Consider the following 281,788-nt stretch of genomic DNA (forward strand, 5'->3'; position numbering starts at 1 on the left):
CTCAGGCTATCTGAGGGCCAGGGGCCATAAAAACACAAAGGGCACCTGCCAGCGTGCAGGAAGACGAGATGCACTGATGGTGAAACAGTTCCAAACCTTGATTGAGAAAGAAATTGTTTTATAATGTGACTTGGTTTTAAAATATAATATAAATATAACTACTACACCTCCATAGTAAAAGCTGGAAGGACACCAACGACGGCATCTTATCATTTTTTTCTACCATAAGGGCATCTAAGAGGGAACAGTGCTGCCTTTTTTTTTCAAATATGGGGCCACAGGTTAGGTTTTTAGTGTAGATGTGACTTATAAACAAATATTTTGAAATATTTTAGGAGCCTGGGGAGGTGGTGAAATAATTCAAATTCAGCTCTAAAAGGCAAAATTTAGAGAATAATGATAAAATAAAATAGAAATATGTTCGATTTTTTCCGTCTTATCCCTTTATCCATCTCCCACAGATTGTTTTGAAGGTTGGAACTACACGTAGGTTATCTTTAAGGTGCCATTTCTCAGATGTCTCAGAAATGGCTTGTCCCAGCCACGTGCATCACTTTTAAGTGTCCCTTGGAAACAGCTTCTATTATCGTCCGTGCCACTTGCAGCATATTTCTTTGTTGGCTTATGTTTTCTCACTACAGCTTTTTTCTGAATGCACATATTGTCAAATTTGCTTGTGTTTTGGATGTTTTTTTAAGTTGCAGTCCAAGTACAAACATATTAGCATCAAATATACTTAAAGTACCGAAATTAAAACAACTCATTATGCAGAATGGCCCATTTCAGAATAATGTATGTTAGATGGAAATACTTGAGTAAATGTACTTGAATAGTATTCTCTGGTAGATGTGTCAGATATTTAAGTTTTGCACTTGATATTCATTGATTATTGTTATTTCTTGTGTCACAATTGTATTAAAAAGTAAAGTTGTAGTGGCTCTGGTTGATGATATCTGATGGTGGAGGGTAAACAGCATAATGATACAAAATATTTGCAAAATTTGACCTTGTCACTGATGTGTTGTACATCAAACCCCATTAAAAGATACTGATTACAATGCAGGTATATTTGGTAGACAAATAACAGACACCTGAAATCAAACAGCAGCTGCTCAAAATTAAATACAAGGTGACAAGCTGCAATTTTGTCATGTGTCCACTAGATGTCAGGATTTCTCTTCCCTAGAAATTACAATAACTATGAATGAGTTGCTGTGACATCTGTGGAGTAAAAAGACATCTGGAGAATCGATGACACACAAGTATTTTACTCTCATAAGTTTGAATGCTTCTGTTGAGGGCTGCAGAGGTCAGGAGTGTGTACCCCTTTGAAGGTCAGGTGACCACAGGACAAAAAGCTAACAAACAATTAACATGAAACACCATACAACATTTTATATATAACACAGACTTCTTTCTGCAGCAAAGCATAGGCGAGAGAAATAGGTCTACATTAAATAGACGTCATACAACAATGTTTGCATGTTGAGCATGATATAATTGGGGAGGTAAATGTCACATATTTTAATGCTTTTGGTCAGATATTTGTACATGTTGGATGTGATACATGCTTGGCTCAATCTGACACAGATTTAAATTGCTAGATCTGAAACTGCAAACTGGGTGCATATACCAAGTGCAAGCTAAGGGACAGCTGCAGTCTGCCAGGGGGGTCCAGAGTGGGGCCGTTGTAGCCGATTAAAAAAATGCTCTGTCTGATATTAATCACCCGCCATACAGGTCATGGCACGGTGCATGCCCCATACATGCCTTGCATTCAGTCATCGCCTACTGACAGCCATATTGAACATCTCCTCAATCAGCTGCGTCAGGTTTGCGACAGAAACTGAAGACAAGACCGGAAATAAGACTTTAAGACATTTTCCAACACACGCTTCTACGAGGCTTTTATTTTTAAAGTCGCGACCGGAAGCCGTAGTATTTTATTCCGGCTGGCTCGACGCTAGCACCCCAAATCGCCTTATGCTTGTTAAGACTTCAACGGTTTTTGTATGTCTCCGGTAATTTGTTTCTGTAAAAGCGCAAAGAGATAGGGAACGAAAATCGGACGGGCTTTCTCATCGTGGATATTCTGTTACATGTGAAGATACCGGGCTTTCCTGACAATTTAAAGCTGTACTTCGTCCCCCCGGTGAGTTGCCTCTCCCTAAAAGATGAGCTTCTCTTCAAGTTTGATGCAATAGCGGATATCCTCGTGTTCGACCAATTCATATCTTACACACGATAGAAACGCTGACTTGTACGAAGGTGTGCACCTTAAACTGCCTGTAAGCGCACTGTTGCTTGGCTTATGTAGACTTAAGTCACAATTTTGGGATGTTTCTGTTTTTGGTGGCAAATGTGGTGAATTAGTGGTGGCAACATTTTCAGGTTTTAAAACTTCACATGCAAGAGCGAGGCAAAGCTTGGCTAGGCTGTTCCCGTTATGTAGTTAGCTAGACTACACCCACTAGCTTGAAAATGTCAGCCTTTCAGCGGGCCACCTATTGACTTCATGAAAAGTATTTTTGGAAGAAAGAATCATAAAACGGCTAACGCTTAGTGTGCTACCGAGTGAAACTCAGAAAAAAGGGCGTTTTTACACGACAAACGTATTTATCTTTTTCGCCGTGTCACACCGCTTTAACTGAGCTAACGGTTTGGTAAGGATGTAGCAGTTGTCCACCATTTGATTCAATTGTGCTTAAATTAACGTAGCTGTGTAGCGGAAGCCAACTCTCGGCGGGCAAACAGGCAAGCTAATTGCGTACACGCTACAAGTGGGCATGTCTTCATGTGGCGTGTGCTACAAACGCCACAGCTCAGATGCTCAATGGGCTCCCTTGCGCACTTTTCTTGAACGGAACCATCATTTTTGTCTCGCTGTTATGCTGTAAGGCCACTACCATTGACAGCTGATCATTATACCCCGTGTGATGTTAATCATTCTTTCTTCAGTTACCAATGTGGCGTAGGGTCCTTTGCTAGCCTTATTCTAGGTTCTGGCCGTAAAAACTGTTCTAGCTTAGAGAGGAGTCCATGAGCATTAATTGCGAAATACGCTAGATGGAATTAACATAATTATCTGCCAACTTGCCACTGCAGGATTGTACAAGGCAATAACTGCGATTCACTTTAATGCCCCAAAAACTGAGGAATGCCTCATGTTATATCAGAAGAGGTTTTCCCAAATTGAAGGGTCTAACGGGACAGCTGGCTTGCTCTGTCATCTGCTAATAGTAGACTTGGCAAGCTTTGAGATTGTCTTACTGTATGAGTCATAGCACAGTGTCATCAGGCCAGAGCATTCAGATTGACTGATACGACAAGTTCACACAATAAAGACTCTTGGTTTTCCTGGATCATTTCAATAACGTGGCAGTTCAACTGAGGCCATTTCCAAACCTTAAGGCTGTGACACATTTTACAGAAAACATGGCAGGGACTGAACCAATGGCAGCCACGGTAGTAAAAATCCTAAGTCAAATCTGATTGAATGAGCCTTGAGTTGTTAGATGATAGGTGTTGCTGGAAATCAACACAGTGTAAGTAATACGCCAAATTAGAGCATGCAATGGTAAGACATAAAGTGCAATAGATTAAAAAAAAGAATTGTAGTCCAAATTTCCAGTATTTGTGTCAGGCAGATTGTTTATTTCCATAAAGTATAACTGATAATCATTTTACAATGTCCATGAGTCACCACTTCATGAGTTACTTTCTTTCAGTTCTCTCTTCCAGACTAATTATGTTGTAAGTAGTTTCCCCATACAGCCTTACAATAGTTACCATATGTATGCTATGTAAAGCAAAGTGGTAGCGCATGTTGAGACTGAATACAACCACTTCTCTCTGCATCTGGCTGTTTGGGGTTTGTGTGCCTTGTAGCCATTAACAGATTTAGGAATGGGATTCATTTCATTTCATTTTTTCCCTGTTCATTCTGTCAGTTCTTTGGAGTACCTTAGTTTCACTCAGTTCAATGTGCATTTTATTTCCCTCTCCTGAAACTATATTCTGTCATTTTCTGTTGTATACATTATATTGTCCACACCACTGAATCCAGGGCTTGACTGATAGATGCTCGTTATAAAAAACTGCCAACTACTAAATTTAAAGTTTAATCATTAAAATGAAATATATTATTTCTTGTTAAATAATTAAGTTATAGAAGAATGCAAAAACACAAATAATAATAATATAGTATGTAGGCAGCTGCTCATATTCTTTCACCCATGTATACTGTGCCTGATGGAAAAATTGTCTCTTTCACTTTCAGGTCCTGTGATACAGGTGTTGTTGCCGTCCTGTGACGGATTCATCCTCTCAGCTGTCTGGTGCACGGAGGAGAGGAAGCTAAGATGCCGAAACCGGTAAGAAGTTGAAAGGAGCTGTGTGAGCGTTGGCAAATAAGTGTCAGCAGCTTTTATCATTTTCTGTTCCACAGAAATGCAACTCAAAGGGAAAGACACCAGGAAAAAAATCACTTGAGCCAGGCACTTTCCTTGCTAATTGATTCAGATTGTTTGATGAAAAAAATGAAGTTGCAGTGTTCCAACTTGTTAAGCAGTAGCCCATGTGGCTCTGGGTATATGATATAAATCAGGAACATGAAAGTCGCTTGTTTTTTCCTGCCTGGTCTGTTTGTGTAAACTGACATTTTAGAACCGCTCTCTAGTTGTCATAACAGTCAGCTTGCACTGCCACCGAATGCTACATTTGTGCATTTTGGGAAGTGGCAGCTTCATCCCCATGGCTGCTCCTACTCCTCATACTGCTCTTCCAAGTAAACAACAGCCAGAGTGTGAAATGAACTGCCTGGCCCACAGGCCTTGCAACTGCAACACTGCTGCCATTGTTGCTTAAAGGGTGGAGAGAATGCCAGAGTCCTGGGATGTGAACAACAGCAAATCAAAACCAATTTGATGCAGCCCCTTCATGGCGGTCCCACTGTTGTCATGCTGCTTTTTCATCAAAGACAGACTTTGGTAGATGGCACGCATGAGTCTGGGGATATTGCATGTTACACAATTACGTTTCACTTTATAGTAAGAGATTTTCAGAATATGAAGCACTCTCAGCTACTTATACTTATGCTTATACTTATTTAGGACATGCCTGCTCTAAGCAATCAAACTATGACACAGAAGTACTGAGCATTTGGGATTACATTATGTTTAATTAGAGTTTCTTTGGAAAGATTTCAAGGTGAAGTTGCTAAAGATTACGTCAAACTTTCCTAAGAACTGGTAACAGCACACTCCAGGCTTCGCCACGAGTGAAGCACATCTCCCGTCTAGCTCTTGAGGTGGTGGGTGTTTGGTCTGTGTCTGTGCTGGGGAGGTTTGGGAAGCTACAAAAGAGGAACAGCCAGCCACTGATGTCATCCTCCACTTCCCCCTCTTGTCCCCTGAGTCACCGGGGCACCATCCCAAAAACTGCTCCTAGGACAGAGCTGGCCGCTCTGCTGAAAACGATATCTATGTCACAGACAATAAGTGACAGAGAAAGTGCAGCTTGTCGCAGGGAGGCACTGGCATATAAACACAGGAAACATCAGACCTGACCGTGTCTGGGATTGGTGCCAGGCGCTCATCTGTAACCAAGACATAAAAAAACAAATTGAGTAACACAAGAGTTTGTTGCGCTTGCAGGGAAGGGACTGACTTTGTTTTTCAGCAGTGATTTTTCCAATTACAATCAAGTTTGTTTCTTTTTTTAAACTATGGTTCTTGTTCACAACAGTGCTTTTGTAGTCGACTCTGAGCACATCCTGTTATGTTTCGTTTGGAGATAAAGTTGTTGTGATTTTTATCCCAATGTGGTTGAGCAAGTGGTTGTGAGATCAAGGTTGTGGTGACATGTCAAAAAACACTCACAGAGGAAAAGAATTCACTTTGTTGAGATGAATTTTGTTGTTTACATAAAATGTGTTTAACATGCAGCGAAGCATTTTGAATTCGAAATAGGAGTATGTTACATTTTATAGATGTATATTTTATAATTTGACTAATTCGGAAAATGTTGAGAATATCTCAATGTATAGCAACATTTTTGTAAATTTTATAGGAACACAATAACCTACTTCAAACCTGGGGTTTGGTATTTCACTCCCAGCTATGATATTTGAAACAGAATAAACAAATAATATTAAGCACTGCAACTACAGTAACTACGATTTTTGTTATTGTTTAATGGACTCAATAAAATATTAGAAAATTGAAAAAACAATGTTTGTCACAGTTTCCCAGAGTCAAATGTGATGACTTCAAATAGTGTATATTCAGTTTAAAATAATACAAAGCAGAGAAGACTCACATTTGAGAGGCTGTTACTAGTCAATGTGTGACATTTCTTGATAAATGATTTAAATTGTGAATCAATCATGAAAATTGTTAGTGAATTGTCAGCTGCGCTGCTGTTACGTCAAAGACTCCCTCTCTTGTTTCTCCTTCTCCACTTCTTATTCAGCAAGTGATTCAGTGATTAAGCAAAACTGCATGTAGTATCTCCAAAACGCAGTTGCATAATACATTTAAAATAATTAGACCGACACTCAGGATGCAGCCTAGCAGCATAAGATCTTTCTATAAATACAAAGGGCAATTCAACAGCTGAGCTCTGCAGTAACTTGCTTAAAACAGATTTACCTAGTGTGTTGGAAGGTGTTTTGTTGCTGTTAAACATTGATGAGTGTGACCTTGCTAGCTTTAGAAATTTTTCTACACTCCTGTTGCAGTCTTTGGGATTTTATATCCCAAGGTACAGGAAAGTCTCTGAGTTTTTCTCCTTATACACATCTAGTGGATAATTGGTTAATATATCAATGGATTTTGTAATGATGACCCTTTGATCATGAACTAGATATTAGCATCCCTATCTGATAGCATTAACATCAATGTGGATAAAGCACAGTCCTTTCAGGGAGTCTATGAACATGTACTCCTGCTCGGTGCTCTATGGGCTTGGGTCAGGGCTATTATGAGGTGACAGCACCCTACAGGAAGAGGGCCCTCACTGTCTTCCTAGCTTGTGGCTGTTTTCCTGTTTGCTGGAGAGGGGGCCTGCTGTGTATATCGGGGCCCAGTCTATGTCAACATCCTGTCTCTGGAAGTACAGAAGGGAGGTGAAGAGAGAGGATTATCATCACGACTGAGGAATTGTCAGGAAGGGAAGGAGTCAGATGGTTGAACATAAAATTTTGGAATAATAGGAAACCAAGAGAGAGAGAAGGGGACATAGGAATTTGCTTTAGTGCTCAGGAGATACTCCGTAGGAATTTTAAGTGGGAGAAAAGCAGTCAGGGTTATGGGAAGGGAGCACTGTTTGCCAGTTATGCTGGACCCTTCACATCATTTACAATACAAAAGTGTGGCCCATAATCAAAGTTTCCTCTTTATTATCCTGCTAATATATCTTGTAAAATCACTGGAAGCTTTTCAAATGCTGCCTGTACAACTTTCAACATGTTTTTTTTTGTCCTCTTGTGAAAGGGATGCTTCCCACGCAGCATTCAGCTTCCCTTTGTGTCTGTAGGTAGCAGTGATTCCTCCTCCGCTCTCACTCCTCCTTCCCTCCCTCCGAAGCCTGCCTCATCCTGCAGGGGGGTTAATCAGAGGGACAGACAGCTGCTCAGAGCCCAGCAGGCCAGATTAGCAGCTCTACTGATTGAAGTGTGTGTGCGTGTGTGCACGTGTGTGTGTATGTGTGTGTCTCTCTTAAGGCCTCTCTCAGCAAAGCTCTTCTTAACAGCTTACAGTTACCGAACAGCTGCACATTTAACAAGGGGCCCGTCTGAGTGAGAACTCGTCTTCACAATTGAAATGGAGAGGGGGATTTAGAAACATCCCAAAACCACAAAACAAAAACAACAAATTTGAATGAGATGTACAGTGAGATACTCATTGGGCTTTCATGTTCGTTTGCCTCATTTATTTGCTCAGTGCAATCTTGAACCATACTCACTGCAACTTGGGGACTGTTAAGTGACACTGAACATGAAGGATGGAGAGCAAATTATAGTGTTCGTAAAAGATAGGAGGAGACGCATAGTTTAAAATGGTCCCTCCCTTAAACCGTCTAGAAAATTGCTAGAAGAAGGGGGAAAACAAAAAAGACCACAAACCAATAAAAGCCCATACTTGTCAAAAGCCTTGTCATGACTTCTGCATTGCCTGCCATTCGGCCTCAGTGTCATGAGATTGGAGGTGGACCTGGTGTTACCCACAGTGTCCATCGGATGCAGCTGTGTCGTATTTTGGCTCTGCTGTTGCTATCGTAGACGATCTGCTTTCATTCCAGCCAGTGTACCAATGTTCACTGGGCGTGTGAGTGAGGCATCTCACTCTTGGCTCATGAAAAGCTCTTCTCTGCGCATCTTTACTTGTCGGCTCTATTTTTGCCAGAGGAGCTTGTGTCTCTAAAGCGTGAAATTGTAATTAACTTGTGAACAAAAGTAGTTGACAGTTAAATGAAAATAAACATTTAATTCTGGATTTCATTTGTTACTGACATTGTTAACATATCAGTGCTGTATGATTATGTTTTTGGCACAAAGCACTGGTGCAGTAGAGGTTGAAAGGCCACAAAATATAATATAATACATCTGTTACCATCTGTAAAACCCACCACAAGTAGTGTAGTTCATCACTTAAATGGGCATGTGGCTGGCTAAGGACATTGATGTTGCATACAAAGCTCCATCCTAACCTATATACTATTATTTCAAATGAGCAGTACAAATCTCAGTAAATTTCTATCATTGTACATACAGTGTCATTCATATTAATTTTCATAATGACCATACAGTATAAATCTGTTAAGTGTTTTTGTTCTCTTATTAGTGATTTACAAAAACATGGGAAGCAGTTTAACAAACAACAACAAAACTGGAATCCAAAAGATTGCAATAGATTTATGTGAATGGCCACAACTAGGGTCTGTGGGCAGACATCACTGAATAAACAGCTCATTGTTGAAGAGTCATCTCCTCGGATGGTTTCTGGAGCTTCCCCCTCCAGCCACAGACTAAGGGCTTGCTACTCCTGTTCAAAAGTTAAGTGCTTGCCCTGAAACTATGATTTTTCTTTTTATACATTTATATGAGATGAGAGATAAACCTGTGTTGTTCATCTCACTTGTAAAAACATGCAGCCCAAAGTCCTTTATTTTTATAGTTGTACAAAACTGATAAGATTCAGAATGTGTAAATGTTACACTGCAACTGTGCACAATTATATAATATATTCATATTTTTTGTTCATGACGTGGGACTTAAAATGGAAATAAGAAAAATGTAAATATTTTGCTGAAATATAATTAAAAACAAAATTGTTAAGCCTGCCAGAAACTTACTTAGTCTTTAATCCTAAGTGTTTCTTGTAATTATGTCTTTGTTTAGTTAATCAAGTCTGTGTTTATTCCAAAGTTATGAAAAAAAATTATATCATGGCAGCCAGTTTATATGCAGTAAGAAACAAAGTATATATTACACATACTACATAGGGTAAGTTCATCTTAAATATTATAGTATGGAACAATTGCTGTTACTATCTGCTATCTTCTCTGTACCAATAGGGTGGCTGTTCCTTAGGAATTGTTGAAATTGGTGTTGAATGTATGGACGAATCCGGGTACATGGTTTTCAATTGCACGAGAGACAACAACTACCAGAACAGCGATGCGCCACCGACTCACCTCACACACAAACAAGCAGCTCTGTCTTAGCACACACATTGCGTACCTGTATTGCACAAGTGCTAAGGCGATAATTTCATTGACTGGGTTTTTTTTTTTTTTTTTTTTTTTTTTTGACGTTCTGTTTCTAAAATGCTTCCAGTAGGCATTTGAACTGTGACCGAGATGCCGGACCAATGCCACAAGTGAAATGTGACTCAGTCACATCAAGTAGACGTTTGCTGTCATACTTTACTTCTTGCTTTTAAGTACATCATGATTACATCATGCTTTGCAGAGTCCCTCATATGACATGTCAGCATTAAACAAACACAGCTGAATTTGCAGGGAGTATGCATGCGTTTACCTACAAAGGTTGGGCAAAACTGCTAACTTGTTAAATGTGTTTGTTTGGAGTTTATTACTGGTCTAACTCTGTCTACAACCAGTGTTACTGTCTTTTTAAAGAGACTGCCGCAATTTGGTCCTTTTTAAGAACTGTCATGTTGCCCAGTCAGTGTGTCTAGTATCACCAGACAGACAGTGTCACATAAGGACAGGCTTTCAAAAGTCGCTCCTTCGAGACTTCTCAGTTGTCAGAGTGTGTGATTAGCTGTGTCAGTGCCTCGGCATGTTGTTGTTGTCCCTCTTCTCCTCCCCCTCTCTCTGCAGGAGAGAGAGGATTAACTGACCGTCTGGTCCACACAGGATTCCACCTCTCTTTGCTCTGTGGGTTCTATGATTTGGCAGAGACACTCCTACAAAGGCGGGCCCCAAACAAATGCAAGTGAAGGGACATTCAAGGCTGGTCACTTGGAAACCCCAACTCAGCACTACATTCTTCATAACTACTCCCGTCTCAGAAAGTCAATGAGGCAGCTACTCTGGAAACCAACACAGAGCCTTAATTCATCTTTCAGTGAACCATGAAGGGGTTATTTGCCTGTAAATCAAGGGATATGTTATAGACCCTTTTTCAGAATGTGTTCATTGCTAAAGCTCAATCATATCATATATTGTGTGTGTAGGACATGCATGGTGTAAGACCACTTACCACCTCTGCTGAATAGTTTTCTGAGTAATAGTTCCTCTTGGTTGAAAGTTGTATTTATTTTGCAGTGTTCCTAAAGGCCAGCTTCACTTGTATGAATAGGGAGCAGTGTCCTTGTTGCCTTATAGTAGCATCTGATAGAACTTGGCAAAATACAGTCGCTGTCTTGTTGTCTCTTGTTGAATAGTTTTTCACATTTGTTTGTGGTGGTTGATGGTTTGAAGTTTAATTGACATGATGGCACGATATATTAGCAAAACTAACCAGAGGCAAGAGCTGGTTTTCCTTGGTCCGTGTAGCTCATGTTCCAATCGTGTAACCATATCCTTAGCATGATCATTGAAATGTTGTTGACAGGGCTGTGTTGTATTAAGCAGCTAATGTTATTGGATTTGGCTGTTATTGGTGTAGAGTGTCATTAGGGATGTAGACATACACTCATGAAGCATCTCAGAATCACTTGTAGGAATCAAGCAAAAAACTAAACTAGGACTCGAAATTCTCCAACCTCCAAATCAACCTTGATTTAATTATAGAGCCTGCTACACACACGTTTGTATTTGGGAGTGAGTTACATCGCCAAGAACTACAACGGTGAATTTCCTGTCGTGTTCTGGTATGTTGTCAACACGTTAAAATTTGTTGAGGAACGCACAAAATAAACAGTCATGTCATTGATATGAAAAGCTTGTTTCACACAGATAAAGAAAATTTTGTACAGGCCCATATCAGCAGAAGTTACCCACTCCACTCCTGCACGACACACTGAAATCTGATTTCACCGTACTTTCCTGACAAGCGATCCTTTTGTACATCCATTTCATTTTCCTCCCCTGCAGATAACTGGCATATATTGCAACGTGGGTTGATTTTTCCAGACAGGGATCGAGGATTAAGCCTTGGTCTTGATGTGGACTAAAAATAAAGTGCCTCTCACTGTGTGGAATCTTCATTGGCAGCAAGCATGCCAGAGAGATTTATTCTTAAAGAGCACAAAATGTTTGCTGTAAGGCTATCTAAACTGTTTACTTTGTCGAAACCACATGCTTAAATAATACAATCTGCTTTAATTATACATTTGGAAGTCTTGAAAGTAGTGAAGCTGTGAAAAGAAAAAAACATCACAAGGCTGCACAGATGAAACAACCAGCAAGAAAATCAACTGGTCCTCAACCATTGCTGTTAAGATTATTTACCGATGTGTTGGATGGGTTCAGTGACTTTCTGCACCGGCACTGTGTGTGGGTTGTTAATAAAGAAAAAGTAATAGTAAGTAGTACTTTAAAGTAAAAGTCCCTTTAAAGTAATGTTATATAAATGGACTGTTGCACATTACAGTAATAGTGTTGGCCATACAGTGGTGTTCATACGGGATTTCTATAGTGTGGAGAAAGTGCTGCAACTTTTCATGGGTAATTAATGAGAGAAAGACAGAGGCAGATACATTGTGGTCTGAGCTCCATGTGGCACGGGGGAGTCCAGCTATGTGCTGTATAGACACAAGTTTCATGGATTATTCATTGCAGGGATATTGAGAGAAAGGGTGAGGGATGAAGGCAGGAGAGACAGTGAAGAGATCTTGAGAAGATAGTGAGAGAAATGCAAGGTCAGCGTTCTTGAGGTTTTTTGTATAATTGCTCAGAGGAAAAGGAAGGTTCTTTTCCTCAGTGTCTTCTTTCTGTGCCTTGTCTTTTTTCCCCTCCTTTTTTGTATCGTTGCCTCATGTACAGTAACTTAATCTCAAAGGCAGTACACCCTGGCTCTCTCTTTCTTCCTGTTGCACTTTATCTCCCCTGCTTTTTTTCTCTTTCTTCTTGCACTCTTGCTAAACATTTTGGTTTTTCACTCTTTAGCATTTTGCTTCTCAACTTCTTTCATACCATGCGCTTCCCTCTGTCTATCTTCTCATGTTTCTAACCACGACTGAGGCAACATACAGCTCAGTGTGTGCGTAGGTGTGAGAGGAAGGATGTCAGATGCCTCTGAGGTCAGCCCCGCTCTGTTCTGTGCCATTAACTGCTGCTAGGCCTACTGCCAATGCCACTTAACAGAGCACAGCCAATCGTTGAGTTTTATCCTCTGCACCACCCCAACAGAGGCCCTTGAGTAGTAGGTTGCCTTGAAAGGTGCCTCAGCCTGGCAGTGTAGGACAGAAAGAAGGAAAGAGGCACAAGTATACGCATTTACTAAACTTTGGTTAGGATCGAGGGACATTGACACATTGTATGCATACGTTGCAAGCATTCTTCCATTCTCCTCTGTGGGATTTCTGTAATTTCCTGGGAAAATCGACTGAGAAAGTTAGACAGCAACACTTATGCTTTGTCGTTGTGTTGGTACATACACGCCGCGGGCCATCTCTAACAGTACATCTATGTTTAGCTTTATATTCCATTACAGTTGACAGCGTGAATATCAGCGTGAAGCACAGACAGTGCTCATTGCTACCTCAGATCTGTAAATATAAAGTATCGCCTGATATAAATTTTTTAGAAAATATTTTTTCTATACCTTTTTAAAAGATGTTTTTGTTTTGTGATTTTCACATTGATTTGATGGTAGAGATACAAACAGGAAATGTGGGGAGAGAGAGAGAATGGTGTGGCTTGCAACAAAGGTCCCTGCCTTGAAATGAACACCAGACTTTGCGATTATGTGGTGTGCATTTAACCACTAGGTTACTGCATACTTTTTTAAAAGAAAGAGGCAGTAATTTGTGACACATTGATAATTGACAGTCGTTTGGTTTTCAGAGCTCGACCTCAGCCTGTGGTTTAGACACTGTTTTGTGTGGCTCTCAATATTCAAAACCGTTTACAAGTGCTTAAATGTCCATATATTTCTGTTAACCTGTTTTTATGCTTTTAAGAATATTTCTTTTTTACTGAAGCTACAAAAAAACTTCAAGCTTACGTCACAAAAACTGGCCTGATTTAAAACCATGACTTTATGTAATGTCTCAGTAGTGTTGTCTCTGCCTGTGTAATATGGCAAACAAAATAAATATGCTGTTGTGTTCATTTTCATTCATTCAGATCAACGTCCGTGTGACTACCATGGATGCAGAGCTGGAGTTTGCCATCCAACCTAATACCACAGGAAAACAGCTTTTTGACCAGGTGAGCGTGAGTGACATAACCATTACTGCTTCCCAAAAGCTAAATCTTCTTAAGCTGCCTTTTGGTGTTAGAAGTTGGCTTTGGACATTTCAACATAGGTGGAGAACTTTTCAGAAAATATCAACAGTTTTCACACAAAAAGCATTTTCAAATTCAGCCTGCTTAGTACAGATGTACTCTAAATTGATTTCCTCTTAAGAGTATTCATCAGAAGCATGTTGTGTTTGTTTATCTTTATCTGTCTTTCATCTTTAGTTTTGACAGCACATAAGAAGGATGAGAAAATCATTGGTCCTGTGGTCCAGTCAGCCACACAGCAATTAACGTACTCTCACATTCTCCGGACCAGTAGTGGCTGTTTGTGTAACCCCTGTGGACCATCGGCACGAAACGATTGAAACTGCACACTTGACTAGTCTAATGTGAAAAACAAGTGCATGTTAGGAACAAAGTGTGACACCAGACATGACAGTGCACAACACAAGCAGTGTAAAAAGGCTAACTGGAGCTCAGTTAGAAGATGTTGTTTTCTGCTGTACCTGGAGAATACATATATGGCAAACCATTTTATTTTGTTTTTTTTCCTCAGGTGGTGAAGACGGTGGGACTGCGGGAGGTCTGGTTCTTTGGTCTACAGTACGTGGACAGTAAAGGCTACATCACCTGGCTCAAGCTCAATAAGAAGGTCAGTCTTCCTTTGCTTAAATCTGTTCCTACATCATAACCACCACAATGCACATAGTTTTTTAATTTCCACACTAGCCCTTTTATTGTCCTTGTTGTCTTTCTGCCTCGTTTTTTTCATTCTTTGTCAGGATCTTTCTCTTTTGCTCCAGTCAGTGTCTGCTGTGGTCTGGACCCTCACATGTGCTCTTTTAACAGGCTTCCTCTCTCACTCAGGCCAATACACCCTCTAGCCTTAACACCCCTGCTATTAAAGCTTGTCTGTGTGTTTCTAAGTATGCGTGATAGAAATTTCCCCTCACACTCCACGAGTGTGTTTGAGAGAGAGACACAGGAGCTATAGAGATGAAAAATTCCCCTTACCTTGTGTAGTGACACCAGTCTGTGTATGTGTGTGTGCATTGAGGTCCCCTAGCCAATTTATACATGCCGTCTATCCCTGACATGATCAGAAACATTTCCCTCATGGGGTCACGTCTGGATGGGGGCAAGGACTGATCCTCAGAGAAATCTGGACTACCAATTTCCCACCTCAAGACCTAGTAACATTTCAGGGTGTGTTCGGAATGAAAGCGGTAACATTGCAGGGACAAGCACATAAAGGGTTACATCAAGGGTTACGTGTTTATTATGTGTTGATTAGATGTGTGGTTAATGATGTTGTATGTATTGTCCAGGTGACACAGCAGGATGTGAAGAAAGAGAACCCTCTGCAGTTTAAATTCAGAGCCAAGTTCTTCCCTGAGGATGTCTCAGAGGAGCTAATCCAGGAGATCACCCAGAGACTCTTCTTCCTGCAGGTAACAAGTCACTCCACAGTCAAGTCTCCATTCAAATGTAGTGCAAATGTTGACCGAACTTCCAGAAGATGAGCAAAAGAAAATGCACATTTATGTGCGTCTCCATTCGCTACTGAAATGTGAAAGCTAGGAAATGGACACATGGAGATGAACAATTGGGAGTGCTAATTGGAAATATTGCAAATTTCATACATTATTTTGAGGAATGTTGAAGGCTCCTCATTGGTCCACGAATATGTGATGTTTTAGTCTCTTCGGTGAAGCTTGAGTGATTAAGTCACGTGCTTCAAGAATGTCATGATTTATTTGCTGATGCCATGCTCAGACTCCCAGAGTTTTACACTAACTTATCTCTGATGCACCCCTCCTGACAGTCGGAGGAGAAATCTGATCCGCAACATTGGTCAGTACGTATGTTCAGCCCAGATTTTCTGGTAATTAGAGGCGTTTGCAGATCAAGTCTTAAACCTCCTGAACTGATTGTAGACTGATCACGGCCACCCCATTAATTTGAAGCACGTTTAATATTTAGAAGTTAAAATCTGGATCATTATGTTAGTACATTCCATTTGATAGAAGAGCATCTGTGAAGTTTCTCCTTTATTGCATGATGCAACCGAATTTCAGAAGTTGTTAACTCCAGTAAGTCCTCCCTTTCTGCCAGGTGAAGGAGGCCATTCTGAACGATGAGAACTACTGTCCCCCAGAGACAGCTGTGCTACTGGCATCATACGCTGTCCAGGCCAAGTATGGAGACTACAACAAAGATGTGCACAAGCCTGGGTACCTTACCCATGACAGACTGCTGCCTCAGAGGTACACGCACAAAATATGTCACAGCCTATATGGCTCTGCTGTGAGCCTAAAGGAATGAAGGTGAAGAGGGATGTGTGGGAGGTGTCCACTGGGTTTTCACCCACAAACTAGATCTGTAGAAACTTGGAATGTGGCTCGTACCCTGTTGGAATTTTCAATAATTTCCTCTCAAGGAAACAATTCTGTTCAGTTTACCATCCCTTCAGGTGAAGTCATTGTGGTTGTGTTTGTATGCAGAGTCCTGGAGCAGCACAAGCTGACCAAAGAGCAGTGGGAGGACAGGATCCAGACTTGGCACGAAGAACACAGAGGAATGATCAGGTATGTGTCAACACTCCATGTCAGATTCTTGACTTGAAACAGCCCGAGAGAGACAAAGAACAATTGTATTTGAGTGTGCGCCTTTGGGCTGGTTGTATCATGTTAGGATGTGGAAATATGTGTCATTGTCTGTGCAGCTGCTTATTGTAGAGAGCTGAACAAGGCCTACAGTTGATCTGAGGGTGTTACCTTTGATTCTATGATTCAGTGGTCATTTGCTCTATAAAATGAAAAATATGATATACACAAATTGGATTTTGTATTACTGATGTTAAAGAGACAGGTCACCCAAAAATAAAAATTTTCCACTTACCTGTAGACTTATTGATCCATCTAGATTGTTTTGAGAGAAGGCAGACATCGCTACTGCCAGTATCTCCAGGACTCAGTAACTCACACTAAAACCATCTTGATGGATAAATAGAACTACAAGGAACAGGGAAAAAATGTACATTTTGATTTTGGGGTCAACTGTCCCTTTAATCTATAATATAAAACCCTCTAACGCCTCCTGCTTCTCCACTTCTCTAGAGAGGACTCTATGATGGAATATCTTAAAATCGCCCAGGACTTGGAGATGTACGGAGTCAACTACTTTGAGATCAAAAACAAGAAGGGCACCCAGCTGTGGCTGGGCGTAGATGCCCTTGGCCTCAACATTTACGAGCACGAAGACAAGTAAGGGACGCACACAGACATACACATGAGCAGATTTGTTGAGTTTATTTTCAAAATAAGTGATGTGAGGAAAAACTCAAATTCATCCTAATCCTGTAAAATATTGCATTGTCAGCCTGACAGTAAAGTCTGTTCAGAGTTACCATTAAGGCTTCGACACGATGAGACCTCAGCTTTCAGGTTCAAATACCAGTTTATTTCCCATAATGGATGCATTGTGTTTTACTTTTAATTCCATCTTATACAAACGTGCTTGCTCATAGCTGTGGTTTGCTGTTGATTACTAAACAGCAACAGACGTGAGGACAAGTGTGTAGGTTGAGGATTGTGACACAGCATGTCACAACTGATGTGAGTCAATGCATGTTGTCATAATGATGTCTGTTATAACTGCTGTGTCACACTACCTCACCACAAAATCAGAGGCTTATGTCTTATTTATTAGCAAATAACCTGAGAAATATGTCATCATTTTGTACATTTTCAGAATTTGCACCAAAAGTTGCCAAAAGTGGCCAAAAGTTTCTTTTTACATATCGTCCATTCATTGTTACTCGAGATCGCAGAGTTAAAATTATAAACTGTGTTTAGGTTGGAAAATGTACATAAGTGTTTTTATTCGGTGCTTTTTAATTGGTCATCAACTTTGTGGTTACATGCACATTGTCAAAAATTTACTTGAAGCATAAATAAACATTTCAGGTCGTGGTTTTGCCTGTGAGACATGCACCTGCACAGAGCCGGTGCAGACAGAGCTGCACAGATTAAAATGAGAGAGAGCCTTCGCTTGCCTTCTTGACGTAGGCTTGGTGTCAAAGAAAACATCTTGTATTTATGTATATTATGGGTTTTACCCAGATGTCCGTGGAGAGGCTAAGGATGTTACACAGCTCATCTGCAAGCTATGCAAAACTCTGTCTGTGCTCTATGCAACCTTATGACTGCATCATATTCCATTTACTTTATTATCACAATCCAAGTAATATCCATAATGTGAACTATTATGGAGTGCAGAGCAAAGTTTTGGTTAGCAGACAATGTGAAGCGTCAGATCCATAGAAAAGAGACAGCAAACTGGTCTGCAATTAAGGATTTAAAACTGATTCGGCACTCCTGCAGATTTATAGGGATCAGCTGGCAGACATGCAGCATTCAGAAGAAACATCTCTTAATGCACAGTAGTCGATCACAGATTGTAGAGATTATTCTTATAACATCTTAGTTGTGAGAGCAGGTTAGTTAAAATGTTCCTAATATCGTAGGCAGAATATTTGGAAACGATTAATTAGAATCTGTATTGTAAGTGTGTTCACAAACCAGACTGCACTAGATCCATTTGCCAATAAATATCACACTGTTTATTTGGTCTCCATAAAGCTGATCTTGAAATTACTATGTGTGAAGCATGATCCAGTGCTTTCTTGTGGACAAACAATGCAATATTACCACTGTTTCATAACTACCTCAAATGAATCTGTAGCATTTCTGCCTAGCATTTTCTTGTTTTTGAAATTAACTTGCTGCGTAAATCAGCCAGGAGAAGTGGAGAAAGACTGTCTGTCAGTTGTAGGAGAGTCTTTCCTGTCCTGTGCTCACAGATTTGTTTCCCTCTGTGGAAGAAAGGATAGATCTAATCATAGCTCTAGTAGCATTTCCTGTCACTGCTTTTCCCACCCCGTCCGTTATCTTAGGTCATCACCACCTCGTTATCTCTTTATTCCTTTTCCTTTCCTTCTGCTTGTTCTTTCTTGATTAGAAAAAAAAACACCATCCAAGTTACTGAAAAAAATTAACATTGGAAAGTAAACTGTAAATATAGTATAGTAAAGTAAGTATTCAGCCTCCTGATTTCCTGAAAGGTGGTTTATTTATACTAGGCACCATCTGCTGCCTAAATGTAATAAAAGTTTCAACAATCAACTGTGTAATAGTTCTATTGTCATAAGAGTTTAAATGTTTCAAGTGTTCACTTGAACACATTAACACTTTTGGAAATTTCTTTTGTCAGGTTGACGCCAAAGATTGGCTTCCCCTGGAGTGAGATTCGAAACATCTCTTTCAATGATAAGAAGTTTGTCATCAAACCTATTGACAAGAAAGCACCTGTGAGTGTCAGATTCATCAGAAGTTAAAAAAAAAAAAATAGCTAACAGATAATTGACTTTCTGCTTCATGCGTACAGTTAACATATCCTGTTTCATATTGAAGGCAGTGCTGTATAATTTCTGCTTTTCTCTTTTTTAAAAAAAACATGTAGGATTTTGTGTTTTATGCCCCTCGACTGCGCATCAACAAGCGCATCCTGGCATTGTGTATGGGTAACCATGAGTTGTACATGAGGAGGAGAAAGCCCGACACCATCGAGGTGCAGCAGATGAAAGCTCAGGCACGGGAGGAGAAGCACCACAAACAGATGGAGAGGTACGCAGAAGGACACTCACAATCATATTATCATTCTGATATGAAGATCAATTTAAATTTGTTATTTCAAATAACAACAGATCAGAACTTGAGTATTGAGGTCAAAGCATCTCCACCGGAGGGCAGTGTTGCATCTCTTGCGTACATTATCTGAGTGCATGGGTATTTCATTCAGTTAAAGGTGCTGCAGCATCAACTAAGTTGTATTCAGGTCAGAATATAAGTGATTTGCTGTGTTTTTCTGTTTGTGTCATATAGTAAAACATGGGTTTCTCAGTGTTTCAGTATTAAAAATACTTGATGCCAAATACTCAACATGTAATTGCAAAACCTCTCAGGGCTCAGCTGGAGAATGAGAAGAAAAAGCGCGAGTATGCAGAGAAAGAGAAGGAGAGGATAGAGCGCGAGAAGGACCAGCTCATGGAGAGGCTGAGACAGATTGAAGAGCAAACAATGAGAGCTCAGAAAGGTACCCATTTTTCCTTTTATCCATCCATCTGTTCACTTACCTTTGCTGCTGCGTCCCTCTCCCCTCCTTGCGTCAAATTCTCTAGGACTGTGAGTCTAGGCCAATCATGTCTATTCATCATGCTCAAAAACCAGAATTAAGTAATTTCTTTTTCATTCCATTGGTTCTTACTGTTAGTTGGTTTTTACTTTATTTATTCAGAAAAACCTGTTGTTCCTACATCCAATGCCATCTTTAGGGATAATTAATGCATTGATACTTGAACAACAGAGGTCAAACCTAATTAACAAATCACACTCTGTCTTTGTAAATGCACCCTCAGTTCAGATGTATGTATCAACAGTACCTGATCTGACCAGTCACTACCAGCAGAGATCACACTGAGGTTTGAATTAGTAGAGATAATGTGTATCATGATTGTGTGTCTGCCCTTCTGCAGAGCTCGAGGAACAGACTCGCCTGGCCATGGAGCTGGAACAGGAGAGAAAGAGGTCAAGGGAAGAGGCTGAGAGGCTGGAGAAAGAGAGGCAGGCGGCTGAGGAGGCCAAGGCAGAGCTGGCCAGACAGGCAGCAGACCAGCAGAAGAACCAGGAACAACTGGTGTGTGTTTGTTTCAACAAAATTTCAATATTTATGTGTTTTTGCACATGCACAATTGTGTGTGTGTGTGTGTGTTTTAAAATGTATAGTATGTGTAACAGTGGGGTCTCTGTTTTATCCCAGGCTTCTGAACTGGCTGAATTCACAGCTAAGATCGCTCTTCTGGAGGAAGCCAAGAGGAAGAAAGATGCTGAGGCCACAGAATGGCAGCACAAGGTACAGGACTATTCTCCCCAAGTCCTACATGGTCTGATTTTGGCTTTATTGGATCAAAAATTAACTGAACATGCAAACACACTTGGTCTTTTTCAAAGCCCAACTTACTGAACTTCAGTCACTTCAGCAGATTTGTTAACATTCAGTGTACAAAAGATGTCACAGCACTCCACATTCAGCCATCTTTTAACACTGATGGTCTACCAGAGCATCCATCCATCTTACACTTTCGCTGTCTGTGCCCTCACCTGCAGGCCCTGTCAGCCCAGGAGGACCTAGAAAAGGCCATGGAGGAGCTGAAGACTGCAGTGGTGGTGGTGCCAGCGCCTCCAGGTGGCAATGCTGAGAGCGAGCACGACGAGCAGGATGAGAACCACGCGGAGGCCAGCGCTGAGCTCTCCAATGAGGGCGTCAGCCAGCTCGACCTCCGCAGCGAAGAGGCGCGTGTCACTGAAGCTCAGAAGAATGAGAGGGTCAAACAACAGCTGCAGGTGAGAGCGAGGGCCGGAAACCTTCACGGTGGGGTTTGAACATGGCAGCCTGTGGGTCAAATTTAGTGTGTATTTTTCGTTGAAGGGCTATATACAACTTTTAACTTTTGATAAGTTCATTGATAAAGAGATAATTACCCTTGGAACTACTTATCTCAAAGTCAAATGAACTTTCACACTTACTATAAAGTTAATTTAAATTCCAAAGAAAATGAAACATGAAAATACCATCTAATAAATGTTACCCCCATGTGGAGAGCGCACAGATGAATAAAACCTTTAAAACAAAACCAGCTCTTTTAATTAAACAATCAATACCTCTTTAAAGTTATCTCATCAGTTTTATATAACCAAAAGAGATTTGCATCTCACAAACACGAATAACAATGAGATTATATCATTTTCTAACAGCAGCTTTGTTGCAAAGGAGAAACACCAGCCAAGCAATGGCAGATAAGGGTAAGATAAGGCATACTTCTCTGTCCATTGGTCTTTAAACTCCTGCTTTTAACAGGAGTAGATGTGCTGGCTTAGACTGTAGCCTGGCTTTAAAGCAGACCTGATTTTAATTAATTGACCAAATAGATGATGTCAAAATTCTTCACATATTTCAGATCTTTAAATCAACTACAGGGGCTGTAGATGTAAGCTGGGCTACTGTATACGCCAGGACTTGTACTGAAGCTATGGCAAGAAGAGGTCAAACATCAACAAACTATCCATAAATAGTTTTATGAATCTTAATTTCCAAACAAAAGTCAAACTAAAAGAATTGACATACAAGCCTGTGTCTGTGCCACTGCACCTGTAAGCCTGCGCTGGGCTCCTCAGTGAACAGTGCTGAAAAATGGCTGTGCTGTAACTGCGATCCCCTGCTTCATGGTACAACGTAAGTTCAACTGTTGTGCCTCATTGAATGGATTTATTTGTTCAGACTTGTTGACACAGGTAAGTAAGTGTTGCTGTAGATAAGTTGCTTTGCGTCAGTCTGATGTTTACCTTTAAAAAATGTTTGATGTTCTCCTCTGCATCCTCTTTTCCTTGCTGCACTGTTCTCTTGTATTTTTCCTTCCTCTTCTCTCATCTCCGTCTCATCCTTCCTTCTTCTCTTTTGCAGACATTAAGTTCAGAGTTGGCCCAGGCCAGAGACGAAACCAAGAAGACGCAGAACGACGTGCTGCACGCCGAGAACGTGAAAGCAGGCCGAGACAAATACAAAACGCTGCGCCAGATCCGACAGGGCAACACAAAGCAGCGCATCGATGAGTTTGAGTCCATGTGAGGACAACGCCTCTGCCCCCTCGCCCCTCTTTCCCCCTCAGGGGTGTCTGCTCCCAAACTTTCCCCTCAGCGGCTGCTCGATTTTCATGGACAAGAGATGCTGCCGACCCACCAAGTCCCCCACCATGTCCTCTCTGAAAGTTACAGATATCTCCCTCGTAAGGAGCTGCCTGCACACCACTCTGAACAAGCAACTGTCATTGTAGTGCAGAGATAATCTGTAATCCTTAAGAGAAACTGTTAAACCAAAATAGAAGCAATTGGTTTTTTTTTTTTTTTTTTTTTTTTTTTTTGGGGCCATAGAAAGCTACTTTTGTTGTTGTTTTTTGTTTTTTGCTTTGCTTGGCAATTTGTATGCAAAGGTTTAGTATGACTCCATGTCTTCAGTTTAAGATTAACTGTTCTCTTGTTGTTTTTAAGCCCCCCCCCACACACACACACACTTTTGTTTGACTCGTTTTATTGATGATGCCCTTCTTTTTAGTTGTCTGTCAAACACATTGATGGTAGGTTTTGTCCCGAGAGTTGGTGGATTAAGCGTCAGATGTTAAATTATGTCAAAACATATCACAAGCTGGTTATGCTAATTCTCGTAGCATCTGTGAGTCATTTCACTCTATTCAGTCAATTCAAACCGTTGTTACATTTATATAAAAACAGCAGTATTTTCTGTGAATGAAATGGAAGCCAATTGGCCCTCATAGGTAAAAGAGCCACCCAACTTGTCACAGGGCAGGTTTTGATAATAGAATGTAGCAAAGGTAACAAAGGGAAAGTGTTTTTTACATGCAGAGGTGATAGGATAGTATGTGATGAGCTAATGCCACTGAGCTATCGCCCTCAAGTTTAAAAGTGTTATTAAGATAAGCTAATTGGTAGTTGTGTGTGCATCTGTGTGTGTTTTCCAGATGCATCCCTGTGTTTCATTCCCAGTCACCATAGATGGTTTTCTCTGCCTACCAGCTCACAAAGGAACCCAGGAACCCAGGGTATTAAAAGGACAGACAGAGGAGTAGTATGTCCAGGCTGTTTGTCTGTCTGTCCAACTGTGTTTGTGTGTGTAAGGAGACAAATGTGTACATGTGTGGATGGCCTGGCACCTCTCTGGCTGGGGAGCTTATGAAAACATCAGTCCTGGAGCCGGGACGAATCTCTACCTCAGTAATGTTAGCAGTGGTGATTGACAGTCAAACACTCAGGGTGCTCCCCCCTCCTTCCTTCCCTCCCTCCCTCCCTCCCCAGAACTAAAAGTAATGGTTTTACTTGGTTGTTGTTACATCCTTGGGTGGTGCTCCTGGGCAGGCTACATTTTGTCAGAGCATGTTGCTTTTTGGCTGTACATTGGTTTAGACAACATTAAGGGTTTAAGTAAGACATACCTCTTAAGTGAGGTTGAAAAGGGTTATTTCTTACATTACAATTCTCGTTTTTTTGTCTGAAAAATAAATATATCCCAAACAATGAGGCCAGATAAATAATGCCAGAATGGAGGTGTACTATAGACAGAGAATTTTCAGTTGTTAGATGTCATGGTCTTGGAGTAGTTAAGAGTGTACTAGCAGCTGCTTGCTCTTGTGATCAAATCTCTCCAGAATATAATGGAGAGTGGGCCAATTTCTTCCCCTAAAAGCATATTATACTTTCTCATCGAACAACAACTGGACTCCATCTTTTGTGGGGTCGATTTTTTGAAATGAGTGAACATTAGGTTTTCCCTTCTTTTTTTTTTTTATTAACAATATAATGGAAAATGTTATGGTATTATTTGTTACACTCTACTTGACAGCTGGTGTAGGTTGTTTTTTCTTTTTTAATTGTCATTTTAAAGTTCAAGCACTTGTATGAAACAAGACACTGAAGCCTGCCTTTTGTGTTTAACTTCACAGTGTCCATTGTTAGTGTTCTGTTTGCCATAACAGGAGAAAATCATCTTGTGCTTCCAGCTAATATTTTTGTTTTGTGTTCAGAGACCCTAAACCAGCAGCATGCATCGCTCTACTAGACAGCTTCTTTGGAGGAGAAAACTCTTGTTGACAAGCCCCCCCCAACACACACACACACACACACACACACACACACACACTTTGAAGCTGCAAGGCTTCTTCAAAGCAGAATGTTGCCTGTCCCGTCCATGAAGCCAGTGTGTGATGATCTGCCACCAGCTGTCACATTTTGCTGTTCTGTTTCCCCTTTTTTATGTTCATGTTAGTATTCTTTACGATAGAAGGCATCAGTCCTAATTGGTTCACAAATAAAACTCTTAAAAGTTTTAAATTTTGATCAACTTGAACTATTTATGTTCTTTTAATATCAAATTTAATGGTCTTTTAGTTGTGTGACTTGATTGCGGGGGGGCACTGTAGGGGGCAGTGTTGAGTAGTGATGAGTGTTGAGTAGTGATGGTCAGCGCACCGTAGAGTAAGAGCAGAGTAAAGTTTGCAATTGAAGCAAATAGTTCGTGCTCGTCCCGGAGAAATCTGCTTCATAAAGACCGACCGACCGACAGATGAGAAAGGACAGTTTTGAGGTCAGTCAGAGCCTTAGTCCGTTGCTAAGTAGGTTTGCGTCTGTACAGTGGCTACATTGACAGTTCGGGGTAAGATAAGTTATTTCAGTCGTAGCACTTAATAATCTTCTTAAGTAGTTATGACTTCATGAGCTTCTTCCAACATAGATATTAGACAGAAATCATAACCTTGCGTTTCTCCTGTCCGCCTTTACCAACTAATGTCTGGATGTCTATCGATATCATCAACCAATATGCTCAACCTCTATCAGCTATAGCACCAGATCTTAGACACACACACATGCACACTACTATACCACTTAAAACCGAAAGTATAGTACTTGGCCCTAAACACTTTAGAAACTCTCCATAAAAAAATAATTTCGCTTGAGCAAAACAAAAATCTACACTATACCGTTAATATTAACGTGCAATAATAACTCCTCGCTTGGTTTTAATTATGCAGGCAGACCGCTGCGCACGAGCTCAACCTCTGCACTCTGGTTGATTTTGTTGTTGAGCGCGCAATCAGAGAACTGGACAAGGTCAATTCTGATTGGCTGTTGCATCTCAAATTACAGCAACTTTACTACAACATCAAAACAAAAACAACTGACTCCACTCGTTTGACTACAACTGGATTCAAATACATACAATACACTCAGTATGTTTTACTTCTGATGTATATGTACATAAACTCCTCGTTACTTTTGTGTCTTTTGACTGTCGCTGCATTTAATGTGGAAGCATACGAGCACAGCGCCCCCTGGCTTCTTCAGAGACAACGTTCAGCTCAAGTTTTGCTAAAATGTCACATTGTGATGAAGTCTTGACAAACTCTGTAATTGTAGGTTGCATATTGTTCTTCTTCATCATCTTGTTCTGCTTGTACTTGTAGCTATTCTTCTTATTCATCTTATCTTGATCTTCTCCTTGTTCTTCATCCTGTAAAATGACTGAGCTGGATGTGCGTTCTTCTTGTATAACCCCCTGCATCCAGGAACCCGGGGGACACCATAAAACACAGATGTTGCATTGCAGTTTGCCTGGAAGTGCTGTAGTATTCCCCGCCGCGCCCCCTCTGCCTCTCCCTTCTGCCCCCTCTTGCCCCCTCTGGCCCCCTCTTGCCCCTTTGCCCCGTCTGCCCCCTCGCCCCCTCTGCCCCCTCACCCCCTCTGCCCCCCTCGCCCCCTCACCCCCTCTGCCCCCCTCGCCCCCTCTGCCCCCCCCGCCCCCTCTGCCCCCCCCCCGACTACGATACGATGCGACGCGACGCGCCCACGACGGCGACGCGCCCACGACGGCGACGCGCCCACGACGACGACGCGCCCACGACGACGACGCGCCCACGACGACGACGCGGCGACGCGCCCTTCTTATCGAGAAAGCAAATAAAGGGGGTTGGGGGACACGACGGCCACGACGACGACGCCGCAAAAAAAAAAAGCAGCTAAAATTTCAGCTGGTTTTTATTTCTTCTTCTATAACCCCCTGCCTGCATTTCTCCAGGAACCCGGGGGGCTCGGCCCCCACCCACCGCGCCAGGACCCGGGGTTACACGGGATTCGAACCATATCTGCAACACTCCGTGTCACAGAGGCTTAACCAAGCCGGAACGCTCCCCGCTGCCCCACCGAGCCCCTACGCACTCAGACCTGTTCGGAACTTCTATTTATTCTTCACATCACTGTGGAGAGAAAATCTGGAAAATACCAGCAGGAGGAAGCCTGGATGTGATCCACCAACCCCAGGTATCAGCATCACCAACTTATCCCACTGAGCTGTACCTGAGCTTACTATGGCCTGCTCGGAACTTCTATTTGCTGCTCACATTAGTCTGAAGAGAAAACTGTGAAAATATCACCAGAGTGAAATCTGGATTTGATCCACCAACCCCAGGTATCAGCACCATCAACTTATCACACTGAGCTGTACCTGAGCTTACTATGGATTGCTCGGAACTTCTACTTGTTGTTCACATCACTCTGAAGAGAAACCATCCAAAACATCACCAGAGAGAAACTTGGATTTGATCCAGCAACCTCAACTTTCAGGACCAGCAACCACATCAGCATCTTATCTCACTGAGCTGTACCTGAGCTTGCCTTATGCTGCTTGGAACTTCTATTTACCACTTACATCAGTCTGAATAGAAACCATCCAAAACACCACCAGAGGAAAGCCTAGTTTTGATCCACCTACCCCGGGTATCAGCACCATCAACTTATCTCACTGAGCTGTACCTGAGCTTACTAAGAGCTGCTCGGAACTTCTACTTGTTGTTCACATCACTCTGAAGAGAAAACTATGAAAACATCACCAGAGAGAAACTTGGATTTGATCCACCAACCTCAGCTTTCAGCACCAGCAACCACATCAGCATCTTACCTCACTGAGCTGTACCTGAGCTTGCCTTGTCCTGCTCGGAACTTCTATTTACTGCTCACTTTAGTCTGAAGAGAAAACATTGAAAAAGCAAGAACTTGGATTTGCTCCGGCAACCTTTGACCAGCAGATAGCAGCAACTTATTAGAATGAACTATACCTGAGGCTGGCAATGTGCTTCTTGGATGTTGTATTTGTCATTCTAATGTTTCAACAGATGGCTATGGTTTCGACAGATGGAGTGAGCTGGAGCTCAGGCACACATACTGTCGTGTGAATATGAGTGTTAAGTGTAGTTACTGACATTGGCCACTGGAGGGCAGTCATCTCTATAGTCAGCACATTAATTCATGAGAATAATGTTCTTGTTATTAGCTTATGCTCGTTTTAGTGTTACTGATAATCTTCAGGAACAGGACATTTGGTTTTTATTTCGTTTACAATCAGCATGTTTCATGAAAAATAAACAGAACTCATGAAGTGGTTTAATTGCTTCAGCTTTCCCACTGATTCATCACCCGTGAAAACCAAAGCTAATGATACAGTTTGTTGAACAAAACGCACATTTCACATTTATTTCTGCTGCAAAATAGAACGCATGCACAGTCACATTCTTGAACTGCGATGCTGAGTGAGCTGAGTACAGCTGAAAGTTCAGTTCAGAGAACTGACGCACTTTGTACAGAAATTACACATGGTGGGTACGGGAAAAATAAGTACAGCATTCACAGTATTGCACAGTGATAAATATATATGTGTCCCAGTAGAACACCAGTATATATGCATAAATTGAGTACTTAAAGAGAGTGAAAAAGTGATATTTCACAAGGTAATTTGTGCATGATAAATCACACATCAATGCAAAAACAGTATGAATACGGACCCAGTGCTACATTCAGCATGAAGTGCGGACCCAGTGCTACATTCAGCATGAAGTACAGTGGGTACTTTGTCAATCCTCTCCTCTCACCTACGTCCTCAGCGGTGTCCAGAGGGCAGTCCAGGTCCAGGCAGTCTGTTAGTGAGGTAGTCGGTGGTCAATGCAGCCAGGTGGCAGTCTACTCCGACTCCTTCCAGTTTCCCCCCTCTGCAGTGGTGGCTGATTGTGATGAAAGAACTGGAGAAAAAAAAACAAAAAAAAAACATGACCCTCTCCATGCTCCCAGTGCTCCCCAGGTGGGAAAGAGAGCTATGGAGCAGGTAGGTAACTGCATCTTCCACACCAATGCCTGGTCGGGATGGTCTAAAGCATAGGTCAGCAGTGCGAATCCGGACCCAGAGCCGTCCCATCAGACCCGGACCTCCAGCTAAAACAAACGCACAGACCAATTGCATGCGAGTTCAGCCATCCGCCTCAGCCAATCACGACTGCGCATTCAAACATTCCGACTATACAGTGTACACAGATGAGCGAGTTAGTTTCACATGAAAAGACAGTATAAAGAAATATGAACATAATCAAAATTAAATATCGTCCCAGGTTCACCACTGAACACCTCCACATGTGTTTGAGAATGGCCCTGATTCCATTCAAGGCCAGATTTAAAATCCTGTCAGGACGAGCTAAAGCTCAGTTCTCTCACTGAGCAAAAAAGCGATGTGTGGGATATAAGAGAGGAACCAAGAAAGTGATCCTCTGAAACAGTTCAACTGTTAGGATGTGTTGACATTTTTACCTGTAAAATTGGCTGAGACTGTTAATGTGAAACACAAAAGCGGACATTCAATCTTAAACTCTAACGGGGCGCAGCTTTTGTAGTCTTTCGGCACAGACCAATTGCATGTGACTGACGCCATCTTACTCAGCCAATCACGTCTGCGCACTCCAACATTCCGACTATACAGTGTCGACAGACGAGAGTTTGTTAATTTTATTATTAATTATTATTACAAATTAATTATTTAATTATGTTAACAGTATAGGTGAATCTAGCGTTATTGTCTTCTTCTGTTCCTCTTAGCAGGTAGCGGTTAGCACATAACATTAGCTAAATGGTAGCATCGGAACTGTATTGTCTTCTTCTGTTCTTCCTAGCGGTTAGCAGTAGCATTAGCAATAGTTAAATGGTAGCATCGGTACTGGCCACTACCTGGAGCATCTCTGGGTCAGTTGAACGTGGCGGTGCTGTTTGGATTGTGTAGGAGCAGTGTGAACTGGCACTAGGGGGGGTGACTCTGGGACGCCGGAGTTCACTGCCTAACCTCCTGGAGGTGTAGTGGGACTAAGTAGGCGAAACACTGTTGAAGGGAGGTTTCCACCTGATGACCCCCAGAGACGTGTTAGGAATCACTGCTCTTTGGCAGGTATAGAGGCAGATTAGAGCTCCAAGGTTCTTCACTGAGAATGAATCCTCTTTTTGAGCACAAGTATCTTGTGTTTAAATTAACTGAAGCTACCTAAATATATATTACACTAATTAGTTAGACATTGTGATCTTCCGGAGCTTGAATAAAAATAACTGTTCAAGATTAAAAAATTCTGTTATAAGGAAAGCACTGTTATTTTATATTATACTAAGTAATCTATTACTGTTACAGGAAAATAATATGGTACAGAAATTGTGTAAAGCACGTTCTAACCACGCCACTTTCACACCACGTTTTATAGCAGTACTCTTTAATGAACAATCACAATTACAGGTGAGAATGTTACAATAATCAGTAAGATACACTGTTATACTACTGGCAAAATGCAAATATAAATGGAAACAGAGGATCTTTATTCTATTTGAGTTTACTGGCCTGTAGAGCATTGTAAAGCTACAGCACAGAGGTCGATTTAACACAATGGTTTCCATTATCACTATCTATGGCCAAGTGCACTTCCAAAGCAAACAATGTTGGAGAAAAGTGGGATGCATTGCAAATGCGTGATCCTTTGGAGTAAATGTCAAGCCTTATAGAAAACACAGCAACACTCTCGTTGACTTTACATTGAATGTCAAAGGAGGGTGCTGTACTGAAATCAATACTAACTGATATATGCAATAAAACTTAAACGAGCAGAAAAAAAACAAGCAATTTTTGTGTGTATATAAGCCTAGAGGCATCTCGACAGCTAACATCATGTCACAGAAACGGCAAGCCTCCAGGACAGAAACACAGCTATGTACACAAATTAAACACAAGGAACCATGCAGAAACCAAAAACAAATCAAGCATGCATAACAGTTAGCTGAACATAGTTCAGAGTATTGGATGTGTCATAAGCACAATGCCATGAAGAGGCATTACTTTGGGCCCACCCTCAGGTGCCACACTGACACACAGTGCCAGGAGGCCAGAGAGAAGGCGCTTCTTCAATACACACAAAGGTTCTCTCATCAACAGCACGTCTTATTGTACAACTACTCATTATTTGTACAACGTGACACGTTGGACGCGAAAGAAACCAGTGGGCTTTATGTAGCTGGCTTGTGATGAACTGTGTGACGAGCTCACTCTGTAGACTTTAAATCCATGGCGGCCATAGTGAACTGCTCCTTGAATCAGCTGACAGGCAGCAAACATTTGAATATGGCCTAAATATCTGGACCTCGGCGCAGTTGTAGATAAGCCAACGCTGCCTTCAGAACATTTAACGTCCTACCAATTGAGGGCAACATATGTCCAAATTATTGTTGTTAATTTTTCTGTCCCAGTATGCTGAATATCCCGAACAGGTCAGGTATGCAATAACATGTAATAATTGTTACAGACATTTCAAATGGCCGCCATGGGGTTATGGGACTGACCCAAGTATAAAATTTCACTTATTAAGCATGGTTGGAGCCTATCCACTCAGTTGTATGACTTAATAGAAACAATAGATTAGTTAATGATAAAACATCAATTTCCTATTATTTCAAGCATAAAGTGTTGTATGTTACCTGAAAGGATTTCTACTTCCCGACTTAAAAGAAGCTAAAAAAAACTGATAAACTTATAATGAACTGACCCCAACCTCACTGAAAAAACAGACTAATTCCCTTCCATTTTCAAATGGGTGGATGACCGGTAAACTCATGAATATTTCCCACGCATGATTTAACTGGAGCTCCTGTAGAAAATAAGCCAGCTTCAAACCCAAAAGCGCAGATAAAGAAGTTGCGATGCCTAAACATAGTAGGCAGACGACTTCCTTTTGTTTCATAACATATGTGAAATAATTGTCTCAAAGCAATTTCCACAAGATTAAAAGTTGGAACATCTCGATCGGAACACAACTGTTGTCAATGCACTTCATCATATAGCAATACATCAAGAGTGTTTGATAAATACAGATCAACAAGTCCATGTACTGTATATAACATCAGCGACTTAGTTAATGATACAATTTGTATCAAACAAAGTTTTTCTCTGTCTAGCGTGGATTCAGCTGGGATCTGCTACAGACGACAGTAGACGCTGTTCGCCAAAAAGCACGGCAGGGGGATCTGTTAAATATATTTACAATACGTACACGTTTGATTGACTGATGTCCAGATGTTCTGTCTGTAGCAGATGCCAGAGTTGACCCAAAATAAAGGGCCAGAGAGAGAGAGAGAGAGAAAGAGAGAGAGAGATGTCCCTTACTAAAACTAAGGTACACACGACAGGGTCACCCATCTCTACAGCTACAACTCTGACCAAAATACTGACGTCGTCTCAAATAAGACGACGATCTTTCAGACACCCACATCTATCAACATGGAAAAACACACACACACACACACACACACACACACACACACACACACACACACACAGATAACCATGATACACAGACCTCGATCGAACAGTAACTTGGAAAGGTCATGTGATGATGGAGCACCAGACGGGGATTCGCCACAAAACTAATGAGGAGAATCACGTGGAAATGTATGAAATTTATCTGTGATACTTTCTTTATAGTTATGAAGTAGAAAATCCCATCCATCTGGCACTTTACACATGAATGAAAAAAGTGTGTGTGTGTGTGTGTGTGTGTGTGTGTGTGTGTGCGCGTGTGTGGTCCCTACAAATCAGAATCCGGCCACAAACGTGGTGGAAATGATTAAATAGTCCGTCATATTTGATGGACGCCATACCAACTCACTTGTTTGTGATTCGGCTGAGAAACACACACAAAAATAAAGTGCCTTTTGAATCTTATGCATAACGAGTCCTAATGTGAGTGCGAAAATATAATAAGCTACTAAATAAATAAAGACTAACATGACAGGTGTAGAACTATCTCCACAAGTCGCACTTTGTATCAAAGTCGTCAAATGACTCGCTCTCTCCACACTTCTTTAAGTTGATTTCGTTGTCGCTGCACGGTGACCAGAGCTGGATTTGGATTATCTTCGGCATTTTATATCCTTTAAAACGTATGCATTGTCTCATTAATGTCACGAGAAAAGAAAACGCTCTCCTTGCAGACAATCCAAAAGCATTCCAGTGTTTCTAATTCCACCATGCAAACCCCAACATGCCTTCAAATGTTGCACCGGCAAATTCCAGTTTGCTCTGCTGATGCAAACCAAACACAGTTTGTGTTTTCGTGTTCCTGCTCAGACTACGTAACTGCTACTGTTCACATGGGAGATTACCCTGTCCTTCATCTTCAGTAGCCTGTCTGGGCTTTCTCTGCAAGGATGGCGGCGGCCAGCTGCTGGGGGTCTGTGACGTGAGGGCTCCTGGCCATCACCCGGCTCACCAGCTCTGAGGGGAAGATGTTGCACAGGTTGATGTACACTTTCTCCCTCACGTCGCCGTAGCGGCCGTGTGCAGGGGATTCTGGGTGCTGCGGCATGTAGGACGGGGGAGGGGCGTGGGAGGGCACTGAAAGGTGAGCGCTGTGAGGCGGGTACGGCGGGAGGGAAGTGCTGGATGGGTGAGGCGGGTGTGGAGAGTGGGCTGGAGGCGGCGGGTGGTTTAGGTAATGCGTCGGGGATGGGTGGAGAGCTGGGTGAGAGGAGTGGTGCTGGGCGTAGCCGTCCTGTGCCCAGGGAGGGGCGTGCCAGGATGACTGGCGTGTGTCTGGCAGGCTCTGATAGGCAGACGGCTCATACCTGGACGGCGGCAGTGCAGACTGCCTATAGTACGTGTCCCAGCTGGGCAGAGCTTTCGTCCGGTGGTGATGGTGCGATGTGGAGAGGTGTTCATACAGATGTGAGTCTGACACACTCTCTGCTCGCGTTGGCGCCAGGCAGCGGCCGAGAGGAGAGCCGGGGGGATGGGTGTTGGCCTGGGTTAGAGAGTGGTAGTCGCCTGGGCAGCTGGAGCGTGCAGCCAGTGGCTGGTGCTGGAGGTGAGGGGGCAAGGGGTAGAGAGGGCGCTTCGGGGGAGCCTCTGGCGGAGGCTGATCGTGGGCACAGCTCTGCCCACGTGCTACACTCAGGTGGTAGCCGTGTACTCCAGTATTAGACGCGTGGCTGTGTTGGATATTTGTGTAATCGGCAGGATGAAGGCCACAGAGTTCGTGGTTTGATGCGGCGTGATGGGGATACAGCCGGCTGTGGGGATTAGCAAAATGGACGCTGTCTTCCAGTAAGGTGTCCGGGGGGCATCCGGGACACGGCCTCTCGCTGTACGAGTCGCAGCTGCTACCGCAACTCACGCTGCTTTCGCTGCCGCATTCGGAGCCCGCTGAGCCCATGGAGCCCAGCCGCAGGTCTGTGTCATTGGGGAAGCGACAGTCCGGGCTCCGCCTGGAGGAGAGGCTCAGGCCAGAGTAGGCGCGCGTTACGGAGTAGTAGCTCAAGTCTGGAGACTCACAGTGAGGGTAAAGGTCATGGCTGGGGGCCGGTAGACCATGCGGAGTCCCTGCTCTGGACTGCTGGTCCTGGGGAAGGTTAAGTCCGGATAGAGGGCCGCCTCCCGGGGCTGAGGACATGGTTATACTCGCACTGCTACTGCTGCTGCCACACATGCCGCCCTTCTGGCTTTCCGCCCTGCCTTTTGCCAGCAGCTTCTCCTCGGCATCGCTGTACGACAGAGCTCGGATGCTGGGATCCGACTGCCTTTTCGGAGCGCCTTTTTTTGCCTCAATGCTGCCAGCTGGCACGCTGTGGCTCTTCACCAGCCCAGCGTCCCCCTGGTTTTTTGCGGTGACACAGGTCTTGGCACTGGCGCGCAGCTCATCAGCCACGGCACGCTGGGGCTGAGCACCTCTTTCTGGGTGGTAGTACTTACACTTGTGGCCGTAAGTGCACTTCTTTCCTGGAGCAAACAGACAGAAGGTCTCACACAGTAAATATACAAAAAGCCCTCAGGCCGCATGCTGCCCCCCCGCAGCATGTGGCCTGCACATGCACTCACCACAACAAACACACATAATGTTATCAGTCACATTTGCATTTGTTGATCATTTGCAGTGTTATTCTGTTATTCATATGTAATGCTGTTCTCACCATATGGGCAAGGTTGTTTCTTCTGCTCAGGCATGACGGGTCTTTTCCTCAGGAAGTTGTCTAAGCTGGGGCCGTGACGACCAAGAGGGTCATCGGGGGGCATGAATCTGCGACACGGGAAGGGAGGATAGGAGAGATTGTGATGTGTCATTTCTACTATGACTTGATTAGACAGAATAAAATAAACTGTAATTCTCGTGCACTAAATGTCAGATGTGATGGAGTACTAGCGGGGAATAAGATATGAGAGGCCATCGGTCACAATTCTTCTGATCAATCCCATCCCTCGCTAATCCACCCGTACTCACTTGTCATTGACAAAGGAATACATGAGCAGCCGCTCGTCAATGAACTTCTTCCACTCGGGCTTCTCATTAGCCAGGTCTCGGTAGTTATCGTTGGAGACAATGATGCCGTCTGACTCATAGGCCAGCTTGACAATGAAGCGGTCGTCATAGCAAACCACGCGCCGACCTTGGACGCGCCGGGAAGGAGTGAAGACGAGGATCTTTTCCTTCTCTAGTCGACGCAAAATCTCCTGATCTGTGTAAGAGGGTGGGGAGGGTTGTGGTATGGTTTGAGACAAACGTGCTTGAATGATCTTTATCTTTATTAATCTGCATGTGTGTCAAACAGCCTCTTGCACTGACCTGTTATAGGGGCGTCGGGCCGGGACTGCTCTTTCCTCCATGCAGGCACAAATACTGTGATGTCATGATGGCCACGCTCCAGGAACCAATCGACAGCCAGCTGGATGCCCTGGCAGGAAAACACTTCCTTGTTGCCATGGCTATGGGACATAAGAGGCGGAGGGTAATAGCAAATTAATATTTTGGATATTTTAGGACATGCCTTCATTAAAACTGTCACTGTCACTGCTCACCTCATGGCTACGTTACTGCCATCCACCACAACAGGCCGCAGGTTGTCCTGGTCGCACAGAGAGTCTGAAGGACAGGGCGAGTCCGACCTCTGGCCATCCAGCAAATCGGAACAACCACAAGAGGAAGAGGAGGATGAAGAAGATGAGGTAGAGGCTAATGATCCAGCCGGCTGCTCGCTGTCTGGCTTGGTGCCCAGTTTGACCAGCTCTCCCAGTATGTCGTTGATGAGGGTGTCAGGGCCGAGCTTGGACAGCACCAGTCGCACTGTCTCCTCAGAGTAGCCCAGCTTCAGGGCAAACTCCAGCTTCGCCTGGTACTCCTTCCCACCGGCCTCGGACGCCGGCTCTGATGTGGACGGAGGCTCGGGTGGGTCCTTACACGGGGAGCTGGGTGAAGGCTGGGCAGGGGTGTCGCGCTCGTGCTCTGGTGAGAGTTCAGACGGGGGCTCAGGAGGACCCTCGGTCCCTAAGTCCACACACTGGGTCCGACAAAGCGGCTGGTGGGCGTTCTTACTGTGAGTTAACCCTCCTTCTCCTCCGTCCGGGTCAGGGCTGGCAGCGAGGGTGGTGCTGGAAGACTCGCACTCCGCATCAGACCCGGCATTTTCCGCTGGCGGAGGGGAATTGCCGGCGCTGCTGTCGCTGGAGCTCTCCCCCTGCTCCTCCATAGCAGGGGGCCCGTCGGTGCCGCCAGCCTGCCGGTCGGCCCCTGCTACGTGGAGATACTCCAAATCCAGCCCCAGGTCGAGGATGTGGCCTGCTCCTGCCTCCACATGGTCCTTCTGGCCCATGGATCTGTCACAGACATCCAGCACACGGGGCTGACTGCTGCCCTCTCACAAAGCTCGACTCATCGGTGCCTAAAAAAAGAGTCAGGAAGGAATAATGAGTGAACGGTCGGCACTGGTAGTCAAATGAAAGTCTGTTGTTATATATGTCGAGACGACGCTTAAAGAGTGTCAGGCCTCTGGGTAAACCCCTGAGAACATTTGCCTGCAAATGTAACTATGATGTCTGTTACGACTGAAATCCCTTGGAAATAAGTAGCACTTTGCATTCAGGCTGTATTATTACATGAAAATTTAGAGTCAACACTGACTGTTATTTTAGGAAAATGACTGTGTTCTCCTTTATTTTCATATGAAAATCTTCAGCCCTCCTGACGCTGGAAGGCTCTGAGCTCGTGTTGTTTACGCTGGCTCTGGCTGGCTGTCGCGGGCAGTGGGGGGACTCCGCCGAGGCCCAGACTGGTAGACACAAAGAGCCAATGGGCCTCTCGCCCTAATTAATGGACTCCCGCGTTTTTCTTTTCTTTTCTTTTCTTTTTTTTTTGACTGGCCCCAGTGTGTTTTATAGGGCCACGCCACAGCACATTAATCTAAGGGGGAACAGAGGGTGAAAAAGACGTTAGCGCTGGGGCCGACAGACCCTTCCCCCTCGCATTCTACCTGCTAATTAAGGTCCATATGCTTCTTCCCACCGGGGCAGCGGAGTCACTCATTTAAACACCGAGGGGCTCTGAGGCGACTGAGCCAATCAACATATCGCATTCGAACACCCAGGTCATGGGATCTGATTGGTGTCAAAGGTTGAGCCGCCACAAATTGCAAGGAGCACTTTGGAAAGTTAATCTGAGATTGTGAAAGCGATACGACAATCTGAGACAAAATTACAGGCTAGTGACTGAGTTAAGTCTGCATGACATTTAGGCTTCCTGATGTCACTAAAAGTTGCACTATCTAGGGTATTTCCGAAAAAAAAACAAAAAAAAAACACCTCTATCTGTACAAGGATATGCATTTTACTGTGTTAAACTGCTTGTCTGTCTTTGAACAAACAGCCCCCTCCTGGTGATGAAACCCTCCAGGGTCATACAGTATTAGGAAATTCCACAAATGCAAATTCCCAGTTAGACACTGCCTGAAGCTCGTCAGCCTGGTTGGACTTCAGCATCTTACAACCCATAAAAACAATTTAAGCCCACGTTATCTGGACAGCACAGATGATGGAAGGGGAAGTGACTTAGATGGGGGGGGGGGGGTGTGTGAGTGTGTGTGTGTGTGTGTGTGTTTGGGGGTTGGGGTGAGTGCGCATTTTATGAAAACGGGCTGCCTAGCAACGCGGCTGAGCTACTGTTGCTAAGCTACAGCTGTTGAAAGCATTCTCCCTTCCAAATGCCAAGACAGAGGCTGCGGCGCTCAGCCAGCGACCCGCCTTACACACATGCATGCACACACACACACACACATTACAAAAAGGTCTGGTGTGGGGGAGGGAGGGGCTTAAGTGTGCCTCACTGGCCACCCAAGACAGCAACAGACCTGCAGGAGTGAGGACCTTGGCATCAACCAGTGTGGGTGTTGATGGTGCCCATGAACACACAGATACAACGTCGACCTCAAATAGTGACTCACACTGCTGTGGAGAGGGAGGGGCCACGGTGAGCATTTCATACACACTCCACTCTGCTGCCGTCTGAACTGACTCAGCCAAACTACTTTTCCGGTTAAGTTTCTCTGAGGTCTGACATCGGCCCGCCGGAGCACAAGCGGCACATCAGCGCTGCGAGGACGTGACGTGACACCAGCGGCTCTGGTGAAGGACGCGAGCAAATTACAACGAGCCCCTAGAATTGACAGCAGTTAAAGTGGGATCTGGTGTCAGCAGCTGGGCTTGGCCTCCAGTGTGCCGATACGGATCTGATTAAGTCAGTCAGTTAAATCGGGTCTTGGCCATGATGTGGTTGATCTTTATCAAATACACTTCCTCCATCAGTGTCATCGTGCGATTCAGTGTTTCCACTAGTCCACTCACAGCTGGAACCAAACAATATGTGGCATCACTTTCCAGAAAAAAATGACTCAGAATGAGTTTCTCGACATTAGGGTAAAGGAGAGCCCTGGTGTTTGACTGGTACTCGGTTTTGGCATTTTGAGTTGAACTGCATGAAATAGTATCTGAGGAGGAAGGATCACAGCATCCCCGAATAAAACCTCAACACTATCGACCGAAATGTGTCACTGGCACCAACGATCCTAAATTAAAAGGTAACCAAAGTCTGCCCAGATTCAAAATCATATAAATATCTTAAAGCTCTTATCTTATAATAGCTCTTGATTTAATTTCAAATTTTGCCAACTTCACACTATTTTATTGAGACAAAGTTCTTGTACAGCTGCTTGTGTTTAAATTAGGTTTGGCTGACAAAAATATAAATATATGCAGAAAGATATCCAGAAGTAGGGTACTGTCACACATGCATGAGAGAAGCCTGCTGTAATCAGCACAGGGCCAATCATCAAAGTCAAAAAATATACAATACTCAACCAATGCATGATGGGATACATTCACAGCCATGCTAATAAAGTGGTAATGGATTTTCAATGTTTCCTCTTGCAAAGTGTTTAGCTGAAGTGCTAAGCCCCACAGATCCTGACCCACATCATCATTTTTGGCTATTCTGCTGATTATCTTCTCAATTAAAGGACCGATTGATTGGCTCGTTGAAAACTTGTCAGAGAACAGTAGAAAAGTTCCAGCACGAGTCTTGTTTCAAAAGCCAGATATTAACTATTACAGTAAGTAAAAATGAGCAAACAGTCACATAAATTGCTGGGCGGATAAACAGGCCTAAAACACAATGATTATCATGAACACTTACAGTTTCTTGCCTCAGAGCAGTTGGAGCTGCTGTATCACATTAATCCTACTTGGTTTAAAAATCTGATCCTAGTCCTGTTGTTTCAACTGCTTCAGCAGCAAAAATATGACCAGTGTGCTCGTCACCGTTAAAAGCCTGTTAAATGTGTCCTCTGATTAGAGCCTTTTCACGGTTTGGGATTTCAAAGAAAGTCTGGCAGTGTGGTCCCGGCACCGCAGAATAAAGCACTGTTGAATCCCCGAAACCAGGCCTCATCTCAACGGACCAACGGCGGAGCGACCCCGTCGCACCGTCTCCAAGCGTCCAGGTCGAGTGGGTGCATCTTTCAAACATCGGTGGGCCGGCTCCCACACACAGCAGCGGCAGCTCCGGTGGCTTTGATGGAGGCAGTAATGAATATGTAACACCGTCTTTACAGAGCTTTGTATGTGGGAGCTTTGTGTGAGAAGTGTGGGTGAGGGTTTCGGTTTGAAGGGGGGATCTGGGAGGGGCGCGAGGAAGAGGAGAGGGGGGTTGTCTGGCCGTGTATCGCTGCAAAACTTGTCTAAAGGGGGCTGCCCCAGAAAAATCAGCCAGGGAGACACTACTGTATGTGTGTGTGTGTGTGTGTGTGTGCTGTGCATGTAGATGGTGCACTAGGCTTCCCCCACCAGCAGTAGGGCAACAGATGTCGGCCGAGTGGTACTCGCAACTGGTGTCTCCCCATCTCTCTCTTTCACACTCACACACGCACACGCACACACACACACACACACACACACACACACACACACACACACAAACACCAACAGCCCTGTCTCCACATATCCAATCGAACGAGTATAAAGACGCAGCAGGAAAGACAAGCACTGACACACACACAAGCTGAGGACACACAATCAGATGGGAAAGTTGCATGCATACACACACTCACACACACATGCACACACTCATGCTTTCCGAAAGCCAGCATCTTTAGTCAAAGCAGTATCTGCCTCCTCCAGCCTCATGTGACCCAGATAAGAAAAAGCTTGCTTTTTGTTACCACCCCCTCAAAAATCCCCACAACACCAGCACATCCCTGCCTCCGCAGACCTTAAAACTTCACATCAACACAGATGACGCTGAAATTCAAACAGCTGCAGACTGAGTTTAAGCAGATGTAGCACAGTGCTCCAAACTATTTTGTTTGAGGTTAAACTGAGACACTTTAGGGCCCGGTGGCAACTGTTTCATGAAGTGCAGACTTACCAGACTTTAAAAGATCAATTATCAGAGAAGAAAGGGAAGTAGATGAGCTCATTTCCGCATGGTGAAAAGGTGAAACTGAGAAAAAAAAAGTCCTGAAGTTCCCACAGCGCGTTGATCTGAGGTTTGTCTTCGCCGCAGGTACAGCAGAGCGTCTGACTCCAGCCCAACGCCTCTGTCCTCTGAGTGCCTTCCACACCTCTATCTTTTTTCCACAGAAGCAGGCAAGTTGGACAATGAGTGGCAGAACAGATGGACCAACAATGTCTGCCATTCCCTCATTTAGAGTGGCTGCCTTTCCACCAATCAGAGCAGAGCGGCCTCACAATGAGGCGCAGAGGCAAGAGGAGGAGGAGGGGAGTGGCTGTAGGCAAATGCCTGCAACACCCAGTCTCCCCAAGGCACGCGTACTCAACGCGCACCGGCACACACGCACACACACACACACACACACACACACACAATCCTCAGTCTGAAAGGGCTTCCCCTGTGTGGCCGATGAATCAACGAGGGGTGGGCGGCCGAACAATGGAGCTACACAATGGGAGGCTGGGGAGGGCAGCTGCAGTGTGAGGGTTGGTGCTATTACGGCCCGGGGCAGCAATGGAGAACACCTGGCTACAGAGCACTACAGTCACTCTCCTCCCTTTGTCTCGGAGCTGAGGGTGGTGGTGGCGGTGGTGGGGGTTCAAGACAGAAAGAAAAGACCGAGGCCGGCTGAAAGACCAGCGTGGCCTTTAAGAGAGTGCAAGAGGAAAGAGGAGAGTGTGGCCGGGCTGAAAGGGAAAAAGGACAAGTGTGGGGGGTGAGGGACATCAAAAAGTTTTATGTCCCAGTGAGTATGAGGAGGGGACGTGTTCCTCATTGTTGCAGCACACTTAGGGCAGATGACTCGGAAGCACAAGTCTTTGCCTTTCTGTCTTTTATGTGATTGTGCAAACAAGAGAATTTCAAATTGCACCAGTGTCACTGATGCGAATACATACGAAGCACCTTCCATATTGCACAGTTATACATGCTGCGAGGCCAATGTGCAAAAATGGGCATGCAGCCAACAGGAGGGGGAAAAAAAATGGACTGGACTACTTTGGCTGGCCACTTTAGTGCAACTCGCTGTACCTAAGCAGACTAGAATATGCATACAGTATATACAGGAAACGTGGAGACAGCAAGGCGAGGGTTTAAGAGGAAAGCGCAACAAGTGGGAAGCAGCAGCAAGACGTGAAAACCCTTCTTACCTGTCAGGCAGTTTGACAAGACAAATAGGAGTTTGGCATCACTTGCACCAAAAAAAATTGATTGCTTGAGCTGCCTACACATCCCAAAGACATTTTCTTTATCATAGCAAAGGACTCCAAGCGAAGCAGCATGAGTGACTTTCTATGGCTGCTCCCCCAACAGTCTAACACAGCGATCCACTTTGCTACCATATAGGACAAAGCACAGCATCAAAACCTCTACTACTGCAGCAAGAAAATGTTTTGCATGTATTTGCTTGAAGAATGACTCAGCTCTCAAAATAGCTGCGGATTAACTGATTAATCGACCAACAGATTACTCATCGAATAACTGCTGCAGCTGTGGTTTAAATATCTGAAGATTCGTTGCAAGCGCAGCGCCCAATGAAGCTGCAGCTCCCACACCAGTGGACGGCCGAGTGTGATCCAGCCTCTAAGTTTTAAAGCCAGCGGACAGGGCGACGTGTCTGCCAAGAGAAATATTCATTTAGAGAGATGAGGGTAAATATCCGGCAGAATTTATCTTGGCAGCGAGCGGTTAGTATGGAACCAAAAGCAACAGCAGCCCATGGCATCAGCGTGTTTCAGTGTGCGTTCTCACTCGACCTGCCAAATAAAATAAGTGTCCTTTCAGCTCGACGGGGGGAAAACAAGCGCCTGATTAAATAAGAATGTGGCCTGAGTCAGCTTGCCGAGTCAGATAAGGGCGACGAGGGGGAGAGACGACAGCTGACCCGCTGCACAGTATCCAAACAGGCAGACAGAGGAGCGCTCTGCAGGCCATCTGTCGGAACAAACAGGTGTGTGTGCTGCTCCCAACTGCAGCAGCAACAGGGTGATCGCTTTCCGCTGTGGATGCAGATAACGCTGCAGACAGAACACCAACACCAACAGTCAAAAAAAAACAACAAAGATAATCAGTTTATTATCAGTTAAAACGATACAAACACTCACAGTTGTGAAGCTGAAACTACATGTTTGGCATTTTGGTGTGAAAAATAACTTTCAGATCTGCAAAAGAGTTGCAGCTCGATCTAGGGTTTTGTGGGTTTTTCAGCAGTACACCCACCTGGAAGGCCAAACCAACAATTTGCATATATTATCTGACCCAGGTTTATGCAACAGGAGGAGGGCCACTGCTCGTGACCTCTCTGACCCCTGCATTTCCACAAAGCATTAAAAAACACCCCCCGAAACCATGCAAACAAAGCCGGTATGGATTTGGATATAATGCACAGCTGCATGCACATGCCACCTCTTCTGCAGCCCAGCCACACCTCAGCCCACTTTTTAATCTTTGCAAGTGATCTTGATGACTGATAAAACTATGGGCTGCAAGCCATGCACATACAAGATGGGTGATCTGGCTTATTTGAGCCCTTGAAAACTGCAACTCTGCAAGGCGCCTCTGCAAAGTGACAGCAGCAGTCATCTCTAGTCCACACTGAAATAGTCAGGGAAGATGGACAGAAGTTGGAGGAGAGGGTGAGATAAAAGACAGCTGCTGGGGCTGCTGCTGCTCACCCCAGATCCCCTGCCCATCAAGAGCCGTGAAACCAAGCCTGGACTGCCACTGATCCTCAGGGAGCCCCTTCCCACCATTGTGTGGCAAAGGCACAGCTGTCAGGCACATACAGATGAACAGCAGACAGGTGGAGAAAAGACAGACAGGGTCCACATGAAATCACCACGGTGCAGAGAAGTAGTGGAAGCTCGTGTTTTGCTCGGGCCTGCTTCGCTCCACAGCGCACAAACTCCATTTCCTCTCGCTTAAAAGCACCTCCGCGCCGGATTTCGAGTCAAGCAGGTGATAAACTACACGGCAGCATCCCCGACGTCTGCTTGCTGAGGGGGCTACAATCCAGAGAAACTATATTATGGATGTTGGGGAGCGCGCATGGGGCGTGCACGGTCACTGCAAACCAACACCGTCACGACCTCCCTGCAGCTTTCACCCACACCAACCTGCGGCTTCTCCGGCCCGCAAATTCGCTCTGCTAACGCTTCGCATGGGTACTCACCTGGTCGGGGCCGCCGCAGGAGCCGCGCGATGAGCTTTGTGACAAAACGAGCAAATGTTCCCGTCACATACTGGCGACGCAAAACATCCGGCTGGATTGCAGCGTGACCCAGCCAAACTGCGTCAAGTTGAAGAGAGTGACGAGGCGACTTCCGCATACGGTATTTCAAAATAAAAGCGTAAGCGCCGTTCAGTCGCGTTTTGAAGGCCCAGAAGCTGCACTCGAGTTCACCTTGATATATTTCCTACATGAAAAGTTACCATACGTCCCTAATAAAGTTTAAGAAGGTGCTCGCAACCTGTTTTACAATCATATATTCCATGTACACAGGAAACTATTTTAGTAAGAATCAAGGCTAACTTTACTTTAACTGTTGGCATGTTTGGAAGCGATATGAAGTGGGATGGGCCGTAAGGTGCACAATGGCGCCATCCTGTGGCGAAGATCAAAAATGGAGGCGCTGTTCCGTCTGTGAGGACTCTCAGGACACGGTTATCCAAGGAGGGGTAAATCCAGGGCAGCTGGACTTGGATGCAGACACTTGGAAACGGTGGCTGAAAGTTAAAAAGCTGCATGATCTCAAGTGTATCACAGCCAGCAGTGGAATGTAAATTTGCAAATTTTTTTAAATACTGGATCAACTTTTGATGAAATTTATCTAAAGAAAAAGATTAAAGACACAATAACAGGGATTACAGCTTGTTATGTGTTTCTTGGGACATCTATTTTATTTTGCTGAAATTATGTACTTTTTAATTTTGAAGCAAAAAAAAATATCTGTATGTGTAAAAATAAGAGCCTCTTCAGTTCATATTCAACATTTACATGACAGCTATAGTTAACTAGTTTCCAAATTATGATTGAAATACAAAACACGATTGAATCATGTAATCAGGAATTCCCTTGAGATACACCTTTTTTTTTAAGAGATGACCTGAGCAAAATTGCAGCAGCGTATTTAACACACACTCACATAAAGCCCCAGAGGCTTAAAGGAGAGTCTGACGGTTATATTCTTCATGAAACATGTTGTGAATGTGGACTTTATAAAATATGATGCATTGTTATAATGTGCTTTTGACAACCAAACACTGGAAGGTAACAGTTCAAATTAGCTCCACCCTGACAAACAGTAAACTGCCACTTACACAAACATCTAAGGGATTAGCACTGCATTGAGTGCCTTTAATGTTGATACTTGGAAGTAGATTTAGTCAAATGTACCGCCTCTTTACTTAAATAGCAATTTAATGCAGAGATTCTACTTGTAATGTCTTCCATTTTACGTATTTTTAGTTGTTGTCATTTAAAAGATTGACAGCACACTGTAAATTACTTCTGATTTTATTCAATGGAAAAAAAAGACCTTCAGGAAAATACAGTAATTCCCATAGTACACACAGAGAGGACATAAATTAGCGAGTCATGGCAGAGAGACGTTTGAAGGGAAACATGTCGCCTGGCACCTGGGTGGTAGAAAACATTTGATCCGCGCTGTCGCGCAGCCAGGGGCACACTGTGCACTATGCAGGATGTTTAGGAATCAGTGAAATCACACTCTAGACCGGTGTAATTCATAACATGAGCAAAAGTCGATTATTCCTGTACACAAACGTCTAAATGATAGTACAAAAAGGGAATAATACAAAATACAAAACAGGGGAAAACTGCCCTCAAAATTAAACCATAAATATTCATATCGATGCACATTGGTTTAACAAAACAATTGCTTCTGTAAACATTTTCAACATAAGGTGTGCATTACAATTTAAAAACCACTGCAGTCGCATACTTATCTGAAGGGTTACATAATAAAAATGGCAGAAACAAGACTAAAAACTAAGTCAGAGTTAAAAATATGCCGCTTAGTTCATGCCGTCTGAAGTGGTTTTGTAACACTGCTATTAGAACGTGTGACTTTTTGCCTTATTTGCTCTTCACAGATGATCAGACAGTGAAAGCATCTCATTCCCGTGTTCTGCAGCTCACAGCAGGTCCCACCTTGGACAGTGAAGGCACCGCCCGCACTGAGAGCAGGATCACAAAGACGAGTTTGGGTGAGGAGGTGGGGGGAGTGAAAGTTTTCTCATTCATACAGACACACAGCCGCAGGGTGGATTCTACGGTGGAATGAGTCTAACATGAAGTGACAAACAAGTCTTGCCTTGTCATTCGGGTTTTAGAGGATGAGAAAGGAAGAAAAGTAAAATGAAGACATGAAATTTGACTCTGGGATGGAATCACGATCCAGTTTAAATTGCTGATTTGTCTCTTCAGTGAATAAAAACTGCCTGTCTGAAGCCCAAAACGGAAAGAGGTCCAATATTGAATGGCATGGCTGCTTCAGATTCTGCCTACGTCACACACACTTCGAACTTCTTCACTTTTAACTTGTCGAAAACCCGCAGAGGATTTTGAGCAGCTGTAATCAGCTGGAAACCCTTCTAAGGCAACCGTTTAGCGCAACATGAAGCTAAAGTCTCGTTCAAAATACAGAGTTGGTTGATCGTTGATGCGAAATGCTTCGAGCGTGTCAACTGTGCAGATGGAGGACAATCAGCTGATTCCCTCCCCTTTGTGGAGTGTGATGTTCAAAGCCCTCTAGCTCTATGCACACTTCATTCCCTTACTGTCACTTGGCCTCCATGCTACCTTAATGGCCACCTGCTAATTCTGCATGTCTAATTCACAGTTTATCCTAGCCCTAACTCATGAGTGACGTTAAAGGAAAAATCCACCTAAAAAAAAAAAAAAATGCTTTCGGTAATGCATCTCACATTTGTGGGTCCATTTTGCGGTTTTGGGGGTGTGTTTTTGTATTTCCAGTAGAACGACAGAACCTGCGGACTCTGAGCCTGTGAACATGTGAAAATGAGCAACTGAGGCCAGAGGAACAAACTGTGAAGCTCTAAAAATGACAGATTGATAATAAACAGGTTGGATTTTTCCTTTAAAACTAGGGTGTGTCCTCAATTCTTATCCTTTATTTATGTGCAGCAAGTCACATACAAAATATACAGTGTATGAAAAACTGGGGCTAATTGTGTCAATAACACCAAAGCAACATGCTGTCATGAACAGGGCTACTTCTGTCCGACATAACCTACAGTACGTGAGGCAATGTGGTAAAAGTCGAGAAAGTGTCTGTAAAACCTGGGAGAGTCTGAAGCCCACAAGGTTTTGTGTAGTTAGTATGTACAAGCTGACATCCAGTACCCTGTATTTCATGGATATATCAAGAAGGTCCCTTAAAAAAGTCTTCACTTTAAGGAGGAGAAGGCAAAAAAGTGAAGATGCAGAGGCAGATTGACATGTCAAGCCTTACTTATGGGAGGGAAAACTGTGGCTGTGAAGTAGTGTTACATGACATGCTTGACGTGAAAATCTACCGTGGTGGGAAAAGAAGTTAATTTTACCTGAACGGGACCTGGACTAAACACAGCTACGAACAGCTACACTCGAGGTGCGGGCGCACACAGGATTCGCCTTTCTTTGATACAGCAAACGGCCGCGTTCAGCCCCCCATCGCCCCCGTCATTCACATGCTCAGTGTTTCTTCCATTCACACACGTACACGATGCAAAGTTTTACTATGACACAGAAAGATTTACCGTCAACAGGCAACAGATCCCACGTCCCGCAGAGGAAGAGGAGGAGGGGGATCGGCTCATAAAGTGGGCAGCGGGGGCTGGGGGGAGAAAAACCTGGAGGCTGGTGGGGGCTCCTGTTGTCGGAACATAGTTTGCTAGTACACTTGGTGTGACTTGTGACAGTGCACCCAAACAGAACGCACCTCCCCCTGGCCCCAGACACACACCCACCCCTCGCTTTTTTTCATGATTACAGTCCAATCCATTGTTTGTTCGCCCGAGCGGGTGAGAGGAAGCTGTTCCCTCCATCGAGGGGCTTCTCCAGCTCAGGCTCAAGGCTGTTCTCTTCTTGATCGTCGTCGGTCATAGTCACAATCGTCATCTGTTGGTATGGTATTGTCACGTTGGCTGATGTGGTGGGAGGACTACCAGCTCATAAGAGAAGTGCGTCCCAGGGTCATAAAGTACACCTGGCTGGCACCTCCGGGGCGCACAGAGGCGAAGAAGACCTGGCAGACAGGGGACAAAGGCAAACATGCATGAGCGAGTGCAGCACAGACTGTAAAATTATAGGAAGCCAGGAAGGAAAGGGGAGAGAGAAGAGAAACAAGGAAGGAGCTGAGGAAGGGAGGAAAGGAAATGTTGTCACCTTGTCATTCCTCTCACAAAGGAACTTGAGTCTCTGGGCTCTCTTGTGCATGAAGACGCCGTCCAGGTGGCCCGTCTCCACTGAGCGGATCTCTATGGCCTTCTCACCCCAGCCCATGATCTGGTTTGACCTAATGTAGGCTGCTCAGACACAGAGGGAGATAACGGACGGGTATGAGTTTGAGGATTCAGCAAAAACTGTGACAACTACAAAATTTAAAGGGGACTGTCAATGGCCTCACTTACCCACTGAAGTTGGCATCTCTCCCCACTGCAGCACCACGTCCTTGGTGATGCGTCCGTAGGTGTTGACGTAGACGCCCTCGTCCTCGTAACACACCAGCAGCTCGATCCCGTCAGTGTTGGGCAAGATGATGATGGCGTGGCACTGAATGCTGGTCTGGATCTGAGGGAGAGCCGGGAGGAAGAGTTAAGAGAGCAAAGAGCGTGAAAGATGAGGTCCGATCGAGACTGCGCCACGTTCTTACGTGTGTGGGCAGGTAGATGTCGTAGACGGCACCGGAGTCCACATCCACGGCATGGAAGCCTGAGCAGGAGCCGTAGATGACCTTTAACCTCTGACCTTCCTCCACTGTCAGGTCAACCAGCAGAGGCTTGTGCACCAGGTCACCAAAAGACTAAAGACAACCATAAGTAGAGAAGTTAATGGGGTAATCAAACAAAGAAGTACTGCAAAACATTGGGTGTAATTACACTTGCAGGTGGAATGATTGGAGACCCAGATGCATCCATGCTTACCTTGAAGGCCATGAATTTGTGGTAGGGTTTGGGCGCCCAGGCGTACACCTCCACAGCGTTCTTCAAGGCCAGCACCAAGAACTTAATCCTTTCATATTTCACTGGAAAAAAAGTGAGTCATTCATGAGTGACAGCATTGCTTAAAGTGGGGCTTCTTAAAAAATCCTGGTCAATCCCTCTTTTTGTGTCTATTATTCATTTGAGGTCCAGGAATCTTTGAAGGGAACGTACCAACTTTGTAGTGGACGCAACCCTCCAGGTCGCCCACGTTAACCCAACCCTGCTTCTTCTCCACCTCAGGGTCATTGTGCAAAATTTTGTTTCTCAGCCACGACAGGTAATACACTCGCAGCTTGTTCTTTTTACCTGCAGAAGGCGGATGATGATTAAGAGAAAACATAGAGAGAGTTACAACCAAAGTCTAGAGTCACAAATTACACACAGCAATTATAAGACAAGCAATTATGCATCAGTTGTCTGTCCATTCTCAGAGATGAGTCACACTGTGGCATTATATATAAAAGATGCATCTAAGAAGTGACAGCAGCTCCAAACAGTCCAGAGAATAAAACCTTCCGCCTATCATCCAAACCTTCATCACTACATCTACATGACTGAAAATGGATCAAAAACCAGTATTTCTGTTCAGTAGCCAACGGCAGCGCATGTACTGGACCTGATATGGTGACCAAGACATTGAGTCCCTCCAGGACATCCATTTGCTGGATGCGTCGTCTGTTGATCAGCGGGTAGACCTTCCCCTGACCGCTTCGATCCAGCAGCATCAGACCGCTCTCTGTCCCCACCAGCAGGTTCACTCCTGGAACAATTAAACAGAAATGAGACACCCACACTATCAGTGGTTGTACGTGGCACACTGCCATATCACATGCAGACTGTATTTGCTATTGACAGCTGTCTGCAAGCCGAATTGTAACACCAAATTCTACACTTACCCCACAGTGCAGCACACAGAATCTCAGAGTTGAACCTCTTCTTGTACTTGCGAATCTCAGGTGTGTCGCTGGGCGGGCGCGTGTTGACTGGGTTGACGTTGACCACTGAGCCTTTACGGGAAGGGTCGGACCTCAGAGGGTCCGCCAGCCGTCCGTCCTGCCCAAATCCTGCTGGAAGGGCGCACAGAGGCAGCAGAGGTCAGGGTGGGTGCCATCATGCAATTAAACGATCTTCACCCATCAATTAACATCACTCTTGCAAATGTCCGCTCGCATTGCACTGCATCCTTCTGTCATCAGGGAACTCAAGCAGGCTACAGTCAGCAGTTCTTAATAACTGAGCTTCCGTAATAAACACATTCGCTCTGTTTCGTTCTGACCTACCCATGTTGTTGAGGGAGCTGCCACTGGATGGAGAGATCTGGAGAAGACGGGGGTCGATGAAGGGGGTGAAGGAAGAGGAAGACTTGTGTTTGGACATGGAGTTGCTCTCTGACTGGGACTGTGAGAGATTCAAGATATTAAGAAAACAGAGACTTTCAAATAGTGCAGCACAAGACATGACAAAGATTTGTTAAACTGATTTGGATTTTATAAAACTGACTGTGACTGTTGATTTAAACTACAATAGCAACAGGCCCCTTCAGCTTTGAACCTATGAGTTACGGATCCACCTCTGGGGGCTCATAAAACAGCTTAACTGTGTTCAATGAAACTCAATTTTTATGACACAAACAACTGGGAATACATATTTGGCACTGCAATTCGAGTTCAGAACAAATCAGATGAAAATGATGACGTGCAGTTTCATTAGTTGTTTTGAAGCTAGCGAGGACAGAAATGTTAGAGAGGAAAAACAACATGTGCAACAAGAAGAAAAGCGAGGGAAATGACAAATATCCAAACACTGGCTGCTGTGAAGTGTTACAGGACAAAGCTGCTCCTAATAAAGAACAGAGGAGGAAAGTCATTCCACCACCCAAGATGCATGTTGTTTGCAACCCAGTCACACTGCAAAAGAGGAGGTAATCGATGTTAATCCACATTAAAAATAAGTGTGATGTCTTCTATTTAAGTCGGTCATTTGTGCTTGAAGACTGTGTACATTACATTCCATCCTACATTTGGTACACCACAAATTTTAATATGTCATCCCATTTCACCCCTACCATCACACCAGGCATGCCATCACCCAACACTGCTAAGACTACTGAAAGCGGTTAAAATGCGATGCACTGCGAAGAAACGCTTACTGGTAGTTCACACCAAGACGCTCCGGTTTAGTTTCCTCCATGACCGTGTTTTACCACCAGGAGGCACCAGTGTTAGCAATGACACAGTGCAATGCAGTGAATTGCAGGGAGGGTGGCTGCAGCCCAAATCAAGTGTCAGCCAAGCCAGAAGGTGGCAGAGGAGAGCCAGAGTGAAGCCAGGAGGACACAGAGGGGGCAGGATAGGGCGTAGAGGGGCTCCGACCAACAATCAAGGGCTGGATGGCGGGTTTGTACAGGCTTAGAGGTGGAGACGTGTTTGCTACAGTGACAAATATTAATCAATGCTGCTTTATTTATCAATTTGTTTGACCTAGTTTCACGTCCAGGGAGAGGATGGTGACACGAAAATTTGACAGTCAACCAAGACACTTAATACTTCTCTACAGTGGCAAATGTGGTCTATTTGACCCAAATCTGCATGTCTAAGCCTGTACGCTCTGCCACACTCCATTCCTTGACTGTTTGCCTCGGTGACGTGAGGGCGACATACCTCGATGGCAGTGAACTTGTCCAGGGGGTTCTGTGGGGACATGGCAGGACTGGCAAGGCTAGATGATGAGGGGAAGGAGGAGGAGGAGGAGGAGGAGGTGGAGGATGCGGAAGGGATGGTCGTGGAAGAGGAAGGGGAGTGATGGCTCTGCTGGATAAGGTCTGGTAGGTGGTGTATACGGCCGGCAAAGCCGTTTTTCTCTGGGAGGCCGTGGCTGGGGGGTTGGGGCTGGCCGTGGCCGTGGCCAGGGCCAGCCGAGGAGGAGGAGGATGAGAGATTGACCAACCGCTTTATGTCAACTGTGCTCTGGAAGCAAGAACAGGCAAACTTGGGCTCGAGCAAGCAGGTGGAGAGAGGGAGGAGATGTATGTTTGGCTGCCAGCGTGCACAAGATATTCCTTGAACTCATCTTTGGAGACCATCAATGCTGTGCATGTCACGTTAAATTCAATCTATAACTATTTAACGTATTAGATGACCCATTTGTAAATGTGAAGCAGCAAGTCTTTCATGACAATAATAACATAAAAAAGTCTCGGTAATATACAGGAAGACAGAAGAAATGGTGGAGAATGAGTGGGTAAACAACATGGACTCTGGACAAATGACACCTCTATCAACTATATTCGAGCAGAATAGGCCTTGAACTAAACAAGAATGTGATGTTAAACTAAGAAGTCCAATTCCCGTCTCCTCTTCTTACCTGTCTGATGACCAGCGTGCCATCCTTGGAGGGCGTAATGGCTTGCTCGCTCTCTGAGTCCTCAACCAGCATAGTCCTAGCAGACTCCGTCTCCCCGTTACTCAGCCTCCTGCAGAAGCCATGGGGATATCTGATGTCCGTAACCAGACCAGTGTTAACAGTCATGCAGAAAAGCCATGCGACACTGACGGGTCTGACAACGCACAGTATCTTATCGTGTTTTAAGTTTACATGAATGACGAGAGACTAAATCATTTCTTACAAAAAACGATGAAACAACAACAGCGGGGCCAACACTGACACTACACCGTCACAGTTCTACCTACCCAGCCCTGGAGTCCTCGGCTCCAGAGGTGGATTCCTCTCCCGCCTCCTGGTCCACCTCCTCATCGTCTTCCTCGTCAGTGGTGCCCGACTCCTCGCTTGATGAGGAGTAGTCCGTGACCTTGTGGTGAGGCCTCACGTCGTCTACTGCACGAAGCTCCTTGGCCAGAGCTGTCAGGTCCTAAGAGGAGCAGCAAGGGAAGTGTTAGAAAGACTCGAGTCCTATATTTTGGCAAAAGTCAGGTTGCCTAGAATGTTGCCTTATCAGTTTGTGCAAATAGAAAAGCTTCCAATCTTAATGGCATCTAAACGAATTTAGTGCAATACTTAAATATACTTTAATTCTCCTAGAAATGACCTCATCTTAACAGGCTCTCATTATCTAGACAACCTGAAAGGAGACGTAAAAAGTCATCCCTCCTCAATTCATAGAAACTGTTTTCTGTTCATCTGACATATACCTACAGATCTGCCAGTTTGAAACCTTGTTAGACCTGGGCAAAGATCCCAGTTAGCGGTTAGCGGTTGTCCACCAAAACTGAAGCAGAAAACGCCAGGCGCCCTTCTGAAAACAGCCAGCTGGGAGTGCTTGGGAGCACTTTGGAGGCGCAGCGTTTTTGTGGGCGACGAAACATCTCGGCGGAAGAAATGTTCCTCCAAGCGTTAATTTTCATTTAGATACTGAGGGATTCCTGCGCTGTCATCTGGTACAGACATGGCTACTCGAAGACCAGCCTGTATTAATTTCTCCTCCACTGTTGTCAGCACTAACTCCCATAGCAAACCATTCAAAAAAATACACAGTCACCAGGAAAAACGCTTTGGTGGACACAGCCCCGAAGTCTAAGTTCTAGGATGCGGTGAGTTAAGTGGTGTATTGTTAGAAAAATCAGATAATAGTTGAATTGTTCTTCTGATTCCTTGATTAGAGCTGTACCCTCCACAGTCCATGTCTTGTAGCCACGTTGCCTTCAGCTTGCTTTTCTTTGCACTCTTAATAATGCAGTCTTGTCAGGTCAGTGATGAGCAAGAAAGGGAGGAGGGAATTCTTCCCTGACATGCTCAACAAAGCAAATGGGCCACATTTTATCCAACAACAAAGCCAGGTGAGATTAGGAGCAATTCTGGCATGTGCAAGGAAACAGGAGGAGTGTGTTTGCATTCAAATGTGCTCGCATTCACAATCAGGCTCTGGAAGCTGCTGCAAAGGGTTTACCCTTGTAGTGGCATCGATGACAAGCAATAAAGTGAGGAAGAACTGTGCAGGCGTGAGGCAAGATGCCAGCAGAAGGCAATCACATCGCAGGCAGAAAGGACAGTAACTAAAGACAGAACTGAAAAGAATAACTGAATAATCCTCACAAGGGAGAATCATTTTTTTATCACAAACTACTATCGCATAATGCAGTGAGTGGGGCAATGGCGCAAGCATAGCATAGGTGTGATTATGTAATCTCATTTAATAGGCTTACCGCATCACCCTAAGAGGTTCCCCAACAATCACGAACCATTGGATTCATGAGAGGTTGCACACACCAGGTGGTTGAATAATTAGAGTAGTAGAAAATAGAGAAAGTGGAAAGAAGAAAACAGTTTTCACCTATTCAGCATCAAACAAGTTTAACAAGCACTTTAGTGACAGTGAACTCACAGCTGGTCGAGTAGGTCTGGCGAGGTTCTTTTCATCTTGTTTTTTGGGAACATTGTCGGGCCGCTGGAGTGGCGACCCTTCAGATTTGGAGGAAGCTTTGAGGGAACAAAGAAAGTAGCATCAGTGAGGGGAAACAGAACTGGGCAAAGAGAGCTGGCTCTGAAAAGATCTCAAATTGCCTGTAATAAACAGCAGAAAACATACTGAGCAGAGAGTGGGCAGATTGCACAGTATAGTAATGTAAAAATGGCGTTACTATAGCAATAAAGATGATGTACTCGTAAAGCAGTGAGTAAAGTGGGTGAAATGTAGCCAGGCACAGTACCAGGGGACTCACAGCGTGGCCTGAAGCGGTCACCAGGACTGGCCTGGGAGCTGGAGTTGGAGGAGCCGGAGGAGCTGCCGCTGCCTGGCCGAGGCTGCAGCTTCTCCACGCGGTCCCACAGTGGGCGCTGCTCCACATTACTGTTGCAAAAAACACAGTGGAACAAATGCTAATCATTCACAGTACACTCTCTTAAGAAATTGCCATCGACTAAGTTAATTAACTTTGATTTCAACAAAAATAAATGCATGTTTTAGTGCTTTCGATCACATTAGTACTTGGTACTTGCAAAGTGAGCTATGTTGGACTAAGACTGATTCACATATTTATGATTGTACCAGCCTTTAAAACATCAACGCTGTGGGACTAGTTTCAATTCACATTTGCAGAGATTGAAACAATTTCTTTTGTGCAGCTGGAACATGCATCTTAATAAAAACTCTGCCCCGACAAATTTGAACTGAAAGTGTATTAGAAAGAAATTATTTCATCTGTCACATCCTCTCAGTGAGGATGATTGACCAGTTACAATGTACATTCATAAACAAAATAAACAGATATTTGTCAATAGTGTTTAATAAATCAACCACTTCTCTATAAATATATTTCGATATGTGACGTTTTCTACCAAGCTACTGTTTCAGTCTTGACAACTTTGTTTCATATCCTGCCAACCTGCGTTGTCACTGGCAACAGGAGTGATGTTCCCATAATACCCAGTCTAAATGTGCGCAACTAAATTGAAAACAAATACATTATCCAAACGGGGAAAGAAATCTGCTTAGCTTACCCGCCAGCGTTCCTCTGTCCGCCCTGGTTGCCGGGTTGTGATGGCAGAGGGGACTCACGGCGCGACAGCACTGGAGACCTGGATGTTGTCCTTACCGGGACCTGGCGAAAACAGATTCAAAAGGTCCTCACACAGTGGCTTGTGAGTTTGTGTGTTGGATGATCCCATTGAACTGACACGGACACAGCTGCAGCAAAACACAATGCATTGCTACATCATCGAGCAAAAGCTTCAACATGTTGCTGAACACCAGTGGAAATGGCACAAAACGACCTCCAGCACCCACATCACACACAAAGAAGGAATTTAGGTCAGAGGAATGTGTTGCTTATTGATAACATGTTAAATCATGACTAAGTTTTGAAAGTGCAAAGCTGAAAACGCTTCATTTGTAGGCCTGTAACTGTTATGTTTCCCAGTTTAATTTGAATGCACACAGTGTTTTAGAACAGTGTCGGTGTTCAAGAAATGAGACAGAACACAGCAAGGCAGACACAAACAGACAGGCTGTGGTTGAGCAGTATGACAAGTAAAATTACTGGCATGACAGGAAGTGAATGAGGGAGAGTCAAGGTCAGGATAGGGATGGGGGAGGGGGCCCTAACCAGCTCCTTACCTTAGGTGGTACCTCCTCGCTGCTGGCCTGGTGTTCGGCCCTAGTGTGGGCCTGGGGGTGGTGGAGGGGAGGTTGGGGCTGTGGGTCAGTGCGTGCGGGCGATGGGTGGTGGTGGTGGTGATGGTGGGGGTCCTGGGAACGCAGGTGGAGTTGTGCAAAGCTAGAGGTCACGCCGCCGGGCTCGCTGAAGGACTGGGAGCGAGAGACCACGGGCGGAGGAGGAGGAGAGGGGGCGGCGCTGTTGCTGCTTTTTAAAGCGGCCAGGTGGGACCACTGGACCTTTTAGGGAGTGAGGGAGGAAGGGGGAGGACAAGAGGAGGAGGAGGAGGGGAGGTGAAACAAGCAGACAACACAGTGAGACATGAGGGAAGATGTGAGTGGTGTTTTACATACATGTGCTTCGATTTATACACATGCATACAAGTAGACAAAGCACGAGACGACACGATGATGCGTTTCACTCAGATTCATTGTCTGGGCTTTAGACTGATGCAAACGCTTGATGGAAAAAGTTCAACAAAACCTCAACTTTCACTTTTTACACTTTGGTTTTTGTACAGGTTAAACAAACAAGAAATGACATGTTAATAAGTGAGCTTTAGAGGTGCTGGTAGGCAGATTTTGCTACCTTTGGGCAGAACCAGGCCAGCTACCTCCCACTGTTTTCAATATTCATGCTAAATGCTGGCTCCAGTCAATTCAGTGTATAGCCATGAGAGTAAAAACGCCTATTTCCTAAGATGGCAAACTATTCCTTTAACAAGACTACTGTAAGTAGTAGTTAAGTAAGAGTTGTTTGATTGTATTAGGAGCAATTACAGATTGACAGATTACTGGTTCGTCCCAGGCAATAAAAGAAGGAAGTGTTCTGTTTTATAAGCAAAAATCTTATGCACTTGATCCTGTATGCACTCCTCATTTGCTCAGTGGAAAGAATAACGTCAGGAGGAACGATAGGAGCAGGGTGGGGTTGGTGAGTGAGCTACTTTACAGTCTCGTCTTGAATCTTGGATTAAGTCCAGACCTCCTTCTCTGTAATATCAACTTGCCAGATCTATTCCCTTTTTACTACTGAGGCTACTGGCTGAATCACTTGCAATGGTGGGCTTCCTGTATGAGTCCGTAGCCAAAAAAATGACTGGAGAAATCAAAAATGAGCATCTTAAAAGGGACAATTCACCCAAACGCAATAAAACACTTGCTCATTCCTCTCTATCCTGTCAGTGTAGACAGATACTAGGGATGTAGCCTGATTAATTGAATCACTTTCTACACGACCAAATGTTTCTGAACAGAAGGAATATGAGGGCACAAACCCAGCAGCGAGGGAGGAAGAGACCGACAGGAGAAAAGAGGAAAAGGGAGGAGTTACCTGAGGCTCCATTGGCCGGTGCATGGCGGAGGCCTCGGAGGCGGAGCTACCATTGGAGAACGGTTCAGAGGAGCGGGGAGGCAGAGGGGGCTGCTTGGGAGGAGGGGCAGTCTGAGGGGAGCCCTGAATGTTCTTACGGTACCGCTCGTCGGCCTGGGATGAGGGAATCGTACAGGACAAAGATGGAATGAGGGTCAGGGGAAACATTTCTCTGACTGAAAAAAAAAATCAAGGAGAAGGGAACCACTTCAGTGGCAAAGATAAAATTACGATTTTAAGACGGAAATCAACTGTTTTCTTCTCTGATTGAAAATGGTTCCCATCTCCTTGCTTTTTCTAACATTACTGTCCCTGTAGGAGTTTTGTAATAGTAAGAAACTTTAATATTTGACTGACAACGATCAACAATAAAGACATCTGGTAACAATGATGTCAAACATGCTTGAAGCCCATTCGAGGCAGCCGTACAGACACACGTATATATGCAAAGACAGAGGTGGAGACAGGACTTTTTCAAACATCCTTGAAAACACATTTGAGTGCCAACTGTGGGAAAGATAATTGTTAATGACATGGGACAGCTCTGTCGATGACATTGCCTCGGCGCCCTACAGGTTAGTCTGGGCCTCAGCCATCCGCATGCAATGGCCCAATCCACACACATCGAGAGTCAGAACTGCCATAATGAAGAATAATATCACAGGTAGGCCATCTAAGATCAAGAGAAATTCCCAACACCTGTGGCTCTGTATTGTTCTGAGGAGAAAAGGATGAATGAGCACTTGGCTCTTTTCCCTCTGATATAACTCAAATGACAATAAATGAAGAAATGAATCATCTTTATTTCTATGGGGAAACAAAAATAAATGATTTGAAACAAGAGGCTAAAAAGATGTAATGTTGAATATTTTTCCACTTTCTCCCAAACCTACAAATGAATTATTTCTCATTCTCTTTTGCTCAGCCTGCTTCAAGTGACGACTAAGACGAAAACATTTCAAACATCCTACTGGCTTTAGTAGTCAAGGAGAGCAGCATTGCAAGTGAAAGCAAGTGCCAAGAGAGAGTGGAGGAGAACAGCTTGGTTTTATTCAGGACATAAAAAGGCTGGTTGCTGGTGGCTGGGAGCCTGTGGGTTTCCATTCTCCACTGTACCCCCCACTTGTTTCATTCAAATGGTCTGGCTGGGAGGGCCTGTGTTGTAACAAATTAGTTGTTGCTTTGGAATAAAAACGTCCAGAACAGAACAGCGAATTAAAAGCAAGCATTTGGGCCAAAAAGAAAACCAATATTTGCTGCTCGCACCACCGCTATCATTATGGTCACTGAGGGTGTGTGAAGACAAGCAAGAAGAAGCTGGAAAGAGCAGGCGGCGAGGTAGGCAGAGCCGAGGAGGAGGTTCACCTCTCTGATAGGCTGAGGAGGATGACTGAGCGGCTCTGTGGACATATCGGGCTCTGAACTGTCTGCCTGGGGAGGTTCAGAGTCAGTGGGGGTTTCAGTCTGAGGGGGGCTAGGGTTGGGGGAGTCTGAGAGCGGGCTGGGACAAGTCTCATCAGAGTCAGTCTTCTCTTGCACCGCTGGCTGGGATTTAGCGCTATCAGAGGGGACGGTCTGAAGGGCTCTGGAGGACTCATAAGGGCCTCTTGCTGCAGACACAGCACTGTCAAGGACCTGAGCTTGAGGGATTGTGGTGAGGAGGACTCTGTCAGGGGGCAGGGTGGAGGTCTGTGGAGGTTTGCTGAAGTCTGAAGGGAGTTTGGTCTTGTCGCCAGGCTGCTGTTTGGATTCGTGCTGCAGCGACAGCAGGTAGGCCTGCTCCTGCTGCAGACGCTTATGGAGTCGCTCGGCCTTGCGCTGCTCCTCGAGCTCCCGCCACTTGAACTCCTATTTCAGAGTGTGGGGTTGATTCAAGGTGGTGAGAAGAGACGGGAGAGCCGGCAGCCCTCGTCCGCCTGATAAACTTTAGCTGACTAAAAATCAGTGTCATCTTTTAAATCCATTCCTTACACATTTATACAGACAGACATTGGAAACATTTGGCTGCTATACTCCAGTAACTTCATTTTATTTATATGGAATACTTAACTATACCTTTGACTCTGGGGCCAACTTGAACTGTGTAATTTATGGTATGTTAAAACATGGTACAAACTGAACAAAACAGAATACAGAAGCGGAAGAGGAGTTTGGAGTTCCAATCATCAGGCAAGTTATTGATGTGGTTCACTTTACAAAAATAATGCAAAATGTGACCAAAGAGGATGCACAAAACACATTTCTTCTAATATTTCTTTGTAGTGTAACTGATTTAAAAAATTTACAGGTACAAAAAGTTTCTGAACTGGTCCAATAGATCGCCTCAGTCAGCAGCCATGAAACAAAAAGTACTTGTTTTGCCACTGACAGGCTCAGATTGTTGTGCTCAGTGTCTGACTACACTATAAGAAGGATCACTCCAGAGAGAGACCTTTTTTTCCAGAGATGGACCTTTTATAAAAAGAGTAGGATCCGTTGGTTTTACAGGAGCAGTACTTTTACCTTGCAGAGGACTAAATAGCAGGCAGCTATGGCAGTAATGTTACTGGTTAGGTTATACAGTATGTGGTGCATGTGTGAGACTGACCAGCAGCATGGCCTGTTCACGGAGCAGCTGCTCCTGCAGCATCTCCAGGTGTCTCTGCTCCTCCTCCAGCTGACGCCTGATGTACTCCTATCGATCAAAGCAAAGCAAAGCAGCCAGTGTTGTTAGTGGGCATCCAAACGGAGAAAAACAAGAGTGCGTCCAGCCACATCCCGTATGTTGTCTCCACTTCTAATTTTTTTTCCCCCCTCATGTTCCTTTCCTGTCCCATTTGCAAAATGATTTGAAAGTCTCACAGGGACACATTTAAGACAGCAGTACACCACAGCCAACATGTAATTTAGCTTATTCTCACAGGCAAAGTAGCAGGTGTGCAACCTGCTTCCTGACTGCACAGAGATCTACCAAGGTTGTTGTTTTTTTTACATTGTGTACCTTTAATTCCATTCAACCAAGCCAAGAAACACACAAGAAATGCATGCATTTCCTTTTCTGTTTTTGTCTTTGTGGAAATGGTGCTAAGGCAGATTCTAAATCACGGGTAGTAACCCTAGCACATCCACAGCTTGTGCTGTCTGCATTTTGAAACTCACTGACAAGTATCATCTCTTCTCATCACAACTTGTAAATTCCACCTTCTGATGCGAAGTGACAGACCTCCAAGTCCATCGCAAAAATTAGATGGCCATGGGCCCTTAAGGCATCCTCGCCTGATACACTGAAGAAACATAATCATTTTAAAGCTGACCTGTTCACGATCGTTCCTTCTCTTCTCATCCTCTGCCCTCCGGCGTTCCTCCTCTTCTTTACGTCGACGATCCATCTCCTCAATACGCCTCTTCTCCTCTTGCTCACGACGACGCTGCTCGCGCTCCTGTTGCCTCCTCATCTCCCGCTCGCGTCGCTGTTGCTGTGTGGTTAAGAAAGGAAGAAATGTCAACATTTTCTTGACAACAGACATGATTTACAGCAGTTTCAGAAGTCTCCTGAAAGCTCTGTTATAAAAAACAAAACCACCCATACCTCCTCCAGCCGCCTCCTCTGCTCCTTCTGTTGCTCAATGCGCTTCTGCCTCTCGGCCAGAAGTTGGCGCTTGTACTCCTCCTGCTCCCGGAGCTGCTGCTCCTGGAGGAGCTGCTGGCGACGGAGGGCCTCTGATCGCTCCTTGTTCTCCTGCTGCAGGCGGATGAAGTCGCGGCGCAGAGTTGACTCACCTGGCACATTGACAATGGAGCTGGATGACAGGAGGAAACAGGACACAGAGGTCAGATTAGAGAGCCACTGGGCTGCCTTCCAATAAGCAGGTACACCTGCTTTGTCACAACTAGACCATACCTGGGTTCCCCCTCCTGCTCTGGAGGATCCTCTTCCTCCTCTTCACTGCCACTGTACTCATACTCTGTCTCATCTGCACAAGGAAATAAATTGGAATCAGAAATCTAAGTAAACTTTCCAGGTTTTCTGTGACAAAACAACAGGAAAGAGAAACAAAGTAATAAGATGGCAAGTGAAGACACAGAGAGACAAACGCACCCTTCTCTCCTCTCTTCTTCTTGGTGCGGTCGATGTGGTCTTTGAGCTGAATGCGGACTTGCCTCTCGTTGGGCTGGTCTCGGATGAAGGGGTGCTTCAGCAGCTGCTCTGTCGGGGGGCGCTGCGTGTAGTTCTTCACCAGACAGCCCTCGATGAAACTAAAAAACTTTTTGGACCTGTGGGGATTATAGAGGGAGAGTCAGCAGAGATAAACAATGCATGACAGAGTGGGTGACATATAAAAAGAGACAGTGAGTGCCAGACAAATATTTCAGCCACAAAAGGACAGAGGACATCCACAGATCCTAAGTAAAACGGACGTTTCTGCAAACAAGCTCTGATTCCAAATGACCCATCAGTCTTAACACTCCCTCCCTTCATGTCTCTGAAATGCTCCACAGCCTCTGGTTTCACTCTGTTAATTGAGGTTTATACATGTGGACAGGCAGCATCGAACCTTGCATCATATATATACCATGAAAACTCTGAAATATGGGTCGCAGTACAATGAAATTATCATCACCACTGCACCTGCTGCCATTAAGGTTTGGGTTCACTTTGCTTTCAAATGAACAATTAAAAAATGAAACAATCTAACAGCAAAACATTCTATTATTTAAAGCAAGCTAGGATCCATAATAAACTAGAAGCCTATTCACATGATAACTTGTGTTAAAATGGGAACCAATTCATCTCAGCTCTACTGTCAGCCGAAAAAAAAGTCAGATGTTGGGAGTTTTTTTCTGCAGTGTGTCCACAGCAACGCAGCAGTGTATGCCAGAAGAGGCTGAGCCTGCCAGAGCAGGTGTACCACAGACGTTCAGCTCAGCAGCAAAGCACAGAGGAAAAGCCAAGCTCTGATTCAAGCCTCTGTAGCTGCCTGGTCTGATGTCAGAGATAAAATCAAAATGCACAAGAGTGCGCACATAAAGAGGCCAAGTAGGAAATCTATACATAAAATATCTTATAAAAACCTCTTGTGGGAGGATTTATTTGGGTGAAAAGAGGATTGGAAAGGATAGAAATGCTCACAGATGCACAAGGAGCACATCCTTTGTGGGTGGTACTCACCATTTTTTAGATTTGAGCCGGGGAGGAGGGTTTCTTGGAATGAGGAAGAGTGCACGCATTGGGTGCATGTCACAAAGTGCTGGAAGAAGACACACACATACAGATCAATAAGAATTCAGAAGAGTGAACTGACACAAAAACATCGACATCGAATATCAAGAAAAACTGGTACTCACGTGGTGCTCCTTCAGCCATTTCAATAGCTGTGATACCACAAGACCACAGATCACTCTGCAAGAAAAGACACGGCACATTAACCAAAACCACACCAAGCACACATGCTCAGACAAGTCAAGGTGCTCACAGGTACAATGCACCTGTTTTACACAATTACATATTGACAAGTTTTGAGTGCTTGAGACTTCTATTGAGGCTCTTACTCTGTAATCATATGTGGCGTCTGGGTTCTCGTCACAAGCAATGACCTCAGGGGCCATCCAATAAGGGGTGCCAATGAAGGTGTTCCTCCTCCCCACTGTCCTGTCCAGCTGAGCACTCACGCCAAAGTCAACTAGAGAGAGAGTAATCAGAGTGACCACAGTTAGGAAGGTGCTTAGACCCAACTCCAAATTAAATATCAACTTCAAGAGAGACTGGGGGCTTTCAGCCTCGATCAGTAACAGCTGAAGCCCTTTATTGTCATGCAAACCCCTGCTTTAATCAGAGTTTAGCAGTGTTTGCTTGCATTGTCGGCACCATCACTGAAACTGAGTTTAATTAGATTTTTGTATATCTGTCCATGAATATGTAGAAATATCTAAGATTTGATACCAGGTTTCGAGGCTTTAGATCAACCAGCATGGGACTTGTCTCACATTACAATGTGAAGCTGCTGCATCTGACTGATGAACAAATATTTCACCACGTTTCCCTCAAAGTTGGGGCAGGCCAAAACTAGACAGTGCAAACTGACATTAGGTCAGTATAGCAACTGCTGACACTGATCTGAGAGGTAGTTAGCAAACACATGGAAAAATCTGCATTGCCACTCACCTAGTTTGACTTCGGCATTCTCAGTCAACAGGACGTTCTGGCCCTTGATGTCACGGTGGATGACGTGGTGGGCATGTAGGTGGGCAAGGCCCTGAGGGGGAGAGAGAGAGGACATGAGCGACTGCGGGAGAGGACAGGAGAGGAGAGGAGGAGGGGAGAGTTAGCTCACCCTTAGGATCTCTCTGGAGATGTAGGCGATCCAGTCTTCCTTCAGCTGGTTCCCCTTGGTGTTCTTCACCAGGTCTGTGATCGAACCAGCTCCACAGAACTCCATCACCAACTACACAAAAACAGGTACAAAATATGAATCTAAAGGAGATAAGTCCATCATATGTGACCTAACAATACTAACTTTAAATGCGACTCTTGTAAACATTGCCCAAATACAAGGAAACCCCAGTCGGACGAACAAGAAAAACAATTGAAAATACAAGAAGGTTAGGGAAATACAAAAATTGGAAAAATAGAGCTCAAGATAGCCGAAAAAAGAAAGTGGGTGAAGGAAATAATCCTGGCAGCTTCATTTTTTACTCCCATACTCCTGCTCAACCTTAATTTCTTGAAAGGATTTAAGGACTTACCCATAGCTGGTCATCGTGTCCCGGGGGGCTCTTTTTAATGAAAGCACCATAGTAGGTGGCTATGTTTCGGTGGTGGGAATACTTCTTCAACATATTGATCTCCAGTTTAATTTCCTCCTCTTCATCCTGAACACACACACATACACAAAAGTTACATAGGTATAAAAAGGCAAGTGTGTGTCATCCTTCCACTGGAATATTTTTTATGGTGAAATACAACAATCACTGTGTGGATATCTGCCTTTAATCATCATCCAGCCTCAAGCGACATTTCATTACAGGTACAAATCAATTGACTTCCGTACTTAAAAGTCATCGCAAGTGCCAAGCTATGCGACGACGCCCTGGTATGGTTTCATTTCAGCATGGCCTTACTGACTGTGTGTCGAGGACTCAGCTGTATAACAACGCAGTAGGAGTCGTGAGTCTGCAGGCAAATTATTCTATTGTTTAAGGATTAATGATGCATGAGTGAATCTCATTGTGAGTTGATCTGTACAGTAGTCATTATCTGTAATCCCTTGTAAAAAAAAAAAACTAAATATACATTAGATCGATGGCAAATCCCCCACAGATATACATCAGTGTCAGGCTCACATTAACCTAAATGGAGCTGAAAGAATCCTGCCCTGACCATTTAACTACAAAAACACAGTAAATATCATGTATACTGGGTGCAGGATCACTTAATGGAAGAGTAAAAAATCAGGAGGAAATAAATGGCTTTAAAAATCAAATCCAACCTAGAAAACAGACATGATGATCACACAAAGCCCCTGTAGACAGATAGTAGAATGCAATGGGGAAATCAGTGGGCTTATCCAGACTTTAAAAAAAGCTAAATCAACAGCCAGATGTAGCTTTAAGGCAGTGTTTAGTCTGTTGGAAATGGCCTTTAGTGCAAGTAACCTGTGTCCAGTATCACATCTTGATAAAAAGGTCACAGCTGGCTGCAGTGCTAACTCCCTGCTTGCACCCAATAGCAACTTGACAATGATTAACAGTGACACACTAATTGAACACATGCAGGGATCAGCCTGCGAGTGGTTTGCTTTACGGTTACACGGTCTCTCCTATAGAAAGTACAGTGGGAGGAGGGGGACAGACATCAAATGTGGGGGTGGTTGCACAGCATTATCACTGCAGACTACAATGTGTGGAAGTGTGAAGTGTGCCTCTTTATATTAACAGCGATTTTATTTCAATTATTACCACGATGGACAATAGTAAAATGTGGTGAAATTGAAGAGAAAGGTGATGTGTTTTAATTGCTACGCTGAACTGTACGCACAGCGTGCTTCACCTATAGTAAAATGGCAGTTGGCCGTCTGTGCAGGCAGCCATACTGCTGCTGCATGACTCGTTTGAGTTGACGTAAGCCTTTCTGTTGTGCGCATCCCCCCTCCCCCCGACATCCACCCCCTCTCCACTGTGCAGCTGTTGGATTATCACACTCCCGACAGTGAAAGCCTCACTGCCACAGATCAGGTGATGAGGTGAGGAAAAGAGAGAGGCAGAGAGTGAGAGAGATTTGTCAAATGACAGCACCAGGAATATGAGGGAAAAACACGTGTCAATGCACGATACATACAGTCATCACATTGTGGTACTCAGTACACAGTAGCTACACAACCAAAGTCATTATCTGTCCAAATCATCCAGTCAAATCTACACCTGAGGATTGGAAATGATTTTAATGTATAATAAAGCAGAGCCAAAGTACAAAAGGCATCCACTTTCAGCTTCAGGGTGATATGGCAGCACAGAGGAGAAGCGGAGGAGTGTTTGGATTTGGGAATGTGGAGCAGGGATGATAATGTGGGTCAGAGTCACACTGGACAGTCCAGCGTGCCTGTGGATGAGCCAGGACAGAGAGAGGGAGTGCATCACGGCCTCCCTAAACCAGTGACGATGATCATAAGATGCAGAAAACCACTTGTGATTAAGATGCAGCAATGTCGATCCAAAAGCCTTGTTGGGATGGCCCCACACTGATGTTTTAGCACTTTATACCAACACTGGAATCTGACAATGATTTTCATGAGTAATTGATTGGAATTTTCTCATATTTTATATCCCAATCACAATTTCCATAACTAAACAGAAGAAGCAGCCTAAGACTATAAACCAGCACAAAAATGACAATTACCAACATAAACCACCATGTTCTAAACGGGCACATTAAATACACTAACAAAAAGTAACATCTGCATTTTGGAACATAAAACAGCAATCCAAACAAACTACTCAGTCCAGCAGGAAGCATGCAGCACGCCACTGAGTCACTGACGCAAAGCAGGGAGCTAAAAGAGGGGCTACTACTGCTGCATGGGTGCAATTTTAGTATGAGATGTCTGACATTCACCAGAAAACGCGACTTTGAAAATGATGCAATGGGCTGAAGCACCACTAGCCTCTTTAACCAAATTCAAGAATCACATCAAATGGTACAGAGAGAGTCTATGGATGAGAGCCACAAAGTAGAGTCAAGTGCTTAAAACAAACCACAGACTCAGAGGCTGGGTTGATTTTATACTCAAATATTGTATATTTTGTCACATATTCAATTGAAAATTTGCCAAAGGTTCTAAATAAAAGGAGAAAAATAATCAAATATGAGGAATTACCTTTTATTTGTTGAGTATACAGCTCAAAATGTATTAAGAAATAAGCCTTTCCATGTGGTACTTAACTTAAACAAACTATGTATTCATTTAATTGATAGAAAATGGGCTATATCATGACATTTTATCTGGATATGAAATGTCCTATATTGAGATATGAGACTTTGGTCGTATCAAACAGCCCTTTCACCCACGGCAACATTTCAAAGTAGACATTTAAAACAAAAAAAAAAAATACTCATCAAAGTAATGCATTAGTTTTTGGTGGAAGTAATCAGTAATACTTTTTAAAAAGGTTATTCATACCATAACTACTTACTATTTTCAGTAACTAGCGCAACACTGGTCATATCATGCAAATTTCTGACTGGATTGGATTAGCACAGTGTTTAATGCATATTAATTCACAGTCACACTCAAGTCAGGTATACCAGTCTAATTTTGAAGACAATACGCAATGAATCATTCAGTGGTGTGCAGGTAATAAACATCTGGCTTATGAAAGGACATTCACTAAGCAAGCAATTGTTAAAGGCACACACCCAGTATTAGTCAGTGTTATGTACAGCGTTTAATACAGCAAAGCTCTGTCGCAAGGTGCCCTGCCTTAAAGAAACAGATAGGTGACACATGACAGACTAGTGACGCGTGACAGGAAACAAACTTTGTGCCATGTATGGAAGAATCTGGATTAGTCATTTATTTTCACCAACCAAATAATAGACCCTTTTTATTTTAAAATGAGAAGCAACAAGCAGCACTCATTTCCTAACATTTGGTAAAACGAGTTAAGCCTCAGCTGACACCTTCTCCATGTGTCGAATTATTTTCACTGAACAGCAAGCGTAAAATACTCCATGTCCAGAAGGCACGCCTACAGGAGTGACCTGTCACACAGAACAGGAAACAGTTGGGTAATATTCTACATACCAGTTACACATGATAACATATCAGACAAGCGTGTCAGTCTGACTAATCATGACGTAGGTTTATGTGAGGAGTGGCAGCAGGCAAGTCGGGACATACAGCTTTCTGCTGCTGCTGCATCATCAGGAAACATACACATCAGGAAAATTTGGCAGTCAATACCGAATGCATGTGGCACTCAATACAATAAATATGACCTTATAAAGGAAGTGATGCATGGGTTAAAATCTGGCTGATGACTTTAGACTTTGCTCCCCCAGGGAAGATGATGAACTGCAAGCCATAAGCGCAACCAGCCTCCAGAGCTCACCAGTAAGGCCTGTTATTGGTGCATGTGTGTGTGTGTGTGTGTGTACAGTCACACCCATATTCCTCCATCATTATTATGGCCGTGTGGGTGGTTGGCCCTGCTGGCCTTCACTGCTGCTCTGAATCCTTCTGCTTTGTGTTTCTGCATATGTGCAATGTGCGGTTGTGTACGTTCTCTCATCTGCAGACGGGACCTCCCACTGCTGAGGGCAGCCTGCTGGCCGCTAAATGACGCACTTCACTCAATAAGCATCCTGTTGCCTCTACCCTTCCCCTGCTGTTTATTATGGGGGGTGGCTCATTACAGAGCATGGCATTTGCTCCTATAAGCTCAAAAAAATTTAGACGTCAGCTCCAATGGAATGTCTCTTGATTTTAATATTAACCAGACAGCAGCAAAGACTCATAGAATAATGTTCCAGAGCTGATATGCTTCACTTCTTCCTGTACACAAACCACAATTTATCGTATAATGTGGAAAACAGTCCTAACAAACAAAAACCTAGCGACTACCTCATCACTTGAAGTCGTGACAAAAAGCTCAACAAACACCTGACATGACTGATCTGTAATCTCTGGAAAGACAGAAAAAACACATGGTAAAAGTACATTTTTGGGCCTGTGTGTGTTAAGTGAAAAAAACTGACAACAGAGTATAACAAAATTTAATTTTTCCAAGCAGGATTAATAGTGTAAATTAATTAAAAGAGCACATTTGCAGCCAGTAACCAAAATGTGACTTGTTATATCACTTATCAGATGGACTAGTGTGACCGTATTTGTCATTCGTGATGAAAACTCTATCAAGCAATTGTAATACAGCATATTATGGTGCATCTAATTTGACTTTCATCGCATCCTTTGCAAAGCCACTACTGCACATGCTTACATTGTGATGCCAAGCTGAAACAATATGTTGTTTTAGCCTTACCTCTGTGACGTCCATGACTTTGATGGCAGCCAGCTGTCCAGTCTTGACATGACGCCCCTATGAAGACAAAAAAACTGAGGTGAGCGTCCACACTCAACTTGGAAAACTCAATTTACTCTCATTAGCTGTCAACTGAGTGATTAATGAAGTAAGGAAATGTGTGCACATCTGTGATGAACAGAAACACAGAGCGTGAACACATTCCAATGCATTTCCTAGGAATTTGAATAAATATCAAATTTACAAGTTCTCCCCATTATATTTTATACATATGTAGGGATGCAACTACCGGTCAATCTGCATGGTGTTTTCTCAATCAATTCATCAATTAATCAAGAAAATAATACAGATAACCTGATAAGCATAACTGCCTTCGCTTACAATAAGCTTACAATCTGTGTCCCACGGTATAAGTAGACCTGCTATATGCAGTACATGCCAGAGATGAGCATATTATTCCCAAGGTATGTTGTCCCAACATTCCCAGACTTCTCTGCTCTCCTAACACCCTACTGCCACTCCTTACGTAAACAAAGGACTGAAATAGAGGCCTCTCTCCAACCCCTCCCTCCCTCCCCCTGTCCCGAGAGGAGATAAAACATGGGACATATTTGGAAGATGGCCCGACTGGGTATGGGTATTCCCCCTCTGACTCTTTGGGACAACACCACAGCCATAACGCTGCTGTGTGTCTGCTGTTCACTGCGGCAATTGTATCACGGACACATACATCAATACGCTGCACGGGTCTCGTGCACGGTTGCAGAAAGAAGACACAGATAAATGCACAGCCACACCGACTCAGACACACTCATGAACATCCCCACCAACACAATCATCTTAGCCAGTGCATTCCATAGTCAATTGAAAATGTATGGATTATGACAATAAAAGCCATGCAGGCTTAGGGGCCCTCCCTTTTCACAGGGCAGGAGAGGGGGATGAGAGGGACACTTTACAATGCCTTTAATCCTCTCTACTTTGATCCCAGGGGTCGCCACTACAAAAACAATACTGAAGCTGACATTATTGCTGTCAGCTCCCCGTCGACTAGTGCTGATGCAGCCGCTTTGCTGGGTTCACTGGTCACAGGTGTTACCAGGAGGAAGTCAGCCGTCAACCTCAACCCTGTGCCTTAAGTGCACATGGACTGTCCAAGTAAAAACTCAACTTGTAGTCACACAATTGATCAAACCAACTGATTTAAGGAAAAATGGTTTCCCAACTATCATTGTCCCTCTGCAGATGAGCACATGCATGCAGAGAAATCTGGTGCTTAAAAAGACTAATGCATATTTTTGAATAATACTGCGAAGGCACAAAATGTGATTGCACATGCAATTATAATTTTCCAGTAACTACTGTATATATTATTGAGCTATAACAATTATTCAATTTATTATTCAGTCAACTATTTAAAAGACAGGAAATTAACCTGAAGCCATCTGCTAACCATTTAAAGCAAGACGAAATATCCCATTCTTCCTCTTACAAATGAAAAGTTGAGCTCATAAACAATAAAACACACCCTGGCTAATTTTAGCACACTGACCTGCTACAGCCTTGCTTGGTCTGATATGACTAGTAGCCAGTGTGAGCAAACTGTAAAACAGACACTACTGAGGGAGTTTACTGGCTTTGTTTTCTGTTTACGGTCCCATACCCTTCACTCTATAGTCAGGTCACTTAATAATGATCTCTACAGCATAGACTGTGAGGTAAATAGTGGACGGAGCCTCCATGACGTCACCCACCATTTTATTCCAAATGGGACCATAATTTATAAAATGAACATCACACTGTATTAAAGAAGACTTGAAATTAGCAAGTGACGGCATAAAATTGTTGAGGTAATAAATCAAGTGACAAGTAGGGTCATTTTCTAATAAGCTTACATACAATCTGTGATCTTTCTGTGCTTTACAAAATATAAGCAACAAAATATAGAGGATCTTGGGAAATCCTATGCACTATCATCATATAATTGCTGTTTGCGGCCACTGTTAAAGAAAAAATACATGATCTATTCTAAACAACAGGAGGAGTGTCCAATTTTTCGAGAAGTCATTACAAATTGTAAGCATAATGTTACTGCATGAATCACCATTTTGTTTGTAGTTACAAACCAGAAATAGAGTCAACACTGACGCATTGCCACCACTTTTTCTCTCATGCCAGGAATCAATGCTGTGTAAAGCCCTCAGGCCACACCAAACACGAGGTGCAAAGACCGCACCTGCAGAGGTTAAACGGTTGTCATCGAAAAACGGGATGAAAGAAAAGAGGTCGGGAATTGAAGAATAAAGACGCCAGTTATGTCTTCCTGTCCTGCAACACTCCTGTGTTTACACCATAGCTCACTCTGAAATGAATACTTTCTTGAGACAAAGCTTGCTTTGATCCAAGGATATAGTCACAGAGAGCCCCTACAGATATTTGTTGGATACAGTTAACTCACTAATGATGCCATTAATCTCTCATTTTGGCTGTTAATAAACCAAAGCTGTTAATTCTTACAATTCTGCAGTTGACAGTGCCTAGATAAATGTGTGTAAACCTATGACAGGCTAACAAAAATGTCTGTTTATACTGGGTTTATTAATGATTTAAGATGTGTGGTTTGGAACAGATACCAGGAGGTGAGGATATAAATGTGCAAATGCAATGTGCGCTTTTTTTTTTTTTTTTTAGTACTGATTTCTTTTCTTTGAGCCTGAAAAATTTATGGTTGAATAAACCCAACATCTCTCAGGGTCTGGGTGGAGATATGGGTTATCAAAACCACAGGGTTATTGCATTTTGATACCACAAAACAACTGGGTTACACAACATTAGCATATGAGTAATGAGAGGAGAGCCTGGATTACACACAATTTTCTTTACAGGCTTTTACCCCCCCTCGTTCATCCATTGTCACTGAAATAAGAAAAACACTGAGCAGCTAATACACTGTGATCCAGAAGCGATTACAAATGATGTGAATATGCATAAATTAAACAGGCAAGTTTTTGGAAAGTTGCATTTGGAAAAATGATACTGCCAAGTCTGCTCAACAGATCCCACAAATCTACCATTAACTAGGAAGGACTGGCGAACAAAATCATAGAGCGCACCAAGGTCAACATCAGAGCCGGCATTTTTCTCAGCCATGTATTCTCATAAGGACTGTAAATCGTGCATCTACATGCTAAACGCCTGTTTTGGTATGTTCATTACTACGCGTCCTGTATTTAACCACATATTTGTTTGCAATGTATTGCAGCTGATAGTGGATTTTTCAGGTCAACATTGTACTCATATTTTAGAGTTGAAAAAATTAAAATAAAATCAGCAAAAACCAATATGTCAAGCAGGAATAGAGTACTCGCAAGAGTGAGAGTGTCAATGCAAAAAAAGTGGACTTGCGAGTAGATGTGACTCATTTAGCCACTTGTTAACAAATCATATTTTTCAAGACATGTAAAAACTTCGTATTTTTGTAGAACAAAATGTGAAAAGCTCTTTTTAATCTCTTATTGTAGGCATCTAACCAACAATGTTTTTTTAGGTCTCATTCCTGCAGCAACAGCCACAGATAGCAGACTTTTTTCTTTTTCTTTGTCAGAGCATTTGACTTATTGATTGCAAAGGGGGTGACAACAAAATTTCAAGATATATAACAGAAAGTGTTTTTTAAATCAAATCACCTACCCTAGCTTTAAAACATTAATCAATTATAAAACTGTTGAGGATTAAATTTTCTGTCCATCGACTCATCAATGATCGACTGAGCCTCACAGCTCCTGTCCTATGGTTGGACCCCTGTTACACAGACCCTTGGAACAGGCATGGGTTGATCACAGGAGGGCTGCAGTTCGGCTCTAAAGGGCCCCCTTAAAGCAGCCAGCTAGGCGGGGCTGTTGTGGGGTTATCTGAGGCACTGAGCTATCACTCAGCCCTCCCTGGCCTCCATCTCTCCTCCTCCCATCGCAGCTCCTCTTAACCATGGCCAGATGTGCTGCTGGCCTCTCTCCAGCTCAGCACTAAACCACTGACTGACTTATTGCCTTTAAAGCCAGACATTAAGTTCAAATCTACCCTAAAACAAAATGCACTCTTCTATGAGATCTCAATTAACAATGCCGTGAAAGGAATCTTCCTTAATGCTCCAAAGTCCATAAGCGAGGCTGCTCTATTAAGCTAAACGCTGATATAAGGGATTATAGAATTTGAACTTTCCCACTAAATGCACATTATTTCACAAGCATGTATCAACTGAAAACTGTGCCCACAGTGCCAGTTAAAGCAAACAGGTGCTGCCACAATGTGCACACTGCTTCATTATTGCTCCGGACGAGTTTTAGTGGATATACATTAAAAACAGTTAAAGATAACTGTTAGGAAACCCACGATTTGTGTTTCAGGGTGGATTTCCACTTAACACAAAAGAGCAGTAATGCTCAGCAGCATTGTTAGTGGTCTGCCCTCAGAGTCAGTGTGGACAAAAGTGGGAGTACTGTTTCCCATACACTTTTCCACAATGCTCGTATCTGCATCCTGATTTACCAGAACACAAAAGGACCTCTCCCTCCCAGCGTCTTTCACATTAAAGTAAAATCAATCACACTCAGCAACCATTTAAAAACGTTGGCTGGCTTTCTAACCAGGCCAACCGACTGTTGTTCGCCAACAAGACTCTTGGCTCACGCTGCCATTGCGCAACACAGTGCTAAAAACTGAGCGACATGCTTTCTAACTAGCAGTGTAGGTGCAAAACAAACCTGGCTTCATGTTATTACTTCACACAGCAAGGGAGAGAACTGCTTGGTGCTGTGGTTTGGTTCTTTGAAAGGTCACCGGTGAGAGGGTGTGTATGCGTAGTGAGGCGTTAGCTGTTAATGAGGGATGGATGACCCTCCCGGCACAGGGTCACATGGAGATCTGAGGTGACATTCAAAATGGCAGCGTGAGTGGGAGGTGGTAAACAGGCACGTCACAACCTCTGTCCACCTTGGGACACAGAAGCAGGTAGACTAGATCTATTAGCTTCGTCCAATCATGGGTACTTGAGAGGCCATCTGATCACCAGGGGGCAGTGGGATATCACACAGCTTATCTGAAAGCGATGTAAAAGACGTGAGCCGGTGAAGGACATGCAGATTTTGAAAAATCATCTCGAGCATGTCTCAGTGTCTGACTGGGCTTTGAATTAATCAGACTTTTAAGCTCTCTACAAGCAATACAGTTAAAGTTAGGTAGTAAATATTAATTAAAGAATGTTGTTAAAATATTTTAACATTAAAAAATCAGTTTAATAGCAATGCCTCCTCTATTGAAACAATGGCACCCTTTTAAAAGTCTGCGCTGGGTGCAAGAATATCACAGCATCACATTCTATTTAACTTAAATTACTATCTCATGTTTAATGTCACAACCCAAATCATTGTAGATGAGGCACGGTGTCAGGTCCATGGAAAAGAGATGGCAAACAGGTTTGCAATTAAGGATTCAAAATTCACTCTGCACTCGTGCTGATTAACGGGGCTCAGCGGGTGGACATGCCGCTCCACCAGAAACATCTCAAAATGCACAGTTGAGCGCACAGACTCAAGCGATTATCCTTATAACGTCTTAGTTCTGAAGTTTGTTAAAATCTTCTTAATATTGGCATCAGCAAAAACTATTGTCGATCTTCCCTTCAGTGGTTGATAGGTGAAGTGATCGCCAACCAGCACAAGCTCAGTATGAACATATACCTTCCCCGACACACATCAGAAAGAAATGATCAATCAACAGCAAGCAGTGGCACATGACATCCATGGCTGTGCCTTTCCCCATGTCTCTCTGGGTTGTACCAGTTTATACTGCTGCTGCATAACAACACACTGACCCAATTCCCTCTCTCTCTCTCACACACTCACACAGCCTTGCTGCCTCTGCTCCAGGACTCCCCAGAGAGAAGCGAGGATGGAGGCTGCAAAAGACAAAGGAAGAAGCGGTGATGAGACTGGACGGAGAATAAAAGACAGAAAGTGAGTGGACAGATGAGAAGAGAAGCTGGGAAAGGGGAAGGATGAGAATGGGAAGAGCAAGCACACATGGAAACCTTGATGTGACTGTACGCCCATTGATCACAGTGCAGTCGTAGTCGGCTGCTGTAAAGGATCAAAGATGCATGGAGCTTTTCCTCAGGAGGACTAAACAGGAATTTAAATATTTTAACAACACTTTAAGGGTTTAAAAGTAAAACTCAGCTTGCAACCAAATGTGGCAAATTATGGCTGTAATTGATAGGTACGTCTACTTCACTTGCTAGTTTGCAGGTTTTTAAGCAGGGAAAGTGGTTCGTGGGGCTGTGAGAAAATATCCTCAGCCCTGGTATGATGTCATTAAAGTGGAGGATGAGCTGTTGTTTCAGAAATAGGATTTAACTGCATGTGGTAGGGATGGGAACCAGCTGAGTGGGGTCTTAAAGAGAAGGAGAATATACCTTTTCAGAAAATCCTCTTCTTGATTTGAACTAAGGTGTCTCCCCCAGGACATGAGGGGATCTATTTGTCCCAGTGCATTTGCACATTAAAACAAGAAATGTCTTAAGGAAACGTGATCTTGAAGAGAAAAGAGCTGTCAAGTGGAGGCACTGAAGAAAGACAAGCAAGACACTGTCTCATCTGCCAGCGCCTTTGTGTCTCATCTCAACACCACTCGGGTAATGAGGTGGCTCAATGAGCTACACACAGACAGTGGCATGCACACACACATAGACAGACAGACACAGAGAGTTTTGTTCAGGCAGCGTGGCCGGTCAGGGGACGTTGCGGGTCTTGTGACACCCATTAGGGAGAGGGTCACTGTGGGGGAGATGGGGGACAAAAGAGACGCGCACTGTGTCGGCTAGAAAGGCTGCACAGTGGTGGAGTGTGTGATTGCCTGTCTGATATTCACTTGAGCTTGAAATGTTTCACACATGCCTTTCAGCTCCTTGCCTGCATTGGTTACCTGTTGTTTTCAAAATACAATCCAAAATCCTCCTCTTAGTTCCCAAAGCACTTGCTGGTCTGGCTGCACAGTACATGGAGCCATTTACATGCATCAGTTTACAATCATAGCACATGTGGCTTGGTCACTTTTAAAGTATGGTGAGATGACATTCAGCATTTATGCACCTAAGGAAGGGAACAGTCTGCCTGCTGATCTTCGACTTGCTCCAACATCTTGTTCTTTTAAAACCAAACATATAGGTAAAGCACTTTTACAGCTTTTGTCCAATATGTATGTTGGTGGGCGGTGCACTGGTTTCCACCAGTGTCACATTCAGCAACGGCATGGATTCTGCAACACTGTCATTACACTGATTACACTATTTCATCATATTAAAAATAATGTGCCTTGCTGTGGCTGCGATAACATGCAGGCAGAGGGCTATGCATGTACTCAGAACTGGAGTTTTTCCTCACTAGAACTCCAACTCTGTTAACAAGAAGATGTCGAAGGTAACATCACAAGCAATGCATGCCAATTTCTCGGTTGTTGGCTGGAAGAACCAACACAAAAGTCTTCATCTGCTTCACACCATCCGAAGAAGTGAAGACCTGGTGGAATAAGTTGATGGAAATGTCCTCCAACTACTAGACCCACAGGACAGAGCAAAGTGTGAGTATTTCATATTGAGGGACAATCAAAAGAAGCAGTGTGAATGTTAAGCCTCATTTAAAGCCAGTTAAATAACCAGACTAGCAGCCTGGATGCGGTTAACTTTTTGTGTCATCTCACATTATCTCCACACTTCATATTGCAACATAAGCTCAGCTGGCTTTGTGGTTACAGGAAAGCCCCCTCTACTGCGTTGGTATGTGTGCCTGTTGCTGCTGTCTGCAAATGTACTTGATTGACATGCCCCCTGGTACACAGACTATTGTACTTATACACTATATTTGGGGTTTTCAGGCAAATAAATTCCGTTGAGATGCCTAATCCCACCCATTGTCTAACTCTGAGAATGAATCACATTACGTTTACTTATTATCCTACAAATAAGGGTGCAGGTTACTCTGGCCAAAACACATGTAGTGATATACATTTTAGGACATATTGCTCACACCTAGTTAGTATGTGTTTATATGTATGTGTGCTTGGGGGCATGAGCACTCTCTCACTGTTTTAGTTCGCTTTTTCTATGTAAAGCACTCCAAACTGCTTTTGTATGAGATACACAGATATACTATACAATCCTGTGCTATACAAATAAAATTTGCATTGAATACAATTTAAAAAGAGGAGGAACAACATACTTGCTCGTCTGTGTGCTAACAGTGTGTGGATAATAGGAATAGAGAGCAAGTGTGGGACAATATGGGACCCTGGCCCCTGCTGCAGCAGGGGTGACACATTCAACACCCCCCAATTCTGACCTAAAAGCTTCAAAGCCAATCAGCACCCAGGCTCCCAGGACCTTTACCAATGGGCCCTATAGAGGAGTCACTCATTAGGCAAGCAGGCAAGCCCTCCACTGTCATAAGGTCCTGCAATTGCATTTAATCCACTGCTCTGCAAGTACAAGTATTGGTATTTATATAAATTAAAGTTTGACTGCCAAAATAGTCAAAGGCCTATATAAAGGGAGTAATTATTAGATTTTCACTATTTTCACCTACATTTTTAATCAAGGTACCCAATGTAGATTAATTAATTTAATGTGAAAACAAAACAACTGTCGCTGGTGACTGCCTTTAATTGTAGAAAAAAATGTGAAGTATGTGTGAAATTTTTCAGTTCAGTACTGTTGCTCTCTCACCGTTTATTCTTCTTCCACGTACAATAGAAATGGAGAAACTTCACTTCTGTCAAAATATGTACGCAAACATCCAAAGCATGATCAAGTGAAATATGTGATTTACTGTGACAGTCAACTTTGACATTAAAGTTTATTGTACCAAATAAAAACACATTTGAGGGATCCTTGCAAGAAATGTTTGCTATATCAGCATGTTAATAATTAATAACAGCCAATGCATCATTATCAGATTTTGGCTAATCTTGCTATACTTTAAATATTGAAACTGATCAACAAACTGCTGGAAATAGCCCGGCTCTGTTAGAGGACAGAGGCTGGATACCCTGCAGGCAGTAGCACAGGGGTCAGTGAGGACTAAACTGAAGTCAGACAATAATTCTCAACCCCTCTATGGTGACCTGATGCACCTACATCACTGATTTGAAGTGCAACCTGGAGCATCGTTCACTTGTTTGCAGACTGCATTAAGACTCCAGCACTGGCCTATTTTATAATACCCACGATCGTCTGTTTCTTAATTTTCGAACAAACATTTAAAGCACCTTGCTGCTTTGATGGCTGATAACCACTGCCCTGAGGTAAGCACCAGTCTCGCCCAGCGCCATATGGCACCGGTAGGCATTTAACAGATTGCACAAGAGGTTCTGCTCCCTCCTCAGCAGCAGCTCCCACCGCCTGTGCCCGTCAGGCATCGCTAGCCTCCAGAGAGGAGCTTCTTGTCCTGAGGGCAGGGGCGAGGCTGCCCCTAAGGTTGGGGGAGAAAACAAAGGAAGGAGACGGAGGACCGTGCTGCTGAGCTACAGATATTCAGCTATACTCTTCATTTAGCATGCTGGAGGATATTTGTCTTTAGTGTATAGTATCACTGGATTTCGAGTAGGCCTGCTGGAAAAGCCAGTTACGTGCTCAGAAAAAAACAAGAATCACGTTTCCTTTTGGTGTTTGTGCTTTGGTGAGTATTTAGCCACATGACCTTGCTGGTGATTGCACCAAATACAAACCCCCATATAAGTCACCATATTCACCATAGATTTTTTTAACCATTGTCTATGCATGCACATGAAACATAGGGACATGACTGTGTGAAAATACTGGTGGGCACAGCCTTGGCACACCTCATGAATGCACAGCAGGCAGGGAGGCAGGTCAGCGGGGGTTCTGGTGCCTCAGGCCTGACTATATATGGCCATTCTGTGGAGCAGAGGGAATCTTCCCTGCATACCATGCACAATTTGAGGAATCATGTCTCCGTCTATGTTATCATTATGCTCTCTTTTTTAAATTCCTATATCCAGGGTGAGGCACCTGAGAGAGTGTGCAGAGCCAGCTGGTTCAGTGCCAGCTGATAAAGAGGGAAGGAGGGAGAGAAACTCGGAGAGGACCTCTTTGTGCAGTGGAAGAGCAGTGCTTTCAAAGAGTGTGGGTATAAATGCATTACCTTCCAATAACTAATGACGTGAGACCAACTGTGTGTGGCAAACTTATACACTGTAATGTGTCCCATGAGTAGTTATTTATGGCAAAAATGGATCATCCACTGGTTCAAGGCATTGTTCTCGTGAGCCAGTATGAACACATATGAGGAACATGGCTATAGATGCAATGTCAGGGATTAAGTTTGCTTCAGAATTCAAAAATGCAACCTTGCAATCAGACTTTACTCATAAAAACATATAAATAATGTGGTTTAAAAAAAGTACAAGTTGCACAAGTACACATCTACAATATTGTTATAACCGATGAATCACTTATGGCGATGACACTGTCCACAAGTGTACTCAAACTGCATATAGATCCTGGCTTCCACTCCGATCAGCTGGCTGGCCAAACCAAATTAAGCGGTTTACAAAAAAGGCTATTTTGCCATAACGTAATTTTCATTATGGCCGTCAGTCAGAATCTGCTGTGCTGTGTTTTCAGAAGTTGACTGTAATCTGGCACCTCTCCAGGGGCAACGGCTGCCCTCTTGGCAGGGAATACAGCTGGAGAGCCAATAGCACAGCATGGCCACGAGAACCTTGACATGGCTTCTCGAGTCTTAGAGGACAGCTTGGTTCTTTAATTTTCTGGTTAGAGCTGCAAGTCGTGAAATAGAGCAGAGATGCGTAAATAGGTTTTGCAGGGTTCTGATCCAATGCCAGCAGCGGAAGGTTGTAAGCCTCTTTCACACATAGCTCCTGGGAAATTACTGGGATAACCTTTTAGGCACCACTAGCGATTTTCACTGTCACACATGCAGCAACATTTCGGTCTTGCACTTTTTTACACTTGCCATGGCAATCCCAGAATAGATGGGGCATGGGACAGTCCAGTCCTGTCTTCGGCAGAAGGATGTAACCCTTTATGTGCTTGTTCCTGCAATCTTACTGCTTTCATTCACAACACAGCCGTACTGGCATTTTCTGACATGTTACTAGGTCTTCAGGTGGGAAATCGGCATTGCAGATTTTCCTGGGAATTGATCCTTGCTGCCATCCACAGCTAGAGGCAAATTATAATAACACTACCTCTTGTGTGCTGTTTTTCAAATTCTTCGTAAAAAGGCAGCAATGCACCAAAAACCATTGTGTGCAGTAATAAACAAAAAGCAGCCTTCATATTCTCATAGCAAGGTCTCTATGAAGGGAGGATAACATGCTATATCATCTGTGGTTAACTGATCAATGCACCTAAATCATCTTATTGGTAAGCTCAACAAAAGCATGAAATCAATGCAAAAACTACACTCATACATTAGAAATTTCTTGTGAAAACTAACTTTAAATTCGGTCATTTATTAGGATCAGATACTCTACTCCCTGTAGTCCACCATAAATAACAAAAAAAAAAAAGCCAAAGGGGAACGTCTCAAAGGAATTAAAAGTCAACACAAATCAAAGAGTAAAGAAGCTTGGTCACATTGTGTTATCTAAAAGGGCCTTGCAGTCTGTGACCAAGTGCTTGACAAAGCAGAAAAGGCCTCAGAGGGAGAAGTAACTCCACCCTGTTTTCAGTTGGGGGGCTGTTGGGATTATTCAGTCGGTTGGCGTTTGAAACCCTGCGGACAAACTCCTCCTTTCTGTGGATCCAACTGACTGACGGACTGAGAGACCCAAAGAGAGAAGGGACAAGCTCAGCTTTGTGAGAGTGGTGGGCAGGTTCTGTCTGGAACTGGACAGCTGCTCTTCTACCAGTTGCAGCCACCCCCTCCCTCCACCACCACCACCACCACCACCACCACCACCACACTCCCACTGCACATGCTCATGGGCCACATGCTCATTCAACTGGTTAACATGACAGTCAATGGCCTGATCGACGGCTCATCGAAAGGAGGCTACTGCAGCACTGGGCTACACGAAGCCATGATTCACACCAGACAGTTTGGCTCATCTCATGCGGGCTGTTTTCGACCATGTCTTTGTGTCAACTGCAGGCTAATCTGACAGGCCCTCCTCTTGTACAAGCTCACAGCAGCACTCGCAAATAGAATTAGCATTGGACAGTGAATGGGGGGAGAGATTAAAGGGGACAAAAAGAGGGAGAAGCAGTAATTCTCTGTCCCATACGGCCGGCTCAAAACCATCTGGTGGGAAGATAGCATGCAAGTGTCACACTTCCAAAAGACAGTCATCGGCTCCTTCTCTCTGCACAGCACGGGGCCGATTTCAGGTGAGGCGATCACATGCACGCAGACGGGTTTGCTCTGAGAGCTTTGGTGGGAGGGGATCCTGGAAGTTCACTGCATTCGGGGATAGAATGCAGGTCACTGGAGCACTGAGGGCTGTCAGAATTAAACACTCGGCTTAGCTTGCTTCTTAGTGCAAAAGCAAATTGAGTTTTTTTTTTTTGGCTAGCCTGCTTCTACTAGCCTATTAACAGGCTGTGCCATGACAAAACTACAGTCTGCTTATCCTATAGGTATGTGGCTAAATGTCATTTAGGAGTGAAGCTGCAGACAACAAAATGGAGCCTCCACTGACTAGCTAGCTGCAGCAATAACAACACAACGAGACCCATTACAACATTATTCTCAGAAGGATGTCTCTGCAACCCAAGGCCATCCCTCCTTTAAACGGACTGGCCACAACTTCCAGCTCTACATGAGCGCTGGCCATCTTTCTCCCCCTCCCCGGCGATGTCTCTCAACAGCCGCAATGTTAATTTTCAACGGAGAAATGTGACACCAAGAGCAGATGGCCCCGAGACGTGGGATTCCCATCCACTGGACTGGAAAAGTCCTGATTTAAACAGGATATGAAATCAGGTTTTGTTAAAAAAAAAAAAAAAAAAAGAGAGAGAGAGTCTGCAGAGACAGATGCGAGGCCAGCAGGATTATGACATTGTTTCTCCATCCTTGCCTCCTCACCTACTTTTCAGTCAGGCAGGTGATGTAAGACGGGTGATGCATCAGACTGTAGACTGTCTGATTCACTCTTTACACACACACCTCCCAGATGAATTAACGAGAACACCTCCAGACTCTGATCAGACTGATACCAAAACAAGCCACCACTGCTAGAAACCAACATGTTTCTTACAACTCAGTGATGTGGTCTGATGGCAGCATCTGAACGGCATGTCTTTTAAATGTCACTTCCTTTGTTCCTGGGCTTGATAAGGGTGGGGGGGGAAAAAAACATAGACTGTGAAAACACGGCAGGCCATGCACTGCGCCTCCAACCAACCTTGTATACTTGTCCATAGGTGCCATTTCCAACTACCTCCACCAATTCAAATATCCCAGCTGGATCCTGAAAAGCAAAAAACAGAAAGACGAATCAGTGGAAATTAATAGCAGGGTTGATATTTTTCTTATATACACAACATTGTGCAGTGTAAGCCAGCTGTTGCGCCCTGGTCTACCCTACATGCCAAATGCATCTCGAACAAAGGAAAACCAGACACTGGCAACACCTCGCTATGGCTCAACGGTCATTTTCAACACTTCAGCTCTGACGAGAAGGGACACCGGAGAGCACGTTAAAACTTGCTAATGCTAGTCAGGCTAGAGGACGTGTGTTTTATCGACTAACGCGAAATAAACGGTGGCAAAACAGACAAAAGGGGGGGAAAAACAACAACAACACCAGCTCGGTTCGGCAGCACTCACCCGCAACGAAGCCAAGTCTATGTCTACCAGACTTTTAGCTGGAGAGTCGTTCGCCATCTTTCAAATAAGAGCCGAGCTTTCTTTCGCGTGAACAAAAAATAGCTGGCCGCTGTATCATTTGCGGGGGGCTTCGATAAATCACAGAGGCCGTCGCGTATTCCTCTCTGTGGGCTCCGCTCCTGAGCAGTCAATGCTGGGATCTCGCTACTCCATGTTGAGGTGGCAGCAGCGGGCTCCCTGTCCGCTCTCTCACAGCTCGTGCCACTGGCGTCAAGCTGGACTGGAAACGCCGACTTCCGCCGAGGAGTTTCAACATAAAAGCCTCACTCGTTTCCTTGCTTCACCCCCCCAAAAAAAGAACACCGAGATACACAGGACTACATTGAAAGAGGATTCGTACGTGACTATAAATGATATAGTAATTGTTCTTCTTTTTCAAATGACCTGATCTTATATTCAGAGCCACAAGACTATGCAAAACCACGTCCTATCGAGGTGTGCTTTCATTAACCAGTGGTGGAAGAAGTACTCAGATCTTTATCATAAGGAGAGACAGTGATACAACAGGGAAAACATTTTTATTAGAAATGAAAGTTCTGCAAAATTCAACTTGAGTTAAAGTACATAAGTATTCTGCAAAATATACTTAAATAAGGCTATTCACTATGCAGACTAGTCCATTTCTGAGTGATTTGTACATTATTGAATTACAATTAATGATGCATTAACACATGAGCATCACTTTAATGTTGCTGTAGCTGGTAAAGGTGGGGGTAATTTGCATTACTTTAATTTCTATAACGAAGCATTATAACTGAATTGTTGACTGTATTTAATATGACAAATCTGAATCTGTCAATCAGTTAGTGATTAAAGCTCTCCAGAAAATGTAGTGGAGTAAATAACGGCAACATTTCCCTCTAAGTTCTTGCAGAATATAAGTTAAAAGTGGTATAAAATGGAACAAATACCTTTAAATTGTACTTGAATGTAGTACACTGAGTTAATGAGTATAGTTACTCTTGACTACTGACATAAACAAAGCTGTTTGCCAGTTCAGACATTGCTCAATGATAGCAGATTTTTATAAGGAAAAATGTTGTACCTTGAAAAATGCACTTAAAAAGTGATCAATGACTTCAACATACAATACACATGTTGGGATAAGTCATGCAATTTACCAGCTTTCCTGGTAGAGATTTTATCATAAAGTTACTAAATTGGTATTTTAATAACATTTATGTAATCTTAAATCCTATTTTTTCGTTCAAAATATTTTATGTTGAAAGTTAAGGAGCCCCATTTCCGCTTTTATCCTGCCTGCTCTTGTCTGACTTGACGCGGCTTTGATTGAGAGCCGCACAAACACAGGAAGCCGGTCGGCTTCACACAGAAAGAAAAGGGCTGGGCCTCAATGCATCAAGCATGGATACCGAGATGATCTTGAAATGGACTATCGACACAGACTCTACTAACTAGTTCTGTACCGACCTGCATGTTAGTATATACGCAATTCACACGAGCAGGTGGGCAGGTGAGATAAATAGAGGCAGACAGAAGCGACCCCCCACTGCACAGCATCCTTACTGACATGCGCATGTTCGGCTTCAGTGTCAATATTGGTAATCATGGGTGTGGCAAGTGAGCAATCCCAGGAGTGATGCTGGGTACGTTGTTGCGGCGGTTCCCAGAGGGGAGTCTAGGGAGCATGATGGGACATGATGAACAAATAAAATCACTTAATTTCATCATCACTCAAGCCAAATCTGGTATGCTGACTTTTAACAGGCCATGAGCGGCTTTGCTATCTACCCTCTTCAAATAGTAATATACTGAACAGCTACATAATAAAAATGGATCCCAACAGTGTTTTGTCAGTGATGCAGAGTCCCTGTAAAGATTTCTGATAATTAATCTCCTTGATAATATCAAATTGGTTAGAGCTCAGTGCAAGCAGGCAGTCTGCCTGAGCTGCAGCCTCAGTTTTCAATATGGGCCAATCAATGTAAAGGATACTGAACTCCTAAAGGCCTGATGACAGTGCACCCAAAGGTGCTACTTCTGAGAAACGCAGTCACCTCATTGATCTAGGTTAACTTCTGCACTCTCAAGGCGTGGTGTAGTTAAATATAGTGTATATAGCTACTCATAGTATAAATACGCTATATTCTGGTGTAGTCCCACAAATGGAGCACTTACTAAAAGCAGCGTTTTTCAACCCTGAAAGGAAAATATTCAGCTGCAGTGTGTCAGTTATTTGTCACCACTCTGCAGTCCAACTTTCCAACAGACAAAGCTCATGTTTTGGCTAAACAAACATCAGCTCAACATTCAAACGACAGGGGAGGACGAACCAGTCTGACAGGATGAGGGAAGCAACCCAGTGGTGAGGACACACACACACACACACACACAGAAGCACAAAGCCTTAATTCAGGGCACTCGGTGAAATACTTGAGACACTTAACTAACGCTTAAGCTCTGTAAATCAAGTTAAATCCATCTGCCATAAGGTAAGCTTGTACAGTTGACACTGATAATGTAAATCCTGTTCAACCCTGCAATGTCTTGAAATGGTTGTTGCTGACATGTGGCTATGAAGTCATTGTGTTGCCTTTATTCCTGTGGTTCAAATGTCAATTCAACAGCCCTGTGTTGTGACATTTATGCTTGGGTTGAACAGGGTTTGTGGCTTTTGAACAATGAAGTCAAAATTTGAAGTTTACCGCCACCTTGTGGATATTTGATATCATTGCACTGACATTCACCAAATACATTGAGGATGACCACATTCAGAAGTATGACATGATGGTATATGTCCTGCCCCTTCTCAGAGCTCACATCAGTTTGTTTTTACATACATATTCTCACATTACCAACAATTTGGACATGAAAAGCTTTCCTCCTCGCAAAGGAAGACTGATTTTGTGTGCATCATGTATTCTCACTCCTACCAGAAAGCAGCAATGTAACAACACACATTCTTTCATTTCACATGGAACTTTATTACGAACTAGTGTTGTCCTTGTATTATGACCACCTGTCCAAAAGGTCACCAGGTGGTTGCAGAGAAGCAGTACCATCTAAGAACTGAGGTACTGATCGCGCCACCAGTCAGCAGGTTAATATTATAAATAGCAACATGTAATACAAATGTTGAGTTGCAAGTCATGTTAAGAACATTTACACAGTACATTTCTGATAGAAAAATGACGCTTTAAAATCCAGTGCCAATTTCCTTCAACGTCCCAGCGCAGTAACAGCCGAAAACAAGGAGTCAAACACATTTGATAACTTTCGTCAGTTTTAGTTAAGGCGAAACAACTGGAACAATGTCTACAGCGTGGATCAGGGCAAGACCAAGGTCTTTGTTTCAGGGTGACAGGCATTTTTTGGACCATTCTGATGCTACTTCATGATAGTTGAAGAGTAATGTACTGTCCTACGAGACATCCACATAACTTGCACAAAGCAAAAACCAATGGTAAAAAAATGTAGAAAGTTAACGCTGATTTGCAGCTCATAGAAACATCGATGAAAAATATCAGCGTCCAATCAATTCTTATTGTATTCTTGCCGGTCACTTGCCTTGTCCACAAATTTGAGCATCCCTGATACAGACTATCTTCGCCTACGTCTAGCATGATGGCAAGAAGTACAGAAAAGACATGTCAAAACGCGTAGCATTGTCCATAGCTTTCCTCGATAGGATGAATCATTGTTACTGGTGATTCATACAGTGCAGTATAATAGCTACATTACAGGGTAACGGGCCTGTATCCCTGGCATTACAGAGTACACCTCTTTGACATACGAGGATAATTAACATTAAATACAAGATAGCAAATGTGTCTCCATTTGATCTGTACCTGTATTTGACAGCTAAATCTCACTATGTGCCTCTCTTCAGCGTATCCAGGCCTCACAGATCTCCTCTCTCAATAAAACTGTTAAACACATATGAATATTAGGCAGCACTGTTCAGTCACTGCAAATATGTTACATTGTGCAATCTACTGCGTACCAGCCATCTAGGTCTGTCAGTCAGCTACAATAAACCTCCATCTCCACCACCTGTTTCAGGAATCCAAAAATGTGAGGATTTCTATGAAAACATGTCTTTTAGCCAGTGTTAATCATTTTAGTTCAGTAGAAAGTCTGGGCTTGGGTAACCAAATAGGTGGAAGTCACCCTGGTAACGTGCGTAGAGACGCCTGATGTCCCTCTTGCTGATGCCTGAGAAGTAGTGCTCCACCTTGGTCCTGTTGTAGCGGGTGATGCCTGGAGGAATGGCTGGGTAGGACACCAGCTGGTCGATGCCCGCTGCTTTGAGGATGTACGGGGCATCTTGCTCCAGTGTCTCATGGTGGCCCACCACACTGTAGTGTATTTCACATGGTGCGCACAAGTCTGCATAAGTCACCCAGTGAATGATGTGCTCACCAAACTGCCTGTCCATGCGGTGACGCCCTTCCATATCACCCAAATAACGGACAAAGTCCTCAAAGTGCAGGCCAGAGGCAGCAAGGTCGCTGTATCTGTGGCTCTTGCGGTACTTACGGATGATGGCTGGAGCGATGTCATGCTTGTACCAAGGCTCAAAGCGCGGGTTCTTGACAAACTTGTCCTTGAATGCAGAAATCAGGCGCTCAAAGGGATCTCTCACGATGAAAAACTTAAAGTAAGTGTTTAATCTGTTGGGGCACAAAAGAGTTCATGAGAAAATGGATGTGAAGGACTAAAGGCTGATGCTCTATCAGCATCTGTCATCTATCCGCAGTAGGTCTACATTTATCACAGTAGCTCTTAACCAACCTGTGAGTAATTTCCTGTGGCGTGAGTGATGAGAGACGGGGCAGGCCGTTCTTCTCATGGTCATGTACGAGGTTTTCTGGGATCTCCTCCACAGTGGAGAACGCTCCTGCCAATGACAAGAACATAGATGATCAACTGAATTAACCCGTTAAACAAAAAGACCATTAGTCAGTCAATATACAGCATCATGTATAACAAAGGTTTCATTTAATTTTTTGGAGATTGTTTCCATTACTGTCATGCCCTGCCCATGTGTGTAAAGCTAATTCACGAAATCAAAGAGTAAACATGTGCATTGTTTATCCCGTCATCGAACCCATGCTTACCATTGAGCACAATGAGGACCTTCTTCCATTGTGTGTTGCCCACTTTAGGCGTCTGGCAGAACAAGATCTTGTGTTTGTCGCAGACAAAGATGCGGTCCAGGACGAACTTGCTGATGGAGACGTGAGTCAAATTCCTGAGGCTGCTGTTCTTACATACTGTTGAGAGCAACTCGATTCGCCTCTCGCCGACTGACTGCCAATCTGCCCGTGTGGGTGCAGCTGCTGAGGGCTGACACACACAAACACACACACAAATAATGTGATGGATAGCTTTGTTTTTATTATGGCTGTGCCACTGCAGAGAAAAAAGAGAATTACTATTTTTTTAATCAAGTCAGTGATGGAGTACATTTCAGTAATAAGCTGCATTAGTCACCTGATCAGACAGCTTTGGAGCTGGTTTTTCTGGCCTGGAAACAGGAAGAGGTTTAACCCCCTTGGTGCCTGGCACTGTCCAACTCTGACCACCAACCCTCTCTCCATAGTCTGAAAATACATAATAAGAGCGGGCTGATCACATTCACCCCTGTAACTGGCCGTCTGTAGTAATCAGCATAAGAGGCGATAGCGTACCATCTACAGCTCTGAAGCTGATGAACTTGCTGGCAAACATCAGGATGAGCAGCACCCAGCCGCAAGCCCCTAGGAGCAGCCAGTGGTGCCGCATCGCTTCGCCCATCAGCCGACGGCCATGGAAACACTGAGCGGCGCTCCCACCTGGACAGAGTCAGACAGCTGACTGTTATCTTAAATATCTGTTGACGACACCATTTCTACGACTGACGTGATGATTATAAACGACCCATATTACCTAAGCTAACGTTGCACGTGAACACCTAACGTTATCTGCGTGACAAGTTCATAATTGAGTTAGCTGTAGAGGATTAGCTACTAAATTGATGTTGTATATAGCCAAGAGCTAACCTTTGTACTTTATATGGACAGCTATCAGCGACTAGCATTAACGTATCCAAATACCGTTAACGGTATTTAAGCTAGCTAGCTGGTCAGTTAGTTAGCCAACCAGCTAGCCACACCTGTCCCTCCCAGACAGTGAGCAGACATGAAGAAGACAACTTGAACCGTGCTAGTCTTTCTTGGCGAGGTTAATTAAATATGTGAAATCCGACACAACACCAGAGCACGTTTGTATCTTACCTTCTTGTTGAGTTACAGCTACTTCACAGCTGCGCAAACTGTGGAGAAAATGTTGGACGATGCCATCGCTTGTAGCCTGCTGCGTCCCTGTTCCTCACAACATCCGACAGCTAACAGATAAGTAGCGCCCACTAGCGATAGCGCCGCGGCAATGCACTAAAAAACGGCCGACATCCATCATAACAATCTGCATTTAGTTTTCTCAGCCGTTTTGATCTGTGAATATGGTCCAGTCCAGTGGTGATGCTACCATCCAGACAAATCATAAAGCAGGTGCATGCACAGTGAAACCACAACCAGATTACTTTAGATTGAAAACATGATTTTACTCGGATATGGCTATATTTCTCAATACATGGTTGGCAAAACTAAGCCCCTGCAGGCTGCACAGTTCAAATGTATTAGAATAGCACTGACTTACTTTTCCAATAAATGCACTTAATAAAATGATTAGATGCTATGCTTGCATTATTTGAGTAATGATTACAACACATCCAGTTGAAATGAGTAAAATAATCTCCTCCTCCTTATGCATCTAAATGAGTACAGTTACTAAATCTCATGCTGGTCATATCTGATGACATCTCAATTACCTGATAAAGCTACCATGTCATTTGTGTTAAAATCTATCAATGTTTAAAACTAAAACAATATCTCTTCACTGAAGAAAGCGGTAAGATCTGTCTGCATGCCAGAAACAATACTTTTCTCAACACACGTTATTACACACAATGTTTGCAGGGTATGGAGTTAAGTTGTGACATTTACAAGCAAGGGTTTAAGGGTTAATCTCACTGTTGAAGATAGTATTCCCATGTACATTCCTCTGAAATAAATATAACCATTGATGGAAATTGAAGGTACATCTCAAAAAAAGGCATTCAGTTAAATATAGAAACAGGAATAAAGACACAAGACAAGAGGTCCTTTTATTTCAATTTATTCCACTAGCAGAGGGGACAAATTTAGTTTTCATCAACATTGACTGTCTGCAGACCTGTTGGAAGAAAAAAAAAAGAGGGGAAAAAATTAGGAAATGTCTTCATTGCTTCAGCAGATAAATGACAACATCAGTTAGCAGCATATTCACCTTTGCATGTGGTGACAGGAACGTATGTGACCAGAGTGTACAGTTTGTTGGGGGAGTCCTCGTCCTCATTACGCTTCCTGGACAGCCGTACGCGTATCCTGTACGGCACGTTCCTGCCAATACACCCAACATGATGGTTAGCATCTTCACAAAATGCAAGCAATTGATTATGTTGCTGGAACTGTGTATTTGCCAGCAGATGTGTCATGGCTCTAAAGTTCATGTTGTTATTAGGTGTCAAAACATTTCTAAGTGTAAAAAATAAAATTTTTCATGCATTCATTTCAGACGGTGTACTGTGCTATGTCAAACAGTTTCGGCTTTGGGACACAAGACTGATTTGTTGTGAACCACAGTAGTGTGCCAGAGATTATAAAACACAGGGTAAACTAAAAACCTACATTCTGAAACGCTGACACTTTAGGTATCTTATATTCAGTGTAAAGTACTGACAATAAGTCATGAAATGTAATGAAGTGACTGTAACAGCTCATTCAAATTAAAGAATTTGTCACTGAGTCCTTCAGCCATAAACACTTGAAATCATCAACTACAGTGACCTGACTGTTGTGTGCATACAATAGGCACATCATGCTGGAGCTGAGTGATAAACATTTCCACAGAAAAGTTTCAGACACTAATTCCACACATATAGTTGGAATTTCTTTGTTTCTCAGGTCATTTTTTTGTTCTGTCATGTAAAAGTTGATTGAATTTTTTTGACCACATGTTTGCCCTTCATTTGGCAAAGACATTGATATAGCCCAATCACACTTCTTCAATTCAATTAATCATTACTAATTGCCACTGCTGTACACATTACCAGGTATCTTTTATGGTGCACAAAAAGAAAAAAAATCACGATAAATTGCAGTTAATGCAATGACCGTCAGTCAAGCCAGTGCATCATCTCACCTGACACCCTTGCTCCACACTGCCTTGTTGAGGCGAGTGTCAATGCGGACATCAGGAGTTCCCATCTCCTTCATGGCGAACTTGCGGATCTCCTTGATGGCGCGTGGAGCCCTTCTCTTGAAACCACTGCAAGGAGACAACACTGTTAATCATACAGAATTAATCGACTCGAAGATCAGTAAGAATTTAGCAGTTCATTAAACAATACTGAACACTTTCTGCATCAGTTTTGTGCACAGTACATTCTTTTCATATTGTTTTTATCTGACTACTCTGGCAGGGATAACCAACTACATTTGCAGAACTCCTAACCACATTTGAGCACTGAAAACAAATATTACTATCACATGCCCACTTAAGGCCTGTGTGCTACTTATTGAAAGACATCTTGGATTAAGTTTTTAAGTAGGAAGCAGCAAGAATGACGAGATATGAGTTTACTTGCCAGCCTACACAACTAACACTAACTGCTTTGCATTGATGTCCATAAACTAAGCATTAGTGTCTTCTGTGTCCTTGTCGTACTCACATTCCATGGATGCGCTTGTGGACATTGATAGTGTACTCTCTGGTCACCACCTCGTTGATGGCTGAACGCCCCTTCTTTTTCTCTCCTTTCTTGGTTGGGGCCATCTAGGAACAACAAACAACATCACTGCTTCAGATCAACTGCGTTAACTATACGCTACAACTACAACAATACCATCAACTTGGCTATTTCAATGAGAATTGTTTGCTTTTTCATCCGATTCTAGATCTGTCCAAAGGAAAAATCTGTCGCTAGCATAAAGCTGGCGCGCTGAGTCATTATTTAATGCAAGCTAACCGGTAAGATAAATGGTGCTTACGTTTAAACACCAACGCAGACTAGTGCCAGTGCTGTAGGTAATTAGTTTGCCACGTTACAATATAAGTCTTTCTAGCACAGTGAAAATGCGACCACTGACGGCAATATGAAGCCACTCCGGTCGAGTCAATGCTATCGTTCATCGCTATTAATTGCCTTTACAGACGTCCAACCGCATCAAAAACCTCATATAAGTGACAATGCAAAGCTACTTTGTATTGTTTGTCGACATGTGTGGTCAATTGTGACTTAAATATCGCAGGATGGCGTTAGATTGTAGAAATATAATTTCCGAAAAATATACTCACTTCGGCTTGTAGTTGAGGCGGAAGTAGGAAGGACGGACCAAAGGCAGAGGATTGTGGGTAAAGGAAACCGGTCCGTTTTATATAATGGTCGTCAACAACAATTGGACGAGTAAGTTCCGTCTCTTCTTACCTCGCTTCGTACTGTACATCAGCATCAGTACTTGTGCTTATGAACAAGACAGTATGTGAGCTGAACGACATAGAAAAGAAAATACACTTCCGCCAAGGTGGTGACTTTACAAATTGATAATATTAATTTTGTACAGTTTGAAAGATTGAGATAACTGAGACTCCATAAGATATATGCTTATGTCAGTGTCTTTTCTTTAGTAACATGTATATTACGTGGCATGCAGTACTTATTTGTTTTTCTTTTGAACGAGAATGTCAGCTGCCATAACTGTGCTATCATTGTGAATAAGGTAGTCACGTGAAATGGGCTATTACAACTGCATGACACACAAGAAATGTACGTACAAAGCTTTGGCATTTCAGCCATTCATAATATAACAGATTCTATATCTCATACATCAGGCTTATGAGTAAGTCTTCGACCACTATCGCACACGTCCTCTAATTTTGTTTTAGGAGGATCCTGGGGAGTTACTCCAAATTTTGCAATCCTATAACATTGTGCTAGATGTGGCACTTCCTCTATGGGACTGTGAGAATTCTCAATAACAGACTCATTTACAAAGATACATCAACTTTAAAGCGGTTGTGATTATGTCAAGCTCTTGCCTCAACACACAAAAGTTTGCATCTAGTGGCTGTGCTCATAGATCTTGTGACAGCAATTTAATGTGGTCTGGTCTCGACACTGCACTTTGAATTCCTTCACATCCCCAGTTGTCCTTACTTGACAAAATGTCATTACAATTTAAAAATGTCATTCTACATTTATTTTACAGTAAAAAATACAGCTTTAAACCAGATGTCATTACTTGCACATCTCAAAATTGACCTTGAACCTTAGACAAAATAAATATGTAATAGGAAAAGTGTTTTCCTTTAAAAAATAGTTGTGCTCAGACTAAAAGATAGTGGGCTACACCTGAGCCCGATCTCTCCATGTCTGTAATGTCACTTAGATTTCAAGTCACAGTTGCATGGCCAGGAGGAGATGTCGTGTTGAATCCAGGGCTCTAACGTAACAGCCTTTTTCCGTTCTCATTATGTTGTTTAAGCTGTTCAGTGCATCACTGATGCTGGTTTGTCCATTGAATTTGTGTCCAAGCACTGAGCATGCACAACCTGCTCTTTTCAAGTGTCACTTGCTGAACTGAAAAGTGTTGATACAAGCACATCCCGGAGGTTCACTTTATCCACCTGTGCAAGTCTTTTTTTATTGTGAGTCTGGAGGGTCAACCACTGGAACACAGAAACGTGATATGAAGCTGAAACTAATTATCTTTTCAGTCTTTTTTTTTTTTTTTTAATCTAAGCATTCTAGTGTCTTTCCCTATTGGGAACACTTTGGCTCCTTTTTGGAAGGTGTAGGCTGGTGAACGTTAAGGAGAGGAATTCCACATGGCAGTGTTGGAGATCTGGTACTCTGCAGTCTGTAGTGGGCTCTGCACTCACTCCAGTTCATTTCAAGGAGACATTGCCAAACCATTCAAAACAAATACATCAAGCAAAAAAATGTTTCCAAAGACTGACACTTATAACAAATTACATTCGATGAAGGAATAGTTTGGCAGTGCTTATTCATGACACACATTCAAGTCCCTGCAGGATGTTTCAGTGCTGTTGATCAGTCACACTCTGTGGCAAATGCTATAGATTTGCTCTGCAGATATTTTGTTATATGGTGTAAACAAATTAGCAATAATATCAAGTGTCACATTATTTGAAGGCTGAACAGTCACTTCATACAAAGCAAAAGACCCGTTACAAAAATCAACATCTAACCATTTTAATGCACAGTTGTAGTAACCAAATGCACAATATATGAAAACAAAACAGTCATTTGAACTTGGTTAGGCAGGTGAAACAGACAATTTAAAAGCTGCTCTAAAACACTGTACTGCACAAAAAAAAAACAAAGTCATTTTAGGTGTGTTTTATGTTTCTTGTACATGGTTCATTACACACCTCCATAGGCTAGAATGTCCAGTAGTCTATGGCACAGCACTTGCAGATCACCCATAACATGTAAAGCATAACTGAGTTAGATTCACAATGTTGCTGTTTTTCTTTATTTCCTCTCATGACTAAAAAGGCGGCTAGGTATGTAATGAAATGGGACAGAGTCAGGGGCTAGAAGAAGTAAAGGCTTAGATGCGTTCACTTTCATGTGTTTGACTCAATAAGCCCATTTCTTTCAGGACACACACACCTCAGACTGTGCTGTGCTGAGCTTACTACTACCAGCTGCGGCAACCTCGGCTGCTGGCGCTGCCCCACCGTCAGACCTTTCTGGGCCCGAGGCCTGGCCAGCCATGGTCCTTCTGAAGAGACGCATGCTCATCTGCAGCAGCTCGTTGTCTACCACAGGGGTAGTGGGGTACTGCTTGGTTAGACCCTGAGGAAGGAGAAGCAGATTTAAAAACATCTCTTGCACATCACGCGTATCTAAATGACGTCCAGATAAACTGGTGAGAATACAGGTAACGTCGACACAGTATTCAAGTCATTGTCCTGTCAGCGATTGGATGACATCTACCTTGTCATTTTTTAGCAACTGCCTGCGGATGGCGAAGTCCCTGCGGGCACACAGGGCCTTGCAGCAGGGCCCGAGGTTGCTCAGTAAACCTGCCCTCTCCATCCGCCTGTTCAGGGCTGCCATATTCAGGGCCCCCAGGTCGTGCTCAAACAGCTTGTCGGCATCTGGCAGGACAGAGTCGTAGAAGGACGGATCACACAAAACAGACTAACCTCAATTAAACTAAACGTAATTCTAGATAATGATGAACACAAACTGCAATAATGGCTGTTATCATAAATGTCCGACTAAAACAAAGGTAATGACAAAATCATGACTGTCAAAGTACAGTGAGTAAAGTGCAAATGACTGCGACAAATTAAATCTATATCTTTAGGGTTCCATGATGTCCAAACTCTCACCTTTGGGGTCATCCAGCTCCGACTTGCACACCTCTCTGACTTGCTCCAGGAGCTCAGGCCCAGCAAGTCGCTTGGAGATGCCCGCCCTGAGAAGCACGGCCCCTGGTGTGAACCGAAGCAACGCTGCCCCTGCTGCTCGTGGTTCCTGCTTCTGTTTGGGCATCAGGCTGGACCAGTCCACATCAATCACATCCAGAGGACCTGTCGGCACATAGCATTAGGGGGTTAATTTGAAAAAGGAACAATGGACGAATGTCCTAACAAGCTTTATTTTATTTTAGAAAGTGCTTCTGATTGTAGAGCAGATGAATTTCAGAGTTCTTTAGGAATTAAACCAATCAGTCCCTCAAGTAAAAGTAAACATATCATTTTAAAAATCAAAGAAAGTATAACAGACATTAATTAACATAACATTTCCATATTAAGATTATTGTTATTATAAATTCTAAATAAAAGGGCAGTACCTGTAATTTTCTCATCATCTTGCTGATCCTCTTTTTTCTGGCTGTCAGCCAGGATTTCATCCAGCTCATCATCACTGATTGGTTCATACTCTTCTCCAACAGATGCGACCGATTGCCCATCGTCCTCTTTCCCCTCATCGTCCCCTGAGAACACACACAGATTCCTTTAAATCCATGTTGGAAACTTGAGAAAACACTAAAACTACAAAGTTTTCATCTTACCGTCGATGCTGTCCGTCTTCTCCAGCTCCCGCTGCTCTCCCATTAGGTGGTGACTGTTGATCGGTTTCTCTGGCTCTGGAGGGCTGAAGGCTTCTCTTGGCAGCAGAGGCTCATACTCACTCCTCTCCTGTCTCATCATGTCCCCTCGCAGGTCTCCTCTGATTTCACCTCTCAGGTCCCCTCGTCCTGGAGCCCTGGGGTCGCCGTGGGACGGTAAGTCCATCATCATCATCATCCTCTCCCTCTCTCGATCGGCGCCTCTCTCACCTCTGCCGTCTCTCTCCCGCTCCCTCTCGCGCTCCCTTTCCCGCTCATGCTGCTGGATGAGTCCTTCAGGGAGTAAGCGTTCCCTGTCCCTCATGTCCCGCTCCCTCAGGAGAGGCTCGCGGCCAGGTCGCATCAGCAGGGGCTCCCGTCCCCTGCTAGGCCAGTCCCGGGGTTCGGGCTCCCAGTCTCTCTGCTGTTGTAGGGGCTGTTGGAGGAGCAGGGGCTGCTGCTGCTGTTGCTGCTGCTGAGGCCGGAGGTCCTTTCGGTCTCGTTCTCGCTCCCGCTCAAACGGCTCCCTGTCTCTCTCCCGTTCACGGCTGTCATAGGAGCCGGCGCGGGACCTGGCCTGCCTCTCAGAGTCAGGAGAGCTGCGTCTGGAGCTGTGGCTGCGGGAATCCTGCCGGTCTGTAAGACAATAAAAGACACATTTAACTAATGGTGGCCTCAGTTTACATAATGTTTATGATTTAATGTTTATAGATGTTCATGTTCAGCAATGTAGTATCAAGATATATGTTTATCTACCTGAGGAGGTGCTGCGACTGGGTTCTCCTCTCCTCAACTGGTCAATTCGAGACTTCCTCTCGGCCCCTGGAGGATCGCTCATGAGCGGCCTTTCTCTCTCTCGCTCTCGGTCTCTTTCCCTCTCCCTCTCTCGCTCTCTTTCTCGTTCCCGGTCGCGAGAGTTGGCGCCCTGCAGCCGGCCCCGGCGGGATCGTGGACCTTGTGGGTCATCTCTGTGGGCGGACTCGTTGGAGGGCGACCGCAGACGTCTGGAGGATGTACGGCTCTGGTTGCTTCCCATGCTGCTGCTGCGCGTCTGCTCTGGGGGAGGTTTGCGGAGCAGGGGCTGGGACATGAGGGGCTGCGGAGTCAGAGTCTGCAGCAGCATCGGAGGATCCTGGGGGATTAGAGGGGCGATGGGAGGGGGGTTGCAACGCTCCCTGTCCCTGCCCAACCTCGGACCACCTCTCCTAAGAGGCTCAGCAGGAGCCCTCTCAGCGGGAGCCAGGGGGGCTTGTGTTTCCAGTGGCCCTCCCCCTCGATCTGTGACCTCCTCATCTGACCAGTCACTGAAGTTGTCCATTTTGGACAGTGGAGACCGCTCTGTGTTGCCTACAGTACCGCGGTGATCAGGCCTCATTGAGGGTGGTGGCGTCCGGGGACCTCTCTTTCTCTTACTATGCGGCTGATGAGCTGATGAATCCTCATCAGACACATCGGATTCTCCTTCTCGTGACCGCTTTCTCTTTCGTTCGAGCGCCTTCTTCTTGGCTACTTTCCTGGGGGAGTGTAAGGGTGGAGGTCCGTCTGTAGAACTGCTGGCTGGGGGCTCGGGGTTGAAGCGATCTCCTGCACCAGCCAGACTGTTGCCACCGCCGATCTCCTCGTCTTTTCGACCCTTCTTCAAGCACTTCCTCTGAGACTTTGTCTTCTTTTTGCCCTCCTCGAGGGACTGGGAGCCAGCTCTGTCTTCGCTGCCAGTGGCGAGGACTGAAGGAGGTGGAGGCGGCGTGGATTCTCGATGGTCTCTGCCTCTGCCGCGGGAGTCAGTCGAGGCGTCCGCAAGGTGCTCTCCTCGCCTGTCGCCTCCTCTGCTTCGCTCCCCGCGAGGCTCCAGGTCCTCAAGGCGGCTGCGTGCTTCCCTCTTGTCCGCGGCTCCTCTGCGCTCCTCATCCTTCCAGTGACCGGGCTTGTCATCGGCTGGAGCAGGCCTGAGTGGAGAACGCAGCAAGGGCTCCTGGGGCCGCACCACCTGGCTCAGCAGACGATGCTTGTCGCTACCTGCACATGCACAGAGAACAGTCACATGACCGCAATTGTCAAATAACAGCGGACTGCCTTGCTGTACTATTTCTGGGCTGCTGATGAAGCTCTTCATCGGAGGTACTTGTCATAATAAATCCATGAACAACAACAAGCTCTTTAATTCAGTGTGCATCATTCTAAAGAATTATTTGACTCAAGTATATTTCTGTTCACTGGAATGCATGCACATCAACTCACACCAAAGGGAAAAAAAAACTTAAAATGATTATCAGTGCAGTATGTGGGATTCCCCATTAAATAGAAGTGTGTCCGTTCAAGAAGAATTTCCCTACTGTCAGATGGAGGCGGACACACTGGGCTGGGGAGGAGGGGCTGGGGGTGGAGCTTGGCCTGCCCTCGGCCAATCGGGCGCTCACTTTTGTCTTCTCCACTGTTGTAGCCATCACTGTCTGCCGGGCTGACGCCCCGCGTTCCTCGCTTGGGTGAGGGTCGGGGGCTCGGGCTGCTCTCCACCCTGGTCCTTTTACGACTAAAGGGAGAGTGGAGGAGAATTAGCATAAAACAATGTCTAAATAGGATTTTTTGGTTGTCATACAATATTATAATTATCAATCATGTCAAATTCAAAGCATTAAATTTTATCATGTCACTGAAGAAGATACAAGATACGTGCCTCGTCTTGCGATCATCCCGGGTGTCTCGAACAGAGCGGTCGTCCCTGGTGTCCTCTCTCCTCTCCCGCCTTTCCTCCCTCCCTCTCTCACGCTCCTCCCACTCCCGTTGCCTCTCTCGCTCCCGTTGCTCCCTCTCTCGCTCTCGCTCCCTCTCCCTTTCCCGCTCCTTCCTCTCCCGCTCTCTCTCCCTCTCCCGTTCCTCCCTCTCTCTCTCCCGCTCCTCGCGCTCCCTTTCCCTCTCGCGCTCCCTCTCGCGCTCCCTCTCACGGGCCCGCTCCCTCTCGGCCTCCCTCTCCTTCTCTCGCTCCTTTTCCCTCTCCCTCTCCCTCTCTCGCTCTCTTTCCTTCTCCTTCTCTCTCTCCCGCTCCCTCTCCCTGTCTCTCTCTCTCTCCCGGTCGCGGGCCCTGTCTTCTCGTCTCTCCTCTGCTCTGTCTGTCCTGCGATCATCCCTCCTGTCCTCCCTCTCAGACTCCTCTGATCTCCCTTGGTGTCTATTTGGGGAGGCAGCCCTTTGATCTGGAAAAACAGAAAATAGTAAGGTTAAAAAATAATTCTATTAGCTGCAATTTCTTCTGATAAATATCCTCTTTTTGTCCCTGTTTTTGTCAGATTTTGAAATACCCCCACCTCTCTCTCTGTTGTCTCTGCGATCCCGCTCTCCATGGCCTCCTCTCCTGTCATAGGAGGAGTCTCGGGCCGGTTCTCCCCTCCTGTCACCCTCGTAGCGGTCTCGGTCTGAACCCCTCTCGGAGCTTCTTTCGGTCGCGCTGCGGTCCGTGCTCCTCTCCGCACTTCGTTCACGCACCGCGCTGCTCCGTGACTCCCAGCTGTCATGGCCGCTGTCTAGCTGGGAGCCCCGAGAGTTTCTGTTTGAACCTGGTACAAGAAAAGAGGAGAGAAATGATGACTTGTCACACGTTGAGTGAAGGTACAACAGTGATGCATTAGTTCATGGGTACTCCAGGTCTGGATATGGGATTACCTAAGAAGTTTTTGTTACTAAATTTTTGTCTCAAGGCCATTCATAAAACAAACAATGGAAATAAAGGTTAAATGTCTGGCCTCACCTTTATCAGAGGTTTCATTAGCACGCCCTCTCCCTCGTCCATTCTTCTCAGCTCTGTCTGTCCTGTTCTCCGTCCTTCCTTCAGCTCTCCCCCCATCTTCCCGTCCATGACCTCTCCCATAACTCCTGTCGTCCTGAGTGGGTTCCTCCTTCCTGTGGGTGTCAGTCCTCTCCCTCTCTCTTTCCTTTTCCCGCTCTCTTTCTTTTTCCCGGTCCCTCTCTCGTTCCCGTTCGCGGTCACGAATCTCCAGCGACTCTCGACTGGAGCGGGTCTCTGTCCTGCTCTCTCTGGAGTCCTTTACATCCCTGTTGTCTCTGTGGTCGCGAGAGTCTCTAGTTGCTTCCCTTCCTCGATCACGTGCGTCCCGTCGCTCGCGGGCCTCTCGGGTTTCCCTGTCATCGCGAGCGTCCCGTGAAGACACCTGTTCGTCGTAGTCCCGGTCGTCGCGGATGCTGTCCTTCTCTCGCTTGCTGCGGCTTTCTGTTTGCAAGAAAGACACAAATCTGAAGAACTGATGCAGGAAATGATTTAAAATTCTCAATACACATTGGGGATACTGTACTAGAGGTAAGAATTTATCGGGCTGCAAAAGCAATTCTTTTGATTATTAATCAATCTTTCTCTCAAAAGCATTTTGTGCAGTGAAAAAGAAAAAACAACTGTGAACAAACATGTGAGAAAAGACAAACAAATCTGGTACGAGAACTTGAAGTTACCATCTCTGCGCTCATGTCTGCGCTCCTGGGCAGGCGGACTCCTCTCTCTTTCACCACGGCTCCTCTCGCGGCCCCTGGAGTGCCGCCTGCCGGGGCTCGACCTGTCAGATCGGCGGTGGGGCGAGGAGGTGTCATGGGAGGCCGGAGGTGATCGGGAGCGCCGGGAGCTCGGAGGGGAGGAGGCGGAGGCCGTGGCTGTCGTGCTCCGGTGGTAAACGGGAGAGGATGAGCGACGCCGGCGAGGAGACGAAGAGTGGCGCTGGGCAGAGGAACCTGAGTGGGAGGAAGGGGAGTGGTGGCGTGGAGGAGTGGGGGTGCGCTGGCGGCGTGGAGGAGAGGGAGACCTGCAGTGATAGAGGATGGTTATTTCCTAACAGGCATGATCTTCTATTGACTGATGAAACTCTACTGTCATGAGCACATGTGCTAACCTCCGAGGAGGGGAGGCCAGCGCAGGAGTCTTATGTGACGAAGCTTTAGGAGATGTGGACTTCTTCCTGGTTGAGGGTGAAGTGCCCCTAGAAGGCAATGACACGCTACCAGAACGCTCCTCTGATGTTACTGACCGCTTGGCCTTGTGGGAACTGTCTGATCGGTCCCTACAAACAACACACGTCCAAAAAGATGAGGGTCAGAAGTTGAAGATAATCGTCATCTTAATGGTGATTTCTCAGTAAAAATGGAAAGAACATCAACATAAAGACGTACTGTGCAATGTTATCTAGACAGTATAATGCTGACCCGTGACAGATCTATACCTGCGTTTTTCCTTCTTTTCTTTGTGTTTTTCTGTGTCCCGCCCCCGGTCTTTCCCCTCCTTCTGCTTCTCCTCAGACTTCTCCTTGTTTTTGTGCTTCCCTTTATGCTTCTTCCCCATCACAGGAATGTCCAGAGGGACAGGGGGAGGAGGACTGGGGGTACGGGGCCCCTTCTTCTTACTGTGGCTCCCTTTTGAAGTCCTGATTGGAAGAGGACAGAAAATGTCTGTCAAATCTATAGTAACAATATCAGACTCTGTTTTACAGTATAGAGATTACAGGGTGGGTGTAGCGCATTCCATCATAAACAATAAACTGCAAGTACAAAACAAGCCGAAAACCAGGCACTTACCTGGCAGACTCTGATACAGGTGAGGACACAGATGCCTTCTTCTCTTTCTTCCCAGAGCCGAGGCCTTTGGTTGCACTTTTGTGTTTTGGGGATCCACTAGACTTCCTGGGTGAGGGTGAATCTTTGCTTAGCTGCTCCGGGGAGACCTGAGGGACAGAGGTAACAGATCAGTTTGACAGCCCAATCGAAGGCCCTCCTGTAGGCAGCGACTTCAGCGAGGGCAGTAAGATGTCCTGGTGGGAGAAACGCTTCAGAAAATACAATCAGGCAAGCAAAGGTAGAAACTAGCTTACCTTCGGCATGGCAGCGGCTCTTGTTTTGGCGGGGGCCTCATCTTTCTTGATGACAATTTCCTCCCTCTTTTCCAGGTTCTCCTGCTCCAATTTCATCAGCTCACGTTGAATCTTCTGGCGCTTCATCTCTAGGGATAACTCGTAGTCGTAGTCACCGATATCTGAGTCTTTAAGTTAAAAAAAACAAAGCAGCGACTTTTAAAGAAATGTTTTTTAGTTCATTTCAAATTGCAAAATCAAACAGAGAGGCTCGTGGCATCAACAAATCATCAGGTCACACACATTCAAACTTCAATGAAAGGAGCTACTGAACCTTCACGATTGGTTTCCCACTCTGTGGGTTCTTCTTCGCTGGCAGGGGTGCGCTCCTTTGTGATCTTTATATCCTCCTTTTCTCTGTGTCGGCCTCTGGAGGAGTCTCTCTGCTGTAGATGGATAGACACACACACACAAATACATGCACAGATGTGAGAATGACATCCACTTTGTGCTTCATCTTCAGGTCTTCTGTCGTTCCACGTTCAAAAAATTATTCACATTCCGAGATCAAATCAGCTTCAGATTCAAGGTCAGCTGTGGCACCACAGCCTTTTCTTTATTCTGAAATCAGCAATCATTACGCATTTGCTAACAGATGATTACTTTAAAGAAGGGGACACCGAAGGAGCCAAGAACTCACTCTCGCTGTGGGGGATGTGGGCTCGTCTAGGTCTCGCTTCAGGTTTTCTGGGTCAACATCCTGTCTCTTATTCTTCATCCTCTCCCGCAGATCACCTGTGGGTCTCTCGGCTGACCTGTTGTGTTAAGACACACACAAGCTTTGTGTCAATAATATGACGCCATCAACAATAAGCCATTTGTTTCATGTGGACAAAACCACAAAACACGAACAAAATTCATAAAAACAGTCACTAAAACAAGCCATCTTACCGACTAAAGCTAAATCCTTTGCCTCGTGGCTGAGTTCCATGTGTGTAGCGACAAGTGTTGCCGTAACTGCAATTACCGGTCTTCAGCCAATTTCTACAGTGACTCTGAAAGACACAAACAAATGAAGAAAACAACCACTAAACTCAGACAGCCTTCAAAGCAGGATAATATCAGGTTCAGTATCAACACAAAACATGTCTTATCAGACTACGAGAGAGATGCTGCCACTTAAGGGTACATAAGCAAGGGACTGAAGCACTAACAACTCTGCAACGGGAGCACAGGTTTGCAGCCAACCCTGATATTTCACCTCCCTCAGCTGGAGTGAAGGCTAACAATATGCCATGCCGCAAGCATCTCATTGCTCTCTTCCAGTAACTGCAAGAGATTGTGTATGACTGCTGAGTGGATTTGCTGCACATATTATTACTTCTAATTTCTGGTGCAGGAAAGAGTTAACTCCTTCTGTATTAACAAGGGAAAACAGGCATTAAAAACAAATGACTACATCCTCAGGCTGTGTTGGAAATCCAAGTTGGCATGCTCTGGCCCATCAAAGAATGGTGCACTCAGGCTGTACGTACATCAGCAGCATTACTCCCAGTGCTGGGGCCGAGTCTTTCGAACACACTGGGCCGGCGGGAGGGGGCGGCGGGGTTGCTGGTGCTGCTGGTTGTGGTGCTGCTGCTGCTGCTGCTGTCAGATATGGTTTTTGAATTCTCCACTGTTACCTTCCGCCTGATCTTGGACATTCTGCAGGACTGAAAATATGATAAAACAACGCTTCATGAGAAGTCTGTAATTAATCATCTGTATCAACACTTTAAAAAACACTACGCTCACTAAGACTTGAGCAGAAATGTTAAATAAATCCATTTATATGTATTACTACAACTACCCGTGGTCAGAAACGTCTCTGCTGAGTGACTGTTCATTCATTCCGCATGCAGGGCTACAGATGGCATCCGAAATTGCGTCTAATCATTCTCATGTTACTGGTTTATTTGAATTTCTACAACAGACTTCCTGCAGTTTTTGTTCTCTTATAGGCAGCGACACGTCCCAGACATAAACACATGCAAATGGTTTGGCCTGTTGTTGTCTGCAGCTGCTATGCGATCAACGTAACTTCGAGCGAGCAGTCTTGCATGCTAGCTTAAAGTTAGCGAACATCCCTAGCCTACTGAACGACTTTAATAGCATTGTCTTTTTTATTCATACGCGCGTGTGTGCTTGAGATTCAAATGTGCAACCCGGTAACGGGCTGGCGTTTATTATTTTTGCACGCCTCATGCTGGAAACAACGAGCGGACGGAGGCTAATGCTAAAGTTGGTGAACCAAATAGCTAATGACTTCATGTTTTATCTTAGCGCGGGCCTTCAAGACGCCTTCAGCAGCGTCCTCGCTCGATACTGTGTTCACAAAAAAGCTGTCTCACCCAAGACGTTAATTCGGTGTCGCATCTACTTTAGTCCAGTGAGCGGATTCAGCACTTGTAGAATTCACAAGGCTTATTCTTTAAAATCAAAGGCAGAAACTGCCCTGGGTGCCTTCATATTGAGGGTGCGCATCATATGCCCTGTTCTTCTTCTGTGGTCTCTAAATGTAGATTATACTCCACCGCCATCTACCGAGTATCCGCTGTGTGTGCACTTATTTCCCAGCCCTCCGTACAACAGCTGCACCCGAGCTAATAATCATTTCCCTTCCAAAACTGATTGAAAAACTGTCCTAAAATGAAATTGTGACCCGTATATTCGCCCTGGTAGTGATAAAAGTGGTCAGTATTCAATTGAATGAATATATATTGAAGATTTTCACCGTAAGAGTCAAGATGGTGTTGTTTAAGCCATGATACTGAAACAGCAGGATTTTTCTCACTTGACTTGGGGCAAAATGTGGTTATTGACATGCTGCATGAAGACGCGGATTTACAGTGACCAGATTACTTCAGATCATGTAAAGGCAGTGCATGATCAACCTGTTCTGCCTAAGTGACGTGGTTATGCATTAGTTAAGTGCATGTAAACGTACTGGCTGCTGTTTGAACCAGTGTTTGGCAACTTAATTTCGCAATGTAAGGCACTGCATTTTATTGGATACTGTCATTTAAAAGCAATCAGTTACTGAAGAATGCTATTGTCTCAAAGTAATGTGTGTTAATTCCCAGCGCTGGTGAAGAGGCATGGTGATGTAGTTATTATTTGTGGCCACTAGAGGGCCACGATGATCAAGTCCACCAAGGCGGAAGTAATAGGATACGTCTGTTTCCGGGAAATATCTACAAAATAAAGTTTCCCAAGCAGACAAACGTTTCCAAAATTGGATCCAGCTTATGTTTGTGCATGTGCATGGACACAACATTCCTACAACAAGGTAGTTTTTTTTTTATTCCTTTTATATGCAGAGCAGCTGTGTTAGATTCCATTGCATCATACATTATTAACATCATTATTAACTTGACTACAACATTAATGTCAATATGTCCGAGAATAACAATCAGTATTAATATCTGTATGATATGTCTATGAAGATGTAGCTTTCATTGCAATATTAATCTGTAACATCATTCATCTTTTATTTTTATATGTCCACAATTTTCTGTTCCTAATCAAAAACATGCAGCTATTTTTCTGCACCAGTTATATGTTTATGTATGTATGTATGTATGTATGTATGTATGTATGTATGTATATGCATACACATCCCTGCAAAATAGACATCCCTAATATGTATGACTTTGGCTCTTACAGTGATACGACAAAATCTGTGTTAATAGACCTCATTCACAGTTGGTGTCGCTGCTCAGAAGGCTGGAGGAGGACTTGTTGCAGCTTGTGTTTTCATCATAACCTTGAGCGCGATGGTCTTCACAGCAGTCAGAGCTTCATTGCAGGCCTGGGAAATGTGAGATGGTGGCAGGAGGAAGCCATAACGTCCGCGGTCCTGGAGCTCAAATGTGAAGGAGTATTTGATGCCGAGGTTGTACGCCCAGTCATCAGAACCACCAGGAGCTAAGTCTGCAGAACAGACAGTGACACTCGTGTGTACTTTGTGAGTGACTGAATCAAGTCGAGCTAATTTTGTTTTAAAAATAAGTCCTACTCACATATTGTCTTTGCTCCAGCACCATATTTGTAGTTGCTCCTGTAATGTCTCTTGATTTTCTCTGCAGCCTCTTGGGCCATCTCAAGCTTTAAAAAGAAGGGGTGCAATTAAAGAAACATTCAGAAAGAACCATTAAGAGTCTGTGTTTGATCTCCAGCTACAGGAATTGACCATTTGAGTGGAATACTGTGGTTTTCTGCAGCAGCTGACAGCTATCATGCAGAAGAAAGGCTCCAAATACTATGGAGCTTATCGATTACATAGAAAAGCATTCAGCTCCAGTGTTTGAGCAAACCACTCACCAGGTCTTTGTGGTTCTCTGCTTCATCTAAGGTGCAGGAGTACGGGAAAAGCAGCATCTGAGAGTAGGAGTGGATGCTCAAGTAGAGCTGAATCGAGTCCTTGTTAACACGCAGGAACCGTGCCACGGCCTGGGACTCCGGCTCCGACTCAGGGAAGGAACCGCAGTAGGTCTCAGTGCAGGGATCATGAGAGGCCCCCTCCGCTGGAAGAAACAATTAAGGATGTGTGCAATGAAAAAAACACATGTATGACATCTTTTAAATGAAAGTAAGGCAACATTCACAAGAATATGGGTGGAAAAAAGTGCTTCACATGGTTTTAATGCTTTGATACTCACTGTGGCTCTTTAGAGTACTTAATATTAACTGTTCATCAAGGTGGATTTTTGCAACTATCAACAAATATATATAATGAAAACCAATTTCTCTACAACACACATGTTCTCAGAGGACTAAAATGAGACTTACTGCACCAGTTGGCATCAAAGTTTCTGTTGAGGTCGACTCCGATGCATCTGCTGCTGTTGATGGAGCGGTTCTTCCTCCACATCCTGTCCTGAGACAAAAAGAAAAAACTAATCAAGGACAGGCCAGCTGAAAGTGCTTCCTTTACAACCACTCGAGTGCGAAATACCAGTCCTGTTTCCTGTATTCTTACTTTGGTCCATGTGTAGCGGTATCCATCAGGATTCATGACAGGCAGGACGTAGACGTCCATGTTGTCCAGGATGTCAGTGATCTCTTGGTTCTGCTTGTAAAATGACAAAGACTGTGGGAGAAAGGAGGCTGATTTTAGTGCTGGGCTGTGAAACTGATCTGAGAGCAGAAAACGAACACTGTTGATGCTGGATTAAATGTACTCACATGCTGTACGAACCACAAGCAGAAAGCAGGAGAGATCCACTCTCTGGCGTGGATCCCACAGTCGATCCACATTGCCTTCTTGTTCGGTTTGTCATTCATAGACAGCTGAGAAAGAGAGATCAACATTCACAGCAGGGTATTATTGACTGAGTCATTTTTTCAGAAGCTCTCTCACCACTGCAGCGTATCATGTGAGTGCACCTTCAGGACGTAGAGTGGTTGCTTCTCAAATGAGGAGCCAATGAGAATGACTTTGACCGTGCTGGGGTTGTCCTGGTGAGTCCTGTTGATCCAGTAATAGATCTACAATGGAGACAGTGTGTTTGGAGGCAAAGTGTAATATCAAATTGAAAATTGGCCTTGAAAATTAACTAATTCTGACACAATGTCGACAAAAATGGGATGTCATCAAGCTTGAATATGGAAAAGATTGAAAGCGTACATCCTCCAGACTGTGATATCGATCGTAGAAAGTTGTGCTGCTCCGTGGGTCAGTGGAGTCGTTCCTCATCTGCATTTTAATCAACTCGTTGGCGTTGTCCAACAACACCCTAAAACAAACAAATCACACAAACTCCATAACGATGCACATGTGCTGTGGAACATGAAATGATGCTTTCTGAGGGATACTTGTGTGCTTTCAGACAAGCAACATACTCGTGAGTTATGTTGTGTTTCTGCAGCAGGTCCTTGACAGTGTCCGAGCTGTTTGCAGGTACAAACAGGTGGACCTCAGTCTCTTCTTTGATGTAGTGAGGTGAGACAGGCTGCCATAAGGCTGTCTGGGGGGAAATGCATCACATGATGATTCACAAGAAGAATAAATAAATAAATGAATGAATGAATAAAATAAAATAAAATAAAATAGAGGAGCACCACCACTGATAAAGAAAAAGCTACCTCATATTGAGTGGACACATTCTTCAAGATGTCCACTTGTTCTTGTGTTTTCGGGGTGATCGATAGAATTTGGTCACTGGATAAAAAGAGTACAAGATATAAGTAAAAGACGTCGTCCCTCTCTGGGCCAGTCACAGACTTTCACCTGTATTATGATAAATGTGGAATTTCCAGAAGTTCTGTTAAAAGCGTATGTTAAAAAGAGAAATCTTTGACCTGCACAGTGTGTGGGTGCGTGTTTGCACAAGTGTGTCGTATCCCATTTTCTTTGTGGAAAACACTTTCATATATAACAAATAAATGATGTATTTATTTCAAAAGCTTCACCAAGTCAACTTACTGTGTTTCCATAGAGTGTCCTGTCCTCAGCAGTTTGTCCAGATTCATCAACACGAACAAAATCAAAAGAGTCCTCATCATGTCAGCCTCAAGACTGAGAATGACAGAGGTTCGTAGAACACATGGGGATAAGGAGACATTATTGATTAAAACAGTGTTTATTTAGAAGTTAAACATTACTTTTTCGGAGGACAGAGATCAGTCATCGGGGCTAAAGGGGAGCATATTTTCAGCAGCAGTACTTTACACACATCTAAATTAATGGAAGCCAGTGTTGCATAATACCAGTTTGAACGGTGAGTGGCGGAGCTCCTCCTGGCCGTTAGGGGGCGCCAGATAGATTTAACTCTGTTGGAAAACAAGCGGAAACTTTAGAGCTGATGTGTTGTTGAATCTCGGCAAGATGTTGGGCCACGATCAGCTGGTCCACTGTTTGTGTGAATTAACAAGGTAAAAATATTTTAGCTTTCAGACCAAGCATTTCAAACAATTGGAGAAAATGTGAATTGTCACATTAGAAAGCATAACCATTTCCCTTCCAAAACTTCTTGAAAAACTGTCCTAATATGAAATAGTTAGTCAGAATATTCGCGTTGGTAGTAATAAAAGTGGTTAGTATTCAATTGAATGAATATATATTGAAGATTTTCACCGGAGGAGTCAAGATGCTGTTGCCAGGTTACTACAGTGCATGCAAAGGCAGTGCATGATCAACCTGTTCTGTCTGAGTGACTGGGTTATGCATTAGTTCAGTGCATGTAAACGCACTGGCTGCTGTTTAAACCAGTGTTTGGCAACTTAATTTCGCAATGTAATGCACTGCATTTTACTGGATACTGTCATTTGGAAGTAATCAGTTAGTTTACAATGCTATTGTCTTAATGTATTTGATCCAGCTTATGTTTGTGCGTGTGCGTGGACACAACATACCCACAACAAGGTAGTTTTTTTTTTTATTCCTTTTAATATGCAGAGCAGCTGTATTAGATTCCATTGCATCATACATTATTAACATCATTATTAACTTCACTACAACATTAATGTTGATATGTCAGAGAATAACAGTCAGTAATAGTATTTGTGTGATATATCGATGAAGATGTAGTTGTCATTGTAACCATCATCTGTAACGTCATTCATCTTTTATTTTTTACAAATTTTGTCCACAATTTTCTTTTCTTAATCAAAAACATGCAGCAATTTTTCTGCACCAGTTATATGTTTATGTATTTGTGTATGTATATGCATACACATCTCTGCAAAATAGACATCCCTAATATATGCTCGAGGAATGCTACTAAACTAAATTTTCTAAAAGCAAAAAATGACTTTGGATCTTACAGTGACACAGCAAAGTCTGTGTTAATAGACCTCATTCACAGTTGGTGTCGCTGCTCCGAAGGCTGGAGGAGGACTTGTTGCAGCTTGTGTTTTCATCATAACCTTGAGCGCGATGGTCTTCACAGCAGTCAGAGCTTCATTGCAGGCCTGGGAAATGTGAGATGGTGGCAGGAGGAAGCCATAACGTCCGCGGTCCTGGAGCTCAAATGTGAAGGAGTATTTGATGCCGAGGTTGTACGCCCAGTCATCAAAACCACCAGGAGCTAAGTCTGCAGAACAGACAGTGACACTCGTGTGTACTTTGTGAGTGACTGAATCAAGTCGAGCTAATTTTGTTTTAAAAATAAGTCCTACTCACATATTGTTGTTGCTCCAGCACCATATTTGTAGTTGCTTCCGTAATTTTGCTTGATTTTCTCTGCAGCCTCTTCTGCCATCTCAAGCTTTAAAAAGAAGGGGTGCAATTAAAGAAACATTCAGAAAGAACCATTAAGAATCTGTGTTTGATCTCCAGCTACAGGAATTGACCATTTGAGTGGAATACTGTGGTTTTCTGCAGCAGCTGACAGCTATCATGCAGAAGAAAGGCTCCAAATACTCTGGAGCTTATTGATTACATAGAAAAGCATTCAGCTCCAGTGTTTGAGCAAACCACTCACCAGGTCTTTGTGGTTCTCTGCTTCATCTAAGGTGCAGGAGTACGGGAAAAGCAGCATCTGAGAGTAGGAGTGGATGCTGAAGAAGAGCTGAATCGAGTCCTTGTGAACACGCAGGAAGTTAGTCACGGCCTGGGACTCTGGCTCCGACTCAGGGAAGGAACCGCAGTAGGTCTCAGTGCAGGGATCATGAGAGGCCCCCTCCGCTGGAAGAAACAATTAAGGATGTGTGCAATGAAAAAACGACATGTATGACATCTTTTAAATGAAAGTAAGGCAACATTCACAAGAATATGGGTGGAAAAAAGTGCTTCACATGGTTTTAATGCTTTGATACTCACTGTGGCTCTTTAGAGTACTTAATATTAACTGTTCATCAAGGTGCATTTTTGCAACTATTAACAAAAATATATAATGAAAACCAATTTCTCTACCACACATATGTTCTCAGAGGACTAACATGAGACTTACTGCACCAGTTGGCATCAAAGTTTCTGTTGAGGTCGACTCCAATGCAGCTGCTGCTGTTGGTGGAGCGGTTCTTCCTCCACATCCTGTCCTGAGACAAAAAGAAAAAACTAATCAAGGACAGGCCAGCTGAAAGTGCTTCCTTTACAACCACTTGAGTGCGAAATACCAGTCCTGTTTCCTGTATTCTTACTTTGGTCCATGTGTAGCGGTATCCATCAGGATTCATGACAGGCAGGACGTAGACGTCCATGTTGTCCAGGATGTCAGTGATCTCTTGGTTCTGCTTGTAAAATGACAAAGACTGTGGGAGAAAGGAGGCTGATTTTAGTGCTGGGCTGTGAAACTGATCTGAGAGCAGAAAACGAACACTGTTGATGTTGGATTAAATGTACTCACATGCTGTACGAACCACAAGCAAAAAGCAGGAGAGATCCACTCTCTGGCGTGGATCCCACAGTCGATCCACATTGCCTTCTTGTTCGGTTTGTCATTCATAGACAGCTGAGAAAGAGAGATCAACATTCACAGCAGGGTATTATTGACTGAGTCATTTTTGCAGAAGCTCTCTCACCACTGCAGCGTATCATGTGAGTGCACCTTCAGGACGTAGAGTGGTCGATTCTCAAATGAGGAGCCAATGGGAATGACTTTGACCGTGCTGGGGTTGTCCTGGTGGGTCCTGTTGATCCAGTAATAGATCTACAATGTAGACAGTGTGTTTGGAGGCAAAGTGTAATATCAAATTGATTACTGAATTGAAAATTAGCCTTGAAAATTAACTAATTCTGACACAATGTCGACAAAAATGGGATGTCATAAAGCTGGAATGTGGAAAAGATTGAAAGCGTACATCCTCCAGACTGTGATATCTATCGTAGAAAGTTGTGCTGCTCCGTGGGTCAGTGGAGTCGTTCCTCATCTGCATTTTTATCAACTCGTTTGTGTTGTCCAACAACACCCTAAAACAAACAAATCACACAGCCTCCATAACAATGCACACGTGCCCTGGAACATGAAATGATGCTTTCTGAGGGATACTTGTGCGCTTTCAGACCGGCAACGTACTCGTGAGTTATGTTGTGTTTCTGCAGCAGGTCCTTCACAGTGTCCGAGCTGTTTGCAGGTACAAAGAGGTGGACCTCACTCTCTTCTTTGATGAAGTGTGGTGAGACGGGCTGCCATAAGGCTGTCTGGGGGAAAATGCATCACATGATGATTTGCAAGAGGACAAAAAATAAAACAAGTAAAATAAAAAAAAATAGAGGAGCACCACCATTGATAAAAAAAAAAAAAAGCTACCTCATATTTAGTGGACACATTCTTCAAGATGTCCACTTGTTCTTGTGTTTTCGGGGTGATCGATAGAATTTGGTCACTGGATAAAAAGAGTACAAGATATAAGCAAAAGACGTCGTCCCTCTCTGGGCCAGTCACAGACTTTCACCTGTATTATGATAAATGTGGAATTTCCAGAAGTTTTGTTCAAAGCGTATGTTAAAAAGAAAAATCTTTGACCTGCACAGTGTGTGGGTGTGTGTTTGCACAAGTGTGTCATACCCTATTTTCTTTGTGGAAAACATTTTCCCATATAACAAATAAATTATGTATTTATTCCAGAAGCTTCACCAAATCAACTTACTGCGTTTCCATAGAGTGTCCTGTCCTCAGCAGTTTGTCCAAATTCATCAACACGAACAAAATCAAAAGAGTCCTCATCATGTCAGCCTCAGGACTGCGAATGATAGGTTCATATGAAACATGGGGATAAAGAGGCGTTATTGATTAAAACAGTGTTTATTTAGAAGTTAAACATTACTTTTTCGGAGGACAGAGATCAGTCATCGGGGCTAAAGGGGAGCAGATTAAGTTTTGCTGCTGCAATATTTTCAGCAGCAGTAATTTACATCTACATTAATGTAAGCCAGTGTGACTTTTCCTCAATGCAAGCTTGAAAGGTGGGTGGCGGAGCTCCTCCTGGCCGTTAGGGGGCGCCAGATAGATTTAACTCTGTTGGAAAACAAGCGGAAACTTGAGAGCTGATGTGTTGTTGAATCTTGGCAAGATGTCGGGCCACGATCAGCTGGTCCACTGTTTGTGTGAATTAACAAGGTAAAAATATTTTTGCATTCAGACCAAGCATTTCAAACAATTGGAGAAAACGTGAATCGTCACATTTGAAAGCACAGATGGCTTGTTTCTTTCGACGTCCTAGCTTAACACAGCTACTACAGGTGACGATGCTCCAGGTTGGTTAGCTAGATTAAGTTAGGTAACGTTAAGATAATTCGCTGTTTGTGCTCTTGTGGATAAAAAAGATGAATACAACTTTCATGGTTGTTTAACTCTTTACAAATTATTAATGCAGGCAGCATTTTGTTCCTTCTAGTCTTCCAGACTTGCAGTCTGTTGTCAATATAATGTAGTCTATATGCTGTGACAGGTAATTTCGTGTAAAGCTGAGGTCATTATGAACATTAATTTAGGCATTATGTACATCGTTAAGTAGTAACTTTTGATAAGACAATGTCAATAATTCTTCTAAGGCTTCTCACTGTGCTGATTCTGGGTTTCAGGCTGCTGTGGAAGCTGCTGCTGCCCCTGGTGTTTCTGTGTGTGCTGCTGATCGCCGTCCTGGTCCTGCTGGTGCTGGCAGTGCGTCTCTGGCTTCAGAGCAGCAGGAACGCCCGGCGGGCGAGGGACGGCAGTCCCACGGTGGCCTTCTTCCACCCGTACTGCAACGCTGGCGGCGGGGGGGAGAGGGTGCTCTGGTGTGCTATCAGAGCCCTACAGAACAGGCAAGACTGACTTTTTAAAGTTTGGTGTGTCCACTCTCTGTCAGGATTAGTTGCTGATTTACTCCAATGCAGAGTCACACAGTACACAAAATACCACCTGCCTATGTGAAATCTTGCTTGAACGTAACCCACATCTTCACAGGTACGTGGACATCAACTTTGTGGTGTACACGGGGGACCTGGGTGTAACGGGTCAGCAGATTCTGGACGGGGCGCGGCGGCGTTTCAACATCATGCTCCCCCGGCCGGTCCAGTTCGTGTTCCTGAGGCACCGGCTGCTCGTGGAGCCCGGCCTGTTTCCTCACTTCACCCTGCTGGGACAGAGCGTGGGCTCCATCTTCCTGGGATGGGAGGCGCTGACAGAGTTTGTCCCAGACCTTTACATCGACTCAATGGGCTACGCGTTCACTCTGCCCCTGTTCCGTTACTTGGGAGGCTGCAGTGTGGGTAGTTATGTTCACTACCCCACCATCAGCACGGACATGCTGTCTGTCGTGAGAGAGAGGAACCCCAGGTAATTGCTGTGTTTCTTTTTAATAAAGCAGATTGTTTCATATGGTTGTGTTCAAGACCTTTTCACTCCAGTTTCAGATGTAGAAGTGATTGCTGCTTGCTAACACATCAAATAACACAAACTGCCTATCTCCTAGGTTCAACAACCCAGATTACGTCTCCAACAGTCTGTTCCTGAGCGCCTTCAAGGTGGTCTACTACTGTCTGTTTGCCCTGCTCTACGGCATGGCCGGATCCTGCAGCGACCTCATCATGGTCAACTCCTCCTGGACCCTCGATCACATCCTGTCACTGTGGCGCGCTCCCAACCGCACCAGTGTGGTCTACCCACCCTGTGACGTCAGCGCGTTCCTAGACGTCCCGCTAGAAGAGGACGGGGACAGGAAGTGCCACACTATCGTTTCCATAGGGCAGTTCAGGCCGGAGAAGGACCACCGGCTGCAGATCAGAGCTTTCAGAAAGGTGTTAGACAGGAGGAGGGAGGGGGCTGGGGGAAGGGAGGCACTGAAGCTGGTTCTGATCGGTGGATGCAGGAACCAGCAAGACGAGGATAGGGTGCTCATGTTGAGGGGGCTGTGCCAGGAGCTGGGTGTGGCCGACAGGGTGGAGTTTAAACTGAATATACCCTTCGAGGAGCTGAAGAGAGAGATGGAAGAAGCCACCGTGGGGCTGCATACCATGTGGAACGAACACTTTGGAATCGGTAATTAATCTCTCCGAGTTTAAGCATTGACTGTCTAACTTAAAAATGCAAATTTTTGCTGCTATTAAAAATGCATCTTCACTCTTTTTTCCACGGCAGGCGTTGTGGAGTGCATGGCAGCAGGGAAGGTCATTCTGGCGCACAAGTCTGGCGGCCCCAAGCTGGATATTGTAATACCTTTCGAGGGAGGCCAGACAGGCTTCCTGGCTGATGACGAGGACAGTTTCGCGGAGGCCATAGACAGGATCCTGGCGCTGCCGCCCGCCACCCGGCTGCAGATCAGACGCAACGCACGTCAGTCTGTGGCTCGCTTCTCAGATCAGGAGTTTGAAGCCTGCTTCCTCGCCGCCATGGAGCCTCTGATGGGAACACTTGAACGATGAGAGGAAGACTCATTCTTTGTGTATGCATAGTTAACGTGACAGTGGCTGTTTAACACTTTGAGCACCTTTACTTTGATGCACTTAGGGCTGCATTTACACTGTAGGACCAGTGACTAAAGGGATTATAACTGATGCACTGATTATCACTGAAAGCATAGAGATTTGTCCCAAAAGCAGAAATGAGGCAGTGGACATTGGAATCAATTCAAGACGCCCCCCCAAAAAATGCATTATCACCACATTCCACTAAGGGATGTTTCCAGAACACCGCTCAGTGGCTTGTCCTCTCTTTACTGTATAAAAACCAAGAAAGTTTTGAATCATTCTTAAGAAGGTCCGAGTACTGTTTAGATACATGGCCCTATTTCAGACATGCTTTTAATCTAATCCTGTCCAGGCAGCAGTGAAAATATCATCTCTTCTGAGTGAATCCAGCTGCAGAAAAGCAGGTAGTCCTGTTGGAGTCGTATCCCTAAATATTAGATTATCTTGTGAGATGACCTTTGTTGCATTTTTACAGCACATTCCTTTGTCAGTGGTGTCAGTTTAGTAAAAAAGAGACGTATGGTGGTAATGGGACTAAAGTTACAAAACAAACATTTATTGTTTACAAGAATTCTCTTCATGCCTAAAATGTGAAGTATTTTTGATATCGATGATGAATGTAATAAACATGATGGGAATAAGGGAGTGTTGTATTGATGTACAACATATACTTACACCTAGGAGCTGTTCATCGTCTATTCCATTTGATTTGGCCTACAGTAGCAGGTGAGTCCTGATGTTGAAATGAGCTGTAACAGACAGAGAGGCCAGAGATCTGTCAAGAGGAAGGAAACCAAGAACAGACTAGCAGATCTGGGACAAAGACCAACGCTGCTTCCTGGAAAATGATTTCTCAGATTTGCATTGCTTCATGGAAGTCTGTTTGTTCTGTGTGTTTTTGGTACCAGGAGCCTGTCATGTCTAGTGTTACGACCCAGCTCGCTAGGGTAAAAGGGAGAGTAACATAAAACCCAGTTGGAGTAGGTGGCCAAGATAAATTAGAATTTTAATTGGTAAATGATGAAACAAACTCCGAGGTAAGGAGTAACAACAATTCACAGACGAAGGGGTCTGGATTTACACTAAATAGAAAAACAAACTGCGGAAGGTCTGGATGCCGGTGGTTTAAGATGCCTTGCAATTTTTGTGGACTGGACGGAACTGGAAGGGACCGGTGCCGGACCAACCAGAGATGCAGTGGGCGGGTCGAGCCGAGTGCAGAGTCCAATGACAGATGGGCACCTGCACATCAAAATTTGCATATAGACGCACACAAATACCCACATTTCACAGAGGGAGGAGGTGACGGCCTCGGGCCGTAACATCTAGATACCCACCTGAATATGGTCATTATCCGCTCTTCAAGATTCTTTGCAGAAGTGACACACAGATGGCAGGGAGCTGCAATGCAAAGCGCTGGCCAGACCATCAGCACCATCAGAATACAGGGTTCGGTGTGGATATGTGGACAGAAGGGCTCGTGTTTATGTCCAGATGAGAGTAGGAGCTGGACATAAACATGATGCTGTGCTCAAATTTGTCTCTACACATGTTCATAAAAATCAGAACAAATCAGAACACTTTCACCAAAATGCATTTGTAACTGACACATCAATTAAGCTCAGACTCCACAGATATGTTGCTGGAGTTTCTAGTCCTGCAGCTGCTTTATTCTGTTAAAAAGGTAAATGTCTGACCAACAGTCCAAAACCCAAGCATAAAAATTAACTATTAAAGACTAAGAAAAGCAGAAAATATTCACATCTCAGCTGTGAATGCTTGCTATGCTTGTTTAAAAATGACTTGAAAAATGATCAGAATTGTTGCAGATTGATGTTTTTGTTAGCTGACTAACATATTCATTTCGATTGTTTTACCTCTCATTATTTAAACATTAAGAACCTCCAAGACCTTAGTTGTATAAAAAAAGTGGGAAGATTACAAGCACATTGTACTTGTTGTTTAAAACCAGTTACATTACTTTATGTAACAATCAGCTTCCTCATCCAACAAGCTTAATAGTTTGTCAAATAGAGGGTCTGCATGACAATCTGAAAATGTGCTCATTGGATTTGGCACCTCGCCCTAGGATCAATAGTGCTGAACAAAGGTCAGCAGATATTGCTAAAGGAAGCAGGACAGGCAGTATTTTTTTTCAGGGTTATGGAGGGTAAGAGGCGGCGCACAGTGGTTTAGGACAAGAGCTGAACATATTTAGGGCGAGGTAAACCAAGGACTGAAGCTACTTCGTTTGGTGCTACTCAAGATGAGGTCCTACATGCTCCTCTTGGCCCTGCTGCACTCTCTGGGATGCTCGGGTGAGTGTACTGACCGCTTCATAAGTAGATACAGTGACTGTCGCTGACTCTCTCTTTGTCCTTTGACCTTGCAGGAGTCCCAGTGTACAACTCGGAGCTGGAGTCCATGGCAAACCGGGGTCTTGGGGCAGCTCTGACACAGGCCAACTCTGTGTACGCCGTCAGCCATCTTTACCGGGTGACTCGAGGCTCTGTCACAAGGGTGAGTCTGCACATACTTAAAGATACATAAGAAGTTTCAGCAGGTGCCTTTGTGTCTATTCAAAGAAACACAGCAACACACATTTTCTATTTTTTAACTGTTGCTGTAATAGTTGCAGTGGATGCTGCAGTCATACTAGGTTTGTTTATTTATAGGATAATGACAAATACCACATGCACACCAGGTGATTCCCATGGGCCTGAACACCGTTGACCTGCTGATGACATTTGGCATTAAAGAGACGGAGTGTGTGAAGGCTTCCAGAAACGACCCCCAGACATGTGCCTTCAAACCTGGCTTCTTTGTGGTGAGAGACAACTAAATCTTACTAGGGTTTGCGTTCGTTTGGTGCCTCTGGGTTGGGAGATAACACTGTGAGGGACAACGCAAATAACAGGAAAAATTACGCCACCTGACATACCCGTATACTACTCTTGGACACCTAATGACCAACATTACTTTTGGGTCTTACACATGTTGACACACTGATGCAACCCACTGTTTGCATTGGCACGACTGTAATGGAACAGCCTGTTGCTCAAATCTACTGCCATAATGCAGCAGGACAGTGACTTGTGATCCTAATACAGCTGAAATCGAGAGACATTTACACTGTGCAGAATATTAAAAACACCACCCTCTCTCCGTTTGCCCTCCATCACTTCAGCCATCCCTCTCCTGCTCCACTCGGGTCCGAATGTCATCCACCTCAGCCCAAGTGGTTTCCCTCAGGTGCGGCCATGACGGGAGCTCCAGCTCAGAGTCCAGTGAGGAGGTGAGGACACGGGAGGGAGGAATGGTGGGTGGGTGGGGGCGTTGTTATGAGTCACAGCAAAATCTACTGGCTACAAAAAATAAAGTGGAAAAAGCTGCTAGTCATCGAACATGTTTGAGACATGAATCTTGGAGTTTTCCACTAATGCAAAGCAACAATATAAAGAGTTTCCTGAACTATGTGGTGCATGTGAATAATGTCAAGACTTTGATTCCACAGATGTTTTCAAGAGGGAGACACCAGTTCAATATCCCATTAGCAGACAGAGGTAAACACAGGTTTTAGCTACTGCTGGCTGCACAGGCTTCAGTTTGAAAAAAAAAAAAAAAAAAAACATTCACCAGTGTGATATCAGTACATGTGAGTGACCAGAGCCCCCACTGTCTTTCAACAGCCCCGGCTCCTCCTGCACCTCATCCACCCATCCAGCCTGATCACTCCCTCCGCAGCCAGACAGTGGAAGTCCGGCCCAGAGGAGACACTTTTAGCAACTACCTGGTGTGAAAGTTCAGCTCGCTGTGGAGACATTTTGGTGCTGATCAGATGACTTGAATTAAAAACGTTTGCACGTTATGGTTTTTGTCCCTTTTTGTGATATATGGTTTGATTTACAGAGCTGCTGGCTGATCAGTGAACCACATTTCGAATGGTTCAGTCCCCATAATTTAAATTATTGTACTTGGCTATACAGGACTCGCAAATGCTGTTACTTTTTTTCTTAGTGTATGACAAAATAAGACCACTAGAGGGAGTCGAAGGTTCACTGACTGTTCCCATTTTAATTACCTGTACTGTACTGTACTGTACTGTGATACTAATGGTGCTTAAATGCATTACATTAAGAGAATTACATATCAAGATCTTCCCACTTTATCCAAACCATTTGAACAAATGAGGACTCAGACAGATTGAGGTCTGGTTTGAACATTTATATTGTGATTTTCAGTTTAAATGCAAGAGGACACGTTTACTCTATCTGAAACCATTTTTCTTCATTTCACTTGGCCCCACATGTTCACATCAGCACATCAATAACTTACATACTGTACTGTAGTAAACATCCTGTTCAGGACAATGATATTCAGCTCTAAGAAATGGTACACTGCGTTCAGGTGGCAATCAAACCACTGCAGCAGAGAAGGACAAAAGAATAGCATGATAAAAGGGCTCGTGTGGAAACAACCAATGCCATCTTCATGTTAAGCTCAATGGACTGCGGATGTAATGATCCCGTCTGAAAACTAGCATGTAAACCATTTTCACTGCACACATTTCCACACTAGAGCTAATTTAAAACCAGTTTCGAAATGCCTGAAATATTAATGATATGTCTTCCTGGCACACAAGGACGTGTTGAGATGGAGTTCCTTCAAGGACAGCGCTAGCACCCTGAAAATGAAGGCATTGCTGCTAGAAATGAAAACCCTTCACGATCCACTCTGTAGGTACAAAATGAGGAGATCACCTTCGTCCCTGTGCACCAAGGGTTGAAGCAGTAATAGCACCTTAAAGAAACAAGATACGACAGACACAAAGTTGAACGCAACATTCAGTCCAATGCCAGTCAGATGATTTCTGTTATTGACTACATGATTCAATGCTCTGTACATTTACCAGACAAATGCATCTTTTTCAACCTTGTGGTGATGAGTATACTTCACATGACTCACTCCAATCTGTACATTCTACTTCCTGATTTGTGATACCATGTGACTTAAGAAGGCGGTGGGGACCGACAGTAACGGAATAGCAGCTGCAACTGTACAGACACAAACTGAAGGATAAGGTCCAAAATTGAGCCAACGCACAGTCCACGAAGACACACCATCACAGGCCTCCCCCTCCATTTACAAGTCCATTAAATAAAAAGCAAAGTATTTTATTTCCAGTTGCACAGTCCAGACTCTGCTGAACCTTTGGAAGAAATCTCCTTTCTGCTTTGACCTCTGTGCAAGACTTTGGGAATAAGGCTTCCTCCTAGTGGCGAAACAGTCTAGAAATGTTAGAGACATTTAAAAGTTTTAGTTTTGAGCGTTTTTCTTTTTTATTACTGAATCATTGCCTTCTTGCCTGTAATTCATGTTGTCAAATACACCTTCCTGTATACATTCCATTGTGCCCGAATGGTTTGTTCCTTTCTAGACTTTGTTGACCAGCTATTAAAAGACAGACTTATAAAAAAAAATCCTTCCATTTATCAATCATTAAATAATTTTATATAAAAGCAAATGTAAGCATCCCTGCTCCACAAAGGCCTTCCCTAACGGTTAACTACTTCACCACCTTATGCTCATATATACATGCATGCACATAACGCATGTATGCATATGCAGTCTCAGTTTTTCTCTCTCGCTCATGCACACACACCAGAACAGCTCCATGTTTTACAGCTTGTTCTTAGATGAGGTCCATGCAGTACCAAAGCAGAAAGATCCAGATGTGAGGGGGGGGGGTTTGTCTCCAGTACGTGGCACAAACTTATGGCAAAGAAGCGGATACATGGTTTGGCTCAGACCTGGATCCAGTAACATTTGCACAATTCTTATTAGTGTTTATTTAAATCTGCTTGGTGAACCAGATGGGTGAGGTTTACCATACAGGGCAATACAATGTTTTCCAGAGGGTTTAGACTTTTGCAGAAAATGTACTTTTCTGTGACCTCAACCTTACCTGCTCCAGTTTTCATTGTTCCAGTATTGTAAACCCCACAGATCCAGAATGCCAAGCATGTTAAAAATGCAATAATTAGCAAACACTAATTGATCACGGTCTGGTTTGGGTTTTAGTATATACACAGTCATCCATTTATCATTGTGATCCCAAGAGGACAGAAGGAATTCAAGAATTCACTCCCATTTCACATATGAATGTCCACTTCCATAAATTCTCTCATTGTCTATTCATCCATCTTTATTGTGTCCCGATCTCCAAGTTCAACACTCTCCAGTAAGTTTGGTGGTGTCCCCCCGTTTGGGTGGAGCAGGCGGGGGTCCTCTTCGAAGCGTTGCATAGCCTGAGATGTTTCCGGACATGTAGCCACCATTGCCTCCGTTGCTTTGCTTTCCTTGATCCAGGAGCAGCTCGGGGGGCGGTGGAGGCAGCGCCATGTCGTCCATAGTTCCCACGGGGTCCAACTTGCCCATGAGGCCAGCCGAGTTGAGGGAGCCTTGGCGACCCACTGACTTCCGCTTCAGTGTCCGGTTGAGATCTTCCAGGAAATTGGGCTGGCCTGAGCTGCCCTTTGGGGAGGTGGGTGGAGGTGGTGACAGTGGAGGGGGCTCTGGGGTGGTGTTACTACGCCGCACGAGTGTGGGTGGAGCAGTCTTTTTCAGCGAGCTCTTCCCCCATGATGAGTTGCTGACAAGGGAGACAGGCGGAGGAGGAGGGGGAGCCTGGGGCTGGGGGTTGACCACGGCCACCCTCGGAGGTGCTCCGTTATGGGCGTCACTACCAGGAGGTGGAGGAGGAGGGAAGAGCTCAGAGGCTGGTGGAGGAGGAGGGAAATATGCACACTCAGGTGGTGGGGAAGGGAAGTCACCACTGGACTGCTTTACCTGGCTCACTTTGGATTGGAGTGCCAAGGGCAGGTTGGCCAGGTTGAGCTTGCCTGGTTTCGGGGGAGCAGGGGGTCCAGCTGAGAGGTCCTTGGAAGGGGATCCAGTGGAGGATGAGGTGGGACATGGGGAAGAAGGAGATGTGTTGTTATGGGGAGCAAACTTGCTGAGTAAGTTCCTCCTGGATTCCTCGTAGGAAGCTGAGGCGTTGAACTTCATGCTGGAGTTCCTCTGTGGGGTGGGAGGAGGTTTCTTGCCTCCTAAATTGAAGGAGCCAGACGGTGACCTCCTCGTGGGGGAGCCCAGGTTTGCAGGAGGTAGGGGAGGAGGAGGTGGAGTTGGGCCAGTGACAGGTGCTGGGGGAGGTGGTGGAGGAGGAGGAGGGGCAGGGAAGCCAGCGTTGCTGTCAGGCGGAGGCGGCGGGAACTCTGGAGACTGCAGCTGCTGGCCACCCCCAGGCTGCCATTTTGGTTTGGTCTTGACTGCGGGTGGAGAGAGGGGGGCTTTGGGGCTCTCCGTGTGATTGACTACTTGGGATGAAGCACCTGGAAACTGACTTGCTAGTTGTTTCACCAAAGACATAGTCGGAGGGCCTCCGGTGGAGATGGGCGTTTGCTTAGAAAGGCTGTGCTGCTTGGGCAGAGTCGGAGGTGGATGGCTGGAGGTGTGGCCTGCCTGGAGGCTGAACTGCTTCTTGAGGGGTGCAGGTGGAGGAGGGGGTGGAGGTGGTGGTGGGGTTTGGCCACCAAGGGCAGCAGGAGGTGGGGCAGGAGGGAATGGGGAGACAGGAGACACAGGTTTAGGGGCTGTATGAGGGACAAAGCCTGGGGTGAAAGTTTTGGGTGGCGCTGGTGGAGGTGCAGGAGGAGGCGGGAACTGGGACGGCACTGGGAACTGTTGGGGAGGAGGAGGAGGTGGTGGCGGAGGTGGAGGTGGAGGAGGTGGGGGAGGTGGTGCAGGGGCAGGTGGTGGGGACTCCTCAAGACCTCCATTTGGTGAGAGCAGGTCCCGTGGCGGGCTGGGAAACCTTTCCTTCAGTGCCTGCTTCAGCCCGTTGGGGTAAACAGGCTGGCTCATGGGGGCTGGTGCAGGTGGGGGTGGAGGAGGAGGGGGAGGAAATGCTACACCATTGGTCTGTGGGGCAGGCGGAGGCACTGGGGGAGGAGGAATGAAGGCAGGCGGGGCAGCTGGGCTGGGAGGTCCCAACTTAAGCACAGCCATGGCTGACCCAGGGGTTGGCATGGATGGTGGAGGGGGAGGAGGAGGTGGAGGGGGAGGTGGGACATTAGTCCGAGCCGCAATGTGATTCACATCGGGTTTGACCTGTGCTGCAGGCGGTGTCGGAATTGGAGGGAGAACTTGCTGAGCTGTTGCATGGAGGTGAATGGGGAACTTGTGGTGATTGGCAGCCTGGGAGGCCTTCTGGTTCTGCAGCCTGGTGATGGTGCTGTACTTGTACATGGTGGGAGCCGGAGAGTGGTGCGATACCATTTGAACTGGGGGTGGGGGAGGAGGGGGAGGCGGCGGAGGAGGAGGTGGTGGTGGAGGAGCCAGCTGTTGCTGTTGTGGGGGCATGTGGTTGTTGTTGCTGCTAGTCTGTGGCTGTTGCTGCTGTTGTGGAGACGGTGGTGTTTGCTGCGGGCGCTGGAGAGGTGGCTGGGGTGCCTGTTGAGGAGACTGAGGCTGGGGAGGCATGTGCTGGTGCTGTGGCTGTGGCTGTGGCTGTGGCTGGGTCGGTGTCTGGGGGTGCACTGGTGGATGCTGAGGCTGTGGTGGGTGCTGTTGCTGTGGCTGGGGTTGGGGCTGCAGCTGCACCTGAGGCTGGGGAGGGGGCGTCAGGGCTTGGTGATCGACTGAATGCTGGCTATGATGCCGGTGACTGTGGGAAGCATGCGGCAGGGTGGCCCCTCTGGATGCCTCCATTCTCATCTGCTACAAAGAGACATGTGTTAGCTTAGTGAAGTGAATGACATATCCTACAGCAAAGACGAAAATCGGACATGTTTTTGGAAATCTTGACTTTTGCCTTTGAAAGAAAGCCATACCTTGGTGTTTTCCTCGATCTGGGTACCCCTCTTCCAGGCCTCAGAAAAAATGGAGCTCACTACACTCTGGGACCGGCCATGAGAAGAGCTGGTGTCCACCCCACTGTCTGAATGGCCTGAATGGTTAGACTGGGACTCTGAAAGCGCACACAAACGGCAGGATGACTCTCAGAGAAGCTTATTTCTTGCATTTTTAGCAGGGGAAGTCTAATGTAAGATGCTACTGAGTTGCATTATGGGGAAAAAAAGGCCTCCCAACTTAGTGGAACATCAAATTGCTGATCATGATCTAGATGCTTTGAAATCTAACACACTGATGATCAGACAGTGAACTAACCAGGTATGCTGGCAGAACTGGAGCCTGATCGGATGCTGGAGGTAGAGAGAGAGGACCAATCGTAGGCCGCCTCTGTCCTCTTCATGGCCTCCTGGTAGTTCACATATAGTTGTTTCCCATACTACACAAAAAAACACAAGGTCAAAAACACAAGAATAGAACATTTAACTTTAGCATCACTTCTCTAAGAAGTGTTAAAGATCTTTCTGCAGAAAGACTCACCTTGGCAATGCGAATTCCATTCACCCATTGGTGCAGTGTCCTGACATCATCACAGCACAGATACTTGATGTACTGTGACTTCTTCTGGATTTGTGGATGCTGCAAAAAGAAGTAAATAATGTATTTGAGCATCCATCACAGCCTCACATATCCACCGAAAAATGAGCACAAGTTCCTTCATGATGAAAGAATTTTATATGGTATATAAGGGCCTGTAAGAAATCTGGCTATTTATGAGACATTTTCTTCATATTTACATGAATAGATGTCACTTATTAAATGGCAATAAAATCAAATGAAGCAATTCCAATTGACAGAGTGTTTTACATGGAACAGGTATTTTCTAATGCAAGGATAATGGCAGTAAACGTACTGGAGATATTTGTCTGCCCTTATAAGTCTCTTAAATTTCACATGTTCACACTGTTATTCTAAATCTATACATACTGTCAGTGTCTGTGTTAATATGCTACATATATGCTGACGTGAACACTTTTCCATGACATTTGGACACTCTTTCAGATTTGAACAAGCTTAACCTTCAGGGCCAGGCAGTAGTCAGTCGGAGCCTTGTATTTGCTGCGGTAGTCCTGGCCGTAATACACGTTGACGTGGTCCAACTGCAGGAAGCACACCAGATCTCTGGATGCCTGCGGAGAGGAAGACAGGGGGGGATGGACTAAAGCGTGGTTGACTTTAAAAAGGGAGGCTGAGGGAAGCCCCTGCTTTGTGTAGATGTACCTACAGGTACATCCAACACTTTTGGTGACAGCTTGGATTGACTAGATGGACAGAAACATGCAAGGCAAGTTTAAATTACATATTAACGGTCTAAAAGTATCTTTGGAGCACATGCTGTTTTGGTGCTCGAGTGCAGTTGCTCTAAATGGGCTTTAAATAATTATGATAAGAGGATCTAAGTCCCACTGTCGTCCAAGTCTTGAGTGGACAAGCTTTAGAGGGTGATAACACAGATCTTAATTAAATGTATAATGCTTTATTCAACGTCTGAGCTGGCACTATATTGTATTGCAGCTATTTTCTAGCTCACACAGGACTGTAGGATTTAAATAAGGCGAGAAAGTAATGCAGCTAATGAATGCTGATGTGCTGCTACTGAAGACTGCAAAAAAGTGTAGCCTGAAAATGACTTTGGAGGGTGATAGTGCTAAAAATAGAGCACATGTGCACAACAAGTCTTCCCTGGTTTGATAAAAAAAAACAAACAAAAAAAAGCTGCTTCTGTTGCATTCAAAGTGATGTGGCGCCAAACAGGAAATACCACGGAGCAGACTGTCTGAATCTGGTTCTCATAACCCCAGCCCACATCTCTGTTCTCCATCTTCATTTTGTCTGAGTACCCTGACTTATGTGCCTAAAGTCTCAAGTCTCACTGACCTTGGCTTTGCCTTTGGGGACGTAGTAGATTCCTGAAGCCCTGAGGAGGAAGTAACGTTTCTTCCATGATTTCTTCCCATCCTCCTTCAGCCACAGGACACCCTCTATCTCTGGCACCGACACCGAGCCGCCACAGAAACACTCCTGATAGATACACGCACATACACAGAAATTGATATCAAAGTTCATCCTCTGAGTCCTGATTTGTATGGATGATAGGAAAGCCAGTAGTTTACAGCATCTCACCTCTAATAAAGCCTCTTTATTCCTGTCAGCCATTTCAGATGTCTCCTTCCGCCCCAACAAATAGTTCTGGAGATGATTGAGAGGAACAGTGAAGTAAATAGAGGACAGGGAGAGGAGGAAGGGGGAGGCGCAAAGTCAGTGGCTCACCTCGTTTTATGTTAAATAAATTATTCACCTTTACTCGCTTTAGAGCTTTGACCTACTTCCAGCTCTCCTACACAAACACACTCCCTTGTTCACTCTCTGGGCTGCGCAGGCACTGAGCATGCATAAACAATGTGTTTGTGTGTGTATAGCATATGCTATCAGAATTTATACACTGAACGCAGAGCGGCTACAGAGGGTATTGAGAAGATGATCTGTCCTCGCTCGCCTGTAAATGTGTGCTGAAGTGTAAGATAGTCACCTGAGGGTTCTTGAAAAGAGCGTATTTCTCGATGCGTTCAATGAACATGAGCTTGTTGTGGCTGTCCCGGGTCCAGTTTAACAGGTTCTCCACCAAGTTCTCGTGATCCTCAAAAATACGTTCTGAGAAAGAGAGAGAGAGGCGGAGAGAGACTAATGAAGATAAGATGCAAGAGATGCACTTTTTTTTGCTGACCTGCAAATGTGCACTTAATTCCTCCCTCCGGGATTTTCTGTTTTTTGGGTGGGGCAGAACCTTTAACTGTAAGCCTGACAATTAGCCTCAAGTCATACAACTATTCTTCGATCACAGATACTGATAATACAGCAGATGTTTGTCACCCACAAAACCCCATCCACATTCCACCAGCTCAGACTAAATCAAACCGTGACTCAGGTGTGGTGGAAACTGTCGGCTCCCTTACCCATCTGTAGCTCAGTGATGGTTTCCACAAGAGACCAGTCAGGGCTGTAGCCACAGTGTGACTTATCCAGCAGGCTGTCTAGCACCTGCCTGACTGTCTGCCGCTCATCCACCATCATGGTCTTGGAGCTCTCGTCTGACATGTGGACCCTGATCACCAGCTGAGGAAAAGGAGGAAGGAGAGTGTTTTGTTTTGTTTTTTTTTTAAAGATTGGCATAACATAAGCTTTGTTATGTGATTTCAGGAAATGGCATCATTTTAAGTTAGTGTTTTTAATTGCATGGATTGTAATTACTTCATTCAAATGTAAAATGTCTTGTCAGTGTAGGGTATTGTTTGACAATTTCAGGCTTCCAATCATGTATTCACGCAGTCTAAAGTAATCCTTTATTCTATATTGCCCATCATATTGAGTACCAATCAATCTGATGGGCTGATCTGGTTGGGGACAGACAGCTTCAGTACTTATACTTCAAACTATTCATGGGGTCACGACAGTCACAATGTTGTATACAGCCACTAAACACTAAAATCCAATAATCTGGCCAAAGTTTTGCATCCATAGGCAACCAGAAGTCCCCCATAATAAGCAAGCTTAAACTAAGCTGGATGAGACCAACACACACGTGCCAAATCCAGCCTCACACAATCGTAGCATACATTAAGACTTGTCCTGGTGTGAAACCAAATAAATCCCTCAATTCCTTGACCTCCTCTCTGTTCCCTCCCACTGGGACCCTGACATCCAATCAGTGTGGGGGTACAGTGGATTGAACAGAGACTTGGACCAATGAGAATGCTGGGGGAGCTGTGAGACTAAGACATGGGGAGTCTGACCTACATTTCTCACAGGAGAGACCCCTAAAACCCCTCCTGGTCTCGCAGAAAAAAAAAAGTTAAATCGAAGCAAAAATCCCACTGCCTTCAAAGAGAAACATTTCTGAACCTTCTATCCAAATGCAACCAAGCTGTCTTCAATGTCAAGAATACAAAATACAGTAAATTGTGAGGCACAGCTGGCTGTGCAGACTGCTGACAGTACAAGACTAATAATTTAGCACATCTCAGAGTTGCACGATGCCAGGCTGAGGTTTCTTTATGTGCTGTCGGTACCAGCACTCTTTATCTCGTCAGTGTATTCACTTGGCAGAGTGACGTCCATCCCCCCTGTCCATCCAAACACTATTTGGTCTCAACTATTCATTGCGTAGAATAGGCCACCATTCTGTTGCTCGCATTCACACAGATTTTTCACTCACTGGCAGAAACACTGTGGAGTCCCATGCCGACTTCCCAAAGGAGACACACACCATGGCTTTCAATGGAGCAAGGCGCCCCAGTTGTATCCTGGACGTGGTAAATAAGATGTTTTGTGTAGAATGTGTCTGCATTGTCTTGCAGCGCTCTCTTTCTGAAGCCTCTTTCTGATTTCTTGCTCCCTCCCCAGCAGATACACACACATAATCAAACACTGCAATGACCTATTTTCTCCGCGCTTCACCGCCTCGCTGTGAATGAACTTCACAAAGAAATGCAGCGTGCAGCGAATATGACAAGGCAGCGATCGTTATCAGTCGGAATGGTCTTTCAAAAGAGAAACTGAGTAAATGAGAGCGTGTGTGCTAAAGGAAAGAGGTGGTCTTACCTTTTTGACCTGTGCCTCCTTGATTTTTTCCAGGGCAACTCGGATCCTCTCTGCCTTCAGTTTGGCAGCTTGCTCCTCCTAGATGGACACACAGGAGAACGGTTAATACAGTCATCACTTACACATTAACACAACCACACACACAAAACCCTGACAAAAACCCCAAACAGCGTTTTTTTGCTTTCATCGCCTTGCCTCATCCTCTCCCGCCATGTCGTTCATTATTGTCTGGCAAGAATAAGACATCATGCACACACGACTTCATTAAATAGTCAACAGCCTTCTAAACCATTTAAATGCAGAAGCCTTGGGCATGGTGGCGCATGATGTCATGTGCAAAACCAAATCCAATTCTCCTAATTTTTTTTTGGTTGCTTACCTGCCCCCTCCAACAAGATGCCATCACCTCCATTCTGCAGGTTGTGTGTGCTTCCACGTGTGTAAAGTGGGTGTGCTTCACTTGTGTGTGAATATTCGATCAAACACAACTAAACGGCGTGATGCTAAACCGCTGCTATTGCGACATCGCTCCGGTGTTCCCTCAAATATGGCGCTCTCTTTGCCGTCTATGGTTCCATATTGGATTCATATAGAGCTGCAGCAGCTTCCTTTGATCTTGCTTTACAGCAGAAGGGAAACAATAGTAGAAGATCCCCAAAGGGCGAGAGGCTGCGGATGAGACTAGGATCAGCTCAGAAAGCCTCTATGCCCTCCACTCAGAGAAACAATGATCTCTTGCAAGGATCATACTGAGATCTCAAGGGCAAAAATTAAAAAAACATCCAGATTCGTCCATAATTAGAGACAAAATTCTTGCATTCACATTGCAAGATTTTTTTTTTCAAAATTGTCCGCTTGCCACCTTTCACAGTAAGATACTGGCATATAAAAAAAGTTATTCCACGATGATCCTCTGTGGGTGAAATTCAGCCGTACATCCACATCTTCCACCACTCAAAGGCGACAGCAGACAAGCTAGCTGAGACTGTGCTGAGCAGAGACTTTGTGACAACGCAGGTTCACAGACTCGCAGACATGTGCACCCTCGATGAGCACAACTTGACTAAAACCCCAAGTGAGACAGTAGGGAGGATGCCCCTCCCCCTTCAACCCACCCTCTCTTCCTGCTTCCTCCCCTCTCTACCACCACCCCCCCCCATCACTCTCTTCCCTTCTCTCCCTATGCATCAGATGCAGGGGTTTGGGAGCGTGCCCAATCGATGGAGCATAATCCCCACAAAAATAGTAGAACAAGGCGCCAGCCAAACAGCGAGCCACAGCTACTGCGAGACCCCTTCACCCTTTAGCCAATCAGTACGAGGCGGAGGACCGTGACCGACACTAGCCCCCTGTGCTAAACTACAGTGACAAGGACGGAGAGTGGAATTTGGGTGAATGAGAAGCTGAGGTGCTGAATATTTGAAGTCACGTATGTGTGCACATACAGGCATGAGTGTTTAAGCAGAGGGGGTGAGGGGTATTACCCGCTCCTCAAGCCTCTTATCTCAAGACCCTCCACCCCCTCTCCTTGACCCAGACTACCTTTTCCACATGACCAGCTCCAGGGCACATGCACATTAATGCAATAAAGCCAACACTCTTGTTTGGCCAACACATAGTGGCAGGCTTTTAGTCAGCCAAGTGTGAGTGTGAGTAAGAAACACAGCGAGGGAGGAGAGGTCACAGGGTTGTGCAGATTACAGTCCAGAGTCAATCTGAGTCACACTGGAGGTTTAGCCCCATAATAGTCAGCGTAGCCCCTCCACGTCTCAACTCTCACCTCCATTATTTCCCCTCCACATGACACCTACACCCTGCTTTTTATTAGACACACTTATTCCTATTCTACAGGCGTTTTCCCTTCCACTTTCAAACTCAGCCACACCAGAGCCAATTCTAAATGGCTCTTCTGCCTAGCCTGGAGAAAAAATCCTGGCACCGTCTCCCTTTGATGTGTTTCCACACTCTCTCACTCTCTCTCTCTCCCTTCGCTTGTTCCCAAACATCCTGCGCTCATTCAGTGTTCTGATTCGCAAGCGAGGGAGAGGGAGAGGATTTGCGAGTCTGGGCGATCGCGGCTGCCTCTCGCCCATTCTGTGGTGAAAAGTGTAACACTAGCACATAAACCCCCTCACAGCCTGTGCGCCATGGGCAATCCATCCTCTCCCCCCTTTTTAAAACCACTCAAATGCTCTTTGCTTACAGAGTCAGACTGAGATCAGACATGCCAGGAACCAATAGCCTTGAATTTAATTCATTCCACTGTTCTGTAATACGAAGAGAAAAAGTAAGACACTGCCCCGCCAAAAGTTTGGCTGTAAAATCTGAGGGCAGGTGAATAGTGTGGATATTACTGTGAGAGTCAGCCAGCTTCACTGTTGGCATCCATTATACTCAAATATATGGAGATACCCAAAAGGGTTTTGGAAAGAAATGTGCAACTCAGTGCCAATGACCCCAAATGGGGACTTGACAATCTTTTGTTTTGAAGTCCTGAAAATAAGAATCTTCCAGACTGATGGCATAACCTTTATACTAACGATGAACATCATTTGTGCTTTGTTTCATATTCCCCAAATACTTTTAGGGTTTCTAAATCTCAAAAGGATGTAAGAAACTCTGGCCTGTATTGTCTACCTCTCTTGGAACCTCCTGCTGTGCGCTTGGAAAGCACACGACGAATTACGTAGCGACTGCAGGATAAATCACAATCAACGGTGGCCAACTTTAAAACATAAATGTGCAGACATCTGATCAGCATGAGCTCCGCACGGGAGCCAAAGGCTGCAACCAGTTTGTTTGCTGGAAAAACTGACAACTGCCAAAACGTTTACAGCAACACAGAGTGTTTAGAAGGTTGGGAACCAACACATGATGGATAAACAGATGTGAAAGATACTGTATTTTAAATAGTTCTTAATGAAGATAAGAGTGCAAATCAAAAGCCAACGACGTGGAGGAAGAAGAAACATGAATGAATAAAGGCACCCACTGTGAACAGCCCACCTGCCAGTGGAAGATATATGTGGAAGCAAGTAGGAGGAAGCAATCGATGTACAGTATAAGCATGGTGCAGCATGTGCATGGTAAATGCTGAAAAATGGTGTAAGGGAAAAATCCATTCTGATATTCTTATATTTGAAGATTTGATTTTCGTTACTTGTGATATGGTCTGTAATTCATTTTTTTGTGCGTCTAATTCTTCTCAACATCTCCTTGTTGACTAAGAAATTCTTATCTCTGCCTCTTTTCGTTAATTAAGTAAATAAATAAGTCGGTCTGATTTCCAGCAGCTGTTTTTCAGCATGGAGCTTTCCACTTACACACATGCAAAGCAGAAGCGAGGAGCAGTGCGCACACACATACACACAAGAGAGAAAAATCGAAGGAGCGAGTGTATGAGGAAGTCACCTTGGTCAGGAGGTGAGAGGGCTTTCCAGCTATGCTTTTCAGAATGAGCGAGGTTTCTCGGTCCAGATAGGAGTGCTTGGGTGAAGAGAGAAGGGGGGGTAAAAAGGAGAGCAGAGGAACAGACAAAAAATTGAAAAGTCAGTGCCAGATGATTCTTAGTGGCTTATTAATTGCAGGTGTTTTGATTTTTTTTTTTTTTTTTTGTATAAAAGAAGCGTGGAAGAGAAGGCTCCATAAATGGTGTGCTCAGCAGTTGTGGTTGTCATTAGCTGCAGCTGTGGGTAAAGAAGCAATGATTGTGAGAGGCACAGTAGAGATGTACAGAGCAATCATGACTGCAATAGACTGAAGTGCGTGAATACATAGCAAACTGTGCATTCTGGCTAACATATAGTCTACAGCTACATTCACAAACATACACACAACCCCTCTTTGACACCAAACACACTTTTATGCTCATGGTTACATGTGCATGCATTACACACAAACCAAAGGCTGCACATTATAGCTAAAATGTTGATTGTGACATTCTCTCAATCAAAATTATATAACAAATCTGTTCTAATTATTATTGATCACTTGTACGAGCATTATTAGGCAATTTGAGCGAACAGAAATGGTTCCAAAGTGACAATGTTTCACTTTTGTATGACGGTGGAAACAAAAATTTCAACAGACGATCCACACTAAATGATTAACCTGCAGCCTTACATGTGCAAATGCTAAAACGCATGCATGCACACATGCATTCTCACATGCTTGCACTTACAGTGGCCTGATCCATTTCACCCTCTCGTGAGGTGAAGTCAAGCTGCCGTCTGGCCCGTCGCAGCGTGACATGCTGGGGAAAGTCAGGCGGTGCAGGCAAGGTGTGTGCGTGGATAGAAGCCACAGATATTGGAAAGGGTGCAAACACAGATAATATGATGACATGCAGGGAGACAGGGCACATGCAAGATATTGTGTTAACATGTAAACTTTTTCCTTCTGAACTCAAATACGATTTCACTGAAATGGTTTTACGCTCCTCTCCTTCTTGCTCTAGCTTTTGCCCTTTCATATATGTCAGATAAACACAGATATCTGTGTAAGCATGGTATATTAGCTTCGGTCTCTGTTTCTGAAACAGGTTAAACTACTCCCAAATGTGCCTTAGACAATGTTTTGCTTTTGTTAGAGTCAAGATGCTTGGTGAGAGAACAAAGGAATTCAGAAATGGTAGATGTTAACATTGCAATCCACAGTTAGGAGCCTTATAGGAGATTACAATGTATTCATTAACACACCATGCAATGCACAATACACGGGCCATATTGTGCATTGACTTTCAAAACACGTCATGCTGTGTGGTTAAACATGCAGGACCAGAGCCGGACTGAGGTCAATTCAGGGTACTCGAGGTTTGGGAAAAGCAGAAGGTGCTTGTGTTCTATTTAGAATAAAACCTGAGAATGGCAGAAGCTGAATTGACCCCACACCTGATACACACACATTTCACTTTCACCATTACACCATTACAGTCTTTCACACTGTGGTTCACACACACTTTCTTATAATACTATGTCACCTTTTGGACAGCCTTGGTGTGTGTCTCTGTGTGTATTTCTGTGTCAGTCATACCTCTGTGCTGGTCTGGTTTTGTCCTTGCGTGTTCGGGCTGCTCTGGCCCTCCACCTCTCCACCCGTCATCACTTTATCAATGTCCAGGGAGTCCATGCTGGACGCTGAGGCACATGCTGAGTTCACACTGGACCGCTGGGACGGACCATCCTGCTCGCTGACCGCGCCCACTGAGCCTGTCCTTCGATGCCCGCCGCCGCCGGATGACCCCGATGAGGGCCGCCGGAGCGTGGTGGAGGAGAAAGAGGAGGAGGAGGAGGAAGAAGATGAAGAAGTCTGACGTGCCGCTTCATCCATGCTGAGGGAGGCCTTCTCCAGCTGGGAGGTGATGTCAGCCAGGGAGATGTTGGAGGCCGTGGGGCGGGCGCTGACGCTGCCGCCTCGCACTGTGTTGGCTGGCGATGCCCGGGTACTACTACTGGCACTTCCTGCTGGGGAATTCAGAGTTTAAACACAGCTTAGATGGAAGAGGAAATTAATACAGTCAATACTCGTGCATGCTAAAGACTAAATTTCCCTGTTACAAACAGGATTCTGCTAATTGCATCCCACGTCCTGCTCTACACTATTACTCTGAGTGTGTATGTTTTGTCTTTAGTAAAAGGTCAAACATCTCGGAAGAGAGACATCTTCCTGTTTTATTTCATAAAGCATTGCTTCTTTGTGCTGTATAGCAAATCCAAACATCCAAACCCAACAACACTATGTAAAATACAAAAGGAGACTATGGCAAAAACAAACTGCTTTTGCTAAAATACATTAAGCACCAACATAAATGCACATCATTCACTACCTCCACTGCTTCCCCCTCCACTGGTGCCTGTGTGCTTGGTACTGGCACTGCGCCCTCCGGGGGCCCGCTGCTGGCCTTTGCTTTGGCCGCGCGATGTGGAGTTTGGTTTGGAAATGGTATTGAGCTCCTGCTCGATGGAGCATAGGTCGGCCATCAGGGCATCCAGGTCCACTGTGTCGCCTTGGTTCAATGCCTCTGCAAGGGGCAAAAGATAAAGCATATCGGAAGTTCAGAGAGCATGGCAAGGCAGAACGGGGAAGGGTTTAATGATTTCATTTGTCTGATCTCTCTGATCTGCGCTGTTATTATCCCGAGGGCAGAAGTGAGGTCTCACCGTTTATGTTGTACATTGAGAAGCGGTAGGAGAAGTTAGCCATGTTTGTCTCCTGCCTCAGAGGAGGTTTCTGCAGTGCTTTCTGGGGCCTGCCATCATCCAGACTCTACAGACACGCACACACACACGTACACACATGCACACACAAAGGCAAAACATATGCAAAAACCAGTCATTCTCACATTACAATCAAAATACAGGATCTAAGCAACCGTGTCTGCCTGCAAGACTCCTTAGTCACACACACACACAGAGACCTGCATAAATACACCATATAAAGTGGTTGTGGGAGGGGAGTTGCTAGGATACAGTATAGGCAGACAGGATTAGCAGTGTTAAGGTTGCTATGGATACAGCCCCTTCCTTTCTGTCCGCTCCTCTACCTGTGTGAGTCTGTATCTGTGGAACCATCCGCCCCTGTTTGTGTGTGTGTTAACCTGCGTGAGCTTGTCCAGCTCTCCCAGCCAGGCTCCAAACATCTTGTCCAGGTCCTGGTCCTCCTTGTCGCTGTCCTCCTCTGCTCCATGGTCCAATTCATCATCTGAGACCTGCTCCATCTAGACAACACACACACACAGAAATAGGGGTAAGCCAATTGTCAGATGATTCCACACATGTACACAAATTCACATGCTGTCAGATCACACCCACGTAGCAGGAATGATCTACAGCAGAAAAAAAAAACCTTCAGCTCAGCTCATGCCAACCTCACTGCCTGTTACCATGACAACCGCTCATAGACCCCTAGCGGGCACCCTGTGCTGTCTAATCGGCGGAGTGCCCTGTAGTGGCTTGTGTGCTTTCTCACCACTGACACACCCAACACCTCTACTTCAAGCTAAGGAGGTGAAAGAAAAGGATGCTGATGGAAGGCAGAGCACCAATCAATATCACCTAAACTGACGCACTGAGTGCTTTTGGGATCTATAAACCAGCAGTGAATCACTACACCAGCAGCGCACCCATGGAGAGGATATCAATCAAACCACAGGTGGCACTGATGGCTATAAAGGCCAGTGTGAGTGAAAGAAAAAGCAGCAAGGTGGTTGTGGGAGTCCAGCTGTGTTCTGTCAAAGGTGATGACAGAGCTCCCTCTACTGGACACAAAGGAAAGTGGTGCAACCGCAACATGCAGCTGCGCGGTTGGCTGACTTAATTTCAGCAGCTCATGTGGAGTAATGCAACAGAACAGGTGATTTTTTTTCAGAAAAACATCTTAATAATGACATCTTACAGAGGTAGAAGAACTGTAATCTTATGGATAAATATCAAATGTGAGGAATGACCAAACACAGATATTCTGATGATCATTGAGAAACATTTGCTTGCTTTCATTAAAAAAAAAACAAAACACTCTTATGACGAGCTAATCTATAACACAATCACAAACGTGACAAGACATTGTAGACATAATTCTGTGTCCAACTGTCTGGTATTGAGTAAAAATGAAATGGCCTGAATAAAAGTGACAACAGAAAACTAATAGACTCTGTTTCAGTCCAAGGACACTGTGAGTACACAAAGCACTGAATCAAAACATGAAATTCAAGGAGACAGAGCAAAACAGACTTCAAGAGGAGTGCAAAAACTGGTATATTCTACAGCGTGTGACAGTGCTGAGTGTGTTGATGTACCTCCCTGTTTCTTACAATATTTCTAAGCCAGACAATCTGATATTACCCAACCTGTGGAATGAACAAACACCCATGACTGCCAATGTACATTGAGGAAGAATGTTGTCTAATCTGGCGATACAATTGTCAGGTAGAAGGAAAGCACGGCCAATTACAGGGGGGGTGCATGGTCAGATGCACACATACACACACTTGCTACACACAGAGCAAAATATAACACCAGAATAACTAACAATGTATAGCCAATAAACTAAACCGTACAAGACAACTTTAAGGTACTCTTCCCCCAAAGGCTGTCCTGGTTGTGGTACAGTCCAGTTCCTCCCAATACAGTCCAATCAGATGGACTATTCCTGAATAATCCCACTGATGTTTTCAGGGGGTGTCATTCCTTCTTTTCAACCATGCTGTATGGTGTCAGTCACTAGCGGGGACTGTACCAAACAGGATTAACCCCTCCAACGACCCATGTTCTTTTGATCCAGCAAAATGAGTACGTGTCTTAATGTGTATGTGTGGTTTTGTGTGTCCAAGCCTTTACCGTTACATGGACTACTTGGGAGCAATCTGAAAGTCACGCTTTGTTGTTAAAAGGTGATAAAGGGAGGTCATAGAGCAGGCAGTAGGTGAATGAAACAGGCTGTGTTCGGCAAATAAGAATATGTTAGCAACGCCACTGATAATCAGTCAGCAGTGTGTGTGTGTGTGCATACACAAGTGCATGTGCCTGTGCGTGCACATTACAGCACTGATGATGGATAGTTTCCTGTTTTGGCAAGCATATCAAACAAATGAGGCACATGGACTTGTCATCTTGTCGACAAAGATGGAGGCTAAGTATGTAAACAAAAAACAAGTCAACTAAATGTGTGTGTGTGTGTGCGTTCGTGAAATTATATCCGTGCGCTCATGAACATGTGTGGGAGTCAGAACAGGAAATGGCCAGGATGTGCAGGATTCCTAATTTCCCTCATGGCGTGTTTCTTGGCAGGAAGCTCCAGCTGTCCTTTAGTTTTGCCGTGCCACTTATTGGGGACGGGAGGGACTTGCGGGTGGGAGGAGGGAGACCCCTCCACCCCTGCACCCACCCATAGGGCCCTTTAGGATGACCCAGTGGTTTACCAGAAAACGAAAAAAGTATACAGTTTTCCATCATTTAAATTACATGCTGCCATACCACTGCCAAAGAATCATTTGTGTATTTGGCTACCCTCAAATGCGGCTCCATATGGGGCCCTTTGGTCACAGACATATCTATTTAGGGGTTCCCCAGTATGAAAGGGGTTGAGTGTCCTTGCTGTAAGGTATGACATCATGGCTGGCTGACAGGAATAGGATATGATTAAAATCACATGAGCCAGCATTGTGATTGCCAGCGCTCACTGACGTGCTTCCATATGCAAATACACAAGCAAGAAATGAGTTGAACTGCATGACACCTCACAGCTGTGTTTAAACAGCAAAAAGCCTGTGGCCCTTTCCGAAACACACACACACAGGCAGGTACACACAAAAATATGGTTATGCTGTGTGTGCATGTACAATAAAAATGAAAACACATTAAAAAAAAAAAAATATATATATATATATATATATATATAAAATAAAACTGATGCAGCATACACACAAAAACAAAGAGCACTTTGCTGCTGTCATTCTAATGGAATCACAGCCTCAAAGGCAGATAATGCTGCAGGTTTAAGTGAATTACCACCTGAGGCCCTGCTTTTAAGCTTATGGAGCATGACCTCAGAGAGACATGGGGATGGGAGGCAGCTATGTGCGTTTGTGTAAATCGACTCCTAAAGGCATCAAACAGATTTGGCCTTTTTCGCCTCTTGATGCTGCACGGTCCCTCTCTCTTGTCCGAGGTTGACCAGCGCTCATCCGCCTCCTGTGACTGCCGGGTGGCACAGAGGTCTAGGGTGAAATGTTGAAAGGTCAAAGGCCCTCTCAGAGGAGTAGCGCTCTCTCTGCAGCCTTTTTTCAGTCCCATGTAAACACTCACGGTCCCTGCTGATATTGCAGTGCCAGCAAAGGGAGATGAGGAGTGAAGGGAAGGAAAGATGAAAAATAAGTTGTGTTCTGGGAAAAAGAATCTCTCTAAATCTTAGAGAAAAGCACAGCGAGCATCCGGTGCTGAGGAAGATGAAGAGCTGGAGGAGGAGGAGGAGGAGGAGGAGGAGGAGGACTTGTCTATCTTTAGACTAAGTCGCTCATATCAGAGTATCAAGAGGATTGGAAAAGGGAGCGGTATGAAGACGAGATGTTAAGTCGCTGAATAAAGAAGAGAAAAGTGTCTGGAGTAGTTCTCATAGTTCCTACTCCGACAACAAACTCTGAGACAGCTGCTGCTATCCCGCTGAAGATTAATAAAAATGAGGCTATACGACTCAAACTGGAAAGCTTTTGATCAACCAACAGGCTGCAGATGTATCAGGCCTAGATCATGCAAACTGATTACAGTCCTGGACTCTAAGTAAGAAAGAGCACAGAAAACACCACCGTGTTTAGTTTAAAGGGAAACTCCCTGACTTATTGTCACATGTTAGTTCACGCTACTTGGAATGACTGAATGCTGCCTGAGTTCTATTTCCACAGCAGATGTGGCAAACAAATATAGCTGCTCCAACAGACATTTGAAGTTCATTTGTAGCATATTAATTCTTTTGGGAAATACATACTGAGCATTGATCCATCCTAAGTATTAAGGATCAATCAATGCCTTTGTTGACCGGTGTATCCCCCACATGCGTGTCCGTGGGTTGAGAGGAAACTGCAGCACCCAACAAGATACACGAACCCCACAAAATAAAAGTGTGAGGCACCCACTGCTGACTGCTACCCCAAAAAAAGACACATAAAGGAGAGAAACAGAGGCGTTGAGGAAAGAGAGAACGACACACAAATATTTGGGTGTGACCGAGAGATAAAAGGAGAGTGTGACATGACATCATGGGCCAGATAAGGTCTCCATGGCTCACTCCTGAATTCAGTTTGCATGAAAAGGAACAGAGCACTGTTGTTGCTGAGCTGAATATGGGATGGACAACCACAACTTTGATGATTCACCATACTAGCTAGAGGAGCAGTACTACATTTTAGTATGTTTTGGATAGTTTGGGTATCGGTAAACACTGTGACTTGCTCCCTTCAGAAGTGTGCGTGACTTCCTGTGGGATGGGGCAAAATTTCGATTCTGTGCTTCTCATACACAGGTTAAAATCCTGCTTATTGGACTGAATTCAATTACTTTTTGTAAAAATAAGCAAAGCAGCTAATTGAATCGACACCAAAAAAAAAAAACAAAAAAAAGGGAAACAGGCCCCTGCTATAATGCCAAAGCCATTCAGTTACTGTTTCAGCACCACCTGCCCGGTTGCCAGCTGACATTCAAATGATGAATTGCTTTTAACATTTGAGTCACAAATAAAATCCTTTCATATTTCAGTCACACAGGAAATAGGAGGGCTGGGACGTGGAATATGACCATAGCTGTGTAAACACTATTGTGGCCAGAAACTCCTGCTGCGATGATGACTGAGTGGTTGTTTCCATCCAGCACTTCTAAATAGACTATTTTTAGGAGCAAAAACTCTACTTTGTGTGTGTGTGTGTGTGTTAGTATTATACTGTTGCAATGAGGACTGTGGAGGTTAATGAAACCGGACATGGGTCCTTTGGCTCTCATCATCTCCACCTCGGAAAAACAGTGAATTACACACAAACTTCCAAAGCCACCTCGTCCTCGCAGCTATTTTCCTTTTCTCTCAAATGATCTTTATAAAAATAACTTGCAAATTTCTGACACCGCTTTTCTAAAAATATTCTCAACACATATCATCCCATCAAAGTGAGCCACATTTGAGATCAGAACGGACCGGGCACGGGGCTCGAAAACACCACAGCAATTACAGGAACTCTGTGAACTCTTATGAGGCATGTATGCAGCGCCATGATGCAAATATAGAGTGGGAATTCTTGAGAGTTTAGTGGGACACAAATGCTCAGGCTGACAAGAGTCTCCGGGGGCAGATGCAGACAAGGCACAAACAGAGCAAACAAGTAAAACATTTAGCATACCGCCATGGCTAGGAATAGTTCCAAACAGTCATTCACCAGGCCAGCCCGGCTACAGCCTGAGCCCCCTCAATGCTCGAGATACAATAGTGAGATTGACTGGTGCATGTGCACAATTTTGAGAATAATTGGGGTGATTGTGCATGTTTGAAGGGCCATTTCCTATTTACATCATCACACACAGAGTGGGAAACTCTACCAGGCGCTTTAAATAGCAAAGCTGCTGTTACGTATAAAGATATGTAAATACAAACACACAAAGATTTCCATGGAAATTCCCTGGTGACTAATTTCCTTGGTAAAATCTGGCAAACATTAGCCTATTTGTGCCTGAAATTGCACTTAATTTGAAAACTATTAGTGACTTTAATTTGAATAAACAATCATGTTAAATTCATGTTTTTTTTCAAATAATATTTTACAAAATATTCTAATATATGGTAATCTTCCATATTAGCTTTCACCCACCCTACATGACCAATACTCAACTCCCCATCCGCTGTGATGTTCAAGACATGAAACACATCCATTTTCACCTCCTCTCTCCTTCCAACCTCCTGCCCTTCTCTCTTCCTCGTATCAGCCCATCATCTGGTGGCCTCGCAGACTATGAATCACCTCTTACACACACTTGTGTCTGATTGTCATCATAGCCCGCACGGCCTATAAACTCAAGCCATAAAACACACACTGCAATGCCAAGTGTCAAGATATCGTAATGACGTCCTGTGTCATAGTGAAGCTGTTTAAAGCTGGTATACACTTCTGAGCGCGTCTTGTGATCTCGTGTGTGGCTAAACAGCCCACAGAAGGCGTCTGTCAGGAGAGAACAAAGCATTTATTGCTGCTCTCAAATGTTTGGTTTCACTGCCTCTGGCACATAAAACAGATACGATCTCATTGTAAATGTGCATGCGTGTAATAATGGTTATTTCAAGGCTCAGGTTTTCGGTGCAGTCTGCGGTAATTTGCCTATTTCCGCTCCCATCCCCTCTTTCTCCTCCTGCCTTGCCCTTTTTCCTGGTCGACTCCCTTCGTGTACAGACACTCCACTAGGAGGAGACCAGAAACCAACGTCACTGTGTCAAAAGACATTTCTGCAAGTTAAAAGTGGAAAGAGGAAACTGACTAAAAGCTGTAGCTGGCAGTGTGAGTAAAAGAACTCTTTGAACAAGGGAGCGGCGAGCCGGCTGCTGTCCAAAGTGCGACTGGGCGTGGTTGGCTTGTCCACCTCTGCTGACCTGCAGTGGCCACTGATGTCTGACGCAAACTTGACATCATACTCTGTGTGTGCGTGTGTGTGTGTGTGTGTGTGTGTGTGTGTGTGTGTGTGTGTGTGTGTGTGTAGGGGTAGGGTGGACGCAGCCTTAAAGGTTAAAGAAGCAAGTTTGTGTCAAGAAGGTCAGAGGTTTAAATTAACTAGAGGGATGAAGAGCCTGTAGCAAGGAGCTGACGGCAAAAACTTACCTGCGTACACTCTACCTGCAATCAACGCACACAATAAATGCATAGTGAGTCCAGCTCGATAAATCTGGTGAGCTAACTTCAAAATTTCACATTTACCAATTTCACGTTTCATCTTTCTCTGCTTTCAAACTCAAGTGGAGGAGAAGAAAACACACCACAGAACAACAAAATGGGTCCACAATTGCAATAACTTAACAGCTGTCTTTCACAATGTTGACATTTTTAGGGTGGGGTTTTACACTTAAACCACCAACAGCCTTCCCTGTTCACTTAGTCTGAATGATAGAAGGCTGTAAGCTCGAGAAGTATTTAATTGTTTGAATGTATGTACTTTTCTCTTAGAGCGCTGACTTACCATTTTGTTTTCTTTGCAGCTAGATGAAGCAATGACTACATTCTAATTACAGTAAATGTCAAATTGCAGTAGATTGGTCCCAAACACTGTAATTTAAATATTTTCATGTGAAAAGGCAGAGCAAAGTTGGTGTTGTTCATGTTGTCTAAGGAGCCTACATCAAAAAGCCGAACCCCCTTCAAAGTAAAAGTCACACCCAGATAAGTGTGTGTGTTGATAATATTTGTATGGGATTTTTACAGCAGAAGGAGCATGGCCTCGAAATGAAAGCAACATTGCTGCCAGGTCAGCACTACCAGACACGTGAAAAAAAAGAGAGATAACAGCTACACTATCTTCTGCAGACTACTACACCTCAACCATGAACATGTGGTTGTATGTTGCTGTAATCGGTACAAGCATTTTTCAGTATTTCATCATATCATCATGAACATTGGCATCAAAAATTCCCTTCAGTATAACTTTCAACCCCTATTCCCAAAGCAAGGCAGCTTTATTGTACATGAGCACTGCTGTCGAGACAATTCTGTCCTGCAGAAATCAAAAATAATACATTGGACAAAATTTGACACATAAATCGAGGAGAGAGGGCATTAATGGGGAAGAGAGATGAGTAAAATCCTCGCGAAGAAGAGGGGGGAGTGATGGAGGGAGTGATAGATAGGTACAATAATGGAGGGATGGAGGGAGGAAGGGAGCTGGCTATTAAGTTGTGAATAAAGGAAAGGGCCTGATGGCGAAAACAATAGCTCCAGTGTCTTAAGTCAAGCATGACCAACAGCCTGCGAGCAGAGGAGGACTTTGCACACAAACACACACGTATGGATCCACAAACACATCTGAGCTCACTCAAGCACAGCGTGACACAGGGATCCAGTCTGGCTTATGCAGCCAATTAGGAAGGAGGGGACGGAAAAGGGACGGGGGACAGAGAGAGGGGAGAAAGATGAGGAGGATGTCAGAGGCGGACAGATGGAGAGGGAGTCGGGGGGTGCAGGGGGAGGAAACGGAAAGAGGAAGAGCGGCGAAAAACTGAGACGAGTGTGAAAATGCATGGTCACACTGGTGGGCGGTAGGTGTGAGGACTCGAGAGCTCAGCAGTATCAGAGCGAGCCAGGCTTCAGCTGCCCTGCATCTAGTCGAACGGCCATCGCCATGGCAACACACATGCACATCTCCACGTTGACATGATCCACGGACTGACACGCGGCTATCGCAAGGCTTCAATGCGAGCTTGGCCTAGATCCTCAGCAACAACTAACATATTGCTGTGATGTTACCACAGCCCTGCCTGCAGGGCGTCCATCTGCATGTTCATATAACTACAGAGCACTCAGTTTGCCTGGACTTCCATAATTTTCCAATACTGTAGGTCATGGTGAGGAAGGAAGGGAAAAAAATCAGAGGTGGTCTGTGCTAAGTGAAATGGCTGAATACAATGTAAAAGCAAGCTACAAACTGAGGAGCACAGAGGTGGGCAAGTTTATGTTCTTGTCTTACCTGTGTCTGTGTGTCTGTGTGTGTGTTCTGACTGTCACCCTCCTGTCTCTCTCTCTCTCTCCCTAGCACACAAAAACTGAAGATGTGTCAGTTTCCCTGCAGGGCAGCAGTCCAAATGTGAAATCAATAGTCTTGTTCCTGCCCTCAGGAGATCGTGTTACACGCGCGCGCGCGCGCGCGCGCGCACACACACACACACACACACACACACACACACACACACACACACACACACACACACACACACACACACACACACACACACACACACACACCTATACAGGGGCTCAGGTGGTCTGCTGCAGTGGCCTCACGCACAGTTTTAAGCATGATGCAGCACTGCAGCAGCAGACAACAGAGGCTGACTGCTAAGAAGAACTAGCCAGACATTAAAAAACAGGCACCGCTTAAAAAAAGATGAGAGACCCACTGCTCTGGGAAAACATAAAGCAAAAAGAGCTGCAATGCTGTGATACAAAGCCTCAACTGCTGTTTATTTTTTGCAGGATTGAAGTTTGTTGCTGGGTGATGCTAGCCCTTGTTTTGTGCCTTATCAGTTACAACAATACAACATTGAGATTATATGCTGTAACTTATTTAGATAAAGGGGTTGTGGTTGTACCTATGTAAATTCTTAGCTAACAGTGTCACTTCAGACCATAGTTTCTGCAGGGTTCACATAGTTAAATTTAAGACTTTGTAATACCTCATAGAATGCAGCCTTGTACCCATTTCATACTCATACTGGCCAAAGTAAGAAGGTATGATGGAAAACCAGTAGGGAGGATATGACCTAGAATTATCTATTATTATATCACTGTTTTTCCAGTACTTTCCAGGTGTATATAACAATAATTCCTGATGATATAATGAATTAAAAAACACACCCTGGACCAAGATAAGCAGCAGAAAATGATTGATGAAACAATGGAAAATTGCTAAGCCATTTAAGTCTTTGCTAAAATCAACACTTGAGACAATGAGCTTCCTGGCTACTGTAGCTCGCAGTAGTGACATTACTTGTTAAAGTTCTGATGGTGCTGACTGAAACTCCACAGAAAAGGATCGAACAGCCTCCTGCAGCACAATCCAGACTTCTGTAAATTCATTTCAGAACTTTTTAATACCTTCAAAGACTTTTCAAGACCTGCAGATACCCTGCAAAAGACTACAGATAGTTCATCTTTTAAAAATGTTCTTTCACTCTTCAGTGAAAATTTAATCATGTGCCACAGGCTTGTCTGAGTAAAAATGTTTATAGCGTGCTCATCCCCTGTTATCATTTACTCCAGATAAATGAAATCATAAATAATGCCAACAGACTTTTCTGTGTTTATTTCATCATCCTTTAGTTGCTTGGTCTAGCAGAACAGGTTTTACATTGAGGTTTACATCTGCCATCTGTTAGGGAATACAACGCACGGTAGGTATGACATACTGCACAGGCAACACACACACACACACACACACACACACACACACACACACACACACACACACACACACACACACACACACACACACACACACACACACACACACACACACACACACACGCGCGCGGATGGATAACCCCTGTGTGAACAACACATTCTTATTGCAACAAGCCAACCGGCTGCAGTGTGCTGTACCTCAAGGCAAAGTGAAATCCACATACGTCTGCACGCATGTTGCTAGCAGCTGGGAATGTCTTCCTGTTAGCTTACTACGTTTCCCATCTCCCCGTTGCTCAGTCCTTCACATAACCCCCTGCAGCTGGCCACTGATTGGCTACAGCTGAATAGCTTCTTCTTGTCTGAATTCAAAGAAGCTGTCCAAGTGTGTGTGCGTGTGTCATCAAACGGACAAAAAATGTGCCAGTCTGTTTCCTGCCACGCCACCTCCAGCATTCCTGCCGTGCCAATACTGCCATCCTTCTGACTTTGGAAAGCACACGCACGCACGCACGCAGGCACGCTGATGTATTTTTTCTCTGATTTCCCAAAGGTCTTTGTGGTTGCAACTTCTATGTCTTCAGGGGCAACGTGGGAGATCGTTTCAATAACAGTCCGTTTTAGGAGTGCCCCATGAATGAATGAAACAGTTGCCATGGCAACCACGTCACAGAACAATGAGATGTGAGCCATGGCCCTGCATGTGTGATGTAAATGTTGAATAGTATTGACTGCTGAGTGTCAAAGTCAGTCAGAGCATCTCCACTGGGGCTGGTCAATTAATTGAAATATTATTGAATCACACTATGGCCAAGTGCAATATCCAAATCATCATGCCATAATCCATTGTGGTGGGACAGAGCTGCCCTGGCATATAAATCATATTCTAAAGATGTCAGGGAAGATGCCACATCATCAATATGAAATTTTTTCAGTGAAATGTACAAACAACCAATCCTACTAAAATCGTGACTGATATTGCAATATCTGTCAAAATATTTGCAGTATGATGCCTATTGTTCAGCTCTAAACTCCACATGACAGCCCCCTCCTGAAAACACATGACATTGACACACACAGTCACCCGCCAGCACACAGCTAGAAACCTTCATAAACCTCTCTGACACATAAGCATCTGTACTTCCTGGAACAGTTTAAGTCCAGGGGAGCAGGCTTCCTCCTCTCAGCCTCAGGCTCCCATCACCTGGCTTCCTTCCACATCCCCACTGCTGCCGCTGCTGCGCTTTCTACACATCATGGGTTTGTTTTCCAAGATGAAAAATAATACAGTGTGCATCTGGGCCTTTGTCCGTTCACATTTCCACCATCCACCAGTATTTTCTAGACATTTTTCATTTTTAAATACTTTGACCAGACGTTCACTTCCTGACTGACAAGCCAAGGTCTGCAACTTTCTTGACATGGACAAGAACGCTCTATTCATTCCCCGTCACACGTATGGATGTAAATTAAGAAAGGGTGCAACTGATAGAGTAATCTATTACTCCTTCGATATGCATCTTCTCAATACAGCATATATAACCTATGCAGACAAAAAGAGAACTACGACTGGTGAGTTGTCTGAGTTTTGCTTCTGTTTATGAGGCTGCTATTCTACATTCTGGCCAGCAGGCCAGTCATGGACGCCTGAACTCCCTATAGCCAACGTGAGCTACTTCTTACTCCCAGTGACACACAACCAAGACGGCGCTTCTCTCCCGTGTGAGGAATCGATCTGAAATGAGTATGCAATCACTTACAAAAGAAGAAGTTGCCATGCCTTGTACAAATACAAGTGGAAACACTGAGACTCTGGGTTGCAAATTCAACACAGATCTGTGATAGTGAGAGAATAAAAGCTCACTGTGAGAAGCATCTCTTTGCTGCAGACCACAGCCACGGTTCACCCTCACATGGTTCTACTTTAGTCAGGAATTATCTCCTTCAGCGAGGAAGAGTCTCCCCTGACAAGATCCTCAGAGGCTTGACTCCCCTTTCATTTGGCTTTGATTTACAAGGCCTGTTGACGGAGGCTTTTGGGGGGTTGGGGTTGTGAAGCCTCCCTCTGTAGACTCCACCAGCTCTGGATATACCTCCTTTTACAATAAACAACAAACACATGGATCCACACTGCCAAGTTGGGATTCCACCATCTGTAAAATGTACAGCGGTGGTCCGACAGACGACAGCATGTCAGGAGCTCTGCAATAAAGACGCCATTTGAGACCCCCTTAAATAGAACTTCTCTGGCAGCTTGCAACAGCACTTGTGTCAAAATAATAATCTTCGTGGCATTTGTTCAAGGAAGCCTGAGTTTTGCAAAACTGACTGGCAGCACCATCAACATTGTTTTTCCTCAGCTCAGAATTTATTGCCCACAGAAAGTAGCTGTGGCAGCATGAACTCACTCCAGTTTACAGGAAGTCTTACCTCTGAAGTGGCTTTCCCTTCTTCCTACTGAGGTTAAAGGTCAGACGAAACCACCACTCCACTCTGTGACTGGGCTCTTATCCCCTGGAGATGAAAAGAAGCAAGAAAAAAAAAAGATTTAGAGTCTATTTTTGCGACTACTGCAGCAGAACACAATCCCTGTTTTGGTCACAACATCCACGGCCATTAGTCAGTGAAATACCAAACTTATGGATTGCATGCGTCCGTGTTCACCGCACTGAGAGAGAATTCAGAGGCTTGGCTGCCGGCAGCTGGAGGAGAACAGAGTGATTCCACTGTCGCAAGAATGCAGAGGATTAACTATGGAGGGTGCTTGAGCGAGAGACTTAACTATGCACAGACAAAAATGACACGTACAGCCAGAAAGACTTATCGCAAAGCTCTGAAAGCAATCAAGTGCAGTTCTCCCTTCATTATGAACTCTATTCATCATTACCGCGAGATTAAGAACGTGACATTTGAGCTGCGGAGGCCTTCTTCATTTGACTACAAAGCCGTTCAGACCCGCAAACGCACACACGCAGCTGACTCAATAAGCATGGTAACCATCACAGGCTAACAATTTTACACCATTAGTCAGAGCTGAAACTCAAACCTTGTCAAAACTCTCACTAGTGTATTCACTGTGACTCACCTGTTCTCAGCAACGCTGACCGGCATTAAACATTTCAACGAATCATCAACCCATCCACAACAGTGCTGACTCATGCCAGTCTAACCTTATTTCATATAAAACAATCTAGATGCTGAATCACAGTCTGGTAATACAATATAATTAGGGCATGTCACACAGCCAGTTGGCTGTAGGTTACAACATGCTGAGCTGGCTGGGAAATATCAATGCTAGGATTTGGTCATGGTGTGTATTTACTGTGTTTGTGTGTGAGAGGTAGGCAGCTGATGTTGTGGCTGACTACTAGGAGGCTATTCCCGCTGGCCTCAGCTGTTCCTTCGTTTTTCCGCGCACCAACTGTTGTTCAGCTGCAGCATGTGGCCCCTCTGTTTGTGTGTGTGTGTGTGTGTGTGTGTGTGCCTGTGTGTGTTTTCACAGCAAACAGACTTCTGTACCGGGGAGAGAGTGTCAGGAAGATTGGGAGTACTTTGTGTGTCATCCATATATGTGTGTCGAAAACACACAATTGCCTGCTCAGATTACAGGTTGCCACCGCCTCCCCCACCCCCTCCGTCTCTCTGGTGTAATTTGCACACAGTTAACGTGTGATATCATTCAGTCAACACAAGGCCATTGAACAGGTGTGGCAGTGACACATGGATCCGTGCAGCTGCAGTGAACACAGTTGCTCCAGTCACAACAGCGCCGGGGCCGGCGGGCAGCTGCTCCAATGCCGAAAACAAAGGCAAGGCAAGGCTGCGGCACACGCACAGGCAAACATAAACAACTTGTGATCACAAAGCAATAGTTAAATGGAGAAGGCAAGCTCTCCTAGTATACAATGCAGCTGCTGGATTGTTTAGGGAGACTTGCGCACTTTGGATAGGGAGAGAAGCTCCATTGCTGAGGCGAACAGGGGCATAGGAGATAAGAAGTGTTGTCCTCCAGACATTTCGGGGCAGACTATCTCCTGTGTTGATGGCAACCTGAAGATGCTTGCAACGTGAGCTGGGGAACATGGACGAGCAGCTCCTTGTTTTAGGTATGGAGAGCCAATCAATTGATCACACATACTCATATTGCCTGAAGAACGACCATAATTGGGCATGAACCAGATCTAGCATGAACCAGCTCTTTCACAGTCAACACACCAATGCTTCTAGCCAATAGTGGCTTTATTGCTTTTTTTCCTGCAGCAACTTACAGTAGCTGCACACAACTTGCATGGGCATGAGGAGTAGAAATGTTCAGGTGCATAAACAGCTGATGTATTTATTGAGCCTGTGCATTAAGCTACATAGAGCAACATGCCCTTGAAACAATATACTTTATGACTGAAAAAGGCAACTCCTTGGGTAATATGGAAACACACAACAGCCCCAAATGGGTGCCCTGTGTATGGCTTTACAACAGCGAGTTTCAACAGACTTTTTATGTGGCCTACATTGGTGCCCCACTTCGACAACAGACCAAGGGGAAAACACAGGCTCCTATGTAGTGGACACAGGTGTGTCCTTGTCCACCCACACTTCCCCCATTAACAGCAATCCTTTGGAGCCAGCTCATTTCCTGTCGGGGCAGGAAGTGGGAAGGAGCGTAGGGCACTGAGTGAGCAGGGACGACGATGATGTCAAGGCAGGAAAAGAAGGACAGGATTGTTGCAGGGGAAGCACAGCAAGTGAGTCAGCAGGGCTCAGGCAGTGCAAAACACACGATACATGTGTAGCCAACAGATCCCCAATATGTGACTTCTACAAATCATAGTATGAGAAGACTTCCTGTGATGAGAATTTAGCGTGCAAGACCAATCATCTATATAAAGGCGCATACTGTAAGATGGGTTTTATGTGACCACATAACAGACTGGTCCCAGACTGACATTAAAGAAGAGCAACAAGACACGCACACAACGTCTTTGTTGCTCAGGATGACACACCAGATTTACTGGGCAGATCAGTGTATATTATGCCCCTTTGGCGCTTGTGTCAGCTCCTTCCTTCACATGGATTCCAAGTTTAGAAAGATTATACTGTAATCATCTGTTTGACTTATATGATTTTAGTTCCAGGAGAAAAAGCATTATTTTAACTGAATGTTATCATCATTCGGAAAACATTTAATCTATTGTAGAATGCTCATTTTATAATGCATACTATTACAAAATAAAGGTTTTGTTCATTTTCCAGTTTACACATAGTGATGCCAACTCTGATATCCTGGCCATAATACAAACCATAATAAATGGACTAGGTATTGGCAACAGGTGTCAAATACACATTTAAAACATTTTTCTTCATCACTCTATATAGATGAACAACAAAAGCAAGGTCCTATTTGTAAAAACTGGATTTTTTTCTTTAGAGTTGTCAGCTACAGCTGAATTAACAAATCTTATAAACAGAGGGGAGGCCTACTCTTAAACATACCTGCACAAAAGAGCAGAAACACTATGTCACAGTGATCCAACAGAGACTACAGATTAATGATTAAAGATGCATTCCACTCATTCTAGTGTGGCATGACAAGATAGCATCTGGAAATGTGATGCATTACTACATTTTGTTTTGCGAGGAAAAAAACATTCAGTGCTGTTATCTGGTGATCTCTGATTCACAACACAAAACAGACCAACTCCCTAACTCACCAATGATCTGTAGAACAATGGCTGGAGATAAATTGATCAGAAATGTTCAACAGCATCTTAATCTGGTTCCACAACAAGATAAGCCTTAGCGGTGACCGCAAGCGCTCCTGTAGGGGCACTGAGGTAAACCATCAGCTGATTGATGATTCGCGACAAAGCCGAAGGTGCATTAGTATCAATCAGTGCATTGCTTCTGAAACAAGTGGAGTGCAACTCATTGAAGAAGCCGCTTCCATCGCTGCACAGTGAACTGCCTGACCCCAACACTTGTTCAATGCTAAAACACTTAAAACTAATTAAGTTGCACCTGCCACAACTGTATGCAGGATATGTTGAACAATAAATATATAATCATTTTGGTTGGAGAGATTGGTAAATCAGAGCCCAGACAGGAAGACAACTTTGGTTGCTCTTTGTTGCGTTTTAGTATTGGAACCTCAATTGAAGTGATACGAAAAGAGGTACCAGGTGCTATCCACAACTTCTGGCGAAGGAAAACCAAAAAAGAATGATTCCAAATGAATCGAGCTCTGACAAGTAGTGGAAATGAGACATTAGGGGGTGCTTTCATGGTGAATACTGGATTTCAGTTTAACTGACTCATCCTTGACTAATAATCACACAACCACCCACGTCAGTACTTAATTTCATTCAGTGTACTCAAGGTGTACAGACACTACAGTGCCTCTTGGTCACATGACAAGTGAGACTCTGTCCCGACGCTACACGAACAACTTGTTCTCCTATGAGCTTCACCCCGCAGTCCACTATTGTTTACTACTTTTGCTATTCCCACTCACACACAGCGAGTCTGGCTGCGATTACAAGGAGCTGATCTCCTCTCCTCAGTGGGATTCTCCACGGTCCGTGCAGTGAGCGCTCGGCTCTGGAAAAACCACACATGGTGGGAATTATGGAATAATGCTGCGTCAGGAATGTTCCCACGATGGCCAGCGGGATCTGATGGAGGTCCCAGAGGCTGGCTAGTGGGGTTTATGGGTAATGTAACACACACATACAGAGTTACATGATCAAATGCCTCATGTGTTAGTCGACATTTGGACCTGTTCCTCTCGTGTTGGATCAAAATAGTCCTTTGTGTGTGCAAAAAAAATCAGTGTGTGCAATTCTCAAGCCTCATCATTAGCACAGCTTGCTCACAGCTGATCAGCTTAAAGACAGAAATCTCACCTCTCGTTTACACTGCTTCCCTCCTGTAATCTCCCAATGGGGATCATCAACAGCAGCGAGGGGTCAAGCCGACCCCTCCCTAAAACCACTCACCCAAACCTAGCGGTAGATCTTGAGTTGGTCACTAAGAGTAGGATTGCCTGTGTGGCACGTGGGCCGAAATAATCAGGAATCACTAGAGAGTGAAGATCAGCGAAGCAGAGAGAGATTAGCAAGCTACTCAGCCACTAACTTAACCCAGAGACTCATTCACTCGCAGAGCTGCCAGGGTATTAGTCAATGAGATTTGGCAAGTGGCAGCCACACAAGCACACACGCAGTGCTATTTTGTAAGATTAAGCCTGCAGGTCTGAGTGACTGTCAAGGGATTCTCTGGCAAAAATGTGTCAATCCACTTCTACCGCGGCTGTTTTCGCCTGTATTCTCCCTTCTCATTGTAGGTCACTGCAGTTACTGAGTGAAACTCCAGATTCCTTCGTTGTCCTACATGAACCCTGTTGTAAAAAAAAAAAAAAAAGACTGGAGCAGCCTGCCAACATCAGGCTGTACAGTAAATGCAGAGCACTAGCTTGAAGCCAAAAAAGAAAAAAGTGCGACATCCAGACATTGGAAGAGGACGCAAGGAAAACGAAGAATGATCTCAGTGTTTCCAAGCCGTCGTATTTCACATGACATCAGCTGCTCTGAGGAGCATTTTATTGGTTCTCATAAACCTCTCTCTCCTGTCCTCTACCTCCTCCATCTGATACTTCTTTCCTCTCACCATTTCACATGTTCCACGCTCTCCCTCACAGGTGTTCTTCCACTTCCCAAGCCGTCTTTGGCAGCCGAGCCCTGCTGTGGAGTAACTCGGGACATGGCGATGTGTGATGACCCGTGTGGCTCTTGGCTTGGGATGTTATGAATGGGCAATGTGACATGGGCAGGCTGCTTTCCAACCCCCTATTGCTTCCCTTTCTTGGGGTTTCACCGCATGCTTAAATACCGCCTTGATAGTGTAGCTACTTTCTAACCAGCATGTGCTGGAGTAACTTTCATGATTATGGGTGAGGGCGTACTTAAAAGTCTGAGGGGGGAAAAGTAGGCTGCAGTGCATATTTAATGGCCAAACAAGTCATTCCAGCCCCAGTTTTTGGTGTACTGCTAGTTTGTGGCTTGAACTGAACACAGAAACACATGAAACAGTTGGAACATTTAAATAATGTAAGAGTGAGCCCGTTTTCGCCTTCAGTGTATACATGTAGTGCAGCAGAGTCCCTTCATTTGCTGCACTTTAAGAGGATGACAACTTCAATCCAATGCGTGCTCAGGTCTGGAATCTATTTTCTATGCGTGGCAAGATGTTTGTTCCAATGATTCAGGCATACACCGCTGCTTTTGTAACCACACACACAAACACGACACCCCCAACACAATATGACGCTAACCTCGTCAACGAGACACCAGGAAAGAACACTGTAATCGCTGCATCCTTGACTTTCTCGGATGATCTTACAACACCGCTATTGTTTGTGTATTCTAAGTGGTATATAAAACTGAATCCTCAGTGGGTTTGACTGGAATGTGACAAGGAGGACAATGTTAGAAGGCAACTGCACAAGCATCAACTCGTCTAAACAGAAGTCATCTAAACATTTTGGGCCAAGGGGCAGGCATTTCACAGTGGGGTGAGGAAAACCTTTCACTTTGTTTGTTTGTGTGCATCTCTCTCTCGCTCAAAACCTTTGTATGATGGACTCTGTGACCAGAGACTGCATAAAAGGCAAACAAACACCATCAGCCCTGCACACACATAAATACACACAGACACGCAAGTTGCTGTTATGGTTTCATGGGAACTGGCTGAACTCTGATCAGCCAAAGAGGACACAGGAACTGGCTGTGCTGATGTTTATGCCAGGCTATCATGCAGTGCGTGATCTGCTACAAAGAACTGGCCATTTCATTTAATTCAATTAAGGATGCAAAATAGCGCATGTGAAAGCAATAAAGAGAGTAGGAAATAAATCCACTTTCTCCCTCTAAGTGTCCATCTTACACCAGACAGATCATACATCACCCAGTCAATAATGCATATTTTTTATACAGCAGCTGCAGACAGCACATGTGTGTTTCCTTTGAGTTAGCACTTTGTGTGCTCTTAATACTACTCTCTGTGAAGCACTGCTGCTCGCCTTAAGCATTTTGTGTTCATGTCAAAGACCCATTATCCATGGCCAGGCTGCCCATCCACACAGACAGGCTGTCCCATCCATCAACCCATTCCGTGGCCGTTGCGGTGGGGCTTTAACTGGACTTTGCGGAGGATTACGCAGGCAGGTGGGGTAGGGGAAGAAACATGACACCATAAATCACCTCCTCCACTCCTCACTCTTCGTTCTCCTCACCGATACCTGATGTGGCTGCTGGAATTCCAGCTGAGAATTCCCACTGGGATGAGATTCCCTTTTCCAACCTTGGACGCTAAGATCAGTTTCATGGTGGTTACCCAACTGTGTGTAACTTAACTTTTAGATAGGTGCACAAAACACACCGCAAAGAGCTTCAAGGCTTTGTGGCAGTCACAGGTGTTGATCATGCTGTGACTGTATGATCAACTGCGAGACAGAGAGTAACGATCAAGACATTAAGTTTCACAAAAGACCCCCATATTCCTGTCACATATACTGTTAAGTTAGCAAAGATTGACCCACCTACAACAGTGAATGGAACAGACCATCTGTAATACAGTGGCAGAGCAGGGGTGGGGGGTCCTCACCAGCAGCCCAGCAGTGAGAATCGGCCACCTGCCATTGTCAAAGTCACACTGATTAATAGCTGCCTAAGCTGCTTATCCAAAAATGTACAGTGACAGAGGAAGCAAACAAAAGGGACAATTAATGTATGAACAATACAGATCAGATAAAATACAGGAAAACAGGTCAGAGAAGAACTGGTGTGACAGACTGATTTGGTTATGTAGCTTCATAGGCGGATCAAGACCCTATTAATGACATCTGATTAAAAAAAATGTTTCCTGAAAAATGTGCTTTTAAAAACAAAGATGGATTATGTGAAATTCTGTTGTCTGACCCACAATTTTTTACAGATGCTTAACAATTACATAGAGAGAAATCCATCTCAACAGAAGCAGGGGGATCAGTTTATCTGCAGACCAGAATACAGTGCAGCCACAACAAAAGAGTTTAAGGAAAGGATGCCACTATCATTTTTTTTCCACTTAAAAACTCACCCTTTCTCCACCTTCAAATTCTAGCCCTCAACAAGATGCAACAAGTGCAGGCCAGTTCTCTAATGGTTGCTGAATGGTAATCTGAGAGATGTAGGAAGGTAAGAGGGAGAATTACAACATTTAATCAGAAAATAACTTCTGGTACACACCGAAAACACTCTGAAATCACAAATATCCAGCAATGTAAAAGTATCTAAAAGTGGACTTTTCCTTTAAGAGTGTAAATCCCACCCGGACTGACCTGTACTAAAAACGTGTTCGCTCGTGATCCTGAAAAGTGCTTCGGGAGAAAGCGTTCACCCAATGGCACAGATATGAAAACTAAGACGGCAAAGACATCCAATTGTAGGTCAATTTTTTCCATTGTATCTCCACTTGTCTTTATATAGCGGGGTGTATGCGTCTATGCGCTTGAGTGCACCTGCTGAACGAGGACCCACATCATGTATTGCCCTGGAAGGAGAGGAGGGTGCCCTCCTTCTGCCTGCTCCAATCAGCAGTGCAGCCGGGGGGTAGAGGCTGCGTTGTCCATACACTGGTTCAGTGCAGGTGGACGATATGACGCGACTTCAAATCTGTACACCTTCCATATTTCTGGTAGTGGGTAAATATGCATTAAAAACAATTTAATAACTGAGACACAAGAGAGTAAAAGTGCATGTTTTTCTTATCCTTACTCACAGACATCAATCACCCCAAAAGAAAAGGCTGCATGTAGATCTCATACAATTGATTTCCTGTCATAGAGGGCACTGATATAAGTCTCTAAGTCTCTCCGTGGGTATGAAAAGGCCAACAGGAAGAGCAACTCTCTATCTGGAACAGTAGAGGTTTCCAGGCTACAGGCGGGTTGGTTAGCCATTTGTCTTTGTTTCCAAATGGCAGGGGCAGCTGCCACAAAAGGTCAGCAAAATGTTACCAGAACAAGGCCCTATAGTGGCTGCCACCACGTGCCTGTGACAAGAGGGGGGACACACCCAGGTGGAGTGACACACACTTTCTCTCTCGCTTTCACTCACACACAACACACCCATAATGTGGCATCTCGTTTGGCATCGAGGAGCTCGGCCCTCATGCAGCTGGTGGCCTTTTCTAGTTTATTATCCACTCCCCAACCCAAGCAAAGTTACCGCCGATCTGTGGAAATATCAGGTTACACTCTGCCCTCCGGCTCTCCATCAGGGCGTGTTGAAGTCTGCGTTTGAAGTGCCATCCTCCCCCTGCCCTCCTTTACCCACCTACACCCCCGGCTGTAATGCAACCTGGGTAAACTTACACCAACCACCATCGCCACCCCCAGTCTCGTCTCTGGAGCTTTTGTGCAGAAAGGTCTCATGCCTAGAGACATGGGTGGATGGATGGGCGGAGGTCAGACATGGCCCTTGCAGCTCGCACGACAGAGCCAGTAAAGTGCTGACAGACGGACAGACCAGCATGCAGGACACACACACACACACACACACACACACACACACACACACACACACACACACACACACACACACACACACACACACACCAAGAATAGCTTTCAAACCTCTCTTCTCCAACACACATGGTCTCTGGAGATCATTCCCCAAGACCAAAATTTCTTTGACAACTGTTTTTCTCATCTAATCAACTACATCCCGAGGAAATCAAGCATACAAAAAAAAAGGATGAAAGGGAGCAGAGGATGGAGGGAGGAAAGCAGAAGGGTATTTTTCTTCCCTTCCTCTTTTGGCTAAACAAGATGAATGAGAAAACCTTGTTTCTGCTTATGTATTTTGAGCTGATGTTTTCTTCCAAAATATATACCCTCTCTCCCGAGGTTCTCTTCTCAATAGCCTCGAGAAAGAAAGCTGACTGTGAAGAATTCCTTACATGTGCTTTTAAACAGAAGCAGCGAAATTACATGCTCTCATCTAACATATGTTTTACCTCTGTGGCTGGAAATTTAATCCATGACTGAGCTTTTTATGACTGAGCTGTATGCCATACTGCCTGGATGCAGTGACTTCAGGACCATGAAGGCAACTGAGTAAATGTCTTGTATGATCCTATTACACGAGGTGCATAGCCACTGTTTCTTTTTACGTTGTTTAGGGTGTTTGCTCCAATGCCATCAAAACAAAATCTTATTCTGGCATCTAACAGTTTGATATAAATGATACTGAATCAAACAGGCACTTGTTGAACTTCAATTACGCGATATTGTTCCAGCTACTGTGACAATAATCCTATTGGAATGCAGCCACAGGCCTAAATTAAGCCTGAAAAAGTCGCCTCAAACATCAAAAACAGAGCAAATATTTTCAAACCTCCATTTTACATAACAAGATGATTAAGTCCTTAAGAAACACATTCATAATGGGACACAGCGCAGGAAACAGTGACACAATAAAACGCCCAAAGGACCAAACACCAAACATCACAGGGTTTTCCAGATGTCCTTGTGGCATCACTCATTTTATGCCTCTGACAGCAAGCGACAGCAAGACACTAATTGAAATCTGACTCCGTACACACGCTATTTTCCTTTTGTGAAACATGACAAGCTTTAAGGCATCTGCCTGAGGGGAAGTGACCAGAAGGCCAGTCGTTATTTTCGACCCATTAACTGCACTGTAAGCGAGTGGCTTGCATTGTTGTGGCACTGTCTCCATGCCCAGAATAATGTGCTTCTGGTGCTTTGTGGATGCAAATCAAGGCTGCCTTAAGGACACAGACAGTCTATTATGATGCCACTGTGGGGAATAAAGGCTGGGCCAAGTGGCTTCTTAGTGGCTCTTTTTTTTGTGCTAATACAGTTTATTTTGCGTATTCAACCCTGAATGGTGAGATAGCGACAAAGCTGGCCTGGCCTTGATAGTGCAAATAACACACACAGGGAATGTTTACTGGGTGATAACCTGGGCCCATGTGGCAGCCGGCCAGACAGAGGAATGGTGTGCAGCCTCTCTGCAAATGACCTTTGAACCCCACTGTCAATGAAACGTCAAGCTAAATCTGAGTGGGAAACATAGCTTGAAGTTATTTACAGTCTTTGTTATTGGGGGGAAAATAGTTATTTCTGCCAGTAAAGCAGCAGCAGCAGAATACAAACACAGTACGTGTTTGGGCTTTAACTTTTCCACCAGGTTCCAGAAAGAGAAATAAAGCTGCATAGTTGTTTTCAGACGTAAGCTAATTTAGCTAACTGGCTAAAGAGGACGCTAGCATTAAACTGGGCATAGCCACTGGTCAGACTGGCTCCATGTTATCCTGCCTGCTGCCGGGCGGCGTCATCCAACAAAGGGAATTATAACAGTGTTCTGCAGTGGAGAGCTAGCTCATAATTGACCCCAGCCCAGCCACACTAACACACAGCACTGCTTATTTGACAGGGTTTTCATGACAAAATGTGGCATTTAAAACAAACAAACAAACAAAAAAAAAAACATCGGCAGGAGACAAACATTAGCGCAACAAAACCATCGGCCATTACCAGAACTGATAGCCTCCTCCCGGTGAACAGGGTGGAGACTACACATCTCCCTCCTGCTCAGTTAGGTGCAGGGGGAGGAAGATTAGGTAGAAAATGCTTGCAGCCGGCTCCGGCTGAGGTCAAGGGCTCGGCTTTGGTAGCATAACTGACAAAAACAACATCGCCATTGGCTCATGTTCAGCTGCCTCTCCCATTAAAGCTGCGGCTCTTTCCCAAACGCCGCACGCCCTTTCTCCCCCAGCAAAGGGAATTTTTCCAATGGCCGCATGGGGGGCACACAAACCCTCACTGAAAAGAGGCTGCCACACCACACAAACCTCCTGTAACTGGCGACAACACATCCCCACTGACTTGTTTCTTCATACCTAGTGGTTGTTGTCTTTAAGTATGGTAAACACACAGCGGAGCTACTCCTCCGTCTCCTTTCCAGAGGACACAATCTAGGATGGGCTGCCAGTGTGTGGCTTAATCAATCATCAGAATCTAGCCTCTCTCCAAGTATGCTTATTCAAGGAAAAGAAAAGGGGCGTTAGAGAATTAAAACATGTCGGAATAGTAAAGGAAATCCACTTACAGTCAAATGGGATTCACAAAGAGGGTCCTCTCCTCTCCTGTGCTCTCCAGCGGCAGCGAATATCCCTGTCCTCAGGGAAAACAGACGAAAACTCCTGAGGTGATGTGTTTAATGATCTGTTTTAAAGCGGGATCTGGCTAAAAGCTGCCCGTTATCTTCATGTTTTCATACGCCGCCTCGTCTACACACACACAGTCCCATTCCCTTTCTCATTCTTCTCTCCCGGAGCTGCCGAGGAGACACGCTGCGCGTCTCCGTCGTTTCCTGTCCAGCCCAGATCCCAAGGTTGCCTTCACGGTCTGTCGAAAATATGCGATTTCGGAGTCGATCGCAGACAGCAGGCGCGACTGAGCTCCCTGACACATATGACTTCAGATGACACAAACTGCGGTGTTAACTCGAGTTGACCATCTTACTGGTAGTAGCGTCGTTTTCGGCCGATTATTTGGTAAAAACGCCAACTGCCCACTTTGGCCAACTCGCCTAGCCACTTCATTGTGTAGTCATTTTCCACGCCTTATTTTATAACGTAACATGACATGACATGACATAACCTTATTTTAAAATAAAAAAATCAGGCGAAAAATACTATCGTTCCATTTTTCCACTTATTTTATGGAATAAATTCGAATAGCGAAGTCTTGGAGGAACAGTGAAGGCAGCATCAGCATCCAGTAGCAATTCCCTCTAGTCAGCGACAGAAAGTAATAATAATAATAATAATAATAGAATAATTCCTAAAATAAGATAAAACTTTATTGATCGCACACCGGTGACATTTACTTGTTCCAGACAAAAAGGATAAAAATGAAAGGTAGAAAAAGAACAAATAGACAATAATATATGTACATTATAGAACAAAAAAGTCAAAAGAATAACATTGCCTTGAGAAGAATGGCTCAGTTTCACAGTGGAAAATTTTTAAGATACAAATTATAAAATACATTTACTTTGTACTGTTTCAAGGTAAAACAAAAAACATTGCACAGTAAAAAACAAAACAAAACACATAAGCACAGTAAAAATATCTAATATTGCACAAGATAGTGGCACAGGTGAAATGGATATAAGCAAATGTTAACATATATTCCGAAGTTATTGTTTTATATTGTTCCTGAGCTGATGCTCACTTAAAGCCACCACCACCAGACAAACGGGACTAGTTCCAGATTAGGAGATTATGTGTTATCCATATGGACACATGGCATTACTAACCGGTCAATCCCCCTCATCCATTTTCTGAGTTAGAATTACAAACAACATTTTAGAAATGCTATAATCCCCACTTCACAATTCCATGAATCTGTCACCATTTGTTGCCACACAAAGTATTTTCTACCCTTTTGTGGTCTCTAATCCTTGCTCCAGGCACTTAAAACTGTATAAAACAGCAAACGGTGTTGGCGCGCAGAGAAATATTGTTGCAGTTAATAATAATAATAATCTCAGGCTGGTTTGTGCCATTAAAAAAAAAAACGGTTATCAAAATGCTTATCAAAATCAAAGGCTTTGTTGCCATCTAGTGGGCCAAGAACGCTACTGCATGCTCAACTCAACCCCATTTTATGGCTGCAGCCATGGGCTTTTAAATCAAAGATTCAAAATTTGTGTCTTGATGCGACACCATGGACGGAAATCTCCCTCTCTCATAGCTGAAACTGCCACATAGCACTATATTTTCTCACGGACAAAGCCCATTGCCAGTGCCTGCATGTGTCATACTCAGTGACTCACACACTGGCATATTTTCTCTGGCAGTCAGCCTCTGGGCTACCTCTACCTTTTTACGAGGCAATGACACTTTGGCAATCACACAAACGTCAGAACAATCCTGTTCAATATCTGTTCGGTACTTGTGTTCAGTAACCCTTTCCACATGGTACACTGGGTCATTGCACCTTTGGTCACTCACTCCAACTCCAGCTCTCCCTGCTACATTTTTCTTCTTCTACTGCTTCAACACATGCAGCTTCCCAGCAGAAAACACGTTACTCCATGTTAGTATTCCTGCTTTTTAACACATTTGCACTATTGCTGCTATAACCAACGTCTGTACTTACATGCAAAAGATGTCTTTCATTCTAGTTGTGGTATTAACAAGTACTTACAGGTAACCAAGACAGTTCTTCATCTCCACACAATGATACAGTATAACAAATGCATTGAATATACAGCAGCTCCCAAAATACTTGATACATGATAGGCACAGAACTGTCCTGTAATGCGCCTTTTGCCTAAATCAGCACATTACCATAGTCCTACATGAATAAAACTGGGGGCATCAGAGGTCACAAACTGGAAACTAGAGAAGAGGAGGAGTTTCTGCCACAGGATGTTTTCCTTCAAGAGAGGATGTGTAAAGTTCAGTCTTCGCAGCGCCGTGGGAGTGTTTCAATCAGAGGCAGAACGAGGATATGATGCATCACAGTCAGAGGAGCGCGTGCATGGAACCAGGGCTGATGGTATCGGGGTAACGGATCAGATCTTCTGCAGCACACATTTAATGCAGTTGACCGGGGGAGCTTAACGGCTGTGGGTGATGAGGGAAAGCTTCGGGGGAATCATTCTGCTGGAGGCGAGTTCACACTCTGGGTGCAACAGATCAAGATGAGTGCTTGCTGGATGTTCCTGATCCTCGTGGGCTGCAGATTAGGCCCATCTCAGTCCACACAACCTCAGGGCACCTGCACCTGTAATGGTTAGTCGTACTGCAACACATACATTCTAGCTTTTAGCAAGTCATATGCTCAAAATCATATTCAGGCAGTAGTTATCACTAAGAACAGTAGTCATTTGCTAGAAATTATTGTTATTATTATTACTGTGCATGCGTGGTTACAGTGGGTTTCATTTGTAAACACTGAGGTTAGTACTTTCATAAGTAGTGTAGTAAAATTTGAATATTAGCATACTTGGAGGGTTGATTGTAGATATCCAGACTAAGTATTTTAACTACTTTGGTTGACAGCTTTGGTGAAGTTGAGGCACATAAAACATGGCACATAAATCTGCAGTTATTAACTATGATTCTCATATAGTCTCCTCACACTGGCTGAAAATGGGTTTTTGCTAATGTGTAAAAACAAACTTCAAGACAATTTCTGTTTACGTAGCGTACAGAAGGCATTCGTTTCAACACTAATCCACACAACAAATGGCACTAACTCACGTACACCACAACCTTGTGAGTGGTATGCTTGAGTCAGTGTGCGGCTGACTCAAGCATACCACTCACATGGCAAATGGCTTTGTTTCAGGTGAAATTTGAGGCTGGTTAAACAAGGTAAACGTGCTTAGATGATTTGATTGAACAAATTCCGTGCGGGGGTGGCGTTGCTGTGAAATGATGAGTTTGAGTTTCAAAGCCTAAATTTCTGCTGGGGGAATTAAATGCAAATGAATCAATGTTTGCTGGAGTTGTAGCTCTAAGAGGCCATTTCCTTTGCAAAGGTGCTTGGTTGCAGAAAAATACATCCTGACTCGGTTCACTGCAACAACAAACACCATCTTTCACCATCTGTGTTTTTAGGTCACACTGGTGGTAATTTTGCAAGCCTTCGCTCAGTTAAGCAGAGATGGTACATTATACTGTGTGTGTGAGAAATGTCTATAAGACATCAAATTGCACCCTTAATCATTGTCACATTTTTCTCTCCAGACCAGCCAGAAATTGTCTGTGTACCTCCCGGACACAATGTGGCTGTGCCTTGCCCAAAGCCGCCCGGTCAAGAAGTGAAATTTACACTCCTTCAGGACGAAGAGATTATTTACAACCAAACATATGACAGAAGAAATGCACTAAACTATAAACCACCATACACCAGAGCGGGTGTGGAACTGCATGAAAACGCAGACAATAAATCGGTCAGTTTCATGCTCACCGGAGTGAACGCCAGTAGCCGTGGTATCTACAGATGTGAGAGCCAAGTCATGTACCCTCCTCCCCTGAGAACATTGTCAAGTGTTTTGAGGGTCCTGGTCCTTGTAGAAGGTAAATATTCCAGAGAGTTTTTCAAAGAAAAGTAATTTTGTGGACATATGATCAAGTGCATTGAATACTTTCTGAATACGTTTCTTCCAGGAAACCAATGCTGCAGTAATGGTCAAAACTGCGGATTTCATTGGATTTGGATTCTTGCACTTGTCAGCATCTACAGCATAATTGCCACCATCGTCGCCATCGTCTTCTGGGTAAGGTATTCCTCAAAAATATTAAAAACATTTAAGACTTGCAGCACAGCTAAATTCCATTTAGCTTTCCATTACTCTGAATTTAATTTTTCCAGTTTATCCAGCTGCATCATTTTCTTATTTTACATTTTAGGGACCTAATTTCCCACAAAAAAACCCCCCACAAAATCCAGAGGACAACTTTTTGACCTTCACAGACTGAATGCTGTTAAAGTTTTCATGTGTCTTGCAGGTCAAGTTGAGGAGGACAGATTCCCAGAGTGACTACATGAACACCAAACCCAAAGCATCCAGGGAGCGCAGGAAGAAACGAGGGTTTCAAAATCCCATACCACGACACTTCTGATTACCTGTGCAGCATCTGACCATTTGCACAGCTATCTCCATTGGTTATTTAAACATGGGGATGTCCTTGTAGTAGCTTGCCCTGAAGAGAACATTACTGTGAGTGAGATTGTGTTTGTCAGTAGTTTTGTGTCTACACAGCGAAAGTAGCAGGTCCTTTTACAGTACAAAAATAAAAAAAAAAACATCTTACCCAACAGTTTTGGTTTTGCTCACTTCCTCTCTCACCCACTCACTGTCTCTGCCTATCTCATACACAAACACACACAACCTGATGCTGGTTCCCCTGTGTTTGTGGTTGTAACTGAGGGTGTCTGAAAGGGGGGATTTAACCGCATTCAAAGGGTTCACTCCTCGTCCTGTGTGATATCATGCAGATTAACCACAATTTCAAGATGGAAAAACAGCCGTTACAGGCTTTTACAAAACTACGATGTCAAAAATCAAAACACCAAAATACAGACGAACATCACCCTTCTCTTTCCAGTTTGCCTGCTCGTAATTCTAAGAAATCAGAATGTGTTCTCGGACAGTAAACGTCACTGAGGTTGATGAGAACCTGATATACAAAAGGGAGAGGCACGCCTGAAACGGTAACCATCTGCACCGTTTCCTGTCTTCCTCCCTCTGCTTCTTCTCCCTTCCTCGTGTTTTCTGCAGATGTGGCTGATTCAGAGGCTTTCTACCACCTGTACCTTGCTCACCTAGCAGTTTCTGTGCAGTGACTGCAAGTGCACACACACTGGTTTTATTGGTGTCATTCAGCAGCATGGTCTTACTCATCAAATACCACATGCGTCTGTTGATGAACACATTGTTTCTGTTCAGTTGTTAAGCCGTTTTGGGACTGATGATTAAAATCAAAAACGCTTATGATAATAGATTTTTTTTCCTTCCACACAGTCACTCTTGCCATGAAGAATAAACACTCTTTTACAAACTTTACAAAATGTATCCAGGGAGCACATTTATTTCAAGTCTTAAATATATCCATTCATCTTCATTGTTTACACAGCTTTAAAAGGCACAACAAAATCAGTGTGTCCATGATGATTGCGCAGGTTGAGACCACTGAGCCGCGTATGTCACTCAACACCACCATCCGTCCTCAAGATCCCAGTTGCTCCATTTCGTCTTGTGTGTTTGATCCGTGGTGTTCTGGAAAAATCTGTCTGCTGAGGATCTCCGTCCTCTTCTTCTCAGACATCAGCTTCATCGCCTGCTCCACTACCTGGAGAAAAGGAGTAGCAGAATCTAAATCTCACTGTCACTGATATGCACTCAACCATCCAATTGTCAAATGGTGGACTGAGATGTTGTTGTTTGAAGAAGCTTTTTTACTCAATGTTAGTGAGCTGCTGTCATGGAGGAACACAGTATTTGGAAATATAGATCAAAGTTATTATTATTAATAATAATATTCCAGCTCACGTAATACCAGAAAGGAACATGTCACTGATGGAACGTTTTATTAAATTAATTAACAAATTCAGCATACGTGAAAAGCTTTTTAAATGTAGAAATATTATTACAACACTGAGTTAAGTGTTAGTAACTACTGGAACCTTGGAAAAAGAACATCAAAACTGGAACTGAGGTCATCTCTGAGTCTTACCAAGACACGGTCATATCCCAGGATCTTCAGATGGCGAATCTGGACAGCCACAGGACCAAGGGGATTGGATGTGCCATAGCAAAAGGACCGTGGTACGCAAATGACTGCAATTCTAGGACATCAAGGCAAGGGATTCTCAGCTTTAAAAACGTCAAAATTTGATTTAAAGTACAAGCACGACAGGATGAAAAGTGTTTGCTTGTAAGAACATCAGCAGATTGTGGTCTTCTTTTCACTGAGACAGCGCTCTGTTTGGAGCACTTTGCACTTCTGACTTCCTTTGACACACATTTTACTACAGATCTTTACTCGGTGAGCTCTATTTTGACATTTCAGTACAGGCATTGTGCAATACAAACTACAAATCACATATTTGTTCAAATTTATTTCTATTAATTTTTCAGCATGTCGTACATCATCAAAACCTTTTGGTTGAATCTGCATGAGTAAAATGCAAATGCAGTAGTGAGACAGAAAGATTAAGAGAGATGAGTAAGTACATATTATATGAATTGAGTCCTGAGGAGACTCCCTCGTAAAGAGCTGATGATACAAATACAAACAAAAAGGACACAAAAAGAAGACTTCTGTGCAAACAAGCACAGATCTGCACAAAAATCAAAACATAAAAACTGTAAATTCAAAGTTACATCCAAACTATTTCAAAGCTTGTTAATAAATTATATGTCAGGCCTGCTTTTACAGCACTATTTTATGCCCTAAGGAGCTCTTTATAACTGTGTTAGGTGGAAATGTAGAATGTATGTGCTTTGTTGCAGCTTGACGTATGCTATCACGGTATGCATCAATGCCTGACATTGACAGTGCAAAATGCCCGAACATCCTCTCCACCTGCTTTCACACCGTCAAGCTTTACCAAACATGACATACGCACATTAAATTTAAAAAAAAAGTAAAAGTAAAATAAAACTGCTGATTTGTTCAAGACCAAGTCTGGTGACGTTACCGACTGCAAACCGATTCTGATATCTTACCTTTGACTGCTCTCTGCTGGAGAAGACGCTTCTTCTGCATGATTGCTCGCTTCAGTCACAGAGGTTTGGTTTGACAGAGGTTTGGTTATCACCCCATCTGAGAGTCGGCACACACAAACACAGGCACTTGCTTGCATCACAGTTTCCAAGCATTTTCTTTAAGTTAAAGTGTGAACTGTAGACACAATTAACTGATATGAGAATCATCAATTCTTTTATGGGAACAGAGAATGATGCCTGTCTGCCTGTCTTCAGTAGTGGCCATTTAATCGGATGAATCAACACCACTTCACCATCTCTAACTTTAACTTCTGCCCTACAACACTAAGTCTTTACCTATAATGTAGAAGTTCTCCACCACCTCCGATTCCTGTAGCATTGTATCTGCCTGGTCCTTCAACACACTCTGCAAGCTGTACAACAGCCAGGGGTTGGCTGGTGGACTGCTGGTGACAGGATCCCCCAGGACAAACTTGGGGACAGTCAGGGGCCGAGGGAGAGGAGGGCGGTCAAGACAGAGGCACAAGTTCACTGTCTGAAACATTCTCTCCTGTTTATAGAGAAACCTGGGCACTGAAGAGAAATACAGGACATTCAGATTGCTGAAACTTGCAGAGGAACACATAAAAATGAAGGAAAAGAGGAGAATAAGAAGTCAGAAGGCAGAAAAAAGACACACTAGACTAACAGGACTGTGCATGTTTGCGGGAGTCCATTGTCTTACCTGTAGTCTTAAACTGCTCCAGTCTACTGCTCTGCAGGAGCTGCTCCAGCTGTGCAGAGGAGAAGTGGCCCAGTAGACACAGGCTGTATACAGTCTTTAACAACTCAAAGTCAGACATCTTGGGCAGATAGGAGTCCAGAGCCTGAATAAGATTTGCCAGGAACCTGGAAAAACAAGATGATACCCAACAAAGACATCAAGCCTGGAAACCAATAGTAAGGGAAGTTACTAGTAGATGTTATCTACTGTCTGGTGATAACAAGAAAAAATGCTGTGAGGTTGTACGGCTGTAAGGTGCTCCTTCTTCTTTCTAAAGAAGGTATGGGCTAATTCAGCCAGAAATGCTGTTCTGATAGTTTGAAGCAGAGATGCTTTCAGACGTTCTCGACAGACAAATTTTGTAACTTTCCGAAACCAACAATCTTGCAAATGTGCATGTTGTTGTTCCCCCTCAGACCTCCGCTGCATATCTGTAAACCACAGTGACACAATTGGGTGTTCAGCCCAGGCCAGGAAATATGGCCTTGACGCAATATTTTATTTTCTGCAAACTGATCAATTGTACCAAACCCTGGCTTCACTTTATAATCCTCCACATAAAGTGACTTGGAGGTATGCAACTTCAGTAAATAATAAGCAACAACAGGCTTAAGAACAATGGGTCATGTCTTTATTCACACAAGTTTGGCATGTGAGTAACATTTCAAAGACAGAGACATGTGAGTGACCTACTGTTGTCTTTGGTGCTGCAGATCATAGTTAAGAGATGAGTACACCTTGAGGACACAGAGGAGGTCTTTCAGTGTCAGAGCGTCTGGCCTGGAGATCACCTTCTCAGCAAATGCCTCCATCAAGGCAGCAGGACAGAAGGTGAGTTTCTCGAACACAGACAGAAGGATGAGCAACTAAACAGAGAGACAGAAAAAGAAGGTAGCTGACTAGAAATGATGGCAAATGTCAGATGTACAATCTTGTGTTATATTCTAACATGAAACAATTCCTGCTCTTATAATGTGATTGCAGGCGTGACAGAACAGTAATATGTACATCATGACTTATGCATCATCTTGAGACTTTTGTTTATAAAATAGTGTTTTAAAGTACTTACTGACAGATTCTTGCATGAAGAATATTTAATACTTCACAAAAAGAGGTTAGAAAGCAGTAGCCTATCGCTGCACCTGTTTGTTGTTCCATATGTCTACAGTAGAGGCAATGTAGTCTGAAATGTCAGTGAGCAGATCAACGTCTCTGTAGTGCAGCTCCCGACAGGAATTGAGAACTGCAAACAATCTGGTGAAGGGGATTCCATGGATGTTTCCTACCAGAGAAGACAGACGTGGAAAAAGAACACAAGAGGGATAGCAGGTTAGTAAAACTATAAAACACATAATATTTCCTTCTTTGTCACTTCTGTGCAGACAACTCTGCAAAATATATGCATTTAAGAAGATAACCACAAACTCATGCAAATCCTGCGAAATATGCCAAGAGCTTTCCAATTTTGTGACCATGTCATTATCCCTTATCAAATCCATGCATCTCCTTTAAATTAGACAATAATTGAAAGTATTTTAAAAAGTTTATCTTGTGAAAATGGTTTTACCTTGGATTCTCTTACTGCAGGCGTCCAGCAGCGGTTTGGAATAGAAGCCCATTGTGGCTAGGGTGGAGATCATGTACTGGCAGTTTGGAAGGTTGAACTGGTCTGTCATTGATAAAGCCTTTCCCTAGAGGAAGCAGTGTGTAGAATGAATGTCAACGTGCAATGAATTCAACTAAAGTTAGAAAAAAAAAAATGCAGGTAATTTTTGGCGATGAAGTAGTCAGAAAATACGACACCACAATGAGAGGGATGGAATAAAGGAAAATAAACTATTGCGAAGGGGTCACCACAATGTTTTACATGTGATGGGATTGGTTGATTGCTATCTCTAAAAACTTAACTGTTTTATTATTCACCAACCATTTTTTTTCCTATCATCAATAAAAATGTAAAACCATTGAATCCTGCAATAACACAGACTAAACTATGGCAACAGTGGGGAAAATGTTAAGCAATAAAGGACATGCCTGCACAAGACTGGCATAATGTTAGAATCACATATGCAGGGATATAAAAACCAAATATGGACAAAATCAAGACTCATAAACCAACCTCTAGTTTTCGTTTGAGGTTAAGTGGGGCATCTTTCCCCACCATACGCATCATGGTCTGGAGATTCACTACATTCTTGATCCTGGGAAGACGGGCCTCAACTACCAGCCTGGGATGCAGCCACAACAAACAGCATCTGAAAAACTTCTGGTAAAATTCTATATTGTCATTTCAGACATAAAATAAAGGACCTCAGTTGTGTGTGATGATGCACTGATATCTCTAAGGCTTTTTTTCTGCATAGCTTCTAAAATTGTGATGCTTATGTGTTTGGCTAAGTCATATGCATCATTTCATAACCCTGACCTCATGCCCTCTTTAAGTGAGGAAACACTGGGGGACTCCTCCATATGTTCCAGACAGGAGGATAAGATGGATAGGTGATTCTCATCAAAGCCATTAAGTTTCTCCTGTATGGTGAAAGCATATTACAAAAACAACAAAAACATTTAACACAACACTGGCAATATAAAAACATTTTTGCATGCAGTTTGGTAATCTTTCACGACCTACCTGGCAGGCTCGGAGGTAAGTCTGGACCACACGGCTTCGTTGAGGAACACCCAGTCTGACCATACTCAGGAGAGAATAAGCCATGTCACCACAGCGCATGTGCCCCAAATTTATCATGGCATTCTGCAGTAGCTTGTTAAATGCAGGATGCTCAAACATCCGCTGCAGCTCATCACGCTTCTGCTCATCTGACATCTTCTTGGTGATGAACCACATGTGGGTTAGGCACCTGCTGACCTCTTGAACTGTGGGTGAGTATTTACAGGTGAGGTCTAACACGTCTGATGGGGAGCCACAGTGCTGTAGGCAGTTATATAAAGGGGATTTCCTCTGGCTCTGCCTTGAAGACTTCTCATCAGATTGAATGTCAGGCAGCAGCGAAGACTCTGCCAGTGGAGAGGAGAGATGCTTCTTCACTTCCAAGTCCTCACTGTGAATCCCATCCTGTGAGTAAAACCGTACTGAACTGACAAGACTACTCGCCGGGCATGTCTGACTTTGTGTTGTGCCTCGGATGTGTGCCAACTGTCGTCTGGGGACAGATGCCTCTTTGATTGATGTTGTCACCCAGAAACTGCGCTGTTGCCACAGAGACCTGCTGCTGCAAAAACTCAGGCTTCGCCTCATGACCTCCTCTGTCACCCGGACAAACATTGTTCCCTAACAGCTTAGGGAACGCCAGAGAGGGTGAAAACAGATAGAAGGCACGATGGCGTCCTAAATTTCAGCACTGCCTCTGTGCGGAGCAAATGGCTACAAACAGCAAATATGTGCTCTATTAAGGAAATTTTGTCGATGGAATCAAAGTAAGGACGGCTATTACTTAACTGATGTTAATAGCCAAACGTAATAATTTTCAGACTATCATTTCACATAGACTGTTGAATTATGTAAGTAGGTAGCACAAATTGTGTATTAACTTAAAAAGTACTATGATTAAGCAGCCAACAAGGTCAACAGACCTCATGCAAATGAGTTTAACACCAGCTAGCTTACATTAGCTAATGTTAGCTAAGTGATGCCTTATTCCAACCTTGGACGAATACAAACTGCTGACCCAAAGTGACACATGGTACTTGCTGGACCATGTAACATTTGGCAGAAAATGTTGTTCAGTGAAGACACATAGAGGTATATTGCACTCAAAAACTGCATAAAGTCCAATACACGTTCGCAGGCACTCTCACGGGTTACTTCGTGCTGTGCTCGCTGCCATATTTAGTCCCCCTGTAAACTTGATACAACACGTACTGTCCACATATAATAAATAATGTTCACTGTGAGCATGAAATGTGTCAAGTATTTATTACAATCAATAATAAAACCAACCTGTTAACCTTTTAAATGATAGGTCTCGCCGTATTTTAACACATCTCGATATTTTTTGACCCTTCTGTTTCCTACACGGATTCAAAAAAGCGTAACATGCCCGGTTTCCTAGCAACCGACGCCATCCGGATAGAATGGCAAAATTTGTACTCGCTGGTAAGGTTTGATTTTACTTTTTATCTTTTGGCATTTAGCTGGATATCGAAATAGAGCATTCTGATTTGAATTACTTCAACCTCTTCAGGCAAAACAGATTGTCCACTTTATGCCAAAGCGGAACTATTAGCAGACTGTCTACAGCGATGTCTGCCAAACTTCAGGATCCACAAGATCTCTGTCCACCCAGATGAATGGAGGGTAATATTCCTATTCTAAATTTATTTGTTACATTATCAAATTTGCAAATCACGACGGTATTCTTTGTGCTACTTATTTGTCATCTCAATGTGACCCCCCCAATGGTCTCTGGCAGGAATGGCTGGAGGCCACCTGCAAAGGAAATGGCTGGAAACACGAGCAGTCCCCTTTGGTTTGGAGGGAACTGGTGGCCCAGGGGGGGAAAGGGATGCTCATAGGGGGCTTCAATGAATTCCTAGAGCATTGTCAGGTAGGCACACATTAGGTTTCCTTCATTTAATTCACTCCCAATCTCAAACTTTCAAACCTGCCAATATCTTTCATCAATGGTTGTGTAGGACTACTACAGCATCACATCAGACATGCCTACAGAAATAATGCTCAGTGTTGCAGCAGAGAATCTGGAAACCAAGCTGAATCTTATTGTGGAGGAGCAGCATCGTGTGGGCCTTATCAAACCCCTTCACATATGGATCAGCGGGTGGGTTAGCCTGAAAAACATGAAACCAGAGAGAAAGAGGAATTATGGAAATGTCTGAAGTGTTACGCGTGTGTGCTGACAGATTGGGTGTGCATTTTTCAATACCTTTCCAGTGCGCTCAGCCCAGTCTGCTACTTCCTGATCCCCAATCTGCTCTCTGCTGTGGTGTTCCCGCATGTTTCTGCAATAAGCCTCCACCTACTCGACCTGGAGGGGAACAAGGAAGGATTGCAGCGGCTGAGGATGAATACGGAGGACCTGGCACTCAGTCTGCTCCATCAAGTATAGGATTTTTAGTTGTTTTTTTTTTTGTCAGTTGACATTTTTTCACCATATCAGAAGGAAAATTAAAGCCATCTTACTTTATTCACAGGTGACCATTCACACAGATCTGGAGCAGGCCTTCCAGGAAGCAGATGTCATTCTACTGCTGGATGAGGGGTGGTCTGATGACAGCGACTCAGGGAACAAGAATGAGGAGGAGAAGAAGAGGATAAACAGGATCTCAGACAGGTGCAAAGAGTATGGACAACTGATTGATATGAGGGCCAACAAGGAGGTGAAGGTGATCGTGTCTGGTGACTCATTTGTCAACCTGAGATGCTCACTTCTTTTGGACAACGCATGCTCCATCAACAGCCACCAATTTGTTGCTGTGGCAACTCAGCTGGAGAATGAAGCCAGGGCCATCATTGCAAAGAAGCTGAAAGTGAAGAGTTCAGGTAGCTAATGTTAAATCCCACTCTCAGTTTAGTGCAACTGATTCATGTTTATATACTGTATATTCATACAGCATCCCTCTTCCTCTGCTCTAGATATTACAAACGTCATTGTGTGGGGGAACATCAGTGGTAGTTTCTACATTGACCTGCAGAGGGCGAAAGTCTTCAACTATGATGGGGCAATCAAAGGACCGGCTTTCTTCTCCCAACCTGTCCAAAAAATACTTTATGAAAGGTTTGCAATGACATGCAAAAGTGCTTCAGCCTCCTAGTTCAAAAGTAGAGGTGTGCTTTAAATGATAAATTCATAATGGATTATCTAATCAATCATTGTTGCACTCCAGCCATCTGCCACTTTGGCAGGCTAAACAAACCAAATATAAGGTCTGGTGCTTGTCTTTCATCAAGTTATAAAACCGCCTCCCCAACCATACCCTGTTGTGACTTCAGTCTGTGCCAGTGTTGGTTGCACAATACAATCGCAGTCTGACTGCCCTGTTCAAAAACATCCTGTGCTGGGATATGCCAAAAAGCCAATAATCTCTTTCTCTCTTCCAGTAAATGGTTGGAAACAGACTTTCAAGACTTAGTATGCTGTCAGCGTGCAGCTGTGGCTTCAAAGACCTGCCGAGCAGCTGCCATGTCAGCCGCCAATGGGATCCTCGCTGTCCTTAAGGCTTGGAATGGCATTTGTGGTTCGAATGAAGTGTTCTCAATGGGTGTGCTTTGCTCAGGTGACGATGCAGCCCAGCACAATGTGTGACAAAATGATCTCAGACATTATTTTAAGATAAATTTTAAATAAGGGATCCAAATCCATATTTTATCTGTGATTTCGACTGATCTGGTCAGTGCTGAAAGTTTGATCTGTCTTTGGCTACTTGTAGGCTACTTCAACGTCCCAGATGGCATTGTCCTCTCAGTTCCAGTCACCTTCAGAGATGGAAAATGGTCTGTCCTGTTTGATGTGACAGTTGGACACAAGTTGAAGGAGAGACTTCAGCTTTCCGCAACTGAACTCACGCAGGTATGTCACAAAGATGATGATGTTGCACAACACACAGTTTCATAGCGACAATCTGTTGTTACCACTTTAACATATGGTCTTTTCAAAATTCAAAAGCTACTAAAAACTTGTTTTTCTTTCCCAGGAAAAAGAACTTGGATCAGAAAATTGCAGGATGCAGAATAAAGATGTCAGTTGATAGACAAAAAAGTTTTCCTGTAAACCTAAAAGAAATCAGGTGTATATTGATCAGACAGACTAAAAGCATAGGTTAGAAGTTGGTGAAAACAATCAAAGGAAACAATCCAGATAAACTTCAATGCCACATCTCAAGTTTGTTTCAGTTTGTTCTTTTATTCTCTTACTTTCACATGTGGAGTTGCAGTTTTATTTTACCAGTTTCATGACAAGAAATCTTTTCCGCTTTGTGAAACTCATCCATAGCCGTTTTATTTTTAGATGTAAAAGATCAAACTGAGTACTTTATGGAAAAAGGAGAAATTAGAAAATATATTCCTTTTTTAAAATTGTACAGTTCAGTAAGTGCCTTTCTTATAGTTCAAGAAGCAATATTTTAAGCATATAACACACTACTACCATCCACAAACTAGTCTGTTAATATCCTTCTCTGTATCTGATGTTATCACTTGCCACCCATTTCCATTTACAGTTGGGTAGTCTTTTAAAAATGAGGACACATCAAAACTTGTATTCCTCTGGTTGGTAATTAAATCTTAAACAAACTGAATTTAATGGGCTCTTTTGACCTGAAACATTCAAATTGGTTTTTTTTTTTTCTTACAAATTGTGCGGTACTTTGTCAGTTGACAAGGAGAACTTGAACATGGTGCTGTTTTTACATGCAGAATATACACATTCTTTTATAGCATTTCTACACTATACACAAGGAGGCATTGACTGGAAAAAGGAAAGATTAGTACAAATACAGTGCACTACGACAAGTCGGGAAATGGACACATCTTCTGCAATGCTATACTCAATTTGTACAACCCACCCCTGAGATTTGGATGCTGAGTGGTTTACAAAAGCAAAACCGGCCTTTTCATACAGTCAAGCGTAGTGCTAGATTTCTTTTTGTCATGTCAGCAATTTTCCACAAATCCCCTGCAGCGGCCAGACACATACATGTGTATTTTAACGAACTGAAAGAAAATCTGCTCCAGTAAAAATAACACTCTTTTGAAACCTCAATTATTGATCATGGTAAATACATGCGTGATGCATGGCATGCATGGACTTGTCATGGCACAAAGGAGGTTATTTGGTAAATATTATGTACATATCCCAGTGATGACTATACATGTACAAATAGTTGGGTATAGATGGGCCTCTCACAAGAAGCCTGTGTTTTTCAACAAAGACCAAGAAGAAATTCAATTACATATGGATGTATGAAATAAAATTCTGTTCACAAAAAATTAATAAAAATGAGGCAACAGTCACAGGAGGGAATTCAGGAACATTTCTTTTAGCGTACCACACCAATGTCACTTATGTGTTTGGTAAAGATCTACTAATTGTCAACATCCAACAATGTTTTAATTTCCATTTCCAGGCAACAAGTGAAAGATCACAAATGACTGAATGCACCTGTCCAAACTGTAATGCTGGAGATCTTGGAAGTACAGATAAAGTGAAGGACAATATTACTGTTTTACTAACTCTGGGAATACGTAACTACATTTCAAACCTGCACGTCCACGGCGTCATCATTAAAACAATTATACAATCATTATGGGCAACTCTGACTTGGGCAACTCTCCCATCAGCTCAACAATAAAGTTTCACCGACTGACTGTTAAATTAAATAATTTATAGCATATATTAATAGTTATATAATCCAACAAGTCAACTCTTCATAACACCACTGGGATAAACATCTGCTTCTGAACGAGAGCAGGGTGGAAGGGTTTGCCAAGGTAGAAAATAAAGGCATCGTTACTGCAACATGAGACTAACCGTAGACAACTTTTTCCCTCAGTGAGAAATTTGTTGCTAATTTATCAAGCAAATTTCGATGCTATATGGTCAAGCAAAACCAGATTCTATCAGGCCTGCAGGCAGAATAACACCACAAAACAACTCTACTGTAAATGCATTACTGATGATTCTTTGCTCTATTTGTGTATTTACGTATACAGATCAAAGCTGTATTGTTGTGAGTGCCAATTGATAGTAGCTGATGATACTGTTAATGTGATGGTGTTGGACTAGAAACAACTCAGATACCGAGGCTGAACAGACCCTTGTAATGAGAGGCGATGAAGAGTAATCTCAACCATCTGCCACGCAATCATCAACCGACAGTATTAAATGACAAACTCTTTAATAAATGTTTTGTATATAGCAGTATGTATGGATATAATGTAATGTACAAATAAAAACAAAACAGCTGGGGGTGGGGGCAGGGGGAGGCAAAAGGGAAGCTATGACTGTGGTTGATGCTTAGGAGATGGAGGTGTCTCTGGGGCTCCTGAGGCTCCTCCCACCACCTGTCTATCAGAGCTAAGGCCCAGCCCTTCATCCAACAGCTCCAGTTCACTTTGGTCCAGAAGCTCAAAGTCCTCTTCCTCGGTTGGAACTAGTGTGTCGTCAGGTATCTCCTCGCCGTCGCCGCTCTCTTTCGTAATCGCCTCATCCAGGTCCTCATCAGCCCCCAGTGCCCCTACTGTAGCAATTGTAGTGTCAGCAGTGGCGTCGGTTGGTTGGGTGGCGGTCTCCAGAGCACCTGGTGGGGTTTCAGTGGGCAGGAACTCAGCCAGGGAGGGCTCCTCGCTGGCCTCACTGGAGCGCAGGAGGGCTGACAGAGTGTTCTGCACCACAGTGGAGATGGCTGTGCTCACTATCTCCTCGCTCAAGGCCTCCAAGGAGCGCTGTGCGCCCTGAGCTACCTTCTCCTCTCCCCCCTGCTTCCCTGCTTCCTCTCCTGCAGCTGGCACGGGCAACACTCCTTGCTCACCCCCAGGGGGCCGTCCATGTCCGTTGAAGTGCGTGTTCACAAAGTGGAGCGGAGATGCTAGGTGCTGGATAAGGAGGCTGGCGGGGCTCAACAGTTCCCCCTCTGATTGAGCAGCTGCCTGGGCTCCGTCACCCTGGCTGGGGCCTCGCAGAGGGAAGTGGAGCAGGTTGTGCTCCATGGACGGGAACTCCTCAACTGAGGGGAACTCAGGGAGATCCCGCAGGTAGGACTCCTCTGGGTCACTGTGTAAACTCTGCTGATCCAGATCTGTAGGAGAGATAAGACAGCCAAACCAAAAAAAAAAAAAAAAGGGAAAAAAGAATCTAACTCAACTGATTTGAGCATCTAAGCCAAATGTAATTTAGAGAACACGACACAAACCATGTTGCTTTTGGTTTTAAGAAGAAGACAAAGAAAATAACTAAATTAACTGTTAAATATACCAGGAATGGAGGGCAAATAACAAAAGAGACGACGTAACGGCAACAAATCACAAATATATGGTGCTGTGTTTATTTGAGTGCAGACTTGAGATGTAATTACCCCGCTAAAAGAAAACCACTGATTCACAGAACCAGTCAAGCATGACAAGGAGAAACACACTTCTGCATGAACTCTTCATTTAACTGATTCTTTAAAACAGCAGTTTTCTGCTGATAAGATGATCAAGTGAAACTCACTCGGCAGTGATCATACATCAGCAAAGCCTCCGCTGACTGATGACTAAATTTCTGTTGCCTCACAACAACGACGACTTCTGTATGGGCACAAAGTGAAGTGCGGCGCTGATACGGGTGATCACTTACCTTCAGAGAAGTCAGTGAGTTGAGGAGTGGTGGCTCTGGACACAGAGAAGCCTCCACTCTCCAAGATGGAAGCCTCCTCATCTGATAACTCTGAGTCTGTGATGGCCATCGCCAGAGCCGTGGTCTTCACATCCACCTGAACAACAAAACCACAGCGTTTTATCACTGCTGAAACACAAATGTCTCATCTTTTTCATAAAAAATGATGAACAGATGAACATGAGTGAGTTTTTGCATCAAGACTCCATTATACACGTTCTATGGCCTTACAGGACTGAGAATCACAGCAATTTGATAAATTACTGTCATTTACCTTTAAATTCTTAGTCAGCATTGTATTCTGCAGGTCTTAATTCCTTCCATAGACACACCGTAGTGACTGAATGCCTGACATGACATCACTACTGTCAGCTACCGATTGGAGCTACATATGTCCCATAGTTGCGCTAACGGAATGTGGTCGTACTTGAAATATATTCTTTGAAGCCATTTACTTCACCACATTACAGAGCAACGCTCCCATTCCAGCTAAGACAATACAATCAACACATATTCTACTCTATCTCTCACTCTACTATCGCTTTCATTGTTGATCGTATTAATTCCTTCATTAAAGTCTGCCCCATATGTCAGTGTAATATGCATGTGTCCATACCGTCGGGGCGAAACAGGACAGCTCCTCCTCACTCTCGCTCTCCGTTTCAGCTCTTGGCTCATCCCCCTCATCCATCTCCTTCTTCACCTCTGTTAAAACACACATATGCGCTTTTAAAACGTCATCCTGGACAAGGAAATGCATATGAGCTGTACATGATGATACAGTGACAAATGCCTGTAAGAACTGATTCAAAAGCAGAGTGGCACTCAGTTTTACGTGATAGAATTAGCAACAGTATCCGTGTAAGTATAACATGTTGTTACACTGGGAGATATGGGAGTGAGGTACAAATGTAACCAGAGAAACTTAGATTCATGCTTTCTTGATATTCAACACTGTTTTATTTACACAATCATGTAACACATGGTGACACAGCGGCTATTCAGTGTGCGTTTGCAGTGGATTCTGTCTCAGGTTTCATATCAGTAAGCGTGAAAAGAAAGGTGATCTACATCGAGCCAAAACTCAGGCTCCTTGTGTAACACTTCCTCTTTGCATGCTTAAATCCTGTATTAATGTTGCAAACACAGGTGTGTGTTTTAACAGCTGCTGGACTTTAATTTGACGTAATGCACACAAGCTAAGCCAAAAGCTATAGACTGAAGGTGTCACAGTGGCACTCACTCCTCTTGTCGTGCTTGCGGTGCTCTGTATCTCCCTTCATGCTGTAGTCCAGCTTCATCAGGATTGGCTCCAAGCCCGTGTACATCCTCTGGATCAGCTCATGGTACACCACCAGCGGCCACAACAGCACACTCAGGACTGAACAGGTGCATAGACAAAACAAACAGGTATCAAAGCAAGATGCTACAAATGCACATAGAGTGCATAAAAAAGGGCTGATTTTGTAAGGAGGATCGAGTTATGAATGAGGTATAACGAGATACATTTTAACAGTGTATGTAAATTACTCCAAAATAAGACAAGATATTAAAATATAAATAATGCAAGGAATACAATGAACTATTTGACAGACATTAACCTGGACCAAGGGATTCCTGATATTTAGTCAATACATCAACAAGGAATGCAGAAAATGTACTTCCTCAATTGCCTGCAATTACTACCTATTATCACACACCCTGTTTGTCACGATGAGCAAACAACCTTTTTTTTTTTTTTTTAATGTCAATTAGGCAAGAGGTGACTCACCTATAATATAGGAGATCATGATTCCTGGTACATAATGTCCCACCACAGCAAGAACAAAACAGCCACTGCACATCATCATGCAGAACTGGGAAACAAAACAAGTAAGACAAATAAGGCTACACCTGCAAAGTGCAAGGTGCACAATATGTGCATGTGGAAAGTGGCCTTTCTGCAGGTGTGTTTGTGTATGATAGAGGAGAATGTCTGGACGACTTCTCGCAACTGCAGCACCTGCTGACATCAGACAGTTTGCATCGTGCCTCATAGATTCCCATACTTACAAATACATTTTTAGTCTGTTGCACAAGCTAAGCAGCAATGTTGATTTTTACACACAATATTTTACAGAGTCCCTTTGACTTTATTTTCTGCAGATAATGCTGAATTTGCAATTGCACTGTTTAACCAGATATACAAACATTCTAGGTGTCTGAAATATGTGACACTGTTCATAATTCTTGTACATTCTTTTCCTGGAGTTTTAATGTGCAGAGTCAAAGGTCATTACCTTGCCATGGTTTTGCCGTTTGTACTGCAGCATCTCCTGCAAGTACAGGCAGCAGGTCAGGTAGCTCTCTGCCAGGTGGTGGCTGAGCTCAGGGATGCTGAGCAGACGCTGCTCCCCGCTCATTGTTTCACTGTATGCAAACAAGAACACACATAAATACGGGAAGAGAGTCACAAAGTCAACACTAAGACACACACAGATGAACACAAATACAGCCTGAAATTTGTTCTGATGATATGGTGTGATGTGGGACTTCACGCTGTTTGAATTTCACAGACGCTCTAATTTTGAATTACTACAGGATATGAAGACTGTAGTGTTGTAAAGACACCCATATTACAAATAATCTGTTTATCATGTACACACTACACACCTTTGTACAGGGTGAGCCTCTGCATGCTGAACTGCAGTAGGAGAAAGACACAATTAGCGGCAGATCAAACAAAAAAAAGTATTTTATTAAGCATAATTCTCATTACTGTACAGCCTCGAGGGGTGAACAGGTTCTTTTACAAATTTTGCTTTCCAGGTTCATGCCCGTGGGCCTTTGAACATTAAAAAAATGTGTATTTTGCCACATTTGATTCAGTGGTTACGATGCAGTGAGCTTGATTGCATGTTTATTGAAAAATAAGGTAATCCAACACTGGCTGCGTACAGGAAAACACTGGCTCCATCAGAATGTCGTATGCATTACGAAACACTATGCTGGAACACTTTTTCATACAAATATTTAGAGGATTGCCCAAAAAAAAAAAAAAAAAAAACACTACAAAAAACTTATCCAGAGTGAAAATGATTTTGAAAGTAAATAGCATTATGACTCTGAACAATTTAACGCATCTACTGGAAACCTCTGCAAGGATGGTGTTAATGCAAGTTAAATGAAAGTATTTTAAGTAAATCACAAGCAGATCAATACACACTGTGTAAACCCTGACAAAGTCACAGCAGGCTTTTCCATCCAGTGAAAATACTGTGTTCAACTAATATTTTAGTTCTGCAACAGAGGACATTTGCTTAGGCAATGAGTAACAAAACCTGAGGACCACATTGAAATGCACAAAGGCCTGGGCTTACCAGTAATGATGGGCAACTTGGGCTTCCATCTCTCCAGTAGCATTAGTCCCAGCAGGGACATACTCAACAGGAACAGAGGCCGCAGGGAGGTGGATGACAGGAGCCTGTGGAGACACATAAATAAGCAGCCTACCAATCTTCTTTTATGCAACGCATACACTTAGAAATATAATAAATATACATATAACGTGAAACTCGCCTGCAAATTAGACTTCCATCGACACAGTACCTGTGTCAGTTGGCTGTTACTGACAGCTGGTTAGCAAGGCCTGGGCCACTCGGCATGACATGAGTGTTTGTTAGGATTAAGCTGACAAAAGCTGACGAGTGCAACAACTCAAAATAACTACAGGTTGTCTATTTTGTCAACGCTCTTATGTTCCTCCTAATAAAGTTTTATGCGTGACGCTACATTTTCCGTGCTGAAAATGAAGTTTTGACTAGCTTGCAAGCTACGTTAGCAATGAGCTAAAGACGTGGGATTAGCTAACTTATTTTGACATTCACTCGTAATAGCCTCGCTGACGTTAGCCAGGTGGCTAATGGTTTTCAAAATAACCTTACAGAGCTGTCAAAAAGGTGGAAAACGTGTTAAAACACGGACTCGACGTTTACCAGAATAAAGTGTTGAGTGTCAGGGCGACAGAGATGCTGTACAACGGCCTCTCCCAGACCAGGAGCCTCTGCACCCATAGCAGCAGGGGCTCATACTGCGATAGCCAACCCTGAAGACGCTCCCGCAGGCGGACGAGCTCCGGGTTTACGTCCCCGCTGGCCTGCTCCGATGACCCAGCAGGGAAGAGAGCCTCCAGGCCGACCGAAGACGAGGTAACCGAGGGGCGTCTTCTGGCCTCCTCTCCGCTCGCCATGTTTCCCCCACTTTGTTATGTTGTTTTGGATATCACGGGGTTTTTGGAAAGATCAGTGTCAAGCTTGATGGATTTGAAAAAAATAAAGCTTCCGGTAGTCACTTTCAAAATAAAACACCCTTTGGTGGAAATCATGAATCTAGAAGATTTAGCTGGTGAATGAAAATGTACGTTTTGAAAAATCAAATCATGATTATGGAACCACCAAATACACAAAAAAGGTTGTAGTTGGGAATTTGAAACAAAAACAATTATTGTGGCATATTTGGCAAGAAACTCAGAGTACCAGCATGAAAGTGAAAGGGAAAAGAGGATGGTTTAGTAACAGATAACTCAATTTACAGTATACAAATCAGAATCAGAATTATCTTTACTGGCTTTAAGTATATGTACACAAACAAGGAATTTACATAATTTGCAAACTGCAAATTTCTCCTTTGAGATAAATAAAGTATTTATCTATCTATCTATCTATCTATCTATCTATCTATCTATCTATCTATCTATCTATCTATCTATCTATCTAATTTTTTCATTGCTCTCAATGTGCATATAAACGTTAATTAAACCAACACTGGTTACAAAACACTGTGCTGCTCGAATTTTGCAAACTCTAATACAAAACCTACACAGAATATGTTACAAATCACTTCATATTTATACTTACTTACTTTGAAGGCATTATCAATTTCCGGCTTCATTCTTGATCACTTCAGGTAACTTGATGTACCAATGACACAGATGGGCGGTCCGATCACAAGGCCCGTCACGGATGAGAAAAAAAAATATGTAGTCACGTGTTTCCTTGTTTACTGTATCGAGAGAATGGGGTTAAAGCCCAAGTGTACCACCGTGCGGTAGAGGACACTGTCACTACTTTTACTGCTCATCTTTGTTGTGTATATTGTGATGTATGTTTAATTTTAATTTTTATTTGTAAACTCTTCAATTATTAGCACACTTCAGCTATAGCCCACAAACTGTATTTCTCCAGGAAATGTACATTGAAAACTCTAGCAAATTTTAATACAAATATTTAATACAGAAATATACAGCATTGAGAAAACATACATTTGCTGATCAATTTGATCAGATGCAGCCAATATAAAAGAGCTATGAAGATTCATTACAGTATCAAGGTCAGCTTCCAGCACATGGATCACGGAAGGCATCTTAATGTAAACAGCAGCACAGCCAGGGAATTCTACTTCCTCTTGTGATCTCTTACTTCACGTCCAAGTTGATTCCTGAAAGACATAAGCAGAAGCTGCTCAGCAACTGTCACGAGCATCCTCAAAAACTCTAGATGATCCTTGCTTGCAAAGCATCAGCTAGGCAGCACACCCATATCTGTGTGTTTGTGTGCAATGTGTTGTCATTTGCACAGAACAGCGGAGCGAATGCAACTGCAGCGTGAGGTTTTCTGTTGCGCACACGAGAAGATGGCAGGTGGGGTTAAGGCCTCTGGGTGCAGACAACAGTGTGGGATGGGGGCGGTTGGGGTGGGAAAGAGGCTCCAGGGCCTACCTGGCTGGATACACGACCAGGAATCAAGCCTACACAGGCGGTAAAGCAGGGGAGGGGACCCTCTGTCCCCTGGTGCTAGGACAAAAGGGCGTCAATACCTGCAGGGGTTAAGACCATGGCCTGCAGCAGGTCAGACAGAGAGATGATGCCCTTCACCACGTCAGCCCTGTCCACCAGGACCAGCCGATGGACCTGAGATAAGCAGAAAGGCGACAAGGAAAGAATGTTCTGCTGTGTTCCTCTGATCTTATGATTTGATGAAAGATGTTTGAGAGCAAATTCTTTTGAAGAAAATATGCACCTCAGCTTTGACTATGCGGTCTATGATGGTGTCCAAGGTTTCATCAGGATAGCACTTGATTACTCCCTCCACAAAACACGGGCGCCTGCAAATGGCCTCTCGCATAGTCATGTCCAGGTTGTTGTAAGACTTCTGGGCTGCTAGATTCTGCCGCGGAGCAAACAGTGCTATGATATGCATGGGTGATAAACTGCAGGGTGTTGTACAGCTTACACATAGATCCACAAAATAATGCACAAGACATAAGATTTCTTGAATGAAGCCATGTTTTTTCACAGTACTTACAATCACATCAAATCTTGAGTAGAGTGACACCACTTTGCCTGAGAAAAGAAATTGCTGGATACTGCAATATCAGTTTGATCGGACACTTTCTTCAGTGTATTTAAGTGGCAAACTGTATTACCTGTCAATGCTAATAAATATAGCACTATGATGTTATAATATTAATAATACCTTGTTTGTCGACCACAGGTAGTGCAGACACCCGCCTTTCCACAAAAATGGAGAGGGCATCGTAAAGTGTTGCCGTTTCCTGAACAGTGGCGATGTTCCTGAACGTTCCAATCCCAAGCTCCTGGATCTGCTTCCCAGTGAATGCAGGCTTGGGAACTCTCTTCCCCTGAAAACATCCCAAACACCACAGAAGAAGAACATTGTCCACTGTCCTTTTCTTCACAGCAAGGTTGTGACATCAGGCAAACGGCCGAGTTAAAGCTTACTCACAAATATGTGGAGGAACTTGAGGATTCTTTTGTGGGTCAGAATGTGCAAGACATTTCCAGACTCTGGATCGATGACTGGCAGCCTGTGGATCTTGTATTTAAGTAAGGAATAGATGGCATCAAAGAGGCTAAGAGGAAAGAGGCGAAGAGACAACAGAGGAATTTTACTGCTTGGCAGCATCGACAGATGACTAGAATGTAAACAAAGTTAAAATAGCATTACATCTGAGGGCGTTGTGCGCACTCACCTTGCCTCTGGAGAGATACTAATGAGGAAGTGATTGGAGCACTGTAAGTAGACGTCTAGACAGAAGAAGAGAGGGAGAGCTCTAATGGAAATGAACAGAGATGTGTACGCAGAGATCACTGATCTGTGCTGGTTATTTACATTGAAATGAGTCACCTCTCCATGTCTCAATCTTGTGGCTCTCCAGCTCGTACATTTGAACCTTTAGAGTGAAAGCCCCATGTCAGATCAAATATATCAGATGAATGTGATACACATTTGAAATGGCTTTAAGTCGTGTGTTCATGCTCACCATAGGGGACTTGTAATAGCAATGGAGGATGTTGATGAAATCTGTGATAGTCAACATACCTGTGAGAGAAAAGGATTTATGCTCCCATTATTATAATTTACAGTGATTATGACTTCACGATGCCTATGCCATTTATTCTTAGTCTTACCCACAAATCTCTGTAACTTGCTGTCCCATAAAGGCGCTGCCCTCAAGCCGTTTGCCACCAGTGCAAAAAAGGCCTTTTTCACCTTTGGAAACAATAAATTCAGACAGTGAGGATTTACAAGAAAAAAAAAAAAAAAGACAAACAAAAACCCAGATGCTGATTCAAGCATTTGTGCATTTCCGTATGAGATACAAGAAATATGAACTTGTCTTACTTGTAGTTTGGTATCAAATATGACCAGTTTACAGCTGGTTGGAATGGCATCATAGCAGCAGTGACTTTTCATGAAATTCATGTAGACCGTAGCATCGGCCTCTGTGAGGAATCATGTTATAACAGCTGATCACACTACTTCAGTAGAGATCTGATACAGACATTGCATGCACTTGCATGTGCGCATTTAGTCCTGCAATTCACAGAATACAGATCATGTATGTACAATTATTGTAATCATACCTTGTTTCCATATTTCCTGCTTCGTTTCTGGGAATAACACCTACAACACAGCAAAGCGAAACATTCTCCACATGATATTATCACAATAGTTTGAAATCCATAAGGCTACTCATTTCCTTGGTTACAAAAACACTTTAAATCCAATTAACGATTTCCCTGTTTGTTTTCTCTCCAAAGTAACATTTCACCTGTGATACTGGCTCCATAATTCTGTTGTGTGTCCATGAAAAAGTGGTTTTCAAAGCAGCAAACTCAAACTGTTGGCGTCTCCGCTCTGTCCGTTACCCTTCCTACGAAGTAGTTGGGTCTATATTAGGAACTCTCAAGTGGTATGCAACAGGGAGGGGTGTATGGGAATGTAAAAGAAACTGGCACAGGCTCAGGGGGAGGGCTTCCGATTCTGCCAAAACCAGGCATCCAATTCTGCGTCCCGTCTCTGTAAAACACAGCCGTCATCGCCGTGCTTTCACAGTTGTTTAAAGGAATGCATTGGCTTTCAAGATGCAGTCTCAATAGATGTTATCACACTGCAACCTCAGGTCACACTCATGTGCCACTACTTACTGGCTGCAGAGCTATAGCACACACAGGGTGGAACATTTTGCCTAGAATTAATCCTTTATGACGAATCCAGCTTGTATGATCTGTTAAGGCCCATGTAAAAGATACAACTTCACCTGCTATGTCACAAATTATAATGGCGCAAACTCTTGGTCTATATAGAGTAAATGCCAAGGCTACATGCAGACCTTTGCAAGAGTTCAAACATACAACGCGTAATTTTGGCTGCTAACTTGTGGCAGTAGTGTATCTCAAATGTTGATTCACTCAGGCTTCACACTGCGCTGTTGACACAAATGATAAATTACACAGGTCACAAAGAAATGCGATCTTTATTAGCTCTTCTTCTACAGATTTGTACAATATTTGCATTTTACACCATGTACAAAATTAAAGGACTTCGTGCTTCAAAGTGTATCAAATTTAGATGCTCAAAGCAATTTGTCAAAGGTTCATCACAAAGTAACTGTCCTGGGGACCATGTGTAACTGTGTACTTAAAAAGCGTTCAATTCTTTACATTCTGCTCCGCCGTTCAAAGGATACTTGATGATGCAGTAATTATGGAGTAAAATGTCCTTTAGCAATGAAAAGGGAGCCAGATGTGCAAATTCCAGACTGCATCAACAAAGAAACACTGCTTTTAGCCTTTCACATGTTTCATGTAATATTCAGAATACTCACTTCAAACACCAACCAGAAACCAACTAGAAACTGAATGAAACCCCCCGGAACCCCTTTTAATACAGACCTTCTTCCCCTTGGAGAACTTACAGGCTAAACATTCAATCTGATACAGAAGTGGCTTTCAGGTTATGTGACATCCCACATAAAATATTATTGACTAGAAAAAGAAAATGCTATGTGTGACCAGAAGAAGAGGAGTTTGTTTTGATTTTTGTGCGGTCAACAACAGTGACACTGAGGTATGGAGATGTGTCTGCATTCAAACTGTTTCCTTTTTTTGAAGATGACGAGAACAGGAAACAATTTGTTTCACAAACAAACAGTAACAAAAACTGCCTGGTGTACAAAATCAGTGCTTGCTACAGGTGTGTGCCTAATGTTTGATGTAAAGCTCTTTATACACAAGTGCAAAAAATATGGTAACACTAAGCAAATATGCAAACGCCAAAATGTAGCAGACAAAGTAAACTGGTTTAGTCCCTTCTTCTCAGAACCACATCATAACAAAGTTACTGTTATCGCTCAGATCACTCTGAACTTTCAGATATGCTGTAAAACCTCCACACACTTTCATCAACCTGCCACACTGCAAGCCGCTTTAACATTACAGCTGTGATATAATCATTCAAAACATGCTTATCACAACAGGCGTGCATCGCCATCTCACACGTCTGAACTTTCAAATGATGATCAATGTTGGGAGCAAATTATTTGGTTGCAGCCAAGAAAAACATATCAGAGTATCCTCAAAACCCTTGAGAGCTTCTCTCTTCAGTAAAAACAGAGCATTAACTAAGGACTATGGCATTTTACTTATGGCAAATTTATTCAGCAGTTGTGAACTATAAGTGAATTTTCACACTGTGCTGTGTTATCAAACTTTCACCCTGTCCCAAATGTGCCTAGTTACTCTTGCCTCTGCGCCTGCATTCTAGATCTGGAAAAGTAAACAAAACCATGACTTGAAGCAGTTGATGAGTCATGAAAACAATGCTGGTTTCATTTCCAGAGTCCATTACTACAGGCTGACTGCAGGGGAGTTTGCCAATCTCTAGCCAGGCATGAGCAGAGCTTGGGCTTTGTCAACAGGTAACATAGACTTTGGATGGCACGGTACCAGCTGAACAGGGGAAAACACCCCCAGGTGAGAGTTCAGACTTGGTTGTGCCCCTCCAAGGAGGCTGGAGGCCAGCCATGGTGCCTGACGCTGATGGTTATCAAGGGGACCTTGGGTGAAAACTGCTGAGGTGTTTCGAAGCCCACACTGAAGAGGAGGGAGGGATGCAAGACAGCCAGGACAGAAAAATGAGGCAGGAGACCAAGTTTGCAGCTCTTCCATCTCAGCATTTGATTCAGGATTTATGTGACCCATAGAGGCGAGGAGGGAACCCCAGAGACACAATAGTGAGGTCTGTGAGGAAGGCGGTGGGGGGCTTTGTGTGTGGTGCTGGCCGATTCCAAGAGCTCCGGTCTGGCGGTTCAGACTCTTGTTGGCCAGAAGACAACAGGGGAGGCGCTGGGGTGCTGACACAGCTTCCGAGTTTACGCTGGAGGTCTGAAGGGGGGCCGGGCTAATCTCAGACGGAGGTGGAAGCAGGGACTGGCTGCTTCTGGAGAGACTGAGCTGTTGCAGCACAGCGCTGGTGGCAATAAGGCCAGCTACACTGGTCAGATAGACCAGGCCGAGCATACAGGATACCTAAAAATAAAATGAGGTCAAATCTGATGATCAGGCCTAATATGTCAACAATTCAAAAACAGCACATGCAGATCGTGAAATGGTTTTCTATTGGCTGCCCAAAATAATATATAGAAAAAATACATACAACTGAAACACCCCATGCATATAAATATCATCTCAGCTTCATTCAAATCAAATCCTCTTCTCACCTTAGTAAAGTGCTGGTAGATGGCTGTGAGGGCTTGACTCCATGCTGATTGCTCCAGTAGCACACACAGGTCAGTGTAGGTGAACCAGCCACGTTTTGTCCCCTGCCGCTCTGCAATGCTGGGAATACAGAAGCCAAGGTCACAAATACTCCCTTCCACCCAAACCGGTTATGCCACTACAGCGCTGATGAAAAATTCACTCTGCTTTTTCGTGTGTTGCCTTACAACACTAACTCACAGTGATTGCAGGCACACTTGTTTGATTCTTTAAAAGGGGTTTGCTTGTAATATAAATGCTTATTTTAAAGGATGAATATTTCTCACAGACACTGTTGCAGTGTAATGTGTAATGTAAGCTTTGCATATCTGACCACCAACCTGGTTTCCAGTTGACTTAGTATGTCAAATAAGTCATTTGGCTCTGTGAACAGGCTCCACTCCTAGAAGATATCACACTGGTTGGAAACTTAACCTTTAACCAAAAATGCACACAAGTGCAGACCAAATGCAAATACACACACACACACAAACAAACAACACACACACAAACACACGCTTACAATGGCATTCAAAAAGTTCATCTCCAGGTTATTGACAGTTTTGACGTCCAGGTTCCCAGCTGCTCCCCACTCATCGTTGAAAACCTCTTCTTCCTCTCCTTCATCGTACAGGTACTTACTGGCAACCATCTAATTTAAAGTGAGAGTTTGATGTGTTTGTCAGTGCAATTTCATTAGAGTCACTAATCAACTGCAGAAAAAAGAAGTGTAGGCCCCATAGAGGCAAACTCAACACTGAAAAGCACAATAAACATGCTAGAAATAACATTGTGACACATTTAGAACGACCCCTGACTGTAACACACATACCATAGAGATCAGAAAGAGGTCAGAGGAGGAGATCTTTTGTAGGTATTCAGGGTTTCTATGTCGGAGCCTTTCGATGTAAACTAGAGCGAGCATCATGGCACATGGAGAGATGCAAGCCTCCCTGCAGTAAAATGCAGATTTGTTTTAAATTATGCCACGTTTAGTTCCTTTAAGAATGTACAATATATGCAAATGTGCATAACACACAGTACAAACCTGGAAACATGAGCAGCATACTTCTTCTGAAGCTTTCGTATTGGGCTTGGGGCAGACTTCTGGAAGATTTCGACGGCAATATCTGGACTCACAGAGTAAAAAGTTCGTGAATTCACGTGATTTCATCTATAAAAGTTTATAAACTAATTCTGTAACTTAACATTTTTAAATTGTCCCACAAATGTTTCATGTTACACCAAAAAAACTATTTGTTGACATTGCCTTATAGCAAATCAAGATGACTTGACAGTATATCTCATGAAGGCGCGTCAGTGAGGAGCTCAGTTCTTGATACTTAACTAGCCTAGTTTAAAAGTTAAAATTTACCTCACCTGTAACAGGGCAAGAGAGGGCATCTAAAGAGACGTCTTTATCCAGGCCATAATACAGTCGCTTTCTCACTCGTTCAGTCAACTTCTGGTGTCCAGGAAGAAACTGTGAAAACAATAACATTAAGTTCGCTGCCGATATGAACGTCAATGTCAGCGAAGTTAGCTCGGTTAGCTCGCTGGAAAAGCAGTTACCTAGCCTAGTTACAAAACTCAAACCTGGAACGTTAAACAAAGCAACATGCCCAGCACTACAAGCAAATTTGCAAACGTTTCCATCAACACCACATGAGTTTGTCATGTACAACTATTACCCATACACCATACTACATAACTGTAGCTAGGCTAACGCTACCGCAAGTTAGCTGGTGAACGGAGAGAGTGTACGATAACAGCAGCTTAACAATGGCTACCGAACTACTTCCGATAGCTAGCTTTTAACAACACATTGTTTAGCTTAACTTAGAAACATGATTCAATGCAATCTAGCTAGGTCGTTACGAGGTTATGACTAAGAGATACAACGTTAATGTAAGTATGTGACATTACCACCAGCTAACTAAGCTAATGCGCCTAGCGTTAGCTTGCGTAGTTTGTTGACCTAACGTGGTCTAAGCTCTAAAACATACCGTGAACTCCTGGAAGTCCGAAAACTGAAATGTCTTTTCGTTAAATAAAGCGTCGAAATCCATATCTACTGTAGATTAAACATCAGTTAAGCGACTATTGAAAAGAGACTGTCTTGCCTGGGCCCCCGCCTTGCTAACAGAGCTCAGCTAACGACACGCCCTGACCGGGGACAGTCAGTGACGACTGAGGCCTCCAGCTGTTTGCCTCTTTTTCCAGACACGCACAGATGCTGGGGCTGGGAGGGGGCGCGCTGAAGAGCGGTTATACAACAGTTGTAAACTCCTATTGGTCAAAGGATACATTTATTTTGTGTTATTTTTGTGTTTCCGTGCAGGTTTAAATGTTTGCACTTCAGAAATGCATCTGATGCGGACCCTTTATTTTACTTCTAGTGAAATATGCACGAAATCTCCGCAAAGTCAGAGGTGAAATACTGGTCAAATATTGGGTAAGGGGGGATGTATCTGTAATGACACAAAAGATGCACTGACACATGCAGCTGACACTATTCGCTCACACTTGAACTTCTGATACCTGACTTTAAAACATTTTCACATTAATGAAATATCACTGGAAAATAATTGCCACATAGATGCAAAAACATTTGTGCATCTAAGTTGACCACAGATTCATTCCTGTCATTGTCATCAAGCCATTACGGTACACACAAACACAAATGAGCTCAACTGCAGGTACTGCATCACTTGTTTGGCATCAGTTATGATTCATGTAAACAGTCACATAAGTTAATTATGGCAGAAAGGTTCAATTTAGTCTTCACGGTTTTGCCCAATAAAAATACAAAACAAAGTTGTGAAATAATTTGTGATACCTGTGAGAACTGTGAGTTTAGAGCTATCATAACATGATTTTATCAAAACTGTATTGGAAACTGATGTTTTTTAATTTCACAAACTGGAACACATAAAAAAAATAAAAAAACTTTTATTTCCATAAATACAAGACAAAAGAGAATATTTATAGACTATACAAATCATGAACAATACCTTTTTATGAGGTAGATGTCAGACATCCAAATGATAGGCGTTTTCTTAATCAGAAAGTCTGTATGTCTACTTATATATTGCATTAAGCGAAAAAAAAAACTAGCAATTACCCACTTATATCTCTTTCATGGCAAATATTTTGACTTTGAAAGCAACAAAAGCACAGATCTCATTAAAACTTGATTCAATTACATCCATGTAGCAGGTCAAAATGTCTGCCACGACAAAGTCTATTGTATTTGACTGCCAGCGACAGGCAAACACAGACTGTACGACTTTACATGTAAATCAGCCAGTCGGAAAGTTTTTTTTTTTTTTGAATTCACGATTGGCCAACTTTACCTTAACTTTTTGTGTATTCATTAATTTGACAGCAATTTAGAAAGCACAATGAACAGATGAGACGGACATACCCGAGTGATAAAAAATATGCAGACTTAAATATTTATATAGAAAAAAAATCACTTTAAATGACAGCAAAGCTCAGAAATCTAAAACTTCACAAATAAAGCAAATCTGAATAAAATCCCTGACACCAACCTATTGTCATTCATATGATATTATTTAGTGAGCAACAGAATCAGTAACCCTTCAATCCAACAAGATTTTTTACCTTACCTTTTATACCTTGGGGTATAAAAACGAATGTCTTTTGACACGTTTGAACACCACCGGAGTGCTTTTACCTCCTCGTTTTGTTAGAACCTTGCCTTTTCTCTGTGACTTGCCATCGTACATTCAGTTTGAAATTTCTCAAAAAATAAATAACATTTTCATCTTGCTGAGTGTTCTTTCATTTTAAAGTGATCTATCAACTTTTTACAATCACAAGGGGAATGAAAATGTATAGTTCTCTATTAAAACAAAGCAGAAAAAATACATTCAGCGGCCGTGGTGCCCTGAAGAGGTTGACGGCGGCTGCAGTTTCTCAGACTTGCGGTCTTTGGATTCTGACTCTGAGGAGGAATCTGAGTCCTGGGCTTGCTGTTGCTTCATCCACATGTCTGCATATAAGCCTCCCTTGAGCAGCAATTCATCATGTCTTAGATGGAGAGAAAGTGAGTCAACTGGAGTTCATTGAAAAAGGAGATGGGCTGTATGGTCTTCATTATGAAACTCAAAACTAAAGGTCAATAAGGTGCACTTACTGTCCTCGCTCTGCAATCCGGCCCTCACTGACAACCAGAATCTGGTCTGCTCCGATTATGGTGGATAATCTTTAATATTAAAATAAGAGATTCACACAACTCATTAGACAAAACAAGTGATTTCCTGAAACAAATGAAATAGAAAAAAAAACAAAGCATTGCAGAAAAAAAACGTAGAGTACATGCATCTCTTACCTGTGAGCTACAACAACTGTTGTACGATTGGCACAGACCTTCGTCAATGAGGCCTGGATGTTGCGCTCTGTCTGTGTGTCTAGTGCAGATGTGGCCTGCAGAGAAACATTATTAGTTAAAACAGGAATCAACAGCAGTCACTTTGGCCATTTAATGTGGAATGACAGTGAAACAAGTTTGGCAACATGTGTCTGAAAGCCTGCTTGTTTAAGTAAAAGCTGAGCAGCAACTGATTCTTGAATAGCAATATGCAAATTGTGCAGTAATGTGGCAATGACAATGACAAGTGTCTGTCAGTGTATCTTTGCTCCTTCTTGTAATCTCACCTCATCCAGCAGGATGATCTGCGGTGCTTTGAGGATAGTTCTCGCGATAGCCACCCTTTGCTTCTCTCCTCCACTCAGCTTCAGACCTCTTTCACCCACCTGCGTATCATAACCTGCCAAGAAAAAAAAAAGTTTGCGCAATATTGGAGATCGGTGGCATTGAGACAAATCAAAAACCATGGAAGTCATTTGAGGGGATTTCTTTACATCACTTCAACAAAAACTGTCAGCATTGTGACTCAAAAATCATAATGCTGACTTTGAGAGAAACACAGGTGGATTCATGAAAAGGTCACCTTCGGGGAAGGTCATGATTTTATCATGGATATCAGCGGCTATGGCGGCCTCCTCCACCTCCTGGTCACTAGCAGAGATGCGGCCATAGCGGATGTTATTTTGAATGGTGTCGTTGAAAAGCACAGTATCCTGGGGAACCACACCAATATGAGCTCGCAGAGATGTCTGCTTCACCTGAGGAAGGACAGCGAGGGCACAGCAATTAGTCCAGAGCCCAGAGTGCGTCACACAGCTGCATACGGCCATATTAAAAGTAATGTAATTTGAGCTTGTATTGCTCTTGGTAATATTAAGAGCAACATAACAAGGTGCTAATTTATTCTTATAGCAGTAAGATGACTTCATTTTGCACATGAACACACCAACACACTGTGTCAATGCAACTGTATTGTCGCGAATGGTGACACGGGTGCAGCAGATGTGACGACAAGTAGCTCACATAAACACTGGTACATTTTTGTTTTAAATTGTTATCTTTTTGCCTCTAGAACTGAAGCACATGTTGCCTTGAACCTTGTAATCTCATGTTCGTCATGTAGCAAACACTGACCTTTGATATGTCCTGGCCATCGATGCTAATGCAGCCTCCCTGAATGTCGTAGAAACGGAAGATGAGTCGAATGATGGTGCTCTTCCCAGAACCCGATGCTCCCACCTGGGGAGATTAATTGAAAATTATAATTGTACAGTCCAAACAGATCTAAGGCAGTTTAACTGTGTGAGAGGGTAGAAGGGAAATATTTATTTATGAGTTTAAATTGTTCCTGAAACTTACCAGGGCAACTGTCTGTCCTGGATGTACAGTGAAGGAAACATCCTTTAGAATCTCCTTCCTATAAAACAATAAGAAAGTCATTCATGCTAGCTGACAACTTTGATGCAATTTGGTTCAAATCAGGCGATAAAATCCAATGTGAACCAACCCATCCGTGTAGCTGAAGTACACGTTCTCAAACACCACTTTTCCCTGTTTGAAGTGTAAATTCCCTGCATTTAATTCATCTTTCACCTGCAGAAGACAGCAAATGCAGAAAATATTTAAAAAAGGATCACAATACAGTGTTTAAAGTGAAAACAAAGACAAACATCGTTTTAAAAGTACCTCTAGCTCTTCTTCAAAAAGTTTGAACATGCTTTCCATGTCAATGAAAGAATTCTGGATCATTCTGCAGTCAAAAACAGAAATAGAGCCAAGAGTTAGTGAGAAGATTTAAACAGAAAAACAGGACCCTGTGACACAGTGTTGAAAGATCTAAATTTGATTTGAAATTTGAACAGCTGTCCAATCTGTGATAATTATGATTAACATTGATTCTCAATGTTTTATCAAACCACAGGCAAGAACCTTTAAGGTAGACGGCTCTTGACTATGCTACGGTTAATCCCAATGCATTTTAAGCTGCTTCTGCTTCTCCTTACCTGTAATACGTTCCAAACCAGTTGAGGGGGGTGTACAGCTGGATGATGTAGGTGCCAAAGAGAACAAAATCTCCAACCTGGAATAAGAGGATATTTTTCAGTCAAACTGACGGGGACAAGTCAAGATCATTGTTATTCTTCACAGTATGATCAGTAAAACATACGTTTTAGTTTATTTATTAGAATATAAGCAACATAAGCAATTCAAAAAAAGATTTTGTACCAATACTGATGTCATGAAATGTCACTTGCAGTGTCATAAGAGGCAAGTCGATGTGATCAGTACCTGAAACCTCCTTTCAGTCACAAAGTAGGCACAGAGCAAGGAGCCAGCCAGTAGCCCCGATCCGATGATGAGGTTCTGTGTTTGGTTGAGGAAGGCCAGGGACGCCTGGGTCTTCCACTCAGACTCCTGAAAACAGGAGGAAAAAGAACCATAAGATGCACGTCTGGATGGGCTGGTTAAATATTTTAATCATTGATGCATTTTCCAAGCTTCCACTCACAACTATTATTTCTTTGTAACAATGACAATGATGTAAATGCAAATTTAATCTTCTATATTGACTAAAGAGTGTGTTCGTCCTGAAACCACTGTGCTATATCTACTTTTTTTAATCGACTTTGTTTTGAGCCTAAACCTGCCATAAACTGTCATATTTCCTGGAGGGTTTGGTGACTGTGTTCAGTATTCTGCGAAAATAAAAACAGCAGGGGAAGTCGTGGACGCTGTTCAGGCTAGGTTTGTGAGCGGTATGTTAAATTATTGAACAGTTTTTAATACCCGGCCACTGCGTTAGTATAAAAATAATTGATTGATGAGTCATGTTTTAATAATAATTAGAATGTATTGACAAGATGCAACTGCAAAGTGATGATGACTGCAGTAGCTTGCTGTACTTTATCCCTTCAAAACCGTCTGTAGTTTTACCAGCTGTCACAAAAATATGAGCATCATGTTTGAGTAATTTCACTTCTCTGTGCAGACCAAATTAGGGACAAAATGGACAACACCACGACTTACCTGATACTTTAAGATGGCATCCTCAAAACGGCTCACCTCATAGTTCTCCGCATTGTAGTATTTTACCTATCGAATAAAACAATAAGCGGAACAAAATTTGACATCATGGAATAACTGAAACGTCTTCATGAACCAAAAAAGCAGATGGAGGACAAAAAGTTTGATGTACCGTCTCAAAGTTTAACAAAGAGTCCACAGCTTTGGACTTGGCATTGTTGTCCTGCTGATTCATGTCTCGTCTGTACTTGGTTCTCCATTCAGTGATGATGATGGTCAGAGCTGGTAGAAATCAGGCAATAACAATCTTTCAGGAAAAATCAGAATGTCTGGGGACATGTTCAACCAAACAAATCACACCATTTATATTATCAGTTAAATTGAATTTTGGACTTACTGAGGTACAGGGCCATGCAGACAAAGACAATGAGGCCGAACCAGGCATTGAAGTTAGTGATGAAGTAGACGATAGAGATGACAATGTCAGCAATGGTTGGGAAGATGCTGAACACTATGTAGCTGAGGAAAGAAAGAGGGAGAGCTGAGTCAATTTATACTTCAAATTCAAAAAGGAGAAAACAATTTCAGGAAAAATATGGGAGAGACGACAGTGTGATGATGAGTCGGAAAGTTGCATAGAATAAGCCACAGGTTTTTATGTAGGTAATCTATTGCATTCATCATATGTTCATTAACATTATTATATTACAATATTATCCGACAAACTGTCATATTGTGTAGCTAAACACTTTGTTTTCCTCCATCCTATCCAGCGCCATCTTACCTGAGCAGGCTGTTAATGGAGGTGGTGCCGCGGTCGATGCTTCTCAGCACATCACCGGTTTTGCGGCCCAGGTGCCAGCGCAGGGAGAGGGAGTGCAAGTGGGAAAAGAGGCGCACTTGGACCACACGGTTGGTGTACTGCTGCACCCGGATCCACAAGAAAGACCGCAGGTTACTGACAAACCCTGAGGCACCTGGGGAAGAGAGGAGAATGTGACAGATGAGTCTTATCCCTACCATCATGTGAAATGTGATTTGAGACAGAACATAAATGAGCGGTATCACTTGTAAAGTATTTGTGTGTCTTTCTGTGACACGACAAAACTCCCTCTCTACATTATTCATCCAGAACACGAGTGAGCTGGTCCTACCTGCGCCGCCGCCCTGCATAAACTTGAGCAGGACATAAATACACACTGTCGTCGCCAGAGTGCGCCAGCTGCTGCCATCAGTCAGTTCATTTACTGAGACAGGGACAAAAACATAAAGGTAAATGAGACAAAAGGCTTGGAGGCTTGCTTGGACAGAAGATAAGGCAGATAAACAAGAAGATAAAGGAGAGACGTAAAATTCAGAAGGCGTTGTCTGACACCATTCTCCATTCTTCTCTCTGCAAAACACACTCTTTATGGCAATATTTGTGGGCATTTGGACAAGAAAGCGCTGCCTTCTAACACACATGCAGGAAGAATGCATATGACGGCAACACAAGCAAACATGGAGGAGGGTGAACATGACACAGAACCAGCTTATTCTGACCAGTCAAGGCAAAACGACAAAATGACAAAGCCTTTATTTGTTATTCTTTATTACTCTTTATTTTGTTTGCAACTACAGTTTAAATGTGTTGTCTAGATACCTTTTAATATATTAGACATTATTATTTTCTATTTTGTGACTTGAGAATTTACACAAAGGTTCTAAATAAAAGGAGAAACACACTCGAATATGAGTAATATGTAGTACCTTTTTATTTGTCTAGTATATAATTTAAAATGTAATAAGAAATATGTTACATTTACTACATATTCACTGAACTGACAAAAAAATGTGCTAAATTGTGATATGTAGCCTGTTGTTATCTAGATATGAAGTGACCTATATCTGTATTCTGATCATATCGCACAGCCATAGTATATGTTTAACTTTATGAGTCTGTCTAATTACTGTTTTAATCCGGCCATTGAGGCATTCAATCTGTGTTTCAAACTGATTAAGTAGACTCCACTATTAGCTTGTGGCTCAGGCTTGTTGCAGCAACTTAGTTGGAGAAACAGGCCACTTAACTCTGAAACAAATGAACACTTGCGTCTTCAGGCTTTGGTAAAATCATGTCACTCACCAATGTTCTTGTAGTAAATGGGTACAAAGACATTAATAGCTCTCTCGAGTCCAAGCAGCCCCAAACAGAAGATGACCAGTAGCTGGAGGAAGATGTTGCCTCGGGGCCACATGTAGGGTATGAGCAGGCGGACTTTCTTCCTGAAACCCTGCCAGGTAGACTCGTTCTCTTCTGTTCTCCCTAAAAGGCTCTGAGGTGGAGAAATATAGTAAATTCCTGACACAGCATTGCATAATATGCTATGTGATATAGATGTATAACAGTGGAAGAGAGGGCATGTCTGAGATTAAATATGAAATGCTTTTGCAAAATAGGAGTGTCACATGTTTTAATGTAGCGAGTTAAACCAGAAGAAAAACAGCTTTACATGCAACCTGACGTTGCTTCAAAACTTGCAGGTGCTATTTGCGAGGCACTACCTGTCCGCTGTTCTCCACGTCCCGCTCATCTTCGTTTATCAGTAGCATGTATGGTCTCCTCGGCAGCCCTGGAGCTTTGAGACCGATGAAGAAGAGCAGCCCAGTGCCAATGTAGCGCATCAGCCACAGAGCAAACTGTACCTGTGGGGTTCATAAACAATTACAAACAGATCAATATGGATACCACATCGCAGTTAATCAGTGTGTGATAGTGGAGAGATGTAAAGGTAATGCTCATAACACGGCTGTGAATGTGAAAATGACTTAGCTCATGACTGCATTAGACCTGTCATTTATTATATATGCCTCAAAAAGGGAGTTTAGACTGAAAGTGGGGGATCAGATTGAGTAAAGTACAGGACAAACAGTTTAGGGAGCAATACTGCATGTTACTGCATGATCTCAAATTCAGGACTGATAAAATAATAGAAAGAAAACAAAAAAACGTCAAGTCATGCTTACAATTAAATGTCAGGAAGTTGAAACTACTGCAAATGATTTGAGAGAGTGGGAGGGGCAAGAAGTTGTCTCTTTTGATTGGTTCAGAGTGTAGCTGGGATCAGTCAGACTGGGCAATGACTCAGCAAAACGGAAGGGTATTTTGTTGTACTTGAAAGAGAACAGGCTGCACGTCTTTGAGTAGAGTGACTCAGAAGACACACCCATCTTTAATAAATAACTAACCTCTGAAGCACTGTTTAAACACATATCAACATTTGAAAACATTGACTGAAATAAACGTGCAGATCCTCATGCAGAATAAGACATAATGGTATCAGTGCCTTCTCGGTCAACATCAGAGAAGTAAAGTTAATCCTGAATAGTGATGTAGCTATATATATATATATATATATATATATATATATATATATATATATATATATATATACACATATAATAATTTGACCAAACCTCATCTGAAAATAAAGACTTGTGCTTTCCTCACCTGCTGTTGAGTGTTCTCCAGGCCCCACCACCAGTGAGGACTGTACCAGGAGACGAAGGCCAAGTTCTCAGCTGAGAAAGCCACGGCCCAGAACAGCAACAGAGCTGCGCTGTGGCCCCTCGTCCGGTCCATCACCAGGACCCTACGTCTCTCCACCCTGAGCAGAGCTATAGCCCAAGCCCAGCCCATTGCAGAGAAGCAGCCATACAACACCACATATCCTGGGAGCTCTCCTCCGCTGGCAGCCCGCCACACCATCCCACTCAGATACTGGACCAGGAGAAGGACGGAGATGGCCTGCTGGAAACCGTAGAGGCGGGAGCGTGGGATGAACTTGGGTTCCATTGCTGTGCCATATTTCTGGTAGAATATACAGTGGACGGTGCCGAGGAAGAAGGAGATGGTGAGCAGGATGGCGGGGACCAGTGTGAAGTAGAAGCAGGGGGAGATGCCTTCATCCACCCATGTGTGGGAGATGGACGAATTGGCTTCGCAGTAGCTCTGCATAAACACCATTGCTGCAGCTGGGGAGGGACAGAAATGATTTAATTAGAAACAGTACAGTACAACAACAGCTAGAGTGCAAGATTAAATGTAACTTACAAGACTGTACGCCAAAAAATAAGTCTCAAAATGAAAAATATCCTCCGAAAAGGCAACCCTCTCTTTCAGAGTCTCTGCACAGACTTGGCTGCATGCCTGGCTCTGCTATATTAGGCTGTGAACTTCAGTGACATAGTTTAGTCGCCAGCTCACGGTTCACCACTGTACCTGCTTTAGCTGCACCACACCACCCATGACCAAAATGTTTGCCAAACGGGGTGGCAAGAGCTGACAGAAACACTGGCCACACGAATGATAAATGACGTATAAACAATTAGAGGCTCTAGACATGAAGTAACACACTGTTAATGTAACATTACCTTATATGACAGGCAGCAGCTCTCAACTTCGCAGGTACCTCAACAATGCAGACCCTCCTCTTGTCAGTAACAGGCGCTATCAACACAAGCTAGCAAGTCCACTAACACAATTACCCGCTAGCTAGCTTAGCCGGTTATACATTTAAAAACATACATTTAAAAAAAACAACAGTTAAAACGTGGACTGGTTAGACTATGAGGCGCATAGCTCGTCGTCTGTCATTGCCACCACCAGTTGTGCGCACTCATGTTTCTGTGGCTGTTGTCCTTGCTGCGCGCATGTTAAGCAACAACTATCCATGACTCGGCAATCGACGTTTTTACACAACAGTGCTTGACTGCATGGCCTGAGAGTCAGCGCCCCCCAGAGGGTGAAAGTGGAAATGACTCATAGAGACCGGAAGCGCGACATGGACACAGCCAATTAGATCACCAGTAATTGTTATGATCGCCTCTCTGACCGTCTGTACAAGGAAATGTAATAATATAATGCAGAAATAAAGGATGTTGTAAAAAAAATTACAGGACAAAGTGGATAAACACAGATTGTACATTTTAGAAAACACTGAGAACAGCAGAGCAACCATATATTTCAGTTTAGATCTTAAAAACATCTTGCTTTTGTCTTTAAAGCAGGGAAAGTGTCATGAATAAAATTAAACCGTGTCCTGACCTTTATTTTTTTTCAACATTTTCAAAACTTTATGAGCCAATGGTTGGCTCCACCATCTGAGGATGATGGAGAGATAAAAGTAAAGTTATCATTTTCTGATTTAACTTCCTTTCTAATATTTCTTTTAGAAATTCAATAAATTTCTCCTTATGTTTATTTACACTTGTGTCATTGACCTGAGACATTAACATCTGCAATGCAACACTTTAGCTCACCACAAATATAAAGAGTCTACATCAGCAGAGTCTATCAGAACTATATGACTTAATAATAATAAGAATACAAATCTGAATTGTCTCTATGGGGAAAAGAAGACTAAAGAATACTGTGACCCCTGATGTTCAATACATAAACAAAGAGAGTGCTAATGAGTGGTGTAAATGTTATTAAGACAGTTTCTGTCACTTCCAACAGCGTGTCACTTATTTTCAGTTCAAATGACGTGCATGTCATTTACCAAGCATCAACAGTAGGCTACATCTTTGATTGACACAACTATAATTTCATACAATTTAGAGATGCTGTGTATTTTATACAAAGCGTTACATGAAGTCTTGATGATGATGAGAGCTTGCAATGTTACAAGAGGATCAGTAGATGGCAGTAAATACTAAGGTATGATTAGAGGAACCCACTGTGGGCAACACACTAATGTATGAATAGTATATATAAAAAAATGACCTCACACACAAGTGTTGAGAAAAAACTGCTCCTGGGGATGGAACATGATAAAAATGTAATATAAATGCATGTTATTAATTGCTGATGGTTTGTAATTTTACTGCTTTATTAAGGCAAGCGAGTGAGTGATTAATGACTATAGCAACATAACCCAAGTGTGCCTCTTCGACTGAAAAGAGTAATTTTCAAGTCACATTAACATAAAAAGAACATCGTCTTTCAGCGACGAGGGGATTTAAGTTAAGAGCTTTCCCATCAAACTGTAAATTCAGGGTTTAGTACAAAGACGGGAAGTGACTCAAAAGCCAGCTGTCGCGTCTGTCTCTCCTAGGAGGGTGAATAAAAGACTCTTCAGAAAATGTGCATGTGTACCTGCGTGTGAAAGACTGGAAAAAAAGGGAAGCATATCCTGACGGATTGTGCGGAAGAAACAGGAAAAAGCACACGAAAGAAGCAAGAGAGCTTGTGATGTCTTGTGTGAGCTCACACCCACACATGCACACACACACACACACACACACACACACACACACACACACACACACACAGGACACAGGCTGGGATGGAAAAAGGGGTAAATCTTATCATTTAGAGCCTCCACAATGGGCATAAAGAGCTGCTAATCTGCTTCATCTCCCCGGTTCTTTTGTGCGAGTGGAAACGGACCTTCTGTCCATCGGCTGCTTGCCGCCCTGATCTTTTGTCTCCCAGTGGATGTGATGGCCTGCCCATCACAACCCTCATCTCTCTCCCCTTTTGTGGGCGTCCCCAACTCAGCGTACAGACTCAGCTGGAGCCCTATAAGTCCTTTAGGTGGGTCTTTTCTTGTATTCAATCCCACCTTTTCTTTCATTCTCATTTATGCTTCTTTGTTCGCTTGAGGCTGCCTGACACATACGGATGGTAACAGGCAGGGATAAGACGGATGTGCATGCCAATCTAATCCCTTGATTTAGTGAGCAAAGAATATTGGTGGTGTTAGGAATGCTACGTCCAATCTCATTAGTACTAAGGGCGATCAATAAAGCTTTCACTTCGGTTGAATGTAGTATTCACTGAAGGATTGGGCTTTGTGAATGCAGTTCTTACCACAAGCTCACTGGTGGATGACCTCTGCTACCTTTAATACTCACAAATCACCCATGACCTATTGTGTGGTGGACTGGCTACCAAGTGTATAGACAGGTCGCTCATAAAGAGGGTCTGGGCTGGCAGTCATCTACCTTTGCTGCTGTATGTCTGTGTTTTTGAAGAGACAAGCTTATCTGCCAGAACCAACCCACACATCAAATCACATATGTAATTTCCTGGAAATAAATGTGCGCCAAGTTCTTGGTTTAGACATCTGGTCTAGACTCTTCCTTTGGCCCTGCTGATGACTGTCTGCAGGGGAAACTTGCTTTATCATTGTGGTACTTGGGTAAATGGACCACCTACAGATTAAGGCACACTCAACTAACAGATTTTCCCTGAAGGGACAGTGAAGAAGAAGAAGCTCGTACATTTTGATACTTCATGAATGTAACCCGAGGCCTTTGAACAGGTGACTAGCTTCTCAGCACAAGGGTTCAATGACCTCCAGCTTAAGAGATGTTTGAAAGAGCTTTTCACTTGGAAAGGCTTTCCCCTTGGCCCACTGAGCTTGACATCGTATCTCTGAGTTTGAGCTTGAACTGTCCGACCCTGGCGGCCCACTGAGAGCAGTTCAGCGGCCTCTTCTTGCTGGGGGATCTCCAGTGAAACTGCTCTCGACAAACACAAAGGGGTTACCACCAATGCTGCTGAACTGCACCCTCGCCACAGTACTAGATATGTAGACAGATAGAGAGGCGGAAGGGAAAAGGAGGGGGGCTTCGAAGCCAGAAGGTGAATGAGAGGTAGTAGAGAAAGACAAGAGAGGAGAAGGGTGGTGTGTGTGTGTGTGTGTGTGTGTGTGTGTGTGTGTGTGTGTGTGTGTGCAAGATAACACAGGCTGGAGAAACCAGATTGACGCCCCAGTGCCATGAGTGTGTGGGCGAATCTGTCACAGATACAGAGGCAGATAGGCTGAGGTGGAGAGGTATTGTTAGAGAAGACGCAGAGCCCCAAACTAACCTTTCTACTCTGCACAATGGACCGGAAAACTAGCAGCATCTTCCTCGTTTACACCAGGCACACATGTAAACACACACACCTTGCACAGTTAAAATATAAATATGTGGTTTTAGAGCTGCAAACTCTGGTTACTTTCATTTCTCTGGACAAAAGTAGTAATTTACATGCCAAACCTGTTACACCCAGGGTAGTAAAATCAAACATCTTCATGCAATATTTTGCCTTAACCAGTAGGGGCAGTCCTACACCATAATAATACCTCTGGCTCCAGATTAACAGAACATTAATGGAATAAAAGTGGGTTATTGTGTATCAGAAGTCTACAGGTAAATGGAGGTGATGCCTGTCTGATGAGAAAGATGTTTTTTGAATACTCATGGATTCCATGCAAAATATTTTTATAATTCTTTAATCCTCTGAATAATTTAGAGATGTATTAAACCCTCTTTTAAAAGAAGAATGCCGTCAGTAGTCAAGACATTTCAAAATAACGCACAAAAATGCAGGATTAATCTCAAAAGCCAAAATAAACATTATTATATTACTATAGCTTTAAAAATAAACACTCAGTGAAGAAATGGATCCTGAGATGGTCTCCACAGCACAGGTTAAAAAGTCTTCTGCTGCCCCTCCTTACAGCCACAGATTTGTGGATGTCGGGGTTGACACCACCACCAGTGCCAGAGGCTTTGATGAGTGAATCATGCTCCTTGTGCCCACCAATGGCCTGCTGCAAAGGTCGTGAGGTTGTTGCGTTTGACCTTCAGATACTTAAATGCAATTTCTGCCAACTCCTCAACCCCAGAGTGAGCTGCAGTGGCTGGAGCCATTTTATATTTATATTGAGGAGAGATTTATACCGAAAACTAATTTCAAGGGATTCAATCATCAGAGATCATCTTGACTTGATTAGTTGTTGCAGAGATGATGTCAGTGTGGTTTTACTTTAACCCTTTGTTTATTTCTGAGGCTTTCATTTGGGGTATTGATGTACTGGACAACAAAATATATAGAGATGTGTCTTTAAAATTACATGGGCTATTAAAAAACATTAAGTCACATTTTAAAATGATTATTATTATTTCTTACAAACTTTTCGATTGTTTGAACTTGAATGAATGGAAAAGCAAATGAATCAATAAATGAATAAATGAGACAAAGCAAAAAAACCAACATTGTAGCACTTTTGAATGCAGTGCATTCTGGAACACGATGACACGGAATGTGTGTCGCACTGATGAAAGGACCAGAGTTTGCCTGTAGAGGCAAACAGCCTCTATCAGCCAGTCTTCTTGATGAACAGCAGCTGAACGACACACATATTGGTCCTCCCGTGAACTTTTCTCAAAACTTCAGAAATACTCAGATACTCGAAACTCAGAGATACTTCAGACAACTGTGATCTGCTGTGCTGACAGAGGTTGAAAAATCTGACCTGTTTGTCGTCCCACCATCACAGCAAAATGACTTGTGCGGGTACCTGCTGATGAAATCTTCGATTTAATTTGTCGTCCGGCTAACCTGCACCTGTCTCCAAGCCCTCCACCTTCTGACACTGTGGTGGACATGGCGCACAGTGACAAGAAGAAAAACCCAGACATGAACAACATCCCTTCTCTGGATGACAACACTAATCCAAAACCAAAATCCAAAAGTTCCCAGATGTGAAACACAGAATGTTTCCTTCTCTGGATGATTGCATGCACAGTTCTCCACCTGCTGAGGCTCATCAGAAGAAGTTCAGTTTTTTTCTTTATTTTGTTTCTTTTCCTTATTTTTTCTTTCTTAATATAGTTATGAATATTTATCTCACGTTTGAGCATGTCGTTTTTAGGGTATATAAATATATAAAAACCCAGCGATGGTGCAAAAAAGAGGAAATTGTAGACATGTATCAGCTGAAAACTGAAAAATCCACTCAAGATAGTATGTTGAGGCCTGGTTGAACTGTAAAGTCAAGGAATAAGGTTGCTCTCATCATGGTGGAGATGTGATGGAAATGTACAGATTTTACTATTACAGCAGGTTTAGCATTTCCCCATCCTCACTCACACTTGATATTCTTCTGCAATATGTCAAAGTTTCCAACTTGGTGATAGAGGTTTTTTAGCACCTCTATTTAAATAGGTAGTTAATGTACAGCGTTTTAGAGAGTATAGTACATTACATTTGTCTGGATACAAAGACATTCTGACTTCGACAAAGCAGGTTTGTACTTGTCAGTGTCGATTAAACAAATTTGGAAATTTTAGTTTCAAGCATTAAGTTAATCAGAACCAACTCATTAATAAATTATAATATGTTATTGAGATGTTGTTGAGATAACTGGACAAAAAAGCATGAAACAAGTGACATGCTCCAACATAAAAACTGTCAAGGCAATATATTCTTCTTGATTTGAGGTATTTTATCTTACTTTGATTTCACTTTTTGCAGTGGAGACGGGCACTTGGAAAGGACAGTGGACGTTTTGAATTTGTGGGTGTAAGGGACAAACACATGCAATGCAAACTGTGGCTGGGTGATGAGCATCTGTCAGAGAGCTCTACTTCAGATTCGAAGAGGCACCTGTAAGAACAGCTCCACAACAATCTGATCTGTTTACTTTCATGTACCTTAAATAATTCAACTTGTTTCATTTCAGCTCAAAAAAGAACAGAGTCAATACAGTCAAAGGCAGATGGGCTGCGCACCCTCTGTTTTCCATTTTTGATAGCCCAAAAGCACACTAACAAGTAATTTGTCTGAGTAGTTACTTTTTAATGGCTGTAATCTTGTATTATAACAAAATATTTCAAAAGCAAACATTACCCAACACTGATTGGAACATACTTAGTGTTTTTCTGGCGTACTAAACAGTGTGGTGATATGGGTATTGGAACGCAGCAACTGCTTCTGCCGTGTGCCAGCTAAAAGGAATATGTAGGAGTGTTTGACTCCACCATGGATTAGACAGACAGCAGCTGATCACACTGCAGCTCCTTGAAACAAGGAGTACAAGCACATAGACTCACTATACTGGACATAACAAAAGGCATAATAGGATGGTAAAGTTATGAAATATGCTGCATGTCGCAACAGAGCGTGAAGTAGACAAAAACTGTAAATTAAAGTACCGTATGTATGATATATGAAATTGCAACAAAAATGGATATATGCAAATCCAAAGCGGTTGTGTATACTTAAGCTAATGGTTCTTCTATCCAAAGTAATATTAACCTTAACTGGAATGTGATGGGAACTTACTGGACTAAATATTGCTAATAACAAACAATGAAAATATTCATTTCATTCATGAGAGAAAGAAAAATACATGGACAAATAAATTGAAAATGAAAATAAAATCAGTACAGCCTGCAGGAGACAAGGAGGACCAAGTCCAATAGAATCAGGTGCCATAACCAGACACTTCAATGACTGGCAGAAAACAAACAAAAATTTATCAGGGATTTATCATAGCCTATTATTTTTTTGGAATTGTCCTTGTGGTGTAACTCTATAGTCCAGGATCTCATGCTGGCTGGGTGTACACATTCACATCATCAACACTTGCACTAATGTGCATGTGGCAGAGTTAATCAATAACTTGCCATTACAAGAATAATTTGGCATTGCTAATCATAATTTGACATAACTTTCCCAATTTAACTAGCTCTGTTTAAACACTGCAGCTGCTGGTCAGATTTCACTGTCAGCATGTTCTTTAAGAGAGTTTCCAATTTCAAGTAGCAATTTGAGAAGGTATTGGTGGCTGAGTAATTTGTCTGTGACTTTGCTGGCTTCATGAGAAACCTCTGTGGTGCAAATTACTAATCAACAGTTAGATAATTAGTTCTTTATATGTTTTAGTATTTTCGTGAGCTTCATACTATGGAGTTGACTGTGAGAGGATCTAAAACGATTCTGTTATTATCAGAATAAATAGCTTGTTGGAGTCAAAACAGTAATGGTTTGCGTCTGATTCAACACACAGTGTGAGAGAGTGCACAACTACTGCACATGCATTGTGTGATTTGTTCTTAACAACTTTGAATAATGGAGTATGAAGTGAGAAGTATTAAATGATCCCCTACCCAAGACAGATAAGGAGGCACCTTCCTGCATGAGTAGCTCCGCAGCTGAGCTGACTCCCACATGGGCTTGCCGGGGACGATGCCACAGAGCAGAGTGTCAATTTTAAAAGAGCATCTCTTTCCTCTGGGCTGGAGGGTGACGGATAATGCTTTTGTACATTACCGAGAGGAGAAGGCCATCCATCATGGCTACGAGCATGTGCCGGTCTGTGTGTGTGTGTGCGTACAGTATGCTCTTGTGCTGATTGTATGCAGGTAGCGTTGCTCTCCTCAAGGCTTTAGTGTGGTTACTGAAGGGGGGGGGGGGCAGCAGGCCTTGCGGGTTGATGCAATGCAGGCAGAGCATCTGGAGACAAGGACTCTCACTGGTGTCAAGCGGGGGCGGGTTATTTATTTGGTTGGGGGTCGTGGGAATACTGAAAGCATCTTCTTGCTGATGAAGAACTGATGCGCTCAGACACATTGCAGTGCCAGTGGTAATGTGTGTTTTGTGTTAAAGGCTACCTTTTCAACACCATGCAACAAGGCTGATTGGTGGGAAGGAGACACAGGAAAACATTAAGAAACATGCACACTTATGTATACACTGTGCCTCTGAACATGGGAGACATTAATTCATATTCATGAGTTAAGGGAGCAGTTTTCAACAGCCACATTGTTGACAGTGTCACGAGTCAAAACTCAACAGAAGACCAGACTCTGCAGCAGGAAGACTCACATTCTCTCTGACTCGTTTGCAGGGAAAATATCAACTTCCAAAAAATCATATTTTGGACACAAATGCGTGAAGAACGCAGGTGAAAAGCAGTGCAGAAGTGAATTTATATGCGCATAATCTGCAAAACCTTTTGTATTTTCACTTCTGTATTTAGGCAATCCACTCAGTACAGTGCAACACTTCTGACTTCTGGCATGGTGCCGAGAGAGGGGGAGATACTATAATTTGACCTGCTGAACTTGCTCTGTTTAGCATGCCATGCTCTATACGGCTAACATACAACGCCCATGCTAATACTGTTCCTGCAGCCGCTCTTGTTTCCATAACAACTAAATGTGAAGAAGACAGGCCTCTAACCAAAAAGTCAGAGCAGTCTGGGTGGAGGGACACATGGGAAGTAAACGTGTGCACGCACACACACACACACACACACACACACACACACACACACACACACACACACACGATTCATGTAAAACAAGCACGCAAACAGGTCCATGCATGCAAACAAAAATACACTCCATGCAGGTGCAGTGGTAATTTTGCACACCTTGACTGCGGCAGCCCTCCCACCCACCCACTCTTGTTGTTTTCCCGCCCCATGTGTGTTCAGAGGAGAGGGCAGGTGGTGTGCGCTCCCTGAGTTCCATCCTCTGAGAGTTATTACTGTTACAAATAATCCCATGATGACGCCAAGTCCAAACAGTTTCAACAATAAAGACGGGATATTGATTTGATATTTGCAGGAGCGTTTTTCAGTGGATTTGGCTGCTTGTTTGTTGTTCTTCCCAGTTTATATATGGAAACTGCTGCGCTGTGTCTTTGTGTGTGGCCTCGGTCATGGGAGGAAGGCCTTTTGTGTAGCTTGCTTATACTACTACGATGTGTTTACTTGACTCCCTGCTTGTGCCCCAGTGGCCTTATGCTGTTATGTCTCCAAGGGCCCAAACTGTAGCTTGAGAAAGACTGATAAGCAAATTGAGCAGGCCCCTTTCCTCCTTGCTCTGTTTTGTTATATGCAGAACGATTGTTTCATTTGTACATAGCGTATTTTCTCCTTTTTACTGCCTTCTCTCTCCCTCAATTTTCTAAATCGCTGCACGTTTTTATGAATAACTGAGCTTGTGTGAGCATGGCGGTTTTCAAGCCCGGGCAACTAGATTCACCTCTGAGATATAATAACGCAGGTGAAAAACAATACCATGCAGAGAAATGAGAGGAACGTGCAGAGATAAATCTCCAAAACACTCACTGCAAATGTCCCATGAATCTACTTCCATGACGTCATTCAGCGGGAGCCTGTGTGTGTGTGCATGTGTTGTTATGAAGAAGGGTGTGTGTGTGTGTGTGATGAGATAGAGAAAAAGAGAGGGGGATTGCTAAGGTGGCAGTTTGAATGATGTTTAACCGCAGCTCAGCACAGTTGAATGAGGCTGTAAATCCGCTTTCTCCCGGGTGCAGTTACTCAGAGGGCCATGGTACAGAACTATCACAGAGAGAAGGATGTCACCACATTACTGCTGCCGACACACACACACACGCACACACACACACACACACTATTTCTACCTCCTACAAGGCATAAAATATAACCCGTACCATCAACAGCAACCCACTCAGAGGATTGAAGGTATACACAGAGCTCAGAGCTGTATCCCACATTAACCAAACACAGAGAGCTCTCCTCTCTCGGGGCTTCACATCCACACTGGCCTCACTGGCACATAATCTCCCTCTGCCACATCACTTTTCCTCACAGCTCACACTGCTTATGATCAGTTCATGAAAACAACAATACAGGCAGTGACTGACAGCTACAATTTCATGCCATAATGGAAATAGTTTTTATAAGGTCAGTCTTTTTTCTGCTTTTGGAAATGTACTGTATCCATGTCTAAATTTACAAAAAAAAACATTCCATTCCTTCGTATTTTACCTTTTTTATGTACCGCTGCATTTCTGCCAACATAATACTGCAGTGTCCAACTGCATCAAAGGGAAAATGTGGCGGGCATTCTTACAAAAGCCGCCTCGTAAACATACGTTACTTGTGAAGCTAATTTGATTCAGATGAGGAGATTTATGTGCAGAGCTGAGGAGACTCGGGAGGTTGTTTTTTTGAAGGGTAGAATCGTCAATTATTTTGGAGCAGATGGGTCTCAAAGAGCAATTGAATTTGATTATCGCCTCAATGGAATACATAATGAAAGAGCCCTAATTTGGAAAGAAAGTTATGAGAAGGCCATTTCAATTACTCCACACGCTTAACTTGGGCACCAGCCTCACACAACAGACTCAAACATTCGGATGATTTTCTATTTCTTATTTTCTGTCTTTCTTCCTCTTTAATGACAGCGAGCGTGAATCATGATGAGCGCAGCTGTTTATTTGCTTGTTTCTGAAATCTGCCCCAGCTGCATTCTTGAAAGCGCGCCGCTTTTGTCATTGTTAATTGATTACCACTTTTCATGAAATACAACTTTGTTTTTCGTTCTATTATCGACACTCTTGTTCGAATGATAACAGGCTTGGCGTCTCCGCTCCGTTGAAATCATTTGACAGATTCGGAGTGAAGAATTGTCTGCGGCGCCAGCATCCAACAGATTTTCACAGAAGCTTTAAGATTTTTCCTTTTTTTTTGTCCAAGAACGCTCAAATCCTGACAACCTGTCAAGTATGTTTGCTGCACTAACAGCTTCCCTTTACTCAACTTGTGATTGACAGATGTATTTTTTCTTTCTCAGGTTCAAGAGTTCATATTGATTAAGGTTTCACAGAACTTATTTGATCTGTTTTTAGAGTTGGGTTGTGTTCAAACTTTTATGATCATAAGTTGTCCCTCAGAGCACCGACACAAAGATCACTCTTTCCTCCTCAATACCATTTCAAAGACTTATCTGCTGATGGTTGGACCAGATGTTTAAGACGAGACCCTGAGCAAATGGGAACTGGTTATTAGGGAGGTTTATTTGTATGTGAGAAAACACATAGCTTCTAACTCTCTGCATGCAATGTGATGTCACTTCCTGTCCTACACTAAAGGGGAACACCACCGATTTTACACATCAGGGTAGAAAAAAAAGCTCACCTGACCTCTGTAGCCAGCTCCTCATCTCTGCTTAAGGCTAAAACACACCAGAATGTGTGACCAAACTGTTGAAGTTATTATTATGGATAATGTAGGCACAAGGTATTGACAAGAAATAGTATCTGTTTTCTGCAACTTTGATTTTTTTCTTTGTTTCAAATTATCCATCATGAGCCTGACAATGTTATCGAGCTAAATTGGTGCAGTACTCACACTAAATGGCAAAAAAGCAGCTTTAATCTCTTTCAGCACAGTATAATAAAAGATTTCCTTAGGAAAAGTGAACATTTTAATGCAGAATTCAAGTAAGAATAACAGCTCTATCAACTCTCCGTGGCCACAGAGTCCTCTTCAGAATTTCTCAAGCAGTGCTTCTACTGAAGCAGCAATCCTGGTCTCTGACGTCAGGCACTTGAACAGCAACACCTTCACTCAAACTCAACCACAAACACTCCAGACAGATGGTTCAGACCCACTGCGAGATGCCTCCCGCCATGCCTGATAACAAGTTTCTTGCACTATATAGGGCAACCGTGACTGTAAACACACCAGCCCCAAGTGGAGCGAACAGGTGGCCTACCACGTAGGACCACTGGTCACGCTGCGTGTTCACAACAAAAGTTCAGTTATGAAGAAACGCTTTAAGTCTTTTCATTGCTCTGTACCATGTAACGGCCCCAGACGTGAAGTGCTCCAGCGAAATCAATTCCAGGGCTCTGCACCTGCACGCTTCCGCTGCGCAATCCCAGCATGACGCATTAGCTTCAGTCTGGTAGCATCCAGAAGCATCAAATCTCCCTCAGTATCTGTTTATCAAGTTAATTTCCTCTGTGCTGCTTCACAGTGACCAGAAAGCTGGCCTAGTTTGGAGCTCTGAATGGAGCTTTTCTCATTCCAATCATTTCCTCTGTGTATTTGTTTTCCAAGGCAGCATCCTCTGGTGGCGGGGAGATGATAATGTCACGGAGGAAGGAAAGTGATGGTCTGCCTGGTGTTTATACAAGACCTTGGCATTTGTTGTCATTGGGTCTGTCGTCATTGGCGGGCAAGTTGCCACAGAGCCCCTTTGCATCCTCCACACACACACACACACACACATACACGCACACACCCTCCCCACTCTGACCCACATAGGTGCTTTGAACTGCTGGCAGGCCCGACAAGATTATCTGGGCCCCCTTCCCAGGAAGACCATTGGGATGTGGGTGCGCGGCGATGTGTGCGCGCAGATGAAACATGTAAGATGTAAGCTGCATGTGTATATGCAACGCTGCTGCAGCTTGTGACAGCACTTTGGATGCTGTTGAAAGAGATGTAAGGTTTAGTCTCCAGGTGGTTCTCTTCTTCAGACTGTCACTGAAGGTGAAGGAGGAGGATATGGAGTATTTTGGAATTTATGATTTCTGAGCCTCTCCTGGGAGGGTATAATTCTGGTTTAATGATATTCTGCACGACTACATCTCAAGCTATTTCTAAGGGTTAAAACCAATGTACGTTGACGCACCCAGGCTTCACCATGCTAGGACACATTGAGGAGCCTCTGTACAGTCACAAAATAATACAATAAACAAAGTACAAAGTGATTAAGTTAGGAAACCCAACAAAGTTTCCTCCCAAACTTTGATGACTAATGCGGTGCCTGTTTGCCCTCTCTTCCATCTTGATTACATAATCCCCAGATTAATTAGCTGCGCGTTTCAGTCACTTCCTGTAGCGCGACCCTCAAACCGGCTCCCCCCGCAATCTGGCCTATCGACTTACAGGGTGCCAGAGCTTTTTCTTTGAAGGCCGCCTAGGCTTCAGAGGCAAAAGAACGCTCTGATCTGACGGCTAAAGGAAAGGGCCCCTGCGGTGTGCCGTTACAGACTGATAAAAACCTCGAAAAACAACATTTGGGTAACACGCACACTCCCAGGGAAAAAAAAAAATTAAGAATAATTTGGTTGTGAAAACAAGAGGCGGTATGGAACAATGACAATCTGGCTCCTTTGGTAATTTCCTGTCGCCGTTCATTCGTGTGATGTGGTCGTGACTGTTCTGCCGGGATCAATCAAACCTGTGAGCAGATGGCATCGCACTCCTCCGGCAGACTGGGGATTGTCTATGTTTTTTCAGAGGCGGTAATTGGCCCGCTATGTCATGGACCGGAGCATGCTAACAGCCACTGCCATCGCCGCTGTGCTGCGACAACACGTGTTGTTCTGCTTTGTATGACTCATAATGTGCTACCTGTGCTACAGGCTCCATTTCAACTCAAAGTTGTGTTAAATGTTATAATTAATAAGCTATGCTGCCAGTCTGTTTCAGGAAGGAAAAACACATTGCAGGAGCGCACACAAGCTGAGAATTGCAACATGAACTTTGGTGCTCTCGTTAATCTTCCAAGTCAACAGTCCAGGAGACCCCAAAGAGTCAAAGATATCGCGTTCTGGATCTGAAACTGTGCTGTATTTGCTAACAAGGTTTGCATTTAGGTGAGGAAAGCCTATGTGGATAAATGGAACCATGTGTGGGAGACTCAGCAAGCTGTATAAAAGAGAAGCAGAGTAATTGCATGTGTACTGTATGAGTCTGTGTGTGTGTGTGTGGCTGAGACAGCGGGCACTTCAAAGCTTTGATGTTGAAGCTCCTAAATGAGGGCCACCAGAGGTCCAGACTAATGGGACATCATGGGGAGATTAGAGGCCAAGTGCAGCAGGCTGGCAACACAGCATTATGTATATATGTGTGTGACAGAGAGAGAGAGCTGGAACATGAGTTTGTGTCTGTGTGTGTGTGTGTAATACCCCGTGTGTATTCTTTTTGCGATTAAAAGTGAAAGTTTGACTGTAAAGCTCAGATGCAGTTTGCTGGTAATTGGACAGGAATCGTTTATTTGTGTATTGCAGCAATGTCAGAAATGCCAAGAAAGCATTGCATGAATCAAACTCTGTTCTTTTGTATGGTATAAATCCTTTATTAAATAATCATAACAATAATTATAATAACAATCATAAAAAGAGCATTTCTGTACAAAGACCCCTTTAAAACAACAATAACAGCAGTCCGAGCAGTGCGAAAGGGGGGATCCTGTCCTTTTTAACGTTTGTTTGGTCCTCCCAGGTAGAAGGGGGCGCTGTGACTGTCCCTGTCAGTGTCAAATTACAGTATCTGATACCGGCTCCGAAGGCAAGCTGGATCCCCGAGGCTCCAAGGCACTTTGAAGAGAGTCAGTGGGGTCCAGAAAAGCGGGCCTCAGAGGAGAGGGACGGCTCGTTTGTGTGTGCATGTGTGTACGTGACAGTAAACGGGATGAAATGTTGAGTGCGCGTGTGTATGGCGAATCCACGGTGTTTACGTGTGCCATGATCACAAATGTATACCTCAGGCCAAGCAGTTGACACTGTTCCCATCATTCTTGGGTCTGAGCGCCTCTCAGCGTGTGTGTGTGTGTGTCCAAAGTTTCATGTGTTTCTGAGCCAGAGAGGGTGTGTATTCATGTTCTGTATACACATCTGTATATACAAGTGAAGTGATGTGTGTATGTGCATGTGCATGGGTGGGAGACTTGCTCTCTCACCCTCTCCTTCTCATGGCTTATGAGTCCATTCAGAGCACGCAAGACTGGTTCAAAACCGTCCTGAAAAATGGCCGCCTTGCTGTGCGAGAGCCCACATAAAGAAAACAAAAACAACTTCAGAAATAGGCCGTAATGAGCCAGTTGGTTGAGGTGGGGGTGCCGTGATCTGTGTGTATGTGTGAGTTGGGTGGGGGGTAGGTCCTTTAAATCATGGCTTTTGAGGTCCACATGTTAAAAGAGAGAGATGGACACCTCCTCTCTTTTCCCGCTGCCGCCTCAACGTTCCTTTTTCGACATTTCCGTGAACGGTTTTGCTTTTAAGGCTTGTCGTGTGCCCGGGCACACAGTCAGTCGATTGAGAAGAGCTGTTTCTGGCTGTGCGTTTGCTTTTTCATCCTATTTGTTTTTTGTCCTCGCGAAAGCACATCGCCCCTGCGAGAGAGAGAGCAGGGGGTTTTCAGCGCTCCGTCAGTCATAGTCTCTCTCTCTCTCTTTCTTCCGTGGTGTTCAGTCTCTGTCCTTACCAGCAATCCATAGGTTGCACCGACAAAACTCCTTGACCTTTCACCATTAACCGCAATGTAAACATGACCTTCTCTTTGACAGGAACCAGTTACAACAGTCTCTGACAACTAAATCTAACAATAACTCTCTCTGTCGTTAAAAGAATGTGTTAAAATGCCCCCCTCCTCCCCTCGTCTACACACACGTACACTTTCTTTGCCTCTTTTTTTTCTACTTATCTGTCATCACAGGCTGGCGGCAGGCCAGAACGAACACGTTAAACAGAAAGAGGGTGACCGAAAGACAGGCTTGATGGACGTCGGTGACTAAAAATACTACAGACTGCCGGGAACTAAGAGGATAACTGAGGCTGATAGGTAGCAGTCTATGAGGGAACAAAAAAAAGTCAACGGGCCACACAAAGGAGCTAAGTTCTAGGCCACTGTGTTCACATGTGATCAAAAAAGACGCTCTCTAAGCACGTTCCTAACCTACCACCTTTCCAACACAATGTGTTCTGACTCAGTACGTGTAGCTTACAGAATCCAGTTTCAAAACTAGACCTCTTACAAATCTATGATGCATTTATAAACACTTCTCTTTTGGTGGAGCAGGAATCTGTAATTGATATGTGTAGATATTTATTTTTTGAGGCCTGACATCCCCGCAACGGAACAATCCATCTGGGCATCCCCAAGTATTTCTCTCATTGGTTTTTTCACCACTACAACTACCAACACTGGACTGTGTCATGTCTTCCAAGCAGGAGTTCTCATTTGAGTGGCTTTCTTGTTGTCCATGTGTCCAGGGATCTGCGCCACTGAGGAAGTAAAATGACACTAAAGTGAACTGGAGGAAATGAAGAAAATAGTGAGAGGTTTTCACGAAATGGCTGCATCTCTCGCTCTCGCTTGCGTCTCCTGTTGGGTTTCCTTCCCCCCCGAACCGCCTCACGCCTCAGTGCAGCAGCGCTGTTGGTTCAGTTTGACCTTGTGCTTGAGGCCGTCGTACAGTTCAAAGTTGTAGTTCTCAAGGGTGGTGGAGGAGCGTGACGACAGGCCGCTGTAGGAGCAGGTGCAGTACAGGAGGAGGCCGGCGCAGACCGCCCCGAGCAGGACGCCCAGGGAGCTCATGACGATGATGGTGACCAGGATGGGGTCCAGGGTGTACAGCCACGAGTTGTCCTTCTCTGAGACACGCGTCACCGGAGGCTCAGATGACGGGGATGGCGTGTTCCACTCGGGGAACTGTAAAACTGTGACAGGAAAGTGGAAAAGCAGACAAGAAAAGTGAATTTTACGACTGACTGTATCGATAGAACAACATTTACAAAGCAAAGAAAGTCACTTGTGTGGTGTTAGAGTGAGGGCCCTGTGTCTTACCTCCACCTAGAGGGTCTCTGCCACTGAAAAGTCGCCCATCTCCAAACTCGTTGGGTCTCTTAACTGTCAGAGAGAAGCACAGGAATCACAGTCTATTAGCATCAAGCAAATACTCTGCATAATTAATGCCAAATAGCACAGCAAGAGCACCTTTTGTAATGCTAATAATCAGGACCTCAGGATAATCAGGAAGTTTGCAGGACCACACACATAGTGACCAACAAATAGCTTTGGATAGTGTAAATGTCTATCTAATTCAGAGATTTGGCAGCCACACACACACACGCAGCTCTCAGAATAGTAGAAAAATATGACTTTATTAATAGAGAAAGATCATTATGATACATTCCTGTCAAACACACAGTCATCACATAGCATACTGGTGGTATAAGACTGTTCATTCCATGTGAATAAAGATGCAAACATGTCATCATCAAATAATTAACATTACCCATCATTATCACCGTTAAAATCGTCGACACTGTTACTGTCAAGTTTAAGAGTGGTGTATAAGATGATCACAGAAAAAGAAACAAACAAACAAAAAAAAAACGAATGGCAACAAATGTCAGCATTAAGTAGTGCTTGTGACGGTCTCGCTTTCCATTCTGTGAACCTCACTGCCAGGCGGCGTGAGCTGAAAATTGATATGTGTGTGAGTGTCTGAATTGGAAGATTACAAGTGTGGTAAAACTAGCAATGGCTGCAGCACTTTAGCTGAGCCCGATGGCTCAAGTGTACTTATACTTTAGATGAGTTTTCTTTGCACTTTTTGTGTTCGTGTGCGCGCGCTTGTTTCTATGCGTGCGAGTGTGTGTTTGCGCTTGCCGCTCTTGGCAAGCATGCGGGAGTGGGAGTAGCTGCTTGGCAAGGCACACGTCTTGTTCTGGAGGTCTTGGATGGCCAATGGCGTTATTAATGCTGTTTCCAGGGCAACTGAATTTGGCAGCGGATTGGGCGACGGAGGTGCGGTAGATGGGAGGGAAAAGTGCTTACCGCAGCCTTAATAAATGTTATCTGTCCATTAACTAATTACAACTATTAGAGGCTTGGAGCGTAACGGTGTTGAGATGGACCAGTAAGGGTGTCCAATCCCTCCTCCCCAAGTTGATTTAAAAGCACATTGTGAGAGCGTGCCAAAAAACACATTTTTATTTCGCTCTGGAGGGAAAAGTTCAGCTTTTAAATTGTGGCAACAAATCGGCACGCATTCTGCTGAGCTGCGGGCGAGTAGGTGACAGATATTTGCTGGTGTGACAGATCGCGAAAGCATGGCCCGCTAAGCCACAGAGCGAAGACCTCAATTTCATTCGATCCAGGGTGATAAACCGAGCTCATGTCAAATCTCACCACCTCTGAACCAACTGATGAGAGACAAATTGGTGCCAATTTGTCTACCACAGTCTAGAGTTTTGAGAAATTTCACAATAAACTCGGCTTTTAAATCCCATATATGTTAAATATTAGCAAGAAGTGCGTTAGCTATGTCTTATTTTATGTTAACAGCCATTAATGGCGTCATATGGCACTAAAGGAAGAACCATCAATAGCTGGAGCTCTGCTCTGGTTTTCATAATGTCTTGGATCCCTCTCAAGGGTGCACATATACGGCAAAACACTGCACTTATGGGTTCCAGCTGGTCGGGCGGCATTGTGGGATTTGTAGGAGTATAAATCAAGAAAGAAGTGGCGATGGCAGGCAGCTGTGTCTATTTACAACCCTAAAAACAACAAGCACATATTCCCACTGAAAACACAACAAGGCTCGGCTCGGCATGGCTTTCATCTGAGCGGCTCAAAGACATGGCGAACAACGGGAGTGGGTGGCATGGAGCATAAATGGGAGTGGAACAACGTGCTTTATTACGCCGGAGAATCAAGATGAAACACTAAACACTGAAGACGGCTGCATCCATCACTGACTGACGCCTTTATCAGGAGAAGACAGGGCGTTCAATCAAATGAGCTGGTTATCTCCATTCGTGATGCAGGACTTAAAGTATGATGGATTTACATTCCTTTGTTTTAAATGTGCACATGCTCTGTTGAAAAGGACAATGGAAGGATTTTCTTTTCGCCTCCATTACAACACCCTCACTATTGGTACAACTCATATCGCAGCTATCTCGTGTTGTTATTACAGAGATACCAAGAGCTTTATTTTCTGGGGCTTGCCAAATCATTTCCACAGCTAGCACACTGAACGCCTCTCAGCCTAACAGTTTTCTCCTCTCTCTCTCTCTCGGCACTGCAGAGCTCCTCGTGTCTCTGGGGTCTTGTTTTAGCCCGTGGTTTGGCAGGTCTGGCTGGCTCTCGCAGCGGAACCAGCTCGACCCCCCCCCCCCCCCCCTCCCCTCCCCTCCTCTTCCCAGCCCACACATGTCTGCGTGTGTGTCCATTCTGGGGTCATTTCAGGAGGACCGTTGGGGTTATGAGGAGCCAGACGGCACTCAATGGTCCGATACAAGCTGTTCAGATAAATAACTTACTCAGACTTCAGTCCTCTTATCAGGAGCAGCATAGTGTGAAATGTCAACAAACTCCTTAATGGAACAAAGAAGAAAACAGCAACCGAAGCTACATCCATTAGAGACAGAGAGAGAGAGCACAGTGTTTCTTTGCAAATTTTCACTTGGCAGTTTAGGACAATGTCTGTGTCATCATCACCCTTGCCACTGTAAACTAAATGAGGGAGGGGTTCGTGGAGTGGATGTTCGGTCAATCTTGTGGCAACACGACACACACTGCCACTGACATCACAAGTTGCCATCCTGCTCTGCCAAACACAACGCAGCTAAGCGCTTCCTTTCAGCAGAGGGTACGGTGTCGGTCCCGGCTGTCCAACCTCACTGTCAGGACTGGCTCCACCCCTGGGGCGGCCATACTGGAGGACCAGTTAGAATACTGGAAGCACTGCGAGGAGCTGTGATAGGCCACTGACAGCTGGCTCTTCTTGGTGGCCAGGTGTTGTCGGCAGCAACAGAGGGCTCTGACCAAGATGGCCACCGCCAGGAGAAGGAGGGCGCCCCCGGCGGCCATAATGTAATACCAGTGGATGGGCAAGGGAGGCACAGGAACGCCTCCCCCTGGTGGAGAGATACAGAATAATTGGCCAGCGGGAAAAGTGAGGAGTGGCACTTGTTTATTGTCTACATTTAATTCTCTATTTTCTATCCCTATTGGTCTTTATCATACGAACAGCAGGCGTGCACCTCATGTGAGCATGCACAAGCATGCCAGTTGCAAAAAATAAAATAAATCTCCAAGGCCAAAAAAAAAGAAAAATTCAAATGCATCCATTTCTCTCATGTAGCTTGGGTTGCAGTTGGACTACAAGTTTTCACACCAAGATCATCAAGAGATTTGGTTTGAAATGAGTCCAATAGTTGATCCAATCAGGTGCAATGCAATTAATTTTTTTTTCAAAGCTCCAATGAAATGACTTGGTGTGAAACGAAAGCCAAAATAATTAGTTATAAAAGCACCCACACACATTGAATTAAGGAGCTTCCTCTTCCTGTTTTGCACTGGCACAGGAAGTCACGAACAGCCCCCTGATAAACTCTCAGAACCATGCAAGAATCAGTCGGACACCACATGGGAATCCAATGTTCCAGCGCTCTCTCTGAGCTGATGCTGGACTGGGATTTGTTATTTAGTTGGCAGATTTGTTTTGAGTACATAATTTATCCTGTTCTCTGTTCTTGGTTTTTCATTTTCCCTTTTCTCATGCATCAGCCTCCTGGCCAGTCCTCTCCTCCTCAAGCCAAGCTCTGTCTCCTTGGAGACTATCTCCACAGATCCTCTACACTGCTGCCCCTGGCTTGAACCCCCTTCTCAAATTCTTGGTAAGAACCAACTAACCACCTTCCAAGAAGCCTCCACTCCACTATCCAAGACTGTGATGCAAAAATGAACCCCCGAGGACATTGACAAACTAAAAAATAAAGCCCACACGTATCATCCAAACTTGATGTGGAGAGATGTAAGACGGAGAGGATGTCAAATTGAACTAGGGAAAGTGAAGCAGAGCTGAATACATCCTGATTTTTGGACCGTGTCACATAATTACAGAGGGAAATGGTGCATGCTCCTGCTACTTCACACTGCACACACTCATTAGACAGAGCCGAGTTAGGGAGAGGAGAGCGAGACACCCGTGCTTGCCGCTGCTCAGTCACTCTATCTGATTGCTTTTCACTGGGGACACTGGTGTGTGTGTGTGTGGTGATATTAATGTGTGTGTTTGCGCATGTTTGTCAGGGGTTAGAGACTCCGTGAGAGCGCGTGTGTGTATGTGTGTGAAGGCGGAGGAGTAGAAAAGCCGAAGAAGTGCACACACATCACATTCGCACTGAAACCGCCAAGCTCTTATCTTATTGGAAGACATTATGAGATGCCAAAACACTAACATCAATCTCATAGAGTCCCCCAGGATGCTCTAAATATTTTTCATGAGGCAGACAGTTATTTAAAACCCTTCAGGCTGTGTCAGGCAGCCTAGAACTGAGAATATGTAGCTCTTTTCAAATATCTGACTCCGTGAGGTGTGCTTGATTTAGCTTGCCTTGCACGCAGAGCTTGCTCTTTTGAGACTAATCCTTTGTTTCCACTGAGACTGACAAGGTAAAACTAATGCACAGCAACACATTACTGAAATCATCTATTTTCCAACGAGGTTAGAGTGCGAAAATTCAATCAGTATTTGCAAATTTAAGTATTTAGATTTTAGCAAGGGGTTTAGTATTTGTTTGGTGATGTCTACATGCTGCTGATGATGCAATGAATCGCTAGTTTTAAAAATGAATGCAGTAGTTTTTTGTTTTTTTTTAATCTGGGCTCACACAGCTCTAGCAGACTCAGCCTCTGTGCTGTCGGTGAAGGGCTGACTGTGTAGTGGTTTAGACGACTTAGTGCCACCAAGCAAAAAACCCCAGGCTAGTGCATACCAACGGGCAGGAAGCAAGACCAGAGAGGAAGTGACATCATAGCAAAGTGAAACTCACCTGGATTTTCAGGAGAGAAGGCTGCAAAGGGTTCTACGAGGACAGGGAGAGAGTCAGGCAGACATAGAGAGACAGGAGCAGAAAGCGAGAGAGAGAGAACTGTTAGATAACTTTAAATATGAGGGAAAAGTCAGCCAAATGTCACACAAATGTCACAAGACTATCAAACTCCTCCCGAGGAAATTTAAGTTAATTCCTCAGATAACTCACATGAATTATGGCATTTACTCGGCTCCTTTGCAAGAATGCAATTTCAAACAGGGCACATTGTGTGAGTTGGGAATTTGAGATGGGCTGCGCTGAGAGTATATAGGCCCGGCGTACGTGTACGTGTGTGTCAGTGTTCACAAAGTTCAGGCATTTCAAGTTGTTTATCTGCAGAGCCCAGTTAAACTGGAGCGGGGCAGGGGGGTTTTTGGCTTGCTGCAAATGCACAGAGCAGAACCTTCACTTTGATTGCCTGGAATGCAAACACAAAGAGCTGGTGTGTGTGTCCTTGTGTGTGTTAGATAGCGCATGTGTATGTGTGTGCGTCAGGGACGGGGGGTGAAACAGAAAGAAAGACGGAAACCGACTTGGGAACAGGCGCCTTTTGGCGGGAGCGCCAACGTACTGTGAAAAACTCAACTGCGTTGCGTGATAAGCAACATCCCAGAATGCTCTGGGAGAGGCGGAGGAGAGGAGGGAAGGGAGGAAGGAGGGGACACAGCAGCATGGAGGCAGGAGGGGGCTGTCATCTCTGCCTTGCGAGCTCTGGACTCTCTCTAGACTCTCATGACACACACACACACACACAAAAGGGCTGATAGAATGCAAACACAAAGAGGCAAAAAACACAAAAACAGGAGTGTTTGCCGCAAGCTAGGGACACTTAACACACACACACACACACACACACTTTCCCTCAATTACACTCTGCCTGCTCCCCACTGTGGTCCAGCTCCAAAGCACACTGGACGTCAGTCAGAAGTGATGACGGCAGGTTTTTGGCTCTGAACCCCGGGCTCGGTCTCTGATCTGTTTAAGACCCTCTCCAAAGCCCCTGCTCGGGCCAGATTAAGGAGGCTATGCTGGCGCTCAGCTCGCACCAGGCACCCAGAAACTTGCTTGGGAAACAGCCTGTCTAGTAATTCCCTTTGACGGCTCGGGAAAAGCTCTGTTTACAAATACGACAGAGGAGTGAGCGCAAGAGAGATAGAGGGAGAGGAGAGAAAGAGAAGAAGAGAAATCTAATGAAACATAGATTAGCATCGCAGGGGCCCACGGGGCGTTTATGGCCTAGTTTTCCTATTCTTTTCTTTTCTTTTTTTGGTGGAGGAATAAACGCTGTCCCTCCCTCTCCTTCCTCCTTTCATCTCTGCATTTGGTGGGCTCTTCGGAGGAGAGGCTGTCTCCGAAACTGGGATGAGAGTGCGATGGGAGTGGAGGGAGGACTGGGGGGGCGGGGGAGTTCATCACTTCATGTGTGTCGCTGTTCGAGGACCTTAAGGCTAAATGTGGAGGAGGTGGAAGGGCCATAGAGGGAATGGCAGATTGATGGAGGCGAGGGTTGGGTTGACAGCGGTTGAGAGGCAGCGGGTGGGTCAAATGGATGTGTGTGTTTGTCCATTTTCTTATGGATGGAAAACATTTTAGAATTGAAGCTGAAACTGAAGCAAAAAAAAAAAAAAACTGTTTGCCAAAGAGTTTCCTTAGAAATGCAAGAATGTGAGTGTGTGTGTGTGTGTGTGTGTGTGTGTGTGTGTGTGTGTGTGTGTGTGTGTGCACGTGCGTACAGAGTGTCTGTTCATGTGTGACTTACGTGTACACTCTTTCAGAGGGATACTGGAGCTCATGTGGATGTTGTCGATCCAGATGTGTCCTCTGGTGCCGTGCACAAAGAAACCCTCCATCACAACCTACCGCAGCAGAAGCAGGGAGGAAGAGGAAGAGGAGGTAAAAGTTGAGAAATAAGAGGAGGAAGAGGAAGACGGAGACAGGATGGTGGCAAGGGGGAGCAGGGGGGGCGGAGGCAAATTGAGAACGGGGACAAGCGAGAGGAGGGGGAGGAGAAAGAGGATAAAAACTTAATACGCCGCCTGCGAGTTCAAAGTTGCACTCAACACTTGCAATCATCCTCCCTTTCTCTGCAAGCGTCTTCAGGTTACTTTTTTATGAGAACATTAACTGCTTGTGATGTCTCTGACAAATGCACAGCGATCCCCAAACAATCACTCCCCCAACAGAGACAGTATGGCTTACTTTAGCTCCTTTTGAAGTCAAACCTGGCCTAAGGTGAGAGAGGGGCTACAAGTGGCGCTTTCCTATGCTCTGAGATGCACCGATCTCTCTCTAACCAACCCTGATAAAGACATTAAAAACACGTTTCTCTTTCTGGGGAGACACACAATATAAGGTCTGACCCAGATACGTATTTATCAAGCAGACTTTAATATAGCTCACTGATATTTGCCAGAAGTCTGAGGCTTTCATAGCATTGCTGTTATGACTTTTTCATACCAATAAAGGTAACGCTCATTCTGCTTTTTATTTTTCACCTAAAATCTGGGTTTATGATTACCTGGAAGTCTTTTGGGGAGCGAGGCAGGATGGTGCGACCCTCCTTCCAGACAGGGCCCTGGTCATCTTTCAGCGTCCACAGGACGGTCTCCTCGTTGTGGGCATCCCGCAGCAGGACCTTCAGGTGGCCCTGGGCCTCCCCCCACAGCTGATAGGAGAAGAGGAGGCAGAGGGGCCCGGTGTCGGCCGCCACCACGGGGCTCACGAGGCGGGCTCGCTGCTGCTCTGTCTTTAGGCTGGCGTCCATGTACAGGTAGCTGTTGAGCTCTGGAGGGGAGTGAGATGCGATGTGGTCAGAGATTACTCTGAATAAGTATGTTGGTGGAACATAAAAAAGCATTTTAACAGCAACAATATGCAACCAAGCTGCTTTAGTATTTTTTACACATTGCTAGAAATGAGCAGAGCTTAGTTTTAACCTTGAATTTGCTGGTTGATACAGTCAAAAAAAAAAAAAGAGCAAAAACAGGAAAAAAGTCTAATTTAATGGATTTTCATTTCACCCCTCGAGGCAATAAAAAAGAGGAAATTTGAAAGGATGTGTAGACTTTTGATATATATATATATATATATATATATATATATAAATTGATGCTGCTGGAATGGGGCACATGTACATACCGTGTGTGTGCCCCATACAGTCACACAATTATAATCATCAATCATCACTGTTTGCACATACAGGCGGACACGTATGCCGTATCGGCACCGTGTATATGCTTTCACACAGTTACAGAAATCTCCAGCATGACTCTCAAACAAAAAAGAAACAAATCACCAGTTGCTAACAGGAACGGAATCGCCGCCACACAATAGTCACACCAAACAATAGGGATATGACAAATATAAACACACAGAAGAATGGGTCCAGTGAGAGCGTCAGTCGTACATGAGCGCAACCACAACTCCTGCCAAGACCCCCGGGGCCTATTTCTCTTCATTCCCATCCAGGTGAATGACTTCAGCGACGGAAAAAGTGCAACAAAAACGCACGCCGCTCCGCTTGTTTACACCAGAGGATGTTTAGTTTGCAAATTGGATGCCTGACACGAATTCTATTGTGAGAGATGGGTGAGCCTACAGTATGTATGAGTGTGTGCGTATGCCCATGTATGTTTGAGAGAGTGACTCAAACAGGCATCTGGTGAAGAATTTCTTAAGTGGGCCCTGTGGGAAAATGTCCAGTATCAACAATCTGCAGATTAAATCGGCTGCTTTATCAAGAACTGCCGGTGTGTGTGTGTGAGCAACTGCGTGCCTCTCCGTCTTACAAGGGAAAAGTGGTCCGAGGCAAATCACACGGCAGTCAGGTGTTTTCCAGAATGTGTTTGCCTGTAACGCGGCACCTGCTTTTTTTCCGAAGCACCTCAGTGCGGTGGCTTCCGGTGAGGGCGCATGTTTTTTCGCCCAGCCACGCTCAAGTTATTGAGTGACTGGGTCGATAACCTTTCGCTGTGTGTGGGTGTGTGCGCCCGCTCTTTCCAGCAGCTCCGACAAGCAGTATCTGGAGGGACAAATCTTCCTCCGACTTGACAGCTCCCCTCTGCCCGCCATACGCCCAGGCTCGCCTGTGTGTGACACTTCAGACAGTGTGTGTGACAGTATGTCCCTTGGCCCTCCGCAGCCCTGGAATGACTGTGTGTGTGTGTGTGCCTCTGTGTGCTCTCCCTTGCTGCGCATGAAACAGCTTTTTTTTTGCCTATATGCTGCGTGCATGTGTACGCACAGAGAGGACGTGCGAGTGAAGCACATTTGTGACTCCGCGAGGCATTTTATCACTCATTTCAGTGCGTGCACCAAAGCCTCTTCCATCGTCTCTGCCTTGCGCCGAAGCGCGGTGTCGTGCAGCGAGCCCCCCATTGTTGTGCCTCTTGTTCACCAGACAGCTCATAATCGAGACTGCCTCGCCATACGCAGCACAACAGAGCATTATTAATCCATTTCACAGCGGTCTCCTGCAGCGAGAAGCAAACAAGGATTCAATCTATGAAGCCTAGTTAGCGCGCTTTTACTAGCGGGGGTATATTAAGCCAAATAATACAGTAGACGGTGGCTAATTCCACCTCTGTGCCTAATTACTGGGTTTGTGACTGAGGTCAAGAGGTGAGGAGATCATGGTTTCTGGGTCACACGAGAAAAGGAACCCTACAGAGGATTAAAGCGTGATTTGATAGCAGTGAAATAATGATCCCGTGTGTTGGCTGGGATTTCTGACCTTTGACATCTGCGGGAAAATCAAAGGCCGGCGTGGCGTGTCAAAACGGCTGGAAATGATACTCCATACATGAAAGCCACAACCTGACTAATCGAAGCAACCCTTTCCAATCCAGCCATGATGAAAGAAGCTGCTTTGAAGCCCCCCTGTCAAAGATGGTTTTGACCCAAATAGGTCACGCTTCATGAACAGTCTGCCTTTGCTGAACATGACCCAGGTGATGTGGCAAATTTGACGAAAAAGGGGGGGGGGGGGGCTGAACCTTTTGTTTAATTCTCTCCAGCTGGAGAAATGCTGAATCTTTCATGGAGACTTGCTCAAAACCAATGAATTTTAAAACAAGGTTTGATAACAATCAAAAAATTATAAATAGTGCTATATATAAAAAAAACTCCAGAAACCCAGCAGGATATGTCTTCTGTAGTTTTTAATAACACGCCAAAAGCTGCACTTTTGATCCACGGGTATGTATAAAGGGAAAATGAATAATAATTTCTTCAAGGAGTGTCTAAGTAGATGGAAGTCTACACAGCATCATCTGGGATGTGCCTGAGGTAATGGAGGAGCAGTGACGGACGGCTGGGAATAACTGCTCGTCTTTGGAATCTCGTGCTCTGAACTTAATTGGAGCTACCGGGTCTTAACCCCTTCCTGCCAAGACTTGTCGCGTTTTGGCTCACGGGGCCGAGCGAGCGGAGAGCCGGTGCGTGCCACACATGTGCTTGACACGGCGCCGGCGTCTCGCTCCCTCAATTCATTTTCATTCCCATTCGCTCGGAAAGAGCAGCGCGGCTGGCAGACGACGTCGCTGGCAAATTAGACTGGTTTCAATTTAAGGAATTATTTTAATCAAATTGAAAAGGGACTCAATGAAGATGCACAAGGAGAATGATTTAATTATTTAATTATAGAAAACAGTGTCTTGTCTAGACCCACTGAAGTTGATAAAACAACCTAAATGCATTTGTGCTTGTGCAATTTTCTGTGCCCAAATTAAATTTTCCTTGCGGCTGCATACATAAAAGCTCTGCAGCAAACAATTGACAGAGGCTGATACAGAAATCCATGTAACACCGAAGTAAAACTTGAGAGCTGCTAACTGCATTGTTTTGTAAAATCAACCAGACCTAAAACAACCCCTGCAGGTCACTGTCCATCAAACGCTTGCTGCACAGAGAAAAACCTGAGCTGCCTGCAGCAGCTCTGAGTCGCTCTGCTAACCAGACGGCGGCAGTGAGTCATGCAGAATCTTCACATGCCTGATGAGGAGACTCACCGTGGCTGTGCAGGGACCAGAGGAGAGGGGCGTTGGGGTCGTGCGTCCACCCACACAGGCCGTGGTCAAAGTCACACACGCTGTCTGATGGAGGAGAGGTGGCTGCTGCAGCGGTGGAGAGCAGCAGAGGAAGGAAAGGACAGAGGAAGAGCCAAAGGGCACACAGGCATGAGAAATCACAGTCATTTCAGATAAAGAAACATTCACAGCTGCTCTACATAATGTCATACAGCCCATTCAAATGCTTTCATCTCTGTTATTCCAGCTTCCTAATAACACTATTAGCCCAGCATTACTTTTACTTTCATGTAAAATACTTTGCATGGTCTCACCTGTAGTCGTAATGGGGACCGTGGTGGTTTCCATGTCAGCGGGCAGAGTGGGCGTGACGGTGTCCGCCGGCGTGGTGGTTTCTGCAGAAACAAACACAACACGGCTCAGGTCAAAGGTGGTTGTATGACACAATCCTCGGACGTTAGATTACTGTAAAGAGACAAATTAATCAGCCCATGTTTGCTTAAGAGATTATTTATGTGGAATTTCTTCCCCGGCAGTGTACGTGAGGGAAGGCCAGGAAATACAGATGTGAGAGGAAGTGATAAGCAGCAAAGGCAGAAAGAACCAGGAAGTAATGAGGGAGAGTGTCTTAGTCCTAGTTAATTATTTTAGATATGATTTCAACTTTTCAGAGCTTAAAGTATAATTTAAAAAAAAGAAAAAATGGACATTTCTTGCTTTCTTGAGAGACATTATATCACAATCATGTCATTTTTAGTGCAAAATTGACATTGTTTGAGATGTCTTTGTTATGACGTATGTCACAGCAGGTCTAATATAAAGAAACAGCTACATCTCTTAACATTACAATTAACTGTCATATGTGGTTGGTTTTGACATTGTCTGTCATAAGACTATTATAATTGTGTCATAAATACTTTTTTTGACCTCAACCACAGTGGTATAATTTGGACTTGTCATTAAGATGTCATTAAATGTTTTAAGGCCAATCTGACGATAGGGAATACCTTGACTTTACCAGGGTGATTTACAGAGTTTCCTGATGGACCGTCTGTACCAAACCCAGCAAGAAAACCACCTCAGTACTGTATTCCCTGTTGTCAAGCTGACCTCCGTCAGTCTCTGAGGCTGTGTTTGGTCGTAAATCTGCATCCCGGTCAGGTTGTGTTCACTGGGAGCTGCTAAACTGCTGTTTAGTGTCGGCTACACTAATAGCGTAGTGTAAAACTGACAATTTTGTCCCAGACTATTTCTTGATCAGGACCAGTAACTTCCTGGAGTGTCTACTGGTTGCCTGGCAACTGGTCTGGCCAAGAAATTGTCTGGTGCATAACCCCAGGAAAAATGGCTAATTTGCATTATTTTCACTGCAACCTGTAGCACAGAGCAATCCAGTGTTTTACACGCGTTCCCCTGCAAATAATCTCTTCAGGTTTGATTGTTACAGCAGTGAGAGGACGTTTTAAACAGGAAGCTGTGGAGTTAAACTCTTCAAAAAGTCATTTTTATCCATAATCTAGCACATAAACAGCATGTCTGAGTGCCCTGTATATAAAGGGTGAATTAAAGTGGGTGTCATAACTGAGAGTGTGAGGTCATTTTCCGAAACTAACTATCTCTCGTCTCCTGTCTCCATTTGGCCATCCCACCCAGACCGCCAGACACAGGCGGAGGCAGGCGCAGATAGCCATAAGGCACCCAAAGGGGCCCCGGTCATGTTGTGTCTGCATGCTCAGGCGTCAGTGTCTGTCACACACACACACACACACACACACTGAGTCAAACATGCAGGCACACAGATGCAAAGTCACACACTAAGGCTGATGGATGGATGAGTCTAACAAACTCCCCTCGACCTTGGACAGCGCGAGCACACTCTGGGACTTCTCACTGGCTGTCAGATGGGAGCGCACACACTCCGTCCCGTGCACGTGTGAGCTATCATGTGCGCTACCCTCACTCTATAACTCACACGCTCTCAGAAGAAGGGAGAACAAACACAAAGTGAAATGTATGATTTTCTCTCTGCCCTTAACATCCATTTAAGCCCACATACATCACAAAGAATGACAAAGAACACAACTGATGCATAAATAAGCCAACGATTCGCTCATTAAAACACATCACGTGTGCACACAAACAGACACATGTTGAGCAGGCTGCAGCTGGAATGCGAAGTGGGAGAAAGCGCTGCGTTATTGGGAGCAGATGAGTCAACCCTGATGTGTTATGGGAGTTTACAAAGAGGTTTGGGTCACGTCTCCACCAAAGATCCAAATTTATAATGTGAATAAACTGTGTAAGCTGTTCTTCACTCAATCTCTGTCTGTATAACCACTGCATAAAAGCCATTAATAACACATGTTTACACAGTGACTTGTTTTTGTCACATTTCACTGCGCTAGATCAAACTTTTTTGCCAATAGATACACAAATGTGGCTTCTTTTTCTTCCTTAACTGGCATTAATGACGACTGAAATGGGTAAGTGAGTTCTTAAACACATTGTATTTCATACTGCATTGTTAGCTTTCCCTGACATGTCTCATTTAAGCCTATCCAAACAGCTCCGAGGCTTGGATGCCTGGTGATCTCATGTGAGACAGAGCTCATCAGCTGGAAAAGAAACACAACAAGTATGCAAATATGTCTTGAAAAAAAAAAGGCACATAGATTCATTGCCATACTGAACTCTGCTGAACGCCTGTTAGTGGCAATGCTGGAGCCTCCTACTGGTCTTTCTGCATCACTATCATTGTAATTTAAAGACCCTGAAAGGCACTAAGGGCAACAAACGCAGCATGATCCACAATTGATCCGCTTAAAGGAACTTCCTGTGGAAATGAGTGCGATGGCGCCCCAGCTGGAGAAATGGCAGACATGAAAGGGCTGGTCACAGCTGGTGACGGCTTCTGACATTAACCCAGCGTTAATGTCATGTCCTTTATGCCTGTCATTAACTACCTAATGAGACTCTTATCACTGCCGACCCACCAGGAAGGTAAGGCAAGGAAAGCAACAATCTTCCTGAAACTCTTCCTCCTGAGTTTCAAATGCGTGACCATCTCTTGCTCCCCTTCTCCTCTCTCTTCTGCTCGCTCCTCTTTTTGCGGTTGGGTCCTCCAGTTAAGACCTGGGACCAGGTGTTAAAATAAACCGAATGCCTACACACTGCTGGGACGCGAGCACACACGCACTCCCATGTGTGGATCCAGCTAAATACACATAAACACGAGTCCATTAAGATTCTACCCAGCTCCTGAGCACTCCATGCTTTCAAAAGGTCAGGCCTTGTCACAGTGTAAATGTGCTGACCTTTCTGGGGTGTGACAGGAGTGTCGGGGGCAATGGGAATGGGACCGACTTGCATTTGTGTGGGTGTGTATGTTTATGTGAGACAGAGGGAGAGAATGTGTGTGAACGTATGTGACCTGCCTACCTTGCCCCAAGCCCTGTCCTTGATGTGTGTGCGAGGGCTAGCAGCGCGAGGAGGCCCACATGTGTACAGGCACACTTACTGTACATGCGCAGCAGAGGGCCTTGTAATGCAGGAAAAGTCTCTCTGCAGCAAACTGTTGTCTTACATAATGTGTCTACTGCTGCAGGTGATGATGCAAGTCATCATCATGCATGGGATGAGACACCAACACTTAGAACTGGACCCAGGGGAACTGCTGGCATAGATAATGGAGATGCACAATCACACACACAAATACACGCCGCAGCTGCGCATGCATACACACATGCTCGCAAAAATACACTTAGGCATGCGCACACATATAAATGCTTTTGCATGCACGTTTTTTTCAACGCACAGACACCAAAAACACACAAAAACAGGGTGGCGAGGGCCAGCCCTCTCTGCATAAAAGACATTGCTCACTCCCGAAGAAAGCTGACTCAGCGATATGTCAGAGAAGAAAAAAAAAAATCTTCAATTATGTAGAAAGCCTTTCTGTAAATCTCTGCTTGGCAGTCCTACGCGCGCACACACACACTGATAAATGGTTGTGCGTGCACCTGCATTCACACACATACACCCCAAAAGGGCATGATGGGAATGACAAGTACCTATTGTTTGATATTCTGTTGGGTGGGGTTAAGTTTGCAGATCAAGGTTCATCCACGCACACACGCACACACACAGAAGCTTTCCTGAAGGATGGGATGCTATGACGGCAGTGACATAAAGAGCTTATATGAACAGCAAAAATAAGCACAGGGCCAAACCGTGTTTAAAATCTGTCATTTTATAATGAGCTCTACCTGAAGGAACCAGGAAGCCAGTGTGGAGCTGAGACATCTGAGGTTTACATTACAGATGTGTACGTGCATGCGTGAGCGCTACAATATAGTGCTCCTAAAACTAAAATGGTCCTTCCTGAAAAAAAAAGAATAGATGACATTTTGCCTTTTTTTTACAGACTAGTCTCTAAAATCTTAGAAACCTTCCTGAGCTCATAAATTTTTCATTTTTCAAGCAAGTATACTAGAAAAAAAACTGGAGAGGCTGTGTGTGTGTTTGCGCGTGTGTGCGCGTGAGACAGCTGTGCGTCAAGGGAGAAACAGAAGGAGTCAGGACCGACAGCAGTGAGCATGGAAAAGAGGTGCGAGCGATGAGCAACAGAGGAGGAGGGGAGGAGAGGAAAGGAGCGGAGGCATGGTAACGACAAAAGAACAAAAACATTTATGGACCCACACATTGGGCCTCAGGGTTGGAGAAAAAAGAACTGCAACCATGTGTAGGAATGGGGTGAGAGACCTTATTCTGCCTCGCCGTGGCAGCTGCTGCTATGTTTAAACTGCACAAGGCAAGATTTGGTGGAAAAATGACAACCATTTCATTGGCCTGACTCATATAAATGAAAAGAAATTCAAAAGCGGGCTTAACTGAGGACAGAACAGAAACAAGAGAATAGTTTAAGTGAAAGGGGAAGTGAATGATTTACAGGATGTCAGCAGTAGTCCGCTATTCCTGCTGACTTTTGGCGGCATGTGAACAATGTGTGACCCTTAACAGCAGTTATCCGTGCCACATTTCCCCCAAAATCCTCACTCCATCTGATAAAAATTAAATATGTAGAAAAGGACCCTGAGGTTCTTGTTTTTTGTATCCATCTTTTGGGATTGCTCTTTATAGTTGTACTGTTTGTGCACTGCACACATGGGCACATCTACTAGATTTTTCTCTGGGAGGAGAAAGTGACTGGAGACCAGGTGTTCAGAGGGACCGCATGTAAATTACAGAATTGTATTATTCCCTGACAGAGATTATTGCTTCATTCCTTACTTTTTATAACCAAATTCTAACTATCAACCGAAAACATTTGACATCTTTGTGGCTTTATATCAAGAGCCACCTGGTTAACAAACACAGAACTAATGCTGTCAGGGCAGGTGTGCCTCTGTATGTCTTTCGATGTGTATTACTCTCCCCAGACAAGTGGCAAAAGCGATAGTGATAATGTGCTCTTATTAATATTTCGACTAAAGAGCAGTGCACTTCATCAGTACATCAGCACTTCACACACCCAGGAATCACCTCAGTGAAGGCATAGTCTAACTTGTATTTACAGTGGTATCTGGAGAGCATACATGTATGTGTCTCGCTTCCTGTGGTTTATTTTGTGTGTGTGTAACTATGTGGATCTGTGCTTGTATGTTAGCGCTGAGCATGTTGTGCTATACAGCTCAGCCATCCTGTTCAGGCACAGAGGGAGTGGTAAATAGCCAGAGTCCACATGTGTGCGAGTGCTGGTGAATGTGTGTGTGTGTGTGTTTCTCCAGCACAACATCTGGATAACAGACCATGCTGGAAAATGAACAAACCAATGCTCTCTCTCTCTCTTTCTCTCTCTGGGGATGCATTCCTTTAACCCGAACCCTGTCCACTCCCCGCTGAGGCTAACACTTGTTGTAGAAGCTCACAGAAAGCCTAACTAGCATTTTCCAGGTGACACAAGCTCAAGAACAAATCAAAATCACAACCTTTGCGGGTCAGGCTTTCACTGTGCTATCACTTTCCCTTTCTGGGCCAACTCTGGGTGTCTCTTTTCACCCCTGGCAGACTGTAATGACTCTCATGCATATCTAATGTGAGCCTCACTTTTCTGGTCAGCCACCTTCCTCAAGGTCCATTCAGTTCTGGTTAGATCGCTGGAGTTCACTGCAAATAATTCAGCCTGGAATAGTGTGGGCCCCAAATTATCATATATAAAACGATTCCCTGTCATATAAGCAACAGCAGAACGTCCTACCTGGAAGGTCACAGCCCAGTATCTCCACTCTCATTCCAATCCCTGCTGGAGACCACCTCTCTGGATACAGCCTGATGTACTGGGCCACTGTCTCCTCGAAATGACGCAGCTCTGGGGTGTCGTAGTGTGTGTTCCCCTCAAAGATCTACCCAAAATACACAAATACAAGTATGCACTGTCATCTCAATGGTTTACCTGTATAGGGTTACTGAACTTGTGTTATAAGTGAATTTTCCTGTCTACCCTCCTCCCTCACCCACCTTGGGCAGGCTAGTTTTGCTGTCCATGATGAAATTCCACTCTTTTGCATTCAGGCTGTGTGCCACTTTGTACTTCCTGACAAAGGCCCGGTTATCTGTGGTTGCCCCGCTTCCTGCGTCCCCTCCCCGCGCCCCCTGGGTGATTACGCCGCGCACGGTCTTCGGCACACCGAGGTCCACCTGCAGAGAAAACATTTAGATAAATACATTGTGATGAATGTACTTTATAAAAAAAACAACACATGGTTATGTTTAATTGCAGCTGTGCTCCTTGTTTTAGCTCGTTTGCCTCTGGCAGCTGGAATGGCAGAATGTAGAAGCCAGAATTTCAAGGGACTACTTATTGCATATACAAACATTTTCAATCACATCACAGTAAAAACAATTAGCCTGAACAAATGACACCAAGATCACGCATTTGCTTTTATAGCAGATGAGCATAAATATCATATTTCATTGTCAGTACTTGTATGATAGTATTTAGTCAAAATGCAAAATGAAAGCAGTTAAAATATTCCTGTACCTGAAGCCACTCCTCTCCAGCCAGGGGCTGTGCAGGTGCCGGGAACCAGCCGGAGCGGCTGGCCACCAGACGGGCGGTCCCAGGACTCCACACCATGTCCCTGCTGGAGGAGGCTGAGATCTGGGCATCAGGGAGCAGGCCGGAGAGCAGGCCCTGCAGGTCTGAACACGGGGCATCTGGAGTGGAAAGCAGAGAGAGCAGAGATAAGTTTAGCCTTCACCTCGGGGAGGGCTGATGGAGAAGTCTCAGCGATGACCTAACATACGCTCATGCTGTTACACACACTCTCACCTGGGAGCTGTTAAGCTTCACCACAGGTCTGCACTACTGGCCACTAACCATTAAGAGTTCAGACTGAAGCAAAAAGGAGAGGGTGAGGTGAGGGACTGAGGAGGGAGGGGAGCACTACTCACGTTCAATATGCAATTATGCTGCCATTATTGAGACAAAAGCATGCGCTAAGTTTGCCTTTGAATGGACGCACTTCCCTGCTTTGCATTCAATGTTATTTTCACTATAACACATCTTTATATCCCATACAATAGCTTGTCTGTTCACTGTGCTGCACACATTTTATGGGCATTCACCGACTGAGAGAACGTTCCACGTACATGTAAAAGCACTCGGAAATAAAACTCATTCAGATATGGATGAGCGGGTAGCATTGAAAGTAACTTGCTGAGGGAGTGTGTGAGAGGGAGGAATGAGGATTAAGGGGATAAGAAAGGTATAATACGAGGAGTCTGGAGGCAGAGAAGAAGTAGAGAGTGGAAGGAGTGGAAAGAAAAAAGCAAGAGACAGAGATTGGGAGCTGGCGACGACGGCTTGGGGAAACAGGGAGGAGAGCAAGGCGTAGAGATGAGACTCCAACCGAGACAAACAGTGGGAGAGGGAAGGATGGAGGGAGAGACTGGGGGGTGGCGGATGAGCGTGGAAGGTGGTGGGAGGTAGAGAGAGCTTGAGGAAGAGGACATGAAGGAAGAGAGAAAGGGCAGGAGGAAGGGAGATGGGGAGAAGATGTTAGTTGTGCTGACGGTTTAAGAGAACACAGATCAAAGTTTCATGCTGTTATGTCACTGCAAAAGCAGGAGATGTAAATAATGAATAAAAGGCACAGGAAGTGTGTATGTATGTGTGTGTGGTGTCTGTGTACCTTTCAAAGGGCTTGCCTGCTTTTGAGGTCATCTGCTATATTTAGAAACCGCCTGTGTGTGTGGATGTACCTGTACTGTAACAGCTAATAGCTATTTCAATAGCAGCTGTTGAGGCTGAGGCGAATCACAGTTTCTGATGTAAGAGTGAACAGGGAGCCATGAATGATTGATCGGTACCCATTTCTCGATATAGAGGAGCTCCCAGAGCAAAGAGGACAGATCAAAAAAGTATCTAAAACCATGACAGGGAAATGAGGCAGCGTTGGGGGAGCTGGAGACAGAAAGAAGTGCGAGAGCGTCGAGAGAGGGAAATGACACTGGAAGGAAGAGAGTAAAAGTTTCCTTTAATTAGCCTGAGGCTTCCTATGTTTAAAACATAGCAGGGGGAGTGTGGGAGAGAGCCTAAATACAAATATATATGCTGGTGAGTGTGTGTCAATGAATGTGTGTGTTCCAATGGTTTTTACAGCTCAACGTCTTTAAAGTTTATCTTTTTTAAATCATATTTAGTGATCAAAACTGTTTTCACACACCTGTAATCTGGCATCCGTAGAGCTCGAAACGCAGGGCGATGCCGTTCCTCCAGGTCTGCGGTCTGATCCGGACGAACCGGGCCAAAACTGGCTGCGGGACCCGGTTCAGAACCACCTCAGCTGGGTCTGTGTTGGCATGAAAAATCTGGTAAAGCAAAGACAAACAGGAGACAAACAAGGGTTGGTTAGTGTCAGGAAATGTGCTCTTCATGTCTTATCTCTCTCTCTTTCTCACACACACACACACACACACACTACCCTCTTACTCTACACCCACCCACAGTGCACGGTTTCGCTTGGCTACACACACACACAGTGGCAGGCCGGACAAAGCAGAGACAACCCAAACACGGATCCAATGTCACCATCCCAGCTGTCGATGTGTTTTGGGGGTCAAAGGTTCGGCGCTGGGAGGCTGGGAAAGCCCGGCGATGGATGAGGGTTTCTCTCTCTCTCCGCTCGCACACACACGCTGTTCACTCATCCACCGGCTTCCGCGTGCCGCCAAGCTGGTGGCCGCGGGACGCCGTGGGAGATGCGACCTGACATTACACGACTGGCCGCCGGACGTAGGAAGCCTCCCCAGGTGGGCAGGATGTGAGTGAAATGAACTTCCTGAGGCGTCAACGTTCACTTCTTCTCTACGAGCACTCCCTTCCTTCCATTCGCTCTTAAGCGGCAGGGAGAGGCAGCAGGGGTCGGAGGGCAAATGGAACCAGGGTGGTCGAGTTACTACCTGTTTTGGGTCCCGTGATGCTCAAGGGCGTTGGATGGGGACATTCAATGACAGACATGAGTCTTCCTTTTTGTAGCAGACGAGTCTTCTCATAACCATAACTCCCTGTTTGTAATTACTACTCCTACTCCACCAACTCTTCCCTCCAATCTCCACTGTCATCACCACATCCCCCCGGACGTTTTCTCCTTACGTTTCTCCTTTCAAACCGCACAGCTGAGATCTCGTCATGCATGCTTCTTCTCTCACCCCTATTGCCTTTCTTCCTCCTGTTGGCGGCTACGAACTGAAACCACACACAGGAAACCACAGGAAACACACACACACACCCGACGCACAGATAAGCCGAGGAAGCGTCTCTTAACTGACTGAGTGACTGTTAAGTGTCATTCACTCTATCTGTCTGTGGTTGACCGGGCCGGCTGCTGACTGATATTAGCAAAACCACGCTGACGAACATCACAGCCACCAAACACAACGGAAAGATGGAAAGACAGTGGCGACAAGCAGCAGAATTAAAGATTAGAGACATTGCGTGATTTTTCTTTTACTTTAATCCATGCATGGGATGATCAAAACTCAGCATAGCCTACAAAAAATGATTCCCTCTTGTTTTGATAATGTTGTTTTTTATTGGAAGTGATAAACAGCCTGGTTTCAATTAGAGTTTAAAAATATTACTCTGCCACATTGGTGGAAAGTGACCCATTTGTAAAATTCCCCGTCTGGCGCACGCCTCCAAAAATGATATGATATTCCAGAAATTCCATAACCAGTGGGAATATGAGTGATATGACTTCAAAATCCTACTCGAGGGGTTTTATTTGATTTTGGGCATGGCCTGATTTAATCAAGTGGAGCTGACACTAGTAATACAAAGCAGCGTGAGTGTTTGAACAGATAAGCGGGTCTATCTGTGCTGTATCTGCTGCTGGATGGAGGATAGACAGCCATTCTGTTTACCTAAGAGGCCAAACAGTGGATGTGGGCCCTTATGGGGGTTATGTAAACACCCACGCATGCTCACACAAAGAGGGTTTGCCTCACATACAACAGAGCCATCTTCACCGCTCCCAGATATTCTGTGTGTGAGACAAAGAGCAGCAGGGACGAAAGGCAGGAAAAACAGAAAAATGACTGCGGGGAGGACGGGTCCTCAGAAGAATAGTTAGAAACAGATGAAGATGGAGGTGGAGGCGGGTTTGAGAGACAGGAGAGGGGGAAAAAAAGAAGAGGTTGAATGGAGGGCAGGGGATATAACTGAATGAGGAGTATGGAGAGAGGAATGTGGAAGAGGAGCAAGGGAGTGGTGGCAAGTAGGAAGGAAAGAACAACGGACAGATTCATCGCTGAAACAGGAAGCATCTTATAATAAGGCAAAATTTTACATCCAGTGTCCTTTGACTTGACTTTCTTTTCACTCAATAAATGTAACCATTGTGATAACAACCAATTATGTGGTGAAAAAGTGATTATCTCCATAAACAGCTCAGTACAAAGGTGGAAAATTGAGAAATGTCTGTAAAACATTTGTCCACTTAAACATCCCGGAGACGTCTTGTTCCAATCGCACGAGATGCCCGCCATGACTAAAAAGCTATTAGCTGGTGCATTATGCTACCGCCAGCTGCTTTTTTTTGTTTTGTTTTCATCTTCAGATAAAAGCAGAGAATATGGCTGACATTACTGACACAGAAAGAACAAATTGTTCGATAAAGAATCTCTTTCCGTTTTTCTTCTGGATGTGAGAGGAGAGGCAACAAACTTAGGACAGGAGAGAACTGAGATGAGGACAATGAGGAGTTGTCAGTCCAGCTGACTCCACTTCCTCCCATCTATTGTCAAGGCACCTGAAAGGGCACTCATTTGACCCCTGGCCCCTTACTTCCAAGGTTAAAGGTCAATAGCCCTAGGAAGCAGATGGTTGCTCATTGACCAGCTTGTTGATAGCGTGGTTACATTTTGACTCACGAGGAATGCCCACCCAACATGGGTGGAAATGTAGAGGGGCCGCCAGCACGTAATCTGCCTGACGACTGGCTTGTTTTTTTGCTGTCTCTCTCTCCGCGAGCCCCGCCCCACACGTGATGCGCAGGCGAGGTGGACTGAATAATTAAAGTTGTCATGTTGTGTCTCCTGGTGTGGAGTCATGAAAAGATAACGAAGCAATGCTCGTAGTCTGAAGCCCCCCCTTACACACACACACACACACACACACACACAGCAACATGCAACGGTCAGACTTTGTGGACACTGGCGGGACACAGGCACCATGGGTATTTAACTATTGATGGCCTCTCCGGAGAACGAGGTCACTGTGAAAGGCGTATGCGTGACTTACAGTAAACACTGTGTCTAAAGCTCTGGACCAGGAGCAAACACAAGCTTCTTAAAAACACTACACTTCACTGTGTCTCGTTAATGTTGACGAACATCTGTTCTCTGAAAAATGAGGCGTGGATAGATGCACACATCACAGTTCGATTCATTCACCGTCTCTCTCTCTTTCCCCCTCTCCGCTCCCTGTTTCTGGCACATGTCTCCTTCCTTTGCCAGTGTTTTCCTTCAAGCTGATGGCACCACAGGGAGATGTGGCGAGCTCTGCACAAGACATTATTCGTTTCCCGGCTGTGTTTTCATCCCTGTGTCGTTCCCTCGATGCCGGTCTCTTTCTCTGTCCATTACACTCGCCATCCCTGTCTTCTTGCTCTAGTTATTCCCTCTGTCTCTCTCTCTTTCTTCCCCGCGATTAACCATATCCCGTCTCTGCTCCAGACGTTCTCTCCCTCCCTTGTTCTTGGTATGAAGATGTTGACAGTAGGAACTGGTTCCAGCTGGCCGCTCTCCTCCACTGGCTCAGAGAGGGGCTAGGGGTGTGTTTGTGTGTGTGCTAAGGTTGTCTTACACCTCCTCGTGTCCAAGCCTCTCACTTTGCACCAGTGTTAGCAGTTGCGTTTGACAGTGTCTGTCTGCATGTGTGTGTGAGTATATGCACAGTTGTGTTTTGTATCATGTATTAGCTTGAAGAATCTGTAGCGGAAAAACAAAGGGTGTGTGTGTGTGTGTGAGACACAGTGTGATGGAGGAGCAGACTGAAATGCTGTGTGGGCTGTTTTTTTTCTCTCCCAGGTTACTTTGTGCATGTGTGTATGTGTATGTGTGTGTGTGTGTGTGTGTGTTGGACAGATTTAGCACAGGCTCACAATGCTTTTCAGTATTACAGCGCTTGGTAAGCACTGGGACTGATGGGATTTTCCTCACAGACGGATGACAGTGTGTGTCTTTCATGTTCATTTGTTTGGGTGCACGTGTGTCTATGTTACCACTACAAAAAAAAATCATTGTGTGTTTGCATCTATGTGCGAATGTGTGTGTGTTTTTGTGTGTGCGTGAGAGATATACAATTCCTAAGTGTGCTAGCGTCTCATCAAGTAATGAGGTGCATATGTGAGTAGTGTGATTTAGAATTAACAAGTCACATGGGTGTCAAACTGAAAATGTGTTGGCATGCAGAAAAAGAGTAAAAACACAAATCACACGCACACACACACACATGCACAGAGCTTGTTTGCTGGTGTGACCGAGGAGATTGCAATCTGCAGCGCTGGTGTTTTTCTCTTCCTACAGCACAAAAAAGCGTTTTTTTCCCACAATGCCTCTCCTTTTTCAGCTTCTCCCTCACTCTGCCTCGGCCAATCTTTCTGTCAAATAATCTTTATTGGCATTAAATCCTTCGGTCTTTGTTACCACAGCAAATAAGGACACAAATCTTGACAATAAATGGCAACGTGCGCTCTCCCAATAACAAACACAGCGAGGTGAAAACGGCCAAGCCGATCCTTTTATTCATGGGTGATTCATATCTGATGCACAGGCACACTCATGGCTCAACCCTCCAAAACACACACATCTTGTGCACTACAGACACACGCAGTCTTTCAAAGCCACATTAGCTTCAAGCTCACTGTTAAATGACAATTAAAAGAACCAAATCCCAGTCATTACAGAACCCCCTGACGAGAATTGAGCTTCAACCACTTAAGGGCTCTTTGGGGGGCTTAGGATGGGCTAACTGGGAGTTTGTAAGACATGACTGGTGGATTAGCAGTCACGGAAGATTCAACTGCAGCCCAAAGGGACCTAAGGAGAACCTGACTGACAAGAGCAGAGCGAAGTCTTCGGTTTCAGCATTATAAAGTCAGGCCAGGCTGAAATCATGAGTGCAAATTGCACTTTGGGCGCACGATTTGTCAAAAGTGTTATTCCTGAATCCCATCCATCCATCACTGTCTGTGGTCGGCAAAAATACAAAGAGTACGTTTTATCCAGCGTTGTCTCAGATGTCTCGCCTCTATATTGCACATCAGAGAACGTGAATGCAAAGTAAATCCTTTAAACATAAAACAAGAGCCCTATCACACATGGAGTAAATGTTGTCATCTTTTCTTTATGATCATCAAAAACCTATGGGATACTTCATCATATCTACATTCATGTAGATAATGTAATGTTCTATTAGGGGAAGTAGCAGGCTTGATTTCCTGGCCTCAGCTTTGTTTTGAGAGATATTCACAAGCTCTCTGGTTGGCTTCAGTTAAAACTGAATAGTGTGTTCGCCATCAAAAAGCACTGCGTTTTGCGGCTTCCACTGCAGCACCGCCGTTTTCATTCAGAAATCATCCTATAACACGAATATGCAAATCTTTTATTGATCTTCCTGCTGGACTAACCATAACCAATTCAAACATTTTCAAAGCAGCCCCTTGTAGTACAAGGAATATCGCTCTCAAATGCATGTTGATGCATCTGTCTGAGTCCATGTCTAACAGCGTCTGAACAGTTTTTTTTTTTGCACAGACAGATTAGTGGACTCAGATTACACAGTACAGACAGACAGGCACACATCATACACATATGCGCACACACGCACAGATCTCCAGACAGAGAGATCAGCCAGAGGTTATTTAAAGGGGGGGTTTGTGGATTTGTGTGTGTGCGTATGTGGAAGGAGTGGGGAGCATCTGGGGGGTTCTAATAAATTGCACAGATGTTGACTTTTTTAAGTCAAATCCACATTTCGCTCAATAATCTGCACATCAAATACCCCCCACTGGCCCCACCCAAACCAATCACTGGCGTACACAGAAGGGGGCCCCCAGTCCATGTGGATAAATGTGTGTGGATTAACCCTCAACATGCCCCCCCCCCCAACTCCACCCTTGCCACTCTCTATTTTTTTGCTTGAAATCCACAGTGACCTTAACCCAGATATGAGGGACAGTTCAGTTACCCTGGAGACGGGCTTACTGTGGGTCCAACTATGACAACAACAACAACCCGCACTGTAAATGCATTCACACACAAGCCTGTGTATGAATCCAATGCTCGCTCCGAACATGCAAACAAACAAGGATCGAAGAGCTGAACGCCACCAATCTCAGAAAATCATGTTGCTGTGAACCTCTTAAAGACAAACTTGTTCCAGCCACACCTGGTACGACTCCACGGGTTTTACAAGCCCCAGGTGTGTGTTTACGTGTGTGCGTTGAGAGAGATGATGAATAGCGAGCCCAGATAAGGGCACATAGAGGACTCCATTGTTCTTGTTTGTCAGCTTCCCCTCCTCTCTCTATCTCTTCCACCCACCCATTCCCTCCTTCTCTGCCTCATGACTACGGTCATGACTCGGGTTCAAAAACAGTCCTGGAAGGGGAGCGCTCCTTCAGGAATGCTGATAATGGATGCCCATGAGAATGCACCATGATGTATGCAACTTCCTCCTGTATGCAAGCCTACCTTGTGGTTCTTGCCGTGACGGTAGACCATCCAGTCCTCGCCGTTGGTGCTGACCTCCAGTTTGAAGGTAGTGACGTAGTAGGACTTCTGCGTCTCCTTTGAGATGGCGCCCTGTGTAGCGATGCCTGTCAGAACCTTCAGGAAGTGGAGGTCAACCTGGACGAAGGAGTACAAAGACAATATCTAATAACTGATAAGGACAGATTAAAAAAGAAGAGACTAGATTAACATGTATGCTGCTGTAGGGATTTATGGTGGTCAGGGCTGATGTAGATAACAGAGACAGACCAGCTGCTGTGTCTCTGTCACGCAGACAGCAGGGGATGGACAGCGACTGTGGCCTAGCTGCTGAGGGAGCTTAGGTGCTGTGTGTGTGTGTGTGTGTGTCTTCACACTGTCGCGTGTGAGTGTGTAAGGGGAAGGAGGCTGGAGGCAAAGATCAGTGGCGTGGTGTTCGGATGCATTCCTGAAGAGCACCTTCATCAATCACCGGTTTCTCGCCGCTCTCATCAAGCGCTCCTGTGTGTGTGTGTGCATGCGCACGTGTGTCCATGCGTGCATGCATACGTGTGGGCCCGTGTGCGCTCGAGACAGGAAAGATTGAGAGTGCAGAAGCACTTCCTTATCATCAGTTCACAGTTCCTCCATTTCCTTCCAGTGTGAGTGTGTCCTACTGTATGTCCTCTCTGTTTGTGTGATGCTGCAGGCGCCTCAATCGTCTCCTACGCTAATATCACTGTGACAAATTGTCCACATTTCTTGTCCTCAGTAAGTGAAGACAATGCTGATTCAGATTTCTCTTTGTGTGGTCCCCACAGCTGGAAACATTAGAATTTTCATATCTGACGTGCCATTATGCTGGGTCTTTTTAAATGAATGAAAAACATTGTCTATAAAGTGCCTACTTTATGTAAAGGTCAGCAAATCCAGGTAGATAGTGCAGCACAGAAATACACCTCAGCTGTGTCATAAGAAAGGATCATAAGCCTGACCTGTATATACTCCTTGTTGCTGTCCTCTGAAGGTGTCCAGGCGTTGTCGTCGTTGTTGAGGCGGGCCTGCCGTGGCAACCAGCGGTTGTCGTAGAAGGTTGTGGAAGCTGTGATCTGATCGTCGCTGATCTTCCCCGACTCCATACCGAGCGCCATGCTACAGTGGAACGCTGATGGGAGAGAGAGGAGGAAGAGGTTAACCGTGTGTGTGTTGACGTAGCTTTACGGTGGAGAAAGAAAAAAAGAGCTGGAAGAAAAGAGGAACAGAGGAGGGCAGGCAGGAAGGAGAGTTGAGAATGGATGACAGACGCAAGAAAATATATTAAAGAGCCTGAAAGTGAAGATCTAAGCAGCATTTTATAGAGCTTGGAGACAGAGACGGAAAGGTAGCTCCAGACAGAGAAAGGGCAAAGGGAGACAGAAAGCAGCCCAACAGGTGAGAAGAGGTAAATTGAGGTGAAGTTAATTTATATTCTAAAAGAAAATAGTATGAGTCTGCTTCTGAGAAATCATGCTCTCTTAGGAGAGAGCAAAATACGCTGAGAGGGGTGAGAGAGGGCTTCAAGATTGAAATAGCATTAAAGTAGGCAAAGCAGAAAGGATCAAGAGGGTAAGAGGAGTGAAAGATGAAGAAAGAAAGACGAGTGTCAGCAGAGATGACGGAGGACAAATTGCAGAAAGGAGAGAAAATAGAGGTGGGAATAAAGACAGGTAAACAAACCGCTCGCTCGCACGCACAAGCACACACTTGCTTAAAGTTATCTCGCACTCACAGTCGCTGACTTCTTTGTGCGTCATGTTGTATCGGGCGGAGAAGCCGTCCTTGGCCACGGCCATGTCGGTGTGGAAGGAGAGGGACAGCAGGCCGGAGGACGACTGGATCTCTGGAGGGATCTTTGTCCCGCAGTAGCGGCCAATCAAAGGAGCCACTGCAGACACAGAAATCAAACTGATGTCAACCTGCACGTTATGCTGTATTTTAAAGTGTTACTTTTGAGTAGTTTTCAGGGTGATGTTGCAACAAAAGCCTTTTTAAAACAGTTGGTGTTTGTGATTTATTTCTAAAAACGCTAAAAATCTGGTTGCATCAACTGCTTAAACTGCAAAAATGTAAAATATTTTGTCTTGCAGCATCTTCGGGAACTTTCCATTTGAAATAAAAATAGGAAGTCAGCGCTGCTAAGACAGGTTTCCAGTGGCCACGCTGCTTCAGTAAATGTTGTCTAATGAGTCGCAGCATGCCTCCCCCTATCTTTCTTCCTCCCACCATTCCCCTCTCTCCCTCTTCTCTTCTGTCCATCCCTCCATCTGCCATGTGTGTCTCAGCCAGGGCCCAGCAGGGGGATTGGAATCCCTGCCTTAATGCAAGCTGCACTGGGATCAGCTGCAGACACACACACACACACACACACCAGCGAGGATTACAATAGTCTCAAGAGTAGCTCCCTCACCAGACACCAAATTCTTCACCCCTCCGTCTCGTCTCCCATCCCTCTTTCATGCCCGAGGACTCGGCTCACTGGAACTGGGTTACACTTTAATTTCCTCCTAATTCTCAACTTTAAATGGTATAAATTGTTTTCAGCTATCAAAGCTCCCAAATTCAAGGCTATAATTGGAATTTCAAATCCACTTGGATCCCTTTTTAGCAACTGAAAATAGAATAATTAGAGCAAATCCTCAGTTCTCGGCTTCATATTTTTTTTTTAAAAAAAAGGGGGAAAAGCAAGAGAGACGGAATGAAAGTCAGCAAGAGAGAAGTGGGAAGTGAACCACTCACCGCCAATAATGTGGTTTTCATCGGCACGGCTAACATTACCCTATGGCGGTCACTATCAAAGCCCTTGATAACATCCTTAAATGTTTTTTCCTCGCCACTTCCTGAACTCGGTTGAAAGGCCACTTTCAGCACCTCCTATTGGATGCAAACAGATATTCATCGTGGCCGTCACTCTCACTCGCCCAGGGGAGGAAGGAAGCGCTAGGTGATAAGGAGGGAGGACAGGGAGCATAGGAAGGGGTGATGAAGGGTGTTATTATAGAGAGGGTAGAGGGGCATGGGAAAGGGCTGCTCCTTAGGGGTGTCGAGGCACTTACAGCTCCCCGTGTGAAATAATGTTTCCTCTATGTAATGTGAAGGAATGTAAGGCAAGACTGCTTACATCAAAGAGAGCGACGGCTGCTCAGGAAATTGAAGCCTGGTATGTAAATGTCTGTGTGAGAACGCGAGGGATTGCACAAGTCTGTGTGAGTTCTGAAACATGGTTGTAGAGGCAATGTGTGTGTGTGTTATCCCCAGAACGTGTGCGTGTTTCCATGCACCTTGATGAGCGAGCATGTGTTTGCTGGCGTTGAGTCATTCCAACATGAGCTGTGCATGTCATCCGTGTGTGTGTGCCCTCACCTTGCGGCAGGCCGTCCCACACGTCCAGCCAGTCGTACTTGCAGTCGCCCTCTCCCACCAGCAGGGGATCGTTCTCAAGGTCAAAGGTCAGGAACGTGAGGGTGATGTCCATGTGGGGCGGGGCGATGATCATGTAGGAGCACTCCAGATTATGCGGGTATTTATCCGGGAACCCCGGGGACTCGATCATGCCAGAGGGGCTGGTGAAATTGCGGAAGCAGAATTCCGACCCTGTGCGGATGCAAGGATGCGAGGATATTTAGAATGGAATAAGCAATCGGTCATATTGGGAGAAGATACTGGCGTGAGCAATCGATCACGCGGGGATATCTCATCTGACTTGCAGAGGGTGTTTCAGAGAGTCGTTCATCACTGACAGCGAGCTGGAATATACAGTAACTGCGGCGGCGAGACACACAAACAAGCACGGGTTATGATTACCGATGAAGGAGAAAACACACAGCATATGCTCGAGTGGGCGTGTCTAATGCTGCAGTGGGCGCCACGAGCGGGGCGATGTCTCTGCTTGTCAGCCACGTCCCGCCCATCGCCGTGAGCCAACCCAGTGACACCATTTTTGACACTAGACCGACATTTTCAATCACGTCTGTGTTCAAAACAATAAAACGGTGACAAATATGCGAACACAAATCAATCCTGTTTTCAGAAAAGTGGAAATATTATGTTTGATGGCTTTATTGTGCCCTTAAAAGAGCCCATCCTCATATGTTTGAGGCTATGTAATATGACATATTTAATGATAAGCACTTATGAGGGGATAAAGAGGGGAGCAGACTGACCCCTGCTCTGTTTTATACATTCAAAACAAATATTCCCTAACACTCTCTCTCTCTCTGCATGTGTCTCTCACGCGCACACACACTCGCACACACCACAAACGTTGTGTAATGGTCCTAAGTGGGCCCTTTGCGACGGCTCCTCATTAGCCATGCAGATTTATGCGCCCTGGGCGGCTCACCTTGAGCGGCGGCAGCTGTGTGGCTCAGATCATCTACCCATCAGCCACTGCTCCGCGGCCCACTGGGGAGCCTGAGTCACGGCCGAGTGTTTGTGGACCGGCACATCAATGAGGATGGCAGAAAGAGCTGGCGGTCCAGCAAACACGCACACACTTGTGTTTCCATTGCTTTTGGGGACTTAACATAAACTTACATTCATTTCCTGAAGACTTACCCTAACCTTAACCTTAATGATTTATGTTATGGGGACTGTTCCCATGAGGAAGGTGGATCCCCACAATCTTGACATTTTATCTAGTGGGCTGTAAACAGTCAGGTCTGTTTAGTTGTACATCTTTCTGTGTCTCTTTCTATTTTTATGCTCACCAGAAGGGCAAACATCTTCATGGGACAATGTTGCCAAGATACTGCAGGATTTTCATTCGATCTTTGTTGAACTGCACATGTCTGAAATGCCTGTGGTTGTGACCCTTCTAAACCAACTGATGGCAATTAATTCACTGCTCCTTTTGTGGCTATTTACAAGTGCTTTTGCAGCGAACATTTGTTTTCACTCTCTCCGGTCAAAATTACTTGTGCAAGGCTCAGACATTTCCATTTTTTGCCTTGCCAAGACGTTCACAACTGGCAAGCATATAACTAGCATAAGGAAACGAGTCTGTTCTTGCATCATTTTCCCATCACTGAGCGTGTTGGAAAGCAGATAGGGAGGTCAGGTTGAAGACACTCGGGGGAGAAGCTTCTGGTAGATTTCAAACCCGGGAGCGTGGAGTCTCTTCAGCAGCCCTGCACCGTGTCAGGTTGGTTTGATAACCAGATACATTTTCATAAAAGCAGCGTTTAGGAGCACAGACATGTTAACAGCACATTCCTTCTGCAGCATTCCTCCAAGGCACCAGGCCTTATTATCAGGCAGCCCTATAAAAGCATAGAGGTCGACTGGCTGCTCCAGCCCTCCCCTGTCTACACTTGGTTAATGGCAGAGAACTGACCCCAATCAGCACAGAGAGAGGAGGGAAAAAACTCAGGAGACACCTCTACGCCTCTCTCGCTTTGTTTTTCCTGTCCTCTCGCTGCTTTTTTCTTCCAGTTTGATCCCACTTATCTTATATTTTCTCACTCGTTGTGCATGCACCCTTCCTGTCAATCAATCTATTTTGCATGTGTGTGTGCACATGTTGTGCCGATGTTGACAAAAATGTACAAATTTTACCCCCACATGTTAAAAGCAGCGCTCAACCGAGTGAGTGAGTCGACTCCCACGCACACTGCAACATCAAAACACGAGTGTATCATCTGGCTCCATGCTAGGAGCCTGACTGCCTACACACACACACACACACACACACAGAACTAGGCATGTTGAAATATGACAGCAATTTACGGCAAGCTAGTGACGCTATCTCCCTTTCTACTCACCTGTCTGTGTTTAGCGTATGTGTGTGTGTGTGTGCGTGTCTGCAGCTACTATGTATGAATGAACAGCATAAATTGGTGTAAACATGAACACCATGAATCAATTAAAGCAGTCAGATGCGTGTGATTGTAATGTGCTTACAATGAAACAGTAAATGAACTCTGCAGTATGCATGAGCCATATGCCCTGTGAGTGCATGTCTTTGCATGGGTATATCCTTTTTGTGCACTTTTATTAAGCTCCACGCATGTGTGTCTTTTGCTGCTGGCGTGTTTGTCTCTCCGTATGAGCCTCCTGTGCGTGTGTCTGCATCTGAAGGTGTGTGTGTGTGACAGCTTCACAGTGTGTGTGAGACCCAGTAACACACTGGCCTTGTTTCTTACTGGGTCACAGTGCAGCAGTCTGGAGTCTTGCTGCCGAAAAGCTTCAATCTGAGCACAGCTTGACTCCACTGCCTCCAAACACACCACTCTATGTTGAGACTGTGTGTTTTACACTTTGTGTGCACGAAACAGTCGCTTCAAACGCTCGGCGCTGCCACGTGCCAACGCCGCGTGCATGCATGTGTTCATATATTTGCGTGTGCACCCTTAGCGCCGTTTCGCGTATGCATGAGTACCTTCTCTTTTTCATTGGTGCTCATTAGTTCACAGCATATGAACACGCCAAAAACAAGTTCCCCTCCCTGCCTACCTCCCTCCGTCACCCCTCAGCTCATGTCTTACACACATGACGCGCACACACGCTCACACATGCTCGCCGTACGCCGGCCCCCAGTCGGTGCTTGCATCGCACCATGAGCTGCCATTTGGCTGGAGCTGTTTGCTGGCAAGGAGGGGGAGGTCATAGTGTGAGCGTGTATATGTGTGTGTGTGAGGAAGGGGGGCGAGAGGGTGAGTTGCTGGGTAGAAACCACTCGACTCTTGCACATGAGTGCTTGATGTAGTAGCAGCTCCACATGTTGTGTCAGGGCAACCCCCTCCTCCACCTCCTCCTCCTCTCTTCCTCTCATCCTGTCCTTCGTTCCCTGTCTTCTCAGCAGCGACATGCAGAGTCTGTGCTCATTCACTCTTTTAACTCTCTGTCTCGTCTGGCATCGTCTCGCTCCTCCCGTCCTCGGCACGCAACTCTCGCTGAGGGCTCACCCCTGCGTTCTGCGAGTGTCTGCCGCACATCAAAACTGCCTCACCCTCCGCTCTCTACCTGCCTGCCTCCACCTGGCACACATCTACTCCTCACACGCAGACACACGCCGATCTCTCATGTAACCCCGCTTGAGCTCGGCGCAGGATTTCATTGAAGAAAAATCTCTCCCGAGGCGTCTGAGGAGATGTGTGCCGATGCGTGTGTGGCGGAAAGGGGCGTGCTCCGTGGGGGCGGGGGGTTAGGGTGCAAAAACCCACAATAACAACAACAACAACAACAACATTGCGAACAAGAAGGAGACCCAGGCAAAGAAAAACAACATTCTTGGCGTGCCACAGCTCGACACTTTAGCAGACCCGGAGAGGCATTCTGCATCAGTCTGAGCAGCTTTATACAGGGAGGAGTGCTCCTTCAAAGTCTCAAAGTGTTGTGGAATTGAATGCTATCATGGTGTTTGTTTAATCATGAGCACAAAAAAAAGCAAAAAGCCCCATGCTGTTTGTGATCAAGGTGCAGCTCTCGATTTTCTTATTCATGCAGTTGCTGATCATGCCTTATTATTTCATTTCCGGACACACTTTCTTCCTCACTGATCACTTTTAAATACTCTTTGCGCTCATCCAGTCTATTTATTCATGAATTTCATTTATCATTGCCAGTTAATTACTTGTGTGTCATTTCAGCGTCGGGATGGATCCTGGTGTTTCAGGAATAAACACCACATGGCAGTCGGCCATATAGTAACAGCCGTCACTGACTCGAGGGTCGGCATCCAATCAACACGATTGCATCAGAAATACACACAGGGCCAATGTTATGACTGGCACTTGGGCGGGGGGTCCTGCCGTAGGCTGCGCTCCCGCCGTGACCCCACAGATGCCACGACAGCGGTCACGGAGGGGACCTAACGCCCTGGGGTGCTCTCGGCCTCGTCTTAACTCGGGATTGGCTGCGACGTTATCTGGCCTCGCCGCGCTAGTGGTGGGCTTTGGGGAACTGGGAAAAAGGGGGCTTTGCTGGCAAGTCTTCCCCGTGTAGCCGTGGTAACAGCATCAGTGGAACGTGACGTAAGTGAAAGTGTATGAGGGATGGATGGGGGGGGTTAGGTTGCGGTGGAGGGGATGGTGGTATTCGGGGCTGAATAAAGGGTTAAGCACGCATGAGTAGGAGCAAAGTAGGCCACAACAATACTGGGGAGGAATGGGGTCGTGCACATTCACTGTACAGAAGGATTAAGGCATACGTGTGTGTATAAGGGTGGGGGGGGGGTCGGGGTGGGTAGGTGGAGGGATGTTGTTTTAGGGCAAATGATCACCCTGGCTCCCCTCAGGAGGCGCACAGAAGGGTGGAGGGGTATCAGGATGGATGTTGAGTCAAAGGTCTACTCCTGCTCCTCCTTGCTGGAAATAATTAGCTTTCGCTGCACTGTACCCCACTACGCACACACACACACACACTGACTCAAATACACACGTTGACACAAACAGATTGCTTGTCCAACTCAAAATCCCCTAGAGTTGTTACAGTCATCGCTTATGTAATAGGTCTGAATGAACAAAACAAAAACAAGCCGTTAAGCTGTGGTATCTTTAGTTCGTACTATGGAAAACAGGCCAAGATATGCCTCTCGCTCGCTCTCTCACAAACACACACACACACACACATGCACAAGCTAACCCAGACACACACTGTCTGACTTCTAGACACAGTGTGGTGGGGGTCAGCCTAAACTGATAGCTGCACTGTCTGTTTAAGATGGGAAGGAAGCCGAACACACACACACACACACACACACACACACACACACACACACACACACACACACACACACAAACACATACACACGTCTCCCAGCTGTGTGCTGAGATTTCTATCTCTGCAAGGACGCACCCTTTAAAAACACATACGCACCCATAAACACAAACCCAAACACTGTACACGCACTGGACCAAAAATATCCCTCACACTTTACAGCTTGGAATCTAACTTTAAAAGTCAAAAAACACTTTTGTTTTTATAACTACAGTCTTCCAAAGCTGCTTCTAAGTACACAAAAAAGCAACTAAAATCCATTAATGGGGGTAAAAGTAATAGTGCAATTACTTCCACTCTGGTAAATAAACACATCTCAGCCGGGATCTCTGTGTTCCCATCAGAAGTTGCAAGCTGTATTTAGTGGAAACCCGTGGCACAGGCCTGCCATGGTAAGACAAACAGCTATGATGAGAGAGCGTGCAGGCGCTGGAAACGCCGTAATTAACACATGGCCTCAATCACGCATCCTGAATACATTTTCACTCTCTGACTCACTCCTCTTTTGTCGGTCTGTCTCCCTTCACCCCAATCATTTTCCCACTGTGTCTGTCTCCCTCTCTCTGTTGCAAACACACACACACACACACACACACACACGTGCATCTATCATTCCGCCTCCACATACATACAGACAGACAGGATCTCACACAACAAGCTGAGTGGAACCACCCACACATGCAGTGAGCAGACACCTACATGTGCTCTCACAGTGACACAATCTCTTATACCCCCTGAATTTATACCAGGATCTTGTTAAAGCCATGGCAACCGCATCCCCCATCCACCAGCCTTCAATCCATCCAGTGTGTGTGTGTGCGCGACAGATGCAATCTACACTATTACGTTGTCAGGGTTCGAGCTGATGGCCCTGGTAACTGAGCAGAATGTCAAATCCGGGTCACATTCACCAGAGATACGTTTCAAAGCTATGAGGTGATAACACAATGCATTCTTTCTGTGCGACGCTCATTTTTTGTTCTCCATAAACCCTGACTCATTGTACATTTCGAGACCTAAACATCTGAATTGAAGCTACAAATGCTGCAATCAGCTGGTAACTCGAACGTAAATCTTTTCGCTGCCACAAGGCCACCTCTCCGTCTACTCTGCGCACACACCTCACCACCACCGCCAAAACAAATACACCTTCCACTGCAACCTCACCTGCAACGTGCACTTTACCCCGCGCGCCTCGACGACCTCGAGAAAATTCCATTTCGGCGCACACTCATCCACATCAATCTCCTCGCCTCCGCCTCTACCCATAAACCTTTAACCTTAAGTCCAATTCCAAGTTGCCTTGGAGCTCTCTCCATCATCCCACCACCACCTCCCACACCGAGCCCTCCTCATCTCCCGAGAGGAAGCGGATCCTGGGCCAATTAAGCAAGCATTCCTCACATGCTTTCAGGCGGCTTGAAAGTAGTTAAGTAGTTTTTTTTTTCCCCTCTCTCCTCTCTAACTTTTGTTTACATGCCCGGCTGCCTCTGCTGATCCTAATTGTTGTGAGAGTGTGCTGGGGTGAGTGATCGCAGGTTTCGGGCCATTAACATTGGGCAAAGACGTGGCACGAAGACAAAATCATTAAGCTTAAGTATTAATGCAGAGCGGAGCCTTGTGTTTGGTTCAGAGTGGGGAAAACTTGCCTGAAACTCATATTTCCCACAAAGGTCTCTCAGTACTTTTAGACATTGAGATAAATTACATGCAATGAGCTGCAGACCCTGAACCACAGTGGCAACGGACGCGGTCAGTGACTGAGTAGCTGAAGGACATCGAGTGAGATTTCGTCCATACATTTCGTAAAAATAAGCAACCTGAATCAAACATTAATCAGCTACTTTGCATTCCAAACTGCACATCAGCATGAAACCTTTAGTATTATAATAAAAGTGGAAGAAGATTGGAGAAGTCATAAAATGCTCCACAAACAAGACACATTTCTATCTAACTTCAAATTTAGATTTAAATGATGTTTTTGTTCAAAGTATTGAAATATTTTACCAAAAAGGCAAGTTCACCTTTAATCATTTGCAGACTTCTTAATATAAAGTAAATACAAACAGATACTGCTGTCGAATACTATAAAATAACCTTTAACATATCAATAATTATACTGTAGCTCTGACCACTTAGCCAATTAGCATGAAAAATATAGATAACACTAACCAATTAAGTACATCGTTCCAATTCTAAACTGTCAATCATGTTTCGGGTCCAGTTCCTCACCTGTTTTGAAGATCTCGTAGCGCAGAGAGAAGCCCGCCCCTTGGTGGGCGTAGTCTGACACGAATCTGATCTGGAGGGAGGGTCCAGATGAGATGATTGGCGCTGGGGCGATGTTGCTGCAGTGTCGGCCCAGGACGTCAGCCGTGTCCGAAGTCCCATCGCGGATCTCGATGAAGTCATACCTGAGCGACGAAAAAAAAAAAGGAGAAATAACAAAGAAAGATTATTTCCTGTTGCTTTGAAATGTTATCTCACAAGCAGCCATCAGAAATATTTACATTATGTTTACATTGTGCTTAATGCAGCAGGAAGGGATTAAGAGAGGTAAAGAGATAAAAGAAAGGAGTGGTGGAGGATAGATAAACATAGACAGGCAGTTATGGGGTTATGCAACAAGCTAAGCTAATAAAAACAAGACAGGTGTGGACCTATTTACCATTAGAGTTCAGCCTCCGGACAGAATACACAGTGTCCAAGTAAAGCACTTAAGAACACAACACAACATTAAGACACCAGGAAATATATCTGCCACAGCCTTGGCCCTCAGTCAAAGCATCTCCATCTTATTTGTGCTCTTTCCCCACAGCTGCATTCAATAAATTTAGCTCTTACGACCCAGTTTTGCTCGGGACAACAAACTCAGCTCGGGGCGAGCAATCCTCAAATCACTGGATCCTGGACTGCAGGAAGGACCGCGTTTCAAAGCGGACATGCTCGAGCAGGCGACTGCAATCTGAGGGGTGAAGATGCAGGCGAACAGACAGCTGGATGGATTCGTTAATAAGAGGCGTAAAAATAGACAAGCTCATGAAAAAATAAAGAGGCGAGGGCTTGGGGAGAGGAAAGGTGAGGCATATTAGCAGCACGGGGGGTCGCTTTTTAGCTTCCTCGTGCTTGAGCTCTCAGCTCATTATGACCTTTGACTAGACGACCGACCCTGAATGACAAAAGCAAATTCTTATCCGTCAAGTCAGTGTGTGTGTGTGTGTGTGTGTGCGTGTGCGAGAGAGAAAAAGAAGGCAGAGCCCACCTGACTGATCCAGAATTAGCTCATAGCCCTGTGTGTCATTCCTTTAACATTATTAGACACATGCAGCAGCGGACGTGACACACACACACAGCTGTCTGGGGTTGATGTTTTATTGTTTTCCACTGACAAATCAGAAAATTTGCATTTCTTCTCGGGTCACACGGCTGTCAATGTTGCCATGTTTCCAGTTCAATGTTCAAACGTGGCACTGTTTCCACGTCAAAAATAGGCCTCTATTCGCAGATAAAGTAGAGAACAAGAGGGAAAGAAGAGATTAAGAAGGGAATAAACACCCCAGTGAAGCCCAGCGTGAGACATGACGAGTAAAGTAGACTGAATTGAATTGAATGGTTTATTTTAAAGTAGCCTTGCAGAGCTCTGAGTATGTAAAAATGGCTTCTACGCTCTTAAAATTGGCCTGCATGTGTGGCAAAGCATCTGGCGCTCCAGATGCCACTTCCAAAGAAGGTTTCAATCCCTCCACTTATTCCATGACATTTTTAGGCCTGAGACGGTTGAGTACTGTACAATGAAAACTGTTATTTGCTAGAAAACACCATCCTTCTGTGCAACACCTCCAAAAAATGATACCGTAGCTTTGTTGGTATGATTAAGAAAGGAGCAGCCCAAGCCTGGGAGCTAACAGTGAAGCACCAGGTTTTAAGGTAGTAATTTGCGGTTGTGACAATATTGGAAGGAGTAGAAAACTCCATAATTTCTGTTTGTTACTATCTCAGCTCTTAAGTGCTGTTTTATGTAAGTTACACTGAATTTTACTTGAGTAATGTTATTCTCAAACCGGCAATCATACTAACAGTATGTGTGCATCTGCATTTTCTGCTGAAAATGCATGTTGTTGGGTTTCAAGTTTTGCCACTGTGAGTAATTTCCATGTAATTCTTCTCTGCATACTGTTCATCCCCGGTTCTCTCTCTCTCTACGGTGCTAGCAAGTGTCTCTTCACCCCTTTATTGTGATTCCCTGCGTAACTAACTGCATCGCAGCGGGAACCCTGCAGCGACGTCGAGGACACCCTCCTGACACACACGCACACAAACACACTCTTGTCAATTAGTTCATATGACGAATTAAAAAAAAAAACGACGGAGCTGCTGTTGTCTCACTAATTACTGTGATGAGCTCTTTGATGCTGAAAAAGCATCACAGACGTCTCTGGGTTTTGTGCTCCATTTAAAACACAGCACCTCGCTCAGATTCCTAACAGGAAAATGTTGCTGCTTCTTCTCACTCCTTCCCCAAACTAAAAAAAAGTATTCTGTAAAGCTGAGGGGTGCCAATCAGCACAAGGCTGCGCTTCTCTGCGGCATCTAAGCACTAAAACTGCTTTTTGTACTGCGGCTTGGAATAAAACCTGGATTAAGTACAGTCGCTAAGCCTCTTTTTTTTTTGGTTATCTCATTCCTGCAGTGTATTGATTCCTATACAGAGCATTCAAGCTAAACCTGCTGATGGCGGGATAATCCCAGCCATGTTAATCTAGGTCAGAGCGGCGCAAGTACAGGTGAGGAGCAAAGTGTGAAAATGCTGCAATGAGTCTGTAATGTCACCACAACCTTGTTGGCATCATGCGAGCATCTGACAGATGACAGCGTGCAGGAAGTGTTCAGAAAAGAAAATTGCACGTGGGCTTGGGGACTACAGCTTTTAAAGGAAACCCTATGTTAGAGACTTTGGGGTGTGGAGCTTCCAAGATTTGGGTGTTTATTGGGATGGAGGGTCTGATGAAAGGTTGGCTTGTGAGAGCTGTGGGATGCAGCATTTTTGGCAAAAAGTCAGGATGTATCCGCCTCTGCTGCAGCAGTTTTGGCTGCTTTTTCTCTCCATCTGCCTCTCTCAAGCCCCTCGACCGCACTCAATCTCTGGCGTGCTCTTTCACCAGTTCACATTATATCTGCGCACCAGCATGGAGGAACATATGTGAATTATTCAAAAACAGATGTCATTCCCCTCTAAAGCAAGCAATCCATACAGTAAGACTTTGCCCCCGTGACATTGAGAGGAGACAATTGAACAAGTTTGAGTGTCTCACTCCACAATTTTAATGCAACAGTTAAAGCATGTGATGGTTGGGGCCGGAACAAATCGGCACAAAAGTAGAAGAGCACTTGGGCGAGTGGGTAAAGGAGCAGTCGTCCAATTCTCTTATACATGTCTTGGTTGTAATCCTGCATTACAAAGGCGATCGTAAAGGCTTTAGCTGCAAGCTCCCACGGTGAGCCTGTAAGAGCCACGGCTCTCCCTAAGTATGCCTGCTTAGGGCTGTAACTGACACATGCTTGGGGAAAACACACACTCAAACATGTGCCAACAAACACGCACGCAGATAGACGGACACGCAGGCGCACGCTGATATAGACAAACATGGGCGCGCGTGTACACACTCAACGCCGTATCGCCAACACCGAGGATAAAAGGCCCGCGAAAGAGCTGAGAGCCTAATTAGGTTTTAATTGATTTTAGAGTGGGTCTCTATCCTTCTCTCTCCCTCGCTTTCTGTCTCGCTCTCTCCTGTCGTGGATTAGCGTCAGTGAGTGAGTGTTCCTCAGATGTGATTATTGACCTGTTCGCTCAGCCTCTCCCCAGGCTCTGATGAATACATGCATGAGGACCTGACGTGTGAGAGCCCGCTGTCTGTCTCTCTTGAGCACACACTCGAACGCATTCCACGACACCGCGCACACACATGTGCAAAATCGTTTGTGCACAAAAAAAAAAAAACAACCCTCCACGCATGAAGACGCATATTAGCATCGCGTACCGCTCACAAGCAGGTTCAAGCATTCACGCAGCCCCCCCATCCAGATCCAGATTCCATTTGGAGTTGTTTTGATCCTATGTCTGACAGGGTCCCAGCTTTCTGTCTGTCTGGCAGTCTGTCTGGGTCTGCATGATTGGCCCTGTGTTGTGGGAGCCATTACAGGGCACCAGTTTCAACCCCCCTCCACACATCTCCTGTGGAGAATAGCTGCAGCAGAGGGAGAGGGGTTAAGGAAACTGGTAATTCTGCACCAGTCCAGACATGTCCTCTCTTCCTCTGCGCTCATATATCACTCCACCCCTCCGCCAAAACGACTAATTGCCTTTCACACCTTTGCTGTTTGTTGCGGACCGGGGACATTTCCTGTAGGCATCTGCAGCAAACCACAGAGACACGTAACTGCACCATTAAGTCTCTCAACCAGCCTCTGGTCATTCTCCCCGCTATAAACAGATCCGCAACACCCTCACTACATCCCTCTTTGGTGATCAGAAAAGGAGTCTCATTTAACGACCCGTCTGTCTACATCTAACTACTTGACTGCGAAAGAACTCGCATGGGATGTTGTGTTTCATCCATTTTAATGGAAACGCTTGCACAAACACATAAAGCATTCACTGGGAAAATTACACAAAAGATTAACGCATAATGTGCTGTGGGTGCGTCATGGTCGTCTGATTTATTTTGTTTATGCTGATAAAAGAGCAACAGCTGTTGGAGAATATCAGCAAACCAAACTTGGCCGTGCTCAGACACTTGAGGCCTGCAGTTGAAATGAGTTTCCTTCCTCCTCCGTTCTGTTTTTTTCCCCCCTTCCTCTTGTTTTCCACTCTCCGAGCACAGAAACCCACAAGATCCCGATCCGGTAAACAATGAACAACTGCCTGTCGCTTCATTCTTCTCCCTCTTGATGATGCACAGAAGAAGAAATTAAGTGAGGCGGAGGGTGTGCTGCAGACACACACCCAGATGCACAAGCATCTACATCCCCACACACACACGCACACCACCACCCGCTCCTCCCGCCCTCGATGGGGACTCTAATAAACCATAAGTGCCTCTGAAATATTAACTAGATTCTGCGAGCAAAATCCCTGCAGATCCACAGAGCCTGCCATCTTCAATCTAGCCCAAAAACAAATAGCACTCCCCTTCCTCGTCTCCTCCTGCCTCGCCTCCCTCTTCTGCTGTCCATCACAGATTCATACTTACAGATGACTGGGGCCAAACCGCTGACCACAGGCAGTCTGGGCTCGGACCCAGACCTTCTAGTGCAGCATCGATCTGTAACATCAGACTGTAACGGCTGTCTGAGCTGAAGCCGTGACCCTGCTGCCCCTGCTGGATGCATTTTGATCGACCTATATCAACATACATTTGCGATGGAGATTTGCCTCACTGCGTTGCCAATTCATCCAGACGCTCACTTTTATTCCAGTGCAGAATTAGACCCTCCAGTCCTCGACAACAGTGCTGCATGAGGCTAGACTAAGATTATAGCTTTGGTACATCTGTGTGTCTCTGTGGCAGGCAAGAGCAATCGATCAAAGAAAGCATTTGAAATGGTTGATAACCCTGTTTTTTACATTGAATCGTCCCGGCTACTTATTATGTCATCATTATAGCAACTGTAACAGTCCTGACCGCTGGACGCTGATGACCGTGATCTTGTCCTAAACGCCGGCCATGAGCCAGATATTGACACATCAGAACCTGAACAACTCCCTTTAGTCGTGACCTCTGGCAACTCATCTGTCTCTCCTTTCATTCTTAACCATCACTCTCCTCCTCCTCTTCACCTCCTTCTCTCGCTCCCTCCGGCCATTGCTGATCATCTATCGATTTCCCATTACAAGCGGAATACCGACATTGATCCCACACCTCTCTGCTCCCCCTTTGGGTATTAGTCAGAGGGTGATATCATGCACACACAGACACACATGCAAACGCAGGATAGCTGCTGCGATGTGTTGGAGTCACTGCTCGCTGTGGACAGCCATGTCACAGGCCGAGGGGTTTTACAGCTTTTGCGTGTATGGGTGTAAAGTTATAAAGTTGTGTCATCAAGCCTTCCCACCTCAGGCTGCACTCAATAACAAAAAAACAAATAAAAGAGAGAAAATAAAAACCACAAAGGTGGAAGAAATGGACCCTCCCGAATGGCTATAGTTTTATGGCGTGCGCATGTGTTTGCGAGCACGTCTGCATGTGATTCCGCCCGTTTCAATGTTTAATTCGAGTGTGTAAAAATAAAACACTTCCTCCTCAGGCTAGAGGAGAGGGAGAGCGAAAGAACAAAGGGAGGGGAGAGGTAGATCAAGAAAGGGAGGGAGGAAGATGAAGCAAAAGAGAAAGAGAGCCGGAGAGAAACAGAAAAAGAAAGCGGGGGGATGCAGTCTCCACCTCACTCCCCCCCCCCCCTCAGCTCCTGGTATATCACTAGGTAGCATCCTGGGGCTTGGTGATGGCAGATTGCATTAGAGATATGGGCCTGATATTTCATCTAGCCTTTATTACATTTAGTTCACATCAATCGGCTGGCAACCTGGAGGTAAGAGCTATTTGGCACGCGGCCGGACTCCCCCTGAAATGAAATCCTGAATTAAAGTGCCACCTCAGACATGGAGCGCCTGCATAAGGCTGCGGATTTGATTGCTGCAGTAGAGCCGCGGTTTGGCTACGTTACACCGTCCGAGTACTGACTGTTTGAACCCACTGAGGGAAAATCACCAGCTGGCTGGGGATACTCGCCAGAGTTCAGACCCCTTGCCTGGGCTGACCAAGCACTTTTCTTGGTTTTATAAGGGCCTAAAGTGCCCAAGGGGGGTATATAATGGCTGATGAGCACTCGTACGCTGACAGGTTACATGCTTAAGTGTGTATGTGCATGTGTTTTTAAGTGTATCCACCAAAAACATATGTGCATTTGCGATCTTTATGACCATGTTATCATCTATGTTTTTTTTTTCTTTGTGTGTTTCCACAGTCAGCAGTCTAGACCATAGCTCTGCGTCTTTCAGGTAACACACAGCTCTGGTTCTCTCTGCTGCCGTCTCTGTAATCCCAGCTGTCACGCAGATTTTCAGCCTTGACCAAGATGGTGAGCCCTCCACCTCTGCAGCCCTCCAGCTCCCCTCGCCCTAACCTCGCGGAGGACCGTGAAAACATGCAAAAATCTCCTCTCTGCTCGCTCACCCTGCCGTGCCTAATCATACAGGCAAAAAAAAAAAAGAAAAAGAGAAGCTACCCGTAACAGTGCTACAGGGCTCGGATCAATCCTGGTAAAAAGCATAGCACAGGACGGAGAGAGCAGGAATATCGAGCCGTACTTTGGCTTTTCCCACTTATTTCTGCTACTATTTCTGTGCCCCAAAGGGAAATGCATCCTCCATGAAACACAGAAGGGCAAACACATTAGCGTTAGAGGTTATGCATAAATAAATGTTGGCGTGATCCCCTATTTCTCTAATGGGCCTCTGAAATGGGGGTTTTCACAGGGAGGCTGCATGGATGGATGGATGGATGGATGGATGGATGGATGTAGGGAAGGATGGAAGGATGGAGGGAAGCGGGAAGCGGCGCGGCTAGTCTTACACACTAACACTCGCCTGCATGCTTGTGGAGTTACTCACATGTAGATGCTTTTTCCCACCCACGCTCACTGACTCTTTCTCACACACACACACACTCATACATACAGGATGAAGGGAGATTGAGTGGGAGTGTGTGTTAGAGGGTAGGCCAAGGCCTCCGTCCCTTCAGGCGAGCGTAAAAAAAAAAAACAAGAAAAAAAACCCCCATCTCAATAAAACCCTCTGCGGAGAAGAGAAAAGAGGAGGCATTTCGGTTTTCTCTTCCTCCTCCCTCAGCCTCCTCCTGCCCTGCACGCCTTGGGCTGTGAGAAGCTGCTTGACACACTGCTTATCAACAGCTGAGCCACTACAGCAGGGAAGTCCAGTGTGCTACAGCGTTGACACTGTGACGCTGGTGTAAAAGCGTTGTTGCTCAGAAACATACTGCAAGGGAGATAATTATGCAACATTTTGCCTCTGACAAAAGCGACAGAAACCTGGAGACGCAAAGCCGAGACATCAAAATAACATTTCCAGTTCACTGCAACGTGACACAGCTGTGTGAATAGAACCGACAATCACTCCAAAACCCTTTCACCAAAGCAGCCATTGATGTCCTCATGAAAGTTACATTTCTCTCCTGGCCAGACGAAGTGCTTTGTCAGTGAACAATGCAAAAAACACCCATCTAGGATTATTAATTCTTCCATTTACAGAATGAAGGGACGGCTGGAGCAAGGCAATAAGAAAGAAATGGGCATAACTGCAGAAACTATACAGATAAATCTTGTCTGGGTTCACTTTAAACAGACCAAACGGACAATGAAAAAGTCTCAGAATGGGCGATGTGTGTAACGTTCTCCCTGACTCAGTTGTATAAAAGTGGATTAAACAGTGGAAACCGTGACTTCTTCCTCCTTCCTCTGAGGTCAAAGACAATAGAAGAGCATATGATTTGGATTATTCATGTCTCTGAGAAAGGAAACTGACCGAACACAGTCATATCCAAACAGCTGGGCCTCATTCTCTGCTTCTTCTTCTCCTTTCCTTCCCTGCTTATCCCTCTCTCTGCCTTTCCCCCCCTTTAAACTACACCACGGTCTTTTTCGTTCCCACATACTATCTGCCCTCCGTGTCCAAACACACACATGCAGATCTTCAAACGCTGCTTGGCATTTGATTATCAGATGGAGGGGGGATTACAGCCAGATAGCCCTGATAATGTCAGATAGGCTGTTAAACACAGAAATGATTCTCAAATTTTGTGTGTCTGATTGGGGTTTATAAATCAACGTCTTCTCCTTTAGCAAGTAAAAAACTTCAGTCATCTGGTTCCAAGCAGAGTGAAACAAAAATATCTTCTGGCATTTTTAGTCCGACATCATCAGTTTAACCAGGGGAAGACACAGATGGATTAATCACTGAGCTATTAGAATAATTTTTTCCATTCAGTTTTTATTGTGACCTGCATTGTCTATATTCAAAATCATGCCAAGGAGACCAAAAAACACGGGATGTGGAAACTAAAATGAGCCACATTTTCTGCTCTCTGAACTGTTGAGGTTATGTGCAGCTGATGAGCCCTTGAGCCAGGAATTCAACCCAGTAATTGCTCTGGAGAAGCCTGTAAAAGGCCAATGCTAAAAGTCTGTGGCTGTAATGGGCATCCAGGACATAATGTGTGAAATGGTGTGAATGCAACAAAAAAAAAAAAAGGATGGCGCTGAAAAGAACTTGTGTGCGCGCCGTTCCCTCAATAAATAATTATTTCACAAAAAGAAAAACCACAGTCCACTTAATGGTCTGCGTTTTGCAGAAAGCTTGTATCTACAATTAAAATTTCCTTTGCGATTGACCTGTTGTGGTCAAAATGTGGAAAGCGTTTCAACAACTTGGGATCAGGCCAAACCGCCGGCGCTGAATTATAATAGTATGTAAAAATCAGTGTGCTCCAACAGGAAATTACTTATTTGAGATACAAATGCTTTTGCAGCATACTAATGAAAACGTCAACACAAATCATCACTCAGGCAGAATAATAACTGGCGATTAATAGATGTCACTATTATGACATGGCTCCACCCTCTCCAAAAAGCCCCCATTCTCCCATTGTGCGCCGTCGCTGTCTTACTTGCAGTCCAGCCTCTCGATCTCAAAGTGTGGGTTGAAGTTGAGGACGATGCGCTGCGAGGGCTCCGGTGCCGTGATGATCCAGTGACAGTTCTGATGAGGCGGGTACTCCAGAGGATACCCGGGAGAGGTGATGTAACCCGCCTCGCTGGCGTCTAAGACACCTCCGCACTCTGGCACTGTGATAGAGACAGAGCGGGAGAGAGACAGAAGGGTGGGGTACAGCGGGAGGTGACGGTTATTGATTGATAGATAAACAGGAAAAATTCATTATGTTGAGTTACTGTTCATGAGAAACACACTTGTGATGCATTTCTACATCTGTCATTTGCATAGCAGGCCAGCGTCAAGCCATATAAATCTCCAGTAAATGGTCCGCTCCCCAGAACAGCGACTCAGAGGACGCTTCTTCATTTACCTTGTTCCTCTGTATGAAGATGTGATGAGCAACAAATGAACAGTAAAACAAAGAAAGCAATTTAGGCCGTCATTTAGGAGGAAATTGGAAAAACTTCTCCATTGTGGATTCTCAATGCGAGCGGGACCACATGGGTAAGCTATTAAAACAATAAAAGATCATCACTGCTGCATCTGGCGCACACACCTACACACATGCACAGAAGAAACACACAGAGCCTTTTTCACCCTCTTCCACACCCAGGCTCTTATCTCTCTTGTTCCCCATTGGGAGCGTTCTCCAAGTGTAATTGTTGCTCCGGCAAGCCAATCTGCAAACATTAGGACACATTCCCTGATCCTATCGCGCTCTCCCAGGAACAATAGCCTGCCAATGGCATCGCTCGGCAGGCTTGGGCAGGAAGTGACACACAGACGGCATGTCTAGCAAGGTTCTGGGGGTCACCCCGACTCTGTAATGAGAAGCTAACGCGGCGACAAAGACCCTATTCTTCGCGCACACCCCGACAGCTAAGGCAGCTCTCGCGCTTCGTGTTATCTCCCATAAACACGCTAAACACATAAACTCACATGCACATACAAAGGGAACATGTATATGGGTATTCTGCATGCGCTCACACACACCCAGTGGGAAATCTAACACACACACACACACATACCACTGTGCACAATAGTTATTTTATTACTCTTTCAGTGCAATAGATTTGCAGGCATTATTATTCTTTTTGGAGGCAAAGGCAAAACATGTTCTCCATGACAACAGTGGGGGGTGGTTTAGATACCTACCTCTGTATATGTGTGTGTGCGGTGTACCGATGCACCAAGGGGATCTCTAAATGTAATGAACGTTGTGATATTGAACTCAAAGAGGGACGGATGTTTTCTTAATATTGTAGCTGGCGTACGTCGGCCGAAAAAGAAAAACACCACACGGAGGAGGGGAAACTGCTATATCAGGCAGCAAGCTCAAGCTTATGGTATACCGCCATTAACACGGCACTACCAAATGGTGGCTTAACCACTCATCCACTGAGATGAGTCTATTCTTGACATAAATGGGTTGATATTCCTGCTTGTTTTTCTTACAGATTTCTATGAAAGCATCAATAAAGAAAGTGGAAAGCAAAGCAAAAGAAGAAAAAAAAACAGCACCAAAGGCTTGAAGTGTAATAGACCCTTCAAGTGATGACATTTCCACCGCCTATTGTGTTTAAAAGGCACACTTAAGATTCTCTGACATTTGCTAGGGCTGCGATGGCTTCCTTACTTTGTTGCTGGAGAGGAGCGATGCCCACGCTCACGCAGCAGGCACACACAGCTGCCGGTGGCTTTGTGCTAGTGCGCGACTCCAGCCGCCCACGTGCATGCACGCAGACACACGAGTTCAGCTACACGTGCACACATGAAGGCGCGTACCGGGGGGCGCATGCTTAAACGCACTCCCACGCGCAATAAGCAGACACACACACACACATACAGCTGCTGCTCCGTGTTCAAACGGCCACCCACGCACGCACACACATCCAAATACGAGCACAGGGCCTGTCAATCACAGGCCGACAGAGGTGGAAAAAAATAGCTAACTGAAAAATTTCAAAAAGATAGCAGGGATGGCAAAGAATGACAGAGACAGACAGAACGCCACACACACACACACACAGACATCTCTTTATCTGCTGCGGCTGTGCAGACAGACAGTCATTGTTGGGAGGCCTATGGAGGGGACGGTGTGCAGGAGGCTATCAGCATGCCGAGCCCTGGCAGATTAAGCCGTTTGGGGAGAATCCTGCCGCCTCGACACTTTTTCCCTTAGCTGTCCATTCAGTGGCTCCAAGGAGGATGAAGAGGAGGGGTGGAGGAGAGAAAGAGTGGAAAGGGATGGGGGGGGCAGGGATAACAGCGGGAAGAAGAATGGAAGAGGGGAGAGAGGATGGAAGCAGAGAGGGAGAGGAAAAAAGGAGGAGAGACAGTATGGCGATGGATAAGAAGATGGATTGAGGAAGAAGGGGGAAAGATTGATCGGAAGGGGAGGAGGGTGAAGGCGGTGGGTGGGGTTGATGTATGATGGGCGGGCGCGCGAGGACGCGAGGTGGGGAGAGTGAGGACGAGAGGGATGGGTGACAGGCAGGGAGAGAGGGGGAGGCAACAAGGAGGAGAGATCCAGAGGGTGAGGAAGAGGGAAGTGGAGACGGAGCGAAGGGACTGTGTGAGTGTGCGTGTGTGTGTGCGTGCGTGTGTGTGTGTGCATGCACTGTGCAGAGAGCCTGACGAGCCTCATTAAGACATGCCTGCTATCCAGCGGCTCCCTGTAGACGCTGACCCCACTGGGAAACCTCTCGCGCAAGACACTCGCACCGGCAACATATGTGTGTGTGTGTGTTTGAATGAGTGTGTGTGGCTTGGTGGGTGTTTGTTTCTCTGAAAAAATAAAGAATGAAGGAGGATGCAGCAGCAGTGATATCGACACTAAATGAACTGCTGCAAGGAGATTCTGATGACAGATGTGTGTATTCTTCGCCTAATTGCTTGCATGTCCGTGACAATTAATTAGCACAAAACATGCATGTATGGACGAGTGTGTGTGTTTCGCGGTCGAGCAGAATGTTTTGGTGAGAACAGAACTTGCGGTGTTGGATGGGCAACACGGGGGAAGCACTCGGGAGCTGCCAGCGAGCTTCATGAATTACACCATCTCTTCTACAAGAGGAGCCAATCTGTCTACACACACACACACACACACTCACACACAAGTGCCACGTTTGTTTCCACCATGCACTATTACATGAGAACAGTGTCACTACTATGTGTGTGTGTGTACACTGCGTGTATTTGCAGTAGTGTGTTCTACACATTTATTTCGAGTGTTGTGTGGATGAAGTTGAACTGCAGCTGAATTACTATAAATGCATGCATGCATATACACGTAGCCACATCATTTGTTTTTATCTTTTTTATGAAGTGTGTGTGCGCACGCATGCGTGTGTGTGTGTGTGTGCACATCTTCTAGTCGCTCCAGATCAAGTCAAACCCACAGACGTCTTTGTACCCGCTGTGAGTGCCTTTATCTTCATTATCTGGGAAAATGTGCATATGTCTGCATGTCTTAGCTCACGTTCTGTTTTGTGTGTGTGTGTGTGTGTGCGCGTGTGCATGCCCGCGCTCTCATTTCTATTAGCCGCCTTATCGGGGGAAGTATGGCGTCACGCTCTGGGATAAGCTGCGAGTGTGAGGAGAGGCGCTGATAAATCCCTCCATCATTCCCAGTGTCTCTCGCCCCTCCCTCACTCACTCTCCACCCCCCCCCCCCCACCTTAATTAAAAAGTGCTATCGCCCAGAGTGAGGGAATGAGAGGGGAGAGTGGGCAGCACTCATCCATTCAGTCAAGAGCACGGGTTGTCTCTCCGACTGCTTTTAATCTCACCCATTCCACACTAGACTGGACCCAAGGAGAGGGAGAGGATGAGGAGGAAGGGGTGAAGAAAAGAGATTCACTTTCATTGCCCTGTGCTTTATGACCTTTATGCTGCGGTAGAACGACTGTGCTGTGGGAAGGAGAGGCAGCGGTATGAGAATTTAAAATTCAGATGGATGAAAAGTCCACCCTCGCTGATCCAGTATGTGCTTAAATATCAAAAAATATCATCAGGATGCCAGTTTCAAGCTTTCAAAAGCAGAAAACCTTGAAAATAATAATTACAAAAATGAATGGTAATCAATATGTGGAATAATCAGTGGAAATTACTTATCTTCTGAGCTAATAGTGTACAAGTTTCAGCCCTTACTCATAGCACACAATGTCTAATTTACATGATGCATTGAGGCCTCTGCAGGTTTTCCACGATGTTTATCCCAGTGCAAAATGGCAAATTTAAAAAGACGCTCGTGAATTGATGCTGAGGAGAGTTTCAACATATTCTGCAGGCAGTTTTCTGCAAGAACAAATGAGAAGCGACCTAAAGCACACACCGACAAACAACAGTCAGCCCGGAAATGCAACACACACGACAAAAGCTTTTTGTTTAACAGTGTTAAATGTGTTTAAGGGGGGATTTTTTTCTTTAAAGAACTAACAAAAGCTACATCAAAGGCAGATAATATCCCGAAATCCTCTTTACTTCTCTCTCTGTGTCTCCTTTTCTTTCTCTCTTTCTACTCCTCCCTCCCTAACAGGATAAGTGTCCCACGATAATCAGCTAAATGCACAGTGCTGGCCATCGTGATCAATGGTTCAATGGATCAATCGAGTAAACAGATGGTTGCTGGTGGCTGCAGGGGGGTAATGGCGTGGGTCTAATCCTAAACACTACCTGACTACAGTATCATGTCTCGCCCTCCCCTGGTGCACTCTTTTGTCTCTGTGCGGCAGCTCTTTCCACAAAAGACTTCCCTGTCCAGAGAGTGGAAATAGCCGAGCCCACATGAGCGAGAGGGAGCTGTGCGAAATTGAGCTTTGCTGCACGGGTGTTGGCGATTTGTTGCCACCCTCTACCCCCCACCTTACAGAATGTCACCTTTCAGTGGAACTGACTGCTTTAAAACCCGTTCTGGAAGAATTGCAGCGCTTACAAAAGCTGTTTTTTCTTTAAATTCACACCCATAACTCCTCATGCACCCTCTCCTCTTTAACCCCACTTGTGAATTACAGTGAATTTAAAATGCCTTGCCTCTTGACAATGCTAACCCCCTCCAGCTCCCATCTAAACCCGTCCCTGAGCGCCCGTTAAGACCCCCCATGTGGCTAATGCGGCGGAGTGAAAGACCCAGTTCTGTTTTATTTATGGGGGTCTTGTTTTTAATTTCACCCCAAATGCAGGCCAGGGCTTTGCGTGAGCCTGCGACTCTCATACCTGACTGGTATTGAACAGGCCGCTCAGTTTGTCTTTGGCTATGAATGCTAATAGGTGACCTTGTTTTGGCAGCTGATACCTCTGAGGCCGGGCCAGATTAAAACACAGAGAAATGCAAAGAATTGAAGGGCGCGTTGCAGAGGATAGGCGGGGGAGAGAAAAGGCGAAGGCGCGAGCGAGAAAACAAATAGAGAGGGTCAAAAAAGACCAACAAAGAGAATAAAAATGAGAAAGCCCATTCAGACAGGGACAAACATTTGGAAAAGAAATGATTAAATGAGTAGAAATCCAACTGGAAGAAGTCGATACCATAGGTGGAAAGGATGCACAGCCGCCCACTCAATAAACATGCAAATGAGCTGCTTAATGGCCTGAATATTAATGCTTATGGTGTGGAGTAATTGATGTACATGTCACTGAGTCAAACTATTGTGATTACAGTACAAGTGCAGTAGAGGTCTCTATGCATCGGATATAAGGATTGCAGCAAATAGGTCCTGAGACATAAAAAGGGACCTTTTTCGATTCCACTTGAGGATGCAGAGAACAGCAGACCACGACTGGAAGTGTCCAAGCACCGAAAGTCTGTTATGGATCATTTACCTCCGGACCATGTAAGATTTTTACACTCACAGGGGTTTCTGGCTGCGATGCCTCAGGCGTGCATCAATTTGTTCCAAAGCATTATATCTTCAGGGAAACCTTTTGCTACTGGAAATGAATCAAGTTGCTAAAAGCAGATGGAGTCGATCATCAAAGGCAGGAACTCTTTGGAAACCTTTAATGCGACTCCGGTATGCTTCGCTTTCATGGGAGCATCGTTTTGTAACAGAGCATCTGTTTTTTTTTTTATTCGCTTCTTTTATTTTCCACCTCTCTGCTGAGCTCTGGCTGTCATTTTACCCCACTTTAGCTGTCACCCCAGACTAGAGTGTCACTTCGTAAACCCTTAATGCGATCTGGTCCCTCTAAGTCCAGTGCCATTTTAACTCTGTGACCCCGCCACGCTTTGATGTTGCCCTTTCCTCTCACGCTCTGCTTGATGCACAATCCCCCCACCATCCTCTCCTTCAGTCTCTCCTCCAAGTATTCCTTGTTCCTGTCTGTCCCTTCATGTTATAACCTGGTGGATACCATGCACACTTCTCTGTGCCTTGAGTAGCTTTGCATCTGCCCTCCCTTCTTCTATGCTGTCTTTCTGTCCCCTCACATCTCTCTCTGTCTCTGGACCCTCTCCCCCTCCCCTGTCTTTCTGAACCTCCCTGCTCCTGTGTCCATTCGGCTCTCTGTCGGTCTCTCTTTCCTCTGGCATCTGTGTGTAATGTGGCTCTTGAGGGAAGCATGGAGGCAGGGACATGCGGTGCAGTGTCTTGGCAGGGGAAAGAGAGAGCGAGTGGGGGGGATCTAGCTTCTTGCTTGCCTGATGGCTGCCAAGAAGCCCACATCTGTGTCTGATCAGCGGGTACACAGGCAGCCAGTAAAACACACAGGCACGCACACACACAGGAACTCTGAGGAGATGGCTGGGGTGACTGTCCTATTTAAAACAAGTAGCCCAAACACTAGGAAGAGCCCATATGAATGGAACAGAGCTTGGCCAGTGGGTGGTGTTGTAAAGGCTCAACAGTCATCATGGGATCATGAACAGCTCCTCACCCGCCTACTCCTGGTGAAAAGGAACCACAGCCCCATGGAGACTACCACACAAACAGTCTAAAAACTATACATCTTATTTAGAATACTCAATTATTAAAATAAGAAGAGAAAAATATGTCAGAAAGTAAGATGTGAGGATGAGGATGATTAAGTACCACACATATACAACATGCGCAATCATCAGAGTTTTGGCGTTTTGCGCAAAAATCCCACGTGGCGACAGGCGGCGAGTGCGCACGTCCACATAAAGGTGACACCCGGAGTCAAACCACCATAAAAGCAACAAGAAAGGTGGAGTATTTAAGTTCCTGACACAGATGAGTGAGCGAGAGGCCATGTGTCATCCCACCGGTGGCGTCACTTGTCTGTATGGTAAACCCCCGCGCGCAACCCTTTCCTACCAACACTTCTAAACCTGTCTCCGTCCTGCGCATTTTTTGTGACATAAAAAAACAGCAGCCAATAACTGAGGCGTTATTATTATCATTTGATCATCTCTATGCAAGTCACCAGATGGAACGCGGCGCTCCCTGATGTTAAATCCACATTTAATGAGGCTTCTAAATAAATTTGGCGCTGTCTCTTGCTTGAGCTTTGCTCTCTCAGTAGTATATCAAATATGGACACATTTGCCACAGCGCCGCTTCCGCGCTTTACGGCAAGAATTGGCCCTGCTTAAGTGCCTTAAAGCAAGGCTCTGAGTCCCCACCAGCTGCGGGGCTGCTACTCTGCGGCTCACCGTGCACTATAATCTCCCATCTTATTGTTATTTGATTGCCGAGAGTGCACTGAGGTGACGGCGCGCCGCCGCCTGGAGCTGCCGGCGCTCGGCCACCAGCAGCCCTGCCTTCACCCTGTACAAGGAGCACGAGGAGATAATGAAGGTGAAAGCTGGTGGTTGATGAAGATAATGATTATAATGGCCATGATTACAGTCACAGTTGTCAAATCCTTCAATGGCAGTGCGGCTTTTACGCACGATTTCTTGGACACCGGCGAATTTGTAAAATAGCGGGTTACAGCCCAGCCTGCGCCTAAAACCTGCTTTCATCCTGATGGGAAATAGCATTTTAATTAGGTGCGGGTTTGTTTATTTCCCTTGATGAATAATTAAATGAAGGAAAACCAACGGGCAACTCGGGGTAAACAATGTGTGTGGATTTTCAAAAGCGTCATGCATATCATCAGCTCATTCACAGTCCAGTGAGCTGATTTTAGGTGCTGTCCTGCTGCCAGTCTAGCCTGGACAGACAGATGTTTCCGATCTTTTAAATATCTGACGAGAGCATCTAAGTTCTTTAGTTTTAAAGCTGGCTTGACACGGGGGTGATTCGGACACTGACTGAAAAATGTAAAAAGTAGTGGTTCCTATGATTTTGATTGATTCTGATGCAATCAAAATCATAGGAACCCCTTGCTTTTCTCACCCCCCACATTCGCCAAATTTAGGGGAAAATATCCAAGAGACTAAGAGACACATGGGTCTGATAGCCACACAATGGCTTTATCACGCCAGACGCTTATGTGTGTTGAAATATTATGAGGCAGACCAGGAGCTCTTTAAAAACGATTTAAAATGGTAAAATCATTGCAATAACCCCTGCATATTTTACTAAATGCGCTGTTCAGACTACATTCATGCTTGTGTTTTTTTGGCGTGTTTTGGCTGAGACGGACCATGCGTGCGTCAAAATCAAAGAAGTAACTAAAGCTCACCATCTTCTCCCGTGACTCTCGATGCCAGATGACACATTGCCATTAAAAATCCAATCAACGATGCCACAAAATCCATCTTGGACGACGCAGAAACTCGTGGAGAGACTTAAGTTTCTAATGTTTCCACCTCGTAGGTCACAAATGATTCTGTTGCTCCAAAAAAAATCCACACCGCTTTCGGACCAAAAACCGCTGGCAGCAGCCAAAACTAGACCAGCTCAGTAATAATCCCACGTCGTTTTTTTTTTTAAACCATCGGTGGAGAAAACTATGTGCCAACTACATGTCACTGAATAGAATTGGAGAGATTTTAATTGCGCAGCCCTTTAGCCTTTTAAGTCTGTCCATTTGCGGTGCCACTCCACCTCATCCAAAAATTAGTGAGCAAACTCCTTTATCGATACTACGTGCGCTCCGCAGCTGGGAGGCGATACGTGCGCTCCGGAGGGTCTGGACAGCGGCTCCAGGGCGCGTCAAGTTCCGACTGAGAGGCTCCGAGCCCCCGTATCTCCCACACTGCGTCCCCGCGTATTTTGCGCACACGAGGGTTGGCTCTCCTGAAGGGGCTTGGTGGTGACAAGCTAAAGTCCCGAGTAGCAGCTCCCAAAGCCTTGGAAGCCTCAGTCCGAGCGGCACAAGCTGCTTTTTAATGCGGCACAAAAGTCACAGAGAAATTAATAAGAGAAAGTGCTGCTTCCCATAAAGACCGCTCCTGTCGTGCCACCTCCTGCGGCAACCGCTACTCTCTCCCGTGTGTGTGTCTCTCTGGTAGCGGCTCCGCACAGCCTGTGCTCCGCTCCGACACCGGCGTGTGTCCCGTGTGCGCGTCTGGGAGGCGTGTGTAGAGTGTGTGTGTGAGTGATCGCGCTTTTGAGCCGAGCAGCTATCGCGTTACAGTCACGGCGCCTCGGCTCCACCCCCTCCCGTCGGTCGCTGATTATAGGGAGAGAGCGAGAGCGCACGTGCACGCGCCTCACTCTCTCTCTTTCTCTCTCTCAGCCACACACACATACACACACACACACACACAAACACACACACACACACAGGCGCATCCTCCTTTAGAAGAAACCACAGATATGAACTCATCCACAGATAAGGCCGAGATAAGACATAGGCCTATTGTAATGGTAACCAGGGAGCAGAACTTCTCCTCGGGCTGTTTTCAAAGGAACAGAGAAGAGAGATGAGGGGTGAAAAATCCCAGAAAGAGTGAGACAGGGAGGAGTGTCTCACTCTGAGGAGGGGGGCGGTTGCACAGTGAACAGGCGCGAGGCCGCCTTTCGCCACAAAAACACATCAAACGGCCGAACCAATGTCAAAGCCCTCAACTCAACAGAGGAAGAGACCACCTCAGCCCTGCCCAATCTCAGCCCTACAATCAGCAGGCCTAAATACAGAGCGGGAGGCCGTATAATGACACAGTAGTGAGCCCAAAATAATCTGCTGAGAAAGGCCTCTCCAGCGTCCAGCCCATGTGCCCTGCCTATGGCTTGTATTACCGTGTAATGTAATGGACTGGCTGAGGCCTGGCTGTATAATGAGGTACAGTATGTAGCCTTGCTGGCATCTTTATTTGGAACAGCTAGGTGCATTCCTAAAGGTCAGGACACATGGGGAACTTTTTGGGCCAGTGTAACATGCTATACACCTTCCTGCAGGACCTTTTGCCCATGTACGTATCTGCTGCATAGGTACATGCTGAAATTAACAGCAGGTGTGCTGGTGCCTTGTAAAATAGAGAGAGAGTATGATCTTCGCCTTATTCTCGCTGGATTGCGACAGTCATGAGTAGTAAACAATGTAAACAAAAGACCCCAGTGCCCTTGACAGAAGGTTGTATGACAGGTCTGAGTGTCACTGCCTGACTGTCTGTCTGTCTGTCACCTCAGTCAACCGTCATCCCCTGCTGCTCTACACCCCCCAGGTTGACTAGATGCCATCAACTTGCAGCTTTCTTACAGCCTGTCAGTCATTTTCAAGCCAACCTCTAGCTCGAGGGTACGGCGGCTGTCAGACGTCACCGTGATTGGCTCAGCCGAGCCTCTGGGCGGGGGCTCCGCGCTGGCGTCAACCAGTTTGCCACGTGGTGCGTTGTGGAGTTGTTTACGCTTGAAATATTGTTTTAGCGTGCGCCAGCCTGGGTACTGCATGTGCGCGTTTATCGCTGAGAAAGAATTGATTCAACTCTTTTTGATGAGACGGGGGTGATCTTCGCTTAACCCCCCGGAACGACCCTTTCACAGAGATAGAGAGAGATAAAGAGAGAGAGAAAAAACACAGGCAGTATAAAACCTTCAAGCAGCACTAGTCCACTTTCTGCTCTGTTCCCCCCTCCCAGTCCCCAGGGGTCATTTGATACTCCTCTCTCCCATTTGTCAACATCTCTGCCCCCACCACCAGCTTTCAACCCCCAAAATATTGGGTCAACGCATGGCTAATGGAGGGCAACAGTCCACAGGAGAACCTGATAAAGATAGAGATACAGAGGGAATGTTGTGGGTGGAATGTGTTTGTATTGATCCCACAGGGGAAATATAGACACTGCAACCTTCCAATGTACAATTTTTGGCCGTGTATGCATTGGCATTTGTGTTTTTGCAACATGTTAAGTGCTGCACTCCACTTCCCTGTCCACCACCTGTCAATCAAACGACCGGTGACACCTTTTTTTCTTGGATTTTCCATCGCTGAAATGAGTGTCTGTGCATGACGGCAGCCACGTTGCCTATCACTACTCACACAGACTATCCACTGCTTCTTCCTCTGTTGAATAAAATAAGCTGCAGAATATGTGAACTCCCCTTTTCCGAACGCATTTTTCCCCAGGCCTCGCCATCTGTATTCCCTCTGTCATCTCTCTGGCCCAGAATGCGGTCGACAAATGGCTGCCGTACAGTCCAGCTCCTCACCTCAGCACACCTGGGCTGTGGTCACTCATGGGTGGCAGAGGGGAACACAACAGGGTCTTTCTCCCCCTTTATGTGTGTGTGTGTGTGTGTGAGGGATTCAGAGAGGGGGAGATAGACACCAACCGCTGCCATACTGCCTCTCTTATCACAACCTGCCCCAGAGACTGACAGCATGACTGATAACTCTCCCCCTCTCCCTCTCTTTCTCCCCCAGTCTCTGCCATACACAACCACACACACACACCTCTCTCCCTCTCTTTCACTCTCTCAACACGTCCTCCTCCCCTCTCTCCCATCTGTGTGTTTCCCCAGTCAGCCAGCCGTAGGTTCAAGGAGGAAACCGTGTCAAAGTCTGATAGTCTTTTTGTGATCCCGGTTGAGGCCTTCAGCTTTCTTCTCTTCGTCACTGACAGACATGGCTTTAGATCTAATGGCGGGGGAGATAAGGCAGAGATAGCCTCGACTTGACCCTATCAGCATCTCCAGGGTGTGTGTGTGTGGGAGGGGCTATGGGCATTTTAATCACATCAAGAATGGAGGGTCCCTTTGGCATCTCACCTCAGCTTGCAACATGAGAGCTTTCCAAACATTTTTAGGGATGGTAGATGCATAATAAGACAATACAAACACACACTAATGCACAGGTTGGCGGCATAGCGCTTTCAAAGCCTATAGAAGCTACGTATGAAAATCATGTCGCTGCTTCATCTTTAATCTTCAAAACGTTCTGTTTGTTGTATTTTTATCTTCACACTTCTCTTTGCTGCCGCACTGACCCAATTTCCCCTTGGGATCATTAAAGTTTCATCTGATCTTTATCTTATAAGTGCATCTGCATACGCACACACACCCTCATCCGCCCCTGTGATATATTTCCCACACCAGTTCCTCCAGTGAGAAGGATCTCCTCCTTTTTCACCAGGAGGCACAAATCACAAATCTCTCACATCTTCTGCTATTTCTAGACCGGCTGCCACTGTCGAATTCCTGATGGGCCACCCAGGCTATGGGCATGCCCTGGCCAGGGTAATAATTACACACACACGCACGCATACACTTCAACCTACTGTACTGCATGCACGAATCTTGCTTCTGCTGTGTTGGCTGGTTGGTTGGATTGCATGAAAACATCTGGTGTCTGTCTGTTGTTTCACCACTCCTCCTCCCCCTCCTCCTCCTCCTCCTCCTCCTCCCTCTGTGTCTCTGTGCGCTTCTGTATGTGCTACCTTCAATACCAAAAACAGCTCAATCATCAAAATGCATTCAGCTGCAGTTAGAAGAAGCAGCACACGTACCACACAGAGAGGAAACCTCAAAGTGGAGCCGTGCAGTGTTTTGATTTAAGGAGAGGCCCGGAAACACAAGGTTTCATGATCTCGCTCTGCAGTCTTTTGTCCATCAGCCAGTCGTAAACTCCAGCATACTTAATCTGACATTTTGCGGTTGCTGAGATCAGTTTGTCACCCAGTCGAGCAAAAGAGATGACAAAACACTGACTGCAGTGTGGAGTCATACCCGATGAGAGCTTGCTTCGGTGCAGGATGATGATTCATTTGCAGTTCACAACTGAGCCTAATGGGGGCAGGCAACTGCATCAAGCCAAGGTGGCGAGGAGGCTCCAGGCAACCTCAGGAACATGGTGTACATGTAAACAAACCTGGTGTTAGATTATGCATTAAAATGATTAAGATATTAAGATCAGCATGCAGGCACTTGTGACAGCTATCTAGACAGATCTAATTTGCTTAATCGTGGCATATCCAAAGCATCTTAGAGTGCAGATAGAATAAGGCAGAATTTATTAAGCATTCAGTAAATAAGTCACAGTGGATGATCAGCATTTGCCAAATGCCCTATTTTGATGAATGGTAATTTATTAACCTGCCTCAGATATGAGCTTTGCTTGTTTCACATGCAAGATGGCCGCTCGACTGTGTATCTACCCCATAGCTGTTGTCAGCTCGGTTCAAAAATGTTGTTTGCTCACTTTAATTGCAAGATGCCTGCTCTATTCCCCAGCCACCCCTTGTTTATGATACAGCATCATTATCCTCTGTATGGAGCAGAGAAGAGAGAGTGCATCTCCTCCTCCTTTGCTTTTCCACCAGGATCTATTTTACTTCTGCTCCGTCCCTTTCATCTTTTTCCACCGGCCTGCTGTGTGTCTTTATAGTCACATCAAAGTGACCTTCGCCACCCTGTTCCCTCCAAAACCCCCACCCCTCCTTTCAGTCTGGAGACCAGAGCGAGAGAAAGACACAGAGAGAGGGGGGCTTGCTACATGTATTTTCCGGACAGCAACACAATACCTGACATGTTGAGCACTTTTCAATGAACAACGGAAATAAAACTGCATAAAAACTTCAATGCAGATGTTAGCTAATCTTTGTGCGCCTTATCTCTGCCGCTTGACACAAAAATTGCTGCTGAGATCAGGAAAAGTGGCAGAAATCCACTTCAATGTCTATTTGTGCATGTAAATTTGTACATTTTAGTGTGACTCTTTCCTCTTTGCACAGAGGAGTGAGGATAACAGTGATCCCCCTCCCCTCACACAGTGTTTGTAGGTTCCAACCCCACTCCATCACGGCACGAAAGAGCGCAGCATTAGGAGGCAATAATAAAAAGACAAGAGGCCATTCTCCATGCCTTGTTTACTCTGCAGGGCCTTCATCGCTCGGCCTCTGAAGGAAAGATCAGCGCTTGACAAACTGGGGAGAGAAACCACTGGAGGACAAGTGCATGCTAATGAGAGAGAGTTTTTTTGGCTTAGGCGGAGATGAAAGTGCCGTACGGCTAGGAGCTGCTGCTCCCACAAAGTAAGGCAGAAGAAGAAGAATCATGCCTTTACTGTATGAAGCCAGGCACTTAAACATTATGTATGCATGCTGTAACTGTGACTTAAGACTTTCTGTAATATTACATCATCTTGGGATTGTAGATCTACCTATTTATATTCTGCCTAGATTACATTTATAGACTTAGAGCAAATGTTTCCCTTAAAGGAACAAACTGGCATAATTCTATATTTGTGTTACTGTCAACAATTTCCATGTAGGGAACAACGCATTAGTCTGTCTCTCATATTTACTTACTTCTCTAATCATTCAATTCATTTTGTTTTTAGCAAAGGATACTCAAACAGGAGTAGACAATGCTTTTGTTGGGGACTATTTTCAGCAGCGGATGAATCCACATTTGGTGCTCAGGTGAGTATTTACCGTGGCAGGAGAGCGTGTGAGGGATTGATTCGAAATAAACTACAGCGTCTGTGTGCATTTTGAAGAAGGAACATGTCAGCCAGTGCAACAGTGTGGCTCACTGACGTGTTCTTGATGGTTTCTGGACAGCAGTGCAGCTCTATGGCACAGAGGAACAAGCTCTTGTGCTTGTTGGATCATAATAAGGAAATGTAGATTATCAACAGGTTTTTTCTTTCTTAACACCCATAATAAGCTGTTCCTCTTCTTTTCTCTTTTATTTATCCATGACTTTCTCCTCTCTGCTGTGTCAACTAATGAAAATGTTGAAACAGAGTTGGTTTGGAAGGAGAAAAGAGAGAAAGATGGAGCTTGACTTCATAAAGTTCAGGATTTGAAATGTTTTTATGTGCTTCTACAGAAAAATCATGCAGCTGAGTCATGCGATTAAATAGAGAAAGGGTAGGAGATGGGTAGAGGAAGGAAGTTTGGAATTTGCTGTGCACCTGCTATGGGAGAAAGAAGACGAAGGAAGAGGGAGCGAAGGGCACACAGAAGAAGAAAAGTCCCATTAACAGAAAGAGGCAGAGCGAGCGGCAGAGGAGGGCACTTAGGATAAGATGGCTGACAATTTAAAAAAGGCAAGGATCTTTGAGGAAGGCGGCTCCCTTAATGTGGTTTAACCCCGGTGCATTCACATTACCATGGTAATCTTATCAATATCGTGTGTGCGCGTGTTCGTGTGCGTGTTGGAGGCAGCTAAGCACTCGGCCCCATTAGCAAAACCTAATTGACTTACAGCCTCCTGACCACAAAGGTAACATCTGTGTCAGTCGTGTAAGTGAATGCCCCGTGTCACCTCACACACACACACACAGACACACACACACACAAACAGCTTTAAATGACATTTGCTTCATTGTGCGTCCCCATGCCACTGACTGACCTTGATATGCACCAGTGGATGCAATATGGGCCGTATCTTTGTCTCCTTGAGATGAGATGGAGTGGGAAATAGGGGCAAAAGACAGACACACTGGCATTTGTAGAACCATGTGTGAAAACTGGCATTTAACCCCTTTAAACACACTGTGTCCTCCTGTTTTTCCCCTTACGTGGCTTTACGGTTGAAAAGATCATCTCATGACTCATGATCAGACTGTCAGACAGTGTCACATTTATGTTGTGCATCAACTTGTTCCATGTCAGTTTACACTTCATGAAAAAGCCAAATTGCTGTTTATACTTGCCGCTCTCTCATCAAATGCGGATATCCTACATGTGCGGCAGTGTGTACACTTTTATCCCTGAATTCAGTCTGTTAATTTTGTTCTTCACTAGTCGTGATTTAACGTGAAACAAACAAAAAGGATGCACTGTGGGTTTCAGTGCCAGCCCTTTTCAGATGGCTTCCTTCTGGTCCTGTTTGTGGTGGGGTTTCAGGTAGTGATTTCCTTTATTTATTTATGCAGTTTACTGAATAGAACAGTAACTGATATTATTATGTCAGTATGATTTGTCAAACTTTTTCAGATGTTTACAATGATAATCTAGGGTCATACTGATTGCACTGTAAAGTATTCAGCAAAGCTAAATGTAAGCATAGTAATGGTTGTGGGCATGAGGTTCGGTGTGTGATCAGAGGAGGTGGCGCCACTCCTGCTCAGAGGAGTGTCTCTGGATTAAAGTGTATAGGAACCACTTACTGATGGTTTGTAGAAAACCACAAGCATAGGATCTATCGGCCAAAACACGGTTGTGCTGGGGCTCAACACACAGATAAGCAGGTCTGATGTGGTTCAAAGACTGATTATTTGGTGAAAGGTTTATGTTGCATGTAAAATGTTCATATTATATATGAGTTGGACTGACTCATTGCAGGTTTTTGGAGGGAAAGGGGTCAATACCTTGGTTCATGGTCTAAAAACACTGGATCTCATCTCTGTAGCAACTTTTATCACACAGGTAAGTGCAGCACAAGTCTCTAAATCCGAGCCATGAGCCCGCCCTCGTGACATCACCGGGGGTTATACTCTCTCTTCAGAAATCTCCCTCCAAAGCCACAAAAGACACTCTACGACTCACAGGTTGAGGAGTAATCCTCGGGAGTAAACTGATCTTCCTGTGTGGAATCGGCGGCATGCTCCCTTAATTTCGGTGCAGGATGAGAGACAGACAGACAGACAGGAAGAAAGACGGGCAGAGCCAGATGGAGAGAGAAGGAATAGGGCGACGGGTGAACAAGACAAGCCCAAGGATCCATCATTATTTAGCCATGGATATAGAATATCAAATGGGGGACAGGAGACGCCTCCATATCAGCCTGCTATTATTGAAAATGACTAATATATTCTGAAGAGAGAAAGACAGAGAGAGAAAGCGAGATGGATGAGATATGGAATCCGATGGAGACTGACACTCAATCTTTCTGAATAGTAATCCAATAAGTCTCCTGAGTTTCCTTATGGCTAATCAATTGTGCCGCAGCGCAGAAACAAATCACCATATCGCCGAGTCAATAACCGTCACTCATGGAAATACCTCGCCTCAACTGTCAGTGTTTATCAAGCCGGGCCGATTCTCAGCTCTCACTGAGAGGGGGG

The 281,788-nt window shown here is 44.5% G+C and overlaps 19 protein-coding genes across 48 annotated transcripts; 5 read left to right on the forward strand and 14 right to left on the reverse strand.

Annotated features, from left to right (window-relative positions):
- The first annotated feature begins 1,961 nt into the window (after positions 1-1,961).
- On the forward strand, positions 1,962-24,980 carry LOC121627196 (radixin-like). 3 transcript variants are annotated; one of them, XM_041965946.1, is made up of 16 exons: positions 1,962-2,152; positions 4,280-4,373; positions 13,762-13,845; positions 14,435-14,530; positions 15,207-15,329; positions 15,994-16,145; positions 16,383-16,466; positions 16,998-17,144; positions 19,153-19,249; positions 19,402-19,565; positions 19,904-20,034; positions 20,474-20,634; positions 20,758-20,850; positions 21,105-21,341; positions 21,753-21,800; positions 22,459-24,980. In XM_041965946.1, the coding sequence occupies exons 2-16, from the start codon at positions 4,362-4,364 to the stop codon at positions 22,621-22,623; spliced, it is 1,794 nt and encodes a 597-aa protein (XP_041821880.1). In that variant the 5' UTR covers positions 1,962-2,152; positions 4,280-4,361; the 3' UTR covers positions 22,624-24,980. The 3 variants fall into 3 exon arrangements, with proteins under 3 accessions (XP_041821880.1, XP_041821882.1, XP_041821883.1); XM_041965948.1 differs by lacking the exon at positions 21,753-21,800 and having other exon boundaries at positions 22,459-24,979; XM_041965949.1 differs by lacking the exons at positions 1,962-2,152; positions 4,280-4,373; positions 14,435-14,530; ... (1 more) ...; positions 15,994-16,145; positions 21,753-21,800 and having other exon boundaries at positions 13,787-13,845; positions 22,459-24,979.
- Positions 24,981-30,129: 5,149 nt separating this feature from the next.
- LOC121627526 (probable ribonuclease ZC3H12C) lies at positions 30,130-44,002 on the reverse strand. Its single transcript, XM_041966458.1, has 6 exons — positions 43,899-44,002; positions 35,752-36,611; positions 35,519-35,658; positions 35,177-35,411; positions 34,869-34,975; positions 30,130-34,677 (listed from the first exon to the last, which is right to left on the reverse strand). The coding sequence occupies exons 2-6, from the start codon at positions 36,540-36,542 to the stop codon at positions 33,080-33,082; spliced, it is 2,871 nt and encodes a 956-aa protein (XP_041822392.1). The 5' UTR covers positions 36,543-36,611; positions 43,899-44,002; the 3' UTR covers positions 30,130-33,079.
- A 1,222-nt stretch (positions 44,003-45,224) lies between these two features.
- LOC121627187 (mitogen-activated protein kinase kinase kinase kinase 4-like) lies at positions 45,225-83,065 on the reverse strand. Of its 16 annotated transcripts, XM_041965933.1 has the most exons (33): positions 82,815-83,065; positions 82,390-82,455; positions 68,950-69,006; positions 64,159-64,284; positions 63,747-63,857; positions 63,578-63,668; positions 62,965-63,095; positions 62,761-62,815; positions 62,585-62,663; positions 61,514-61,689; positions 61,316-61,388; positions 61,004-61,214; positions 60,729-60,890; positions 60,023-60,109; positions 58,801-59,283; positions 57,397-57,549; positions 56,025-56,303; positions 55,409-55,509; positions 54,619-54,758; positions 54,294-54,388; positions 54,115-54,123; positions 52,645-52,823; positions 52,319-52,448; positions 51,616-51,921; positions 50,236-50,353; positions 49,852-50,022; positions 49,572-49,715; positions 49,127-49,261; positions 48,896-48,996; positions 48,625-48,774; positions 48,383-48,542; positions 48,138-48,277; positions 45,225-47,997 (listed from the first exon to the last, which is right to left on the reverse strand). In XM_041965933.1, the coding sequence occupies exons 1-33, from the start codon at positions 82,869-82,871 to the stop codon at positions 47,914-47,916; spliced, it is 4,560 nt and encodes a 1,519-aa protein (XP_041821867.1). In that variant the 5' UTR covers positions 82,872-83,065; the 3' UTR covers positions 45,225-47,913. The 16 variants fall into 16 exon arrangements, with proteins under 16 accessions (XP_041821867.1, XP_041821857.1, XP_041821860.1 ...); XM_041965923.1 differs by lacking the exon at positions 58,801-59,283 and having other exon boundaries at positions 54,631-54,758; XM_041965926.1 differs by lacking the exon at positions 58,801-59,283 and having other exon boundaries at positions 52,319-52,427.
- Positions 83,066-85,655: 2,590 nt separating this feature from the next.
- chst10 (carbohydrate sulfotransferase 10) lies at positions 85,656-89,217 on the reverse strand. The gene is made up of 6 exons (XM_041965937.1): positions 89,114-89,217; positions 88,529-88,672; positions 88,332-88,441; positions 87,956-88,184; positions 87,630-87,735; positions 85,656-87,508 (listed from the first exon to the last, which is right to left on the reverse strand). The coding sequence occupies exons 2-6, from the start codon at positions 88,632-88,634 to the stop codon at positions 86,956-86,958; spliced, it is 1,104 nt and encodes a 367-aa protein (XP_041821871.1). The 5' UTR covers positions 88,635-88,672; positions 89,114-89,217; the 3' UTR covers positions 85,656-86,955.
- Positions 89,218-90,037: 820 nt separating this feature from the next.
- rpl31 (ribosomal protein L31) lies at positions 90,038-92,312 on the reverse strand. Its single transcript, XM_041965938.1, has 5 exons — positions 92,274-92,312; positions 91,648-91,751; positions 91,119-91,244; positions 90,204-90,316; positions 90,038-90,110 (listed from the first exon to the last, which is right to left on the reverse strand). The coding sequence occupies exons 2-5, from the start codon at positions 91,749-91,751 to the stop codon at positions 90,079-90,081; spliced, it is 375 nt and encodes a 124-aa protein (XP_041821872.1). The 5' UTR covers positions 92,274-92,312; the 3' UTR covers positions 90,038-90,078.
- Positions 92,313-93,159: 847 nt separating this feature from the next.
- zc3h13 (zinc finger CCCH-type containing 13) lies at positions 93,160-104,429 on the reverse strand. Its single transcript, XM_041966517.1, has 20 exons — positions 104,295-104,429; positions 103,440-103,616; positions 102,856-102,959; positions 102,605-102,719; positions 102,239-102,350; positions 101,926-102,092; positions 101,633-101,778; positions 101,281-101,481; positions 100,954-101,121; positions 100,523-100,866; positions 99,807-100,286; positions 99,367-99,615; positions 98,739-99,255; positions 98,482-98,594; positions 96,821-98,080; positions 96,029-96,700; positions 95,807-95,950; positions 95,343-95,543; positions 94,942-95,105; positions 93,160-94,800 (listed from the first exon to the last, which is right to left on the reverse strand). Exons 2-20 carry the CDS (start codon positions 103,605-103,607, stop codon positions 94,600-94,602), a joined length of 5,526 nt encoding a protein of 1,841 aa, XP_041822451.1. The 5' UTR covers positions 103,608-103,616; positions 104,295-104,429; the 3' UTR covers positions 93,160-94,599.
- Positions 104,430-105,661: 1,232 nt separating this feature from the next.
- On the reverse strand, positions 105,662-108,447 carry LOC121627113 (carboxypeptidase B2-like). The gene is made up of 11 exons (XM_041965799.1): positions 108,371-108,447; positions 108,031-108,106; positions 107,788-107,912; positions 107,573-107,681; positions 107,332-107,433; positions 107,131-107,235; positions 106,925-107,035; positions 106,735-106,822; positions 106,267-106,469; positions 105,966-106,050; positions 105,662-105,876 (listed from the first exon to the last, which is right to left on the reverse strand). The coding sequence occupies exons 1-11, from the start codon at positions 108,445-108,447 to the stop codon at positions 105,662-105,664; spliced, it is 1,296 nt and encodes a 431-aa protein (XP_041821733.1).
- Positions 108,448-109,594: 1,147 nt separating this feature from the next.
- On the reverse strand, positions 109,595-112,553 carry LOC121627465 (carboxypeptidase B2-like). The gene is made up of 11 exons (XM_041966391.1): positions 112,477-112,553; positions 112,137-112,212; positions 111,903-112,027; positions 111,688-111,796; positions 111,435-111,536; positions 111,234-111,338; positions 111,028-111,138; positions 110,838-110,925; positions 110,370-110,572; positions 110,069-110,153; positions 109,595-109,979 (listed from the first exon to the last, which is right to left on the reverse strand). The coding sequence occupies exons 1-11, from the start codon at positions 112,551-112,553 to the stop codon at positions 109,732-109,734; spliced, it is 1,329 nt and encodes a 442-aa protein (XP_041822325.1). The 3' UTR covers positions 109,595-109,731.
- A 319-nt stretch (positions 112,554-112,872) lies between these two features.
- Positions 112,873-115,909, forward strand: alg11 (ALG11 alpha-1,2-mannosyltransferase). The gene is made up of 5 exons (XM_041966362.1): positions 112,873-112,946; positions 113,411-113,632; positions 113,775-114,146; positions 114,283-114,848; positions 114,948-115,909. Exons 1-5 carry the CDS (start codon positions 112,900-112,902, stop codon positions 115,229-115,231), a joined length of 1,491 nt encoding a protein of 496 aa, XP_041822296.1. The 5' UTR covers positions 112,873-112,899; the 3' UTR covers positions 115,232-115,909.
- Positions 115,910-117,542: 1,633 nt separating this feature from the next.
- On the forward strand, positions 117,543-119,075 carry spp2 (secreted phosphoprotein 2). The gene is made up of 6 exons (XM_041966502.1): positions 117,543-117,594; positions 117,669-117,796; positions 117,981-118,103; positions 118,464-118,571; positions 118,791-118,839; positions 118,966-119,075. The coding sequence occupies exons 1-6, from the start codon at positions 117,543-117,545 to the stop codon at positions 119,073-119,075; spliced, it is 570 nt and encodes a 189-aa protein (XP_041822436.1).
- Positions 119,076-119,485: 410 nt separating this feature from the next.
- On the reverse strand, positions 119,486-159,839 carry raph1b (Ras association (RalGDS/AF-6) and pleckstrin homology domains 1b). 7 transcript variants are annotated; one of them, XM_041966242.1, is made up of 18 exons: positions 159,647-159,839; positions 147,906-147,989; positions 135,444-135,563; positions 135,007-135,112; positions 134,673-134,867; positions 133,880-134,307; positions 133,029-133,100; positions 132,260-132,334; positions 128,849-128,926; positions 127,204-127,363; positions 126,780-126,901; positions 126,374-126,439; positions 126,128-126,271; positions 125,269-125,379; positions 124,730-124,828; positions 124,508-124,628; positions 124,171-124,307; positions 119,486-124,057 (listed from the first exon to the last, which is right to left on the reverse strand). In XM_041966242.1, the coding sequence occupies exons 3-18, from the start codon at positions 135,561-135,563 to the stop codon at positions 121,505-121,507; spliced, it is 4,587 nt and encodes a 1,528-aa protein (XP_041822176.1). In that variant the 5' UTR covers positions 147,906-147,989; positions 159,647-159,839; the 3' UTR covers positions 119,486-121,504. The 7 variants fall into 7 exon arrangements, with proteins under 7 accessions (XP_041822176.1, XP_041822174.1, XP_041822173.1 ...); XM_041966240.1 differs by having other exon boundaries at positions 119,486-124,054; positions 133,880-134,310; XM_041966239.1 differs by having other exon boundaries at positions 133,880-134,310.
- A 2,186-nt stretch (positions 159,840-162,025) lies between these two features.
- Positions 162,026-165,047, forward strand: si:dkey-1h24.6 (T-cell-specific surface glycoprotein CD28). The gene is made up of 4 exons (XM_041966247.1): positions 162,026-162,344; positions 163,305-163,637; positions 163,728-163,837; positions 164,070-165,047. Exons 1-4 carry the CDS (start codon positions 162,254-162,256, stop codon positions 164,181-164,183), a joined length of 648 nt encoding a protein of 215 aa, XP_041822181.1. The 5' UTR covers positions 162,026-162,253; the 3' UTR covers positions 164,184-165,047.
- A 96-nt stretch (positions 165,048-165,143) lies between these two features.
- fastkd2 (FAST kinase domains 2) lies at positions 165,144-171,389 on the reverse strand. 2 transcript variants are annotated; one of them, XM_041966271.1, is made up of 11 exons: positions 170,188-171,389; positions 169,981-170,084; positions 169,675-169,783; positions 169,123-169,246; positions 168,698-168,837; positions 168,249-168,421; positions 167,517-167,680; positions 167,129-167,365; positions 166,793-166,889; positions 165,798-165,909; positions 165,144-165,413 (listed from the first exon to the last, which is right to left on the reverse strand). In XM_041966271.1, the coding sequence occupies exons 1-11, from the start codon at positions 170,839-170,841 to the stop codon at positions 165,291-165,293; spliced, it is 2,037 nt and encodes a 678-aa protein (XP_041822205.1). In that variant the 5' UTR covers positions 170,842-171,389; the 3' UTR covers positions 165,144-165,290. The 2 variants fall into 2 exon arrangements, 1 of the variants encoding a protein (XP_041822205.1); XR_006008023.1 differs by lacking the exon at positions 165,144-165,413 and having other exon boundaries at positions 167,129-167,264.
- Positions 171,390-171,613: 224 nt separating this feature from the next.
- On the forward strand, positions 171,614-174,281 carry mdh1b (malate dehydrogenase 1B, NAD (soluble)). The gene is made up of 10 exons (XM_041965800.1): positions 171,614-171,672; positions 171,761-171,873; positions 171,989-172,123; positions 172,212-172,354; positions 172,468-172,636; positions 172,728-173,076; positions 173,170-173,311; positions 173,635-173,810; positions 173,964-174,103; positions 174,228-174,281. The coding sequence occupies exons 1-10, from the start codon at positions 171,651-171,653 to the stop codon at positions 174,279-174,281; spliced, it is 1,443 nt and encodes a 480-aa protein (XP_041821734.1). The 5' UTR covers positions 171,614-171,650.
- Positions 174,282-174,848: 567 nt separating this feature from the next.
- On the reverse strand, positions 174,849-182,294 carry retreg2 (reticulophagy regulator family member 2). Its single transcript, XM_041965895.1, has 9 exons — positions 181,882-182,294; positions 181,267-181,370; positions 180,560-180,590; positions 180,187-180,316; positions 179,679-179,763; positions 179,151-179,288; positions 178,524-178,612; positions 177,869-178,004; positions 174,849-177,329 (listed from the first exon to the last, which is right to left on the reverse strand). The coding sequence occupies exons 1-9, from the start codon at positions 182,133-182,135 to the stop codon at positions 176,530-176,532; spliced, it is 1,767 nt and encodes a 588-aa protein (XP_041821829.1). The 5' UTR covers positions 182,136-182,294; the 3' UTR covers positions 174,849-176,529.
- An 841-nt stretch (positions 182,295-183,135) lies between these two features.
- prkag3a (protein kinase, AMP-activated, gamma 3a non-catalytic subunit) lies at positions 183,136-186,150 on the reverse strand. Of its 3 annotated transcripts, none has more exons than XR_006008009.1 (13): positions 186,020-186,150; positions 185,832-185,871; positions 185,590-185,690; positions 185,376-185,457; positions 185,228-185,286; positions 185,092-185,137; positions 184,937-184,991; positions 184,690-184,816; positions 184,420-184,585; positions 184,249-184,286; positions 183,964-184,110; positions 183,663-183,854; positions 183,136-183,382 (listed from the first exon to the last, which is right to left on the reverse strand). XR_006008009.1 is itself a non-coding variant. In XM_041965897.1 (13 exons), the coding sequence occupies exons 1-13, from the start codon at positions 186,035-186,037 to the stop codon at positions 183,360-183,362; spliced, it is 996 nt and encodes a 331-aa protein (XP_041821831.1). In that variant the 5' UTR covers positions 186,038-186,150; the 3' UTR covers positions 183,136-183,359. The 3 variants fall into 3 exon arrangements, 1 of the variants encoding a protein (XP_041821831.1); XR_006008008.1 differs by having other exon boundaries at positions 185,077-185,137; XM_041965897.1 differs by having other exon boundaries at positions 183,761-183,854.
- A 555-nt stretch (positions 186,151-186,705) lies between these two features.
- On the reverse strand, positions 186,706-191,183 carry cnppd1 (cyclin Pas1/PHO80 domain containing 1). The gene is made up of 8 exons (XM_041966219.1): positions 191,012-191,183; positions 190,386-190,488; positions 190,054-190,135; positions 189,838-189,958; positions 189,529-189,657; positions 189,347-189,408; positions 188,969-189,086; positions 186,706-188,777 (listed from the first exon to the last, which is right to left on the reverse strand). Exons 1-8 carry the CDS (start codon positions 191,072-191,074, stop codon positions 188,130-188,132), a joined length of 1,326 nt encoding a protein of 441 aa, XP_041822153.1. The 5' UTR covers positions 191,075-191,183; the 3' UTR covers positions 186,706-188,129.
- A 764-nt stretch (positions 191,184-191,947) lies between these two features.
- On the reverse strand, positions 191,948-201,120 carry abcb6a (ATP-binding cassette, sub-family B (MDR/TAP), member 6a). Its single transcript, XM_041966125.1, has 20 exons — positions 200,839-201,120; positions 199,916-200,439; positions 198,970-199,110; positions 198,551-198,740; positions 197,580-197,672; positions 197,210-197,402; positions 196,823-196,944; positions 196,598-196,707; positions 196,429-196,494; positions 195,691-195,816; positions 195,405-195,481; positions 195,088-195,151; positions 194,909-194,994; positions 194,761-194,818; positions 194,536-194,640; positions 193,985-194,159; positions 193,689-193,801; positions 193,363-193,457; positions 193,168-193,236; positions 191,948-193,061 (listed from the first exon to the last, which is right to left on the reverse strand). The coding sequence occupies exons 2-20, from the start codon at positions 200,429-200,431 to the stop codon at positions 192,902-192,904; spliced, it is 2,559 nt and encodes an 852-aa protein (XP_041822059.1). The 5' UTR covers positions 200,432-200,439; positions 200,839-201,120; the 3' UTR covers positions 191,948-192,901.
- Positions 201,121-215,103: 13,983 nt separating this feature from the next.
- Positions 215,104-273,894, reverse strand: nrp2a (neuropilin 2a). 4 transcript variants are annotated; one of them, XM_041965899.1, is made up of 18 exons: positions 273,074-273,894; positions 264,438-264,615; positions 254,926-255,107; positions 247,339-247,569; positions 245,708-245,863; positions 244,935-245,104; positions 243,943-244,098; positions 237,411-237,555; positions 235,724-235,899; positions 235,201-235,380; positions 234,941-235,085; positions 228,999-229,079; positions 228,667-228,768; positions 225,177-225,442; positions 224,418-224,514; positions 222,617-222,649; positions 217,611-217,673; positions 215,104-217,483 (listed from the first exon to the last, which is right to left on the reverse strand). In XM_041965899.1, exons 1-18 carry the CDS (start codon positions 273,147-273,149, stop codon positions 217,179-217,181), a joined length of 2,742 nt encoding a protein of 913 aa, XP_041821833.1. In that variant the 5' UTR covers positions 273,150-273,894; the 3' UTR covers positions 215,104-217,178. The 4 variants fall into 4 exon arrangements, with proteins under 4 accessions (XP_041821833.1, XP_041821832.1, XP_041821834.1 ...); XM_041965898.1 differs by having other exon boundaries at positions 228,667-228,771; XM_041965900.1 differs by lacking the exon at positions 222,617-222,649 and having other exon boundaries at positions 228,667-228,771.
- Between the last annotated feature and the right edge of the window lie 7,894 nt (positions 273,895-281,788).

Source organism: Chelmon rostratus, chromosome 24 (genome assembly GCF_017976325.1).
Source record: "Chelmon rostratus isolate fCheRos1 chromosome 24, fCheRos1.pri, whole genome shotgun sequence".
Lineage (NCBI taxonomy): Eukaryota > Metazoa > Chordata > Actinopteri > Chaetodontiformes > Chaetodontidae > Chelmon > Chelmon rostratus.

What these genes read in the sequence shown, in the direction of transcription:
- nrp2a (XM_041965898.1), bottom strand. Translation starts at nt 273,149, where the DNA reads ATGGATTTTGTGGCATCGTTGATTGGATTTTTAATGGCAATGTGTCAT. An exon ending in GAGAGTCACGGGAGAAGATG is followed by an intron (nt 264,616 to 273,073) that starts GTGAGCTTTAGT and finishes TCTCTATCACAG; the next exon opens with TGCCAGAGTGCGGAGGTGTC. An exon ending in GCAAAACTAGCCTGCCCAAG is followed by an intron (nt 235,086 to 235,200) that starts GTGGGTGAGGGA and finishes TATTTTGGGTAG; the next exon opens with ATCTTTGAGGGGAACACACA.
- retreg2 (XM_041965895.1), bottom strand. Translation starts at nt 182,135, where the DNA reads ATGGCGAGCGGAGAGGAGGCCAGAAGACGCCCCTCGGTTACCTCGTCT. An exon ending in ACACTCAACACTTTATTCTG is followed by an intron (nt 181,371 to 181,881) that starts GTAAACGTCGAG and finishes GTGTCTCCACAG; the next exon opens with GCTCCTGTCATCCACCTCCC. An exon ending in AACGGCAAAACCATGGCAAG is followed by an intron (nt 179,764 to 180,186) that starts GTAATGACCTTT and finishes TTTGTTTCCCAG; the next exon opens with TTCTGCATGATGATGTGCAG.
- si:dkey-1h24.6 (XM_041966247.1), top strand. Translation starts at nt 162,254, where the DNA reads ATGAGTGCTTGCTGGATGTTCCTGATCCTCGTGGGCTGCAGATTAGGC. An exon ending in GGGCACCTGCACCTGTAATG is followed by an intron (nt 162,345 to 163,304) that starts GTTAGTCGTACT and finishes TTTTCTCTCCAG; the next exon opens with ACCAGCCAGAAATTGTCTGT. An exon ending in GGTCCTGGTCCTTGTAGAAG is followed by an intron (nt 163,638 to 163,727) that starts GTAAATATTCCA and finishes CGTTTCTTCCAG; the next exon opens with GAAACCAATGCTGCAGTAAT.
- LOC121627196 (XM_041965946.1), top strand. An exon ending in GGCTCAAGCTCAATAAGAAG is followed by an intron (nt 14,531 to 15,206) that starts GTCAGTCTTCCT and finishes TGTATTGTCCAG; the next exon opens with GTGACACAGCAGGATGTGAA. An exon ending in GACAGACTGCTGCCTCAGAG is followed by an intron (nt 16,146 to 16,382) that starts GTACACGCACAA and finishes GTTTGTATGCAG; the next exon opens with AGTCCTGGAGCAGCACAAGC.
- zc3h13 (XM_041966517.1), bottom strand. Translation starts at nt 103,607, where the DNA reads ATGTCCAAGATCAGGCGGAAGGTAACAGTGGAGAATTCAAAAACCATA. An exon ending in CAGTCGCAGCACCTCCTCAG is followed by an intron (nt 96,701 to 96,820) that starts GTAGATAAACAT and finishes ATTGTCTTACAG; the next exon opens with ACCGGCAGGATTCCCGCAGC. An exon ending in GAAGACGGACAGCATCGACG is followed by an intron (nt 95,951 to 96,028) that starts GTAAGATGAAAA and finishes GTGTGTTCTCAG; the next exon opens with GGGACGATGAGGGGAAAGAG.
- LOC121627187 (XM_041965933.1), bottom strand. Translation starts at nt 82,871, where the DNA reads ATGGCGAACGACTCTCCAGCTAAAAGTCTGGTAGACATAGACTTGGCT. An exon ending in CTCCTCAGCCTATCAGAGAG is followed by an intron (nt 57,550 to 58,800) that starts GTGAACCTCCTC and finishes CCCTCATCCCAG; the next exon opens with GCCGACGAGCGGTACCGTAA. An exon ending in GCGAGGAGGTACCACCTAAG is followed by an intron (nt 55,510 to 56,024) that starts GTAAGGAGCTGG and finishes TGTTTTCGCCAG; the next exon opens with GTCCCGGTAAGGACAACATC.
- raph1b (XM_041966239.1), bottom strand. Translation starts at nt 135,563, where the DNA reads ATGGAGCAGGTCTCAGATGATGAATTGGACCATGGAGCAGAGGAGGAC. An exon ending in AGCTGGACAAGCTCACGCAG is followed by an intron (nt 135,113 to 135,443) that starts GTTAACACACAC and finishes GCGTGTCTGTAG; the next exon opens with AGTCTGGATGATGGCAGGCC. An exon ending in CATCACTGAGCTACAGATGG is followed by an intron (nt 126,902 to 127,203) that starts GTAAGGGAGCCG and finishes TCTCTTTCTCAG; the next exon opens with AACGTATTTTTGAGGATCAC.
- chst10 (XM_041965937.1), bottom strand. Translation starts at nt 88,634, where the DNA reads ATGGGCGAAGCGATGCGGCACCACTGGCTGCTCCTAGGGGCTTGCGGC. An exon ending in GGTCCTCATTGTGCTCAATG is followed by an intron (nt 87,736 to 87,955) that starts GTAAGCATGGGT and finishes TGTCATTGGCAG; the next exon opens with GAGCGTTCTCCACTGTGGAG. An exon ending in CCACAGGAAATTACTCACAG is followed by an intron (nt 87,509 to 87,629) that starts GTTGGTTAAGAG and finishes GTGCCCCAACAG; the next exon opens with ATTAAACACTTACTTTAAGT.
- fastkd2 (XM_041966271.1), bottom strand. Translation starts at nt 170,841, where the DNA reads ATGTTTGTCCGGGTGACAGAGGAGGTCATGAGGCGAAGCCTGAGTTTT. An exon ending in TCACTTAAAGAGGGCATGAG is followed by an intron (nt 169,784 to 169,980) that starts GTCAGGGTTATG and finishes GCTGCATCCCAG; the next exon opens with GCTGGTAGTTGAGGCCCGTC. An exon ending in TGGGATATGACCGTGTCTTG is followed by an intron (nt 165,414 to 165,797) that starts GTAAGACTCAGA and finishes CCTTTTCTCCAG; the next exon opens with GTAGTGGAGCAGGCGATGAA.
- spp2 (XM_041966502.1), top strand. Translation starts at nt 117,543, where the DNA reads ATGAGGTCCTACATGCTCCTCTTGGCCCTGCTGCACTCTCTGGGATGC. An exon ending in CTCGAGGCTCTGTCACAAGG is followed by an intron (nt 117,797 to 117,980) that starts GTGAGTCTGCAC and finishes CATGCACACCAG; the next exon opens with GTGATTCCCATGGGCCTGAA. An exon ending in GCTCAGAGTCCAGTGAGGAG is followed by an intron (nt 118,572 to 118,790) that starts GTGAGGACACGG and finishes TTGATTCCACAG; the next exon opens with ATGTTTTCAAGAGGGAGACA.
- LOC121627526 (XM_041966458.1), bottom strand. Translation starts at nt 36,542, where the DNA reads ATGGGCCAGAAGGACCATGTGGAGGCAGGAGCAGGCCACATCCTCGAC. An exon ending in GCCCGACGCCCCTATAACAG is followed by an intron (nt 35,412 to 35,518) that starts GTCAGTGCAAGA and finishes CCTCTTACACAG; the next exon opens with ATCAGGAGATTTTGCGTCGA. An exon ending in GAAACAACCTTGCCCATATG is followed by an intron (nt 34,678 to 34,868) that starts GTGAGAACAGCA and finishes TGTTTGCTCCAG; the next exon opens with GAAAGAAGTGCACTTACGGC.
- prkag3a (XM_041965897.1), bottom strand. An exon ending in GCTATTACAAGTCCCCTATG is followed by an intron (nt 185,138 to 185,227) that starts GTGAGCATGAAC and finishes TTCACTCTAAAG; the next exon opens with GTTCAAATGTACGAGCTGGA. An exon ending in ACCGCATAGTCAAAGCTGAG is followed by an intron (nt 183,855 to 183,963) that starts GTGCATATTTTC and finishes TGCTTATCTCAG; the next exon opens with GTCCATCGGCTGGTCCTGGT.
- rpl31 (XM_041965938.1), bottom strand. Translation starts at nt 91,751, where the DNA reads ATGGCCCCAACCAAGAAAGGAGAGAAAAAGAAGGGGCGTTCAGCCATC. An exon ending in GTGTGGAGCAAGGGTGTCAG is followed by an intron (nt 90,317 to 91,118) that starts GTGAGATGATGC and finishes GTGTATTGGCAG; the next exon opens with GAACGTGCCGTACAGGATAC. An exon ending in TCCTGTCACCACATGCAAAG is followed by an intron (nt 90,111 to 90,203) that starts GTGAATATGCTG and finishes TTCTTCCAACAG; the next exon opens with GTCTGCAGACAGTCAATGTT.
- cnppd1 (XM_041966219.1), bottom strand. Translation starts at nt 191,074, where the DNA reads ATGGATTTCGACGCTTTATTTAACGAAAAGACATTTCAGTTTTCGGAC. An exon ending in ACCTCTTTCTGATCTCTATG is followed by an intron (nt 189,658 to 189,837) that starts GTATGTGTGTTA and finishes ACTTTAAATTAG; the next exon opens with ATGGTTGCCAGTAAGTACCT. An exon ending in TCTACCAGCACTTTACTAAG is followed by an intron (nt 188,778 to 188,968) that starts GTGAGAAGAGGA and finishes TTTTATTTTTAG; the next exon opens with GTATCCTGTATGCTCGGCCT.
- LOC121627465 (XM_041966391.1), bottom strand. Translation starts at nt 112,553, where the DNA reads ATGAGGACTCTTTTGATTTTGTTCGTGTTGATGAATTTGGACAAACTG. An exon ending in GGACACTCTATGGAAACGCA is followed by an intron (nt 112,213 to 112,476) that starts GTAAGTTGATTT and finishes CTTTTTATCCAG; the next exon opens with TGACCAAATTCTATCGATCA. An exon ending in GCTTGTGGTTCGTACAGCAT is followed by an intron (nt 111,139 to 111,233) that starts GTGAGTACATTT and finishes TTTCTCCCACAG; the next exon opens with TCTTTGTCATTTTACAAGCA.
- mdh1b (XM_041965800.1), top strand. Translation starts at nt 171,651, where the DNA reads ATGGCAAAATTTGTACTCGCTG. An exon ending in TCCACCCAGATGAATGGAGG is followed by an intron (nt 171,874 to 171,988) that starts GTAATATTCCTA and finishes GGTCTCTGGCAG; the next exon opens with GAATGGCTGGAGGCCACCTG. An exon ending in GCTGAAAGTGAAGAGTTCAG is followed by an intron (nt 173,077 to 173,169) that starts GTAGCTAATGTT and finishes CCTCTGCTCTAG; the next exon opens with ATATTACAAACGTCATTGTG.
- abcb6a (XM_041966125.1), bottom strand. Translation starts at nt 200,431, where the DNA reads ATGGTGTTTATGCAGAGCTACTGCGAAGCCAATTCGTCCATCTCCCAC. An exon ending in TATGCAGGGCGGCGGCGCAG is followed by an intron (nt 197,403 to 197,579) that starts GTAGGACCAGCT and finishes TCTCTTCCCCAG; the next exon opens with GTGCCTCAGGGTTTGTCAGT. An exon ending in TCCATTAACAGCCTGCTCAG is followed by an intron (nt 196,945 to 197,209) that starts GTAAGATGGCGC and finishes TTCTTTCCTCAG; the next exon opens with CTACATAGTGTTCAGCATCT.
- LOC121627113 (XM_041965799.1), bottom strand. Translation starts at nt 108,447, where the DNA reads ATGAGGACTCTTTTGATTTTGTTCGTGTTGATGAATCTGGACAAACTG. An exon ending in GATATCACAGTCTGGAGGAT is followed by an intron (nt 107,434 to 107,572) that starts GTACGCTTTCAA and finishes TCTCCATTGTAG; the next exon opens with ATCTATTACTGGATCAACAG. An exon ending in AACCACTCTACGTCCTGAAG is followed by an intron (nt 107,236 to 107,331) that starts GTGCACTCACAT and finishes TCTCTTTCTCAG; the next exon opens with CTGTCTATGAATGACAAACC.
- alg11 (XM_041966362.1), top strand. Translation starts at nt 112,900, where the DNA reads ATGTCGGGCCACGATCAGCTGGTCCACTGTTTGTGTGAATTAACAAG. An exon ending in ATCAGAGCCCTACAGAACAG is followed by an intron (nt 113,633 to 113,774) that starts GCAAGACTGACT and finishes ACATCTTCACAG; the next exon opens with GTACGTGGACATCAACTTTG. An exon ending in GAACGAACACTTTGGAATCG is followed by an intron (nt 114,849 to 114,947) that starts GTAATTAATCTC and finishes TTTCCACGGCAG; the next exon opens with GCGTTGTGGAGTGCATGGCA.